This window comes from Choloepus didactylus, chromosome 3 (assembly GCF_015220235.1).
Source record: "Choloepus didactylus isolate mChoDid1 chromosome 3, mChoDid1.pri, whole genome shotgun sequence".
Classification (NCBI taxonomy): domain Eukaryota; kingdom Metazoa; phylum Chordata; class Mammalia; order Pilosa; family Megalonychidae; genus Choloepus; species Choloepus didactylus.
The window spans coordinates 22894511-23137136 of NC_051309.1; the positions used below are offsets into that span (position 1 = coordinate 22894511).

General features: G+C 38.4%; 1 protein-coding gene and 1 pseudogene across 1 annotated transcript; both read right to left on the reverse strand.

The window, feature by feature from the left end:
• Window positions 1–20793: 20793 nt before the first annotated feature.
• On the reverse strand, window positions 20794–21406 carry LOC119530214 (annotated as a pseudogene).
• An 83638-nt stretch (window positions 21407–105044) lies between these two features.
• Window positions 105045–234397, reverse strand: ADGRA3 (adhesion G protein-coupled receptor A3). Its single transcript, XM_037829505.1, has 19 exons — window positions 233904–234397; window positions 190700–190771; window positions 177346–177417; window positions 171794–171865; window positions 167853–167924; window positions 165438–165598; window positions 163401–163614; window positions 160356–160520; window positions 157561–157762; window positions 155736–155891; window positions 141000–141161; window positions 138756–138959; window positions 126736–126949; window positions 126318–126526; window positions 118137–118261; window positions 116749–116872; window positions 108628–108773; window positions 106684–106779; window positions 105045–106542 (listed from the first exon to the last, which is right to left on the reverse strand). The coding sequence occupies exons 1-19, from the start codon at window positions 234149–234151 to the stop codon at window positions 105300–105302; spliced, it is 3957 nt and encodes a 1318-aa protein (XP_037685433.1). The 5' UTR covers window positions 234152–234397; the 3' UTR covers window positions 105045–105299.
• Window positions 234398–242626: the final 8229 nt, after the last annotated feature.

The following is a 242626-nucleotide window of genomic DNA, read 5'->3' on the forward strand; positions in this document are numbered from 1 at the left end:
ACCATTTTGATTTTTCCTTTTTCTAGCTTTGGTATTTCATTAAATTATTTTTAAATGACTGACTCCACTCTTCATAATGCCTTGTAGGTGGGTTGGAGTCAAAAGATGGAGTAGACACAAAACAAGGTGAACTCAGTCAAGTACACCAGTAATGTAGTATTGCAATAGTCCCAGTGAAGATGGATGGGAGTTGGGATTGATGTGGGGGTGGTGAGAAGGGAAGAAATGAAAAGCAGGAGGAAGAAGGAGTGAGAAAAAAGTGTGAATTATTCCTTTCAGAAAGTGAGAGAGGGAGTGTTAGTAAAGAAAGCTAATAGGATCGTCCAGCAGTGGTGTGTACCTCATATGAATATGATGATCATGAATTATTCAATATACCAATCTGCCCTATGTGATTTCATCTAGCAAATCTCAGCTGCATGAGTAAAGTCAATCACAAAAATGGTAAATAATTTGGGAATCCATGGTTTGTTAGCCATCACGGCTTGAATGATCTTCTCAAATTAGTGTTGGATTGACTTTACTTCTCTGCAGAAATATATGCAATGGCTATCCGTTGTTTAGATTTTTTTTCTTTAAATCTAAGTATTTCTTAGCCGGGCATTCAAGACCCCTTCATTTCACCAAAACCAACATTTTCAGCTTTACCCCAACTATCCTATTTTGCTCCTGCCATGTTAAACTATTCACCACTCTCATAAATATTTTTTATTTTGTTTTATTTGCCTTTAATATTAGCTTTCCTTATATTATCTTTTTCCTTCTCTTTACCATCATCAATCTCCAACTTTTAAAATCACCCTCTAAATCCAAGCCTAATTCCAACAACTCTGTGATGCCTTCCTTCTCTGGCTGTCCACAAAAGTTTTGATACTTTTATATGTTGCCTTTATCCTAGTTGTTTGTGTACTTGACTTGTTTTTTCAGTGTATCACATGGTAATGTAAGGGTAAGAGATCTGTTATTTGGTTTTATTTTTTCCCAGATTTATTATCTCCTCTTCCTTTAGCAACTGCATTTAGATTTTCTTTTGGAAAACTACCTCTTCTCCATTTTTCATCTATATACTTTTGGGAGAGTCATCACTGTGGTGCATTAAATGACCTAGGAATGTAACTCAGACCAGTGCACAGTAATTGGCTGGTTGGTGAGCCTGTCGCTAAAGCCATGGGCATTAGATCCAATGAGCATCAGTCTTGGGTTTGTTACTGGAAACATGGGGTAGGAGAAACTCCTCACTGTTGGTGATTAGCTGGCGGAAGTAATACTAAAGCTGCTGAAGGCAACTGCCCTATATGAGGAGAACCAGTCTAAGAAGCCAACACATGGAAGCAAATCTAGGAGAAAGAGAAAGAAAGGTTTCTAATAACATAATTCTGGTCCTGGGTTATAGTCATGCAAGAGATGAATCACTGGGATTTCAGTTATGACAATAGTGAATCCTCTTCCTCATTTGTGTCATTTGAGTTTGAGTTTTGAATTCCTAAAATCTCACCTCCTCTATTAATAGCCACCCACAACATTCTCTTCTCCCACCCCTCCAGGCCTCTGAAACATTTACTATGTACAGCACTAATTCAACATTGAAATGAAGGACTTACATAGTCATTTATATGATTATGCACATTTCCTGCCTTTCAATTTAAGAATAGGTTATTTGAGGGTAGTTTATTGCAGACCCTGGAGCCAGACTACCCAGGTTTTGAATCCTAACTCCCCCACTTGCCTACTGAGTGTTCCTGAGCAAAGCACTTCACATTTTTGTGCCTCTGATTGATCACCTGTGTGATGGGAATTATGGTGATCACCTCATAGAGTTGGTATGAGGAGTTAATACATGTAAATCCCTTAGAAAAATCTCTGGCACATAATATACACTGTGCAACTAAGCCCTCTGCAAGTGTGAGCTATTATTATCACAATGATGATTATTATCATTATTATTATTATTGGTAACCACTCTGCCTACTGCAGTGCCTCTCAATTATAAAGAGTGAATCATTCTGAACTATTATAGAAAGGGTTTTAATATAGTACTTGTTTGCCTGATCCTGCAGTTTCACCATGGACCAACCTACCCAGGCATCATGTCGTCCCAGCTCAGAATATTGTAAATGTCCCAAAACTTTCTGCCACATTCTTCACCTTCCCTTCTATCCCCACTTTCACTCAAATCCTGTCCTTCCTTGCAGCTTTGTCTCTCATGCCCAGCATCCAACAGGCCCTGGAACTTAATGATAAGTTTGAATCCCAGCATTTCTCCTTTGTTGTTGTTGGGTACCAGTCCTTTGTCTTTCACCTGCTTTTTGAGCTTTCAGTAGTTTGCATACATTGCCACACTCTGGACTCCCATTTTAGAGGATCAGATATCAACTAATGCAAGATCATCTATTCTACTGCGAAACTTTAGAACACATACTTATCAAGATTCAAAACATAACCTCCCAGACACAGCAAGTATCTGATACTATTTATTTCAAAATGGTTAAAAACTGAAAGTATGAAGATTAGCCTCTCTAAAACTAAAAGTTCCCCCTCATGTTTATTTCCCCTACAAGTTCAAGAAGAATTTCTAGGTTGGGTAGCTCCATTCCATGTCAGCAGTACTGTCACATAAGTAGGAATACGATGTAGATGGGGTCAAATTTACTGCCTAGAAGCTCAGGAGAGTGAGTGGAGGTGAGCGGGGCCTGTTAGTTTGCAAATCATGAGGACCTCTGAGCTCCGTTTAAAGAACGCAAGACATATTTATGACCTTGCCATTTGTGACAGGCCAGTCTGTGCCAGTCATCGCCATCGCTAGTCTGAATGCAGAAGGAAATGTCCTCTTTGAGAATGTTACATGAAGAAAAGTGGAGGATAAAGTTAGCAAAAGACACATAAGCAGTAAAAAAAAAAAAAAAAAAACAAAAATGATTTAAACATGAGACATTTCCAGTGTGCTAAAGTTGGTATAGTTTGCTATGTGTGGTACTGCTGAAGGAAATAAAATGCTCAGCTTGGGAAATGAAGAAAGGAAACATGTCAGTGTTTTGCCCATAATATTGGGAAAAATAGAATTATCTGAGCCATGCAAATTCAAAATGTGCCCACTTTAAAAAAGTACATTTACTATATTTGGAATATAACTTAAGAACTTAGAATTTTAAACTCCTAGGAATTCAGTAGTGGGATTTTTGAGGCAATTACTACTTTTCATACAACAGACACACATAATCTCTACTTACATAACACGAACACACTCAGTGGAAAACTTTTCTGCGTAGCTTGCTCCGAAACTTAACTTTATCGTGGGTCAAATTATTTCTCATGAGATGTCGTATAAAATAACAGAAGACATATAACATGATATTGCACACATGTTGTTTAATTTTTTTCAGCCAAAATGAAGGAAGAAGGCACACATACCATATTAACTATTGAAAAGAAACTCCTATCTGTTTAAGAGAAACAAAATGAGCACACCCATTAGATTTTAGGTCAATTTATCCATAAGCAAACCCTGAGTTGAGAATTCATATGCAAGTGATTTATTAAGAATATTATAACATGAGAAACCAAAAAAAGGGTGGAGGAAGCAGAACAGAGAAGGTGAGGAAGCCAAATAGGGGTGAAACCTCAGGAAAAATCCTAGAGGATAGCTTCAGCCTGACCCCACAAGGGAACTGTGGCATGTAAGCTACATCTCAGAGTTGTCCTAATCTGAGTCAAAGGAGCTGGGCTCAAACTCCAACAAAAGGTCAACCTAGATGGATACAAATTCCCACATATTCAGTCAAAGCAGTCTCCAGTAGACTGAGGCAAGTCTTCAAAAAAATATGCTGTAGCCTCTGACTGTTGGGAGCAAAATCCCACTAAGTTCTGGGGTCACATAAGAACAGTAAGAAGGGATATAGGGGATTTGGATAGGGTGTTGACATAGTTTATTACATGGTTCCTAAATGATGTTCATTTTTTACCTATGTAGAATAGGTAAAATACTACAGGTATATAGTATATATAACATTATGTTAAAATATTGGGTAAGCACACTTGCATAATTCAAACACCGGATATCTTCCCAACATGAACAGATACATTTAATTGTTTATATAGATCAACTCAAACAAACAAGCCTTCATTCTTTGAACCATCATTTTTATTTAACCAGTCATTCAAAGTATTCATTGATTGACCACTATGGTCAATGAATTAATGAGTGAATTACAAATTCATTGATTGATTACTATCGATCACTGTTGTTAATAACTTTGGAATCAGAAAGAACCAGCTTTTAATTCTGGCTCCACTTGTTACCAATTGACTTGGAGCAAATAACCTAACTTCTCTAAGTCCCTGTTCATACATGTGTAAGCTGAGGACAACTGAACTATACTAAGGATTAAATACGTAAGATAATGTTTGTAACTGACTGAGCACAGTGCTTGGTACATGGTAAATGCTGAATGCATGTTAGTTAATACGATAACAATGAAAATGCTAAATTCTGCATATCAGATAGTATGTTTTAAAGGAGAACAAGATGTGGTCCCTCCTTTGAAGAGCTCAATTATCTGTCAAAGAAACTGCACTGAAAAACGTTAAACCCTCAAGGATGAATTTATTCAGGAGCCACTGGTTGCACTTAGGACAGTTTGGTTTGGAATGTTTTCCTTTATTGGTAATTAAGTCACCTGGAGCCTGTAATTTTCAAGGGGTGGGGGGGCAGGGAGAGAGATAAGGAACTGCCTAGTTATTAGCCTCTTAGGTGAGAGGGAGATGGAAGGGGGATGTTGGAGTGAAATTGATATTTAGAATAGTTAATTCTGAAGTTCTCTTTTTTCCTTTTTTTCCTGCAGTCTAAGTTTTTCTCTGCAGTCCCACAGCTGCAAGATTGGTTTCAAGGAGGCCAGGATGGTAGGAGAGCGGGGAGGCGTGCACAAGGAGTAAGGTAGCAGCTCGTTCAAGAGAAAGCAAGCCAGTCCTAGACATGTCTTAGAAGGAGGGCAAGTTATGATCAAATGCTTAGCTTAGAAAAGATAATAATACAAGAGAACAATATATGATTGAAGCTGAATGAGGTATATAAAAAATAAACATATAACCCATGGCTCATTTCTTCTCCCCATTAATATATTCTCCATGCTGACTCTGGAGTTCTCCTTCTAAAGAATAACTCTCATAGTGATTCTATTTTCTCCTAAATTGTAAATTTCTCCATTTTCCCCACACACAAAAAGTCAGGCTCCATAGCATTTTCCCATTGCCTGATCTGCTACTACTGCTATGACAAATGCCCCACACTGGGTTGGTTTAAAAGAACAGGAATTTTTCTCAGGGTTTTGGAGGCTACAAGGCCAACTCAAGGTGTCAAAAGGCTATACTTTCTGCCAGAGTCTGTAGTGTTCTGGTTTTGGCTTGCCACACCTTGGCTTGGAGTTCCTTGACTTGCATCTCTCACTCAGTCACATGGCAATCTGCCTCATTCTCTGACTTGTTCTGACTTCTGGCTTCTACTTATTTCTGGTTTCCACTAACTGTATGCAAATTTCCTTTGCACATGAGGACTCCAATAATATGGATTAAGTTCCTACCTGATTCAATTTGGCCCCACGTAAATAAGATCTTTGGAGATCCTAATCACAAGTGAGTCCACACTTTAATAATATCTTCAAAGATCCTATTTACAAATGGGTTCACGCTCACATAAATTTGGCTGAAGACTTAAGCATTTCTTTTATGGGGAACATGACTCAACCCCCAACACCCACGATCTACTATAGTTCACATCTTCCACTTCATCGCAATGCACATTTCTCAGGACTATCTAGAAATAGAGTATTTTTCAACTTCTCATCACTCCTTAAATGGTTCTAGCCATCCAGAGTATCTTTTCTCCATTTCTTACTGCTGAAATTTCTCCATCCTTACATATCCACCTGTACAAAGTTCCCCATCTCCTCCATTCAAATTAAGTCTCTACAAATTCTCACAGTACATCATTTTACTCCTTAATAGGTACTACCTTGTATTACACTTAATTGTATACCAGTAGGTGTGTAGAGAGAAAATGGCTGGGGAGAAGATATTTGAGCATTAGGGTTGGATCAACCACTCAGCAGTGTTTGTCATAATGTTAGTCTTTTCTATTAGAATATAAGTTTTTTGAGGCCAAGGATGAACCCTAACATATCAAATAGGAGTTATGGAGAAAGGAAGAAAATCCATACATTGCAATATTGTGGGAATTAAAGAAAGAGAATTTCAAGAAAGAGGACAAAGAAATTTGTGTTCATTACTACAGATTTTTTTTTAAAACAAGATGAGTGAAAGAGACTTGTACAAGTAAGGTCATTGGTAATTTTGGAGAATGCAATTTTGTGCAGATATTGGAGCAAACAAATCACATAAACATAAAACTAGTGGTGGTACATTTGTCACTCAAATAGTGCAAACAAAAGCCATGAGACACGGTAGCCACTGGTAGGAGGCTGAGAGGATTTACATTATAGAAAATAATGTGCAGATTTTTAAAAAGCATGCTTTTGTTAAAGAATAAAGAGAAATGATTCATATAAGAGAGAGATACTGAAAATACTAGAGAAGAATATTTGAGGAAGGAACTAATTATTTTTTCTAACTATGCTCAAAAGTCATTATTCTAAAATTAATCAATGTAGTTATGCTGTTACTGCACTTCTGCAACATGGGAATTAAAATTACCCAAACACCAGCTTGACCTTTTTCTAATTTAGCATTTTTCCATTACAGGGGTAGTCATGTATTTGAATTGTAGCAGCAATGATTTACTGATCCATTCTTTGGGAAATTTCCAACTGGATCTAACCAGTACCACCTTGGTCTGGAGGGTCTCAGGTCTTGAATCAAGCTCCCACATTCACTCAAGATGACTAGATTTCCCAACCTCTCTTAGGGAGAGCTGCCAGGTAATCTGGACTGTTGAAGTGCAAGTTGTCTGTTTAAGAGATGGCTCGGCAGGTGTCCATCCAGGAGGATGTCATCAGCAGTCATTTCCACTTGGCTCCCAGGTCTCCAAGATGGAAGGCCCTCCAGTTTAAGGATTCCTAGTCTGTTCTCTCAGTTCTTTCCCTCCAGAGTCTTTACTTTACCTTTTCTCTTCCCATTCCCCTCAGCTACAAGCCTTCATTCTTAAGGTCTAAGTCAAAGAAAAATTTGCTCAAGAATTTTTTTTTGGCATATAAGACTGGCTCCTTTGAATCATATTTTAGCTATGCATGGGCTAAGGGAGGGAAAAAGAAACCTCAAGATACTAGTAAGAGCAAAAATGGGTAGGGAAATTTACAGAAAACAGATTAATGATCTGAGACAAGCCTCTGCTAGATTATCAAATCCATGATTAATAATAAAAATAATAATGGCTAACTTTATTGAATGCTCACTATGTACCAGACACTGATTCTCAACTTTTACATATATGACATTTAATCCCTACAACAAACCAACAAGAGAGGCACAATTACTTTTGCCATTTCATAGATAAGAAAATTGAAGGGGAGAGAAATTAAATAGTTTGCCCAAGGTTACACAGCAAATTAGTGGTGGAAGTATAATTTGAATCTAGTCTAGGCTCTTAATCATCATACATTATGGACAGGATGTTCTTAGTTTTGATGAATTGTTATTTCTCCTAAAAAAAAAAAAAAAAAAAAAAAAAAAACTCACTATTGCATAATATTTCAAAAATAGATAAGAATTTTACATTACCACCTTATAAAGAAAGGCTATTTCAGGCAAGTCAGGGAATGAAAAATAAAATCAAGATTCTTTGGCCTTATTTGGTCCAGCTACAAGTGTATAAAAGCATAATTGTTTGATGCTTAGTGAATGCAATCATATTAAGAATATTTTCAAGGAATTGTGGGAAGGTGGCAGAGTAGGAAGTGCCAGAAATCAGTCCCTCCACCAGGACAGGAACTGTCTGAATCAATTATTTCAACAGTAGAACATTGCATAGCATCCAGGGAAGAGTAGGCAGAAGAAGCTGTTAAATTACAGTAAATACCATTAAATTGCTCTCTCCACACAGTGGTTACCATCACACAGTTCCCACTCACAGCAGGCAGCAGTGGGCTCTGGCCCTGGCTTAGCTTGCTGCTGACAAAAGGGACATAAGGACCCATTTCCCTAAGATCCAGGGTGGGCATGAGCCAATTCCTGATCACAGCTTTTGATTAGCTACCTCAGATTACTGGAGCTCAGCTCTGAGGGCAGCCTTGTTCCACTTGCCCTGGGCAAAGGCAGCTTAGAAGACTTACAGGTTATGCTTCCTCAGAGCTATGGAGGACAGTGGAAGGGCTGCATTTGCTCTGCAGGTCAAGAAAGCACAGCTTCAGGGAGCCATGGAAGAAGCTCCTGGTGCCCTTCCTGGCCCCTCCTTCATCCCCTCTCCAGGGATGTTTGGAGCTAGCCAAGGCTTGTTTTGTGTGCCCCCAGCCTTGTTCTGGCTGGAAAAGACTGACTTGGGAAACTCCTCTCTGGCCTGCCTGCCTTCCACTCTCCCCCCAGATTTTGCCCTCTAGGCAAAAGAAGCTTGCAACAAGGAAAGCAGAGTAAGAAACAATTGAGGCAGACAGCTTTAAGCCCAGCAATAGAGCACCTGGGAGAGGGAGAAAGTCAGTTTCCTGGGAAGCCAGGTGGCACTCAAACTTCTGTAAACTCCTAAGACAAGTTTAGGACAAGCCAGTGGCCCAGAAAACACAGGGAGGTCCCTGCACTTTGCATTTGCCTTGGGAGGACCGTCCTGATAGGAAGGATGATGCTCAAGAAATTTCTAGCATATTACCAACTGGTTACAAACTCAAGAAACAAATATCTCAGGAAATAATCCTACGGTTAACATTTTAAAATATTAAAATGTACAGTGTGCAACAAAAGAATACAAGAGCAATAAAGAAACAGGAAATGGTGGCCCATTCAAAGGAAGAAGATAAAAGTACAGAAAACACCAGTGAAGAAGGTCAAACAAACTGTGGACAAAGACTTAGAAAATGATCTTAATATGCTCCAGGAGATGAAGGAAAATACAGAAAAAGAACTAAAGGATATCAGGAAAACAATGAATGAACAATATAAGAATCTTAATAAAGAGAAATTTTAAAAAGGAACAAAACAGAACTACTGGAGTTGAAAACCACAATAACTGAAATGAAATATTCCCAGGATGGGTTCAAGAGCATATTGGAGCTGACAGAAGAAAGACTTAGCAAACTCAAAGAAAAATTATAGAAAGTGAAAATTGCCCAAGAGACCTCTGGAACACCATCAAGCACCTGGGAGAGGGAGAAGATCAGTTTCCTGGGAAGTAGGGTGGCATTCAAACCCTTTATGGAGGGAGAAGAAAGAGAGAAAAGGGCAGAAAGAATATTAAAAGAAATAAGGACAGAAAATTTCCCAAACTAAGCAAAAGACATGAATATACACATCCAAGAAGCCCAGAGGATAAACATGAAGAAAAATATGCCCATTATATATTGATCAAACTGTCAAATGCAAAAGACAAGAGAAAAGCAAGATGTTATGTACAAGGAAGTCCCAATTAGATTAAGTGCCAATTTCTCATCAGAAACAATAGAAACAAGAAGGTTGAGGGTTGAAATAACATGCTGAAAGAAAACAATTGTCAACAAAGAATTTTACATCCTGCAAGCCATTCTTTCAGAAATGGGAGAGATGTTAACACATTCCCATATAAACAAAAGCTGAGGAGTTCATCACCAGGAGACCTGCCCTACAAGCAGTGCTAAAGGTAGTTCTTCAGAATGAAAGGAAAGGACACTAGACATTGGATCAAAGCAGCAAAAAGAAACAAAGACCTCTGGTAAAGTCAACGATTTTGTTAATTACAAATGCAAGAGTTTTGGTACTGCATTTTTTTTTTTTGTATGTAACTCCATTTCTTACTTCTAACAGGTGCCAAAATGCAAATGCATAAAAAGTAATGATAACTATATGGTTTTGGAAATACAATTTACAAAGATATAACTTGCAACAAATACAAAAAAAAAAGTGGGGGACAGGGGTATACGAACAGTGTATGTGAATGTTATTGAAGTTAAGATGGTATCAAATCAAATATGATTTTATATATTTAAGATTTTAACCCCAGGTTAACCACAAGGAAAATATATAAAAAGTATCCAAATAGAAATGAAAGAGATTCAATATGGCACAACAGAAAAAATCAAATAAATATGAAAGGCATTAATGGAAGAATTAAGGGACCAACAAAGTTATAAGACTTACAAAGATTAAATAGAAAAATGGCAGAAGAAAGTCCTACATTATCAGTAGCAACTTTAAATGAAAATGGATTAAACTCTCCAGTCAAAAGGCTGAGACTGGCATACTGGATAAAAAAGCAGGACCCAACTGTATGCTGTCTACAAAATATTCAGTTAAAATTCAAAGAATAATTAGGTTGAAAGTGAAAAGATGGAAAAAATATACCATGCAAGTGGTAACCAAAAGAGAGCTGGGGTAGCCATACTAATATTAGATGAAATAGACTTTGTCAAAAGCAGTTATGAGGGACAGAGACAGCCATTATATACTGCTAAGGAAGTCAATTCAACAAGAAGATGTAATGATTATAAATACATATATGCACATCACAGCAGAGTCCCAAAACATGATGCAAATACTGATATATTTGAAGGGAGAAATAAACAGTTCTACATTAATAGTAGGAGACTTGAATACACCATTTTCAATAACAGATAGAACATCTAGACAAAAGATCACTAAGGAAATAGATGACTTAAATCGCACTCTAAACCAACTAGACCTTATAGAACAGTTCACCCAACTGAATACTTATTCTTCTCAAGAACACATGGATAATTCTCCAGGATAGACCAGAAATATTTTAAGCCACAAAACAACTCTCAATAACTTCAAAACTATTGAAATAACACAACAGTATCTCCTCTGACCAAAGTAGAATAATGCTAGAAAAGAATAACAGAGGGAGAAATGAAAAATTCACAAGTTTGTGGTAATTAAAAAATGTACTCTTACACAACCAATGGTTTAAAGAGGAAGCAAAAAAGAGAAATTAGGAAATATCTCAAGGCAGATAAAAATGAAAATACATCATACCAAAACCTATGGGATGCAGCAAAGGCAGTGCTGAGAGGGAAATTTGTAGCTCTAAATGCTTACATTAAAAAAGAAGAAAGATCTGAAATTAGGGACCTTACCTCAAAACTAGACAATCTAGAAGAAGAAGAATAAACTAAACCCAAAGCAAGCAGAAGGAAGGAAATAACAAAGATTAGACCAGAGATAAATGATTTACAGAATAAAAAAATAGAATCAACAAAACCAAAAGTTGGTTCTTTGAAAAGTGTTAATGAAACTGACAACACTTCAGCTATACTGACAAAGATAAAAAGAGAGAGGACACAAATAACTAAAATCAGAAATGAAGATGAGGATATTACTACTCACCCCACTGAAATAAGGACTATAAAAGGATATAAAGAGCAACTGTACTCCAATAAATTGGAAAACCTAGATGAAATGGACAAATTCCTGGAAACACATAAGCCACCTGCCCTGACTCAAGGAGAAATAGAAGATCTCAACTACCAATAACTAGTAAAGAGATTAACACAGGACTTAAAAATCTCCCAATAATGAAAAGCCCAGGACCAGATGGCTTAACAGGTGAATTTCACCAAGGATTCCAAGAAGAATTATCATTTATCTTGCTCAAAATCTTCCAAAAAAATTGAAGAGGAGGGATGCCCTAACACATTATATGAGGACAACATCACTGTCATACCACAGCCATATAAAAAACAAAGCTACATACCAATATCCCTTATGAATATAGATGCAAAAATCCTCAACAAAATACTGGCAAATCAAATCCAACAGCACATCAAAAGAATTAAACATGATCAAGTGGGATTCATCTCAGGTGCAAGGTAGTTCATCATAAGAAAATCAATTAATGTAATACACCATAGTAACAGAACAAAGGAAAAAAAAAAACACATGGTCATCTCAATTGATGCAGAAAAGGCACTTGACGAAATCCAGCACACTTCTTGATAAAAACACTTAGAAAATGAGGAATAGAAGGAAACTTCCTCAACTTGATAAAAGCATCATGAAAAACTCACAGCTAACATCATGCTCAATGGTAAAAGTCTGAAAGCTTTCCATCTAAGATCAGAAACAAGGCAAGGATGCTCACTGTTACCACTGTTATTCAACACTGAACTGGAAGTTTTAGCTAGAGTAATTACACAACAGAAAAAAATTAAAATGCCTCCAAATTGGAAAGGAAGAAGTAAAAGCTTCTCTATTTGCAGATGACATGATCCTATATACAGAGAATTCTGAAAAAGCCACGAAGAACTACTGGAACTAATATATTAATTCAGCAAGGTCAACATGCAAATATCAGTTGTGCTTCTAGATATTAGTAATGAAAAATCTGAAGAAGAAATCAAGAAAAAATTTCATTTGCAATAGTAACTAAAAAATGAAATATCTAGGAATAAATCTAACAAAGGATGTAAAGGACTTGCACACAGAAAACTACAGGATTTTGCTAAAAGATATCAAAGATGTTAATAAATGGAAGGACATTCCATGTTCATGGATTGGAAGGCTAATAATTGTTAAAATGTCAGTCCTACATAAAGCAGTTTACAGATTCAATGCAATTCCAATCAAAATTCCAACAGCCTACTTTGCATAAATGGAAGTCAATCCTGAAATTTGGAAGGGAAAGGGTCCAGAAGAGCCAAAGACATATTGAAAAAGAAGAATGAAGTTGAAGAACTCACATGTCCTGATATTAAAACCTATTACAAAGTCACAATAAACAAACAAACAAAAACAGTATGGAACTGGCACAAAGACAAACATATAGACCTACAGAAAAATGGAATCAAATTGAGAGCTCCGAAATCAACCTTCACATTTTCAGCCAACTGATTTTTTTACAAGGGGGCAAAGACCACTCAGTGGGTAAGAATAGTCTCTTCAACAACTGGTTCTGGGAAAACAGGATTTCCATTTCCAAAAAGCAGGAGAACCCCTAGCTCACACCTTATACAAAAATCAATTCAAAATAGATCAAAGACCTAACTATAAGAGCCAGAACTATCAAACTCCTGGAAGAAAACATAGGAAATCATGTTTAGGCAATGGTTTTTTAGACTATTCCCCCAATGAACAAGCAACAAAAGAAAAAAAAAAAAAAAAACAGATAAATGGGACCTCATCAAAATAAAAAAATGTTTATACCTCAAAAGACTTTATCATGAAAGAAAAATGACAACCTACACAATGGGAGAAATTATTTGGAAACCACATAACTGATAAGGGTTTAATATTCAGAATATATAAAGAAATCCTTTAACTCAACAACAAAAAAAAAAAAAGACAAAACAACCCAAGTAAAAAATGGGCAAAAGATTTGAATAGACATTTCTCCAGAGAAGCTATACAAGTGCCCAAAAGCACATGGAAGATGCTCAATATCATTAGCCATTAAGGAAATGCAAATAAAACCCACAAGATAACATTTTACATCCACTAGAATGGTTACTATTTAAAAAATGGAAAATTACAAGTGTTGCAGAGGATGTAGAAAAATAGGAACACTCATTCATTGCTGGTAAGAATAAAATAGGGCACCTTCTGTGGAAAACAGCTTAACAGTTCCTCAAAAAGTTAAGCATAGGACTACCACATGATCCAGCAATCCCACTCTAGGTACATACCCAAAAGAATTGAAAGCAGTGACTGAACAGCTATTTACACACCAATATTCATGGCAGCATTATTCACAATTGCCAAAAGATGGAAGCAACCCTGTGTCCTTCAACTGATAAATGGATAAACAAAATATGGTGTATAACACAACGGAATATTATTCAATCCTAAAAAGGAGTGAGGTTTTGATAGATCAACAACATGGATGAACTTTGAAGACACCATATTGAGTGAAATAAGCCAGATACAATAGGACAAATATTGTGTGATCTTACTGATAAGAAAAGATTAGAATAAGCAAACTCATAGAGTCAGAATTTATAATGTAGTTAACCAGGGGATGGGGTAGGAGTAGGGAATAGGGAGTTAAATCTTAAAATTTACAGAGTTTCTATTTGTGATGATGGAAAAGTTTTGGTAATGGATAGTGGTGATGGTAGCACAACATTGTAAACATAATCAATAGCAGTGAAATATATATATTTGAATGTGGATAAAAGGGGAACTGTTAGGCTGTATATCTAGTACTAGAATAATTAAAAAAAAAATCCATGGAACTGCACAACACGAGCAGTGAACCCTAAGTTAAACCATGAACTATAGTTAATAGTACAATTGCAAAAATACAAAAATGTGCTTTCATCAATTGTAACAAATGTACCATACCAATAAAAAGTATTAATAATAGGGTCTCATATGGAAATCCTGTATTTAATGCATGATTGTTCTGCAAACCCACAACTTCTCTTATTTTAAAAAACGAATATTTCCAGTTAGTCTTTGAGTGGTGTGACACAGTATCTAGTAACATTAATTACCCTGATTTGCACTGATGATTTATAAAACCACATACAACTTGCTGTGAAAGTATGTAGGTGGCTGTTAGATACATGGGGAAATGTGGGAATTGACGAAATAATTTTGTCTTAGTTGTATGGTTTCAATTAAGTTTTTAAATAAGTGCTTTACACATTGCTTGAGTAATTTGAAAATCATCTCTAGATGTACAGCGTGGTTATGTCATATGGGTTCTCAGGAAGATAATTATAGCTACCTCCAAAAACTAACTATAAATATTCTTGACATCCAAGCAAAGACTTTCTGGGAGAATCATCTATGGATGCAGAGATAACAGTTACTGTGGAAAATTAAAAATTGGTAATTATTTCTTTGTTTCCCACACAAATTCTCTATAGAATTAATGCCCCTTAACATTGGTGTTATCTGAAACAGTAGTTCTCCATAGCTAGTTGCTCATTCAAAGCAACTGGGTGTTTCTTTGAAGTGTAGATTCTTGGACAATCTCAGAGATTCTGACTTATTAGTTCTGGGCATAGCACCAGAATCTGTATTTTAATAAACATGCTCTTCCTGGGAATTTGATGCAGATGGTCAGCCTACCACACTTCAAGAAACACAGATCTGAGATATATAAGGTCAGGGAAATGTCTGCCCATTTCAAATACATACAGCACCTGGATAACTACTGACCTGGCTCTATCCACGCCACAAACAGGCCATAGGCTGCACTGTCAGTGTGGGTCAACACAGTTAAGATAGCTCTCATTAACCAGAGCTGAAGGATTCAGTGACCTGGGATTTCAAAAAGCAACACAAGTATTACTTGGGAAGAACTGAACCTGGAGTATAGAATGAACAATTCACCTCTTACTCAGTAGATAATATAAGGAAGCAAATATAGAGCAAAATTTAGGTGCTTGCATTAATTTCCAATCCTTGATCACTAAAGAACTAGGGAAAAATTTACCCAAATGAAGTTAGGGGTAATGTCCTTGTATTACTGCACAAATCCTACTTTGATTGTCCTAGTTTAAGGGAATCTACTGATTACCATCTTGACTCGTATTTGTGTTGATTCTGCCATTTGATAATCTGTGCTAATTTCAAAATATTTCTAGGCTATCTGTAATTGCTTACATAGGTTTTCACTAATTATGCATCTATGGTTCTGGTTATTCTACTTTAATAAGCTACTGCTCAGATTTGGGTGGAATTTAAATTTGTATCTCTTGCAACTTGGCGAACATGTGGCCATTGTCATTGGGACAATATGGGGACAGGTAGCATTTTTGCTGTTATGAGGATGAAAGAGACAGATTTATCTTTTTACAGCAAGAGAAGAGCTGCCAAACTGAATGTGCCTGAAACAGCTTCATACAATGGGCAGAAGTTTTTGCTGTTTTTAATATGTGTCATATTATCCGATACCCAACTGGATGCTGCTGAGAAGGCTTTTGCTATTAAAACACACCATTCCATCTTCTGTGTGGGTTTCACAAGCTTAATTAATGTTACAGGGTTAAATTTTCTTGTGTCCTTGTTTTTAATTGCATTAAAATTACTTATTGGATGATACAGTTTGAGGTGGAAAAGACATTTTTAGTTTATGAAGGAAGTTTGGAATTTTGAAGATTAGAAATTTTAGGTTGGGAGTATACTATCATCATACAAAGTAAAATTTTATCATGCCAAGACTGTAAAGAGAGAATTGATCTTTTTTTCAATTATTTTTTCCAGTGGTAATTTAATTTCCAAGGATGAAAAATAAATCACATGATAAAATCTTTTTTCTTTCTATCCTTCACTATAAAGTTTTTATTCTAAAAAGAACTTTAATGTAAAAACAATACAATGTTAAAAGTAACAGTGAATTATCCTTGTGCTTCTACACAAGCACCTCTTTCTCCATGGCCTCTAATAACTGGTACACAGACTAAAAGCTTTAAGTAATCCACACCAGAGGAAACTGCAATCCACACAAGGAACCCTGAAACTGCTTGATGTGGATTGAATTATATACTCCAGTTTGGATGTTCTTGGTCAGCATTCTGATGGGTGTGGACCTATGTAAATAAGAACTTTTCAAAATATTACATTGGACTTTAATTCAGATTACTGGAGTCCTTCATAAGAGTGAAAGGCTGACAGAGAGAGAAGCCATGGGAAGCAGCCAGAAACTGCAAGTGTCTGGGGCCTGGAAGAGAAACGAGAAGACATCACCACGCACATTGCCTTATGATGGAAAAGCGAAGAATCAAGGATTACTGGTAGCCAGCCCCCAAACACCACAGTCTTTGGGGAGAAAACATTGCCTTGCTGATGCCTCGATTTTGGTCTTCTCCTAGCCTCAGAAGAATGAATCAATAAATTCCCACTGTTTAAAGCCAATGCATTATGGTATTTGTTTTAGTAGCTGGGAAACTAAGACACCACTAAAGGCCAAACATCTTCAACCCAAAGTATGTTTGGAAAGTCTCTGAAGCCATTCAGAAAGATTTTCTACTTTTCAGCTACATTAAAAAGTTGGGGAAGAAATCTATTATCCTAAGTATAAAGAAATCAAAATAAAACCTTGGCCTTGCCAGTAAGGTTATATTTACTTGTCCTGTCTATAACCAAAAAAAAAAAAAAAAAAAGAAGAAGAAGAAAAAAAAAGGAGAGAGCGTTCAGCATTCTAATAGAGCATCAGACAGCTGTCTTGTTTTGTATTGTTTTGTTTTCCACAGTCACATACCATATTTCTTAAGTTTCTACATAGTCTACATTTTGAGGTATCTATCATTTTTTAGGTTTCTAAAGCATTAGTTCTGCTGACTTGTGTGAAATTTGGGGGGATAAGTTTTTGCTTTTTCCTTGAGACTTCTTTGCACAAAGTTCCCAGAAAAAAAAAGAATTTGTGGTTTTGGTGGCTACTTTCAAAGCAATGAAACACTTCGGTTTTATTAGGCTAAAGAGACAGAATAAAGTTGAAATTAAAAAAAAACAAGGCTAAAGCTCAGGGGGATGTTGATTCATTATTTAAGACAAATATACCACAGTAATGAAAGATGCCGTTAAGGGAATGTAGGTTCAGGGTATGCAAGGACTCTCTGTACTAACCTCACAACTTTTCTGTGAATCTAAAACTATTTTAAAAGTACAAAAAAAAATTTTAAAGAGAAGACTCAATGGAAACCTAGAGAAGAGAAAAGGGGTAAGAATTTTATGGGGTATTAAAGAGCATCTAGTCCAAAAAACTAGTGAGTGTTAGAATCTTTTCCTCAACATCCCCCAAAATGGTCATACGGGCTAGGTAGTCTTGAATTGTCTTTTATTCAAAAATACCTCTAAGCCAAGGCAACCCAACCAGTATAATTGTGGAGACCCCTTAGAGAAAGTTCTTCCCTTTATTGAGTTAAGATCTGTCTGTAGATTCCATTTTGGAGCTATTCCTTGGGGTCCCTGTAGACCATTAACTCCTCAAGGGAAGGGGCTCTTCTGTTCCTACACTCCCATATAAATATACATTGATTATTAAACAAATCTAATTCCTATTAGACATTATAGTCTTGCAAATATTGGAAAACTGCAATGACATATTATAGGGTACTGGTATGGACCTGGGATAGTCCACCCAGGTTCAAATCCCATCTGAGATACTAGTTAGCATCATGTCTAACCTTGGGCAGTTATTTGACCTTATGGAGTTCTGTTGTCTCATCTGGAACATGGGAATAGTGGTGATTTCTCAATATGGTTGTTATAAGAGATAATGTCATAAATCCTGTAAAGCACTTGACAGTTTCTAGTATATAATAGGGATTTAGTTAATACTATTAATGATAATAACCCCTCTCAATTCTTCTCTAGACTAAGAAGCTGTTACTTTTTATTCTTTGACAGTTTCTGTCCCTTCACCTTAAAATGTGCTCTCAAAATGATTACCTACAAGTGTTTGCATGCATTTGATTAGTTTAAACCTATCACTTCCATGAGTTTAGAAACAAAAACATGCAATCCAATAATAGAACCTAATAGCCCATTTGCTCTTTTGGCCCTCCCTTTGCAATAAACTCTTATTAAGCTGTCAAATGAAACCCTGAGTCTTCTTAACCCTGGAGTCATTTTCTTGCGGGAGTTCTGCTAGGCCAGGTCTCATTCCCACCTATTTCATAAGGTCAATTTCACTTATATTAATGTCGTAATTTCACTTACATTCAATTTTACCTTTTTAGCACATATATCTTCAGCTCATTCTCTCTTCGAAGGATTCACAAGCCATGCCATTTCTCATTAATAATCTATTTAAGATTTTCCCCTAGTTTCAGCCAAGTTTACTGGTTTTTGTGTAGGAGAACGGCTCTCCCGTGTTGCTCTGCCAACTTTGAATGTATCCACATGGACAAAGGCTTGAACCGCAGCATCTGTACATCTTGGTGGAACTCTGTGTGATGTCCTGGAACACAGGAGGATGGGAAGGGTCTAAGGAGCTGCTACGAGGCTATCTTCCACTTGTCTCCCTCTCTTCCCTGTGAATCTGTCATGAAGCAGTCTTTCTTGGTTCCCAGTTTTCATGAAGTGTGGGGTTTTCTGCCTCACCTCCACTCCTCAGAATAGAGCTGTAGAAAATAGAAATGCTTAGCAGAAGTCTAAATTTGACTCCTCAGTTACAGGTATCCCACAATTCACATTGAAGTCATTGGCTTCTTTTGTTCTAGTGTCATCTTTTTTGGTCTGTAGGACAAGGACCTAGCCAGCTGACACCTTTGGCTTGTTCTTCTTTTCACTGACTAAGTAGTAAATAGTCTAAAGCTAAAAATGGCTTGCTGTAACTTTCTGGATAGAATCACTCAGGCCTTTGCCTTGCCTTGACTTCAAAGCATGGGTGAGTTTGACAGCTTGTGGAAGGTTCTCATTTTTCAAAATCATAAATAAATGTATCCAACACTGATTCTTCCCAAATTTTTATTCTTCAGAATTCCTAAAAGATTGTCCACAGCAGTTTGATGGCTAAATTTGCAATTTCTCTTAGTACTCTGGTTGCAAATCAATGCAGTCAGGAGGCTATAATTTACCACAGCCAGTTGTTGCTAGTGGCTTTCCTATAATCTTTTCATCCATTTGAACTTCATTTCATTTATCCAAGTTCTTTCCACACTTTATAGACTATTGTCTTTGCAAACTTCACCCTCCACGTTCCACCATGTGAATGGCTACATTCTAGAATTCCCCCTCCTCTAATCCCTAGAAAACTGTTTTACATTGGTGCACGCATTCAGTAATTGTCAAACTCTTTCCAAGTGACCCCATTTAATAATGGCACTAAGACACTAAGTAAAGGACTTTACTGAAAGTCCTTAATATGTTTCAGCTGTTTTCATATATGAACACTTTTGCTCCTCAAAACCATCTTGTGAAGTATGTTCCATCATATGTCCATGTTATAGACTGTAAAAATAATGCTCCAAGCAATTACATAAATTCTAGCATCACTTAGCTTATAAATGGAAGATGTGGAAATCAATCAAGGCAGCCTGACTCCAGAGTCCATGCTCCTGACAACTGTTCTTGACTTCCTTGAGATGAACAAGCTAGATCTCATCACTCCAGGAACTTGCAGTCCAGTCATCTCCGAGCCTATGAAGTCTAAGTCATTGGTTCTGACAACCTCAACTGATACATGGATGAAAAGCTCCATTAATTGGGAGCAAATCAGAAGCAGATCAGATGGTGCAAACTGTTAGGAGAAACAAGAATAAAAGAAAGAAAATGATGAAAAGGAGAGGAAGGGAATGAGAAATGTTATCAATGAATGAAGGGCATTATCCTTCAAGACCAATCTACATGCCACCCTCCTGGTAAATGCATTACCTGACCCTTCTCAACTAAGAATTAACCACTCCTTCTGTGACTGACCAACAAACAGAACTTGATTCACTTGATCTGACACTTCTATGTTGTCCCATCCATATTTGTCCACTAGCTTGTAACTTCCTTTGACTCTTGGCCTTTATAGTTATACTGCCTAATATATAGCAATGAGCATTTTTTTTTTTTTGGCAGGGGAGTTAAGACACTCACATTTTAATATAAAACAAATGACCAGTATTTTACACATTTCCTTTTCTTCAAAAAATCTAGAACAAGGGATCACTTCAAATTTCCATAGCACTTCAACATTGCAGATTGAAAAAGAACTGTTTAGAAAACATCTGAACTTTCTTCCAAATGAAGTTGACTTCCACTTGACTGCAGAATTCAGGATTTCTTGGATGATAATACAGACTCAAAAGCAGTGGATAAAACCTCACGAATTGCTTGTGCTTGTTCCAGGCTTTTGCACTGATAAATCCGTAGGCTGTGTTCTTCGTTGCTTGTGTCTATGGTTTTCAGAGCCAGTAAGCTTTTTCCTGCCCCCCAGACCATCATCATAACACACCATCTGGATGATTTAATACAGTGCATGACAATGCAGAACATCATACTGATCTGATGTTGATACTTTTATACCATACTTGGAAACACCCATAATAAATTCTTCCTCCAGAGGAACAAAAGACAACTTTCCATCTTGCTGGACAACATCTATATAATTTATCAGGTCTAATGGTCCTACAAGACTTTTTCCCTCAGAGACTTTCAGTTTCTCAGTGGCACCAACATACTTTATTTGAAATTCTGTCCAGGAATCTGAATTATTGTTGCTTTGTCCTGAGCTTTTGGTGGAATCTGTATCAAGGCTGGTGACAATACTGGATCTGGAGGGTCCTCCAAGGCTGGAATCTGTAGACTTGCTCTTAGTACTGATTTCACTACTTTGGAAACTGCTACTACTGTGTCGTTTTTGCCTTTTCAAAATGTTTTTCACCATAGCTTGATCCAAAGAAGCTCCCTGTAGAACTGAATGCTATTGTTGAATTGAATTTTATTGTCTTCCAAAGTTCCACAGACAGCAGTCTACACAGATAACTTCCTTTCTTTCTGACATGATCAATACCTTCAGAAGAAAAAGATGCACCTCACAGCCGCAGGCCCATGTCTGAAGCTGCTTTAGGTTGGGACCCAGGGCAGCTCTTCTCAATGAACATTTCTTGATGGTAATTACTGACCTGAATTAACCCTGGGAAAAAAAATTTATGAAATAAAAGGATGTATTTGAAATAGGAGACAGCTTACTTTTAATACTCAATAGGTCACTTTTCCCTTAAGTTGCTATTTATGAAGTATTTTCAATGCCTCTTTATTAAGAACTTTATGAAATGTGATTCAACATATCACTTAAGATTCTGGAGATGTAGCCAAATGTAAGAATGTTTTGGCATGAGCTTTCACATACTGAAGAATTTTGGGAAATGTGAAGATTTTGCCAATCCAGATATGATTCTAATAAGAACTGTTTTTCCTCTTTCTCATAAAAAAGAAAGAAAACATCACAACTTTAAACTAATTGTTTTGTATATCACTGCTGTTGATTAAGACAGTGCTAGTACTTGGATAGCAAAACTTTAGTTAACGAAGTTATAATGGAAACAAATAAGTTAACTCTCAGTTTACTAAGTTACTTAGTGGCAAATTTTCGCATCTCACAGAGCTGCCCTCTATTTTCAAAGTCGTATTTGTGCCCAGAGTGAAAAATGATTTCAGTATTATCCTGTGAAAAACAATTTGATGCATTCCAAAGTCATATAGGAGTGACTTTTCTGTTTTTGTTGTTCATGAAGCATTGTCCATTTTCCTCTATATTTGAATTAACCATAATTTATATTTATCTTATTGAAATCACCATTTGTGGAAACTAAAGTGAAATTGTGCTTATGATTATCTCACTCACTAAAATATTAACTCCCTAAGAATAAGAACCATATTTTATAACTCTTTGTGTCCCATGTAGGATGGAGCACAAGGCTGTCATATTTTATGTACCCAATTAATATTGTTGAATTGAATTTAGGATACTTATGCCATGGCCCTATTCCATGAATGCATATAAACTGAAAGTTTACTAATATATTTCAAATGAAGAGAAGTTGTCATTCATATAATTTTTTATTCACAATTACAAACAGTATACAAATCACAAATTTCTTTACAAGTTTACTACAGCTCTCTACATGGGTTATAGAATTGTTCAAAAAAGCAACACATGCATATCTAGTATAACTTCCCAGTTTATTTAGCCAAGACACAGAATTTAAAGAAATCAAGGTTCTATCCTGAACAGGAACAAATGTAACATAGCCAGGTTGGTTGCTCAAAACTGGTTGACTACTACCATGTTCTACTGGTTGGAATCCGTTATGCCCCCCACAAAAACCATGTTCTTTAATGCAATCTTGTGGGGGCAGACTTATTTGTCTTTTGATTAGGGTGAAACTTTTGAGTAGGCTGTTTCCATGGAAATTTGACCCACCCAACTCTAGGTGAGACTTTTGATTAGATCATTTCCATGAAGGTGTTACCCTGTCCATACAGGGTGGATCTTAATTAGATCACTGGGTCCTTTAGGAGAGCTCACAGAGAGAAGGAGCTCAGAGAAGCTGAGAGAGACATTTTGGAGAGAAGCTAAGATGTGTAATACAGAGTTTGCCCCCAAGAGAAGCTAAGAGCCGACACAGATCCAGATGCTTAGAGACTCTGGGAGATGCAAACAGAAGGATGTTTGGAGATGTTAAGCTAAGAGATGAAGCCCAGAGTTTGCCCCTGAGAAGCTAAGAGAGAACCAGATGCTTAGAGAGACACCCCAGAAGAACCAATCAGAGAGCTGACAGAAGCTAAGAGAGACAGAAGCTCAGAGACATTTTGGAGAAAGCCATTCTGAAATGCAACCCAGGAGCAAAGGACCAGCAGACACCAGCCATGTGCCTTCCCAGCTGGCAAAGAAGTTCCAGATGCCAATGGTCTTCCTTCATTTAAGGTGTCCTCTTATTGATACCTTAGTCTGGACACTTTTATGGCCTTAAAATTGTAAATTTGTGACCCAATAAATTGCCTTTATAAAAGCCAATCCATTTCTGGTATTTTGCATAACGGCAGCATTAGCAAACTGGAACACGTCTTCATTCAAGTTCAAGGGAAGAGGAAAAAGAAAGACCACATCTTAAAGGATGTGTATCTGATGTAGAACATACCCTTTCTGCTCAAATTCTGCTGGACAGAAATTAGTTACACATTCCAGGGTAGATCTAGGTTTGGTGGAATCTGAAACTTACATCACTGGAGGGGGGCGGGGTATATGTGTATGAAAAGAAACCCAGAATTACAAATACAAAATTAGATATAAAAGTTAACATTTATTTAGAATGTGCAAAGAATGTATAGATTTTTAAAAGCTATCAAATTCCTCAATGTTGTAAGATCCAGGAAAAAATAATATTGTTACTAATTAACTTCTTGTCACCACTTTTCATTACTATTTTCTTAATTTTTGCCCCATATTCTTTGATTACCTCTTCATATCACAACAATTCTATATCATTCTAGTGAGAGTGGAAAGAAAATTTCCACTAATTTGATTTACCAAAATTTGGATATTATGGTTGATGGTTTTGAAAATTTCTTTCAACTTTGCAATTTAATAGTGGTAATGTCAATATCAAGCAACATCTGATATTCTTGAGTGTATAAAACATTTAACTCAAGATACAAATGGACTGTTTGTAGTACTGTAAATGTGCCCAAGAAACACAGGAATTCTGTCAATTCTATTTGGTACAACTTCCAAAATGAAAGAAAAAAAAGTATAGTGTGTTTATAACTGTATAGTTCGTATAGGTATGCATAGTCCAGAAGGGAACTTCCCTTTTTACTAGGCATTGATGAGAATTGAAACCTCTGATTCCAACCTGATAATTGAAAGAATTTTCCAGCAGACCAGCTTTGGATTCTAAGCAAATCACATCTTATTTCTCCTCCACTACCCATACACTTTGAATGCTGGACACTAAAAAACATTCATATTGAGGTAGCACCTCTAGTCCTACTAGAGCTAGAGGTAATTAGGATGGCTGAGGTGGCACTGTGGGCAGTAAGAATAGCCCTGGAAGTCACTCCTACAATAGGAAGGCTGGCAATAACAGAACTCTACAAGAAAGTGATTGCAAACCATACGGCCATATTCTACTAATCTTAAAGTAAATGGATGCCCAACTCAATCTACCCAAGTTTCCCAAAAAGCTCCTGCAGCCACTCTACCACAATCAATGCAAAGAAAAGTTAAAGGGGAAACAAACAGAAGTCTTAACCATTTCTGATAAATAACTTACTCTTGAATTTTCAGACATTTATGACCAAAAAAAAAAAAAAAAACTTAAGATCAGGTGAACACATTCCTAGGGTTCTTATCAGATCCTTGGGAGAGGATCTTGCAAGGAGAGACCCCAAAGCTCATTGGCTTTGTTGTAAATCTGCTTCCATGCCCATCTACCATATGCAATATATGGGATAAGTTGAGGTGCTGTAGGTTTATGCCTGCAGGAAGAACTTTGGAGCTCACGAGTGATGAGCTAATTGAACCCAGCAATACATTAAAAGAATTATACACCATGACCAAGTGAAATTTATTACAGGTATGAAAGGCTGGTTCAACACAAGAAAGTCGATTAATGTAATACACCACATCACTAAATCAAAGTGGAAAAATCACATGATCATCTTGATTGAGGCAGAAAAGGCTTTTGACAAAACTCAACATTCTTTCTTGATGAAAATACTCAAAAGGGTAGGAACAGAAGAGACATTCCTCAATATGATAAAGAATATATATGAAAAACCCACAGCTAACATCATGCTCAATGGGAAAAGACTAAGTCCAGGAACAAGACAAGGATGCCCATTGTCACAATTGTTATTCAACATTGTGCTAGAAGTTCTAGCTAAACAATTTAGTGAGAAAAGAAATAAAAGTCATCCAGATTGGAAAGGAAGAAGCAAAACTTTCATTGTTTGCAGATGCAATGATCCTATATGTAGATATCCCCCAAAAATCTGCAGCAAAGCTACAAGAGCTGATAAATGAGAACACAAAAGTGGTAGGATACAAGACCAGCAGGCAAAAATTAGTAGTGTTTCTATACACTAGTAAGGAGCAATCTGAGGAGGAAATCAAGGAAAAACCCATTTATAATAGCAACCAAAATAATCAAATATTTAGGAATAAATTTAACCCCAAGAACATAAAAGACCTATACACACAACCTTAAAAAATATTGCTAAAAGAAATCAAGGAAGACCTAAATAAATGGAAGAACATACTGTGTTCATGGATTGGAATATAAATATGTCAATACTGCCCAAATTGATTTATAGATTGAATGCAATACCAATTAAAATTCCATTCCAATTAAATACCAATTAAAATTTCTTACTTTGCAGAAATAGAAAAACCAATAATCAAATTTATTTGGAAGGGCAGGGTATCTGAATAGCTAAAAATATCTTGAGTAAGAAAAATGAAGTGGGAGGTCTCAAACTACCTGACTTTAAAGCATGTTACAAAGCTACAGTGGTCAAAACTGTGTGGTAATGGCATAAAGATAGAGATTCTGACCAACAGAACCATGTTGAATTTTCAGAAATAGATCCTCTCATCTAAGACAATTGATCTTTGATAAGGCAGTCAAGTAGAATCATATGGTACAGAGCAACCTCTTCAAAAAATGGTACTTGGAGAACTGAATAACCATATCCAAAAGAATGAAAGAGGACCCCATCTCACACTTAAACAAAAATTAACTCAAAATGGTTCAAAGACCTAAACATTAGTGCTAAGTCCAAAAAACTTTCAGAAGAAAATGTAGGGAAATATCTTAAAGATCTTGTGATAGAGAGTGATTTCCTAGAACTTACACCCAAAGAGTGACCAATGAAAGAAGAAATAGATAAATGGGATCTCCCCAAAATTGAACACTTTTGCACATCAAAGGACTCTGTCAGGAAAGTAAAAAGGCAGCCTATGCAATGGAAGACAACATTTTGAAACCACATATCAGATAAAGGTTTAATATCTTGTATATATAAAGAGATCCTACAACTCAACAACAAAAAGACAACCCAATTAAAAATGAGTAAAAGACATGGACAGACACTTTTCTGGAGAGGAAATACAAATGGCCCAAAACATATGAAAAGATGCTCAACTTCATAAGCTATTAGGGAAATGCAAATCAAAACCACAATGAGATATCATCTCACACCTACTAGAATGGCTATTATCAAAAAAAAAAAAAAAAGAAAGAAAGAAAGAAAAGAAAAGAAAGAAAGAAAAAGAAAAACAGAAAATTGCAAGTGCTAGAGAGAATGTGGAGCAAGAGACAAACTCATTCACTGTTGGTGAGAATGTTGATGATGCATCCACTCTGGAAGGCAGTTTGGCTGTTCCTCAGGATGCTAAGTATAGAATTGCCATATGATCCAGCAATCCCATTACTAGGTATATGTTTGTAGAAATGGAAAGTTGGCACACAAATGGACATTTCCTCAACAATGTGTATAGCAGCATTATTCACAATTGCCAAGAGATGGAAACAGCCCAAATGTCCATCAACAGATGGTTGGATAAACAAACTGTGATATATATATATATATATATATATATATATATATATAGATAGATAGATATAGATATAGATATAGATATATAGATGTGTGTGTGTATATATATATATATATATAGATAGATAGAGAGAGAGTGAGAGAGAGGAACATTCACAGCTATAAGATAGAATAAACTCATGATGCATATAACAACATAGATGAATCTTACATTGAGCAAAATTAGCCAGAAACAAATGGACAAATACTGTATAATATCACTAATATGAACTAAGTATAATAAGCAAACTGAGAGACAAAGTTGAGATAAAGTTAAGAACATAGGTTTATATAAGATAGAAAGAGGGTGGAGTTTGGGCATTTGATGTGAAGGGGAAAAGAATATTCAACAGGATTGATTGTAAAGGTACAGAAATGGATAGCACAATACAGTGTGATGGTAGCACAACATTGTAAGTATAATAAACAAAGATGAGTGTGAGTATAGTTGAAAAAGGAAGGCTGAGGGAATTTATGGCACTAGAAGGAAAGAGAGGGTTAAAAACTGGGACTATTTATCTTAGCAAAACCTAAAGTGAACAATGATGGTGATTAAATGTAGAAATATAAGGAAATTTTTACATGAGTGAGAACAAATAAATGTCACCATTGTAAGGTTTTAAAAATGTGATGAAATGGTATAGGGAAAAAAATACAATCAATGCAAACTGTGGTCTATAGTTAATAACAACATCCTAATATTCTTCTGTTAATTGTAACAAAGGTAATATACCAAAGCTAAATGTCAATATGAGGGAGATATAAGGGAGGGGTATGGGATTCTTGTCGTTGTTGTTTCTTCTTTTTATTATTATCATTTTGATTCTCTTTTCCTCTTCTTCTTTATTTGTGGAAGAAATGGAAATGTTCTCATAGAGATTGTGCTGATGAATGCATAACTATATGATTATACTTGGAGCCATTGATTGTTCACTTAGGATGGATTCTATCAGTGTGAATTAAACTGTTTAAAAAATAAACAGAGAGATACAAGTGCTGGAGAAAATTTGGAGAGTGATCTATACCTATTCTCTATTCCAAAGGGTGCAGCCCCTTTGAAGGGTAGAGTGGTGGTCCCACAGGAAGCTGGGTATAGTGTTGTCATATGAACCTACCACCCTGTTATTAGGTATATACTTGGAGAAAACTGAGATCAGGGACATGAATAGACATTGGCACAGTGAGGTTTATGGTGGCATTATTCATGATTTGCAATGGATGGAGGTGGCCTAAGGGTACATCAACTGGTAAATAGCAAGACAAACTGTAGAATATACATACAATGACTGTTGAGCAGCTGCAAGAAGTAATAAAATTGTGAGGAATGCAACTACATGAATGAATGTGGACATTATGTTGAGTGAAATAAGCCAGAAACAAAAGGACAAATATTGTATGGGTTCATTAATATAAACTAACTAGAATGAGCCAACACTGAGGATTGAATTCAAGAGCATAGGCTATCAGGGGATAGAATGTGGGCAGAGAGTGTGCAATTGATGATTTAGGAATACAGAATGTTCAATAAGGCTCATCTTAAATGTTCCTAGATTGTAAGCTCTTAACAGCAGTCACATTTATTCTTGAGTCTTAATTATTTCAAAATTCTGAGATGCTATGCTATTTGTGTATAACCTGGTATTTCCCTGGAACTTTGGGTATCTGAATGACATGTGAGACCCAGAGATAGAGTTCTGCAGCTCTGAAAGGCAGCATTATCCATATAGAAACTGCTAAAGAAGCTGAAAAAGAGAACAGACTTCAATTAGAGATATGAGTGAAAAGGACTTGGTTAGTACTAAGGTAAATCAGAATACAGGGTAAAGGATGATATTGACTGTATTTTATAAGCTTCAACTTCTGTGTGAGACTAAAAGAAGAGATGCATATTTGGTACATGTGCCAGTTTAAAACTGTTATGTGCCCCAGAAGGGCCATGATCTTTTAATCCAATCTTGTAGGGTAGGATGTTTTGATTGAAAGTTTCCATGGAGATGTGATCCAACCAACAGTGGGTAAGAGTTTTGATTAAGCTGTTTCATTGGTGGTGTTACCCACCCATTCAGGGTGGGTCTTCATTATATCACTGGAGATCTTTTAAGAAGCTCACAGAGACAAGGAGCTCAGAGAAGCTGAGAGACACATTTTGAAGAGAAGCCAAGATAGTAAAAGTATTCACCCCCAAGAGAAGCTAAGAGCTGACACAGACCCAGATGCTTGGAGACACTGGAAGATGCACACAGAATGTTTTTACATGAGTGAGAACAAATAAATGTCACCATTTGGAAATGTTAAACTAATAGATGAAGCCCAGAGTTGGCCCTGGAGAAGCTAATAGAGGACTCCCAAATGCTTAGAGAGAAATGCTCCAGGGGAATCAGAGAGCTGAGAGAAGCTAAGAGAGACAGACGCCCAAAGACATTTTGGAGAAAGCCATTGTGGAATGCAACCCAGGAACAAAGGTTCAGCAGATGCCAGCCCTGTGCTTTCCCAGCTGACAGAGGTGTTCCAGTTGCCATTGGCCAACTTTCAGGGAAGGTATCCTCTTGTTGATACCTTAATTTGGATACTTTTATGGTCTTAGAACTATAAATTTGTAACCTAATAAATCCACTTTATAAAAGCCAATCCATTTCTGGTATTTTGCCTAACAGCAGCATTAGCAAACCAGAACAGATTTTGGTACCAGAGAAGTGAGTGCTGCTGAGTTTGCAACTACTAAACATGTTGGAATGCTTTTTTAATGGATCATGTGAAGATTCTGGAAGAATTGTGAATATCTTGACAGAAAAGACCAAGATTGCTTTGAGGAGACTGTTGATAGAAATACGAATTCTAAAGATACTTCTGATGAGGCCTTAAACAGAAATGATGAATGTGTCATTGCAAAGTGGAAGAAAGGTGGCTCTTGTTTTAAAGTGTTTCAAAACTCATTCAGAGGGTGACATCATCAACACAGTGATGTAAACAGCTACTGAAAACAGAGATTCAAAGAAAAAGAGTAATTCTGAATTGTTTGAAACTATAGAGGAGGATGCAGTCTGGAGAAGGACCCTGAAGATGCTGAATTCATGAAAAAGAAGAAATATCAGGTAGGAATCTTCCATCACAGACCAGCCAGTCCTCTCTCCCCACCCTCACTCAGGCTCAGTGCTGGAAAGGCACAGAATCAGCAGATGGGAAGACTCCCACCAGGGACACAGATTTTAAATTCTCTCACAGCCGTGAGACATACCCTCTCTGTTTGAAGACCTGGGAGACAGGGGAGGACATAAAAATCCCAGGTCAATGAGGGACAAAGAGACTGAGAAAATGTGGACAGACACTGCATTTCCAGCCCTGCATCTGAAAACCCTTCCCTCACCCTTGAGGAAAGCAGCAGCTGGTGGCTGTTTCCTTGCCTTGGGGATGGCTGGAGTGCTGGGTCAGATAAGGGAGTACTTTGCCACAGGTAGAGCTCCTTATTGAGCCAGATTTTGGCCAGCAAAGTGAGGGCCTAGGAATCCCACAGTTTCAGCTCACCTGAGTAGAGGCAGCCTGTGTTCAGAGGCAAAGCAGCTTCTGAGGATGATTATGTTACTGAGCAGTTCCATCTGCTGGACAGTCTGAAAAGTGCAAGAGACTAGAAATCCTTTTAAAAAGATGTTCCAGACCCTTTATTAGGACCAAGGAGCTAGTCTATGCAACCTACATAGAAACCCAGCCCAACTGTCAAATCAGGGCTCTAAAAAAAAACCCAGGTCTTGCTGGACAGTGGAAAACAGATCACAACCTGAAGCTAGCACATGCGTATTACCTCACACAGTGAACTTGATGGAGTGCCCAATGCCTACCTCCCATCCCTGTGGCAGGCCATGGTGGGTGCTGGATTTGGGGGGAAGACTTAGGGGGAGGGCAAAGTCAATCTGACAACTGGCCAGTGAAAAAAACAAAGAAATAAAGAGATCAAAGAAAACCAACAAGAAAACCCAAGGCAAAAGAAAGAAAACAACCTCCAGAGTAAACTAATCAGGAAAATCAGATGCCTAGACAGCAAAAAATCATGAGCCACACCATGAAACATGAAGATAAGGCCCAGTCAAAGGAAAAAACTAACACCTTAACTGAGATTGATTCAAGAGTTGAAACAACTAATTAAAGATATTGAAACAAATTTTCTATATCAAAACAATGAGTTGAAAGAAAATGTGATGAAAGAGATGAAGGATATATAGAAGACACTGAGTGACCATAAGGAAGAATTTGTAAACTTGAAAAACCAAATGGCAGAACTTAAGGGAATGAAAGGCACAAGAGAAGAGATGAAAAACACAATGGGGATGTACAGCAGCAGACGTGGAGAGGCAGAAGAAAGGATTACTAAACTAAAGCACAGGACATCTGAAATCCTACAAACAAAACAACAGATAGGGAATAGAATGGAAAAATATGAGCAGGGATTCAGGGAACTGAATGACAACATTAAGCACATGAATATACATGTTATAGGTCTCCCAGAAGGAACAGAGAACAGGAAAGGGGCAGAAAGAATGATAGGGGATATGATCAATGAAAATATCCCAGCTCTTATGAAAGACATAAAATTACAGGTCCAAGAAGTGTAATGTACCCCACAGTTGATCCAAATAGACCTACTCCAAGACACTAATAAGATTGTCAAATGTCAAAGAAAAAGAGAATTCTGAAAGTAGCAAGAGAAAAGTGATCCATCACAAACAAGAGAAGCTCAATAAGACAAAATGCAGATTTCTCAGTAGAAGCCATGGAGGCAAGAAGGCAGTGGTATGATATATTCAAGATACTGAAAGAGAAAAACTGCCAACCAAGAATCCTTTATCTGGCAAAACTGTCCTTCAAGAATGAGGGAGAGAGAACCTAAGATGGTGGCTAGATGAGACAAGGCAAAAAAACACCTCCATGAAAAATACTAGATAAAAACCAGAAAGTGACCCTGAACACCACTTCCAGAGTAGCACCAGCCAGACAAGGTCTGCTAAATCTACAGGGACCTTGCATTTGGTGAAACCAGGAGTCTGCATTCTGAAACGAGTGAGTGAGTTGGCTGAAAGTCCCTCAGCCATGCTGTGGTGTGGGGAAATGGTGGGTTGGCATTTGGAGATGGACTAGTTCTTTAAAAAAAAAAAAAAGAGCCCAGGAGCAGCTGCAGATATGACAGGAGTGGGCTGGGCTAATGCCTTGGTGTCTGGCGTGGAGGATACCCCTTCCCACACCCACTGCTGATTGTCTTGGGCCCAGGGGAGCAAAGGGGAGCCAAAAGGAAAAGAAAAATGCATGACTTCTAGCCATCTCCCCGGCAGGTGGGGGCACTCCTGCCCAGGGCCAAACCCACAGCACAGAGCTGCACCAAGAAATCCAGTGTGACAGGGAGTCTTTCCTACAGCACCGCGCACATGCCACAATATTGGCCATAGACAGTGGCCTTTAATACACCCATGGCTGATTGTTCTGGAGCTGGGAGGGTAGAGCTGTGCAGAAAGGGGGAAGTTAATTCATCCCATTCAAACATCTTTGAAGCAGGCTGGGAATGCCCTTGCATGGCCCAGTGTCCCAGGGCTTCCCTGGGGGCTGGTGCACACTTGTGACATGGCATGGCCCTCCATCCCTCAGCAGAGGTCCTAGAAGAGCACAGCAGGGAAGGGGGGACCACTTGGAAATCCCAGGGAACCTATGCCAATACCAAGGATTTTGGGGTCAGCAGCAGAGAACAGCCTTAAATCTCCAAGAACATCTCAGAGGTTTGATTATTAAAGCTGCCCTTCCTCCCTAACTGCTCAGACACACGCCCCTCATTCAGGGTGGACAGCACCAACAACACCCCAAATTAAGTGCACCAATTGGACCCCACAAGAATCAGATCCCCACACACCACAAAGACAAAGTTGGGGAGAACTGACTTGAGGGGAATAGGTAACTAATGGATGCAACCTGCTGGTTAGTTAAAGTGTATGCCACCAAGCTGCAATTCTGACAAATTAAAGATCAAGTAAAGAAAATGCCAAGAGGCCAAAAACAACAGAAAATCTTAAAGCATATGATAAAACCAGATGATATGGAGAACCCAAACCCAAACACCCAAATCAAAAGATCAGAAGACACACAGAACTTGGCACAATTAATCAAAGAACTACAGACAGGCAATGAGAGCATGGCACAGGATATAAAAGACATAAAGAAGACGCTAGAAGACCATAAAGAAGATATTACAAAAGTAAATAAAATAATAGAAGATCTTATGAAATTAAAGAAACTGTTGGCCAAATTAAAAAGACTCTGGATACTCATAATACAAGATTAGAGGAAGTTGAACAACAACTCAGCCTCCTTGAGGACCACAGAACAGAAAATGAAAGAATAAAAGAAAGAATGGGGAAAAAATTGAAAAAATTGAAATGTACCTCAGAGGTATGATAGATAAAATAAAGCTTCCAAATTTAAGACTCACTGGTGTCTCAGAAGGGGAAGAGAAGGGTAAAGGTCTAGAAAGAATATTCAAAGAAATTCTTGGGGGAAAACTTCCCAAACCTTCTACACAATATAAATACACGAAGCATAAATGCACAGTGAACTCCAAAGAGAATAAATCCAAATAAACCCACTCCAAGACATATTCTGATCAGACTGTCAAATACTGAAGAGAAGGAGTAAGTTCTGAAAGCAGCAAGAGAAAAGCAATTTATCACATACAAAGGAAACAACATAAGAATAAGTAGTGACTACTCAGCAGCCACCATGGAGGTGAGAATGCAGTGGTATGATATATTTAAAATTCTGAGATAGAAAAATTTCCAACCAAGAATACTTTATCCAGAAAAACTCTCCTTCAAATTTGAGGGAGAGCTGAAATTTTTCACAAACAAATGCTGAGAGATTTTGCTAATAAAACACCTGCCCTTCTTCAGATACTAAAGGGAGCCCTACTGACAGGAAAGGAGAGAGAGAGATAGAGAATTTTAACAGACATATATAGAATATTACATCCCAGGTCACCGGGACACACATTCTTCTCTAGTGATCACAGATCTTTCTCCAAAATGGACCGTATGGTGGGATATAAAAACAAACCTCAATAAAATTTTTTAAAAAATGAATTTGTTCAATGCACATTCTCTGACCCCAATGGAATACAAATAGAAGCCAAGTCAGAGACTTGGAGAATTCACAAACACCTGGAGGATAAAAACGAGGGGGAGATGAAAACATTCCCGGATAATCAAAAGCTGAGGGACTTCATCACCAGTAATCAGTCCTATAAGAAATGCTAAGGAGAGTTGAGCAGGCTGAAAGGAAGGGACACTAAACAATTGACTGAAACTATATGAGGAAATAAAGATTATCAGTAAATATCACATGGTAAATGTAAAAAAAAAAAGTGAGGGAGAGTTTAAAAATTTACAGATAACCAGACACTGGGAGGGTTCATGAGCCAGAGACCTCCTCTACAAGAAATACTAAAGAGATTGCTACAGACAGGAAAAGATAGCAGAGAGGTTTGGAGAACAGTGTAGAAGTGAAGATACCAGGATATAGAAAGAGGGTAAGGCATCATTTGATGCTGAGGGAGTACAGAATGTTCTACAGGATTGATTGCATATATCCAGAAATGGATAGTGCAATACTGGATGATAGTGGCACAATATTGTAGTACACTGAACAAAGATGACTGTGAGTATGGCTGAAAGAGGAAGGTTAGGGGCATGTAGAACACCAGAAGGAAAGACAGAAGATAAAGACTGGGATGGTATAACTTACTGAAACCTCAGATGGTAAATGATTGTGATTAAATGTGCAAATAAAATAATGTTTTTACATGAGGGAGATGAATGTCAACTTTGCGATGTGCTGAAAATGGGATGGTATTGGGGAAAAATACAATCAGTGCAAACTAGAGTCTATAGTTAACATCAACATTGTAATATGCTCCCATTAACTGCAACAAAGGCTGTACACAAAAACTAAACGTCTCTAAGAGGGGGATATAAAAGAGGGTTATGAGATTCTTGGCATTGGTGTTGTCTGACCTTTATATTGTATTTTATTTTAATTTTATTTTTTCTTTCATTGCTTTTTAGTCATCATTTTTTCTTTCTTTTCCTTTTTTCCTTTTTTCTTTTTTCACCTTTACTCTTTCTTTGTGGAAGAAATGAAAATGTCCTCATACAGAGAGTGGTGGTGAATGCAGATCTTTGTGATTATATAGGGAACCACTGATTGTTTTACTTAGGAGGGAATATATGGTGTGTAAATGAAACCATCTAAAAGTAAACAGAGGGATACAAGTGCTGGAGGAAATGTGAAGAATGGGATGCATCTATTACCATTGGTGGGGAAGTAGATGTATGCAGCCCATCTGGAGTGCAGTGTGGTGGTTCCACAGGAAGCTAAGAATGGGGTTGCCATATGGCCCTACATTCCTGTTATTAGGTATATACTTGGAAGAGCTGAAAAGAGTGACATGAATGGACACTTGCAGGGTGGGGTTTATGGTGGAAGCATTCATGATTCACAGAGAATGGAGGTGGTCTAAGGGTATATTGACTGATAAACAGAATGGTGAACTGTGGTGTGTACATATAATGGAATACTAAGGTGCTAAAAGAAGGAATTAAGTTGTGAGGTATGCAATTATGTGAATGGACATTGAGGGCAGTATGTTGAGTGAAATAAGAAATGAAAAGACAAACATTATAATGCCTTACTAATATGGACTAAATATAATGTGCACACTCTGAGAATTTAATCTGAGAGCATAGGTTATTGGGGGAAGGATTATGGTAAAGATTCCTAGATTGTAAGCTCTTACAGTGTTACATCTATTCCTGAATTGCAGTGGCTACTTCTAAATTCTGAGATGCTAAGCTCTTTGTGTGTAGCCTTGTTGGTCCCTGGAACTTTGGGTATATGTTTGACACCTGAGACTCAGAACCAGAGTCCAGCATCTATGAATGTCAGCATTACCCCATAAAGCAAATGCTAAAAAAGCTGAAAAAGAGTTCAGCCTTCAATTAGAGATACGAATTAAGTTGATCTGGTTAGGACTAAGGTAAGTCAGACTAAAGGGTAAAAGGCAATATTGACAGTGTTTTAAAACTTCAACTTCTGTGTGTGACCAAAGGAAGAGATGTTTATTAGGTGCAAAATCTGTATTTTTTGTAACACACTATATAATTTAACTTGTGTTGTCAGTTTATTCTAACACCACAGTTACGTGGAACTTTGAATAGGGAGTGAAATCTGCTTGGTTTGTACAGGTTAAAGTGAATCCCCAATACATCCCAGAGTAATTTGTTCAGAGAATAAAAATTTATTTGCAAGGCACCTTTAATGGGCTTGGGAAAATGTGTAAACATTAAATTTCCCCACGTGGGTAATTCCTGATATTCTCACAAGCATTGGGAACTACCAATTTAGAAGACCAAGCCCTCAATCTTTGTGCTTGTCCTTATGAAGTTTGTTACTTCAAAGGAGAGGCTAAACCTACTTAAAATTGTGCCTGAGTCACCCCTAAACAACCTCTTTGGTTGCTCAGATGTGGCCTCTCTCTCTAAGCCAACTCTACAGGTAAACTCACTGCCCTCCTCCCTACATGACTCTCAGGGGTGTAAATCTCCCTGGCAATGTGGGGACATGACTCATGGGGATGAGCTTGGCCCTGGCATTGTGTGATTAAGAAAGCCTTCTTGGACCAAAAGGGGGAAGATAAATGAAATAAAATAAAGTTTCAATGGCTGAGAGATTTCAAATACAACTGAAAGGTCATTATGCATTATATAGATATTCCATTTTAGTTTTTAGTTTATTAAAACAGCTAGAAGGAAATACCTGAAACTGTTGAACTGCCACCCAGTAGCCTTGATTCTTGAAGATGATTGTTTAACTATATAGTTTATACCATGTGACCATGTGATTTTGAAAAACTTTGTGGCTCCCACTCCCTTTATCCAGTGTATGGACAGATGAGTAGAAAAATGAGGATGAATAATAGAGGGATGGGAGGTATGGTTGTTTTGGGTGTTCTTTTTTACTTTAATTTTTATTCTTGTTCTCTTTTTTTGGTGGTAATGAAAATATTAAAAATCAATTGTGATGAATGCACAACTATATAATGGTATATGAGCAATTAATTGTACACTGGATGATTGCACCATTTATGACTGTATCTCAATAAAATTGAATTTAAAAAGATTTAATAAGAAAAAGTCTCATTTAATTGTACAATTAAAATTGACTTATTTTATTGTATATAAATTGTATCTCAATATTGATTTTTCAAAATTCTAATGAACTGAGCCCTGATACACTTAGCATATAGAAAATAAGATGTGTTTATATATAAATTCAAAATCAGAGAAACTAAAAAAAATTCTGGAAAACTGTTACTTCCAGTGTTTTAAATATACTGGCTCTTTAAAATGTATTTTTCTTGCTAAAGCTAAATTCAGGGGAAAAAATGCTTAGCTTATTAGTTTAATTCATGACCAGGGTTACTCAGTATTATGGTTTGCTAAAACTGCTGTTATGCAAAATACCAGAAATGGATTGGCTTTTATAAAGGAGATTTATTTGGTTATAAGTTTATAGCTCTAAGGCCATAAAAGTGTCCAAACTAAGGCATCAACAAGAGGACAACTTCACTGAAGTAAGGCCAATGGCATCTGGAACACCTCTATCAGCTGGGAAGGCATGTGGCTGGCATCTGCTGGTCTTTTGCTCCCAGGTTCTGGTTTCAAAATAGCTTTCTCCATAATGTCTCTGAGCTACTATCTCTCTTATCTTTTCTATCTCTCAGCTTCTGTGCATCCTTGCTTGTTCTTCCAGGGTGTTTGTCTCTAAGCATCTGGAGGTCTTTTCTTAGCTTCTCTGGGGAAAACTCTGTGTTTAATCTCTTAGCTTAGTGTCTCCAAACATCTTTCTGTTTGCATCTCCAAGCATCTGGGTCTGTGCTGGCTCTGAGCCCTCTCTCTCCCTGAGTTCTCTTAAGGACTACAGTAAACTAATTAAGACCCACCTTGAATAGGCAAGGTCACATCTTCATGGAAATTATCTAATCCGCAATTGGTTGGGTCACATCTCCATGTAATCTGCCTAATCAAAAGATCCCACTCACAATAAGTCTGCACCCACAAGACTGAATTAAAAGAACATGGTTTGGATTCTGGGAAGATGACAGCATAGAAAGAAGTGGAAGACTTAGTCTCCCCCAGAACAATTCATAAATGAACAAAAAAACCAGTAAATAACCTGGAATAACAATGGGGAGACAAACATGACTGTACACTCAACATCCACCGACTTGAATTGGGAGGAATGCCTGAAATCACAGCATAAAATCTGTAAGTAAAACTGTGGACCCACACTGAGAGCCAAGAACCTAGAGCCAAGAGCCCCTCCCTCATGGAAGCCATGCCGTGCACTCTCTCAGCCCAGGTCCAAGTGAGGTTTTAATATGAATGCTCAATACAGATAGAGAATCCTCAACAAGCAGACAGAGGCTTTTGGTGACAACTGACCTTGGGAGAATCAGGGGACATATCTGTCTCAGGATAGGGAGCCCAGAGAATTGGGTGCTATCTCTGGCTGACGGGTGAACCTGGGAGTTTTTCTCCTTCGTTCTCTCTCTGTGGAGAAAACCTCAGCTTTTCTCAGCCCACAAGGCATTGCAGTAAAGACAGCCTCAGACACTCTGCATTCTGAAACAAGCTGAGAGCCCCGTGGCACAGCCCAGCAGCCCAGGGCTTCCCTTGAGGGATGGTGCACACTGGTGACATAGCACAGCATTCCCTTGGCTGAGCTCCTGGAGGATCACGGCTGGGAGGGGGGACCTGCTCGGAAAACCCAGGGAGGCTACGCCAAGTCCGGTGGTTTGTGGGACAGTGAGAGAGAGGGTCTGGGGCTGAAATGAAATGAAGGCTTAGACTCTTGCAGCAGCCTTGAATCTCCTGGAGCCTGGGAGATTTGAACAGTAGAACTGCCCTTCCTCCCTGGTCACCCATACACACGCCCCACATTCAGGGCAGACAACTCCAGCAACACACCCAAACTGAGTTCTCCAACTAAACCCACAAGAATCATTTCCCCACACACCATGGGAGAAAGGTTGAGAACTGACTTGAGGGATATAGGTGACTCACAGATGCCATCTGCTGGTTAGTTAGAGAAAGTGTACGTCACCAAACTGTGTCTGAAAAATTAGATTGATATCCTTTTTTTTTTGTTACAACTTGAAAGAACCCTATCAAGCAAAACAAATGCCACGAGGCCAAAACAACAGAAAATCTTAATGCATATGATAAAACCAGACAATATGGAGAATCCAGCTCCAAACACAGAAATCAAGATTTTGGAAGAAACACTGTATCTCATACAATTAATCAAAGAACTACAATTGAAGAATAAAAACATGGCAAAGGATTTAAAGGACATCAAGAGGACCATGGCCCAGGATATAAGTGCCGTAAAGAAGACCCTAGAAGAGCATAAAGAAGACATTGCAAGAGTAAATAAAAAAATAGAAGATCTTATGGAAATTAAAGAAACTGTTGGCCAAATTAAAAAGACTCTGGATATTCACAGTACAAGACTAGAGGAAGCTGAACAACAACTCAGTGTCCTAGAAGTCCACAGAACAGAAAATGAAAGAACAAAAGAAAGAATGGAGAAAAAAATTGAAAAAATTGAAATGGATCTCAGGGATATGATAGATAAAATAAAACATCCAAACTTAAGACTCATTGGTGTCCCAGAAGGGGAAGAGAAGGGTAAAGGTCTAGAAAGAGTATTCAAAGAAATTGTTGGGGAAAACTTCCCCAACCTTCTACACAATATAAACACACAAAGCATAAATGCCCAGCGAACTCCAAATAGAATAAATCCAAATAAACCCACCCTAAGACATATTCTGATCAGACTGTCAAACACTGAAGAGAAGGAGCAAGTTCTGAAAGCAGCAAGAGAAAAGCAATTCACCACATATGAAAGAAACAACATGAGACTAAGTAGTGACTACTCAGCGGCCACCATGGAGGCGAGAAGGCAGTGGCATGACATATTTAAAATTCTGAGAGAGAAAAATTTCCAGCCAAGAATATTTTATCCAGCAAAACTCTCCTTCAAATTTGAGGGAGAGCTTAAATTTTTCACAGACAAACAAATGCTGAGAGACTTTGCCAATAAAAGACCTGCCCTACTTCAGATTCTAAAGGAAGCCTTACCAACAGAGAGACAAAGAAAGGAGAAAGAGATATAGACATTTTTAACAGACATATATAGTACCTTACATCCCAAATCACCAGGACACTCATTTTTCTCTAGTGATCACAGATCTTTCTCCAGATGGGACCATAAGCTGGGGCATAAAACAAGCCTCAAGAAATTAAAAAAAAATAATTGGATATACTCAAAGAACATTCTCCAACCACCATGGAATACAAATAGAAGTCAATAATTTTTGAACTATAACTCCACTATTTACTTCCTACATGATAAAAAACACACAAACACTAAGGACAAATCAGTGGTTTCGAACTCAATGTAAAATATGTAATTTTAGACAACCATATAAAGGTGGGGGAATGAAGGAGGATAGGAACATAGTTTATGTACCCTATTGAAGTGAAGGTGGTATCAAAGAAAAACAAGACTGATAGGGATTTAAGAGGTTAATTTTAAGCCCCACAGTAAACACAAAGAAATTATCAGAGAATATAACCAAAGAGATGGAAAGTAGAGTTAGGGTTAAGAGAAATGGGGGAAGGGGCAATAGGGAGTTAAGAAATGAGTGTAGGGTTGCTGTTTGAGGTGAAGGGAAATTTCTAGTAATGGATGGTGAGAAAGAGCATTACATCATTCTAAATGTGATTAATCTCACTAATGGAAGGCTAGGGAGGGGTGGAATGGGAAGATTTAGGCTGTATATATGTTTCCACAACTGAAAAAAGAAAAAAAAAAAAAGACAGTCTAACCAGACAATTGAATGCTAAGGATGAACTTGGATGGGACTGGAGGGTGGAGGACAGGTGGCTTAAAGGGACACAGCTGAGACATAAGGAAAAGGAAATATAGAATGTAAGCATTGTATCATTGTTGAATCTCTTATACTTCTTAGTTGTGCTTAATGGAATTACATAAAAGAATGTTCTTGTTCATGGGAAGTACATACATGAATTATAGTGTATGTTCAAGGATGTGTGCAGCTAACTCTCATATGTTCAGAAGACAGAGCAATAGATGATGGATGATAGGGAGGGAGGGAGGGAGGGAGGGTAAGAAATAGAGATGTGACAGCATGTTAAAGTTGGTGGATTGAAGCTATCGGGGGAGGGGGGTCAGGATATGATGGAATTCTGTGTATGGGGCTAGTATTGTTGTTGCAACTCTTCATGTAACTTTGAATTTATTTCAAATTAAAAAAAAAAAGAACATGGTTTATGGGGTACATAATAGATTCAAACCAGCACTCAAGGTAATGTGTTTTATTTGTTTTTTCACAGTCAAAGAAATTGTTATGGTTCATTAAGATAATTATTAAATGCAACATATACATTGTCATTTAATATACAGCTAAGATTAATTATATTTTAAAATTATGCTATAAGCTTACAATTTATAAGCTTTAAATATATTATCTAGCTGTATATTTTTATATGCCCAAATACATACGTCTGTATATTTATATTAAGATTTTAATATAAATTTTTAATGAGAAAATCAGTAGCTCAGAAAAAGATGGCTATTTTAACACATGCCTTTTTTGCCTTTGTGATGCTTTAAATCATTCTTAAAGAGTTCTCCACTTTTAAAAAACGCTTACTATTGTCTCATTTTTCTGTGCTTGTTTTAAATATTGTCATTGTATAATAAGACTAACTATATTCTTGTATTTTAATGTCCATGATGTAATAAACATTCTTTCTGAGAACTTTCTTCCTTTATATCTCCCTTATATCATATAAATAGATATATTTCTTTTTTCACTTTCCCAGATTTATCTTTAAATTTAGAATAATGAAACTGTTAAGAAATATTTTAAATCTAAACCATTTTTAGGGTTTCTTGTATGGGCAAAATAATATATTCCCTCACCTTATAAAATGAGAGATGCTAAAAAATGAGACAGACATGTATAGATTCACCATATTTGCATTAACTCAATGACTACACAAGGTAATTAAACATAACAAAACCCCTTTCTTGGGAAACAAATGCTGAGTGGGCTTTTTGTTTTTCCAATCAAATATTATAGCAACCCCTTTGGGCATTTCTTACTGTGACAAATTCTTCTTGTGACTTGTGCATAAAAGTTAAGATGTTTGGGGGATACTAACTCATATTTAGAAACTCACCATAAGCTCTTTTTTTATTTTAATATTTGTCTTGACACATAAGATTTATTATTTAACCATCTCCAGACTAATATTTATGCAAAATCAAAAAAATAATAAGCCAACTGAGAGTGACAAATTAGTTCTTTTCAGAAGCATTAACAGGGGTGGGGCAAGATGGTGGAGTGGTGAGGTGTGGAAGTTAGTCTCTACTCTAAGGCAGCTGGTAAGCACCCAGGAACTGTATGAAATAGTGTTTTGTGGGTTGTGCCAGTTTGAATGTATTATGTACCCCCAAATACCATTATCTTTGATGCAATCTTGTGTGGGCAGACCTATCAGTGTTAATTAGATTGTAATTCTTTGAGTGTTTCCATGGAGATGCACCCCACCCAATCATGGGTGATGACTCTGATTGGATAATTTCCATGGAGGTGTTGGCCCACACATTGGGTGGGTCTGAATTCAATTACTGGTGCACTATATAAGATCAGACAGAAGGAGCAAGCTTGCTACAGCCAAGAGGGAGACTTTGAAGAAAGCACAGGAGCTGCAGATGAGAGAGAGTTTGAAGATGGCTGTTGAAAGCAGACTCTTGCTCTGGAGAAGCTGAGAGAGGACAAATATCCCAAGTGCAACTAAAAGTGACATTTTTGAGGAACTGCAGCCTAGAGAGGAACATCCTGGGAGAAAGCCATTTTGAAACCAGAACTTTGGAGCAGATGCCAGCCACATGCCTTCCCAGCTAACAGAGGTTTTCCAGACACCATTGGCCATCTTCCAGTGAAGGTACCTGATTGTTGAGGACTTACCTTGGACACTTTATGGCCTTAAGACAGTAACTTTGTAACCAAATAAACCCCCTTTATAAAAGCCAATCCATTCCTGGTGTTTTGCATTTCAGCAGCATTAGCAAACTAGAACAGAGGTTTCCAGTGACCAGTCACACATGGTACACAAGTTTGGAACCAGAGGAAAAACTGAGACCCTAGCAAACATTGTAAGTTCCCCTGACCAGGGGTCTGGTGCCCCTCCCCACCCAACCCCCATGGACTGCATTGCAGCTGGCTCCCTGAAAGGAAAAAAAAAAAGAAACAACAATCTGCTGAGGGCAAGAAAGAGGAATCAACCCAGCCTCAACTGCAGAATTAATTAACAAATTAATTAACTAATTTTTGGAGCTGGGCGTGCTGAAGTAGAGCTGGGTTCCAAGAAAGGGACACATAAAAGGGGGCACCCTTCCCTGGTTTTTTCCCTACATTTTGTCCCTTCTCCTTTCTCACTGACTCTTTATCTTTTTGCACTTCAGTAGCCCCCAGCAGGAGCAGAATTGAAGCTATTGGACAGTAATTATCAGACAATAGCCCAAAGTGCATCATTAAATGCTCTATTCTGACACTGACAAAGCTTCCAAGCTGGAGAAAAGCTTTTAAAATGGACTGCCTTTTTTTCTTTTTCCTTTTTTTTTTTCTGTTCTTTTTTTTTTAATTTAAAAGTAACATATGTGGTTATTTTCTATTGGACAGCCCAGGTTGAAGGTCTAGGCTGGTCTTGGGGGGAGACAGAGTATCCAGAACTTCTTTGAATTTCAGATTCACTTCTGAAGGTTTCCACCTTAGTCTTTAATTGGCAACTCAGGCTGATCAAGGAATTAAGCTGGAGTTGCCCCAAAGAGGAGAGGGGAGTAGGGAATAATTCCTCTAGGAGACAGCTGGAGTTCCGAGGATTGGGAGAATGGAGGGAGGTCCAGCTCAATTGGAAGCCCTCTTTCTGGGAACTCGGACCCCAGGGGCTGGAATTCAGACTCCAGCTTCAGTCAGCCATACCTGCGACAGGCTCAGAGTCTATAGAGAATTAAAGGCACTTCTCCTCCTTATACTGGTTGGGAAAATGTGGACTGGCAAGTGCCACATGCTAGACAAGATAGGAAAAGTACTGAGTCTAGAGACCTCATAGGAGGATCTCATTCTCAGGGAAACCCCAAATCCCCTTCATGAGACCTGGTCCTCTCTAGACTGGGAAACCTGATTGGGGTTGAGCATATCTGAGGAGACCCTCTCACAAAAGGCTACATAGACACAGGGCAAGAAACAGACAAACAACAGGTGAAAAATTCAGATCAACTAAATAGAGCCTAAGTTAGAGGTGTAGAATTAGTTGAACTGAACAACAAAGATTGGAGAAAAAAGGCCAACCAAGAAGAATCCCCAAGGTGAAAGACTGAAAATGAGCTCCAGAATAAATGAATCAAGAAAATCAGATGCCTAGACAACTTAAGATAATGAGCCATACTAGAAAACATGAAAATATGGATCAGACAAACAAAGGAAAAACTAATAGTTCAACCAAGATACAGGAGTTGAGGCAATCAATGCTAAATCAATTCAATGGACTGAGGGAAGATATGACAAAAAAGATGAAGGACACAAAGAAGACACTGGGCAAACATAAAGAAAAATTCATAAACTTGAAAAAACAAATGGCAGAATTTATGGGAATGAAGGTCACAATGGAGGAGATGAAAAACACAATGGAGGGACACAACAGTAGATTTGAACAGGCAGAAGAAAGGATCAGTGAACTAGAAGACAAGACATTTGAATTCATTCACACTAAAGAACAGATGGTAAAACAAATAGATAAATTTGAGCAGAGTCTTAGGGAGCTGAGTGACAACATGAAGCACATGAATATACATGCTATGGTTATCCCAGAAGAAGAGAGGGGAAATGAGGCAGAAAGAATAATAGAAAAAATATTCACTGAAAATTTCCCAACTCTTATGAAAGACAGAAAAATTACAGATTCAAGAAGTACAGCATACCCCAAGCAGAATAGATCCCAAAGAACTACTCCAAGACACTTACTGATCAGTTTGTCCAATGTCAAAGACAAGGACAGAATTCTGAAAGCAGCAAAAGAAAAGCAATCCATCACATACAAGGGAAGCTCCATAAGACTATGTACAATTTCTCCATGGAAAACATGGAGGCAAAAAGATTGTGGCATGATATATTTAAGATACCAAAAGAAAAGAACTGCCAACCAAGAATTCCATATCCAGCAAAACTGTCCTTCAAAATGTGGGTGAGATTAACATATTTTCAGACAAAAAGACACTGAGAGAGTTTGTGAATAAGAGACCAGCACTACAAGAAATACTAAAGGGAATGCTACAGGATGATAGGAAAAGACAGGAGAGAGAGTTGGAGAAGAGTGCAGAAATAAAGATTATCAGTAAAGGTAAAAGGAGCAAGAAGAAAAAATAAGATATGATGTATAAAATCCAAAAGACAGAATGGTAGAAGAAAGTACTGCCCTTACAGTAATAAAACTAAGTGTTAATGGATTAAACTCATGAATAAAAAGACACAGACTGGCAGAATGGATTAAAAAACAGGACCCATCTATATGCTGTCTACAAGAAACTCACTTTAGACACAAGGATAAAAATGGACTGGAAGTGAAAGGTTGGAAAAAGATATTTCACATAAACAACCACCAGAAAAAAGTGAGAGTAGCTATATTAATATCAGACAAATTAGATGCCTAAAGTAAAACAATTAAAAGATACAAAGAAGGACACTATATATTAATAAAAGTGTCAAATCAGCAAGAAAACATAACAATCATAAATATTTATGCACCAAGCCATAGTGCCCCAAAATTCATGAAAGAAACACTGAGAACAATGAAAGGAGAAGTAGACACCTCTAGAATAATAGTTGGAGACTTCAAAACACTGCTCTCATCAATGGATAGAATATCTAGACAGAGGATCAATAAAGAAACAAAGATGTTGAATTGTACAATAAATGAACTAGATTTGACAGACATTTATAGAACATTACACCCAACCACAGCAGGATACACTGTTTTCTCAAGTGCTCATGGAACATTCTCCAGGATAGACCACATGTTGGGTAAAAAAGCAAGTCTCAACAAATTTAAAAATACTGGTATTACACAAAACACTTTATTGGACCATAATGAATGAAGTTGGAAATAAATGACAGGCAGAAGTTCATAAAATTCACAAATATATGGAAGCTAGGCAATACCTACTTAGAAATACCAGTGGATAAAGGAAGAAGTTACAAGAGAAATTAGTAAATACCTTGAGGCAAATAACAATGAAAACACAACATATCAAAACTTATGGGATGTAGCAAAGGCAGTGCTGAAAGGGAAATTTATTGCCCTAAACACCTATATTAAAAGAGAAGAGAAAGCAAAATTGAAGAATAAATTGTTCACCTACAGGAACTACAGAAAGCAAACAGAAGGGAAGAAACAACAAAGATTAGAGCAGAAATAAATGAAACTGAGAACAGGAAAACAATAGAGAGAATCAACAAAACCAGAAGCTGGTTCTTTGAGAAAATCAATAAAAATGATGGACTGCTAGCTAGGTTAACAAAACAAAAAAGAGAGTGGGTGCAAATAAATACAGTCAGAAGTGGGAAAGGAGACATAACTACTGACCCTGCAGAAGAAAAAAAAAAGGAAATAAAGAGGAGATATTATGAGCAACTATATGCTAATAAACTAGACACCATAGATGAAATGGACAACTTCTTAGAAAAGCATAAACAACCAACATTGACTCAAGAAGAAATAGAGACCTCAACAAACCAATCACATGTAAAGAGATAGAGACCACCATCAGAAAGCTCTGAAAAAGAAAAACTCAGCACCAGATGGCTTCACATGTGAATTCTACCAAGCATTCAAGAAAGAATTAGTACCAATCCTGCTCAAACTCTTCAAAGAAATTGAAGAAGAAGAAAAGCTACCTAACTCACTCTATGAAGCCAACATCACCCTAACACCTAAATCGGACAAAGAGAATATAAAAAAATTATAGACCCATGTCTTTAATGAATATAGATGTAATACTCCTCAATAAAATACTCACAAATCAAATCCAGCAGCACATTAAAAGAATTATGCACCACAACCAGGTGGGATTTATTCCAGGTATGCAAGTCTAGTTCAACACATGAAAATCAATTTATGTAATACACCACATTAATAAATCAAAGCAAAAGAACCATATGATCATCTCAATCAATGCAGAAAAGGCATTTGACAAAATTCAACATCCTTTGATGAAAACACTTCAAAGGATAGGACTAGAAGGGAATTTTCTCAATATGATAAAGGCAATATATGAAAAATCCACTGCTAACATCACACTCAATGGGGAAAGACTGAAAGTTTTCCTTCTAAGATCAGGAACAAGACAGGGATGCCCACTGTCACCATTGTTATTCAACATTGTGCTGGAAGTGCCAGCTAGAACAATTAGGCAAGAAAAAGAAATAAAAGGCATCCAAATTGGAGAGGAAGAAGTAAAACTTTCACTGTTTGCAGATGACATGATTCTATATGTAGAAAATCTAGAGAAATCTACAGCAAAGCTACTAGAACTAGTCAATGCATACAGCAAAGTGGCAGGCTGCAAGGTCAACATGCAAAAACCTGTAATGTTCCTATACACAAGTAATGTGCAACAAGAGGAGGAAATCAAGAAAAAAATACATTTATGATAGCATCCAAAAGAATCAAGTATTTAGGAATAAACTTAATTGTGGAAAGCCGCCTCCCGAATCGGGCCTAGCGTATGCGCTGCAGCCTGCTCTAGAGTTACCCCCGCCCATCGAGTGAGCCAAGATGGCGCCTGCATCCTGTTTCCGCATAGTGACGTATGTATCCGCCACCCGCTCCTACCAATCGAAATCCTGTATACGCGATACTAGCCTAGAAGCTTATTGGTTGTTAATTGTGTATAAAAGGTCTTACCCGGACGGGGTAGGGTGAGACAGCCCACAAGGAGCCGTGCCTGACAGCCACATCGAGGCTGCTCTCCCACGAGGCGCCGTGCCCCGTGTGGGAACCAGTAACACAGAATGTTCATCTAGCTGTAGTAAAGGGCTTGCTTTCACAACTGCCGTGTGGTTCGAGTCGTGATTCATGACCAGGTTAGTTCGCGCAGTCTGCATCTCTCTCTCTCCTTCCCTGTTTCCCCTCGCCGGCCGGGAACCGGGGACCGAGCGGGGCAGCGCCGGACAAGTGGTGGCCCGTACGGGGAAGCTCCTCCTCCTGCCTCGCTCTCGACGGTCCCTCTGTGAGGAGAGCAGCGCTGCGCGTCGAGCTTACGGCGGACTTCCCGCGCCTGATCAACGCGAGAAGGTGAGTGCGTCTTATTACATGATAGTTAGGGCCCGTGGGTTTTCAGGTGACCCCGGGGGACTCGGAAGAGCTCTCCGAGTGACTGAAGTATAGTGCCGACTGCAATCATGGGGCAGTCCGGAAGTTCACCTCTCTTAGCTCCCTTAAAGAAACTTTTGAAACAACGGGGTATCTCGGTCAGGAAAAGCTCCCTTCAGCGTTTTCTTGATGATGTTGATACTTTTGCCCCTTGGTTTGCCTGCACCGGCAGCCTTAGCCTACCCTCTTGGATGAAGCTCGGTCGCGACATAGACCGAGCGCGCCAGACGGGCGTGTGTATGGACCCGATTCTAGTACCCATATGGGAGACCGTCCGTGCGGTCCTTGAACTAGAATCGGCTACCGGCCTAAGCCCGTCCTCTGTCTTGCAAGAAGCATGGTGCGCGCTCCAAGAAACCCAGTCAGTTTCGTCAGCGGACGGCTCCTGTAAGGGCAAACCGCCGGAGTCCAGTGACTCTGACTCAGAGTCAGATAGCGATACTGACGAGAAGGCGGAAGCATCCCCGCTAATTGAGTGGGAGGAGCCTCCCGCCACACCCGTGCGGCCTTCCGCCCCGCCAATGTCTACCGCTGCACCCCCAGGGACACCCCAGCTCCCAACTGACGCCTTGGGCGGTCCCACCAAAGGACCTTGCCGAGAGCTCCCTCTAGTGGCCATGCCCAGTAAATGTAATTATCCTTTGCTGCCAGACCCGGAAACCCCGATGGGTCGGTCAGGGGAGGGGCAACCTTTGCCGTACCCCCCGCCCGAGTATACAGGCCCTCAGGACCCTTTGCCATTAGGTAGTGGTGGGAGACATTTCTGGAGATGGAACCCTTTCACAACATTTAGACCTTTTGGCATGCTGGGTGGCTACCAGCCACTTGAGCCGCAGCCAGTCTCAGAAATGTACCCGGTTATTATCAATCCCCAAGGTGGCAATCGGCACGAATCATATGATTACAAACTATTGAGGGAATTGAGGCAGGCCGTCCATCAGTATGGCCCCAATGCCCCTTATACCTTGAACATGATCGAGAACCTCTCTGCTCTAAATCATACACCCGCAGATATTTTTCAGCTAGCCCGTGCTTGCTTGCCGTCAGGCCGATTCATAGATTGGAAAGCATGGTTTGAGGAGTTAGCTGAAGAGCAGGCCGCAAGGAATGCGGCGGGGAGACGTGGCGGGTGGAATGCTGACATGCTGTTGGGGAGAGGTGCCCATGCCCAGAACCAAACGGGTTTCCCACAAGAGGTCTATGCCCAGATCTTCCGCTGTTTTGTGGGTGCCTGGAAAAAGCTAACAGGTGAGGGAGAGGCTCAGGCCTCACTCAGCAATATACACCAAGGCCCCACAGAACCATTTGCGGATTTTGTAGCCAGGATGCAAACCACAGCTGAGAGAATCTTCTCAGATCCAGGAGTAGCAGAGACTGTGGTTAAGCAAATGATTTTTGAGCAGTGCAACAAGGAGTGCAAAGTTATCCTGGCACAAAACAGAGCAAAAAATTTGACAGAGTGGGTCAGGCTCTGTAGAGATGCTGGCAGCCCTTTAACTAATGCAGGTCTAGCTGCCATGCTAGCCAGCTCCCTACAGGTGGCTACAAAAAGCCCGAGAACCTTAGGGGCAAAGTCTAACGGGTGCTATGGCTGTGGCCAATCAGGGCACTTTAAGAGAGATTGTCCCAATAGACGTCAACCCCCTGCCACTCAACGGTTTGGCGAACCAGGTGCAGCAACCAGGCCGTGTGGCCGTTGCCACAAAGGCCCCCACCGCGCAGAAGACTGTAAATCGGTTTTCGATGCGCAGGGTAGACGCCTCTCTGGCCGCCCCGAGCAGATTCCAAAAAACGGGAAGAGGGGGTCCACCCTTTCGACGGACCCCCTTGCATGCCATTCGACAACACAGGATCCGATCAAATTCGTGCGTCCCCCGGCTCAGCAGGACTGGACCTCTGTGCCACCTCCAGACTCGTACTAACCCCCTCCATGGGTGTCCAGTTAGTAGGGACCTCCTTCAAGGGGCCCTTACCGGCTGGTACTGTAGGGCTCATATTGGGAAGAGCATCCACGGCCCTGAAAGGATTAACAGTTATACCAGGACTTGTAGATTCAGATTTCACAGGCCGTGCCCAAGTTATGGTTCAATCTCAGCGGGGCACCTTAGTCATTGCAGAAGGTGATAAGCTGGCGCAGCTCCTGCTCTTACCCAGCTTACATGCAGTCTTTCCAAGCAGAATCAGACAGAGAGGGGAAAAAGGGTTCGGATCCAGTGGAGCGATTTTTGAGGGACTCCATATGTCCCTGGAGTCTCGACCTATGCTAACCATTAAGGTGCAAGGCAGATCTTTCTTGGGCCTGCTCGATACAGGGGCCGATCGGTCTATCATAAGACAACAAGAATGGCCCCCCACCTGGCCAACGAGCAGGGCGGAAGAGCCCATTAGAGGAATAGGCCAAATTTCAGCGCCCATGCTCAGTGCAGCTGCCCTTCATTGGGCCGATGAAGAAGGACACCAAGGCAGTTTCCAGCCTTATGTATTAGCCCTGCCTGTGTCTTTGTGGGGAAGAGACATTCTGACCCAAATGGACGTTACTTTAATTAGCGGCTACTCCCCAACCTCTAAGCGACTGCTAAAAGAAATGGGGTATACCCCCGGCAAGGGTTTAGGAGCTTCACTGCACGGACGTGCGGAGCCTATACAAGCTGCCCCCAAGTCTGACAGACGAGGCTTGGGTTTTTCATAGGGGCCACTGAGGAGAGATTCCCACCCACACCTATAAAACTAAAATGGAAAACCGAGGCTCCGGTGTGGGTGCCTCAGTGGCCCTTGCCACAGGAAAAACTTGCAGCGTTGCACGCCCTAGTATCAGAACAACTAGAAAAGGGCCATATCGCCCCTTCCACGTCACCGTGGAACACCCCTATATTCGTAATAAAAAAGAAATCTGGTAAATGGAGACTGCTACATGATCTAAGAGCTATTAACGATTGCATGGAGCCTTTAGGGCCCGTTCAGATGGGACTGCCCCTCCTCTCGGCATTACCGGAGCACTGGTCGATTTTCATCATAGATCTGAAAGATTGCTTCTTTTCTATTCCGCTCCACCCTGAAGACACCCCTAAGTTTGCCTTTACTGTGCCCTCTAGTAATCAAGAGGAGCCCTGTCAACGCTTTGAATGGACAGTCCTGCCCCAAGGCATGGCTAATAGTCCTACCATGTGCCAGCTGTATGTCGCTGCGAAGCTAGCTAGCACTCGGCAGCAGTTCCCTCAAGTGAAAATCATCCATTATATGGATGACATTCTCTTAGCCCATAGAGACACAGATCTTCTTAAAACAGTTTTGTCACATTTAGTCCTTAGTCTTAGAGAAGCTAACCTAGAGATTGCCCCTGAAAAAATCCAAATGACTGACATTACCACTTTCCTGGGGGCGAAAGTCGCACCCACTCATGTTTCCCCCCAAAAGGTGTCTCTCAGGCTAGACAATATACACACTCTCAATGATCTACAAAAACTCATGGGGGATATCAATTGGATCCGTCCATACCTAAAAATACCCAATGTCAAACTAACACCTTTGTTCGACCTGTTGAAGGGGGATTCTAATATAAACTCACCTCGAAGCTTCACTCCAGAGGCAAGGCGAGCACTATGCCAGGTGGAACAGGCGCTCAGTGGCGCTGCATTGAAGAGAATAGACCCTGATGAGCCTTTTGAAGCCTGCGTGCTGCCGACAGAATTACAGCCCACTGCGGTACTGTGGCAGCGGGGGCCGCTGCTCTGGGTCCACCCTGGAGTTTCCCCCAAAAAAGTCCTAGAGCACTATCCTACAGCGGTTGCAGACTTGGCCCTAGAATGCATTAAAAGGGCTGTGCAGCATTTCGGTCAGCAGCCCAAAAATCTCAGGGTGCCTTATTCTTCCCAGCAGCTTGAGATACTCATCGGATGCATAGATCAATGGGCCATTCTCCGGTGTACATTTCTTGGTCCCATTAACAATCAGTTCCCTAAGGCTCCTCTCTTGCAGTTTGTCACCCGGCACCCAGTGATTTTTCCCAAAGTAACCTCTCCTAGGCCACTAGCAGGCGCCCCCACCGTATACACGGACGGCTCCAGCTCTGGAACAGGGGCGTATTGTGTGGAGGGGGACACTCCTAAAACAGTGCTCTTCCAACCACAAAAGCCTCAATGGGTAGAACTGCAGGTTATCACTGCAGTCCTGGAAAGCCTTTCCGAGCCCTTAAATGTCGTCTCGGATTCTGCTTATGTTGTGAACTCTGTACAAATTTTAGAAACGGTGGGCATTGTTAAACATTCCTCTACAGTAAGGACGTTCTTTGCCAAACTACAGGAGGTTATATGGACCAGGCAACACCCTTTTTACATAACCCATATTAGAGCCCACACAGGTTTGCCTGGCCCTATGGCCCAGGGGAACCATAGCGCAGATGTAGCCACTCGACAGCTGCACATCTTTCCGACGCTGGTACCATATCAACAAGCCCGAGAATTCCATGCCAAGTTTCACATCAATGCAGGTACCCTAGCTAAGCGGTTCAGCATACCACGTGCAGCTGCTCGAGATATTGTCCGAGCCTGCAACAATTGTGCAGAGCAGAGAGCAGTCCCCTCGGTTGGGGTCAACCCTAGGGGTCTCACCCCAGGGGATACTTGGCAGATGGATGTCACTCATCATTCAGAGTATGGTAAGATCAAGTACTTACATGTGTCGGTGGACACATGCTCCCAAGTTTTATTTGCCTCTGCTGAACCAGGAGAAAGAGTCTCCCACGTCATTGCACACTGCCTTGCTGCATGGGCAGCTTGGGGTAAGCCAAAGACGTTAAAGACGGATAACGGGCCTGCCTACACTAGTAAATCCTTCCAAAAATTTTGTGACAACATGGATGTCCAATTAAAACATGGCATCCCCTATAACCCTCAGGGGCAAGGAATCATTGAAAGAGCGCACAGATCTCTCAAAGACTTGCTTAAAAAACAGAAAGAGGGTATAGGCCACGGCCTGTCCCCAAAAGCTCGACTGTCTGTAGCCTTGCTCACATATAATTTTTTAAACGAAAATTCACAAGGAATGACACCTGCCCTGCAACACACCACCCCGAGTCCTCCGCATAGAGGTCTAGTCCGTTGGAAGGATGTCCTGTCGGGGCAGTGGAAAGGCCCTGACCCGGTGCTCAGCTGGGCCAGAGGCTCTGTTTGTGTTTTTCCCCAGGAACCAGGACGTCAACCAGTGTGGGTTCCGGAAAGACTGGTGAGAACCGTGACATCACCTGAAGAAGCCAAGGAACAGCTGTCAGAAACGCCAACGAATATACAACCTGAACCATTAGACCAAGCCTCCGACCCTGCTGATGATGGCGACGACCGACAAGACGATAATAGTAGGACTGACCACCCCGCGGTTGCCCAAAAAGAGGATCGGTAACTCTGTTCTTTGCTCTCCTATAGCAATCCTTCTAATCTGCCTTTTTCTTTTTAGTGGAACTATATTTCCTCCACAAGCTTCAACGAGTCCTTCCCCCTCACCAATGACACACTGATCCTCTCTTTTGCTAACCTCTCTGTCAAGGTTGTCAACACCACAGTTGCGGCGAATGCTACTTGTGAAACTGGTAATGGCGAGTTAAGTAAGGGAGTCTTGCTTGAATTTCTTAACGTTACAGGGAAGAGCCGCCAGTCTTGTGAAGGGATCTTGAGTAAAAAGGAGACTCAAAGGTGCCTTTTCCTTCCAGGGCTTGCTCCTACAGTCTGCAACCGTTCCAAAGACCCGGATGCCTCGCCGCCCCGCTATCCTAGTGTATCGCCCAAGTTATGTCTGGCTCCCCGTCAAGGCAACCGACTGGGTTGGCCCTGTTTCTCAAGTTGTTTTCACTTAACAATATCCCCTTCTCTAAGTCTAGGCGTCCAAGAGGCATAAAAGAATGGCTATCGAATGCTGCCAGTGTAGCTTCCTCTTTGTTTGTCCCAACGATCGGGCAGGCTGTGCTACAAGCATGGACAGATCGGCGGCTCGCCATAACGATGGAAACGGTAAATGGCTTGGTCAACCTTACCCGAGACGTGCTACGCCGCCACAATCAGATGCTGAACTTAAATTTCCAGGCCATTCAGAAACTCCAAGCGGAGATAGATGAACTTGGACTGGAAATAGATGGACTCTGGAGAGTGCTTCAGCAAACATGTGACACCCGGTGGCTTACGGTTAAACTCTGTGTCACTCCTGTCAGGGCCAACGTGACCGGAAGCATTTCCAGAGTCTCTGATTGGCTGAAAAGGTCATATTTTCCTGAATTTGTTAATCTCTCCCAACAGGTGGAATCTAGTTTAGACACAATTGGGGGGATCAAGTTAAAACCCGTTAAAGTCGATCTCTCCGGGTTAGGCGAGGTTCTACAGAAACTATTGCACAGTGTTTCTTCCTGGTTCTCTTGGCCCAATTTAACTAATTGGATCCTCATTGCAGTGGGATTATTGGTGGGATTAGTCGTTGTTAAATGTTTGCTAGAACGCCTGTTTCAAGCGCAGCAGCAATTGCGTGTTACCACTATGATGGCTATGACTCCCACCTCTGTTACCCCCGATAGTGACCGATTTATTAACCATACCCCTTCCTGGTCGCCTCAGGTGGGGCGCTTTGGAGCAAAATTTGTAGCGAATCGCATGGCTGTTTCTCGGGTGTAAAAGGCGACACCAGTAGTCATAATTTTGTCTCAGGTGGGTCTCTAGGGCAGAGTCCTAGTTGTGGCCAGACTGGACCCTAGCCATTGCACAGAGACACCTAGTGACACCCCCGACTCTGGTTACTGCTGTTCCTGCCCCCGTCGTTGTTCCCCAGTTGCCAGGCAAAGCACTGCAGGGAGAGTCACGTTGCTTCCAGCTTACGGACTCTCCGGTCTCCATATGACGTGAGCATTCTGGTTGGTGCTAGAGGCTCCGCCGCTGGATGGCTGAGGCCTAGTCCAGACTCCCCAAAGCACCAAAGAGGTTGTGAACCATTTGGGTTCACGGGAGCACGCTCATCACTGGAGACACTGGGTCAAAAATAAATAAGAAAGGGGGAGATGTGGAAAGCCGCCTCCCGAATCGGGCCTAGCGTATGCGCTGCAGCCTGCTCTAGAGTTACCCCCGCCCATCGAGTGAGCCAAGATGGCGCCTGCATCCTGTTTCCGCATAGTGACGCATGTATCCGCCACCCGCTCCTACCAATCGAAATCCTGTATACGCGATACTAGCCTAGAAGCTTATTGGTTGTTAATTGTGTATAAAAGGTCTTACCCGGACGGGGTAGGGTGAGACAGCCCACAAGGAGCCGTGCCTGACGGCCACATCGAGGCTGCTCTCCCACGAGGCGCCGTGCCCCGTGTGGGAACCAGTAACACAGAATGTTCATCTAGCTGTAGTAAAGGGCTTGCTTTCACAACTGCCGTGTGGTTCGAGTCGTGATTCATGACCAGGTTAGTTCGCGCAGTCTGCATCTCTCTCTCTCCTTCCCTGTTTCCCCTCGCCGGCCGGGAACCGGGGACCGAGCGGGGCAGCGCCGGACACTTAATCAAGGACACAAAACACCTTTGCCCAGAAAACTACAAGAAACTGCTAAAAGAAATTGAATAGGACCTAAAAAATGGAAGAACATACCATGTTCATGGACTGGAGGATGAACTATAGTTAAGATGGCAATCTTACCTAAACTGATTTATAGATTCAATGCAATACCAGTTAAAACCCCAACAATTTACTTTGCAGAAATAGTAAAATCAATAACCAAATTTATTTGCAAGGGCAAGGTGCCCCTGAAAAGCCAAAAATATCTTGAGAAAGAGGAATGAATTGGGGGGGTCTCACACTAACTGACTTTGAAGTGTATTACAAAGCTGCAGTGGTCAAAACAGCATGGTAATGGCCTAAGGATAGATATACTGACCAATGGAATTGAATTGAGTGTCCAGAAATAGACTCTCACATCTTCAGACAATTGATCTTTGATAAGACCACCAAGCCAAAGCAACTAGGACAAGCAGACTCTCCAATAATTGGTGTTTGGAGAACTGGATATTCATTTCCAAAGGAATGAAAGAGGACTCCTCTCTCACACCTTATACAAAAATGAACTCAAAATGGATCAAAAACTTAAACATTAGGCTAAGACCATAAGACTCTTAGAAGAAAGTGTAGGGCAATATCTCAAATATCTTCTGATAAGAGGTGGTTTCCTAGACCTCACACCCAAGGCATAAGCAACCAAAGAACAAATAGACAAATGGGATCTCCTCAAATTTAAACACTTTTGTACATCAAAGGACTTTGTCAGAAAAGTAAAAAGGCAGCCTATGCAATGGGAAATGAGAGTTGGAAACCACATATCAGATAAAGCTTTAATATTCTGAATATATAAAGGGATCCTAAACTCAACAATAGAAAGACAAACAATCCTATTTAAAAATGGGCAAAACACATAGACAGACATTTTTCTGAAGATGAAAAACAAATGGCTTAAAAACATATGAAAAAATTCTCAACTTCAATGGTTATGAGATATCTCACACCTACCAGAATAGCCATTATCCAAAAAACAGAAAATTACAAGTGCTGGAGAGGATGTGGAGAAAGAGGTACACTTATTCATTGCTGGTGGGAATGTAGAATGGTGCAACCACTCTGAAAGACAGTGTGAAGATTCCTCAGAAAGCTAAGTATAGATTTGCCTTATGGCCCAGCTCTTTCATTCCTAGGTATATAATCAGAGGAACTGAAAGTTAAACAAAAAAAAAGACATTTGTAAACTGATGTTTATTAGCATTATTGATGATTGACAAGAGATGGAAACAACCCAAATATCCATCAACAGATGAGTGGTTAAATAAACTGTGGTATATACACATGATGGAATATTATGCAGCTTTAAGACAGAACAAAGACATGGAACATAAAATAATGTGGATGAACCTTGAGGGCATTATGTTGAATGAAGTCAGCCAGAAACAAAAGGACAAATACTGAATGGTCTCACTAATATGAACTAATATTAATGAGCAAAGTTTGAGAGTTAAAAGTTGATAACACAGGCTACCAGGAAACAGAAAGAAGGTAGAGATCAGGCATTTGATGTTGAAGGACTACAGAATGTTCAGCAGGATTGATTGTATAGAACCAGAAATACATAGCATAATACTGTGCGATGGTAGCACAATATTGTAAGTACACTGAAAAAAGATGTCTGTGAGTAAAGCTGAAAGAGGTGGGATAGGGAAATGTATGATACCAGAGGTAAGGATAGATGATAACGACTGGGACTGTATAACTTGGAAAAAACTGGAGTGGCCAATGACTGTTAAATGTACAAAGATAAAAATATTTTTAAATGTGGGAGAACAAATGAATGTGAACCATGCAGAGTGTTGAAAAGGGATGGAATTTGGGGAAAAAAACATAATCAAAGCAAACTGGAGTTTATGGTCAATGGTAACATTGTAACATGCTTCTATTAAATGTAACAAAGGCAGTATACCAAAGTTAAATGTGTATGAGAGGGGAATATAAGGGAGGGATATGGGATTCTTGGAAGTGGTGTTGTTTTCTGTCCTTACTATTACATTGTATTTATGACATTATATTTTTCTTTCTATTATCTTTTCTATTGTTTGCTAAAAAAAAAAAAGCAACTTTTTTTTTGTAGTAATCAGTATGTTCAAGTGCTGATTGTGGTGATAAATATACAACTTTATGATGATTCCATGAACACCTGACTGTACACTTTGGATAAATTTATGGTATGTGAATACATCCCTATAAAATTGTAGGAAAAAATATGAATATGTGTAAAAGTGCTGGAGAAAACATGGAGAAGGGATGTAACTATCTACTGTTGATGAGGAGGCAGAATGGTGTAGCCTTTCTGGAAGTCAGTGTGATGGTTCCACAAGAAGCTAAGTATGTGGGTGCCATAATGTCCTGCAACCTCATTATGAGGTTCATACTTGGAAGATCTGAGAGCAGACACATGAATGGACATTTTCACACTGGTGTTTATGGAAGCAGTATTCATGATTTGCAATGGGTGAAAGTGGCCTAAGGGTATATTGACTGAGGAACAGAATGGTGAACTATGGTGTATTCATACAATGGAATCTTGAGGAACTATGAGAAGGAGTGAAGCTGTGAGATACACAATGAGGTGAATGGCTCCTATAGACAGCATTTTGAGTGAAGTATGCCAGGAACAAAGGCAAACACTATAATGTCTCACAAATATGGACCAATAACAATGTGTAAACTCAGAATTGAATCTTAGAGCACAGCCTAACAGGGGAACAATTGCTGTAATGTTCCCTGGATTGTGAGCTCTTACAGCAGTCAAATCTGTTCCTGAATTGTAATGGCTATTTCCAAACTCTGAGATCCTGATCCCTTTGTGTATGACTTGATTGGTCTCTGGAACATTGGGCATCTGTTTGACACCTGAGACTCAGAGCTAGAGCTTGGCAGATATGAATGTCAGTATTAGCAAACTCAGAAGCCGTTAAAAAAAAAAGCTGAAAAAGAGCCCATACTTCAATTAGAGATATGAATGAAGCAGATCTCGTTAAGACCAGGGCAAATCAGGACAAAGGGTAAAGGTTGAAGCTGACTGTGTGTTAAAACTTCAACTTCCATGTGAGACCAAGGGAAGAGGTTTCATTTGGTGCACGATCTATATTTTCTAAACAGTATACCTTCTACAGTCAGTTTGTTCAAACCCCACAATATCATGGAACTTTGAATAGGAAGTGAGATATGATAGGTTTGTATAGGTTAGAGTGAAATAGCAACATATTCCAAAGTAATTTGGGCAGAGAATAAAAATATATATGCAGGGGCCCCTGAGGAGCTGGGGGAAAATGCAGAGGTGTTGGACTTCCTCACCTGGATTGTTGCTGATGTTTTCACAAACACTTTGGACTGGCAGCTTGATGTGCTGAGCCCTCTACCATGGGACTTGCCCTTATGAAGCTCATCACTGCAAAGGAGAGGCCAAACCTGCATATAATTTGCCTAAGAGTCTCCCCCTGAGTACCTTTTTGTTGCTCAGATGTGGCCCTCTCTCTGTAGCTAAGCCAACATGGTGGGTGAACTCACTGCCCTCCCCTCTATGTGAGACCTGGCTCTCAGGGGTGCAAATCTCCCTGGCAATGCAGGATATGACTCCCAGGGATGAATTTTGACCCAGTATCATGGGATTGAGAACATCTTCTTGACAAAAAAGGGGATGCAAAGTAAAATGAAATGAAGTTTCAGTGGCTGAGAGATTTCAAATGGAGTTGAGGGGCACTGTGGTGGACATCCTTATGCACTATAAAGATAACACTTTTTAGGTTTTAATGTACTGGAATAGCTAGAAGTAAATACCTGAAACTATCAAACTCCAAACCAGTAGTCTGGGCTCTTGAAGATGAGTGTATAAAAATGCTTACAAGGGTTGACAGCATGATTTTGAAAACCTTGTGGCTCACACTCCATTTATCCAGTGTATGGATGGATGAATAGAAAAATGGGGACAAAGAACTAAATGAAAAACAGGATGGGATGGAGGGGATGATTTGGGTTTTCCTTTTTACTTTTATTTTTTATTTATATCCTGATTTTATCTGATGTAAGGAAAATGTTCAAAAATAGATTGGGGTGATGAATGCACAACTATGTGATGATACTGTGAACAGTTGATTGTACACTGTGAATGATTGTATGGTATATGAATATATTTCTATAAAACTGAATTTAATTTAAAAAAAGAAAAAAATCACTAGAGCACAATAAAAAAAGTGCTAATAAAATTTTACTCAAGAGACTCAATAGTTGACAAAATCTGTCTGTTTGATTAATCAAAACTTATGTAGAGTAAGGATCAAACTGCCCCCTCAAGAATGATTTAAAAACAAGCATATTAATTTCATTGTTATAAACTTTGAATATGTTTTAAGAATAGGTTTTTACATTTTCAGGTTAGGTTAAAACCGTCTCTTGCCAGATGACTAATGTCTGAATTTTCAAAAGAGTGTGGGTCATTATGGATGTTTTATGACTTGTAAATACCTTTAATATTCCACAAAACCTTACTTCATAAGTAAAATAACTTTAACTAAAGCTATACAAAGTATTTTCAGTAAACAGCTCATTAGTTGTTGTTATCCTTAGAGCTCTGGAAATATAATATAAGCAAATGGTATTTTAATGCCAAAAGAGTCCAAGATTCCAAAATAGTTTAACCCTCTTTAGACTATAGAATTTCCCCTAGCTCTAACAGTAAGTTGTCTATACCCCATAATCTCCATGGATTCATATAAAATTAATACCTAAAGACCCATGATTGTACATGAATTTTCAAAGCATTAATATTAGTAGTCCAAAATTGGAATCAACCCAAATGTCCATCAACTGATGAATGGATAAAGAAAATGTGTTATATACATATAATGGAAAATTTTTCAACCAAAAAAAGGAATGAAGTACTGATACATATGACAACATGGATGAATCTTGAAAACATGTTAAGTGAAAGAAGCCAGGCACAAAAGGTGACATAATGTACAATTCCATTTATATAAAATATTCACAATAGGCAAAATCATAGAGACAGAAAGAAGATTAGTGGTTTCCAAGGGCTGAAGGGATGGATGGATAAGAAGTGATTGTTACATGTATATGGGGTTTGTTTTTGGAGTAGTGAAAATGTTCTAAAACTGGATAATGGTGATGGTTGCACAACTTTGTAAATATGTACTTTTAAACACTTGAATTGTACACTGTAAAATGGTGAATTTTATGGGGTGTGAATTATGCCTCAAATAGAATTTAAAAATGACCCACTAGGGGCAGGGCAAGATGGTGAAGTGGTGAGGTGTACATTTTAGTTACTCCTCTAGGGTAGTAGGTAGGAAGCCAGGAACTGTGTGGACTGTACACCACAGAGCAATTTGACTTTGGGCATAATTCATACAACACTCATGAACATGTGGAACTGCTGAGAACAGCGAAATCTGTAAGTTTTTGCAGCCAGAGGACCCACACCCCTCCCTGCAAGATTAGTGGTTTCCAAGGGCTGAAGGGATGGATGGATAAGAAGTGATTGTTACATGTATATGGGGTTTGTTTTTGGAGTAGTGAAAATGTTCTAAAACTGGATAATGGTGATGGTTGCACAACTTTGTAAATATGTACTTTTAAACACTTGAATTGTACACTGTAAAATGGTGAATTTTATGGGGTGTGAATTATGCCTCAAATAGAATTTAAAAATGACCCACTAGGGGCAGGGCAAGATGGTGAAGTGGTGAGGTGTACATTTTAGTTACTCCTCTAGGGTAGTAGGTAGGAAGCCAGGAACTGTGTGGACTGTACACCACAGAGCAATTTGACTTTGGGCATAATTCATACAACACTCATGAACATGTGGAACTGCTGAGAACAGCGAAATCTGTAAGTTTTTGCAGCCAGAGGACCCACACCCCTCCCTGCTAGGCTCAGTCCTGTGGGAGGAGGGGCCATCAGTGCTGGGAACGAGGAGTGAGAACTGCAGTTGTGGCTCTTATCAGAAACTCATTCTACTGATCCAAACACCCATAATAAGTAGATTGAGACCAGACACTGGAGAATCCAGGAGCAGCCAGCCTGGTGAAGAGGAAATAGGGATAGCAAAAACAGCAAGAAAAACCCAAAAATAAAAGTGGAGGCTTTTTGGAGGTCCAGTGAACATAGAATGGGGAAGGGCAGAGTCAGGCTCATATGCAAATCCAGAAGACCATTAATGGCCCTAATGCTCTTGTTTCTTAGCATTTCAATAAGCATTAGATCTGCAAGGTCAGGACTTTCTCTTTTTTTTTTTTAATCTTTTACTTTTTCTAAAACAATTACTCTAGGAAGCCCAATACAGAAAGCCTCAAAGACTTGCAATTTGGGCAAGTCAAGACAAGAGCAGAACTAAGAGAGCTCTGAGACACAAGGAAATAAGTCCAGTGGCTGAAAAAACTCACTAAACACCACAACTGACCAAGAAAAGGGGGGTGTCCTCTCACAGCCATCTTCACAGTGGACAGGGAACACTCCTGCCCATTGCTGGTCCCACAGCCCAGAGCTGCATCAGACAACCCAGTGTGACAGGAAGTGTGTCCAATAACACATGCACACACCACAAAATTGGGCATGGAAATTAGCCTTCCCTGCACACTCAGCTGGTTGCCCTAGAGTTGGGAAGGTGGAGCAGTGTGAATTAACACACCTCATTCAGCCATCCTTTCAGCAGACTGGAGGCCTCCCTACACAGCCCTGTAGCCCAGAACTGCCCTGGGGGGACAACGCTCACCTGTGACATAGGACAGTCATCCCTCAACAGAGGACCTGGGGGTGCATGGCCTGGAAGAGGGACCCACTCACAAGTCTCAGGGGCCATATGCCAATACCAAGGACATGTGGGTCAGTGGCAGAGACAAACTGTGGCAGGACTGAACTGAAGGATTAGACTATTGCAGCAGCTTTAAATCTCCAGGAACACCAGGGAGATTTGATTGTTAGAGCCGCCCTCCTCCCTCCCTGACCACTCAGACACATGCTCCATATACAGGGTGGGCAACACCAACTTCATATGCAAGCTTGGTATACCAATTGGACCCCACAAGACTTATATCCCCATTCACCACAAAGACAAAGAGGGGGAGAACTGGCATGAGGGGAATAGGTGGCTCATGGATGCCACCTGCTGGTTAAAGTGTACTTCACCAAGCTTTGTAGATCTGACAAATTAGAGATAAGGGTATTAATTGGTCTACAAATCCTGAAAGAACCCTATCAAGTTAAGCAAATGCCAAGAGGCCAAAAACAACAGAAAATTTTAAACCATATGAAAAAATCAGATGATATGGATAACCCAAGCCCAAGCACCCAAATCAAAAGATCAGAGGAGACACAGTACTTGGAGCAATTAATGAAAGAACTAAAGATGAACAATGAGACCATGGCACAGGATATAAAGGACATGAAGAAGAGCATGGCATAGGATATAAAGGACATCAAAAAGACCCTAGAAGAGCAAAAAGAAGAAATTACAAGGGCAAATAGAAAAATAGATGATCTTATGGAAATTAAAGAAACTGTTGACCAAATTAAAAAGAGTCTGGATACTCAGAGTACAAGAGTAGAGGAAGTTGAACAATGAATCAGTGACCTAGTAGATGACAGAAAGGAAAATGAAAGAACAAAAGAAAGAATGGGGAAAAAATTGAAAAAATCAAAACGGACCTCAGGGATATGATATATAATATAAAACATCCAAATATAAGACTCATTGATGTTCCAGAAGGGGAAGAGAAGGGTAAAGGTCTGGGAGGGGTATTCAAAGAAATTGTTGGGGAAAACATCCCAAATCTTCTAAACACCATAAATACACAAATCATAAATGCCCAGTGAACTCCAAATAGAATAAATCCAAATAAACCCACTCTGAGACATATTCTGACCACACTGTCAAACACAGAATAGAAGGAGCAAGTTCTAAAAGCAGAAAGAGAAAAGAAATTCACCACATACAAAGGAGACAGCATAAGACTAAGTAGTGACTACTCAGCAGCCACCATGGAGTTGAGAAGGCAGTGGCATGACATACTTAAAATTTTGAGTGAGAAAAATTGCCAACCAAGAATTCTTTAACCAGCAAAGCTCTCCTTCAAATTTGAGGGAGAGCTTAAATTTTTCACAGACAAACAAATGCTGAGAGAATTTGCTAACAAGAGACCTGCCCTACTGGAGGTACTAAGGATAGCCCTACTGATAGAGAAACAAAGAAAGGAGAGAGAGACATGGAGAAAGGTTCAGTACTAAGGAGATTCAGTATGGGTACATTAAAGGACATTAATATAGAGAGGGAAAAAATATATATGACAAACATAAACCAAAGGATAAGATGGCTGATTCAAGAAATGCCTTCATGATTATAATGTTAAATGTAAACAGATTAAACTCACCAATTAAAAGATATAGATTCACAGAATGGATTAAAAAAAGAACCTTCAATATGTTGCATACAAGAGAATCATCTTAGACAGAGGGTCACAAAGAAATTGAAAGTGAAAGGATAGAAAAAAACATTTCATGCAAGCTACAGCCAAAAGAAAACAGGAGTAGCCATATTGATCTCAGATAAAATAGACTTTAAATGCAAGGATGTTATGAGACACAAAGAAGGCCACTACATACTAATAAAATGAGCAATTCAACAAGAAGAAATAACAATCATAATTGTTTATGCACCTAATCAAGGTGCCACAAAATACATGAGAGAAACACTGGCAAAACTAAAGGAAGCAATGGATGTTTCCACAATAACTGTGGGAGACTTCCACACATCACTCTCTCCTATAGACAGATCAACCAGACAGAAGACCAATAAGAAAACTGAAAACCTAAACAATCTGATAAATGAATTGGATTTAACAGACATATATAGAACATTACATCCCAAATCACCAGGATACACATTATTCTCTAGTGCTCATGGAACTTTCTCCAGAATAGATCATATGCTGGGACATAAAACAAGCCACAATAAATTTAAAAATATTGAAATTATTCAAAGAACATTCTCTGACCACAGTGGAATACAGGTAGAAGTAAATAACCATCAGAGACTTAGAAAATTCACAAATACCTGTAGGTTAAACTACATGCTCCTAAACAATCAGTGGGTTAAAGAAGAAATAGCAAGAGAAATTGCTAAATGTATAGAGATCAATCAAAATGAGAACACAGCATACCAAAACCTATGGGATGCAGCAAAAGTGGTACTGAGGGGGAAATTTGTAGCACTAAATGCATACATTAAAAAGGAAGAAAGAGCCAAAATCAAAGAACTAATGGATCAACTGAAGAAGCTGGAAAAAGAACAGCAAACCAATCCTAAACCAAGTAGAAGAAAAGAAATAACAAGGATCAAAGCAGAAATAAATGACATAGAGAATAAAAAAAAAAAATAGGATAAATAACACCAAAAGTTGGTTCTTTGAGAAGATAAACAAGATTGACAAGCCCCTAGCTAGACTGACAAAATCAAAAAGAGAGAAGACCCATATAAACAAAATAATGAATGAGAATGGTGACATTACTGTGGATCCCAAAGAAATTTAAAAAAATCATAAGATACTATGAACACCTGTATGCCAACAAACTGGATAATGTAGAGGAAATGGACACTTTCCTGGAAACATATGAACAACCTATACTGACCAGAGAAGAAACAGAAGACCTCAACCAACCAATCACAAGCAAAGAGATCCAATTAGTCATCAAAAAGCTTCCCACAGATAAATGTCCAGGGCCAGATGGCTTCACAGGGGAATTCTACCAAACTTTCCAAAAAGAACTGACACCAATCTTACTTAAACTCTTTCAAAACATCAAAGAAAATGGAACACTACCTAACTCATTTTATGAAGCTAACATCAATCTCCTACCAAAACCAGGCAAAGATGCTACAAAAAAGGAAAACTACAGGCCTATCTCCCTAATGAATATACATGCAAAAATTCTCAACAAAATACTTGCAAATTGAATCCAAAGACACATTAAAAAAATCATACAACATGACCAAGTGGGGTTCATTCCAGGCATGCAAGGATGGTTCAACATAAGAAAATCAATCAATGTATTACAACACATTAACAAATCAAAAGAGAAAAATCAAATGATCATCTCAATAGATACTGAGAAAGCATTTGACAAAATCCATCATCCCTTTTTGATAAAAACACTTCAAAAGGTAGGAATTAAAGGAAACTTCCTCAATATGATAAAGAGCATATATGAAAAATCCACAGCCAGCATAGTACTCAATGGTGAGAGACTGAAAGCCTTCCCTCTAAGATCGGGAACAAGACAAGACACTATCACCACTGCTATTCAACATTGTGCTGAAAGTGCTAGCCAGGGCAATCCTGCAAGATAAAGAAATAAAAGGCATCCAAATTGGAAAGGAAGAAGTAAAACTGTCCTTGTTTGCAGATCATATGATCTTATATCTGGAAAACCCTGAGAAATCAATGATAAAGCTACTAGAGCTAATAAAAAAATTTAGCAAAGTAGTGAGATACAAGATTAATGCACGTAAGTCAGTAATGTTTCTATATGTTAGAAATGACCAAACTGAAGAGACACTAAAGAAAAAGATACCATTTTCAATAGCAACTAAAAAAATCAAGTACCTAGGGATAAACTTAACCAAAGGTGTAAAAGACCTATACAAAGAAAACTACGTAACTCTACTAAAAGAAATAGAAGTGGATCTTAAAAGATGAAAAAATGTTCCATGTACATGGATAGGAAGGCTAAATGTCATTAAGACGTCAATTCTACCCAAACTCACCTATAGATTCAATGCAATCCCAATCAAAATTACAACAACCTACTTTGCAGACTTGGAAAAGCTAGTAATCAAATTAATTTGGAAAGGGAAGATGCCTCGAATTGCTAAAGACACTCTAAAAAAGAGAAATGAAGTGGGAGGACTTGCACTCCCTGACTTTGAAGTTTATTGTAAAGCCACAGTTGCCAAAGCAGCATGGTACTAGCACATATTGATCAATGGAATCAAATTGAGAATTCAGAGATATACCCCCAGATCTATGACTGACTGATCTTTGATAAGGCCTCCAAAGTCACTGGACTGGGTCATAATGGTCTTTTCAACAAATGGGGATGGGAGAGTTGGATATCCATATCCAAAAGAATGAAAGAGGACCCCTACCTCACACCCTACACAAAAATTAGCTAAAAATGGATCAAAGATCTCAATATAAAAGATAGTACCATAAAACTCCTAGAAGATAACGTAGGGAAACATCTTCAAGACCTTGCATTAGGCGGCTACTTCCTAGACTTTATACCCAAAGCACAAACAACAAAAGAAAAAATAGATAACTGAGAACTCCTCAAGCTTAGAAGTTTCTGTACCTCAAAGGAATTTGTCAAAAAGGTAAAGAGGCAGCCAACTCAATGGGAAAAAATTTTTGGAAACCATGTATCTGACAAAAGACTGATATCTTGCATATATAAAGAAATCCTACAACTCAATGGCGATATTACAGACAGCCCAATTATAAAATGGGCAAAAGATACAAAAAGACAGTTCTCTGAAGAGGAAATACAAATGGCCAAGAAACACAAGAAAAAATGTTCAGCTTCACTAGCTGTTAGAGAGATGCAAATTAAGGCCACAATGAGATACCATCTCACACCAATTAGAATGGCTGCCATTAAACAAACAGGAAACTATAAATGCTGGAGAGGATGTGGAGAAATTGGAACTCTTATTCATTGTTGGTGGGACTGTATAATGGTTCAGCCACTCTGGAAGTCAGTCTGGCCATTCCTTAGAAAACTAGATGTAGAGTTACTGCTCGATCCAGCGATTGCACTTTTCGGTATATACCCGGAAGATCGGAAAGCAAGGACATGAACAGATATCTGCACACCAATGTTCATAGCAGCATTATTCACAATTGCCAAGAGATGGAAACAACCCAAATGTCCTTCAACAGATGAGTGGATAAATAAAATGTGGTATATACACATGATGGAATACTACGCAGCAGTAAGAAGGAATGATGTCGTGAAACATATGACAACATGGATGAACCTTGAAGACATAATGCTGAGAGAAATAAGCCAGGCACAAAAAGACATATATTATATGCTACCACTAATGTGAACATTGAAAAATGTAAAACAAATGGTTTATAGTGTAGATTGTAGGGAACTAGTGATAGAGAGCAATTAAGGAAGGGGGGACAATAATCCAATAAGAACAGATAAGCTATTGTGGGTAAATTTAATGTTCTGGGAATGCCCAGAAATGACTATAATCTGTTAATTTCTGATGGGTATTGTAGGAACAAGTTCACAGAAATGTTGCTATATTAGGTTACTTTCTTGGGGTAGAGTAGGAACATGTTGGAAGTAAAGTAGTTATCTTAGGTTAGTTGTCTTTTTCTTACTCCCTTGTCATGGTCTGTTTGAAATATTTTTTTATTGTATGTTTTTTTTTTAATTTTTTTACTTTTATTTTTTATATAGTTGATTTTTTTTTTTAAAAGAGTTAATTTAAAAAATATGTGGAAAAAATATTCAGAGTCCCCTTGAGGAGCTGGTGGAGAATGCAGGGGTATTGGGCTTCCCCACCTCGATGGTTGCTAATGTGCTCAGAGACATAGGGGACTGGTGGTTTGATGGGTTGAGCCCTCTACCACAGGACTTGCACTTGAGAAGACTGTTGCTGAAAAGGAGAGGCTAAGCCTCCCTATAATTGTGTCTAAGAGCCTCTTCCCGAATGCCTCTTTGTTGCTTAGATGTGGCCCTCTCTCTCTAGCTAAGCCAACTTTGCGGGTGAAATCACTGCCCTCCCCACTATGTGGGATCTGACACCCAAGGGAGTGAATCTCCCTGGCAATGTGGAATATGACTCCCGGGGAGGAATGTAGACCCGGCATCGTGGGACGGAAAACATCTTCTTGACCAAAAGGTGGAAGTGAAAGGAAATGAAATAAGCTTCAGTGGCAGAGAGATTCCAAAAGGAGCTGAGAGGTCACTCTGGTGGGCACTCTTACACATAATATAGACAACACTTTTTAGGTTCTAATGAATTGGGGTAGCTGGTGGTAGATACCTGAAACTATCAAACTACAACCCAGAACCCATGAATCTTAAAGACGATTGTATAAAAATATAGCTTATGAGGGGTGACAATGGGATTGGGAAAGCCATATGGCCCACATTCCCCTTTGTTTAGTTTATGGATGGATGAGTAGAAAAACGGGGGAAGGAAAAAAACAAACGAACAAAGGCACCCAGTGTTCTTTTTTACTTTAGTTGTTCTTTTTCATTTTAATTATTCTTCTTTTTATTTGTGTGTGTGTGGTAATGAAGGCATCAGGGATTGATTTTGGTGATGAATGCACAACTATGTAATGGTACTGTGAACAATCGAATGTACGATTTGTTTTGTATGACTGCATAGTATGTGAATATATCTCAATAAAATGAATTTAAAAAATGACCCACTAGACTAGGCTTGAATCCTCCTCTGGTACATCCTGATCTGTCAGATAGATAACTAATATTGTGTATATCCAATAGATGCAAACTACATATCTTGGTAGATTGAATTATATCCCCTACAAAGACATGTTCAAGTCCTACCCCCAATCCTGGGAGTGGGAACTCATTTTTAGGTAGGACCTACAAAGATTCTATTTGGATGAGGCTACATTAAATCAGGGTAGGCCCTAATCCAATATGGCTGAAGTCCTTATAAGCAGAGGGAATTCAGATGCAATCAGGAGATGGCAGAAAAGGAGAGAGTGACTGTCATGTGGCAGAGGCAAAGATGCATCTACAAGCCAAGGAATGCTAAGGATTGCTGATAAGCCATCACCAGAACACTACAGATTCCAAGAGAAAGAGTGGCTTGGATTTTGGACTTCTAGCCTCAAAAAGTGTGAGACAATAAATTCCTGTTGTTTAAGCCAACCAGTTTGTGTTTGTCACAGCAGCTCTGGAAACTAAGACAATATCTAAAAAGAATATTAACAGATAACATTTTCTCTACATAATATATACAACTAGGAGATGATACATATTAAAAGATACAATAACAAATTCAGCCTTAAACCTGTGCTTTAAAAGAACAATTTCAGGACAACATCCATGAATACACAGTGTAAAATATGCTTTTTGTGAATTGTGAGTTGTGAATTGTGCTAAGGATTGGTCGACTCCAACATTCAGTCCCATTCCAAATCCATACCTGAGATGCGTGATGGGCCTCCAGAAAGAGTTAACATTTAGAACTAGAGATCTTCTTTCCCAATCTCTAAGGATCAGTATTGATAGTGAGGGTGCGTAGCTTTGTCCCACAACCTTTGGATCAAAATCCATGATGAGGACAATAGATTGCATTTGGGTTTATATTTTTTATTGATCTCCTCCTTCTCAAACTGTTTTAGTTTCTTAGGTTTCTCAAAGCAAATACAGGTTAAATAATGGGAACTTATTCACTCACAGTTGTGAGGCTCAGAAAAGGTGCAAAACAAGGCATCATCAAGGTGATGCTTTCTTCCTGAAGACCTGCTACCGGCCATCTTTGGCAACTTGGCTATAGGGTGGCACTCGCTGATCTCTCCGTTCTTTTCTAGGTTTTGTTGATTTCAGCTTCTTGCATCCATGTCTTTCTCTCTATTTGTCTGAATTTCATTCTCTTAGAAAGAACTCTAGTAATAGGATTAAGACCCATCCTAATTGAGGTGGGACACGCCTTAACTGAAGTAACCTCATCAAAAAGTCTTACTTACAATGGGTCTACATCCACAAAAATGGATTAGATTTAAGAACATGTTTTCCTGGGGTACATACAGCTTAGAAACACCACACTAACTTCCTTCTTTTCCCATTAATTCTGTTTTGCTGTTTGTTCCACTGCCATTTCCTATTAGTCATCTAGCCTTATCAAGTACTATATTCAAAAGAAAACCTTCCATTAACCATAGTTCATGAAGAGCCTCACACTAACTGTAGTAGATTGTAAAAACAGCCAGAAAATTTTCCCATCCTTATAGGCATGCCCATTTGAAATATGACTTTGCAGATCTTCCCATCAAGAGGTAAGCCTATTTTTCTATCCCTTGAATTTGGGCTTGGCCATGTGAAGTACTTTAGTGGATGTGTTATCAGCAAATGTGTCAGAACAAAGGCTTGAAAAGTGCTTGTGTCTGTTTTCTCTTTATGTTATTTGAAATCTCTTTCAGTTTGCTAAAGCTGCCAAAATGCAATATACCAGAAATGTGTTGGTTTTTACAAAGGGGGTTTATTATCTTACAATTTTACAGTTCTAAGTCCATGAAAATGTCCCAATTAAGGCATCAGGAGGAAGATACCTTCTCTGAAGAAAGACTGCTGGCATCCAGGTTCTTCTGTCATATAGCAAGGCACATGGTCAGAATCTGCTGGTCCTTTGCTCCTGGTCTTGTTGCTTTCAGCTTCTGGTCCCCATGGTCTCCTCACTGAGTGTTTGTGACTTTTTTCTGTCCTTTATCCTCTCATAAAGGACTCCAGTAAAAGATTAAGAACCACCTTGAATTGGGTGAGTCACATCTCAATTGAAACAACCTAATCAAAGGGTACCACCTACAGTAGATCTGCACCCACAAGTGCAGATTAAAAGAACATGGTCTTTTCTGGAGTACATAACAACTCCAAACTGCCACAGAACCATAAGTCTACCATGTGATGAATCCAGAACTAGCCTGCCGGCGGATGACAGACCACATGGAGCAGACATATCATTCTAAGGTCCTCTTAGACTATTCAGCCACAACCAAGATGCCAGCTGACCACAGAGATAAGCCACTCTGTTGCAGAACAGAAGTAATGCCCAGTCAACCCAAAGAATTGTGAGAAATAATGTATCTTGTTTTAAGTCACTAAGTTTTGAGCAGTTTTCTTTTATACTGTAGCAGCTACCTGAAACATGTTACTTCTCTCATTTCAGTAGTGAAAGCAAATCACATGCCCAACCTCACTTCAACTTCCAGTGTGACTAGAAGGAGTGGAAAGTGAGATAATAATGAATAGTAATGATGTATGCCTTGGTGGTTAAATTGTAAGTCACCTTATTTTTTAGAGATGTATATGGATGTTCCAACCCAGCTCAACCCCAAGACTGAAGAAAATGTCAAGCATGGAGTTAGACATGAGTTTAATTTGGACTTAAAAAAAGGAAGTGGTCCCACAGTGGTAGTTGTCCAGTGAAAATGGAAGTTGGCACTCACAAAGGGTGGGGAGTGCAAGGGGCAGTTTATAAGAGTTTAGGGCATATTTCTTTTTTACAAAGTGAGATGCCACTCACAGTGTTTAATAAAATAGGTCTTAATAATGGCTAACATTTTAAATATCCTTATATATGAGGATTATTTCTTTTCTCATATCACATAGTTTCAATGTGAATGGGCAAAGTTGACTATATCTTTATCTATATCTACATTATATCTGTATATATTAGTATATCATTCTCAGACATTTTTGAAAAATAAATTTAGAGTTTTATAGGAGAGCAGATTTTCAGCAGAATCTCATGACACAGGGGTTCAGAGTTTTGTTATCAACAGTGATCAGGGGAGGGGAGTTTCAATGCTTTGTTTACAATACCATCTGCACATACTTTCTTCCTTGAGGAGGTCTGGCGACCTTCAACTTCTGTCCCAGTCAAGCAGGCTGCCATGTGCTAGTTCCCATTAAGGAGGGGTGCCTGGGTCCTGAGTTCTCACAACCCACCCCCATGCAGCAGACTACATTGACTATAGGGTAGACATTGCATCCATATTCCACAACAGCAGTATGAGACAACAGAACACAAGGAGCCCCCATCCACACATAGATAACAACCCTACAAAGAGATGCCACCATGGCTAAGAAAGGGAACTAACCATTTAGACAAGGGGTCTACTGATAATTGATCAGTATTATGTATGTGCTTTTGCATATGATTTAAAACTTGTGAAACATTGTGCAAATGATCAGGAATATATGTGCAGCACTGAACATTAATTAAGGCACAGGTGCCACTCTGTGCTGCAGTGAGGATAGCTAAGGCCATTCTATTTTGTAAAACTACTTTTCTAAGCTGTGTGGTTTCTTCATTTAGCAAGGATATTGCTACTTTGGAATCATTAATGGCTTGGGTTGTGATTGGCTAAAGCTGCCACATATTTTTCATAACTATTGCAGCTCCTCCTGGTGCAAGAATGGCTAAATGATAATACTACCAAGCAGTGTGTTTTACTCTGTAACTAGATTTAACCATTTCCCAATTACAAGGAGTATGAGGTAGAGTCATATAAGCAAGCAGGAACATAGGACTGGCCCCAAATACAATGTTCTGTCAAATTATAGGGTAAATAGAGCCAACCATATTGCTCACAGGTCCACAGCCATCTCTTAGGGGAGGATATGTCCCATGTTGGTTGGAGATATTTTGCCAGTGGAAAAGACTATTGTTTTGTAGTTTACCAATAAATTTACACAATTGGGAGGTAGACACCCCACATCTTGAATTCTATTAAGTCATTCCATACAGACTGGGCAACATGGTCTATTGTTAAAACTTCTGCCACCCACCACCCTAACCCATCACATACAGCATACCTCAATAAAGGTGGGGGCTTGTTCACCTGTTCCCATACAAGGGAGGAGATGTAAGCCCCAGTCTCATTATAGGATGGTAGTTGGATTTTAGTGTTAAGTTAGATGATTCTATTCCAGATTTTCCAGTGTAATGAATTCTGTCAGGTCAGCAGGGTATTCTATGCAGTCCAGTTCACAGGGGTCATAGTCCAAGAAAGGATGGTGTTCTGGTTTGAATGTATTATGTTCCCCAAATGCCATTATCTTTGATGTAATCTTGTGTGGGCAGACCTATGAGTGTTAATTAGATTGTAATTCTTTTAGTGTTTCCATGAAATGTGCCCCACCCAACTGTGGGTGATAACTCTGATGTGATATTCCCATGGAGGCGTGGCCACACCCATTCAGGGTGGGCCTTGATCAGTGGAGCCATATAAATGGGCTGACAAACAGAAGAAACTCAAATGCAGCTGCAGCTGAGAGTGACTTCTTGAAGAGGAGCTACAGCCAAGAGGGACACTTTGAAGAATGCACTGGAACTAAGAGGAGCTTCAGCTTACAGAGACATTTTGGAGATGGCCTTTGAAAGCTGACTTTTGCTCCAGAGAAGCTGAGAGAGGACAAATATCCCAAGTGCAACTAAGAGTGACATTTTTGAGGAACTGCAGCCTAGACAGGAACGTCCTGGGAGAAAGCCATTTTGAAACCAGAACTTTGAAGCAGGCACCAGCCACGTGCCTTCCCAGCTAACAGAGGTTTTCCAGACACCATTGGCCATCCTCCAGTGAAGGTACCCTTTGTTGATGGACACTTTATGGCCTTAAGACTATAACTTTGTAACCAAATAAACCCCCTTTTATAAAAGCCAATCCATATCAGGTGTCTTGCATTCTGGCAGAATTAGCAAACTAGAACAGATGGCAAGTCTGTGCAAACCCAACATTGGGTTCGATTGTGGGCATGAGTTACCACAGATGCCCACTGTGAAAAGGTGCTTGCTAGGGTGCTATGGGCAAAAAGAAAGATGCTTATGGGGAACAATAAGGGTTAATTCCTGCCAATCTAACAATATACATGCTAGAGTTCTACTGGTTGACAATAAGGTACCAAGCAGAGGGACATTATGGGAGGTTTTAAATATCAGATATTTTCCTCCTGCAAATCTTGAGTCCTCTACCATTATATCAGTTGTTAATCTGGGCATAAGAAGAGTCCACATACTTAAGCATAAAGTTCCCACAGGAATAGGAGGCCCTGGATTGGTGATAAAGATTTTAACAGGCATTTTCTGTGTAAACTGAGGACTTTTTACAATATTTTGGGTAATTCCTATTCACCAGGGGCCTAGAATTCCTAGCCAACATGGCTGCATAGACCAGCACCAAAGCCAATTGACCTCATTTCCCCAATTTTGTGTGGTCTGAGGCACAGGGAACAATTAATTACTATCATTTCTCCTTTTAGGTTTTAAAGTGGCTGGCCTCTTAATTTGTATTCTCAGTGCCTGCATTGGTTCTGCTGTTAGCTTTTCAACAGGAATTGGGACTGCTGCTCACAATGTGGGGTTTAGGTGGGTTAGGGTTTGATGAAGCCTTTTAGTCCACTGCTGCAAGGACCTCTTATCATCCTTTAGCTATTCCTTTAACAAACCATTCATTTTTTCAATAAAGCCCACACCACACCTGTGGGATTGTAGGGCAGATGGAACATCCACATGATGTCCTGATCCATGGCCCAGGATTGGGCCATTTGCCCAATGAAAGTGGTTCCCTGATCACTGTCTGTCTTTGTAGGTATGCCATACAGAACACTCATTCTGTGCAAACAGTGTATGGTGGCCCACTGGTTCACCTTCCCCACCAGGAAAGTTAACAAAAGTCTTGTAGCCATATCCACAGCAGAAAAAGCATACCTCACCCCCTCCAAGAGCAGAAGGGGACCAATGTAGTCCACTTGCCACCAAGTCAGTGTGATTGGTGACTGGCTGACATGTCCTATCTAGTATGGTAGCCTATGTGGTCAACACAGGGAGCATGAAGGACACTCTCTAGTGATGTCCACAGCTGCTGGCACATAATTGGCAGCTGGAACTGCTGGGCCAGATGCCATAGGGTTAGATACCCTCAGTGTCTGCTTTTCCAATGAAGCCATTCTGCTTCTTCCCTGGTTTCAGCTGTGCTACTCTGAACCAGTATAGAGGGCATCCACTTCCACATTTCTGGATAATGTGTTGGCAGTGTGGGCAAGGACATGATAACCAGTTACCTTTCATTATTGGCAGGGTTCCCAGATGTCTTTGCATAATTCTTGTCCCTAGAGGGGGCCTCTGGCTTCCAGGTTGCCATACAGGTCATAAGGCCTTTGTAAACAGCCCAACTGTCAGTACAGTCAGCAGGTCTCCTGGTTCATGCACTATTACCATCCACATTGCTCTTAACTCAACCCATTGACTGTTTTGAATAGCACCAATCTCCCACCACATAGTGTTGATACTGGGTTTTACTGACACTATATTTTTGTTAGCTTTCCTGGTGGGGAAGGTGAACCAGTGAGCTACCATACACTGTTTGCAAAGAATGTCCATGTGAGAGGCTGCCCATCAGTGTACCAAGCAGACTCAGGAATGATACCCATGCCTTCTATGGTGGGCATTTCAACAGCTATTTTAGGTGCACTGACTTAAGCTGTAGAATCTTCTATAGAGGACACTGGTCCAAGAATCTCATGCATTTCTGAACTCAGGGAGCTGGTATTGGACATGCTGCACTGTAGCAGGTAGGCTTTCCATTTGTTCAGTGTGATAAGTTGAGCACCACCAAAGTCTGGCTTAGAAGCTATGTCAGTTATCCACCCTTGAATAGGCTTGGCCATTTTCAGGGTAACAGGGCATCTTTGTGTCAGTCCCTCCACATGCAATAAGGCATTATATGCAGCACACAATTGCTTTTCCAAGGGGCTGTATGTCAGTTCTGCCCCTTTCCATAATTGTGACCAAAAGCCAGGGGACAGTCATTTAGAACGTTGCCTCTGTCACTGACCCCACCTGTTCCAGTTTGCTAATGCTGCTGTTATGCAAAATATCAGAAATGCATTGGATCTTATAAAGGGGGTTTATTTGGTTACAAATTTACAGTCCTAAGGCCATAAAAGTGTCCAAACTAAGGCATGAAAAAAAGGATACCTTCACTGAAGAACAACAGCCAATGGCATCTGGAATACCTCTGTCTTCTGGAAAGAGATGCAGCTCACATCTGCTGGCGCTTTGTTCCTAGGTTGTGTTTCAAAATGGCTTTCTTCAAAATGTCTCTGGGCTTGTCTCTTTTAGATTCTTCAGTTCCTGTGCATCTAAGCGTCAGGGGTCCTCTCTTAGCTTCCCCAGAGCAAACTCTGAGCTAGCATCTCCAAATGTCTCTAAGTATCTCTACAAAAGTCTCTCTCAGCTGCTCTCTGTGTGAGCTCTCTTTAAAGGACTCCAGTAAACTAGTCAAGACCTACCCTGAATGGATGGGGTCAAATCTCCAAGGAAATATTCCATCAAGTGGTCATACCCTAATCAAAAATATTAATAGGTCTGGCCCCACACAATGGCATTAAATGACATGGGTTTTGGGGGGACATAATATATTCAAACCTGCACACCGCCCAAAGCCAATATCAGTGCTGGCTACATCCAATTCACAGGGCAGATCTGGATCTATGCACCTCCCCACAGACACCCCAATCCCCAGTGCTCTTGCCTGTGCTATTGCCCTTTTTGCCTTTTCAAAAGCAGCCTGTTGGGAGGTGTCCCATTCCCAGGGATGGCCTCTCCTATCAAAACATACAAAGGTTTTAACCTTTGAGCTAAGTGAGGCCCAAATGTCTCCAATACCTCAACTACCCCAAGACAGCCATTAGTTGTTCTGATGTTTGTGGTGTGAGAAAACTACCGCAGAAGGTAAAATTTTTGTCTTACCCAACCACACAACATCCAAGAATTTGACAAAGCAGCCAGAGTCTTGCAGTTTGTTGTGATTGGCTGCCCATCCTCAACTCTGAAGGTGAGATAGCAATGAGCCTGGAGCTTCTTTTAATTCTGAGAGTTACTGGTTAACATAACATCTTCAATACAGTGAAACAGGGTTACACTTGTGGGACTTTTCAACTTTGCCAAATCATTTGCCATGAGACTAGAGTAGATGAACAGGCTATGTACATAACCTTGAGTAAGCACAGTAGAAGTCCACTTTTGGCTTACGCAGGGGAAGGCAAATGCAGGCTGGCTTGATTTTTCTAGGTAGATACTAAATAAAGCATTAGCAAAAGCCAACACAAAATTGTATTGATACAGTTAGGTACTAATTTCTTGTAATAAACCAGTGATGTTCAGGACTGCAGCATACAATGGTGCTGTTACCTTGTTTAAATGCTGACAAACTACTGTCATGCACCACATTCCATCAGGCTTTCATACTGGCCATACAGGACTACTGAAAGGGCTAAGTGTGGGTATTATTATTGCCATTTGCTTCCACTCTTTGATAATGGCTGATATTTTTTGGTGCCCTCCCAGTTTATACTGTTTTGTAGCCATGACTTTCCAAGATGGGGGTGCCCCTTTAAGACCGCTTTGATCACTCTACACCAGAGGTGGAATTCCCCTATAGTGGTCTGAAATGTGGCATTCTGTAAAAGATCAATTCCTAAAATGTATTCCAGTATAAGGGTTATACATATCATATACACTTGGGGGGAGAGGGCAATCTGCCAATTTGTAAAGTTAGACTGTGCCAATTTGCCTGGATTTTTCCCCATAGCCATCTATAGTCAGTACCGGACCATGGAATCAGGTTACATTTCGTAGATTAAGGTACATTTGGTTCCTGTATCTACCAGTGCTATCACTTGCTGCTGGTTAGTAGGGGGGCCAGTAAATGTTTAATGTGGGCTCTGATACTGGGGGTCCTCAACCACTGTCTGCACCCAGGGATCTTGATCTCCCCCCTACAGAAGAGGGAAAGGGGCTTGCCACACTTCTGGGGGAGCAGAGGGCTCCTGGGCTTGGGCTCCAAACAGTGTTTCTTTCCTGATTTCCTTTTTCCCTTGGAAGTTCACTTCAGTAAATCTTTGGTTCTTAGGCAGTTTGCTCCAGAGTTTTACCACAAATGCATTAGGTGCCTATCTATAGCTTCTATTTCTGGGCCTGCAGTGATAAGATCCACCCCCATCTTCTTGTAGGATACACAATTAGGGCTGTCATGCCCCTGCAGGGCCTTTTCCATTGTCCTTACTCCTACCCCCTTTTTTCTGCAGCCTCGCTGACTCTTCAAGGTTTGCTATAGCCTGAGCATCAAGGGAAATGGGCTATCCTACAGCAAACTTAGGATAGACACAAGAGGCCCATAACAATGGTTGGGGGCAGTATGCAATATCATGTCTTTCATTCCTGTGGTAATAGCTTCAGTGTCAGGACCTATGAAAGCCACAGCATAGAGTGTTTCATTCCCAGTCCCCTTAAAATGTCTTATAGCTTCTCCATATTTTGCCACTGGAGGGTATTGTGTGGGATATCCCCTTCATTAGGCCATGCAGCCTTACACCGTCTACCAGCCACACCAATAAAGAGGCATTTTTGTTTGTTTTTGCATTGGCTGAGGTAGCATAGAAGCATTTTTTGTAGATAAGGGTGGGTTGTAATAGACGTGTGTCCAGATAGCACAACCCCCTCTGCTCCAGTGTCCCATAACCTAGAAGCCAACTGGGTAGGGACTCCCTAGTTCTTTTCTATATTGCTGTCATAAATTGTCCAATTCAGCAGCAATATAGCCTCTCATAGTAACATGTATTATCTGTTTAGGACGTTGGAATTTTTGGACCCCTGGAGTTGATCTTGTGATGCCTTCCATTTCTGTTGTATCATGGGGTGCATCTTCATCCTCCTCTACCTCCTATTCTTTTTCCCCTTCCTCCTCCAAGGAGGAGCCTATAGGGTCCCATGCTTTGAAGTCCCATCCCAGAGTAGCTAAAATCCTTCAGACTGAAGCCTGAGGCAACTTACAGCCTTTGACCCAGGCATATCTGCATGCCAGAGCCTCTGTCTACTCAGAGCAGGTGATCAGAGATCACCTGGGAGGGTGCATTTCTCTTCTAAATTGCATGCAGCAGCTTTTGCCACTTGTTCTGCCTCAGTAGCCATCCACAAGAATCCTAACAGAGCCCATGCTATGGCTGCCATTAATTGGCAGTCTCTTTTCTTCTTACTCAAATTTAGTTGTCTTGCTCTTTGTTGCAAAGCAGTTAGCAACCTTGCTGGAGTTTTCAGGGTGTCCCCAAACTCAGGTGTTCCCTATTTGTCCAGGAGGGCAACCACCCATACTCACATGGATGACATAAGCCAATTAGGGATTTCCCCCATGGATTCTCTCTTCCCAGAACTCATGCTGCTATGACTGGTGGCTCTTTGGCCTCCTGCCTGGCTCACAAATTGTTCCAACCCAGCTCAGCCCCAAGACCAAAGGACACACCAGGCATGGTGTTAAACATGAGTTTAATTAGGATTTATGAACAAGATATGGTCCCACAGTGGCAGTCAGCCGGCAAAAATGGAAGTTAGCACTCCACAAAGGGTGGGGAGTATAAAGGGAAGCTTATAAGTGTTCAGAACAAAGACATTCCATAGGGAATGAGAACAGAATTTCAGCAGAGTCTCATAACAAGGGGGGTCTGGAGTTTATTATCTACAGTGTGCTGGTTTGAATCGATTATGTACCCCAGAAAAACCATGTTCTTTTAATCCATTCCTGTGGGGGCAGACCTATTGTGAGTGGGACCTTTTGATTAGGTTATTTCTATGGACATGTGACCCACCCAAGTGAGGGTGGGTCTTAATCCTTTACTGAAGTCCTTTAAAAGAGCTCATGTGGTTGCTGCAAAGGAGAGGCTAGGCCTCCCTATATTTGTGCCTAAGAGCCTCCTCCTGAATGCCTCTTTGTTGCTCAGATGTGGCCCTCTCTCTCTGGCTAAGCCAACTTGAAAGGTGAAATCACTGCCCTCCCCACTACGTGGGATCAGACACCCAGGGAAGTGAATCTCGCTGGCAACGTGGAATATGACTCCCGGGGAGGAATGTAGACCTGGTATCGTGGGACGGAGAACATCTTCTTGACCAAAAGGGGGATGTGAAAGGAAATGAAATAAGCTTCAGTGGCAGAGAGATTCCAAAAGGAGCCGAGAGGTCACTCTGGTGGGCACTCTTACGCACACTTTAGACAACCCTTTTTAGGTTCTAAAGAATTGGGGTAGCTGGTGGTGGATACCTGAAACTATCAAAATACAACCCAGAACCCATGAATCTCAAAGACAATTGTATAAAAATGTAGCTTATGAGGGGTGAAAATGGGATTGGGAAAGCCATAAGGACCACACTTCACTTTGTCTAATTTATGGATGGATGAGTGGAAAAATAGGGGAAGGAAACAAACAAACAAACAGACAAAGGTACCCAGTGTTCTTTTTTACTTCAACTGCTCTTTTTCACTTTAATTATTATTCTTGTTATTTTTGTGTGTGTGCTAATGAAGGTGTCAGGGATTGATTTAGGTGATGAATGTACAACTATGTAATGGTACTGTGAACAATCGAATGTATGATTTGTTTTGTATGACTGCGTGGTATGTGAATATATCTCAATAAAATGAAGATAAAAAAAATCTAAAAAAAAAGAGCTCATGAAAAGAGAGATCTCAGAGAAGCTAAGATATGTAATCCAGAGTTTGCCCCTAGGAGAAGCTGAGAGAAAAGCTAAGACAGAAGGCCAGAGACATTTTTGAGAAAGTCATACAAACAAGAACCTAAATGCAGGAGGGGATCAGCAGATAACATTTTTTAGGTTCTAATGCATTGGAATAGCTAGAAGTAAATACCTGAAACTATCAAACTGCAACCCAGTAGCCTTGACTCTTGAAGACAATTGTACAGCAATGTAGTTTACAAGGGGTGACAGTGTGATTATGAAAGCCTTGTGGATCACACTCCATTTATCCAGTATATGGATGGATGAGTAGAAAAATGGGGACAAAAAACAAAATGAAAAATAGGGTGGGGGTGATTTGGGAGCTGTTTTTTAGTTTTATTTTTTATTCTTAATTTTAATTCTTCTGGTAGAAGGAAAATGTTCAAAAAATGGATTGGGTTGATGACTGCCCAACTATATGATGGTACTGTGAACAATTGATTGTACACTTTGGATGACTGTATGGTATATGAATATATCTCAAAAAAAATTGAAGTTAAAAAAACACAATGGAGACATATAACAGATTTCAAGAGACAGAAGAAAATATTCAGGAATTGGAGAACAAGACTCCTGAAATCCTACACACAAAAGAAAAGATAGGGAAAAGAATGGAAAAATATGAGCAACATCTCAGGGAATTGAATGACAACACGAAGCACAAGAATGTATGTGTCATGGGAGGGGGGTGGGTCCCAGAAGGGGAAGAGAAGGGAAAAGGGGCAGAAGCAATAATGGAGGAAATAATCACTGTAAATTTCCCTACTCTTGTAAAAGACATAAAATTACAGATTCAAGAAGCACAGCATACCCCAAACAGAATAGATCTGAATAGACCTATGCCAAGACACTTTATCAGATTATCAAACATCACAGACAAAGAGAGAATCCTGGAAGCAGCATGACAAAAGTTATCTCATCACATATAAGGGAAGCTTGATAAGACTATGTGTAGATTTCTCAATAGAAACCATGGAGGCAAGAAGGCAGTGGTGTGATATATATAAGATACTGAAAGAGAAAAACTGCCAACCAAAAACCCTATATCCAGCAAAACTGTCCTTCAAATATGAGGGAGAGCTTAAAATATTCTCTGACAAACAAACAATGAGAGAGTTTGTGAAGAAGATATCTGCTCTAGAGAAAATACTAAAGGGAGTACTACAGACAGATATAAAAGACAGAAGTAAGAGGTTTGGAGCACAATTTTGGATGATGGTAGCACAAAAATGTGGGTACACTGGACAAAGATGACTGTGAGGATGGTTTAAAGGTTAGGGGCATGTGGGACACCAGAAGGAACACTTTGGTTGATTCATGGTATGTGAATAATGTTAATAAATTGAGTTTATAAGAAAAGAACATGACCTTTTCTGGGTTATGCAACACCCTCAAATCATTCCTTGCCTTCACCAGCTTCTAGAGGACACCTGTGTTCCTCAGCTCCTGGCTCCAACCTCTCCTTCCATAATCACAGCTTTCTGATTCTGATCCTCCTGCCTTCCTACTATAAGGATCCTTTTTGGACCCACCTGGATCATTGAGGATTATCTCCCCATCTCAATATCCTTAACTTCATTGCATTTGCTATGTCCCTTTTGTCATGTAAAGTAATATAACATGCTCACTGGTTCCAGGGATTGGGAGGCCATTATTCTGCCTACCACAGTCTGTCTCTTTGTATATTTCCTGGGGGTAGAAGTTTAGTTGGTCCCCATTGCACTATGCCTCCAATTCACAGAACACATAGCAGGCTGTCCAGTTCTTTCTATTGGATCTCTCCCACTAGGCTTGAGGTAAAGAAAGTAGCCCTCTCCATCCATCTCCCAAGGATGATAAAAGCTTCTCAAAGATCTCTTCTCCATTATACTTCACAAAAGTCTCACTGACTTCCTCTTATATATCCTTGGTCAGAGAGACCTAGGGTTGTGGAAGAGGTTCATTTACATTTCTTTTATAAAATTTGGCTTTGGAGCTATCTTCTACCACATTTGATACCCTGATGCTTGCCAAATTGGCACCTCAGTTTAAACTGAGGCAGAGAGAGCTCCATTGTAACATTTTGTACATAACTTTCTCCCTGAAGTAAAAATATGAAATTATAAATGGATCTCATGAATTGCTAAATTCTTAAAGTACGTCTTCTATTTTGTGACAGAATAAATGTTTTTGATGAGTCAAAAGGAATTTCAATATTCAAAGGTGAATATTAAATGAATAATACTCTACAGAATGCAAAAATAGTTTTAGGAAGAATATTTTTTATTCTGAACAGCTTTTCAGTTGCAGTTATGCTATTCCTTCTTGAATTAAAAACTATCTCTCAACCAATCTTCTGCTCATAGGAAAAAAAGAATAATTTTAGCTGGAGAGCAACCTCACCTGCAAAATATTTAAAATGATACATGATGTCAGCATACTCCATTTTATCCAAAGAAAAGTATTTTTTTTTCATTTTTAAACTTCCTTAGTAATCAAGTGGTTAAAATCATTTATAAAATACACAAAACTGTGAAGCAATAGATTTTACTCCCATTAATCTTTTTCTCAAATGAAGAGAATGGATGAGAATGTTAACCAAAGATTGAAATGCAGCATTTGATTGCCAGATATGGACTATTTTTTCTATTGAGCAATAAAGATTAGACATCTCTGTTAACATGCAAATAAATGAAATGAAAGTTCTGTTGATGTATTAGCTTCAACTCTTGAAGGCAAATAACAGAAACCAACTCTAGCTTCAACCAAAAAAAGAAAAAAAGGAGGGAGGCTCAATGATAGAAGGGAAGGTGTGTCACAGAACACAGAACCCAAGGGTAGCACTGCAGCTAACCTTCCAGAACACTCCCAGGCACTTCAAGGCCTTTAGAACTGTTTCTCGTCTTGGCAATTCTGGCTTTCGGCATCAATCTCTCTCTGGCTGCAGTGTTACATGGAAGAATATATCACTACACAGTGATCCTGAGTTTCTAAATTATCAAACCACTGGAAGACACATTTTAGCTCAGAATCCCAGTGAAGAGGTTTCCTGCCCTGGTATGGGTTATGCTCCATTTCCTGGAGTAGTTAACTATCATCAGGAGAGCACACTTCATGAAAATGGTAACTCTTGCTGAAACCATGTAATGAGCTGTGAGACAGTAGGATGCAAGATAGGTAACCATAGCAGGTCATTCCATAAAAGTGTTTGGATAGACCATTTTCTGATTCACAGTGCAACTACCAATGACGAGTAGCTGAAAGCAACTGTTCATATCTGTGCACATAAATACTATAGAGCATGGTTTGCATGTGTCCTTACAGCATCATATTACATTTGCTTTTTCCACTCCCACTTTTTAATGCCACATAGAAAGCATCTAACGAGGCAATTTTTTTACAAACATCTCTGGTTAGGGATCTTGTTCTAGTTTGCTAATGCTGCAGAATGCAAAACACCAGAGATGGATTGGCTTTTATAAAAAGGGGGTTTATTTGGCTACACAGTTACAGTCTTAAGGCCATAAAGTGTCCAAGGTAACACATCAGTAGTCGGGTACCTTCACTGGAGGATGGCCAGTGGCGTCCAGAAAACCTCTGTTAGCTGGGAAGGCACGTGGCTGGCGTCTGCTCCAAAGTTCTGGTTTCAAAATGGCTTTCTCCCAGGACGTTCCTCTCTAGCAAGCTTGCACCTCTTCAAAACGCCACTCACAGCTGCACTGAGTTTCTTCTCTTTGAGTCAGCACGTTTATATGGCTCCACTGATCAAGGCCCACCCTGAATGGGTGGGGCCATGCCTCCATGGAAATATCCCATCAGTTATCATCTACAGTTGGGTGGGGCGCATCTCCATGCAAACAACCTAATCCCAAAGTTCCAACTTAATCCCCACTATTATGTCTGCCCCACAAGATTGCATCAAAGAATATGGCTTTTTCTGGGGGACATAATACATTTGAACCTGCACAGATCTCTATACTAATACGCAGACAATACAACTTTAAACCCAAACCCATGTTTTTATAAATTCAAAGAGGAGACAAATCAGAGGCTAGGCGGTAACCAATAAGCTTCTCTGTCCTCTACCCCTAAACATGGGTGGATTTCTTCCTGCAGATGTAGCCCTTTGAAGGATTCAGCTTTACGTGGTGATCTCTCAAGGCACCAAGGCCTCCTGTTCTGTCCTTATATGGCTGCTAAGAGCCAAGTCCTTTAGTCCCCAAGTCCAACAAAACCTTCTAGACCTGCCATAGGATCAGGTTGCCAACTTGACCTTGAATAAAATAAAATTCATGGAAATTGCAAATACACAACACTTAACAAACACGATTTGCATTGAATGTTAGGAACTTTTAAATTTTAATGAAAAATCTATTTATCTGACTCAAAACATTGCCCTCTTTTATAGACAGTGTCCTTTGGCTGTTTATGGTAATTCTAAAGATACAGGATTTTCTTCAACTTTTAATGAAGCTAATGTATATCAAGGAATATTCTTTTTGAGATTATCTAAATGTCTTCAGAAACATGGTTAGAATTCTTCTAAGATAAGATAGTCCCTTAATATTTTGCCTATACTGAAAAGTCTCTTAAGCAAGATATCCTCAAATGGGAGCACATTCATGAATCATTGCCACATGGAATTCACCTCAGGAATTTCTAATGGCCTGTAAGAAGAAAAAAAAATATCTAAATGAAGATTTATCAAATTTTAGGCAGCTATGGAAATCAGTAGAGGGGTAAAAAAAAATGATGAATAATTTTTTTTTTTTAAAAAGTAGTTACTCCCTACACTCTAGGAAAAGTAGAAGTATTATTTTTTTTTTCAAAAAGAAACAAAAGTATTTTTATATAGTCTGCAAAAATTTAGATACTATTCAAGAATGGGATGAATTCTTATTGTCTTTAATTAGTGGCACATAAAGTGATTTCAGGCAATCCACAAATGAATTTTGTCAACTTAATTATTGTATTTTAATAAGCATTAGAAAATAAATTCTGTCAAACCTTCAATTTCATGAATATTATGGCTTAGAGAAGGGTTAAAATAAAGAATATTGGAGCTCCACTTCCGAATATTATATAGTAGCTCATAGCTGCCTGTGGTGGCATGAAGCTGTATGTACCCCAGGGAAACCTGTTTCTAAATCTAAACCATCCCTATAATTTTGAACCCATTGTATGGAGGACCTTTTGATGTGGTTACTTGAGTTAAAGTGTGGCCCAGTCCAAACGGTGGGTCTTAATCCTATTACTAGAGTCCTTTATAAATGGAACTAAATTCAGAGAGGAAAAAAGCCCCAGGAAGCCAGAAGCTGAACATCAACAGAACTGGAAGAGAAGGGAGAAACTAGGAGATGCTGCCATGTGCCTTGCCATGTGACAACCTAAGGATCAAGAATGGCTGGCAGCCAGTCCTAGAATGCTACCTTCTTTGGGAAGGAAGCATTGCCTTGATGATGCCTTGATTTGGGCTTTCTTTTCCCTTCAAAACCATAATCAAATAAATTCTCATTGTTTAAGCTGAACCAATGCACTGGTATTTGTTTGAGCAGCAAAGGAAACTAAAACACTGCCCGATGTTCCCTCTACAACTGAAAAAAATGGCAGATAAATTACAAAAATTATACTTTTAAGGCAACAGAAATCTAGGAAAGAAATGAAGGCTAGAGGAATTTGAACCCCAGAGAAGGGTGGGGACACATCAAAGATGAGCTCAAAATCATCAGCTGTTTTGTCCCTGGGAACACTTGGTGATTCTACTGGAGAGACTCTGCTGGGGGTAAAAGAAACCAGTGCAACTTTTGAGGTTATAAAGAGTTGGCGTGAAGATGAGAAATCTGAAGTATCTGAAAGACAGTCAGTGATCCCCATGGGATGATCGCTGAGTTGTTAGGGCTGCTTCTAATATGCACAGTGAAATCTCCTGTAACCTCTTGGAGTTTAGGAGACAAAGTCCTGCCTCACACAATAAGACAGTCTCTCCTCAGACATATGTCAGCTTTCAAAGTCACACCTGGAAGAAGTCTAGAGAACTGAGCTCAAAATTTCCAACTGAATCTCCTACATTCTTCTGACATCTAAGGAGTCACAGACCTGTCTAGCTCTCTATCAAAGAGCTCAGAAGGGTCATGCACAAGGAATAGAGATGAATCCGAGCATGACTGAATCTTAGGGGGGAAAAAAAAGCAAACCAAAACAAAACAAAACAAAAAAACTGAAACTCAGTCCCCAGCACATCTTAGTGTCTGAGTGGACTGAGGGTATCTTTTCTCAACTTACCTGCCTAAAAGGGAAAGAGGGAACCTCTACCGTTCTTTTATGTTGAAACACCTGGCATACAATAAAAAAAAATATTCCACATGTTAACTGTCAGAATATGCAAGCAATAGTTAATAGAAGCAACTAAATTTTATCCAGATATTGGTGTTCACAGACAAGGACTTTAAAATAAATATGATTTCTATTTTAAAGAGAATAGAGACAAGTAAAGCAAACAGATGAATGGCTGAAGAACTGCACCAGAGAATTAAAATCTATAAAAATGAATCAAATGGACACTCCAGAACTGAAAAACATAATATATGAAATTTAAAACTCCTTGGATAGTTTTCACAGAAGATTACACAAAGTAAAAGAGAGAATTAGCAAACTTGAAGATAGGCCAGTAGAAAATATCAAAACTGAAATGAGAATAAAAGAAATGGAGGAAACTTTCCAATCAAAAGATCTATTACTTATGGAAGTGGGTTACCTGAAGGTATATTTAAAGAGATGTTGTACAAGAATTTTCAAAACCTGATAAAAAGACATCAACCCATACATTCAAAAGTTTAACAATCCCTAACAGGCTAAATACAAAGAAAGTCACTTGCAGACACATCATAGTTGAGTTGCTAAACAACAAAGAGAAATGTATTAAAGCAGCAAGATTAAAAAGATACATTATCTTCAAAGGAACAATGTTAAAATTGAAGTTGACTTCTCCAAAAAAACTATGGAAACCAGAAGACAATGAAGAAATAGCTTGTGGTAAAAGTAAAAATGAAATTGCCAATCTAGAATTTTATACCCAGACAACATAAATGAAGACAAAAATAAGTCTTTCAAATAAAAGCTTAGAGAATTCATTTCCATAAGACTGGTAATAAAGTAACTATCAAAGGGGTTTATTTTGCTGAAGGAAAATGTTCCTAGAAGGAAACATGGACTACAGAAAGAAATTATGACCATGGGATAAGGTAAAAATGTGGGTAAATATAAAAGTATATTGACTGTGTGAGGAAAATTTAATAATAATCTATCTGGGTTTATAATTATGAATAAAATATAAGGCAATAATAACCCAGGGCAAGAGGGAAGAAAATGGAGTTTAACTGTTGTATAGCTTTTGCATTGTTCAGGAATGTAAGCAACTTTGGCAAACTAAAAGTACTACTTTAAGATAGACTGTACATGAGTCAAGGATATTGTAATTACTAAGTTAACCACTAAGATAATTATGCAGGAACATATAAATGAAATATAATAAAATAGGAGAACAAAACAATAAAAATTTTTGATTCTAAAGAAATTTTTTAAAGGAAGGATAAAAGAACAAATAGGAAATATAGAAAACAAACAGTAAGATGGCAGGCATAAAACCAAATATATCAGAAATTACATTATATGTAAATGGAATAAACATTGCAATTAAAATATAAACTCAAACTGGATTTTAAAAAGAAGACCCATTATTTAAGCTGTTTAAGAGGGATGATGAGAAGAGTTGATTAAAAATGGAAAGGATATACCATGCAAACTTCAAAAGAAAGCTGGTGTGGCCATATATAATGAAAGAGTCAACTCAACAGGAAGATGAAACAATCCTAAATGTGAAACCATATAATACAAGGGTCAGCAAACTTTTTCCACAAGGGTCAGCTAGTATATTTGTTAGGCTTTGTGGGCCATATGGCCTTTGTTACAACTACTCAAATGTGCTGTCATAGTATGTGTGCTGTTTTCAAGCTGTTATATACCATAGAAAAGTGAGTGTTCTTTTAATCCATTCCTGTGGTGCAGACTGGTTGTGGATGAGACCTTTTTGTTAGGTTATTTGGATTTGAGATGAGACCCACCCCATTCAAGGTCTTAATCCTTTTACTGGAGTCCTTTATGAGAAGATAAAGGACAGAAAAAGCCAAGAGAGCTTAGAGAAAAGCCCTGGAGAAGCTGAAAACAACAAAACCTGGGAGTAAAGGACCAGCAAATGCCAGCCACGTGCCTTCCCCTGTGACAAAGGTGTCCAGGATGTCAGAAGTCTGTCTTCAGTGTCCAGGTACTACCCTGTTGATGCCTTAATTGGGAAATTTTCACGGCCTAAGAACTGTAAATTGTAAGTTAATAGATCCCCATTATAAAAGCCAATCCATTTCTGTTAGATTACATTTTGGCAGCTTTAGCAAAACAAAACAGTGTGAAAGTAGCCCCAGACAATATGTAAATGAATGTGCATGGCTGTGTTCCAAAAACATTTTATTTATAAGAGATGGTGGGCTAGCTTTGGCCTACGGATCATAATCTGCCAATCTCTGAACTAATGATAAAATCATAAAGCAAAAGTTGCCAAAACTTAAAGGAAAAGTAGAAAAATGGACAATCACGGCTGGAGATTTTAACTCATAAAATAAGCACAAAAAACAAAAAGATATAGATTTGAGCAACACAGTTAATCATTTGGTACATATAGAATACTATCCTCAACTGTAACAGAATAGACATTCTTTCCAAGTGTTCATGAAGAATTTACCATAAGAATTTACCATATACACAGACACATTTCAAAAAACAGAAACCATACAGACTATATTCTCTAATCATAATAGAATTAAACTAGAAATAAATTATAAAAAGATAACTAGAATAAAACCCATGTTTGTAAGTTAAGCAGATACTTCTGAAAAACCTAAGTCAAAGAAAAAAAATCACACTGTAAATTGAAAGTACTTTCAACTAAATAATGAAAATATGCCATTTCAAAACTTGTGAGAGGCAACCAATGTTCAGAGTGATACCTGTAGTCCTAAATGTATAAGTCAGATTAAAAAAAAAAAGCAGTTGAAAACCCATTTTAATAAGCTAAAAAATGAATAGTAATGTAAACCCCCCAAAATGTGGAAAGAAGTATGTAATGAAGAAAAAAAGGCAAAGTAGAAAATGAATATATAATAGAGAAAACTGACAATGTCATAGTTGGTTTTCTGAAAAGGTTAATACAACTGATACTCCTAGCAATGCCAATTTTTTAAAATGAAGAAAATTCAAAATATTATTATTGGGAATGAAAGAGGTAGCATCCATACAGATTCTAGACACTTAAAAGGATAAGAAGACATTATGAAGAACTTATAACCAGTAAATTAGTCAAATGAAATGGACAGGTTTCTAAGAAAATAATACAATTTATCACACTAGAACAAGAAAAAATAGAAACTCTTTAGTAGCCCAATTTCTAAGAATCTAAATCTGTCAAAGCCTACCCATGGAATTATAGGGTTTCATGGTTTCCAGATTTTATTGTTTGACTATGTAAAATGGAACTTTAAGTCATATATACATATATATATATTATTCTAAGGGGGGAAATGTTATATTTTTCTGTTTCTATAAAAGATAAATAAGGTGGATACTTTTTTTATTGGTAATGATTAAGTTCATCTCTTTCAGAAGAGATACTTCCTCTTCTGAGTAATTAAAATAAAATTTGGCCCTTGTGAAACCCTGGAAATCTTAAGTCTATTGAAATACCAGGTTAAACACATTCCAAGTGATCTGTCCAAATTAAAATTCTTTTGTATACTTCTGAGGTGCCTGAGAAAAAGACTTCATTATTTATGAGAAAATGTGCTTTTTCTTGGAAATTGTGTTCAAACATCAGCTTACTATTTTGTAGAATGAATGCTTATGAAGCTGACATAAGACCATTTCAGAAGAACCGGGCAGGTTCCTTGAACTTTTGCTTGCTTTTCTAAACATTGTGAATATTGCACATTTCTTTCTAAATTATTCTAGAGTATGCAAATGTCAATGGTATGAAACACCACTGTACTGGAAGAATTAGTATATTACTTTAGTAATGTACCTGAGCTAAATGACTGAAGCTTTAGGGATACATAGAAGCCAACATAATTTGTATGACATTTTGAAGGGAATTAAATATTTTTGAACATGCTTCTTCGACAGCCAGTGTTATATTTTTCAGATCAACACAAAGCACAATGATTACTCTAAACTCAGTATTTTCAAATTCACATATTTAAAGTCATGCAAGCTGCAACTTCCCTGTCAAAATTACTGGCTGCCACATTTATACCTGTTTCTTCAGCTATACCTTTTGATATTCAGAATTTTTAAATTTCTGTAAAGTAGATTTTGTAGAATGTAATGTGTTCACTGCCTTTGTGAAGTGGTATATAATTGTATAATTTCTCTGTGTAAACTGAATGCTTGGGTTTTCGATACAGTATTCATATAAAGCAATAAATATTAATGTTATGAAAAAAAAAAAAAAGCCTACCCATGAAAGAAAACTCAGGGCCTAGATGATTTCAATTAAAAATTATTCCAAACATTTAAGTAAGAAATTATACTAATCTTACAAAAATTCCTTCAGAGAATAGAGAATGACAAAACATGAACAAATTCATTTTATGAGGCCAGTATAATAGGGATCCCAAAATCTAATAAGGACCTTAAAAGAAAATTATAAACCAATTTCTTTCATTAATATAGATGCCCAAATCCAAAATACATAAGCTAATTAAGTCCAGTGATAACACAGGAAGGATAATATTTCACGACCAAACAGGGTTTATTCCAGGAATGCAGGTTGCTGTAACAATGAAAATTCATTCCACATACTTGATTTTAGCAAAATAAATAAATAAACAAACAAACAAACAAATAAAGGGGAAAACCATTTGAACATTTCAATAAATGCAGAAAAGACATATGACAAAATTCAAACCCCATTCATGATAAAATTCAGCAAACTAGGAATAAGGAAACTTTCTTAAGCTCATAAAAGGTAATCACAAAACACCTAAATACAACTTCATATTGAATGGTGAAATATTGAATACTATCCCCTTGAGTTTTCAAAGGAAAGACAGAATGCCCTTTTCTTCAACACTTTACTGGGGGTCCTACTTAATGTGATATGGTAAGAAAAAGAAATAGTATGCATATAAATTAAAAAGGAAGAAGTAAAACATTCATTATTCATAGATGACATAATTGTGTTAAGTAGAAAAGCCAAAAGAATCTATAGGCAATTATATTTATAACTAAATTTAGCAAGGTTGCTGGATACAAGCAAGTTCAATGTACAAAAAGAAAAATATTAACTGTATTTCAATATACCAGCAACAAGAAAAAAACTTAAAATAATACTGTTTACAGTAACATCAAAAACTATCAAATACCACGAAATAAAACCAATAAAAGATATGTGTGACTTCTAGACTAAAAACTACAATACTGTTGGGAGAAATTAAAGATGACAAATATAGAGATATTCCATATTTATAAATTGGAAGGTTCAACACATAAAATCATCAATTTTCCCCAAGTTGACTTACAGATTCAATGAACTCCTGGTTGAAATTCTAGGGCTTTTTGTTTTTGTTTTCTTCTGGTGGGAATTAACAAACTAAGTTTTCAATTTTAGGCCAAATTCAAAAATTCTAAAATGAAGGTAATCTTGAAAAAGAAAAGAAGAAAAAAGCTGGAGGACCATATCACCAGTTATCAAGATTTTAATGTTTGTAGGTCAATTGGTTGGCTATAGGAGTGCAATAAGACTTGCCTCTTACCTCACTCCACCCACAGAAATTAACTTGAGGTAGATCATAGATCGAAATTTGAGTCCTGAAACAATCACTTTTTAATAACCTTGTGATAGGCAATGATTTCTTACACAAAAGACACAAAGCAGTAACCATAAAAGGAAAGATTGATAAACTGAACTTCATTAAAATTGAGAACTTCTATTCAACAAAGAACAACATCATTAGAGTAAAAATGGCAAGCCATATACTGGGAGTATTTGTGATACATATGTCTGAATCATAAATACTTGTACAAGAAAATCCAAGTTTAAAAATAGGTAACAATTTTGAACAGGCACTTACAGCCAATAAGCACATGAAGGGGTACTCAATTTCATTAGCACCGCTGAAATGCACATGAAAACCAATGAGATATCATTCTACCTTCACCAGAATGGCTAATAGTGGTGAGGGAGTGGGGTAACTGCTTGGAATAAGTATATATATAACGACCTGAGTATACACCCCAGAGAAATGAGTGTGTGCCCACCCACTCAGAGACAAATGAATGATCAATAGGGGAATGAAATCATGGTAGTCATATGGTACAGCAAAAAAAAAACAAACAAAAAAAAACTCTTGCTCCATACAAGATGGAAAAATGTCATAATGTTGAATGAAAGAAGCCAGACACAAAAAGTGTACGCTATGTAGGATTCATCTTGTGAAATGTGCAAAACACAGGCAAAATTAATATATATAGTGATGGAGGTCAAAACATATATAGTGATGGAGGTCAAAACATCGGTTTCCCCTGGGAGCAGAATTAACTAGGAAGGGCCACAGTTGGCTTGCTGGCAATATTCCATACCTTGCCCTGGGTGGTTCTAAAATGAATGTTTACAGGTGAGAGTTCATCAGTCTGTACACTTAATAATTGTGCATTTTACTATATGTAAGTTATACCACAATAAAAAGAAAAAAAATACTTCCAAGGCAATCCACTTTCACATAGACCAAATGAATTATAAGTCCAATACTTAGGCTTTACCATGAGTGATTCAAACCTTCAGAAAATGAGTTCCAATATAATTTGAAAGTATGAATTTTAAGGATATAGATTCTAACAATGGTTATTGAATTTCCATGTACACTGCTGAATTCTCAGTGACACATCAACTGTTATTTCCAAAAGTTGACCATCATTTAATCTGCAAACCGATTTCATATCTAGCTTTTCTTGTTTGTAATCTACAATGGATCAGTGCTTAAAAAAAGGACTTTAACACTTAATTATGAAGATAAGGGGAAATAAAGCTCAATGTTGTATATACTGGGAATCTATCACAGTGGCTATTTGTTCACCAAACCACCTTCCTTTCCTTCCTTCCCTGCCTGCATACACAGTTAGACATTTTCTAGCTTCCTTTGTAATTAAATATGCAAACACAGTCTTGGCCAACGGATTGCAGGAGGAAATAACATACGCCACCTCCAGGCCTCACCCATGAAATTCTTCTATATGCAACCCTCCATTCTCCAAGACCTAGAGAACAAAGCCACAAAGTGGCAGAGATTGGGTGAGGAGAGCCCCTGGGGAATGCTGCCAGGCAGTAACATTCATGCCAGATGGTAAGGTGAGCAAAAAGACTTTCACTGTTAAGCCTCTGAAATGTTACATTTTTTAACAGTAATTTACTCTCACATAACATGAAAGCTTTTTAAAGGTACTTAACAAAGCAGTAAAAATTGTCAATCATGGTTCATGACTAAATTGACAATTTTACTGAATTTTACAAAGGGATGGATAAAACAAACACCTTGTTTAGTACCGGAACTCATTGCTTTCACATGAAATCTTTCTTGACACAATTTTAAATCTGTGAGCTGGTTCACATGACTAGACATGGCTTTGCAAGCAATCATATCTTGCATATATATTTGCTCATTTGAACAATCTAAACTTGTCCGTACAGCAAATCTTCATCCGTATTATATGCAGAGACGGAATGAACAAAATGATTGCAGAATCGAAAATGTGATTAGTTGGATTCTCTACAATGTCTGAACAACCTGGTTAAGAATGCATCCGAAAAGCCCTCTGAAAATATTTTGAACTTTTTGGAGATCCTTAGAATACCTAAAAAAAAGGTCTTCATCAGCATCTTCCCAAGGCAGCAGCAGATAAAGGATTAAACACATACACAGATATTCTCTCTTTTCTTCCACCATTTTGTAAACATGACACAATTACATGTTTCAAACAGCTTGAAACAAAATTTTGTTGAATGAAAATTTAGTGAAATTTTGGCTAGGAATTAATTCTAGTATTCAACTCTCTTAAGAGAAGGGAGTGCTCTGTCTCTGATTACACAAACAGGGGCTTCTGAAGACTATGGTCCTGTAAGTTCACACTCAGTCACCATCCCTGAGCTACTGGCATCCCCAAATGAAGGAGACTGAAAAAAAACTATGGCCAAAGGCTACCTAGGACTTCAGCTTATACGTAGCTGGGCACACCAAGGAGATGGAAAGACCAGCACTAATCTACTTACAGTGGTGAATAAGGAACTACACACAAAGCACTAACTAGAAGAGCTCTCGAGATATGCTGTGCAAATGTGGGTTTATCAATCAATGCCTACAATAGCTCAATATCATCCCTCACCAGAAGCCTCCAATAGTCAATATAAGACCTAGTTATAGACTGGGGGCCCTAGATAAGTTAGGAAGAAGATTCTAGACAATAAATACCAAAACTAAAAAAATAGAATCTTATTGATTACAATCTCATCTTTGTCCAAAAGCAAGCAACAGATTATAAACAGTTGCAAATTTCTACTTAAGGAGTTTATTTACACAAATAAATCTATTGGATTTATTATCACTTATATTTCAGTTAAAAAATAAGTAAGTTGACTTCTATGATAGTGTTTATGTTAAGGAAAGTAGGGTAAAATTGGTAAAAGTGATGGAGTGACTCAAGTTTGGAAAACATCACCATTAAGTAACTGTATATAACTGAATTATCTCTCAGATAAAAGGACTTGAGTAAATATTAAAATAACTAAGTGATTTTAGGAATTGGAAAAGAAAAACAGAATGAATATTTGTTTCAAATATTGGATTGTTGTATATATGCATCACTTTCCTTGATGATTTAGTTTCATTCCTACATCAGACGCTTCATCATTTTTATGATCTCAACCAACTTCAGTTTTGCATTCTGAACCCAATGACTGAAAAACATACATCCACAGGTTTTAAATATCATTCTTTCTAAACAATGAGCCTAATCTAAACCTCAGCATCTATATGTAAGTTAGCATCTGTTGAAGGTTATTATTTACTTATATAAATTTACTGAACATGGATATGGAGTTACATTAAATTACATGTAAGTGCAAAATATCAAAGTTAGTTGTGACATATTAATGACTTGGAATATTAATATGTATTTACATAAGTATATAAATCTAGTCATAAAAATACCCATGCACAGGGACCTTAAAAGATGGAAAAATATTCCATGTTCATGGATAGGAAGGCTAAATGTCATTAAGATGTCAATTCTACCCAAACTCATCTACAGATTCAATGCAATCCCAATCAAAATTCCAACAACCTACTTTGCAGACTTGGAAAAGCTAGTTATCAAATTTATTTGGAAAGGGAAGATGCCTCGAATTGCTAAAGACACTCTAAAAAAGAAAAACGAAGTGGGAGGACTTACACTCCCTGACTTTGAAGCTTATTATAAAGCCACAGTTGCCAAAACAGCATGGTACTGGCACAAAGATAGACATATAGATCAATGGAATCGAATTGAGAATTCAGAGATAGACCCTCAGATCTACGGCCGACTGATCTTTGATAAGGCCCCCAAAGTCACCGAACTGAGCCATAATGGTCTTTTCAACAAATGGGGCTGGGAGAGTTGGATATCCATATCCAAAAGAATGAAAGAGGACCCCTACCTCACCCCCTACACAAAAATTAACTCAAAATGGACCAAAGATCTCAATATAAAAGAAAGTACCATAAAACTCCTAGAAGATAATGTAGGAAAACATCTTCAAGACCTTGTATTAGGAGGCCACTTCCTAGACTTTACACCCAAAGCACAAGCAACAAAAGAGAAAATAGATAAATGGGAACTCCTCAAGCTTAGAAGTTTCTGCACCTCAAAGGAATTTCTCAAAAACGTAAAGAGGCAGCCAACTCAATGGGAAAAAATTTTTGGAAACCATGTATCTGACAAAAGACTGATATCTTGCATATACAAAGAAATCCTACAACTCAATGACAATAGTACAGACAGCCCAATTATAAAATGGGCAAAAGATATGAAAAGACAGTTCTCTGAAGAGGAAATACAAATGGCCAAGAAACACATGAAAAAATGTTCAGCTTCACTAGCTATTAGAGAGATGCAAATTAAGACCACAATGAGATACCATCTAACACCGGTTAGAATGGCTGCCATTAAACAAACAGGAAACTACAAATGCTGGAGGGGATGTGGAGAAATTGGAACTCTTATTCATTGTTGGTGGGACTGTATAATGGTTCAGCCACTCTGGAAGTCAGTCTGGCAGTTCCTTAGAAAACTAGATATAGAGCTACCATTCGATCCAGCGATTGCACTTCTCGGTATATACCCGGAAGATCGGAAAGCAGTGACACGAACAGATATCTGCACGCCAATGTTCATAGCAGCATTATTCACAATTGCCAAGAGATGGAAACAACCCAAATGTCCTTCAACAGATGAGTGGATAAATAAAATGTGGTATATACACACGATGGAATACTACGCGGCAGTAAGAAGGAACGATCTGGTGAAACATATGACAACATGGATGAACCTTGAAGACATAATGCTGAGCGAAATAAGCCAGGCACAAAAAGAGAAATATTATATGCTACCACTAATGTGAACTTTGAAAAATGTAAAACAAATGGTTTATAATGTAGAATGTAGGGGAACTAGCAGTAGAGAGCAATTAAGGAAGGGGGAACAATAATCCAAGAAGAACAGATAAGCTATTTAACGTTCTGGGGATGCCCAGAAATGACTATGGTCTGTTAATTTCTGATGGATGTAGTAGGAACAAGTTCACTGAAATGTTGCTATATTATGTAACTTTCTTGGGGTAAAGTAGGAACATGTTGGAAGTTAAGCAGTTATCTTAGGTTAGTTGTCTTTTTCTTACTCCCTTGCTATGGTCTCTTTGAAATGTTCTTTTATTGTATGTTTGTTTTCTTTTTAACTTTTTTTTTCATACAGTTGATTTGAAAAAAGAAGGGAAAGTTAAAAAAAAAAAAAAAGAAAAAAGAAAAAAGACAAACAAGGAAAAAAAAAAAAAAAAGATGTAGTGCCCCCTTGAGGAGCCTGTGGAGAATGCAGGGGTATTCGCCTACCCCACCTCCATGGTTGCTAACATGACCACAGACATAGGGGACTGGTGGTTTGATGGGTTGAGCCCTCTACCATAAGTTTTACCCTTGGGAAGACGGTTGCTGCAAAGGAGAGGCTAGGCCTCCCTGTATTTGTGCCTAAGAGTCTCCTCCTGAATGCCTCTTTGTTGCTCAGATGTGGCCCTCTCTCTCTGGCTAAGCCAACTTGAAAGGTGAAATCACTGCCCTCCCCCCTACGTGGGATCAGACACCCAGGGAAGTGAATCTCCCTGGCAACGTGGAATATGACTCCCGGGGAGGAATGTAGACCCGGCATCGTGGGATGGAGAACATCTTCTTGACCAAAAGGGGGATGTGAAAGGAAATGAAATAAGCTTCAGTGGCAGAGAGATTCCAAAACGAGCCGAGAGATCACTCTGGTGGGCACTCTTACGCACACTTTAGACAACCTTTTTTAGGTTCTAAAGAATTGGGGTAGCTGGTGGTGGATACCTGAAACTATTAAACTACAACCCAGAACCCATGAATCTCGAAGACAGTTGTATAAAAATGTAGCTTATGAGGGGTGACAGTGGGATTGGGAATGCCGTAAGGACCAAACTCCACTTTGTCTAGTTTATGGATGGATGTGTAGAAAAGTAGGGGAAGCAAACAAACAGACAAAGGTACCTAGTGTTCTTTTTTACTTCAATTGCTCTTTTTCACTTTAATTATTATTCTTGTTATTTTTGTGTGTGTGCTAATGAAGGTGTCAGGGATTGATTTAGGTGATGAATGTACAACTATGTAATGGTACTGTAAACAATCGAAAGTACAATTTGTTTTGTATGACTGCGTGGTATGTGAATATATCTCAATAAAATGATGATTAAAAAAAAAAAAAAATACCCATGCACAAACTTGATTTCTAATTGTTACCTAATAACAGGCTAGCATGTAATGCTAGCTTTTCCACTCAAGTTACAGGTAGTGTAACACAGAATAACAGCATGATTTAAAAAAAAAAACTGTCATGGAATAAAAGAATAAATCTTGTGTGCTTCTTTTACTAGAATATCATCACAGTTAGACTTTATTATGAATCTAAAAATCAAACAAAACAATGATGCGAGTAAAGTTTTAAAATATATATAAACACTGAAGAACATGAGTGATCACCTTGAGAAGGAATAAAATGTAGTGCAATAAAATTTGGTATCAGGAAATGTGATCTTAGCCCTTGAGAAGACATAATTTACTGGCATGTTCAGCAACTCACAAATTCCTTGAGCCTGACTTGCCAAATTTTTTAAATGAGGAAAATTGATGAGCTGATCTCTAAGAAAACCAAAACATCTCTTAACAGTCTATGATTCTATGGAAAATAGAGAAAACTCAACCAGCAACAAGCTATAAGCCACAAATGACAAAGATGGGGAGAATAGCGTATTTTTCACTTTCTATACAAACACCAAATTTTAATTCAATCAAGTTCTTAGAATATAATGTACAAAATCATCACTCATCCATTTCTATATCATGAGTAACAAAACCCCTTACATTTTTAGTGGAATCTTCTTTCTGCTAACCGCAATAGTACAATTATAAAAATGTTCTTTCATGAATTGAAACAAATATTATCACACTAATGCAAGTTATTAATAATAGAGTGGTATATAGAACTCTGTATTTTATGCATGATTTTTCTGTAAACCTCCAACTTCTCTAGTAAAAATAACAAAATAAAAATAAGAATTACTTAATCCCTTTCTTACTAACTTACCTTTGTCATTTCTAAACATCCTGCAAATGTTCATCAACTTAGCAGGAGACCCTGGGCTAGGTAGTTCAGTATACAAATGGCAAAATTACGTGCTTGGTTGCAACAAAAAAGAAAAAAATCTCTAAAACACCTGGGGAAAAAAAATGCTTAAACAGAACTATCAGTTTTATTATTGCAAAGCAAAATAATGTATTTCTAATACAGTATCCCAATGAACAGTGGACATTCACACTACAGTGAGTGCTCTTGTGGCATCTCGAATTAATTTGTGTAAGTAAGCAGTGAATCTCTTACATTTTAGATATATATCAAACTAAGTTCCTCTTTTAGCATTCCCTGAATAGGTACTTTTGAATCATGCTCCCTGATCTGGCCAACTTTTGGGATGCTGCTGAAAATAGACCTAAGCTGTGCCAATTTTTCAGGTGTTGTCTCACATGAGGAGGGAAGCAAATGCCCAAAGGAGTCAGGGCAGAACCAGTGTGGCCTTCAAGACCATTCCAGGATTAGAGCCCAGGGAGCTTCGGGACTGGAGATGCTTAAAGCCTGCAGAGCATCAGCAAGCTCAACCACCAGTTACAACTTCTGGATCAGAGCCAGTTTTGTCTTCTGCAATGGAATTTAAATATCAGTAATTTGCAATGAACCTAAAGGACCTTTAGCTATAGAGCAGGAGAAGAACCAACAGTGATGAATCTGGAATAGATGACTGTTAACTTTGTATGGTAGCTCTACATTAATGCTCCAGAATAAGATAGGTGCTGGAACAAACAAACAAAAATAAATAGAAAATTAAACCTAACACCAGAAACAAAGGCAAACACTATAATGCCTCACCAATATGGACTAATTACAATGTGTAAACTCAGAATTGAACCTTAGAGCACAGCTTATCAGGAGAACACTTATTGTAACGGTCCCTAGACTGTAAGCTCTTACAGCAGTCACATCTATTCCTGAATTGTAGTAGCTATCTCCAGATTCCGAGATGCTGATCCCTTTGTGTATAACCTGATCGATCCCTGGAACTTTGGGTATCTGTGAGATACCTGAAACTCAGAGCTAGAACTCAGCAGATATAAATGTCAGTATTAGCACATATAGCAACTATTTTAAAAAGCTGAAAAAGAGATACGAATGAAGCAGATGTGGTTAGGACTAGGACAAATCAGGCCAAAGGGTAAAAGACAATACTGACTGCGTTTTAAAACTTCAAATCCCATGTGAGACCAAGGGAAGAGATGTTTAGTTGGTGCAAGATCTATATTTCCTAACCAATTTAACTCGCACAGTTTGTTCAAATACCGTAATTACATGGAACTTTTAATAGGAAGTGAGAACTGACAGATTTGCAAAGGTTAGTGTGAAATAGAGACACAGCCCAAAGTAATTTGGGCAGAGAATAAAAATATATATGTAGGGCCTCCCTGAGAAGCTGGGGGAGAATGCAGAGGTGTTGGGTTTCCTCACCTGGATTGTTGCTGATGTTCTCACAAACATTGAGGACTGGTGGTTTGATGTGCCGAGCCATCTATCACGGGGCTGGCCCTTATGAAGCTCATTACTGCAAAGGAGAGGCTAAACTTGCTTATAATTGTGCCTAAGAGTCTCTCCCTGAGTGCCTCTCTGTTGCTCAGATGTGGCCCTCTCTCTCTAGCTAAGCCAACTCTGCGGGTGCAACTCACTGCTGTCCCCCCTATGTGGGATCTGACACCCAGGGGTGTAAATCTCCTTGGCAACGTGGGCTATGATTCCCAGGGATGAATCTGGACTCTGCATCATGGGATTGAAAACATCTTCTTGACCAAAAGGGGGATGTGAAATGAAACAAAATAAATTTTCAGTAGCTGACTGATTCCAAATGGAGCCAAGAGGTCACTCTGGTGGACATTCTTATGCACTATATAGATAACACTTTTTAAGTTTTAATGCATTGGAATAGCTAGAAATAAATACCTGAAACTATCAAACTGCAACCTAGTAGCCTTGACTCTTGAAGATAATTGTATAGCAGTGTAGCTTCTGAGGGGTGACAGTGTGATTGTGAAAGCCTTGTAGATCACACTCCCTTTATCCAGTGTATGGATGGATGAGTAGAAAAATAGGGACAAAAAACTAAATGAAAAATAGGGTGGGAGGGGGGGAATGATTTGGGTGTTCTTTTTTACTTTTATTTTTTTACTCTGATTTTCATTTTTTCTGGTACAAGGAAAACGTTCAAAAATAGATTGAGGTGATGAATGCACAACTATATGATGGTACTGTGAACAACTGATGGTACAATTTGGATGACTATATGGTGTGTGAATGTATCTCAATAAAACTGAATTAAAAAAAATTAACCCTAAGTACAAACCAATGAAAGGTCACAACAGTGTTTAAAAGAATATTAATAGGAAGGGTTTGATATCCAGTATGTATAAAGAAATCCTACAACTCAACAATAAAAAGACAAACAACCCAATTTAAAAATGGGCAAAGGACAAGTCACTTCTCCAAAGAGAAAATGAGATGGCTAAGAGGCACATGAAAAGATGCTCAGCTTCACTAGCTATTAGGGAAATGCAAATCAAAACCACTGAGATACCGTCTCACAGCTACCAGAATGGCCACTATTAAACAAACAGGCAACTACAGGTGTTGGAGAGGATGTGAAGAAACACAAACACTCATTCATTGCTGATGGGAATGTAAAATGGTACAGACACTGTGGAGGATGGTTTGGTGGTTCCTCAGGAAGCTAAGTATAGAGTTGCCTTACAACCTTGCAATCCCACTACACGGGATATATCCAGAAGTTCTGAAAGCAGGGACATGAACAGACATTTGCATATCAATGTTCACAATGGTATTCACAATAGCCAAAACATGGAAACAGTCCAAGTGTCCATCAACAGATGAGTGGATAAACAAAATATGGCATATACATATAAAGGAATATTATTCAGCAGTAAGAAGGAACGAAGTCCTGAAGCATGGAACAGCATACAGCATGGATGAACCTTGAGGACATTATATTAAGTGAAGTCAGACAGGCACAAAGGACAATTATTTTATATCTCATTGATATGAATATAATATGTAAACTCATAGACATAAAATATAGAATATAGGTTAGCAAGATACAGAATGAGGCTAAAGAACGGGGAGTGGTTGCTTAATATATGCAGAAGGTTTAACTAAGGTGAACTCAAACGTCTGAAAATGGACAGGGTGACAGTAGAATGTATTGTGAGAATAATTAACAGAGCTGAATGGTGTGTGAGTGTGATGGAAAGAGGAAGTTTAGAGTCATGTATGTTACCAGGAAGAAAGTTGAAGGTTAAAACATGGGAATACATGACACAGTGAATCTTGTGGTAGACAATGCCAGTGATTAACTGTACAAATACTAAAAAGTTCCTTCATGAACTAGAACAGATGTACTATACTATATTATAAGGAATTAATAATAGAAGGGTATGTGGAAAAAATGTACCTATCACGAACTATGTACTAAAGTTAACAGTAATATTTTAATATTCTTCATCAATAGTAACAAATGTACCACACTAATAGTAGGGGTCAATAATAGGGGGGAATAAGGAGTATGGGAAGAATGTTTTCTTCTTTATTTTTATTTCTTTCCTAGAGTAATGAAAATGTTCTAAATTTGATCATGGGGCTGTATGCACAACTATATGACGATATTATGAACCAATGATTATATACTTTGGATGGTTTCTATGCTGTGTGAATATATCTCAATAAAATTGCATTGAAAAATACTAATAGGACCAAAATGATATGGAAAAGGTAACAAAATATAGGAAAAGTTTTTAGGTATTACTATTTTCCAAAAACGTTCTGTGAGATCTTTTAAAAACTCTGCAGCTTTAAAAATACTTTTATATGGGGATAAAAACTAAAGGACAAATGGGGTGGGATGGGGGGATGATTTGGGTGTTCTTTTTTCACTTTTATTTTTTATTCTTGCTCTGATTCTTTCTGATGTAAGGAAAATGTTCAGAGATAGATGGTGGTGATGAACGCATAACTATGGACAGTGGATCGTATACCATGGATGACTGTATGGTGTGCGAATGTATTTCAATAAAACTGAATTTAATTAAAAAAATAAATTAATTAAAAAAATAAAATTAAAAAAAATACTTTTATAAAACACACCAATCTAATCAACTTTTGATTTATATGCCATAACTAGTGGAACTGACCATGCAAAATAACTGGTAATGATTTTTATGTAATTTCCATTAAAATATCCCAATGTATAAATTTTGTTAAAATGGAACTAAATGCCTTTAAAATATAACATTGACACAGTGACAAACACCTATTTATTGTATTAAATACAAGCCTGAAATGTTAAGTAGGTATTACAGATTCTAAGAAATGACACTTCAGATTCCCACAATGTCCTGGTTGGTGCTCTGACAATTAAAATAATGCTTTAGGAGTTGTTAGTTTTTTTTTTTGTTTTTTTTTTTTTCTTTTAATTAATAAAAAAGCAACAATTAGGGGATATAAAATAAAATCCAAAACTCAGTTTATACAAAATTCTTTTGAATTTCTAAGGGGGCTGTAAACTGTTTTTTAATGTTCGTAGCTTAAAGGAATGTGAATGTCACAATTTCTACAGAAGTCTGTTGAGGAAGCCCACCAATGCTACACAGTAGTTTCGTGTTTCCATAACCCAGTCCTAACATTACCAGTGCTATCTGTTCCAAGCAAGGGTCCATCTTGCCCACTGCTTTTAACTGGTCCATTCTGTATGGCCAAGTTGACGCCATAAGACTTCTGCTGACTTTCAAGTTCCACTGCACTTGGCTTCCTTAATGCATCTTTTTTACTACTAGTTGAAACAGGCTTTTCAAAGTTTCTGCTGCTTTTGGGAAGTGTGCTACAGGCATCACTGCTATCTTGTTGGGGTGAGTTGTACTGCCTCTCTCTGTAGGCTAAATAAGCTCTCCGACTCCGTGAATGTCCTTCGTTACTGCCAGGCCGGCTTTTAGGTAAGCTGTTCTGCACACTTCCTTCCACGCTTGTTGGGACATCATAGGCATATTCTCTTAGGACTGTGAGTCTGCTTGCCCGGTGTCCCCTACTTCTGTTTTTATGATGGCGAGCTGGGTGCACATTTGTTCGAAACTGAACTTCTAAAGGTGCCACATGCATTTTAATATCATTGTCCATTGAATGTTCTGTCAGACTATTATCCAGCTGAGGCATAGAGTTCAAAGGTAGAGAACTGGTAAGGCACTGAGCTGCAGCAGCCTGCAAATTTGTTAATTTGCAACCTTGGGAGGAATTTTTAAAGCTTGATGCACTTTTATTTGTGCAGGAAGATTCTGCACTGCTGTTGGTGCACTTGGGGGGCTCTCCATTTGTCCCACTGGAACTGGGGGGCTGGATGTTGACTTGCACTGAATACGAGCTCCGTCCCGGGCAGCAAGTCAAGATCCAAGCAAGTCTCACATCCTCCCTGTTAACACAATGGTGAACCATGATGAAAGCACTGAAGCTTAAACACGTAGCTCCAAAAAAGAAGCTAAAAACCAGGTCCAGAGGGTAATATGAGGAAACAGCCAAGGCCCCAAACATCCACAAAGCAACATATAAGAGCAAAGTGAGGCTGGCCCCCAAGAGTTGAGAATGAAAAGTGTGCTCATTTTCCAAGGCTGATGTAGAAATCAGGGACAGAGACATTGAATCCTGATGATTTATTTCACCATTTTCATTGACTGCCAGTCTTTGCTGTTCCTCGGTGGGCTCTTTAAGCTCATATTTGCGTTCAGGGTGCCGTTTCAACTGAATAAATATGCTTAGAAAGTACATGCAGTTTACAAAAGTGATGAAGCTAGCGGGCCCATAGAAGGCTCCCAAGGAGGGTTCCCACGCCATCCAGCAACTAGGAAAGAAAATGGTGAACCAACTCAGATGCTACATAATTCAACAAAGTACTTAGGAATTTCCACTTAACCTCAGAGCCTGTGAAATATTTAGGGGAGAAGCAATTGGGTCAGGTAGAGAGAGAATACAAAATACTCACTAGGGTGCACTTGGCCGACTGCCATAATTCTTGATGTTTGCTGCTGCTGTTATGCCACAAACGATGATGGGGATACCACCGCCAATCAGGTAAAACCTGGAAGAAGGAGGAATAGCAGCTCATAACTCCAATTTTTTAAGGTGTGTACATCATATCTCAGTGCTTCAAAAAGATAATCTATTATTCTTACTCCAGTAAGTTGAGAGTTAATGCTTAGAGGCTTTTTCTTTTTTTTTAAGACAATTTGTTCACGTGTTTTGGATGTCCTAAAGCACAAAAGCTATTCAAGTTTCTGAGGAAGAAAGCTGGTCAACTTCTGCCATCTTGTGGACAGGCCAGGTAACACTCAGCTATTATATACACACGCTTTGCTTACACTTTCTCAAGGGGAACCTGCTTCTTTTAGAAGCAGGTGGGAAAGTTGAAAGTTAGCAGTGGGCTGAATTGTACTCCACAAAACGGTATGTTCGATTCCTAACCCCTATGTGATGGTTGGAAGCTATATGGATCCCAGAAGACCATGTTCTTAAAGCTAATCCTTTCCTGGGGGTGGGATCTTTTGATTAGGTTATTTCAGTTGCGGCAAGCCCCAGGTGGGTCTCAATCCTCTTACTGAAGTCCTAAATGAGAGCAAAAAAGACACAGAAGCTAACAGAGAAGAGCCAGAGCCCCGGAGAGAGAAGCAGTAATAAACTGTGCCACCTGCCTGCTTTGCCCTCTACTTACCGTACCTACACTATACTTATTTTCTCAGATAATGGAAGTACCATCTGCCAAAGTACCCCCAGCTAACTAGAATAGACAATTGACAGCCATTCTTAACCTTCTCTCTCTCCCACGCATCTTATATCTAGTTGGTCATCAGTTCTAGAGAAACTGTCCCAAGTCCCTCTCTCTTCTCTATACCATCGTTCTGGTTTTAGTCCTCACTGGGCGGGACTACTCTAGTGACCTCAGTGCAATTTCTTATTCCTAGCTAAGCCAATTTATGTTCTGTGCTAATGCCATCTTAAAAAAAAAAGACCCCGTAATCAGAAATCTTCACTGGCTGCCCATAATTCAATATGGTCCCATGGCTTTCTTTATACCCTGAATTACTGCCAATCTACACCAAACACTAGTCTAGGTTCCAGCCAAACAGCATATCTCCATGTTCTCTCAGCTCACCACAAAATCCTGTATCTGGAGTGCCACCTCCTCCTTTTGCTCCAGTCCCACATCAAGGTTCATGCCAGTGCCAAGCATTTTCTCAAGCCACACCCCACCCCAAAGTAATTCTCCCAAATTAATGAGTCCTTCCTTTGCATGCTCTAAGAAACTGTCTCCACTACGGTTTCTTGAACATTTTATTACAGTCGGTTTACACATGCCTGTCTCCTTCCAAAGATGTAAACTCTTCAATGGCAGGGATGTCTTCATTAAGCCTCTGGCCCCGTGCTGAGTATCAAAGCCAGGCAGTCAATAAACTCAGCCTCCATCGATAGTTTTTGATCATCTAGCATGATAATCTGGCTTATAATTTTTATCATCTTGAGTAAGTCAAGATATTTTGCCTTCTTAGAGAATTATTAAATTGATAAACGCTTAGTAGATTAAAATCAAAGCCATCGGCCCTTAAGAAGATAAAAATAGCTAACATTTCCACAAACCTCTAAATCCATCTCAGTGCTTTACATCTCAATTCACTTATTTCTCATAATTGTCCATGGTAGGTCCATCCGCAATCCACAGATCAGCTAAAGGAGGCACAGAGAGGGTACAGGAGACTAGGAGGGCGCAGAGCTAAATCTCAAAACCAGGCAGCCTGGCTTCTAAGACCATTCTTTTATTTTCAAATGTTCTCTCAGGATTTTTCTGTCATTGCTTATGACAAAGTTTTGAACTAGGCAAATAAAATATTTAACTAAGATTTAATGTAATAGAGTCAATGAAAGTATTGGATACCTGAGCATTGGTCTGGGTGGAGGTGGAGGCTCCTCGGGATCCTGGCACCTTTTAGCTTTTTTAGTGACTTGTTTATAGATATTTCGAGCTGTCACTCCCACCCATAGGACTGTGGCAAGAGTGGAATAATGAAGAATTATCCCAACCTAGAAGGAAAAAAAATTAAGAATAAACTCAAAGAAGAAAACCCTTCCCCTTCCAAGCATTAAGTGTAATAGCTCCCACCAAAGCTTATCAGAATGATTGGTAAGTAATTTCCAAAACTCTGATTCAAAACCAGATTGAAGGCATACTTTAAGCACTAACCCCTTTGCTGCTTAGGAAATAAAGCACTCTAACAGCCATAAGAGAGAGGATTATGTCCTCCAATACATGAACCAAAGGCTGGATCCAGGAGGCCCACAGACGGTAACTTATACCCACAGATAACCCGTAATGTACCACTCAATTGGTTCCAGGACAAAGTTAAACTAAATGTTATGAATTATGAGTTCGATTTCAAAACCCCATTTTAAGAAGCAACATAATGGTCAGAGGTTAACTATAGAGGGTGAAAGCCACAGCATAGAGAATACGTTTTAGAGTGAGAAACCTGAGTTCTAATTCAGAGCTTTTATATACCGTAATGGTAGATAACTGCGGTCGCGGTTACTACTTCTAGGGGGAGGGGCGGCCGGTAGTTAAGCCCTCAGCTCTCGGGGCTGCTCAAGGGGTACCGGCGGCGGGGGCTCTTTCCCGGAGGCGAGGGCGAGGCGGAGGACGTGGCCGGGGTCCTCGGCGGGAGGCGTGCAAGGTATGGAGGGCGGCGATAGGGACAAGACACTCTTCATCCAGTAGGAGTATGCGCCAAAGAGATTTATTCAGGGGTGATTACAGGTTATATAGGCTGGTAAGAAGGGCAGGGCTGGAAAAGAGGTGAAGCAGCCTTAAATGGCAATATTGAAGGGATAGGGGCTAGGATTGGTTCTGAGAGAACGCCGGAGCCGTTGCAGCGGGGCGGGGGTAGTTCTGGCCACGGGCATGCGCGCTGGCGGTGGCAGGAGTGGCCTTGGCACCAGGGAGTGAGTGGGTAAGATAAGGAAGTGGGGAAAGGGCAGTTGGGAGAAAGGCGGTTTCCTCCGGCAAGCCTCCCCTGCCCGTGACATTTTGGGTGAGGAAGAGGGAGCTGCCTTGACCTCGCTCCCCAGGCTCGGGGGGGCTGCAGAGGGCACTCACGCCCGTACCTACTACCCTCCCCAGGGGGTGATATCAGGTCCCCTGGCCCAGGCCTGGTAAGTTGAGGTACAAGCTCAGACACCCGCAGATAACGTGGTGGTGAAGAGGGTGAGCTCTGGAATCAGAAATGCTGCCCGGTTTTAAATCTGACATCCATCTCGTACCTTTTGTGTGATCTTAGCAAAATTGTTTAACATCTCATGTATTGGTTTCCTCATTTGTCAACCGAGAATAACATGAAGGTAATGTGAAGCTAAATAAGATAGTTACATGGAGCATTTAGCACATTGCCTAGTACATGATAAGCAATTTATAAGAATGACATCTGTATTATTAGTATTAGTATTATTTATTGTGTATGTGGCTTCAAGGAAATCATGTCACCTCTTTAAACTTAAGTTTCTTTATTTGAATAGTGAGAGAAGTGTCACCAGCCACCTCTAGGGTTTTTGAAGGGATTTAATGGGCACAATACTTGGCACATAATAGGTGCTCAATAAATAGCAGGTACTTACAACATATGTAAATGATTTCACTAATTAAGTTACATCACAGTGGGTGATAGGCTGTATGTTTATCATATGTCATATCATCTGTTATTAAAGCAATTTGAGCTGAAGACGTTCTAGATGAAGATATGTGTAGGTTAAGGGGTTTAAAATCTACTCTAAGAAGAATAAATGCATGTGCCTTTGGAGCGTTAAGGACACAATCTAGCTTTCTTAATCAATAAAATACTTGCTACCTTTTTTATTATTTCTTCTTTTACAATTATTACAGGTAAGTAAAAAAAAAAAATCCTCATTCTGAAAGGATGACCAAAGCAAATTAACTGACATTGTCAAATCTAGGTCAATACTACAAGTATTAAGCTACCTCCCAGGGTTCATTTTAATGGGAACTAATGTATAGCAAAACACTTGGCAATGTTAAAGCCCAAGTCTTAATCTGCAGGGGAGAAATGAGGGTGGTCACTGTCCAATGAATCTACAAGTGGCAGGAGGGTGGATCCAGCTTGGCCAAAAAATCTAGAAAAGTCAGAAGTTATCTTCTTTAGGAAGAAACTGGCTCCTTAGTTTCTGTTAGTTTTGCTGACTGCACTGAAAAGCAAAATTTATAGATAGAAGTGGAACAAAAAGCATAAAATGCCCTTTGAGCTGAGGTTACATCAAATACTGTAAATAAAAAAGAATACATGCATTTGGTGCATAAAAACCAATAAAACTCAAGACAAATCACTGATATGGACTAAAAATGGCAGGCACTACTTATAACTGGAGTTTTCCCTGAGGCAGAGGTCAAAAGAATGAGGCAGGGCTTTCAAATACCTAAGTTAAAAACATAGTTAATTTTTTTTCAACATAGGAAGTGAACGACAGAATTTTCTTGCTTTAGATATAGCAGGGATAACTTGATCTTTAGGTTTTCAAGTGTTTTTTTATGGAACTTCTAATTTTCTAGAGTAGTTTTCACCCTTGAAAGGTACTGTGGCCTTCCAGTTAATTCCAATAGTAGAATTTAGGGGACTGATGTCTAGTCTGGTAAGAGTCACGTAAGCAAATAAACAAAGCCTCCACAAGGACCAGAATACAGTAGGAATAAGGTCTAACAGAAAGGGTTTTCCTATCTTTTCTCCTATCCATCCAACACTTGGGCTATATAAGAAATACAGAAATTCTTCCTTACTATCACATTCTCTTCCAAATAAACTAGAGATGCATATGGAAATTTTGTAAATAGTTTGGAAATGTCATATAATTCATAGGGTCTATACATGATTAATTAAATGCAACAGATAATAACTTAAGAAAGTTACCTTACCTCAGGATATCAATTTCCAAAGCTGCAAAATGGGTATAAAATAATTATCCTTAAGAGTTCCATTTTATATGTATGTTACCTAAGTATATACTCTCCCATACCTAAGACCAGGCAGAATCACAATCACATTTTTAACCACCAAAAAACCTAAGACAGTGCAGCATGCATGGCAAGTATGTTAAATAATTTTTATGATAAATACAATCATATATGAATATATAAATATTAAAAATAGTAACAGCTTCCCCACTGTTGAATGCCTACATGGACCAAAAACCATATTAGGAGGTTTTGTAGGTAATTTCATTTTATCCACCTAGAATCATTATTCGGTCTGTAACCTGAGTCACAGACAAGGAGACTGAGGCTGAGAGAAGGGAGATCACCCACCAACCAGAGTTCACACACAGTCAGTGGCAAGGCTGTGATTCAAACCCAAAGCCACAATGGTTTTCATACTGGCCCCACCTTACAGTAAAGCACAGTGATGGGAGGGGTCACTGCGAGTCTAACAGAACACGATGTCAATTGGGCCTCTGCCACCCAGTAGCCTTGGTGATTTGGGGCAAGTTGTTTCAATTTTCTCCAGCTCAGTTCATAAAACTATGAATAAGAAGTCCCTCCTAGGGTTAATATAAACGTTAAGATAACACATTTGCAGTAGTTGGCAAGAAGCCTTTTAATATTCACTAGTTAGACTTTTCCCAATGCATCTCACGTGCCATTGAAGCAATCCTCTAGATGACAGTAAAAGGACACCTGAGAAGGTCAGCTGGCACTATGTTAAATGGGTGAAATCACAGAGTGTTAGAGCAACAAATTAACTTAAATAAGATCCAGCTGAATAACTTCACTGCCTAGCTATGAAGACCAAGGACCAGAGAATTAATGATCAAACAATTATTTGGCAGCACATTACGAACCAGAACCCAGATCTCTTCCAACCTTGAGTCAACAGCTTCTTCCTCACCATCACTCGGCTTTTTTAGCTCTCCTTTCAGCACCTTATACCTTAAAGGCTGTAAAAAGCACCTAAGGTACCACCTGAAACTGACTTAGGAACCGGAGTGGTAAGTACCTGGCCGGTGGCACTTTTAACAACCTCAGTCACAGTGGGGAAGAAACTACATTAAAATTGGTTCATGCTGTTTACAAAATATGTGAACTCTTAGAGTAAAATAAGAAATACAAAACTATCCTGATTCTGCATATACACAAAACTGTACGTAAAGACAGGCACACAACGGGCTCAGTTTTAATGATCATTTAACTCTGTGCTGCCATTCCCACCCCCTACCCCTCTTTATTTACAGATGAAAAACTGAGCCCCTCATAGGTTAGTGACTAGCCATACAGGCAGCTAGAACCTGCTGGATAGTATCTGGAATTGTAGGCTGGTCCTTTTGCATCCTACCACTCTCCTCTCAACTGGCTACTACTGCATTAAGTATTACAATGGCAAAATGAAGCAAGTAATGTCTGAGTCACAAATACAAGAATGATGTTATGTCTTTCATAAAAGAAGGGAAGATAGAAGGAAATGACATGTGAAAACATCTAAGGACATGTCTTTTCCTTTTCTTTTGTAAACCACAAATGGGTGTTTGTTCCAAAGGCCCTAAAAACTCAGGGCAAGTCCTCTCCTTTTCATTTTAGAAACGGTATAAAATACTGACATAAAATACTGTTTAGGGATAATGAAAAGCAGTCATCTTTATAATGGCCGCTCTCTGCTCATTTCCTTAGTGAAATAAATCTGTGTGTCTGCTTCATGAAATAGATGAATTTTTTAGGTAAATTGAGACAGCAGATTACTACCATTGTGTGCTGAGCACACTCCTAATACAGCCTATGTTCAAAATTTCTCCCAGGTGGAAGGAGTCGCAAAAGAGGCTTTTGTTGTTCATTCACCCAGTCACTACATGCTGAGCCTCTACTATGGGTCAGGTCCTGGGCTGGTCATTGGATAAACATTGGTGAATGAAATCAGTGTAATTCCTGCCCCTGTAGTGGACAATGAATAAGTAAATGCACAAACAGTCAAACAGTCAGAACCACTGCACTTCAATAAGCACCTTAGAAAAATGAAGGGAAGCCAGGGACAGTATCTCTGAAACAGTAATCAAGAACTGAGACTTGCAAGATAAGTCAAAAATGTGAAGAAGGACAGAAAGACTGAAAAAACCAAAACATTGCCTTCTATACACTTATTAAATTGATCGAACATCCATTATTTGACTTCTGAAAGCCCCCCAAAAAAGACTATTTTCAAATGTAGAGTAGTGCCTAAAAACAGAAATAGACTGCACAACTGAGATTAATTTTGTCAATAACAATAATGATAAGAACAACTAACATGTATTGAGCACTTACTGCATGACAGGCACTTGAGTCATTTAATTATCTCACTAGCCCTTATGCACACACACATTTTAAACCAGACCTCAGGTGCACAAAATTAGATGGATCATACTTAGTTCCAGACACATTCTAATGATTGGTGCAAGCATGCCCTGCTATTTAATAGGCTATTTAATTAATTGTTGTTAATAATGTGAAAAGCATCAAGAATCTAACAGGAAAACAAAAGGTGGGACCTTGACAATAGACTACAACTAACCACATGACCCCCTAACCCAAGGAAACCATTACATTATCCTATATCCTATGTTCTTCACTTCCTTGCTTTCCACTTTACAGTTTTATTGTACCTATATGTTCTTGTTAAAAGTGTGCTGTTTTACTTCAGTTATTTTTATCTTAAAAAAAAAAATCAGGGTGAATATTATCTTTTGGGACTTACTTTTTCTCTCTTATATTCCTGAGACAACCATATTGCAGTGCATTGTTGTAATTCCTTAGTTTTGACTCATATAATACCACAGTTTGTTCATGTGCTCTCTCAATGATGGGCATTTGGGTTGGTTCCAGGTTTTTAGTATTGTGTATAAGTGCTGCTATGAATATTCATATGGGTGTGCATATTCATATGCACGTATCTTCCGTTGCATACAGGCAAGGTTATTCGCTAGGGTATGTGCCCAGGAGTGGAACTGCTGGGTCCCAGGTGTGCAAATGTTTAACTTTAGAAGGTAAAGCCTACTGGCTCCAAAAGTATATCCACTTACATTCCCACCAGCAATGTATGAAAAATACTGTGGATCCACATGCTTTTCAATACGTGGCATTTTCAGGCTTAATTTTTGGCTACAGAATAGGTATAAAATGATAACTCAATGTATTCTTAATTTGCATCTCCCTCACCACCAGTGATGTTGAACATCTCTTCATATGTATACTGGCCAGTATGTTTACTCTTCTATGAAATGCCTATACATTATCTTGTCCATTTTCCTATTGAGTTGTTTGCAACCTTCCCGCTGATTGTAGTTTTTAATATATTTTTTTATGTATTGTGAATAACTTCTCCTACTTTGTAACTTGTCTTTCTTTTCACTTTCTTTAAGGAAGCTTAATAAACAAAAGTGCTTATTTTTAATTTAGTTGAATTTATCTCTTTCTTTTATAGTCAGTACATTGTGCTTTAAGAAATCCTTCCCTACCCTAAGGTCTATGATATATTCTAATATGAATTTTAACATTTAGGTTTTGACATGTAACTTTATTCCACCCAGAGTTGATTTTTTTAAATGATTTTAACCTTTTTACAAATGGATAACCATTTTTTCTCAGCTCCATTTACTGAATAGTGGTCCCTGTCCCTCTTGATCTAACTGCTGAGACATGCCAGCTCTGCCTTATACTAAAGTTCTGTACATGCATGGGTCTACACCTGGGCTCTCTATTCTATTTCACTGGGCAATTCATCTATCCCTGCACCATACCCTGCACTGTCTCAATTATCATAGCCTAATAAGCCCAGATAACCAGTAGGACAAGTCTCCCTGCCCTGACTTTCTTTTTCAGTAGTGCACTGGCTATCCCTGGTCCTTAACTTTTCATATAAAATTTTAAATTATTTTATTTAGTTTCATGAAAAATTCTCCTATTTTCAATAGATTTAGGAGGAATTGACTCAGATAAAAAAATCTTCCTATGCTTGGACCTAGTATATTTCTCCACTTATTTAGGGCTTTCTTTAATATATTTTATAATTTTTACCTGTAAGTCTTGAATATCTTTTATTATTTTTAAGTAATTGATAATTGATACTATATATAGTATTTTCTTATTAACTATGTTTTCTTATATTTGCAATTCTGCATAATGGCAGCAAACAAACTTTTCTATATTAAAATTATACTCAGTTTTTCTAAACTTCTGTATTCTAATAATTTATCTGTAGGTTATTTTAGGTTTTTCATATAAATAATCACATCATCTAACAAACCAAATATTGTAAAAAAGAAACAAAACAAAACAAAACAACAAAACAACAAATCCCAGCTAGTGAACTGTAAAACTGGAACCAAATCTAGGCAATCTGAACTTGTAATTCTGTGTTACACTTCTTGCTATCATGCATATAGAAAACAATATGCAAATATAGAAATATTTACATATTTCCTGTTCACGTACTGAATAGTTTCAATTTGTTTAATATTGTAATGCTCACTAAAGCTACACATATAATAATTTGCTTGAAAATAATGGTACTTGTTTGAAAGTTAAAATTGAGGTTTTTTTTTAATTCTTCATATTTATAAAACCTAAGAAGTTTCTTATTTTTATATTTTAGAGTGAAACTGTTTTCTAATTTCTACTGTTTTCATCAATGGATGAAATCATTTTTAAAATCCTATTTTCAGAAAACATCACTTCCTTTTAGTCAAAGTCAGGATTTTATAAATCTTTTTAATTAAATGTTAGCCATTATAATAGACATAAGTAACTGTGAGTTCCCAAAGATAGTAAGACAAGTTCTTTAAGATACATATCCAGGTATGAAATGATGGTTCAAAATGTGAAGCATATTGGTACACTAGGTAGACATTTGGTTTTACTTTACTTTGTTAAAGAAAAGGACCTTTAAAGAAATTTTCCTTTTATATTTAATGAAATAAAAGAATTTACTTTGTAATATCAGTATTTTTTTTTTCATTTCAATTTTTCCTTTTGACTTACTGCTTGGCAGACGCTTGCATTTCTCGTTTGAGTTATGCCGCCCACAAAAACCACACAGGTCAGGAAAATATGAAAGCCCAAGTTCACAAGCATGTGCCAACTCTTAAGACTGATTCTAATCAAACTGTTCAAAAGAAAACAGAAGGCAAAATGTTAGCATTCCATCTAGTACATTTGAAGCATGACATTAATGATGTTCACCCATAAATAAATACGTACAAGTGCATAAAAGGTCAAATTAAAATGTTTTATAATATATTTTATTTTAAAATATATATACTTCCACACACACACACATAGGATTTGAGAGATCATTTGGCTCAATACTGTTTCTTACGATTTAACCTTACACAATAGAAAAGTAATTTATGGGACTATTGCACCCATTAAAACCAAACAAATGTCAGTAATAAAAAAAACGTGGACTTCTGTTAGTTACAGTGTCTCTTGACTCTCGGATCACTCGCCTGGCTTCAAAAGAGATATGTGCAATATGCCAATGGGTATTTTTCCTAACCGAATAGGGTAACGTTCTAAATGACTGATGCATTTTTTTCTGGCCTTTCATGAAATGGTGAAATCTTTTTTTTTTTTTTCTTCAAAATATCCTTTCGTTTCTTAACTAAATGTCAAAATTTGTCACAGATGTCCAGCTTAAATAGGAAAATACATTCTAGCAAAGCCTTTGGCAAAGTGAATTTTTGCTTAGCAAATCCCTTCAGTTCATTACGTCTTACCATAAGGTAAAAGTTTCTGTAGCTTTATCTCCAATTAACAAAAAGCATATCCCATGCTTAAATGCCACAGACTTTCTTTGAAATGCCATTAATAAAGAATATCACAACAGGCAAGAAAGTCGTAAAATAAAAACAAAAATATAGTCTGGTACCTAAGTCTCAGACATCAGCTTACCATTATAGGTAACAAACCTTCAACTTGACTCACCCTGTCACTCTTGTGCTACACACCCCCCAGCTGCCAACACATCCTCCTCCCATATCCTTCTCCAGATACTAACTCAATGATCATCATTTGTATAGCTGTTGGAATGCCAGGCCTAGAAAAATGGAACTCTGCACCACGGAGGGTGACACCAAGTATAAAAGTGTGTTCCAAGACATGTTTTCAAGCTGGAGCAAAAAAGGCATAAATCCCACAAACCCAGAAAAGTGCCTGGATGCTTTAAATCAGACATGCATTATCTTATGTATTAATTATTTATGATTTGAACTGCATGAAATGAGTAAGGGCTTGTATATTTTCTAAAGAAGCAGTCCTTACTGTGGAAGTAGTACCTGGTTATTAAAGTCAGTTTTATCCTAACTAAATGTGAAATGAACTCCAATTCAAAGTACACAGATCCATACCCAGCTAATTTTATTTCCTACCTGTGATGGTATATGTAACTGACAATGACTGCCAAGAGACACAGGAGAAGAATTACAGCAGTAGTATAAACAACAGGATGCAAGAGAATGGCTGCCTGGGAGTATAGTTCAGATCCCGTCAAATCCTGAGGGAAAAAAAGAAAGCATTATTCTAGTAGCCCTTTCCTGGATATGAAATACTGAGATTTTTCTCAAGTGAACAAAATGCACTGATAAAAGAAAACTCTCTCCAATTTATCCAAGGAGTAAGGTTTTGTGCTAGTTCCCTTAAACATGGCTTTGCCTTCCTAACTTCCACTGTGTTAACTACTTACGGTGTACTCTTTGTCTACATGAATACCTTGTTATGAATTGGAATGCTGAAAGTGCTATGAGAACAAGCAGCCTGCTTGTGTGTGTGATTGACTTAGAAAGGGCAACCACAGACATCATCCTTTTCAACACCCTTTCACTCCCTTTGCATGCTCATTAGCCATCAAGGTATACCAGAGAGCAATATCTCCCATCAGAGCCTAGAGAGACCTCTCTCGATACCAGTAGTTGAGTTTAGTTCCAAGCTCAACAATTACAAATGGACCAAGTGCTGTGCAAGGCTCTAGGGATGTCATGGTAAGGCATGGTTCCTGCCTTGAAGGGCTGAAAGTCAAAGGGAAGATGAACATATGATCAGATCATAACAAGCTTTGATAAGGACAGCGTGGCTATGGGAGCAAAGAGGAAGAGATCTTTAACAGCTCTAGAATCAAGAATAAATGATGAGAGCAAATCATTTACACAGCATTTGCTACAGCCCAGACACTGTGTCAAGCACTCTACAGAGTGACCCTATGAGGTTACTCTATGCAGCCCCATTTCATAGCTTGAAAGACTGAAGCACAAAGAGGTGAAGTACATTGAGGATTAGATCCAAAGCAGTCTGGCTGCAGAGTTTTGAGCTCCAAACACAGTGCAGATTCCGACTCTCCAGGTAACACTGCCTTCCTTCTAAAGGACCAGAGCGGGCTGGGAAGATGCCTCCACCCTGGTGACGGATTCCAGATGCCATACGGGATCCGCACACTGGGAGAAGCCGGACTGTGGGAATCAAAGCTGTAGACTCAGGTGACCACTTCAGTCAATTCTCTTTCTAAACTGACTCTTACAGCTAAGAAAGATAGCTGGCCTTCAGACGGAGTTCACAGTGAGCACAAATCTGATCAGGAAGTTCATGAGACAATATCTGAAACAAGAGAAGCCAGCTGAAAACAGAAAAGGAACCGGCAACAAACAGACATGGAAGTGGGAGACAGCCTCACAGGAATAGGGAAGGAATGGCAAATTTCCTGATGGAAGAATCAGAAGTTGACAATATCACAATTATTGACCTGAAAGAGTCCATCTGAAAACCTTAACAACCCCACACCTTTAACAAATAATGAACAGAGGTCCATGGAGCCTGACAAAACTAGTTAATGGGCATCTCAGCTGGAGATACGATGTGGGAAACGAAATTCCAAACTGAACAAACTGAATGATCCTCTATGTTATGATGAGTCTCAAACTAGTTCAAACTGGTTCAGGTTATTCGACAAATACGAACTGGTGGCCCACCACGGCCAGGTGCTATGCTAATCACTGGTGACATACAGGAATAAGTGGGCACGGTTCCAGACCTGGTGGAGCTTCCAGTCTGTAAACTACGTACACAAAAAGGAAAATACAGAGAAGAGGCTGTCACTACCAGTTCTGAACAATATGCCCTTGTGCGCCACTCACAATATTTAGTTTGCAGTACAAGGCCTCCAGGTATTTGCGTTCTGTTGAAAGCACAGAACATTACCAGGAAAATTCAACAATGCTGGGGCAATGTGAACCAGTTAGATGTTAGTAAAAGTAGATGCATTTCTCCTCAATTTCTATGAAAAGCCAGTACTCTAGTACAGAATTAATAAATAAGGATGAACTTTAAATATCTGGGATTTAATCTTCTGGACTTCTTTCATGCATTATCTGCTTCACATTCCTCTAGGAAATGTTTAATAATACGTCACTACTTACTTTCTAGCTCTAAGATTTGGGCAATTACCTCACTATAGAATGGAGACCCCACCCATCATTGTGCATGGTTTGTAAAGGGCAGTAAGACGGCATGCAGAAGTGCACAGACCAGTCCTTGGCAAAGAGGAACAAAACATGGGTAGCTGGATATTATCTAATAGAATTTCAGATAATGTGCCAATCCAGTTCTCAAAATATATTGTATAATATAAACCTTATGTCTAAGATATATAAAGTTTAAAAGAAATCAGTATTTTCCAGAAGTCAAATGAATGTGACAGTGTGTGAGAAAGAAACTGGATGTTGAGCACAGAGGGCAATAAATTGTAATTCAAAGGAATGACTGGAGGAAGGCATAAGTACTATTTCTATTGGTCATGGGTAACACCAATTCTGCCAAGGGCATTTTTGGTTGTCACAATGAACTGACCTGCCCCCAATGCAAAGAAGACCCCTGCTGAGAAACACTGGCCCAGAGAAAGGTATAAAAAGTAGGTATCAGCAAACTTGTCCTTAAAAGACCAGATAGTATTTTAGATTTTGCTGGCCAAGAGACAAATTGAGGCTATTAAGCAGGTACTTACTAACCATTTAAAATATAACCATTAAAATATTAAAAAACCATCTTTAGCTCTCAGGCAGTAAAACAAACAAAATCAGGTGTTCTTTTGGAGTTAGTCTGTGGGTGGAAGTTTACAGAACTCTTGTATAAAGAAAGCACAAAATGTAAGAGAATAAGACTATTTAAGGCACTGGAGAAGAGTAGAATAGTAAGCAAGTAAAAGTTCTAGAATGAGAAAGAGTAGAAATTGGAATCAAACTATTTTCAATTATATAAATATACAAATACAGGCTTTGTGATAATATAATCAAAGATTACCAAATATCTAATGAAAATATGGCCACTAGGAGGCACCCGTGGGAATAAAAAGTAGAACTATCATTTACATTTGTGATATACTGATAAATAATATAGGAAAGGCCTCTGTTGTTTGGAGCTCATAACTAAATAGTGATGTTAGTCACTCTTCTATATGGTAAAAGTTTAAGGAAATAACTAAACTAGGAAGTGAAAAGAAGTTTGCCTTCCAAGTTAACTACACTGATACAAAGACTATCAGAAGACCCAAAAATGTGTTAAAAATCATAAAGATGGGGATTATTAAGGATATGAATAAATGGAAGAGTTTTTTAAGCTCTTTGTTTACTGGATAAAGAGATTGTTATATTTACAAGGGTTACTTCCAGGCTGGGAATTACTAACTATAAAATCAACACCAGCTTTATATAATTCATTACCATCATGTCAACACTAATAATAATTAGAAGTCGTGAATTACCTAAATTTACTGGGGATCTGGACAATGGAAAGTCGCCCAAACAAAACAAAATCTCATGGTACCCTCTGCTTGTCAGAATACAAAGAATAATAAAAAGAGTTTACCAATAAAATAAAATTTTAAAATAGATTTGAAATCAGAAATTAAAAAAAAAAAAAAAAAAAAAAGACTATGACTTCCGTGTTGCTTTTTATTTTTTCCCCTAGAGAACAAAGAATAATCTGCTCCCCCTACCTCACAACATACACAAAAATCAGTTCTGGTTGAATCATAGACTGAAATGTGAAAGATAAAATGCACTAAAGCTTCCAAAAGAAAACAAAGGAAAATATCTTCATGATATTGGGGTGGGCAAAGATATTTTAAATAGGACACTATTAAAAAACTAATAAATTGAACTTCATTAAAATTAAGAATCTCTGTTCACAAAAAGGCAACATTAAAAGAAAAAGGAAAAAGGCACAGACTGGAAGAAGAAATCTGCAACACACAGACCCAACAATCGGCAGATATTCAGAACTGATATCAAGAGCTGCTATAAATCAGTGAGGAAACAAGAAACAATTCTATTACAAAGAGACAAAATCAGAGAAGTCACAAGGGAAATGCAAATTAAAACCCCAATAGTATACCACCATCAGAAGGCTAAAATTAAAGGTGACAGTACCAAGTGCTGACAAGGACATGGAAGAACTGAGCACTCACTCTCATTACTGGTGGGACTGAAAACTGACACAACCACTTTGGTCAATTGTTGGGCATTATCTACTAAATCTAAAAGTATGGCTAGCCTAAACCCAGCAATTCCATTCCTGAGTATATATGTCCATCAGAAAACATGTACATGAATACTCATTGCAGCTTATTTCTTAAAAGCCAAAACTTAGAAACAACCCAAATGCCCATTAACAGTAAGATTGACAAATTTGGGTATATTCATACAATGAACTACTAAGCAGCAATGAAAAAAAAATTAATTGCTGCTACATGCAAAAACAAGATTAAATTTCACAAACGTATGTATTTGAAAAAAGTCAGACTATACTAGTCCAATTTTATTAAGTTTAAGGACAGACAAAACTAAATTATGGTGAAAAATATCAATCCGAAGGGGGGTTAGTTCTTGAAATGGTGACAGAAAGAAACACAAGGGAGCCTCCCTAGTGAAGGAAGTCTTCCAAATCTTGATTGTAATGGTGATTAAATGAGTATATCGATGTGTAAAAATATCATAAAGCCATACATTTAAGATTTGTGTACTTTACTAGATACCTCAATTTAACGAAAAAAGGAAAAAGAGGAGTTGGTCCCTTTGAGGACTGCAGAGAATTTATCCTACATACACTCTGTTAAATGTACAAAATGACATTATATAACTGAAAAATGACATTATACAACTGAAACATTGGAAAAAAAAGAAAATAGGAGAATACGTAAATAATAGCGACAGAGAACAATATTCATATGTAAAAACAGAATGAGGAAGCTTCTTTACATTGATACGGAAAGACTTCAGAGAGGATTTAGCAACGTTTTTAAGAACACAGATTCTGGAACCAGACTGAATTCAAATCCCAACTCCATCACTAACTAGCTTTGTGAACATGGGCATGATAATTAATCTCTTTATGTCTTGCTCTCCGTGTCTGTAAAGTGAGGACAATTACAACAGTATCTATTCAGCATAAGGTTGATATGAGGACAAAATGAGTCAATACTTGTAATGACTTCAGAGGAATCCCTGGCACGTAAGTGCTTATTTGAATGCTAGCCACCGCCACCACCACCACTACCATCATCATCATCTTTAGATACACTGTTCCAGGGAAAAAAACACGGTTTAGTACAACGTATGTGGTATGCAACTTTTGTATAAAAATGGGAGAAAATATTACTACATATTCATTTTTTGTTTTTATAAGCATAAAAATCTCTTCAAGGATTTGTTATAAACTAATAGTGGTTATGAGTTTTTGCTGTAATATGTGTATAGAAATAATTACAATTTTTGATCCATGTGAACATATGATCTATTTAAAAATGATAAACAAACACCACTGGCATTCATGTTCAACTACAGAGCAAATGAAACTGAAGCTTGCTTGCTTTCAGCAAGTTTTACATGCAAACAAAATTTAAAAGCATCACTAGAGAGCTACAGAAATAAATGAGTGCCCTCTAATTTCATATATTTGTAGGTAAATAAAATCACCAAAGGCACAGAGATTATTACCTTACTTTATCTGCCAATTAGATTATTAAATACTATATAAATAGTTTGACCCTAAAATTACCCTACTTTCTACTCAGTTTTTTTTCCTGCTAACCCTAGCTCCTATGAATTTGCATGCCCCAACTGGCTGTTGCTGAAATTCAAGCAAACCCAATTTCTGCTTCACTTTTTTCTCTGGCTCCCACTGAGATCTTAGCATACTATCAGTATTAACTGATGCACAATGAACCAAACTATGGTATCTATTTGAGATTTGAGAACACATATATTTTTTTCTCATTTTTTTAATACAAAATTCTTTAAAGCAAATCAGGAAAAGTTTTATGGACAGGAATCTAGACTTGCCATATAAAATCATATATTAAGATGGCAGTCATGAAACATAAAATTTGATCTATTTTTCAAAATAGTGAAGTGTAAGAAAAAAGTTTTCAGTTTCCAATTTTTAAAAGATATTTTTTCATAGATATGACTTTAATTATTTAAGAGTGGGTATGATTTCATTAACTTTGCCTTTACATTTAATTAGCAACTCTAAAAGTCTCATATATTAACTTTATTATAATTTTGTGAACAATTCCAGATACATTTCACTTTGTTACCTCTAGGTGGCACAGTTGTATCTAAGAAAAAGCAAAGGGATTGTCTGAAAATAAATAGAAAGATCTTAGCATTGACTTTCAGCTTTAAAGAAATGTACATTACATTTTTTAAAAGATTAAAACTATGAAAGATAAAAGAATAGCTTATTCCTTCTAGAAAAGGATTACACTAATTTAAATAGTTTAGAAGAATAGCTAGGAAATTCAAAAATAGATCCTTTAAACTGGTTTCAGATTAAACGAAAATAAGTTTCTCACGGTGCTGAATCATGTCATTAATAGTGAAGTTTATAAATGCCTTCCTTTTTGTGTATTTTGTGTTTCATTTATATTGTCCAACTTTTTCTACTTAACTACTTATAAATTTCACACAATGTTGTGTCTATCTTATTTCTTCTGTATCACTTCACAGTTTTACATTTTTATAATAAAAACTTGAATGAGAAAATAATTACAACCTGAACAAGAAAAGCTTCATACAGTATGCCTTCATTTAAAAGGTGACTGCAAAATATTAAGACATGAGTGAACCTACGGGAACCAGACTCAGAAAAACCAAGACATCTCCTATTTGTGAAGAGAATGCTAAAATAGCAATTCTAGCTTTGAGTCCCAAAGGATGATACAAATACAGCTGAACCTAACTTTCACCCACGGCCAGTCAGGCTAAAAACGAACATGTTCAAGTATGTTCCTTCCAGTTGCACAAAATGTTTCACAAATGTCACTGAAAAAATCATACTTACATTCTGCTAAATAATCTATTTATTCCTCTGCTAACTTGACCAGTGTGCTACGTAAGGAATACCAAGTAGAGGAGCAAAGAAAAAACCCAAATTTGTATTTTTTGGAAAATTTATTATAATTCTGACTTGCTTCAAGATCATTTTTAAAGGGTAAAAACCATTTTGTTTTTTAAGGCAAGTAAAATTCACAAAAAGTAAAACAGATCATGTTTCAAAATTTCTTAGTACCCTGATAAAATTCCTCTAGATAAGAGATTCAGTGCTGGAGCCAGAAATAAAAATAAAAGAGTTCTCATCTTCCAAGCTAGCCTCAAACCAATTCTGAGAAATCTCTTTCAGAAATACAAGATTAATTTATGAATCTCATCAGTAATTCCTTCATCTATACTCTAAATGTATGCATGTGTGTATATATATATATATATATATATATATATATATATATATATACACACACACACACACATATACACACACACACCATGATGTTAATAATTTATAATAACTATATTATAAAATAAAAACTAGCATGGTTAATTTCCTAATTACCTGGCTCAGAAATCAGATTCATTTCAATATCTTATTAATATAAAAGATATCATGTTCCTGTACAAAAAACATCATATTCCTATACATGAGTATCTAATAATTACTTAACCAGAAAGATTTACAGGTATTAACAATGGTAAATAACAGAAAACAACATTGAATTTGTTGGCATCAAAATTGAAGAGACATTATTTGTAGTAGTACTGTCACTTGGAATGACTAATCTGAAATTATCACCATTACTCTAAATTCAAAAGGAATCTAATAATTAGGACACAGTACGAAAAGGCATGAGATGGCAAACTAAGAATATCTTCTCTCACTATCTACTGTGAATCCTTGGGCACATCAGTCTTTCTGTGTTGAGACAGATGGAACCAAGACCGCTCCAAGTTTTAAGTTCAAAGTCTACCTGGAACTGATACACTAAGTTTACTGAAAATTCCTATAACTAAATTCAATCCCATATATTTCACTTGATGGTAAACTCAATTTCCCTCTAAAATTATGTAGCATCACCTCTTACATAATTAAAGGAAGCAATTTATGTTGTTAAAAGTTAAAATTCTTCACTGGAGCTTAATTATGCACAGAAAAAAAGTCAAATAATTATGCCTGGGGGAAAAAAAACATGAATACTTAGTGTTTATGCATAAAATTAACAACTGCCATACCATTAAAACCGCATAATTACTAAGGGAGTAGCACTGAATCGTAGTGATATTTTCGTCTGAGTAGAGAATATGGCACCCATCTGACTTCCAGCCGCCTTGTCCATTCAGCAAATCAAAATCCCACTGAGCTGCAATGGCATCTGCTCCATGTGCGATTCGACGCAGTGTCACATTTACAGGGATGGGGTGGGTATCTATGTTCACACCATCTGGAGAGAATGGGAAATAACAATAATTCTGAAACAAACTTCCAAAAACAATTAAACATCAACGTATACACTAATGGGTACTCTGCAATATCTTTTTTCACTAGTGACTCATTAAAACGAGAAAGTATAAAAACAAGCATTTCTAGGAACAGTGAATTATAAAGCCACGATGTCCAGTAACTTTAGGGTAACATATGCCACAGACAAACCTATTTTTGTGAGAATCACGGGCGTAACCACTGTGCGTCGTTTTCCATCATCAGCCAAATTTGTTGAATTTCCGGTTGCTGGGAAAAGCTTCCCATTGCGGAACGCAATGAGTTGGAGCTTGTATAGAGACTCATCAGTTGGTCTGACTTCTCTTTTTTGTTTTGGTGAGAAAAGGGAAGGAGGAAGCTGAATAGAAGCCTCCACAATTGTATTCTGAAAACAAATAAAAAGCAAAAACAAAGAAAGGTTGCCATATTAGTATAGAGAAACCAGAAAGAATATTTTAGATACAGTTGTGAAATAAATGGCCTAGCAGTCTTGCAGATTCACTATAATTTTAACCAATCAAGATGACAACAAAGTTTGATAGAAATCAGATCTCACTGGCTCCTGCTATAGGGGATGGTTGGGGACATGATGCTACAGTACAGTTAATCTTTCACTGGGACCGAGAGCAGAGGTTGGCAACATTACATAAATTACCAAGCCAGAAGAAATCCACAGTACAATTTCAAATCACATCTCAGAGATTTGGAGATGCTATTGTTGCTACTACATGTTCATTGCCAGCAGAAGCTTCTTTGAGTTCCTGGAAGCAGTCACAAGAATCAGAAGAAGAAGAAAGTAATCCAAAGACTAATTTCAAAGTATGCAAATGTATACTGATGCCCTGGGATTCAATGTGTACAAATAGTAAATCGTTCCTTACTTTAAAATATAAACACACACTATGGCATGAATAAATCAGAAATATGCTGAAGTGAATGGGAAAAATAATTAAGGAATATGATTCTCTGAAAAAGTTCTTTTGAAGCACTGTTCTACAATTATATTTCGTTGTTTTCATTTTCCATAACGTTCAGTAGAGATGATACAGGTACTGTGTTTCACAAATATGGAAAGCTGATCTCATGTGGCCAATGTGAATTATCATTCAGAGTGTCCCCTTCCTTTCTTTGGCAATTGCCTAGAAAATCCTTTGTTCTCTGCTTTAAATGTAACTTTGATAACTTAAAAATGGCAGATTTATTGTTTTAAAGAAGAGGTAGCACCATCAGTCAATACACCATTATATTCAGTTTTATGGGGAAGATATAAATGTTAACTGACCAAACTGATTTTAAGTAACCTCTATCCTAAAATCTAAGCCATTTGCTTAATTTTCTGTTGCTTTATAATGTTAAAGGAAGGACTTTGGAGCTATTATCTCATCTAGAAATTGTCTGGAATATTTATCTTCCAGAATAGGTTGATAAACTCACAATTATCTAGTTTTATATTTTTGAAATCTAGTATGATCCATTCTAGAATTCTAGGTATATTATCATTTTCCTTTGAATAACCTTGACCCTATTAGAAAAAATTAAAAGTTTTCATTCTCGAGTATTTTCAAAATCATCTAAAGATGTTTTGGCACATGGTTATTCTTAGTACTCTCAACTTATTAACAAAATTTACTTTGATTGCCAGTAGAAGAAAATTATTTAAATAACTGAATACCACATACTGTGACAACCACATTTTTCAGATTTTAGTGACAGGTGGTATTTACTGTACCAGACTGTACATCAGATTTATAAAATTTGTTCACCATAACTATTCTGCAATTGATTACACAGAATAACCATAGTTAACTAGGGCTTTGAGAGTGAAAGGGTACACTGCTAGCAATTAATGCCAGGATAATGGACATAACCCAGAATCACTCAAGGCAAATAAGACTAATTTCAAATGACTACTATAATGCAGGACAACTAATTGTAATTATCTTACTTTTGAAGACTTTAAATAATGTATTATTATATTGATGCTGTCATTAAAAAAATTACTTAATTTTAAAAAAAGCAGTATACAATAGTGAGAAATGCAAATGCTACTTTACAGTTACAAACTATGAAAATTTTCCCATACCAAATAGTGCTTACATAGGTTAACATTTGAACAGAACAAGGACCTTAGGATCACTTGGTATGTCAATTTTACAATGATAAAATAAGGTAAATGACCACAAATGTTGCATATCACAAATGTGAGGATAATTAGTTTAAGACTATGGACCCTTAATGTGATTTATGATGCATTGAAAGAGTTAAAAAAACAAAACACAGAAAGAAAATGCCCCAGTATTATAGGAGTTTAGTTTCAAGAAAACTTTCCTTTTAATAGAAACTTCCCTAAGACTAAGAAACACACTAAGAACACAAAGAAGTCAATATTTTGCTACAGGAAAAGATAATAACAAATAGGAATAACTGAAAATGCTAGGAATGTTTTTCAGATTTCTTTATTAGGGACATTTATACTACAAATTATTCAATTTTAGTAAAAAAAAAAAAAAAATACACCAAGGAAGCAAATAATTAACAATCTAGGAAAATCCCAACTGCAAGAACTTACCACAAAGTCTTTTCTCTTAGCCACTAACCTCTCTCCCTCCCTCCAATCCAACTTTTGCATCACCAAGAGAATTTTGTTTTAAGAAACAAATCTGTTCGTGTTATTCCAGTTTAAATAGCCCTTTGTTTCTCCAAAGTTTAGAGAATGCTATCCAAATATCCTAAGTATGGCATTCAATTTGCCTGAAACCTAATTCAATTCCTAATACTCCCTATACCACAACAAGCCACACACACCCAATTTTGAGAATTCCTATGTTCTTTTCATGCCTCTGTGCATTCTGTACTTGCCAGCTACCCTAGCTGAAATGCTCCCCTATTCTTTGGTCTAGCAAATTCTTGAACTCAACAAATCTGATTTTTATAAAGATAATTCTGTTGGGAATGTAAAGGACAGATCAGAATGAGAAAGGCTGGTAGTCAGGAGAAAGATTTTACACAAAGTCCTTAAAAGACAGGTTTGACATGATGAATTACATGCCTCCTTGGTCCACTGCTTTAAAGCCACTTGCTCCCTCTACTGGACTCAGAGCAGTCTGCACCCATCACTCGTAATTAATACTTGCCACATCACAGTGTAACTTTCTGCTCCTCTAACTGTAGGTTTTTAAATGCAGGCAATCTCATTTATTTTGGGACCCTCTACGTTAATTAATAGCTCCTTGCACTTGTATCTGATAAAAAGTGCTCAATGTTTATAGAATTAATAAAAGCCTGTGTGGTATATTTATTTAAAAAAAAAAAAGGGTTATTTAAGCAAATGATTGCCTTTAGAATTATTTTTTACTGCTGTATTCCCAGAGTTTAGAACAATGCTGGATTGTTCTCATAAATGTTCACTGAATGGAAATATTTTGGAAGTTTGAATACTGGCAGTATGAATATTACTTTAAAAGATGCCAAGAAAATATTTAGAAGAAAATTGTTTTGCCTAAGAAGATGCATAAAAAAAGGTTTCTATTAATTCTTACTCACAAATATAACCTGATGAGAAGGCAAAGTTGATTGTAAGCTCATTTGCTTATCTAGTAAACGTCTACTAAAGATATAAATTTCTTTTAAGTATATAATGAGGCACACAAAGAAGGGAAAACACCAGCAGACTGATTAATTAAAAGTCCATATCTTGATAAAGCCTTACATAAAAGACTTTTTAAAAAACTTAAGTACTTTACAATTCATAGGATAATTTTGTTGGGGGCACAAAATGACCAGAAAAACAAAGGGTATCTGTACCAGTCTGTATATATTATGTCCCCCAAAAAAGCCATGTTCTTTGATACAATCTTGTGGGGGCAGAACTATTAGTGTTGATTAAGTTGGAACATTTGGATTAGGTTGTTTCCATGGAGATGTGACCCATCCAACTGTAGGTGACAACTATGATTGTATAATTTCCATGGAGGTATGGCCCCGCCCATTCAGCGTGGGCCTTGATTAGTTTACTAGGGCACTATATAAGCTCAGACAGAAGGAGCGAGTTTGCTACAGCCAAGAGGCACGCTTTGAAGAATGCACAGGAGCTGAGAGAGGAGCTGCAACTTACAGAGACATTTTGAAGATGGCCTGTGAAAGCAGAGTTTTGCTGACACTTTGGAGGTACTAACCCAGAATTTGCCCTGAGAAGCTGACACAGAGACATTCTGGAGAACACCATTTTGAAATGCAACCTGGGAGCAAGCAGAGCTAGCCACATGCCTTCCCAACTAACAGAGGTTTTCCAGATGCCAATGGCCTTTCTCCAGTAAAGGTACCCTACTGCTGATGGACACTTTATGGCCTTAAGATGTAACTGTGTAACCAAATAAACCCCCTTTATAAAAGCCAATCCATTTCTGGTGTTTTGCATTGCAGCAGCATTAGCAAACCGGAACAACCGGACGTGACTAAAGTATTTTACAATTCATAGGATAATTTTGTTGTAGGCACAAAATGACCAGAAAAACAAAGGGCATCTCTCTAGGAAAGTATCATTAAAGACAAATCAAGAATTGATTTTTAGAAAGTCATACCACTTTCTAAAAGAGATTTAAAAAGGAAATATCTGTAAATTCTAGAAAACAAAAGTTCTTTCACACAAGTTAAATCTGCTAAAACCAAACAAATAGAAACAGCAAACCCAAAATCTAAGTGTGTGAGCAGTTCACTGAGGGATGACAGCTACATACTTGCAGCTATTAGCTACTTACAGCTTCTAAAATAATCTTCAGAGTCATTTTCCAATAAAAAACATCATTAAATAATAATTATAGGTTCCCAGGGATGGAGGGGGGCGGCCTAGTGGCACTGGAAAGGCAAACTTCAGCTCTATCAATAATGTTTAGGTTTTTATATTAAGAATGTAACATTTATAATATTTAATTTCTTTATAAGAAGTGTCCATAATTTATGGAGAGGTTGTAAATTCAATTTTAAAAAAAAAATCACAAAGGAATATTTATTTAATTTATCCTGACTATACTTTTTGCCACATGGGTTGAAGGCAAGGAACACAAAGTTTATTATCTTATTTACCCACATTTATCTCAAAATGAATGGATTACAGCAACTGAAATAGATATAAACACGAGTGACAGCTAATAAATTGGAAAATCTTTTTTAAAACTGTACAGGAAATACAAACATGGGGATTCTAATTTTTATTATTGAAAGGTCACATGCCATGGGGATCCTAAACATGACACCAAGATTCAGGTCCCAGCTTTGTCACCTGCCAGCTGGTTAACAGCTGGTTAACAGCTGGTTAACAGCTGGTTAACACACGATTTGGCGTAACCTCTCAAGCCTCTTCTGTAAAACACAGCTAACGTGAGGTCCAAATAGGATCATGACCATAGCAAGAACAAAGTGCTACTGTAGGTGGGTTATTTTTATTATTATTACTGTACCAGTGTGGCAAATGGTTACTACAAAAGTTAGGGGGAGAAGAAATGCTCCAAAGTAACTGACTTATTAACAATAATCTAGAACTCCACCATGTTTGGGTTTCTTTACAATTCAGTTTTAATATTAAAATTGACAACAATAAACATGCATGAAACCAATGTCACAGAGCTCATATTTTATTTGGTAACTTCTTGTATATTTCCCTATTTACAATGACACTGAGCTAAAAAGAAAATGATAAGCAGCATAATGGATGTTAACAAATATTTTGACTAATTTTAACCTATTTCCTTATGAAACAATCTGGACGACTTCTACTCTGTAATTAATAAATTAAAAATTTCATGAGTGAGCTCTAATGTAAACTATGGACTACACTTAATCATATAATTACAATATTGGCTTATCAATTGTAACAAAGGTACCACACTAAAGCAGAATGTTAACAATAGGAAAAACTACACCTGTGATGGGTATACCGGAACTCTATTTTCTGCAAGATTTTCCTGGAAATATATAACTGCTCTAATTTAAAAAAAGAAGAAAAAAATAAGAAAGGAAGATAAAATAAAATGCACCCATGCTCCACTTTGACCCAGGAGCTACTGACACAACGAAGCAGGACTGTGCAACAGCCAATGCAGAAGCAGCAGTGCCGGCAGTTCTAGCAGCAGGATCCAGTGTTCCTATTAGTGGTGACAGTGCTTCAAGATACAGTGCTGACGTGGTGATGTCTTCAAGGGACTAGTTTGGTTTAGACTTCAGACTTCGTTCCTGTCTCTGTAGCCTCCAAACTTGGTTCTCCTGCCCTCCCAGAGATTCTGTGAGATAGTCTGTGCTGGTTTGAATCTATTGTGTACCCCAGAAAAGCCATGTTCTTTTAATCCACTCTTGTGGGGGCAGACCTATTGTGGGTGGGATCTTTTGATTAGGTTGTTTCCATGGAGATGTGACACCACCCATCCAAGGTGGGTCTTAATTAGTTTACTTAAGAGGCTCAGGGAGAGAGAGAGGGCTCAGAGCCCACAAAGACCCAGATGCTTGGAGACACTCAGACAGAAACACCCCAGGAGAAACAAGTAGAGAAGCTAAGCAAGAAGCTAAGATACGTAATCCAGAATTTGCTCCCAGAAAAAACTAAAAGAGAAGCTAAGACAGAAGCCCAGAGACATTGTGGAGAAAGCCACTGAAACCAAAAGCTAAACCAGGGAGAGAAGGTTCAGCAGAGCCAGCCATGTGCCTTCACATGTGACAGAGGAACCCCAGATGCCAGCAGCCTTTCTTCAGAGAAGGTTATCTTCCTCTTGATGCCTTAATGAGGACATTTTCATGGCCTTAGAACTGTAAATTTGTGAACTAATAAGCCCCCATTGTAAATACAAAAAAATATATGCAAAATACATTCTGGTCTTTTGCCTTCTGGCAGCTTTAGCAAACCAGAACATAGCCCACATCTTTACTAAATCTTTTTCAGCTTTCACTTAGCAGAGGTAGCTTTGATGATTTACAACTAGGAACCCTGACCTAAAAGAAAGAGTTCAACATGTAAGCTCTTCAGAAACAAAGACTGTGTCCTGTGCTACCTTGCTAGGAACCTGAGCATGGAGGCATAGGGGAGAGTGTGAAGGCTCAAATAGTTCTGGCCACTTTTACTGGAACTACTCTCTCTGAGGTCCCTACGATTTTCTTATTGCTAAGCCCAGTGGTCCCTGTTCACTTCTTAAGGTTGGCCTTTCTGCCATGTTTGCCACTGTCAACCACTAACTCCCTTTGGAAGCTTCATTCTCCCGTGATTAGGAGATCTTGGGGGCAGAGAGCAGGACTGATCTTTGTGTCCTCAGCACACTGCATATTGCTAGACATATGGCACTCAAGGAGATGTGAATGAATGAATGAATGAATGAATGCATATTGCAAAAAAAAATGTACTCTTAATTTCATTATAGTCTACACCTATCCTAATACCAAAATTAGAATGAGTCAGTCACCTGGCTTAAAACAATAAAAACTGATTTATCCAGGTTTTCTAATCTATTTACCTAATTTTAAACAGATAGGTATTATTATACACTGTAATTATTTTCTTGCAGATAATTAGGTTTTAACTATATACCACCTTTTGATGATCTCACTGCTGAAGTTTAACAGGGATTATGTTTGCCTTGGGAAGTAATTCTTTGAACTGACTTTGCAAATGGAGTTGGCTGTTAATTTTATTCAACATTTAGTGGATGTTTACTTACTCTGTGCATAGCACTGTGCAGAACCCGGTCCCTGCCCTCAACAAATCAGTCTAAGAAGGGAGACACAACAACAAAACAGCGATAATAAAAGCTAACAGTTATTACATGCTTACTCTGTGCCAACACGCTTGTAAGCGTCCACATATTTATGTCATTAATCAAATAACCCTGTGATCCCAGTGTAACAGATGAGGAACTGTTAAGGGCAGTTAAGGTTAAGGAATTTGCCCAAGCTATGAAGGGAGGAGAGTGGAATGTGAACCCAGGCTCTTTGGCTGCAGGGAGACTGCATTCTCAGCCACCCTATCATATGGCCTCTCACTCTCAGTCAACACACCGTTATGGCAGGTTATGATTACCCTGGAGAACAAATAAAGCTCCTGGAGCACGAGGCAGTGATTAGTTCTGTCTGAGGAGAAAAATGGCACCACCTGAATGGAGTCTAAAAGGAAAAGTAGTATTTTGTCAAGCAGAGATGGAACTGAGACGAAGAAAAAAGATAGATATGAAGGTAGGAAGGAAGGCATGAAGACAAATAACAATTGGTTTGGAAAATGGAAAGGACATAAGTTGGTGTTCCAGTTTGCTAATGCTGCCAGGATGCAAAACACCAGAAACGGATCGGCTTTTATAAAGGGGGTTTATTTGGTTACAGTTACAGTCTTAAGGCCATAGAGTGTCCAAGGCAACGCATTAACAATTGGGTACCTTCACTGGAGGATGGCCAATGGCGTCTGGAAAACCTCTGTTAGCTGGGAAGGCACGTGGCTAGCATCTGCTCCAAGTTCTGGTTTCAAAATGGCTCTCTTCCACGATGTTCCTCTCTAGGCTGCAGCTCCTCAAAAATGTCACTCTTAGTTGCTCTTGGGGCATTTGTCCTCTCTTAGCTTCTCTGGAGCAAGAGTCTGCTTTCAACAGCTATCTGCAAACTGCCTCTCATCTGCAGCTCATCTCTCAGCTCCTGTGCATTCTTCAAAGTGTCCCTCTTCTCTGTAGCAAGCTCACTCCTTCTGTCTGAGCTTATATAGTGCTCTAGTAAACTAATCAAGGCCCATACTGAATGGGCAGGGCCACAACTCCATGGAAACTATCCAATCAGATTTATCACCCACAGTTGTGTGGGTCACATCTCCATGGAAACACTCAAAAAATTACAATCTAATCAACACTGATACATCTGCCCACACAAGATTCTACCAAAGATAGTGGTGTTTTGGGGGATGTAATACATTCAAACCAGCACAGTTGGGCTTAAGCCCAAAATGTTAGGAATGAAGGAGATAAGGGATGTGTAGAGAAAAGTTGATTTCCAAATTCTAGTCTAGCGAATTTTAAGGAACCAGTTCTTTCCGGCTACATTACAGCTAAAATCAAAACATCAGCTGATTTCTAAAACCCCTTAAGTAGTTTATTGAAAAATGACACTATTTTATTAAGCTAACAAATCTGGATTATGGTACCAACAATGATAGGAAACATTTTGTTGAGAAAAAAATTAGAACAGATGTGACTGGTGTTGCCAACAAGAGTAAGAGGCCAGGCACAGGAATTCATCAGTGACGCTGGCACTGGCTCTGCCCTCAGGGAATCCACAGTCCAGTGTGGGACGTAAGAAACCCAACATGGCTCCCATGTACAACACTCAAAGAAAGAGATGCACAGAGTATTATGCGAGAAGTGAGGAGGAGAAATAAAGGAGATGAGGGTTTGAGAAGAGAGGACTGGAAGGTATTAAGTAAAATTTCTTGGAAGGGACACTTCTGCTGGGCCTTAATACATAATACTACAGAGCTGGGGAGAGGGGGCAGAGGGGAGGAGAGCAGGGCATCCTAGTAAAAGAATTAGCATGAACCTGGCCTAAGAATGGCCGGGTGGTCAAGAGAGGAATGGAGAAAGTTTGCTATTACCGGACAAAAGGGAGAGGAGGTGAGAAAAGCTATGGGGCTAGAGGAGAGGACAGAAGCCAGATGATGAAGCTACCTGACAGACAACCTCTGGAAAGACATAGAAGCATTTTACTGGGGAGATTTACAAAGTTTATTCCCATTTTGGGTAGCTCCAGGGCACAATATTTAACCATGGGCATTGACAATGAGAACAGTCTCTGTAGAGGGGAGGCTCCCAGAGACCCTCACCCCTGCGGGCATCAGGCTTTCAATTCCAAATCTATGGAAAGGTCCAAAATCGTGGAAAGGATCATCAGATCTGAGGGAACTCTCAAGGAGAAGGACACAGCTATTAGCTCAACAATGAGGAAATATGTGTTGGCCAAACGTCAGACCTATGTAGACTAATCTATGCAAGATCGATGGATTTTTAAGGAATAGCCTAGAGACAGACTCATTAGGAGGTTGCAATGGTTTGGGCAATAAAGAAAGAAGTCTAAATTAGGTTGTGGTGCTGGTACAGAGAGAAGGATAGAGACTCAAGAAATAAACAGGCAACAAATCAAGCAAGGTATCTACTGATAACTAAGGACTGACTTTTTTTTTTTTTTAATAAATTCAAACTTACAGTAACAGCTGCAAAAATACAAACCCCATACACAAAACTCCAGCATACCCCAACCACCCTCCACCGATACCCCGATCTACCAAGTTTAATATTTTGTCACTTTACCATTTCTTTCTTTCCCTCCCTCCCTCCCTATCTATCATCCATCATCTATTGCTGTCTTCTTAACATATGAGAGCAAGTGGCACACATCCTTGAACAAATATAATTCACTTATACATTTCCTATGAACAAGAATATTCATTTATGTAATCACATTAAGCATAGTTAAGAAGTTCAAGAAATTTAACATTGATATAAAGCTTACATTCTGTATTTCATTTTCTTCTTATGTAAGGAGTGACTTTTTACAGGTATAGCTTTATATACTAACATATTCTCCCATTTAAGGGCACAATAATGCAATTATTTATGTTCAAGATGTTCAAGTTGTCTACTTAGTATACTCAAGGTATTAAAAAATTGCAAGCATGCAGAGAAAGAGTGAAAATTGCCCATGATATAAAGTTAGAAATGTAAAGAAAATTCTACATTAAAGTGCTAAAGCTTAAGTACATCTTGCACCGTGTCGACACTTAAACTTTAAACTAATTTTTGTTTCACAGAGGATATGTTCCTTTTTCACTCAATTTAATCATGTCCATCTATGAAGCCTGATCTTGCTCTCTGGTCACAGGATGATTTTTAAAGAACAGAAGAGTGTGAAATTGACAAATCTGAGGGTGTTCATTTAAAGCTTTCTACTTTAGACAGAGGGATAGATTGTGAAATTGATGAAATGTAGGTCTTCATCGTTTTTAATCCCTATCTACCAACTGTGATCATCAAAGACAGAAGGGTTCATCAATTTTAAGTGCCCCTTAAAACACACACCTTTCTCTCATGGGCTTGTGTGCTGCTGTTTCTGTGCCATCTGTGGTGTGTTTTCATCAATAAAAGGCAAATAAGGAAAGCTGAGTTGGCAGGGGCCAAGAGTAACAAATGAATTTTGTCAATTTTCCTCTGAATATATGGTATCAAATAAATATATTACCAGTAGACATTTTGATCTAGTTGAAATTGTCTTGGGCAGAGAGGGAAGTTGGAATATTTTAAAATCTAGCAGATTGGCTCTCATTATGAAAGTCACCAGAGTTAAAGTATGACAAAATACACTACTCATTCATTCATTAATTCATTTGGTATTTACTGAGTGCTCACGGTATACCAGAACACTTAACCCTTCTTTGTTCAATTATGATGCAGCCTTAAAATGGCTGGAATACTGTTTGTGATACATTTCAGGGATAAAGTCAGAAACAAGGAGGTACTGTGTAATTTTAAAAACCACCGAGACTATAATCAGACATGCCCACTTGAAGCTAAATGAAAACATGTGTTGGAGTTGTGCCTCTGCTGTTTGCTACAAAACAGTTTAATGAAACACTTCTAAACCCCAAATTTTAAAAATTGATGTTGCTTTTGTTTGCTGCAATAAAACATACTTTTTTTTTTTTTTTTAAAGATGTATGCCATCTGTGCACTTCTTTACCAAAGTCTTGAAACAACGCTTGCCTGATTAAATGCCCGGACTCAAGGCCAACTCTCCATTAGGAACAGTAGGCACAGTACCCAGAACCCGTGATACTTTTAGGGACCCATGAAAATGTTTTAAGATCGTTTAAAATCAGACGCAAAAAAAAAATAACCTTTAGGTTGAAGAAAAATTTTTAATATGTAATATTAATATATTCATCTTTATGTCAACACATATAATTTTTTAATAGAGTAAATGGCCCACAAAGAATAAAAATACCTAGGGCTCACAAATGTCATCATGTGGCCCTTCCTGGTCTCAATTTCTTTAAAAACAATAGCAAAAACAGTAATAACAAAATAAAATGAAATAAACTTCTAATAAAGCTATTTTGCGAAGCAAAACATTTTAAGCATTCCATGTGAACTGTACAGAATCTTAAATGATTATAGAATATAACATACCTTTAGTGCCAGGCTTGAAAATGTATTTGAAACATTGCACTTAAAACTCAGCTGCTTATCTAGGTTCCCATCTGGATCCCGCCTCCCATAATCAGAAAGTCCAGTTCGGTCAGAGGCTGCCACTTTCTGGAACACGGTACAGGTCATCCCAGTAAAACCAGTAGCCTTGATGACATAAGCTTCCAGGGCAATATTGGGTGAGTACTTCAAAAGTCAATCAAACATGAGTTAGGAAAGATTTAGAAGACGAAGAAAAGAACTTTCAAAGACTTTCAAGCACAAAACACTGTATGTAAGTCAAAAGAGAAAGCCCAGGTTCTTAATAAACAAAAATACTGGAACAGTAAAGGAAGGCACTAGAATGAAAAGGATGTCCTAAAATGGAAAGAAGACTAATAAAAAGAGCAAAAGAACTAGTCACAAAGTATGGAAAACAGATATAATTTAGAAGTCAACCAAAAATAATTTGAAGAGTACCTTGCAGAAAACTACAAGTCAAAATAGGAAGTTTCTTATTTAAACAAAATCAGCTAGAGCAATCAGCAGGCCCCTTGTGATCATCCCCATCCATCAGAACCACACCAAAGAGGGCATGAGAAGGGACAAGATGACAGGCCTCACTCCACATCCAGCAAAGTGACAGAATTTACTGTAAATCCTAAGAAGGGTAGCATGGCATCTTTCTTTTACTAACGATGATTGAGTATACATCTACCATATAGGCAAGGCACCACTCTAAATACCAAAGTCTTTTTGTTGCAGCTGTTTTTAAGCCTGGGGCTTGGATGCAAGGTGTTTACAATCTATTAGGAAGATAAGATACAAATTTAAAAATGTAAAAGGTAAGGAAAAATTTGGCAAATACCACATACATGGCAGAAAATAATTGGTGGGTTCCAAAATTTCCAATACTAAGTCATCTTTGCAGTAAATTTTGCCTTACAGATTATACACTGTGGAAAAAAAAACCTTTATTAATTAAAATTATATCTATTGACCAGTCATCTATATTTCAATTTTGTATTAATGCAGACACATACACAACCACCAGAACTTCTGATAAGTAGCAATAATCACTACAACCATGAGTATATGAAATCTCAGTAAAAAAGAAATCTGTCATGTTGAGGTGCCCTTGAAGCCATATCATCTTTACTTATTGTGCATAAATGTATAATTTACTGGAACCTTTTTTACATGTTGAAATGGGTTCAAACAGCAACTATAGCCTATGTGCCATTGGGTTCTCAGCAGAACCAAGGAGGTTCCGAGGAAGGAAAAAGTTCTTTGGGCTAAGTACTAAAACAAGGCTAAGAATGGAATTTAAAATGGGCTAGAGATAGAGAGTATCTAGAGAGGACCAAGGGTGGACATAAAGATGGTAAACTAATCTCAAGTAAGGTCATGTATTTGAGTGGGAAATTATCCTGACCCATGTGGTAACAACAGGAATCATGCCAGGTATCCCTTGTAATTTTTTCAGAAAAATGATCCTGAAGTCAATTGAAAAGGAACAATAAAACACAGTATTTCAGAAATCAATGGAAAAATAGTAATCTTGAATTGTATGAAACCATAGGACAAACTGGAGAACAATGCATGACACCAGATTAAAATAATTAGGAAATTAGAAACATAAACCAGATCAGAGTAAGACTGTGAAGGTAATTATACATTATTCATCACATATTTTTTGATCAAAAACTAAGCAGTATACCAAGAAATACAGAAACAATTCAATTAGCATAAATAAAATTCAATACTATTTAATTTAGTCATCATTAAATATAAATAACTCATTATCCCAAGAATGTAAATAACTGAAAATATCAACAGGTTAGTGAAAAGTTGGAGGGCACCCAGTGCCCTATTGAGACAGAAACCTGAGTAAGCAAGCAGACATTCTCTCAAAACATCCTCTGGGACCCAGGACAGAATATGAGCTGGGATAGACTGTGGGCATTTTTGTGCCAGTATGACAATATTAACACTTCTTACTCTTATTGTAGGAAGAGTTTCAATAGATTAGATGGTAATAACTATTCAAATTACAGATTAAGAGAGAATTTTCTAGTCAAATGAAAACAGATTACGCAAAACCAAAATTAACTTTTAAAGTGTTTTAGAAAAGGAAAACCTATACTAATCAGCAGTAACAGAAAATATCCAACCTGCAGTGGGAAGAGATAGAGTAGCTTTAAATGACTTTTTTTCCTTAGAATTCCATGACAATGTTACACTTACCGTTGAATAAACATGAGCTCCATTCGCTAGGCGGTATGTAGCAATTCCCTGTAGACACTGAACCATCCTACTGCAGGCTTTAGCCTCCCTCTGTGCCAGCCACAGGACACGCTCGTCAGCCAACATGATGTTACTTGCAATGTCAACCATCACATCACCTAGCTAGCAGGCATGCGGGAGGAAAAAGAAAGTTCTTTAAAACCAACACAGGTTGTTTTGTATAATCAAAATCTTGATGAGACAATGAGATTGGCCTTTGGACTAAATTTTCATGTGGAAACCCAACAGGCACTTACTTGTTTCTTATTAAAATATTTTCAGATCTGAATATCATATTCAATTATGATCATCTGGCAATATTTAGCTCAAAACTGTATTTAAATAACCACTAAATCACTGGAGAAGAGATGGATGTGTGCCATCGCAAATTTAGAAAAAGAGAAGCAAATTAAAGGAGAGGTTACACGATACCAGAAAAAAAAATGATCTCATCACAGCCTGGAAAAGCATTTTCCTTACAACAGATAAAGTATTTTTAACTGTAGACATAAATATTATAAATATTTACCTTTTTTTTGTATAAGCATTATCTTAAATCAAAATTAAGTTTGATTATAACTAAGAAATAATATATACTGCCTACCTATTTAGTTTCCTGTCTAAATGCCTTCTCTAACATGTTCAAAATTCTGGACAGGTTCAACTCCTGTGAGTTCACTGTATGTACTGTGTTAATCACACCTCTGTGCATTTGCACACGCGTTTTCCTCTACCTCGAAATGACTCCTGCTTCCCTTTCCCCCAACTCAATGAATTCTTTAAGACCTAAGGCCACAAAATAAATGGATCCTAAGAGGTGCTCACTTTTCCACTGCTTCTATTATTTGTTTCATATATTATGTTTTTTTATTAGTTCAATTTATAACCCACAGGTGTAAACATAAATCAGGCAGTGCCAGGGAAATGTTAACTGACTATTATTTACTCTGACTTGTATGTCCCACATCACAGAAAGGCAGTCAATGTTCCAGGGGTAATAAGACATACTGGTGTCGGGGGTGGTTGGGTTGTGCAAAATGTCTATGAGAGAGAGATCTATGGTAGAAGAATAAACAAAGCCTGCAGAAGTAGGATCACAGAATTTATAAGCTGACAGACCTAATCGATAAATAAGCATCAAGGGCATTAAGTCCCCAAGCCAGAAAGCCAAGTCTGTTTTAGTAGATGTCTTTTGGTCACCCCAAAGGTTCCAAGCTGAGATTTCCAACCCTGTTCCTCATCCAATACTCTTCTCAGGATGAATAATCATTAAGGCTTGATGAGTTTCGGAAAAGTTTAGTTCATCATACCCACAGTTTTCTTCACAAAGAAGACGTTCCTGTGGAAATCCACTGGATCCCAACCCTAGAACCACAGAGTGAAGCAACTGAAGCAAGTTAAGAATAGGATTTCAACTCCTACCTAACCACTAGCTGGGCTCAATACTTAACTGCTTAGTACCTCAGTTTCCTGAGGATGGGGACAATCATTCTGTCTTTTCTGAATGTTGTGAGGATTAAGTTCCCATGATAAATATAAAGCTTCTGAAACCTTTCCTGGCAAATGGTAAGCAGTAAAAAAACATTAGTTCTTCTATTTCATTGTTCACTTTTTGATCATTTCAAACTCAAGAAATAGGCCTTTCTTTAAGACAACAGGGAATAGACTCCACTAGAAATGGTGAGGTGCATTTTTAAACTTTGTGTTCATTTATAATTAGGACAGATGTATCTGGCATACTTCTTCCTCTTCTGTAAATTACCATCCCCTATCAAAAAAATAGTTAACCGCCTTTATACTGCATTTGTCACAGTGTATTGCAATTACTTCCTCATTTATCTCTAACTGCAAACATCTTAAGGGCAGGAACAACACAACTTACTTACATTATATCCTTATTGACTTGTATAATTCCTGGTATAAAACCCAATAACTATACAATACTTACATACTCATTGACTAATGAGCCACACTAACATGCAGTGAAAGAAACAGACAAGCTCTATTTTGGAGTTCATAATCCAGTGAAGAAAACAAAAAACATGCAAGTAAATACATTTTTAAAATGGTATTAGTTTGTGATAACTGCTAGGAAGGAAGGAAGAGTAACCTATGATGGAGAGTGCTGAAATTCAACACAAACACCCTATTTTAGTGGACTCACATTCTCAAGGGGCATTTTCCCCAAACTCAAGAAATTAACACAATCAACTGACAGATACTAAGAAGAGCCTAAAACCAAGCTTTGCACAATCCTTAGTCTGTTCATGTCATACAATTCACGGAATATTACTATTCTACTGTTCTAGTAACCAAGAAGTACGGGCGAGAGGGGGTGGGGGGGGTGGGGGGTGGAGTTCATTCTACAAGACTGATAAAGAGGGTAGTGACTCTCTGGTATGTCGATTACTGACCACACGGATCAGCAGTTTATACAGCAGCTGGAATGATAAGCCTACCTCTCATGGGGAATTCAGAGTGGCAAGAACAATTTGGTTAAGTGTTTGTCTATTATGCTTACTTATTGCTATTTCAATTTTTTTACACAAAAACGAAACAGGTAAAAGAGATGATGTGATAAAATATGCTCTATGACCATGAGAAAAAAAACTCATACTAGCTAAAATATAAACAAGTGACAAAATATACAAAAATACATATTCTATGCTACAGCAGCTCTGAAATATATAAGGTATTTAAGGATTATCACAATTGCAACAAAATTTAAGTGATTTAATATTTCTTAAAGTTCTAAACATGTGGACTTTATGAGACTCTGACATGAGACCTGATAGATGCATCACTTCTTTGTACTATCCCTGATAAAAAATTATGATTATTACATGATCAAGGAACTATTGCTATGGCCTACAAGATAATGCCAGAAATGGAATTTAATTTGTAATAATAATTGTACAGAAAGGAAAAACCTCTAAGAAGGTACACAGCTAACAAGAGTGATACCCTTGGTGAGAACAAGATATTTTTCCATTATTTCCTTCCAAATGGCTAAGAACTGAGAAGAGGGATTTGTTGCTCAAATACTCCTTGGCACAGGTAATCATAAAATGTTCTATTTTATATAATATTTTGTAGCTTAGTTATGGAAGTAGTTCTGAACCCATCACAGAGGCAAAAAGAACACAAAAGAGATAACAGTGCATGAAAAATTACATTGAATTAAAAAAGCATTCCTGAACTCTGACATCATCTAAAATTTGCAGCCAACATTAGACATTTCATTCCTTGCCCACATTCCCTGAAGGTCACTCAGCCCTAAAAAGGGTATGCACCTGCTCTTCCACCTGTCATCACTGAACTGTGAAGATCAAATGAAAATGTGTATTAATGCACATCAAAAAGGAAAATGTCACATTAATAGCAATGATAATGTTAAAGGTCATATGTTATAAGAGAATATTTCATGATCTTAAAATGCTTAATAGATACTTTCAGAATTTTGATCAAAATCAGCTGTAAATTTAATGACTTTCCAATATACAGGAAATTGATGATACTCAATTTGAATGCAGTAGGCGTACAACATTAACCCTGAAGACAGAATATTTATGTGCCTACTCCTGGGTTAAGATTTCAGCTTTGCCACTTCTAAGTTAGATGTCCGTGTGCGAATTACTTAGCCTCTCTGAGGCTCAGTTTCTCACCTGGAGATTTAGATCAAAAACCCTATGAGAACTGCTCAGCAAACAACAGCTACCTTCTCATTCCATAGTGAATTAAAAAAAAAAAAAAAAAAAAAAAAAAAAAAAAAAAAACGACAAACATTTTCACACCCCTTAAAACAATTTATGCAGTTTTTGAGAAAAGCCAAGGGATCCAGGCCCTTCCCCATATGTACGTTTTTAAGCATAGAGCCACATGGGAAACTCTTGGCAATCCTAAGTACCAGAGAAGCAAGAGCTACAGACTCCTGTGGGAGCAGGGCAGCAAGCTGGGCAACTATTCTGGGATAACTAAGATGGATATGGGAAGTACTGGCATTGACATTTAGTCCAAACTTGACTGAGTTATTATTTATTTAGATTCAAGTAGTCTTCACGATTTTTTCCTATTAAAAATTAAGAATCATACTGAGCTCATACCTATCTCAAAATTTATGTTATGGCCCTGCTTACTTTAAATGAAGGAATTCCTCCATTGTGAAAGTCATGCTTAAAAGTTTATTTTACCACTCTTAACTAGCCCCAGTGTCCTGAGTGCTCTTAGAGGTCACTGCAGGCTCTCCAGCAGCTTGCTGCATTAAGCATCCAATAATTGTGATCATCATCAGAGTCTACAGCAAAGAATAAAGTTCTGATTTTATTGTGATATAGGAGGAGAAAGGATGATGATGATGATGATGATGATGATGAAAGAGGAGGGGGAGAGAGGGAGGGGAGGGGAGAAACAGGCAGAAGGAAGAGAGGAAAGAGGCTAAGAAGATGATGGAAGTTTTTACTAAATGCTGCATTTATACTCCATTTCCTTAAAAAGAGGATGGGGGGTAGTTTTAATTAAGAAGAAATAAAGAGGGGAATAAAGAATTAAGAGAAGAAGAGACAGACATGTTGAAAATACGTGTCAGGAGAGAGATGCTGTGAACTAGAAAAAATTGCTTCTTAATTGTTTCTGTCCAAGGCAAAGAAGAAAGTTTTGCTTTACACAATTATTAATAGAAAGGAGACAAAATGCTTTTATAACAAATTCTGAGAACATGTGAGGAAAACTATATTTAAGAGATGCAGAACAATTTAATGGGTAACCTTCTCAGCCACAGCTTCACAACAAATAGCAAAGCTTAATTCTTAAGACTACTCCAATCCCCCAAATAAAAGCAGAATTTTTTTTTCTAATTACAAAAATGCCTTTATAATTCCCTTTCCAGAAGTAGGGTGGATTAAGTACTCTAGACAACACTCCCATTAAAAATTAAAAATGTTAAAGGGAAAAAAAAAGGTATCTTTTTAAATGTGCTTCTGACTAATAAGAAAGTAAAGGCTCCTCCAGAGACCAAGAGCAAAATAACAGCAGGAATCCAAAAACCTCTGAAGTTGAACTCTGATGACTATGAACTAGGTTTTGACTTCCACACAAGGCCTATTAGGAAATCACCGCATGAAGCTGACAACCCAAAGGGGAATACCTCCAATGTCAGAGTAAACCAGCAATAATTCAGGCCCCCAGAAGGAAACAGATAGCAAGGAAACTTGTCTGGCTTGACCCTGGGAATGTGTAAACACAAGCTGGCCTTCAAACAGGACTGAGGTCAGATTTCATACTACTTTTGTGATCTGAAACAAATGTAAGCTGAGAATTAACTTCAAAATAATCCCTAAGCAAACGAAATTCCTCTTATTAATTTACTTTCAACTCATGTCTGACAGGTTTGCATAAGGATAAGTTCTAAACAACGGGCACAACGAATCAATAATTATGCAGCACACGAGGAAACAAAGAACTATGAGTGAGAGCCAGCAAAAATAACAGAAAGAAATAAACCCACAAAGGTTTTAGATATTCAAGTTACCATATACAACATATAAAATTGGGACCAGGGAGAAGAAGCAGGTGGTCAACAGAACCCAGAGAAGAAGAGGAGGACATTGCCATGTGCACTACCATGTGACAGAAACACCAAGGACCCAAGGATCGCAGGTAGCCAGTGCCAAAACACCACAGTCTTCAGAGAAAGTGTCACCTTGCTGATGCCTCAACTTTACACTTCTCCTAGCCTCAAAACCACATTAATGTTTTCTTTCTGGGGCACCCAGATTTTTCCCGGCATCTCTAAAACAAAAACAGGTTCCAGAAATGAAGGAAACCTCCTCAAAGAAGAGCAGCCAACCAAGATGGCAGAGTAAGACACTCCAGGGTGCCATTCCCCCCTAGAATCTTTGAACAACTAGTAAAAACTGGCAGACCCATCTTCTTCAAAACTCCAGAAAACAGTTAAAGGATTATAATAATTGGGCAAATGCCAAGTTAAGAAAATGCAGCTTTAAAGACAATGGAGAAGCTCATGGCACGCTTACTGGTTCCTCTCCCACTATATGGGCTTGGTGTGGAGCCAGCCCGTGTTCCTTGCGGGTCTGTGCTCCTTGTGGGTCTCTACTCCTGTTCTGGAGGGAGCTGAGTAACCCCTATGCACATACCAGGGAGCCTGAGAGTCAATACCAAGCTGTACAGTGGCGGCCTGAAAGCATAAACCAGAAACTTACTGCCAGCACACCCTCCCAAAACTTGCCTGCAGGCAGAAGCAGCTAGCAGATGGCAGAAACAGTGCAAGAAACAATAAACTAGAAGCAGCCTGGGGCAAAACATTACCAGTTTGAAGAAATGCAACAGAGCAAACAGAATTGGAGTAAGGGGAGCCCATTTCCTAGGGAAAAGAAAAGGAAACGTGATTCCTGTCAAAAGGGGAATTCCTAAGGCCACCAGCCAACACAAGCCCAAGACCTGATACTGGCTCCAGGAAAGACAAGGAGGACCCTGCAGTTTGTATTCCTCCTGGGTTGACCTTCTGGATAGGAGGGCTAAACTCTGAATGAGAGCACCAGCCAACACAAAGCCAATTTGCAAAGACTTGAAAGGTATTTTTGTGAATTGCTTTGAATGATTTTGTTAGTTCCTGGCACTTAAGAAACATCTTTGTCATTTCACTAGCTGAACACAAACTCAAGAAACTGACAGCTCAGGGACGAAACCCCATTGTCAACATTTTACAATATTAAAATATACACTGCAAAACAAAAGATTACAAGACAAATGAAGAAACAGGAAATGATGACCCATCAAAGGAAGAGGATAAAAATCCAGAAAACATCAACAAACAAGATGAGAATGTGGAAATACTGGACAAAGACTTTTTAAAAATGATCTTCAATATGTTCAAGGAGATGAAGGAAAATATAAAGAACTAAAAGATAACAGAACAAAAAGTGAACAATATGAAAATCTCAATAAAGAGACAGAAATTTTAAAAAAGAACCAAACAGCACAATTACTGAAATGAAAAATTCCCAGGAGGGTTGCAACAGCAGATTGGACTTGGTGGAAGAAACAATCAGTTAGCTTGAAGACAAAACTTGAAGTAAGTCAGGCTGAGGACCAGCAAGAAAAAATTAGAAAAAAAGTGAAAATACCCTAAGGTACCTGTGGGACACCATCAAGCATAGCAATATACACATTACGGGAGCCCCAGAGGGAGAAAAAGAGAAAGACGCAGAAGGAATATTCAACGCAATAAGGAAAGACAATTTCCCTAACTTGGCAAAACATGTGAATATACACATCCAAGAGCCCCTTGAACACCCAATGGGATATACTGTAGAGATAAACACTCAAACACATGGTAGTCAACTGCCTAATAGAGAGTACAAGGAAAGAGTTCGGAAAGATTACATTACATCCAAGGGAGCCCCAATTAGATTTTATGTCAGTTGGGACTCCCTTGGATTTTACATCAGACCTGCAGGACACAAAAAAGGGAGTGGCTTGAAATACTCAAAATGCTGAGAGAAAACAATTGCCAACCAAGAATTTTAAATCCAGTGAGCCTTTCTTTCAAATATGAGGGAGAGAGTAAGACATTTCCAGACACAAAAGCTGAGGGATTTCATCACCACTAGACCTACCCTTCAGTGCTAAAGGGAGTTCTTCAGATTGGAAGGGAAGGACTCCAGACAGTAGATCAAAGTGGGCTAAAGAAAGACAGACCTCTGGAAAAGGTAACCATTTGGGTAATTATAAATGCCAATGATACTGTGTTGCATTTTTGGTATGTAACTCCACTTCTTACTTCATACTGGTACTAAAATGCAAATACATATGAAGTATAAGTACAAGGTTTTAGACATAAAACAAAAAAAGATTTAAAAAAAATGTGGGGGTAGGGAGTGGTATGAGAATGGCGTACCTGTATGCTATTCAAATTAAGCTGATATTCTAGTTTCCTAGCTTGCTCAAGCAAATACCATGACATGGGTCAGGTTAAACAATGGGAATTTATTTGCTCACAGTTTAAGGCTGGGAAAAAGTCTAAATCAAGGGGTCATCAGGGCTGTGCTTTCTTCCCAAAGATGTGGGGGTTCTGAGGCTGGTTGCTGGCAATCTTTGGTCCTTAGCATTTGCCAAAGCACATGGTGGCCTCTCCCAGTCTCTCCCTTCTGTTCTGGGTTCCACTGATGTTCAGCTTCTTGCTTCCTGTGGCTTTCTCTCACTCTATCTAAATTTCATTCCACTTTTAATAAAGGACTCCAGTAATAGGACTAAGACCCATCCTGACTGAAGTGGACCACAACTTAACCCAAGAAACCTCATCACAAGGTCCTACTTACAATGGGTTCACATCCATAGGAATGGATTACATTTAAGAACATGTTTTACTGGGGAACATACAGCTTCAAACTACCATAGTTGGTATAAAATCAAAAGTTATTGCTATATATTCAGAATGTTAAATTTTAACTCCACAGCAACAAAAAGAAAATATAAGAAAAATATATCCAGAAAGAAATGAGAAGGTACATAATATAGTATAATACAAAAAGTCCAAAAAATATGAAAGGCATTAACTGAATAAGTGACGGTCAAAAAAGGTGTAGTACTTGCAAAGACTGAATACCAAAATGGCAGAAAAAAGTCCTGCATTATCAGTAGTGACTTTAAACATAAACAGATTAAACTCTCCAGTCAAAAGGCAGAGATTGGAAGAATAGATAAAAAAGCATGATCCAATTATAAGCTGTTTACAAGAAACTCAAATTAAATTCAAAAACAAGCAGGCTGAGAGTGAAAAGATGGAAAAACTATACCATGCAAATAGTAACAAAAATAGAGCTGGGATGGCTATACTAATATCAGATAAAACAGACTTTAAATCAAAAACTGTTACAAGGAACAAAGAAGGGCACTAAATACTGATAAAGTGGCCAATTCAAAAAAAGACATAAAAATTATAAATATATATATGCACCTAACAGCAGAGGCCCTAAGTATGTGAATCAAATATTGAAAGATCTGAAGGAGAAACAGATGGTTCTATATTAATAGGAGACTTTAATACATCACTTTCAATAATAGATACAGCATTTAGATAGCAGATCAATAAGGAAATACAAAACTTTAATGATACTCTAAACCAACAAGACCCAACAGACATATATAGACCACTTCACCCAACAGCAGAAGAATAAGTTCTTCTCTAGTGCACATCTTTCTCCAAAATAGTCCATGTTAGGCTAAAAAACAAGTCTTAATAAATTCCAAAATACTGAAATCATATAATGCATCTTCTCCAACCACAATGGAATGAAACTAGAAATCAAACAGAAGAAGAAATAGAAAATTTACAAATATGTGGAAATTGAACACTGTACCCTTAACAACCAATGGGTCAAAGAAGAAGTCACAAGGAAATTAAGAAATTTCTTGAGGCAAATGAAAATGAAAACACAACATATCAAGACGTATGAGACGCAGCAAAGGCAGTGCTAGGAGGGAAATGTATAACACAAACTGTTACATTAAAAAAGAAAAAAAGATCTTTAAAAGAGAACTAACCTCAAAACTGGAGGAGCTAGAAAAAAAGAGCAAAATAAACCCAAAGGGAATAGAAAGAAGAAAATAAAGATAAGAACAGAGATAAATAAAATAAGCAATAAAAAAAAAACAGAATCATCCAAACCAAAAGTTAGTTCTTTGAAATGATCAGTAAAATTAACAAACCTTACTTAGACTGACAAAGAAAAAGAGGACACAAATAATTGAAATCAGAAATGAAAAGGGAAACAATACTACTTATCCCACAAAAATAAAAAGGACTGTATAAGGACACTATGAACAGCTGTACAGCAACAAATCAGATAACCTAATTGAGCTGTTATGAATAATGCCACTATGAACATTAGTGTGCAAATATCTGTTTGAGTCCCTGCTTTCAATTTTTGGCGGTATATACCTAGACATGGGATTGGTGGGTCATGTGGTAATTCTATACTTAACTTTCTGAGGAACTGCCAAACTGTTTTCCACAGCAACTGCACCATTTTACATTTCCAACAAAAATTCCTATTTCTCAGCATCCTTATCAACACTTGATATTTTGTTTCGTTTTTTGTTGTTGTTGTTGTTTTAAGTAGTAGACATTCTAGTGGGTGTGAAATGGTACTTCATTGTGGTTTTGATTTGCATTTCCCTACCGGCTAATGATGTGAAGCATCTTTCCATGTGCTTATTGGCAATGTGTATATCTTCTTTGGAGAAACATCTACTTAAGGCTTCTGCCAGTTTTTTAATTGGGCTGTTTGTCTTTTAGCTCTTGTATGCTTCTCTATTTTTAAAATGTGTTGCAAGTATGGATGTATTCTGTATTTGACAAACCTAGTAAGAATGCTGGAAATATCACACTTAATAAACATACATGAAGTCACTCTCATTACTGCCCCTTATCATCAACATTAACCCATATTGTTCTGGATTACTGACCAATGTATAATCAGATAAAGAAAACAGATGGACATAGGAAAAGATACATTAATCATCATTTGCTGGTTACACAATTGTCTGTCTAGGAAACCCCAGAAAATCAACTAAAAATTATGTGAATGAATTCAGTAAAGTGAAAATATATGAGATTCACATTTTAAGAAGTCAATAATCAAGAAGACTGATCCTGGACTAATTAAATATTTGATGAAACTAAGTACTTACAGATAATTTGGTTATATAATAATGGTATTATAGTTTTATAAGGTTTCTTATAAATTTCTAAGTACCTTATATTAGAAGATTATGACTGAAATAATTGGACAACTAGGATTTGCCTAAGCATTTAAGAAAGAGAAAGAAAGGGAGAATAAAAAGAGAGGGAGGCAGGGGATAGAGGAGGGAAGGAGGAAGAGAGGGAAAACAAAAGAAGTAGATAGAACAGATAAAACAGAACTGGTAATTGCTGAAACTAGGTGATGTTCAAATAGGTGTTAATTATACTTTTCACCTATATTTTTGAAAATTCTAATTAAAAAGTTTTTTTAAAAGTTAGAAAAAGATTAAACCAAAAGAAAATGACAAACAAAAAAGCAGGCAAGATAAAGATAGAAAATGAAGATACTACAGTGATTCTCAAAGCATGACCCAAAGACTGATTGCCTCAGTATCACCAGGGAACTTGTAAAAAATGCAAATTCTACTGAAACTTTGGAGTGGGGACCAGCAATCTGAGTCTAACAAGCTCTCCAAGTGATTCTGATGCATGCTCACGCTTGAAAAACAATACTCTAGAAATAAGCAACAAAGCCAGAAACCGGGTCTTTAAAAAGCTTAACAATACAGAAAAACTGGTATGTTTGATCAAGAAAAAAAATAAAGCATGGCATTAAAAAAGGAACATAATGGTAAATATAGAAATGATTACCTTCAAACTGAATAAATTTGTGTATAAAAATGAGCTAAATGAACTTAGTAGTAAACTAGCTTTAAGGTGCATGTCTCACATATTTAAAACTGGAGCATTATAGGGAGATTATATAGCAAAAACAAACAGAATCTTTATATAATATCTCATTTCTGTAACAGATATGTATTAGTTCTGTAAGAAAAATCACTCTAGTAAATATGGAACAGACACTTATATTGCATGGCATACAACCTGCAGATATTTTTGAAAGACATCAGTCGACACATCACTTTAGATCTGACAGTTTAATTGCTTTTATTACCTACCCTAAGACAACAACACTCCAGCTTGTGTTGGCTAGATTAAATCATAGGGTAAAAAGCAACTACCTCACAATATTTTAGTTATAAAATAATCTATAGCAGAATAACCTTTATACATAATACAGAAATCAACTTCATTAATTATCTTCCCAGCTGAGTTATATGCATATTTAGGATAACTTAATATAATTGTATGCTGTGTTAATTAATTAAAATGAAAACTTTAAGCCTCATGATTTCTTTCTACTATACTAATAAACGGTGAAAGCTATGGCCTGCAGCTCAAGTTTCCAAGGAATTGGATAGGATGCCTGTTATCCCAGCATGGGTTTATACTTCAATTATTCAATCCTGGGTATTTTTCTGTTTCTGCTGTGTATACTTAGTAAGTTATCATCAACTGTTTCCAAAGGTAATTACAACTTTTCCTCTTTAGGAACCAATGCAAAGTGGCAGCAATCTCCTTCAAACTAAACTTTTAATAGATAAGTGAAGCACTCTGTTGAGTTTTTTTAAAGGACTTCCTTTTTAGCTTCTGAGATCACAGTGAAGTACATAACCCTCTCTTTGAAACTATTTTGCAAGATAGTTTCATGAGTATTTTCTCATTTGTGCATATAAACTTTGAAAGTTGAAAGCAGGGTAATTATCATCCCCATTTTATAAATAAAGAAGGGGCCCACGGTTAATTAATAACTCATGAACCCAAGTCTGCTTGTAGTCCTCAACATGAGAACTTAGCAGGAACTTGCCAAAACAAGAGACTATTTACTCCCTACATTGACAAACATAGTTAAATGTACACCTCTGGAACACCTGGCTCTCCAGGTACTAGGAGGTATGTGGAACAAAGTTCCCTCATATCAAAATAGGGCAGCATGGGAATAAGTACGTACTATACTTCGGGCAAAGTCTTTTTGAATGCCCACATTCCAAATGTCATTCCAATCACTTTAGTGACTCAAAACATTCCACTTCCACAAAAGACTATTAATGAATTTTATGCAACAATGAAGAACAATATTACTACAGTGCCAGAATCTAGACAGCCTGCCCCAGGGAAATGGAGACGGGCTGTGACCCAGCAACACCCACACCGTTCATGAGAAAATCCTGGTTTCTGAGGTTCAGATAACAACACTGAAATGTTACCTCATTGTCAGGTGGCCTGTTTACCCGACTCCTATTTATATAAACATATCTGTTTTCTCTCCTTTAATAACTACATAATATGAAGCAAAATGTTTCAAGGTACTAGGGCAGCAGTTCTAAAACTTATCACCAGAATGCAAGCTATTAATAGACAGTCTATTTTTGAAAATTTCCTGGTTAAATGATTTTGGAAACAGGGCATGTTACCTACCTTTTAGTCTATTAATGGATCTGAAGTGCTCCACATAAAGAAATATATTTAGCCTAGTCTTTCTCCCAAAATTGTGTATCAAGCACTTTTGGAATACTAAAACAGAGCAATACTGTTCTGGAAAGTAAATGTAATGCTGTAGAAGAGGCTTCAGGTTAGAGTCAGAGCTCTTAGATTCTGTTTTCAGTCCTGTTCTAATTTAGCTGTACAATCTGGATAAAATCACCATTTTCTTTACGCTTCAGTTTATCACTTGATCCAGGTTCCTTCTACTTCTAAAGTTCATTTCTGTATAAGTGATTTTATCACAAAAGAAATAGTATAGATAAAATCCTTGTGTAAATCTCCCTGGCAACGCAGGATATGACTCCCGGGGATGAATCTGGTCCCGGCACTGGAATTGAGAATATATTCTTGACCAAAAGGGGGATACAAAATGAAACGAAATAAAGTTTCAGTGGCTGAGAGATTCCAAATGGAGTCCAGATGTCACTCTGGTGGACATTCTTATGCACTATATAGATAACACCTTTTAGGTTTTAATGTATTGGAATAGCTAGAAATAAATACCTGAAACTATCAAACTCCAACCCAGTAGTCTGGACTCTTTAAGACAACTGTATAACAATGTAGCTTACAAGGTGTGACAGTGTGATTTTGAAAACCCTGTGGATCGCACTCCCTTTATCCAGTGTATGGATGGATGAGTAGAAAAATGGGGACAAAAACTAAATGAAAAATAGGGTGGGATGGGGGGGATGGTTTCAGTGTTCTCTTTTACTTTTATTTTTTATTTTTATACTGATTCTTTCTGATGTAAGGAAAATGTTCAAAATTAGTTTGGGGTGATGAATGCATAATTATATGATAGTACTGTGAACAGTTGATTGTACACCATGGATGACTGTATGGTATATGAATGTATTTCAATAAAACTGAATTTAATGAAAAAAAATCCTTGTGTAGCTTGAAACTTAAATGCTTAAAAACATATCAATCGGCTTCATAAAACTCATTCAAAACATTGTTTATTTACTGCTCATTCGTTCTGAAAACTGTGGCTGATGTCAACGTCTTCTCCAATAGGATATAATTTTGACAATTGTTTCATAGTTTTAGCACAATTCCATCAAATGCATCCCTTTTCAGAGTCTAAATTTTCATAACTTGCAATATTCCAGTCATTTGGAATTTGAAAAAAGGTCAAAAACAACCTTTCTCCAGAAATTACGAAAGTAGTTAAGCAATTTACCACAAATGTGGGTGACTAAAACTCTCCGAAGAATGAGCACATGGCTGTGTGAAGAAGAGAAATCCCTGATGGCCTAAGATAAGGACCCATGGCTAACCCACAACGCAGATGCAGAACGCCGCTTTCTCAGCAGCTTGCTCACATCCTGGTACCTTCATTTCCGCTCACCCCTCCTCCTCTCAACAACAGGTCACTACAATAGATGAAGCCTATTTTTCTCAAAGACAACTTTGGAAATCAAAAAGTACATTTAGTTCAAATAGAGCAAACGTAAACAAGGCTTTAAAAATAGAGATACAACTTTAACACATATATACCATTTGTTGACATTATATGCTACTAATCTGAACCAGAAAAATGCTACCTCTTTTGATTTTTCCTCTTTGGTGAATCTTCCAAACTTTTCTATCATTTCAGCCACAAATATAACATCCATTTTGTCAGAAAAGTTGGCTGCCTCCACCGTGTAAGCCAATAATTGCCGAGCTGTTGCCACAGCATTTGTAAGATTAAGGGGCATCTACATTAAAAAAGCAAAAAGAAGCCTTTAACAAAATGATCAACACAATTCTGACAACCTAAATTTGCATTTGAAAACATGGCAACAAATTAAAATTCTTTATCATTTATTCACCATGACTTCTTAAAATGCTTTTTTAAACCCAAGAAAACTAGAATTTTAGTGGGAACTAACCTGAAGGAAATGTTTGCTTATCTTGGAATGAAATTTAATAATACGTTAAAGCACATGAAATAAACATGCTGCACCATCTTCCTCCCTGCTTATCCAAATTCTACACATGACTCAATCCCAACTGCTTAGTAAAGCCTTTCCTGAGCATCCCAGCTGGAAGTGATCGATACCTCCCTGAACTCCTACTGCACGAGAGTACGAACCACTGATTTAGCACATATCGTTATCGCCATGCCCTGCCGGTAATGTTTTACATTTATTTATTGATTTAAAAACTGACTGCACCAAACACCGAAAAAAAGGGTATAACAGGTGCTAAGAAGCACAAGAAAATGTGTAACACAGAAATCATCTCACAGCTGCTAATAATCTGTTAAGGTTTAGAAAAGATGCATAGAGGCAAAGATAATAAAAGGCATATGCATATTGCAAATGCTTTAAGGGATCACTTTTGACAAGTGGAATTATACAAGGCACCCAAGAAGTGGCTTTCCAGGTAATTTGAGGGACGACTGGGATTCTGGCCAGCGGAAACAGATCACAAAGGTATTTAAGCCAAGGCAAAAAGTCAGGCAAAATCACTGCCCTCCCCTCTACATGGGATCAGACACCCAGGGGAGTGAATCTCCCTGGCAACATGGAATATGACTCCTGGGGAGGAATGTAGACCCGGCATTGTGGAATGGAGAACATCTTCTTGACCAAAAGGGGGAAAGGAAAGGAAATGAAATAAGCTTCAGTGACAGAGAGATTCCAAAAGGAGCCGAGAGCTCACTCTGGTGGGCACTCTTACACACAATATAGACAACCCTTTTTAGGTTTTAATGAATTGGGGTAGCTGGCGGTAGATACCTGAAACTATCAAACTACAACCCAGAACCCATGAATCTTGAAGATGATTGTAAAAAAATGTAGCTTATGAGGGGTGACAATGGGATTGGGGAAGCCATAAGGACCCCACTCCCCTTTGTCTAGTTTATGGATGGATGAGTAGAAAAACGGGGGAAGGAAAAAAACAAACAAACAAAGGCACCCAGTGTTCTTTTTTACTTTAATTGCTCTTTTTCACTTTAATTATTCTTCTTGTTACTTTTGTGTGTGTGGTAATGAAGATGTCAGGGATTGATTTTGGTGATGAATGAACAACTATGTAATGGTACTGTGAACAATCGAATGTACAATTTGTTTTGTATGACTGCGTGGTATGTGAATATATCTCAATAAAATGAACAACAACAAAAAAAGGTCAGGCAATAACTTGAAAGAAAGAATGAATGTTGCCACAAAGGGCCATGAATACTGGATAAGAAGAGTAGACCTGATCCTGAAGACTGATAATCTCTGGGAAATAGATCTTTAAGAAATTAAAGTACAAACTCCAAATCCTTATAGTTTACCTAGTATTTGGGGAAAACAACAACAAAAAAACATCTTACGTGTTTGGTTTGAACAATTTTATTCACAACTTCAGTAACTTTGAAGACTTTCTAGTTACCTGATTAAACATATAAAGAACTCTAGTGACATCATTTGCATACTGGCAGCGAGAATAATCGTCGTCTGCCCAGAAGCCACCTCTATCACATCTGCGCCAAGCCTTCCTCTCATCCTGCGGGTTTCCGGGATATATCCCACTGCCGTGACTGTTCCGAGCACACTGCAAATACGCGGTAATGCCTGCCAAGGTTCTGGGCCACCTAGAGAAATGAAGACTGATAATCAGAAAAACTACATGACAACACAACAGAGGAAAGACCAAGGACTAAGCCATGTCATATACTAGAGGAAAGTCAAGAAGAAGAAACAAACCAAACTCCTTTTCATAAGAATCAAATTTATTTCAAAAAAAAAAAAAAAAAATTAAAAGTCTAACCTATTTTAAGCTACCAGCCAAGAATATTTTAATATGACAATGGAATAAATTCTAAAATATTCTAAATAATGTTATGAATGGACAGAGAAATTCTATCTTATCCAACAAAAACAGTGCAGCAAAGGGATTTTGCATTTCTTTTTAATTGCTGTTGTTATATTGTTGGCCTATATAACCACCAGGTCAGGCTCCTGTCCAATAAAAGTTGGACTTTTGCAGAAGTAAAGAGTCTGTGTATGTGGTTAACATAGCAGGCCCGAGACTGCTGTCCTTAGAATAAAGAACTGCCTATAAAAATTAGCCTTTTGCTGGCATCTGAAAACGTGGCTCTCAGTCAGTGTTCCCAGTCAACAGTTAACAGATAAGGATGAGTCTCACTGTGCCTATGCAAACAAGATGGCCGTACTATACACTTGCATTACACCTGGCAGTCTGGCATTTTGGTGCATCCTTGGCAAAGGGTACCTACATGACCAGCCCCCAATAAAAACATGGGCTTCCCTAGGTAGATACATCGCACACAGGGTGCTGAATTTTCATCGTTGGGCCCCAGCAATGCAAGAGAGAAGGAGTAAGGCAGCCTGTGCCTGGATCCCTCCAAACCCCACCTGTATCTTTCTTCCTTATGATTTGGCTATGCATCCTTACTATATCAGTGTAATAAATCTTAGCTGTCAGTACAGCTATATGCTGAGCCCCATGAGTGACTGTAGCAAATTTCCAAACGTGGGGGTGATCTTGGGGACCCCTGGGCACAGTATGCAACTGTATTTATTAGGGAGAAGCCACTCACTCTGCAGGTTAAGTACCCAAACCTGTTGGCAGGGATCATCACTAACTGGGTGGGGAGAAATCTTTGTTATTTGGGTTCCATTGTTAAGTTCTACAAAATTGGGAATGAAATTATGCACAATTAATACAAGTTGTTGCAACTAATCCATTATATAGGAGCTGCTAAGTTATATCACACGCCAAAATATAAATCATTACCAAAAGCTGCATAAATAGAACAAGCAACACCAAACTAAATCTTATTAATAATGTGGGATTTTAATTGCATAATACGTGTCAAAGATAAATAATTCATTAATCAGTTAAATATGTAGATATTTGATTCTATTTTTAAAAATGTAAAATTCTCAAAAACTATGAGGAAAAATAGAAAATTCACCATCAACAGAAAACATCATCCTATGATTTGTCTAAATAAAACAAAATTAACAAATGTCATATATTTTACCTTAAAGTGTACAATGTAAATATTATAGATCAATAGTTAATTAGATAAGAAACGTATCCACTGGCAATAATAAATGTTGATTTTCATATACGCATATGAAAAAGCAAATTTTTTTTTAAAGGTCAAAGACAATAAAAAGAACAGAATGAAGAACTGGTTGTGCTACAGATTTTTATCACTTATTCAATTTAGATTTGAAACATTAACACCCAAAAAGGCTTCCTTTATCCTTACAAATATAGGCTTATAGCCAGAAGGTGGCAACTGACCAAACAGAGACAACGCAAACTGGGTATTAAGCAATCTTTATATTGCCCAAAAGAGCAACATAGTTGTTCCCTTCATTTATACCAACCATTAGCTCATTATTAAAATCCCTAAACATGAAGAATATGACATAAATAATTCATTTAAAAATGGTTTAGAGTAACTGTGAAAGTAACAAGAGTCTAATGTGTACTTTGCTACCTCTCAAAAAACCTAAACTTTCTACAAAAAAAAAAAAAAAAACACTTTAATATTTGACTCATCTGGCTTATCTTAACACAGAGTCCAACAAACCCTCCTAGGGCTTTGATGGCTCCTCAAGTTTCAGGCTATCCAACAGCTTTCATTTCCCAAAGTCCTCCTCACTTAATTGCCAAAAGAAATGAATAGGGGAAGAAAATTAAATGTGGGTTTCTCCTACGCAAGTCTACTTAACTGGTATTAAGTTAAAAGTGACTTAGTAATCCACAACGTTTCCAACTCATCCATAAAGAGCCCTTGAAAAAAAGAGAAAATACCTTTAGCCTGTCTGAATTTTGTACACTTTTTGCAGAATATCCATAATACTACCATAAAATAATGGTTCTTCACTTGTACAACAAAGCCACCTATTAAAAATGAACACTTGAGGGTCTATCCTCAGAGGCTCTTAATAGAATAGATTTGGAATAAGGTTCAAGCATGTATTTTTTCTCTTTTAAAATCCATAGATTGTGAAACCATCATTGTTCTAAAGGTATCCTTAGATATATAAGGGTATATCTATAATATCTCTCTCTCCCTCCTTCTATATACACTCACAACACACATACACACTTCTCAAAGTTTGTTCCTGAGGACAGAAGACCAGCCACATGCCTTTGAGAATAAAGGGGCAGTCAGCCTTCTCGGTACTGTCCATGCCACTGACCTGAAGTCCCCTTTGTTGTTGACCACCCTCTCCGGAGGGCAGTACTGTGCGGAACTTTCTAACACCACAATATCGACAGTCCTCGTATTGTTCCCACGTTTGCTCTGGACATGACAGCCCCAATTTCCAGTAGAACCAGCCTGAATATTAGAAATGGTTAGGGCACTGCATGAAGAAAGATTTTAAAAAGAGAGAAAACATGGTTAGGCAAAAACGGAGAACCACATGGGCTTCAATCATTAATTCAGCAAATATGTCTGAACGCATTATGGGCAAGCACTTGCAAGGTAAAAATGAATAAAAATCAATGTCTCCCTTCAGGTACTTCAGCAACAAGTTATGAAGACAAACAGGTAAAGGGAGACTTAAAATGCTATAATAAGAGCAATTGCAGCAGTAAGAACAGAGTGCAATGGTACACGATGTATGGGAAGTCTCGCTGCAGGAGAAAGAAGAGCAGGGCACTGCAGGGAGAGGCAATGGCAAGTGCAGGGGCAGAACCACCATGACACATTCTTTAACAAAACCAACAGAGAAGATGCCAAGTAACGTCCACCTTCCCATAGATTCTGAGGAAACTCTTCAAGCATGAAGAAAGGAGAATAGTATTATGAAGTGCAGGATTAAGAAAATATTTAAGACAAACTATTATACTAGAAATAACCAGTGAAATCTCTAAAAAGACTTAGTAAAATTACCATTTCAAGCTTTAACAAAAGAAATGCTCAATGTAACGGTATACTTCAAGTTAACAAACAGCTATATTTCTGAAGAGATGCCAGTAAATTCAAATTTCAAGATGAAATTGTAATCCTCTAATATAAAACTCATTAATTGAAAAGGAAGTGTCAGAACCCTCAATTAACCTTTGTTCCCCTCACATGACACACAGGGCTTTGCTATCATGTAGACAGAAAATAAGATACAATAAGATATAGGGTATGCATTATTTTAATTAACTTATAAAAAATGGCTTATAGTTAATACACATTTTGTACAGTCTCCTAAATGATCGATAGCTACACTCCTAGACAACATCAAATATCTACGTTCAAAATCAAAGAAAATGTTTATCATCTTTACTAAATCAAGAAGCAAGGAAAACAAATTCAATATACTGCTATCTATTTTCAAGAAAGGGTAACAAAAAACAGCTTGACCTTAAATCTGAATACCCAGAAAGTTTGTCAAACATTCTACTTTGTATAGCTCCAATGAATTAGAAAGCAAAGCACACAAAACATTTTGGTAATGAAAATCAATCCCTAACCCACAAGTTCCAAAACTCAGCCATTTTCCCACAAAGTCCACAGGCCAAAAGAAATACTACTGTGCTCTGTTTACCAAGTTAAATCCCCAAACATAGATCTTAAGAAAAAAAAACTTACAAATTTTTAATATTTCATTCTTAAATAGACACAATTACTCCCTGACGGCATGTGTGTGTCTGCTGGGAAATGAACAACTTCTCAAACCCCAGATTCAGATGACACACTGACACTCTCATTTCCCATTCCAAGATGATTTCCTCATAGAATTTGCTTTTTATCATAGTAAACACCACAAATCCAGCATCCCGAGGCGGGTACCACCAAAAGAAATGTAACGTGATGTAATGGTGACCCTACCTCAAGTGAGGAGCTATCAGTGTCCAGTAGATGTTAAGTATCACTGCGCTTCCTTCAAAACTTTAAAATACCCACCGCACCTTGGAGACTTCACTGCATGCCCCCGTGCACCCTGGCACACCCTTTGAGAACGGTGGCCATAATATTAATTTTGCAAACATATTTTAGGAACAGTTTTAGCAAAACCTTCATTATCTAAATTCAATCCAATTACTAGATTGGATTTCCAGGAATCCTCAAGGCAGTATATTTGGATATTTAAAGAAAAAGAAGGTGCACCAATTTTGTCTTCCAGGAAAACTACAAACACTGATCCTTACTAATGAAGGATCAATGACATGAGGAGACCCATGGATAATCAACAGGTATCTCAAATTAACCAACTCAATAAGCACACACTTCCTTCTTCTACAACTTCTTTTTTATTCTGGAGTTAACTCAGTCTTCACAAGAAAGATTTTCACTTTAGCCAAGTGTCTCTGACAGCAAAACCATTTGGCAAAGTTACAATCCTTAGAATTAATTATTTTGTACTGCTATGAAGTTTAGAGTTACTTAACTACAGTTTGCAGTAATAAATAGATTTGTAAAGTAAAGCTATTTACTTTATAGTGACAAAATTTAAAGTTCTACATTAATTGAAGCTGTTTTATTCGGAACAGGGTTCCATTTTATTTTTTGAAGCTTTATTGTCACGTTATGTCAATTATTTTAGGTATTTATTTACTAAACTGTTTAAAGTGTACTATCTAATATGTTTTGACATACATAAAAACCTGTGCAACTATCACCACAGTAAAAATGCAACATTGAGGGTTTTCTCATGAGAATGAGAATGTAATATAGTTTCTAACAATCAAATGTTTAGAAAATAGATAGACCAGAATGATACAGCAAACATGCAAAACATTAGAAGTTGGTAAATCTGGGTATCTGGGCAAGGGGTATACTGGAGTTCTCTATATTGTTTTTGAATTATTTTGTAACTTTCCTGTAAAATGAAAATTATTTCAAAATTACATATTTTAAAAAACATAGCATTAATCACAAGATGAAGCACTGAAAATTAGGTGATTCCTAAAAGGGAAAATATAAGCTTAGCAGAAGGAAATGGTTAGAAATTAACTTTGGTATTAAAAGATTAAAAGTTTATATTTCTCTTCTTAAAACTTTAATCAGAAAGTCTCCAACCTTTTTAAAATAGTTTCTTTTTATCTTATGATTTTTCTCCTAAAACTCAATGGAAAAGATGATTAGTTAATTTTAAAGAAGAATAAAAATCAGAGGAAGGACTTGTCAGACATTTGCATTTAAAATGTAAGATAAGATAAAATATTAATTCAAATTCCAGTTAAACAATGCAATTTGGAAAGGATAAATAAAATCCAGAGATAATTCTTCATCTGAAACCATTTACCTTGCAATCAGAGAGCAGTTGTGAATCATGTTCTTTTCAACAAAGATACCTTGCGATTCATCAGTTTCAACTATTCGCCCATCCTGATACCATAACACTTGCATGTCCTGATCAATATATGAAGCCATGCACTGGAAAGGAAGGCTGTCGCCTTCAAATACAACTTGACGATGGGATGGAGTCATATAGAAAGATGGTAATTCAAGTGGAGGATCTAGAGCAGCAAAAAAAAATTAGCAAACAAATATAATGCCATAGTCACAAACCATAATTAAAAGTTACAGAAATGTTAATTAAAATTATAAAACTTAAAAAAAATACTCCTAAGCCAGCACTCTACTGTTAACATCAATAAGGTGGCATAGTCAAGTGTCCATAAGAAAAAAAACAGAATTAAGTAAAATTTAAATGAAGGCATTTCATAATCATTTCTGACATTGAGAGTTGTTCCTTTTCAGTGGTTTCTTAAGAATATCAGAAGCTGACTGCAAGAATGAGTTTTAAAATGTGGAGAATGGAACAGGTGATAAGTAAATGCTGATATATATAATTTTAAAATACAGGTTTGAGATTTTATTACTCTTGATTAAAGTACTGGCTTCTGATTATAAAAGCAGTATATATTCATTGTAGAAAATTTAGATTTAAAGAAAAAGGGAAAGAAAATCTTTTAAGATCCTATATGTTATAATCACTTTTTAAAAAGCTGATATACTTCCTCATCTACTCAGGAAAAAAAGGAGAAATTTTAAATATGTGTGCAAAAATATACACAAATACCATAGGCTCATTAAAAGCCTTTAAAATATTTGGTCCATTCGTTTAACACAGTAGTTCTACTTTTAGTTGTGTACCCTAAAGAAATAACAGCAAAGGGGCAAAGATGTATCAAGGAAATAAATCATTGCACTGTTTATGGAGTGAGAAATTATTAACCTAAATATGCAATAATAAAGACATTGTTAAATAAATTATGGCTACATATATGTAATGAATTGGTATGCATCTATTTTATATACATAGATGTGAATGACAAGGAAAGAAGTTGAAATTATCACAAGTTTAAAAAAAGAATATGATGATATTTTCATAAAAACATACACATATATAGACAGAGGAAAAAAGTGCAGAAGATCAAACACTAAGGTCTCCAGTTATCACTGCGTAGTGATAAGAATGCAAGTTTGGGCTTTGTTTCTTAATTTTCATCAAATGAACATACTTTACTTGTGAAACAACAACGATGATAATAAATAGAAAAGGAAAAAGAAGATGAAACCATTTACTTCCAAACACAAAGACCAAACTGAGATCTCCCTCTTTCATTTTGAAGACATTTGCACTTAAATTTTTTCACTTTCTTTTTGCTTATGTTTTTGTTTTTTTTGGTGGTGGTGGTGGTGTTTTTCATTTAACACACAATAAATGTGTTATTTCATCCATGTCTTCAGATATTCTTCAAAATCATGATTTTTCAATAACTGCCTACTATTTCACTGAAGATGTAACACAAATTACTAAACCAATCCCCTATTTGTGAGAATTTAGGATATGCTTATACAAAAAGTCTGAAGTTTTATATACATTATCACATCACCTCCTAAGAATTAAATACAAATGTAGAATTATTGGATCAAACTGTACCAACCTTTTAAGAATATCGATATGTATCATCAAACTACACTTCAAAACAGCTGTTTCAATTAACACTCCTACCAAGAAACAATAGGATTGTGTTCAGAGATTTATTACTATAAACAAATCCCTGATTTGCCAACTGATAGAGCATCTAAAGATCTATGCTATTCTTTGAAATTGGCTTTCATAAAGAAAACTGTTCCGAACCTAAGAACAGCTATTTTAAAGACCAATCAAAAAAGTAAATAAATTAGAAGTTTTAATGCACCTGAATTAACTGTTGACATAAACTTAATGGTCACCCTTCAGTTCCATCCAAGTGTAAAGAGAATTTTACATTTTGTCAAGCAAAACATGGCAGCCAGTCAAGACGCAGTACGTATTTTATTTCTCCCTTACCACAGGTCAGCAGCTCCTGCTTCACACCTGTGACCGGCTGGGCCTGCAGTGACTTAGGGTAAGCACACCTGGTGTCCCGCACAGTGATGTTCCTCTCCTTTACCCAGCGATGCATCCACAGTATGTTACAATCACACAAAAGATACTCAGTCTGAAATTCTCTGCAACACACAAAATACAAATTAAGGGTGTACGGTGGACAAAATTAAATAACACTTCTGCTTTGCATTAGATTAACCTTGGGAGGCAAGCATGCTCCTCGCCCTTACCAGACTTGTGGCATAAACAACTGATTATGGTCTCCTTCCCGAGAGCTAACTTGCACAGTGTTTAATCATAACACTGCTGCCCACTGATCCCGGGACTCCATTTTTGATCAAAGTTGGTATGCAAACAAATCTGTTTGTCCTTCCTCTTCTAGGCAATAAACTTCTTACCCCAGGGTTCTGGAAAGCCAAATCTCTATCCTGTTTGTCTATCAAACCTCTATCCTTTCATCATAAAGCATGTGGCATGTTAAGTTGGCTCTTCAGGACTTCCCTAATTTTTTTGAGCATCGCTGCCCTGTTTGTGGACTAAATGCATACACTCTCCTGTTAATTTTGGCATTGAAATAGAAAGCTAAGGCAAAAATATGACTGTTTCAAGTGGTTATATTCCATCTAATTACATTGCAAGCACCTCAAGTGTAGGGACTATCTCTGACAACTTTCCACTATACTCCGAGTGACGCTGCAGACATTTACAGACATAAGGGATAACAAAGCAGCAAACTAAAAACATGAAATGAAAATGCCTCCCTATTTGATCTGAAAAAAAAAAAAACTAAACAGAATTATCTGTACATGAGGCAAAATATTCTAAAATTTATCACCTAGATATAAGAAACAAAGAGAGGATACAGATGGCTTGGATATAAGCCCAATAATGTCTTTAATACACGGTTTACTAAGCACTGATTGTGCACTTGCCACATATTATGCTAAGTTGAGCTAATAAAAATAAGGGTAAGACACTATTCCTGCCAACAAGGATGTAATATAATAGGGGAAAAAAAGTGTACATACAACCAAAACTATAGAAATAAATCAACAAAATGCAAAGAGCGAAGATAAGCATATATGAATCTAACACAGACAGTGCACTGACAGTTCACTTTCTCATTGTTTTAGCCCAAAAGGGAGATGGGGATGGAGGAGATATTTTACAGCAGAGAAAGTAAATTTTAAAAACAATTCCAAAAGGATGACTTGACTGATTTCTAATTCCCAAGCACCACCTCCTGGTCAGTTCCTATCACTACCAGGTGAAAAAAAAAAGAAAACTGGCAATTTTTTCCCATTTTTTGGAATAGGATACTTCCCATATTCCTAAAACAGGGGGTCTCAAAAGCCAGATTATCATTAGCAGACTTTTTTATTTCCTACAGAAATGGCTGGCTTGAGCCCACTAAATATCCAGGAGGAGATGTTTCCACTCATGTAAAAGCTGCCTTCTGGGTAAGAACTGTTGTGGGCAGATCGGAGCCACACAGAGACCAGACAGGCTGATCCAATGTGACCCTAGAAGAGGACATGGAAGCCCACCAGGCTGCTGAGGCGAAAGCCGAACTTGTTCACTGCATCCCAATGAAGACTGCTAAATGAGATTCAAACGATAAATCTTTACAAAAGAAAAAGAAACCTGTATATGCCACACAGAAAGGTGTCTGGTAGAGAAGTAAAAAAGACACTCAATTCCATAAGTTATATACACAATGTAAATACGAAAAACATCATAGCTCAACTGAAATTCCAACAGAAATAAAAATAACTTTCAGTTTGAAATATATTAAAGTTTGTCTGGAAATGCAGGTACTTTCAAAAGTAATTCCTGTGCAATCTCTCAGTTAACAAAGCTGCATGGGGTGGCATAGGGGGTACAATTTTAAAACTATAGAAACTGGGTAAATATACTTTACACTGATTTTACAAAGCAAGCACTCTAAACAACTTTAGAAATGCCAGTAATGAATTCAGTCTGGGGCAGAGGTTACAGAACAAAATTAAATCCCTTAAAGTTTATAACTACACAATCTTCAAAACAAGAAACATGTTATACTTTGGGGATTTAATCAGTCGAGCAACAAAATATTTTTTAATTTTAAAACAGTCAGGGAGAAACAATATTATCAATTTATTTACTCTAAAAATAGATTTGATTGATATATAGTGTTCTAAGAAAACTTAGAACTCATTATTAAGGTTTACTATATATTTTTCAATGTAAATGCAACCTATCAAGTGAGATACTAATTTTTGGAAATTCATAAGAATTTCCCCATGAAGTCTCTTAAACAATATAAAAAAATGAATGTTTTTAATTTTCAAAAACTAAGATGTTTTTATAAACAAGAAGAAAAAAATTCTTACTTACAAAGACCGTAATGAGCCAAGATAATCAAAAGTTCCTTGAGATAATGAAGAAAACAAATTCCCTGAAAGATTCCTAGAAAAAAAAGTAATTAATTTCACTCTTAAAAATACTTACAATTATATCTCCTGTAATACTATTTCATATTTTTAAGTGTCCTATAATCATTAAATAGCATTGTAAAGTATTTATGAAAGTCATTTTAAATCTTATAATGAGGGAATGACTGGTAAATATTTTCTTAAAGAATTAAGAAGAAAATTATTCTTAACCGTATATAAAGTAAAATACAAGGTTTGAAAAATTAGTACTGCTAGGTAAGGATTTTTCTATCAAATATCTGGTCACCATGGAAGTTACCTTAACTAGCATAAATTTAATGAATCAGGTCTTTAGTCATAGCCTCATTCCCACTAGAATATTATTCTTGTGGACACTCAGTATCATTGAAAGAAAGAAAAAATTAAGAAACAAGTAAGGAAAGAATAAGCTGAATGACTGGCAGCAGCAACGTGGTAATTTTGTGAAAAATGTAGGCAGAGAAGGAGTTCAGGGTTTAAAACGAAATTTAGGATTTTATGCCAACACTGGTCTTAGGCAAACTGCTTAACCTGTCAAGTTTCCCCTTAAATCCAAATAAGGATATTGAAAATGGTATTGCTCATAAGCATATCATAATATTTTAAGAAAGTACAAAGATCCAATCGAATTGAGCCACTGTACTTTTTTTCTTAATTTAATTTTATTGAGATATATTCACAGTCCATACAATCATCCACAGTGTACAATCAGTTGTTCACAGCACCATTATATAGCTGTGCATTCATCACCACAATCAATTTTTGAACATTTTCGTTACCACACATGAAAAGAATAAGAACAAAAATTAAAGCAAAAAAGAACCCCCAAAACATCCCATACCCCCATCCCTTCCGAGTATTCATTTACTTTTTGTCCTCATTTTTCTACTCATCTGTCCATACACTGAATAAAGGGAGTGGGAGCTACAAGGTTTTCACAATCACACAGTCACACAGTATAAGCTATATAGTTATATAATCATCTTCAAGAATATAGGCTACTGGGTTGCAGTTCAACAGTTTCAGGTTATTTCCTTCTAGTTCTTCCAATACACTAAAAATGAAAAAGGGAGATCAATATAATGCATAAGAATAACCTCTTGACTTTATACGAAATCTCTCAGCCACTGAAACCTTATTTTGTTTCATTTATCTTCCCCCTTTTGATCCAAGGTTTTCTCAACTCCATGATGCTAGGGCCAAATTCATCCCCTCAAGTCATGTCCCATGTTGTCAGGGAGATATACACCCCTGGGAGTCATGTCCCACGTAGGGGGAGGGCAGTGAGTTTACCTGCAAAGTTGGCTTAGAGAGAAGGAGACCACATCTGAGCTACCAAAGGATCTCTGCAGTGAGAACCACTGTAGTTTTAGGGAGCATTTCTATGTGAAATTATACTGAATACTGGTATCTGCTTTAAAAGAATTTAGGCAGGGAGATGAGATAACTGAAACAAGAATGGCTATGAGCTGCTAAGAATTAAAACTGAATGATGGGTACATAAAGGTCCTTATAAGTCTCTCAATTTTAGATGTCTGAAAAATTCCACAGACAGTAAGTTGGAAAAAAATTACTCTACAAATGCAAGACTTAAGTATAAACAAAAGTACTGCATCTTACCATTAGATTGTAAACTCTGTGTTTAAGGTGAAAAACAGTCAAAATTTCCTTGGAAAGCACTTAGGAAGGAACCACATTGGAAACAGACCTGCCATATCCCAGGAAATCCCAACACAAATCAATTCTTCCTCCAGTGCTGGAACAGACTACTATTTGTTTGGCTGAACACCAAATGAAGTAATTGGCTTGGGCTTGGGGGCCATAAAAATGACACACACTAAACACTAGAATCACACTCCAGCTCATGCAAGAAAAGCAAGAGGGAGCTGAGGAGGATAACGGGAACAGCCAAGCCACTGCTGCCAGGTCACGAGAGGCTCAATGAATGGAGTGGCAGGAGAATTACTCGCCCTCCCCATTCCCACCCTTTACATGCTATTTGTTTCTTATTTATTTTTTTCTTTACTTACTTTTTGTAAAACAGATATATTTGAATTCCTGTAAGTCAAATGTGTATGTTGCACTGTCTCTGTATACAGGTATATTTATTACAGCAGTGTTTGTTAAAGGGAGGGAAAAAAATGGAAACAAATGGAATCTCCATCAACAGCAGAATGGTGACTAACTGGTAATCTGTTCTACACTGTGGAATATTCTATAGCTGTTAGTGAGCATGAGTTAAATCAACATCTACTCTCCCAAAATGATATTAGTGAAATGTTTGTAAATTTTTAAAAATAGTGAATTGCTAAAACAGGGCATTGTTAAAGCCCTATGGTGTGTGTCTATAAAACTGTGGAAAAATTAAAAAAGAAAATATGAAAATATGTATACTAGATCAATAGTAAAGGCTACCAAAGAGGGAAGATATGGAGGGGAGATTTAATTTTTCCTTCATATCACCATACGGCTTTATTAATTTTTTAATTATATAAAGGAAGTTCTTACAAATATCATTCATATTAGTTCTGACAGAGGAATACTAAAGATATAATTCTTGATGAAAAAATACAGATTTTAAATTGATTAAAATTCACCCAAAAAAAGCAAAGCCATGGTCCTTATATGAAAAACATAATTAAAAAAAATAAAAAACCTCATTGCCACTACCGGAAAACCTTGAACTGTTGATCTCATGATAATTTCCCTGTAAATTAACTTCCTAAGTGAAGGACAGAGCTTCCCATCTACGGTCTGCGGTTATTTCCACTGTTACGTTACAGCAGGATGGGATGGGATCCTTCAGGAGTGGGGCCGCAAGTTTCCTGACTTGTTCTACTCCAAGAATTGATCTGCAGTCTCTTCCCTTACTGTACAGATAAGAGAGTCTCAATATTTAAGTACCTATAGCTTTTTCAAAGTTAAATTGGATGAAAATAGAAGAAATATTCTAAAATGCTACAAAGAGAAAGAACCATACATAGACAACCCTGACACTAGATCTTCTATCCTAAATCCAACAGTTTTTCCTGCAAATTATTGCCAGACTGCTCTTCCCTACAGTATTATTTCATGGCCTTTTCCCATATAAAAGACCTCTGGTGGCTGAATCAGTTGTAATCCTCTCTGTCTGCTTTTCATATGCTCCAATATATGCTCTATTATAGATATATGGCCTTATTTCTAATTACTCCCCAACAGATCATTTTTATTTAGAAAATAAAATAAACATTTGAGAGCTTGTACGAAGTTCTTCCATTATTTATATTATACGTATTTTATAACAGAGATAAATACAGAGATCATTTAAATTTTCATTAATCCTTATAACATTGTGGTACTATTAATCCTACTTTTTAGACGAAAAATGGAAAAGCTCAGAGAAGTGAAAATAAAAGCAAATCATATGGCCAGAGGACTGGTCATTTTACCCCACTGCCCTTGTCCTCACCAAACTGGTCTTGCTCTCATTTCCACCCCCACACATTTTCCATGGCTTCTTTTCCTTTCTAACTATCCAAACATCTGCAAACTTGTGTACAATCAACTCGCTTACTACCACTTCCAAAAAGTTTTCCCAGAGTACCGAAGCCTTCAGTCATCTTTCTTAATGTGAACATGTTCTCTGCTGCATATACTAGAATCACATGTGTATGGATGTGTGCATGTCGTATGTGTAGTAATGTATTATGTTCTGATGACATCGTATCTCCACGATGAAACTGTGAGTTCCATGTCCCCTGCTGCCTTCTATAACCCCAACAGTTGCAACTTTAACATGTCATAGGAATTTATAAATATTTGGGTACCAGCTTAAAGGGTTCATTGTATTTTAAAAGGAAAGAAAAAGAAAGATGTACTTACAGCCTAACTAGATTGGTAAGTCCTCTAAATATGTCTGCGTTCAAACATCCTATTCGGTTGTTTGTCAGGTCCCTAAGGAGAAGGGGCGAAAGTGGTTCCAATTAATGTTCATGGTTAATGAAGCTCACATGTTCAATATTCAAGGACAGTAAACAGGCATCAGATAAGACCTTTCTTTCGGCACCTTTTAGATACTTACCTACCGGAAGTGAGATGAGGATAGCACCGAGAGATGAAATAATCCTGGCTTTCACTTACTTCTAGCACACAGATTAAACTGTGCTTAATTACAGTGCTCTCTATATTTCAAGCATTCTCTTTTAATCACACAGAATTACCAGAGAGAAGATAAAGTAGGAAAAATGAGACCCAATATCTCTCACTGCCTGCAATATAATTCCTTAGATGTCCTACAACAGTTAATCGTGCTGGCTCAAGTTAAAAGAGAACCTGATCTCAGCCAACACATAATAGACAGAAGATAAAAGGGCAAATTATCAAATGATGGAATTTTATCTCCTCAAAATATCTGCTTCCTAACTTCACCCCTTAAATACTCAGAAATTTTTAATGTAATTAAAAAAAAAAAAAAATAGAATCAGCTTCTACCTCACAATCTATTTCCAAGCCAAACTTCTTTAATAATATCGAGGTGATGACCCAGTTATTGGTTTTTTTGTTTTCGTTTTTATTTTCCTGGTCACTCTAACTTTTTATATGTCCTATCAAATGTTACTATCTTTTTCTTTTTCCTCCTCAATCTATGATTTTTTTTTTCCTTTTTTACCTATGCAAACTTTTCAGTAAATATTCTCTTCTATCCTTCTTCACTTATTTGTTCTACACCAAGGACAGTGAACTCAATTTCACTTTTACATTTTAATCAAAAACCGACATTTTTCCTATTTTAAAAGGAAAACCACATTGGGAGATAACTGTCAATTTCTTTAACTTTCAACTGGGGTAACCTGGTTTTCACCATTGTCCATTAGTGGACTTAGTAAACTACGTGCAAGAAAACCCTAAAACAATTAATCTTAATTTTTATTAGTTGTTACATTTGGAATAACCCATCACACTTTGAATTAAAAGAAAAGAATTAAAATGAGCTTTAAAAACCAAAGTTTCAAAAATATTTTATCATGTTTTCTTCAATGTAACACATCACTCTCTCCAATGGACAAGTATGCATTCTTTGAGTTACAGTGTAAAGAAAATAGATTTGCATCACCCATTTCTAAACAAAAACACTTAGATCTAAATTGTATTCTTCATAATGGCAGAAAAAAATATTAGTCTTACTAGAAATTGTTAAGAACATAGCATGTGAATTAGGTATCTACTTATTTAGCTTTTCCCTTTACAAGCTACCTTAAGTAATCCTGGGGTTCAATAATTTCAGAGTTGTGCCTTCCCTCCCTTAAGTGATTCAAATCTTTATCTGTGCTTCTGGGTCTCCAGGACCAGCTCCTCAGAATAGTACAATTAAATATTTAATCATCTGAGACTTCTTTTACTCCAGCTGATTTTTATCTTACTTCTGGGTTTTACTGTTCATGAAAATTAGGCATCATCTTACGAATTATTGCATAAACAAGCATTTCTGGGCCCTACTAATTATCTTTTCTCAATTCTGACCTTTAAATTGTCTAATTACCAGATTCTTTGGAAAACAATTTCATTATAGCTATACCTATTTAAAATGGTATTTAGGTATTAACCATGGGTTTTCATTTGGATTAAGAATCAGCTTAAATTTGTTGATAAAGAAAAAAAATGAATGGGTCTAGGTTTTACCTATTTCTGGTAGTTTATCCTTCAAAATGCCACCTAATATCCAATTCAAATTATCTATAAACTAAAGGCAAAGGCATGGTGTGCTTAGAAAAATGCTTTACACATGGCTGTGAAGTGTACAGATGCACAGTCAAGACGAATGATTTCATCTCAAGGCCCCAAAAGAAAAAAGTGTATCTACAACCAACTAGCAAACACTCCTACTGCAGAACATCTTTATAACCTATTGAGTTTATGTATAGGACTCCTTCAGCTTGCATGTTGTACCGTAAGTTCAATTATAAGTCAGCTGTTTGGGATTGAGAATGTACTCTGTAATAGGAAGAACATTATAAATGGCAATTATCTCTCTAGGCAAGAACACAAGAGACTACTTCATGTGTAATGCAATGAAAAATGCTAAGATGATGTCTGGCAAAAGAGCAGTAATTAAATGAAATGCTACTAAATGACAATTTTGTTTTTAAAATTAGAGTTGGCAGTGCTTGAGAAATTATTTACTGAAATATTAAAGAAATAGTTGGAGAAGATACTCTGCAGTATCCTTAAAACATCCTAATGAAAATGCTTTTTATTCAAGTCCCCTTCAACCTGTATGTCAGCAGAGAGATTTAGCAATAATCTTTCTATTATCAAAAAAGCTATGAACAGAGTCATGTGGATCACAAAGGGAGAGAATAAGAAGTGGTCTTGTCTGACAGTATGATGTCTCAACCCTCCCCTTTAAAAAAAAAAAAAATTAAAGAAAAGTTGGAGGGGAAAATATTCCAGAAGGTCTCAAACTTTAGTATCAGAATCACCTGGAGGGATTGTTAAAACCAAGAATGTTGGGCCCAAGCACCAGAGTTCCTGATAGGAAGGTCTTAGCCACACCCCACAGTGCTTCCTATTGGAGAATTCACATTTCTAGGCACAGGCAGGTGCAGGCTGACCCATCCAAATGTGGTGTCAGTGAAGCCCTGATAAGAAGCACCAAGAAGGTGGCTCACTGTTATAAACCAAGCTCATTTTGCTGCTGTCCCTCCACTCCCTAATGGCCTAGTTATTCTGGGAGGTCAAGTTCATATGTGGCTACGCTCCATATCCCTGCCTAGCCAAGTCCTAACAACTGCCAAGACTTAGTGGCTAAACTCTAGCTATTGTTCTCCTCTCTGTAACTAGATTCCAATGCCCTATCTTGCTCAGTGTATATGATTCCACTAGCCCTCAAGGGGTTCCTGATTCACCTTCATGTATCTCTTGAGCCAGGACTCAATGAATTTCTGTTGAACTGAACTGATGCTGATCTTTGTCTTACCACTTTGATTGCATTGCTGTATCTGGTCGGTAAGAGGCTTCCTAACACTTAACCTAGTTTGATCCACTGCAACTCTGATACCTACCTACTGTACACCTATCCCCAACTCTTTTTATCTTCAATCTTTAACTCCAATCTCTACTAACACCACTGACCTACCTCACACTTGGTGAGCTTTTCTGATTTATTTCACTTATACCCAAAGCCTTAAGTGCAAAATAATGGAGTGCAGAGTATGTGGGGAAGAAGAAAACTGATTAATAGCAAGAGCTCTTCCCAACATCCCTGAGTTTCCACCGAATGCATGCAAACAATGATGAACACAATGAACATTCCCCTTGCCCCCCCAAAAAAATAAACAACCATAGCAAAAAAGGAAAAAAAAAACCCTACTGCTGAGTCTGGCTGAAATTTAAAATAATTTTAAAAGGAGATAGAGAGAGAATCCTTTAACTTTTACTACTCTTAATCTTAGAGAAGTCTGAACCTAATAAGGCTTCCCAAATAAGGTATGTGGAATGGGAGCTACAGAGGATAAGTTTTGGATGAAGGACAACTTTACCAGCAAAAGTAATAAAAATTCTGCAAAATATATAGCATGGTCAACTCTTACAGTTGGCCTAGACCATAAAAAGGAAAAGGTATGGAATGAAAGCAGAAGAGTAGAAACAGTTTGTCCAAAACTATTAAGATAGAAGGTCAGTGGCAATATTTAATTTATTTAATTTATTCACGGCATGAATAAAGTTAAGAGCATCAATTGCCAATTTTAATATACAAATACTATGGAAAATAAATAAGACATAAGAAATAATCAGGCACTGTGAACACTTCTGAATATATACATACATACATGCATACATGCATAAATACAAGAAAGTATGATAGCACCCAAAAAGATACAAGACCAGGACCAACTGAAAGAACAGTGAAAGCACAGATTGGGTGCCCCTCCCTAACATGTTTGTTCCTGCTCTCTCTCCACTTAAGTGGTTTCTCCTTACTGCTATCAGAACTATTCTTAAACACAAATATGATCATATCAACTCCATATTCAAAAAGTTCCAGTAGTCCACCACTGTCTAAAAAATAGATTCAAATTTTTTAACACAGTGGTAGGTCATCAAAAGCCTAGACCCTGACCAGCCTTATCTCCCCACATTCTTTTACCACTTTATACATCATACTCTGGCCAAGGAACTACTCAACCTATTGTCCCAGGAAACACATTCTTTTACACCTATGTCAACTGTCCATAGAAAGCCAATTCTTCAACACACATTCATCCCTCAGGAGCAAGTTCAAATCTAAACACTGGTAGCTCTTGTGGCAGACTGCTCCCCTATCAGATGGTTCCTCCCTTCCTCTGCAGATTATGCATTTCATTGACTATCCGCTCCTCTAGAGAAGTCAGTGTGGTAATTGGTCAGCACTCAATAAACGTCTATGAAGGAATCAAGGATGAATATACAGACGATAATTAAGTGATGGCAAGTCTACAGGTCTTGAGTGTGGAGAAAGGTCACTTCTCGCTTGTGTCTGGTCACACAAAAATTTTCAGAAGAACATAATAAGGTCTGGGGGAAGGGAAGGGTGCTATTTAGCTTCTGAAGAATAAAAAATGGTCTTTAGGCTTTGAAATATCAATAAAACAGAGTTCAAATATACCTGAAAATGGCAAAACACTAAGTTATTAATAGAAAGGTTTTCAACAGTTATGATATTTACAACAGAGAGTGTATGAATGGATTCATAATTTGAAAATCTTTACAGGTTAAGTTAGCTGGCAAAGCCAATACAGTAACTATTTGATCAGCATAAGAGGAACACAACCATCTACCACCACACAAATCCTGTTACTGTATATGGTAGGCTGAATTACATATCCCAGAAAAAAAAACATGTTAATCTTAATCCCATTTGTGTGATTTAACCCCACTGTAAGTAGGACCTCTTGAAGATGTTATTTTTATTTAAGGTGTGTCCAACTAAATCAGGATGAGTCTCACTCCTACTACTGGGAGCCTAATAAAGAGAAAGCCACGGAAAAGGGCCCGAAGCTATATGCCCATAGAATTTGGAAGAGAAAGGTGAGGACGCTGCCATGCAATGGAAAGCCAGGGAACCCAAGGACTGCTGACCATTCAGAACACTACTGACCCGGGAGGGAGGAAACCTTCTGGCCTCCGAAACGATGAGCCAATCAATTCCTGCCATTTAAGTCAATCCATCGTGTGGTACTTGTCATAGCAGTTCATGCAAACCAAGACACTGAACAAATTAACCCCCCTCTAAGGAACTTGTATTAAACACTCCCTTTGTTTTGCTATCATGGACCTGAGGAAGTGAGCATCTAAAATGTATTAAATATCCGTTTTAAAAATTCGGTTAAAGTAGGTTAATAGCTACTTATTAAAGGAACAGTTCAAACTGTTAAGCAAGCAATTCAAACACTTACAATCTTTTTAGCGATGACAGCCCCCAAAAGGCACCTGGATCTATACTACTAATCAGATTGTTTCGGAGGTCTCTGTAAAAATAAAATAAAATAAAATTTACAAGTCAACATTGCAACTACACTTATCTGCCATATAGAAAATGACAACAATGAATACAAAAAGGTTAAGCGAAGATCACCCTGGTGGTACGTGGCAAAGCAAGAATTCACACTCTAGCAAATATGGCTCCAAAGCCATTTGTTCTGGTCAATATAATAAAAGTATATGTCATAAAAGATAAGTGTCCTAATATTATTCAAATTTGAGTTATTGCTGAATTATAATCATGACATTGTTTCTACAATTTCTTCCTTATTATGCTGTACTTTGGTTGTCAAAATAACTTAGTGACTGTAGTGTCAAACATAATTAAACGGAATATATATATATTTTTTATCATCTTCAAATATAAACATTCTAAAAGGTGGGAACCACCCAAGTGTCCAACAACAGATGAATAAATAAATAAAAGGTGATATATATATACATAAACAGTAGAATATTATTTAGCCATAAAATGTAATGAAGGTCTGATACACACTACAACATAGATAAATCTTGAAGACATTATGCTAAATAAAATAAGCCAGACACAAAAGGACAAACATTGTATAATTCCACTGATATAAAATATCCAGAACAGGCAAATCCATAAAAACAGAAAGTAGATTAGAAGTTACCAACCAAGAGAAGAGTGTGGAGTTAATGCTTAAATGGATACAAGAGTTTCTGTTTGGGGTGATGAAAAAGTTTTCAAAAAAGTGATGATCATCCCAAAGTAATTTCGGCAGAGAAATTACTGGGGGAAGGTACAGAAGTGTTGGACTTCCTCACCTGGACTGGTGTTGATGTTGTCACAAACACTGGAACTGGCAGTTTGATGTGCCAAGCCCTCTATCATGGGACTTGCCCTTGTGGGGCTTGTTACTGCAAAGGAGAGGCTAAACTTGCATATAATTGTGCCTAAGAGTCTCCCCGAGTACCTCTTTGTTGCTCAGATGTGGCTTCTCTCTCTCTCTAACTGAGCCATATCGGCAGGTGAACTCACTGCCCCCCCCCCCCACGTGAGACCCGACTCCCGGGGTGTAAATCTCCCTGGCAACGCAGGATATGACTTCCAGGGATGAATCTGGACCCGGCATTGTGGGAGTGAGAATATCTTCTTGACCAAATGGGGGATGCGAAATGAGACGAAATACTTTCAGTGGCTGAGAGATTTCAAGTGGAGTCAAGAGGTCACTCTGGTGGACATTCTTATGTACTATATAGACAACATTTTCTAGGTTTTAATGTATTGGAATAGCTAGAAATAAATATCTGAAACTACCAAACTCCAACCCAGCAGTCTGGACTCCTGAAGACAACTGTATAATAATGTAGATTACAAGGGTGACAGTTTGATAGTGAAGGCCTTGTGGATCACACTCCCTTTGTCTGTGGATGAATGGGTAGAAAAGTGGGGACAAAAACTAAATGACAAATAGGGTGGGATGGGAGGGATGCTTTGGGTGTTCTTTTTTTACTTTTATTTTTTATTCTTATTCTGATTCTTTCTGATGTAAGGAAAATGTTCAGAAATAGATTGTGGTGATGAATGCATAACTATATGATCGTACTGTGAACAGCTGATTGTATATCATGGATGATTGTATGGTATGTGAATATATTTCAATAAAACTGAATTTAAAAAATAAAACAAAACAGTGATGATGGTTGCACATAATTGTGAATGCAATTAACGCCCATGAATTGCATGCATAAAAATGGTTAACATGGTAAGTTTTTATGTTATAAATATGCTACTATAATAAAATTAAAAAAAAAAAAAAAGGCATTCTAAAAGGTACGTCATTTGGCTTTTCATATTTTTTTCCTTCCTGGGCTTCTATGATTAAGTTTTCTATGAAGTGAGAATATAAAAGGTATATGTAATAATCCACAATATACAGTTCAAAGCAAAGATTCACAAGCCCCATCTGTCACAGCATCCGACAGCAATCATATTTATTCTCAAGTGTGCTGGCAGCCACATAAGGGCACTACCACTAGGTGGCAGCAGTACCACAGCCACATCCAGCATGAAGCTGAGCCCCTAAAAGCTACTTACTGCTCACCTCATGGTATCCCGCTCCGAATCAGCAGGGGGACTCACAAGTGGCCAAAACTCTGGCCACTGGCACACTTAGAAGCAGGACAGACAGTGGCCCGTTTCTCCAAACCACATTCCTGGCAGTGTCTGGCGCACACTTAGCTTTGCCAGACATCCTGAAGTGGGCCCGTCTGTCAGGACTCACTCATGACCTTGCCCACTGCTATCCGGAACACACACTGGTCATCACTCAGGGAGCCTGACGCCCGACCACGAGCCAGAAACGCTCTCCGGCTTCTCCTCTCCTGGAAGTCTTCACCTCACATTGGCGATACTGCCCTCTTGTCCACAGCTACACCTGAGCCTGCTACTCCACTCTTCAAGAGGATTTACTGCTGCGGCGACAACGAATGGGGAGTTAATGCATAACGGGGGCAGGGTCTCTGACTGAGGTGATGGAAATATTTTGGGCATGGATGGCGGTGATGGTAGCACAGCATTGTACATGTGATTAAAGCCAATGACCTGCATGCTTGGGAGTGGTTGTGGTGGGAAGTTTTATGTTGTGTATATGTTACCACAATTTTTTAAAAAAAGAGACTGAAAATTTTATATATTGCTTAGGGATACACATGTAGTTGGTGAAACAAACAGAAAAGCAGATGAATGATTACTAAAAGCCAGGGTAGCAGGAAACCCCCGGGTTCCTTTAGTCTCTTACTTACTTTAGTTGAGATTTAAAAGGTTTTCCTGGAAGTTGATCAGGGACCACTGGTGTCACTTGGTTATCACCATACTGAAGTGACTTATGCCTCTGAGACTTTTTATAACCATTGCACCAAAATGGGCATTCTAGTCCAGGACCAGAGGGTCTAAATTACTTCAGAGAAAAATCTTCAGTTTCCCTCCCCAACGTGCCTCCAACTTGGAAAGCATCTGGCTTCCTTTCTCCACTGTACTTAAGGAAAGCCCTCCAAGGAAGTCTTACTGCAGAGAGCACAAACCCTATGTGTTTTCTTCCATTCATTTAGAGAGACACATTTCAATGTTATTTGTCCCACCAGCTGGTGAAATTTAACTGGTGTGTGGCCTGATTCATAACATGTTATTTTTTTTCTAACAGCTTATTCTTATTATCAATATAGCCAAGGTACAACACTGGGGTTGGTTTCTGGACAGGTTTCCTGGAAATGTCACAAAAACCTAATGATGAAGTTTGAAATTTCACAAAAACATACTGATGAGATGTAAGTCATTCATTCACTCTAAGCCCAGCATTCTTGACATGTTAGTGACACACTATCCATGCTGTTTAATACATCATCAGTCTCCATCGGATAGAGCAGACATTCTCAAGAACACTTTTCTGGAAGTGTAACCTGTGACACAACCTGTGGCACCTATCAACACAAATGTGCCCCCAGCACATCCCATTCTCATTATTCTTGTCTCACCGAATTATAATTCCTCAGGTACCCTGCAGTACACAGTTAGAGTTACGGTGATAGGCCACCCCTATTCCCCCAGCCCCAGCCCCAGCCTCTACATCAGAACCAGGTTTTTCTAAATAAAACTGAAGCTCCCTGTAACTACACAATTCTTTTACAAAGGATATGATTTAAATGCAGGTATAAAATCTATGCTCTGATTAATATTAATAAATATTTCATGAATTGGAATTCAGCCAGTTTTACGTTCCACAAGAAAACAGCTTTATCCATGTTGGTATTTCCCCTAACTTTTTGTCTTTTTCAACCCAGCTTCTAAGACATTTTCTAACTCAAGTTAACTAAATACCTGACAAAGTCAGGAAGCTTCATCACCAAACCCATTAAGATGGTAGTAAAAAGTCTTAGAAGGTTTTTACTCACAAATCCTACCCTTTTTTTTTCAGTCCAACTCTTTAAGGAGTAGAAAGATGGTGCCTGGTGTAGCAACTTGAACAGAATAAGAAAACACAGGCAGAGAATAAATTATCTACTGTAAAGGTGGGGCCCCAGCTTCCCTTACCCCCAAATACCTGCCCACCGAGCTGCAGTAGCATCATCAGTGCCCACCCAAACCTCCGGCCACTGCTCCTCTACACCCTCCCCCTGCCCTTGGGGCCCAAGGTCATCCCAAGAAGGTCAAAGGTCATGGGGCATCATGGCCCAGGAAAGAGCTCTCACCCCATGAGGGAAGCCCAGTTTCCTTCTTGGGCTTCCTTGGTAGGGGCTACCCACCACATTTAAAGGATAAACAGCATAAAAGGACAAACCTGGTATCATTCACAAATTCAAAACTGGGGAGTGGGGTGTAGCAACTATGAAAGGTTCCAGAACTTAACAGTGACAACACTGATGATCAGTGTCATTTATTTAATACGTAGTCAATAAGCCAAAGTTGTTTTTGATTTTTTAATTTTGCAGTCATTCTCTCTTGCTTTGGGGGCAGTGGGGATATATCTGAGAAAGTTAGATAGGGAAGGAGGGATGGGGAAGTGACCCTAAGACCCATAACGAGAAGTTCCTTTTGGCACAAGCACATCTAGTCCTCACTCAGGTAGGTCCCTGAAAAGAACCAATTAAAAGTGCAGTTCATCATTCTGTTATTAGCATAACCAGAATGGTAAGGGTCCCTCTAACTCCTTATAACACAAGAATCCCAACCTCAGAGGGCTTCTCCTCCTTTGGAGAATGCCTGCATTTACCCCCTTCAAGCATGTACTTTCACTACACATTAAACTTTTTGGTTAAAAAAAAGGACTGACTAGTCCTTTAATTCTTTCCTGCTACTAAGTCAAGCACCCTCATGGCATCAGTCCCTGGTTGATGTCTCAACTTCTCCAAGAACTCCCTGGGGCTCTCCGGTATCATGTCCCTACTAATCTTAAAGCCCTGGTGGTACAGATAAGTGCCCCAAAATTCCCATCATCTGGGCACTTGATCAACCCTTGCCCAGATTTTCCCAACAGGTCTGGCCTTCATAATTGGAATGGTCACACAATCCTGGTCTAACTAAATCTAGGATTTGGAGGGAAGCAGCAATTTCCACTGCTTTGATTAGAGGTTGGGAGGGAAGCATGGAGCTGTTAGTAGTAGCCATCTTGCTACCAAGAATAAAGCGTCTGCTTAATGAAGCCAAAAGACAGGAAAAGAGAATAAATGCTGAACCCCTGGATCCAAGCAAGCTTGATGTCCACCTCTAACTTGTGCTTATCAGTTCCATAAATCAATAAATTCAGCGAATGGGTATTTGTCACTTATCATCCCACTGAGACCACACAATCAGCCTATGAGGTACTATCCTTGTTTCACATGAGGAAACTCATGGGCAGAAAGATTAAGAAATATGGCCAAGTTTTTAAAGTTAATACCTGGCCAAGCCGGGAACCAGGATTCAAACAAATCTTTCTGACTGATACAATGAGGATTGATTGAAGGAATTAAGTAAATTTATATGTACAGCAATAGGGAGACAGTTAAAGCAAACATGACAAAAGGTTAGCAAATGATGAAATCAAGATGCTGAAGATATTATTTTTTCAATTTCTAAGTTTGAAAAATTTTATAACAAAAACTAGGGGGGGAAATGTGGCATTACCTAGCCTTCCAACTATGTCTCAAAGGCAACCACGTCTCTTTCCTCCTCGGTCTCATTACCCTAGCCTAGGTTATACGTCACATAGTCCTCACTCGAGTCCCTGAATCTACCCTTGTCACTCATCTGTCCTGCTCAAAACTCTCCAAAAGCAACCCAGTCCCTTAGGAGAAAGGTCAAACTCTTTAACAAAGCTATCCATGGCCCTGGCTTGCCCATCAATCCGACACCAACTCTCACTTTCTATTTAGCTTCATCACCCTCCCCCAACACAAAATCAATCAACCAACCTATCAAACTCACTCTCTCATCATGTAAACTAGCATATTTCAAGAAGTTTCTAAAAAGGACCATGTTTCTGTCCCCTTTAGACCTCTGCACGTTTGTTTCCCAGTGTCCCCCATCCCATATCCTCACCCTCATCCCTCTTCTCCTGTCTGGCTAATTCCTACTCATCCTTGAGGACTTGGTTAAACATTCCTTCCTCCAGAAAAATCAACAGTGCCCTGTGCTTTGCCTGCAACAGCACTCACTTCACAGTGCTGAGTGCTTAAACTGTCTCTGACAAAAGACTAGAAGTTCCGTGAGGGCAGGGTCCATTTCTGTTCTGTTCAGTGAGAGGGACACCCTCAATATATAGCAGATGATAGATGGGTAAGTGGATAAAAAAATAAAGCATTACAGGAAATCTAAAAGGAGGACAGCTTTCACATTTTATTCCACCCATCTCTCAGGCTCACATTAACTGACCATTCATCTTCTCTATAAAAATATTTTTAATAGATTATTGTTAGCCATGAAATATTAGGATATTCATCAAGCCACGCAATGTACAGAATGCTGTGTCTCATTCATCATCATGCTCATTTCTCAAAAACGGTAGAGGGTCATGATGTCTGCACTATATCTAGACCTTTGAATAACCCAGCAAACATGTGCATGTTAATAATTGTTAACAACTGTTAATAAATCTCGGTAGGCAAATGGGTGATGTGGGAAATTACAAGTATTATTCTCTCCATTTTTCTGTATGTTTGAAATTTTTCTTAATAAAAATTACCTGCCCCTCCCCTCAATTGTTTAAGTCCTAGGCAGTACAATTAATCAAAAGGCACAATTATTAGTTCCTATCTCCCCCTCCCCTACTGACCCAACCCCACACCTGAGAGATAAGAGGGTTTTATGAGAAAATTCAATCCCTATGTTTTTTGACTTACACTGTATAAACTCAAAAGCTCTGTAAATAGAAATATATAATGTCAGTTCCATTTTTTAAAACATAAGTTTCCCTTTTCAGGTTTAAACAGCAACAGATTTAGCTAAAGCAGCACATAAATTTGACGCTAATGATGTACTGCATGTGTTTCTATGAAATACTTCTCATGAATAACTGAGCACAGTTATGTGATTTAAAGACACAATTTTTCTGTAACAAAAAAAATTTTCCTGACATATTATATAATATTTAGTAATAGCCATATTAATCAGACATTGCCAAAAAATATTTATAGTTAAGATTCTCAAATTTAATATTCCTCCTTCCCCCCCACACCCACTGCTTTCCTAGTAAACATGAGTCTAACTTTAGGATGTATGGCTAAATCTGAACATGTGGGATCATTAAAACATAAACGAAAAGCAGCATTAAAGAATCATTTAAATAAAATTAAAGGAATATTGTAATACTACTTAAAGAACTACTTATGAAATAATACACCTGTATTGTATAAGAAAAAAATGCTTTTTGACTGCAAGTTTCAGAAACCTCTACTCAAATGGCTTCAACAACAAAGAAATTAATTCTCTGGTATTAAAGGAAATCTAGAAGTCGGGCAGCCTTTGAAGTTGGTTCCATCCGTGGCCCAGATCCGACCCCCCAGACACAACATGGCATCCCAGGTCCAGAAATTACCTCTAAGCATAAATTCATGGAAATAAAAAAATGGAGACTTGTTTCTTGTGTCTCCTTAGGAGCTAGGAAATCTTTGTCCAAGGAGCCACAGGAGGGTACCCCTGATCACTCTCTGGCTAGGATTGGCTCTGTGAACTGCTGGGAAGAGAAGCTGGACTGTCCTGGAGGCCAAGACCCTTCACCTGGTGTAGAATGAAGGCTGGGCAGTTAAACACACTGACCACCACCCAATCCCAGTGTCACTAGTCTGAGTTTCTTGAGAAGGAGGGGGTGATCCCTAAATAATGACAATTAAATATAGAATAGAATACAAGAATGACTTAATAATATAAAATGAAGATTGAGGATGGAAAAACGGATGGATGGATGGGTGGATGGATGGACGAACGGACGATGGGTGTAAATGTTTCAATTTTAAAAACAGTCTAATAAGTCTAAAAGTTACAAATGTCAAACAATTTCAGGGAAATTTTATAGGAAGAAAAGTATAAGTTTTAGACTATTCTATCTTTTAACAATAATGTATTTTGCAAACTAAGCCAAGGGAAACTATTATTATTATACAACTTTAGCAGCTCAATACCATGGACCTATTGTGTCTAAGGTCCAAAACTTCAGTTCCTGGGGGGAAAAAAATGAAAGCCCACTTGGTTTGTGACAGCAGAGTAGTAAGTACTCCTCCCGCCTCCTCACCTCCCTCAGGGCCTGTGCTTCCCTTCCTGGACCTCCCTGCCCACTCTGTTTAAAACTGGGCACATCCTCAGCCCACAACATCCCACACTTCCCCTCCTGCTTTCTTTTGCTCCACAGTAATTGCCACAATCTAACATCTTCTACATGTTTCTAACTGTTTTGTTTATTAACGACTCCCTCTATCACTAGATTTTAAGCTACATGAGTGCAAAGACTTTAAGCTACATCTTTTTGTCTCTTCAATAATACCCAACACATGCCAATTCTCATTAACTATTCATTGAATGAATGAGTCTTATCTGATCAGCAATATTTGAAGCCTGAACTACACCCACTTCTTATTCTTCTCACACTATACTGTCTCCCAGGCAATGCCATCCACAACCTCAGCTTTAATCTGAGTCTTTAGACCCAAATTTGTACCTCTAGCCCATATTACTGAGTTCCTGATTGCATATAAAACTAAGTCAAAAGGGAGGGAGGGAGGAAGTAAGTCAGCCCACAATCTGTGCTTAAACAAGTCCTCAGGCAATCGTTTTGCACAGTGAGTTTGAGAAACACTGGGAAAGGTTAGGGCATTGGTCTCTAAGCAGTGATTATGAGCTTTAAATTACTCAGACTTGACATGGCTCCCTACTTCCACCTTATCCCACCCCCAATCCAGTCTATTCCCATCCCAGCAGCCAGAGCAGTCCTCTGCTCAAAATGGCTCAGAGTAACTGTAACAGTCCTTACAATGACCCTACAAGGCCCTAACCAATCTGGCCCACTCTCCTCCTGAACTCAACCCCCATTACTGTACCCCTCACTCACTCTGCTGCAGCCACACCAGCCTCCTCACTGTTCCTCAAACACACAGAAGCACACTTCATATTAGGGTCCTGCACTAGCCAGATCCTCTGCTGGAATGTTCCTCCCCCAGACAGCTCAAGGTTCAATCTTTCTTCTTCTTCTAAGTTTTTACTTAAATGTCACATCATTTAAATGTTATCCAATCCCACTATCACCACAAATGCACGTACCAGTGGGTACTCCCAAAACCATATCCTGCTGTAGGTTTTCTTTATCCACAGCACTTTTAATATGCTACAGAATTTGCTTGTTATGTCTATCCCATGCACACACACTCTCAAAAGAACATAAGCTCCATGAGAACAGGAACTTTGTGCATTGTATTCACTAATGAATCCCAAGTCTAGAACACTGGTAGCATTTAATACGTGTTGAATAAAGCATTACACATTATTTTAACTACAAGGAAAATACTTACTAATGGATGAGGCAGTATTTGTACCAAGCCTTACCATTAAGCCAAGTATCTTCCTATGGTCTCAATTAACTGGATATAATAATTCTGCATCAGTTATCCACTGCACGTACTTTTTTAAAAAATACAAATTTATCTTCAGAAAGGACCAAAACTAGAAAACTACTTTCTAAGATGCTATAAGGATTTCATTATTTTTCCTCAAAGTATAAATCCCAAATCCAAGCTCCTAAATTAAAGAAACACTCAAACTAAATATGCCTTTGAAAATAAAAGCACAAACACACACTGCTACCTTCCTATAAGGGACAAGATCAAAATCAAATGATGGAAACAAGCAAACTACTCCACCCCAAGCCCCCCCCAAAAAAACATTCAAAAGAACCAACTGGCAAGCCTAAGGAAGAATGACCTATTCTAGGTGGAGTTTGTGGGGATGTGCAGCAGACAAATTTTACACTGTGAAACACTTAATATATCAAAAAAAGAGAAAGTGAATCCCCTTAGGAAGTCTATTTTTCAACCTGCAAGAACTGCCAGGGACATTCTCTGAGGCAAACTGTTAGTCCAACTCAGCCAGTCCTTACTGTTCTACCCCACCCTACCCATCCTGTCCTGCCCTACTAAACCCAATCCCTTATTCCACGTGGCTTAGCTCTAGTTATTTTAAGGCCATGGCTTTTTAGGTTGGACTCCAGTTTGAACAATTCCTTGTTCTATCCCTCCTCTTTTACATCATATCCTATTCTGCTATATTTTTAAGTTGTTTGGTTACTTTGTTCCCATTTTTAGGCATCTCTAACTACCCAAATCTGGATTGCAGACCTTTTATTTGGCTGGCTGTGTGGTTCCCAGGTAGAGTTCTTTCTCCTAGACGCAGCTCCTGAGAGGAAGATATAACTGTACGTGGCTTTATTTGGGAGGTGATCCCAGGATGTACCAGTTCAAAAGCAGGAAGGGGAGACAAGAAAGAGAAGGGAGCCAACAAAAAGGGCATTGTTGAGTAGACCACAGCTGTGGTCAATCGAGACTCAGTCCCCTAGGGAACTCTGGAAGCACAGTGGAGAACACCTCTCAGAGTTGTCCCACCTGAGAGGTGAGGCAGTTCTCGACCATCTTCCATCAGTCTCTGGTATGGGGTTGCTGGGGACAGGGGTGGGTTGAGGTGAGCTGGGAAGAGAGGCTTTCACTCTAGCCCTGGGACAAAGGAAGCCCTCAGGCTTGCACTGTAAAGACTTAGGGAGAGACTCAGGAATCTGAGTGTGGATGGAATAAAGGCTGCTACCTCATGTTTTAAAATACCTTGAAAATCATATTATTAACAAAATGACATAAATTGTCTATATTTGGCTAGCAGTGTCTTAAGTTGGGTTTCCCCAGAAGCTGCCCAGGTCACTCCTAATTCACTTCTCACAGATAACCATCAGGCTCCTATAGAAGAGCTCCACCTCTCAGTTAACAAGGCCTTCCTCTGCTGAGCAAGGCCCAGGCCACTCCCATGGGAAACTCTTTTAACAAGCTGTCCTCGTACACATGCCCATAGTCCATGGCCATTTTTTCTGCTCCTATATCCAGCCAGGTCCTGAGAAGTCTGAGGTTTTGCTTCTTCTGGGGTAAAGAGGCATCAGATCCCCTCTGCCCTTGCATCCAAAATTTTACACTGCATTTGTATGTTCTCTTCCCTGTACCCCACTCAACCTGGGTGGGGAAAGAGAAACAGGATGGAGCCCCTTCTTGAGGCCCCTCTAGCATGTCAGCTCTTTTCATATTCCCTTCAACTCTCCAATTAGTCCACTGAAAGTTAACTAGGAGAGGAGAACGTGTCTCTTATTTATGTTTTCTTTTTCCAAATCTCTTTTCTGTTTATGGGCTAAGACGTTAGAAATTCAACAGCTAAAAACAATCAAAGCAACATCATAATATCACCCAAAATGACAACTAATAGTATCTTTCTAACATGTACAGTGATCTACTGTCAGCAAACAGCTGAAAATAAGGTCAAAGACAAAAGAAATTGAAAAGTAAAGCCAAAAAGGGTAGTAATTCACACTATATCAGAGAATATTAGCTATGCTTTACACACATTTTATGATGCATATAAATAACCACATCAATCCTAGGTGCTGAAAATAAAACATGTTTCTAAACACAATGGACACCATTTATTACATAGCAGTGCCTTTCATCCTTCTTTTTTGAAAAAGGAAGACCCCATTGATTCCTTCAATTATTTACTAAGCACCTATTGCATGTCTGACAATGAGCTACATGCTAAGGATATTTATCATCCACAGTGACTTTTGTTTGCAAGGAACAGACAACCTACTGGGTACTTACTGCCTCACATAACTATAACAGGAACACTTCAGGAAGGTTCCCTCAGGGATCCTGTCTGCCTACTGTGGGGAGCCCCACTCCACCCTCTACTCCACAGTCTGTCAGCTCTGGCCCAAGCCGAGAGCAGCGTGGCTTCCCTACTAGAAGCACAAGATCTTTTCTAATGAAAGTAAGGACATTTCTTTCCCTAAAGCCTCAAGCAAATCGCAGTTCAATTAAATTGAGTCAAATGTGACTATGGAATATGCTTTGGACAGGCCTTTGGCCTACTCATGTCTGGAGCTGAGGGTTGTGTTAAGCAACCTCTGAATCACATGGAATGTGTGGAAATGGCATAATTTAATGAAAGTAGTGAAAAAATCTGAAAATTAAGTACTGCTGTGCCAAGAGAATTAAACATGTTTTATACATATGAACATATGTATATAAATGCATGCAATCATTTGCATATGTGTACATATATAAACATGAATATATATATATATAGATATGTAAGTGCATATATATATAACCTAAAAATATTTGATCTAAATGAAAAGGACAGAACAGTATATAAAAGGATGGTGAAGAAGAATTCTAGATGGTATATGCTTAAATAATACATCAATGATCTAAGCAATGAAGTCTTATGGCACCTTCACTGCAGAGAAGCCACCAGGTAAAACAGTCAAGGCAAGGTCACATAGAGAAGTAGAAACTGACACAAAGCAAACAGAATTAAGAAAAATGATGACAGTATTTTATTGAATATAAACGGAAATGTTCAGTGTGGCTCCCTTATGTATTTTGAAATGTTACCTTAAATGTATGAGTAATATGGGAATGTGAGACACGAAACTGATGAAGCATTCAGAATACAAGTGAATTAATTACCTATTGTCTAAAATTAACCCAGGCAAAAAATAATGAGAGCTACTTGTAGCTTATCTGATGATAAGCAAAACTGGATCTAATTGCTAAACAAAAAAATAATCATCAAATTCAGACATCTGAATAAAATATCAAAGTTTACCCACAAGTTTATCCACTTGACTCTTTCTTAAATTCTATCTCACTATCTCATAAGGCATATAAATTTCATAATAGAGAATTTAAAAACATAGTCTATGTTTTAAGCCATAGTCAGCAAACTACAGAACTGCTTGTTTTTGTGAATAAAGTTTTAGTGGAACATATCCAAACCCATCCTCTGAGTCATTGTGACAGCAAACACATGATCCACAAAACCTAAAATATTTACTATCTGGCCCTTTCCAGAAAGTTTGCCAACCCCTGCTTTATGTAATTACTTGTTTTCAAAATTCAGTTCTTGAAAATTTTCATAACATGTTGGAAAAACTCAACTTTTATTTTGAAAAGTTAAGAATTCATTAATAGGTTTACAAGGAAAATGCATTCCTTAAAAGCAATAAGAGATGATAATGAAAGAATACTCACAATCTTTCAAGGAGACTTAACCCAGAAAATGAGCCATTCTTCAGCTCCGATATTTTATTATTACTCAGAATCCTAAAAATGACAGGAAAAGAAATGTGAGCTGCTGAATATATTATGCCATCAATGTCAAAATAACTTCACTTGTTATATGTAAACCTGAGGAATGCTAAGAAAGCATTTTTAACACACAGAAGTTTTGTGATGCCTGACAGAAAGGGAGAATCTTTCCCTTCTCATTGAGAAACCACCTAAAATAGCTCATTCACCCACCTTGTCACATCTTAAATCATTCTCTGTCACACTTAACCAAAAAATTTTCAACAAAAAAGAAGAGAAGTCACCACAGAAGGGCTATAAGTTCAATAAAAGAATGAAGAATGCCATGTACATTTCTTTCTATAATCATTCAATTTATATATATGTCATATTTTATTTGAATAATAAAACTGGAAACTTCATGGAAAATTCACTACATATGCTCCATAAAAGTGCCCTTACAAAAGAATCAAGTATCTTCTAGATATCATTTCAATAATTGAGTATTATTTGTAATTGAATACTAGTCAAATCTACATGAACATGTATAAATATGCTTTTCACCCACGCTCGCATATAAACAGACACAGGTAGTTGTATCTCAATATAGCATATATATTAGGGCAACAATCTTAAAAAAATAAATAAATAGATCATCTGAAAACAAACCCTGGTTCAACGACATCTAGTCAAGCCTACCCCCCGCCCTCTATGGCAAGATGTGCCTAAGTAGTGACTATGTGCACATACTCTTGTTTCCTTTCTGAGCTTTGTGACTTTATGCAGCTTTTTCAGTTTAAATCCCAATGAAGTCAAGTATATCTGTGTTTGAACCCCAGCTGTATCATTTACAAGCTATACTGAGCTTGAATAAGTCACTCCATCTCTCTGTAACAGAGCTCCCTCATTCATAAAATGGGAATAATAATAAATATCTTCCTCATAAACACTAGGGAAAATTAGAAAGCCATGACATACTCAATGAGAAGTCACTAATTTTCAGATTCTATTTCCTTGGTTCCGGGATATACAGCCTCCCTCATTTTAATGTTTCTGAAATCAAGATGTATCTTGCACTCAAAAGTAGATTACTGTGAAGTATGTGTCCCTCCCAAAAGCTGTCATTAAAGCAAGGATATGGCTTTAATCAATGGAATCAAGAGAGTATGGTGACTGTGCTTTGAATCTGCTGTGTACCACAGAAAAGACCATGTTCTTTTAATCCATTCTTGTGGGGCAGGCATATCGTGGGTGAGACCTTTTGGTTCAACTGAGATGTGACCCAGCCCATTCAAGGTGGGTCTTATTCCTTCATTGAAGTCCTTTATGAGAGGATACAAGGGAGGTAGAGCTGAGGGCAGAGGGAGAAATGCCCAGACATTTGGAGACAGTCACTGAAACCAGAACCAGGAGAGAAGGACCAGCAGATGTCGCCACATGCCTTCTATATGACAGAGGAACCCCGATGCCAGCAGCCTTTCTTCAGAGAAGGTATCCTCTTGTTGATTCCTTAATTTGGCCTTAGAATTGTAACTTATAACTTAATAAATACCCATGGTTAAAAGCCAACCCATTTCTGTATATTGCATTCCAACAGCTTTAACAAACCGAAGATTTTGGTACTCAGAGTGGGATGCTGTGAGTTGCAAATACCAAAAATGCTGGAACGGCTTTATAAATGGATAAGGGGAAGATTTGGGAAGAACTGTGAGGAGCTTAACAGAATAGGCCCCAAGTGCTTTGAAGAGACAGTTGGTAGAAATATAGATGCTAAAGGTACTTTTGATGAGGACTTACATAGAAACGCTGAATGTCTCATTCATTGCCAATCGGAAGAAAAGGTGATCCCTTCTTTTAAAGTGGCAGAGAATTTGGCAAAATTGAGTACTGGTATTGGATGGAAGGCAGAATTTATGAAAGCAACAAGCTGGGATACTTCACTGAAGAAATTTCCAAATTAAATGTGGAAAACACGGCCTGGCTTCTTCTTGCAGCTTACAGTAAAATGCAAGAGGAAACGGATAAGCTGAGTACTGAACTCCTGGGTACAAAGAAACCAGAACCTGATGGTTTAGAAAATTCTGAGTTTCTGGAAAGCGAGTACCAGAGAAGAAAGCCCCGTGTGACGATTTAACCAGTCTGCTATCTCAGTGCAAATCAAGATTGGAGAAGGAGTTATCCAGAAAGGATCTGTGGACAGTCTGATTGTCTGACGACTGGGACCCTTGTGTGCTGCATGCTAAATCAACAAGTTTTCTGTGAGATCTGTACAGACAAAACCACTGCCAGCACGGACTAAAAGGGACAGAAAAGGGACAGACTGAAGGAAAAATGGCTTCACTGGCAGAACCATGGAAGCTGAGGTTGGAGTCAAGAAACCTCGGGACAGGAGAGCAGACCCACCCATGCCCATGGAGAGGGTGAGTCTGCCCCAGAGTTTGCAGAGAGCAGGCCTTCCTCCCAGTTATTCAGGAACAATGCTGCCACCCCAGGCCTTACAGTGGATGGAGCACATTCCCAGAGATTGGGAAGAGCCTGGCCACCACCCCATTGTTCTAAGGGGATAGAAAGTGCCTCAGAGATGGCAGGGAGTCCAGGTGCTGCCCCAATGCCTAAGAGGGTGGGGCCAAGAACATGGTGGTCTCCCCAAAGCCTGGAAATGTTGGAAACCTCACCCCTGGGTTTGGAGAAAGCAGGACCGCTGTGCATGCCCTTGAAAAGAGTAGGACTGCCACTCTTTCGAGCCCCAAGGATAAAATGTCATTTTATAAATGACTCGCAGACCTTAAAAGCTAATGAAGTATGCCCTGCAGGTTTCCAGAACTGTGTGGGTGCAGTGACCCGTTTTCCTTTCAGTTTCTCCCTGTAGCAGTGGGAACATTTATCCTGTAACTGTCCCTCCTTTGTATACTGGTAGCAGATAACTTGTTCTAAGTTTCACAGATTCACAGCCAGAGGGGCATTTTGCCTTAGGACAAACCACATCTGTAACTGATTTTGATAAACCTTTGTACTTAACATTGTTACTGAAATGATTTAAGGCTTCTGTGATATTGTGATGGAATGAATGTATTTTGCATATGAAAGAACATGTCTTTTCGGGGTTCAGAGGGTGGAGTGTGCTAGTTTGGAACTGTTATGTACCCCAGAAAATGCCATGTTCTTTTAATCCATTCTTGTGGGGACAGACCTATTATGTGGGTGGGACCTTTTGATTAGGTTGTTTCCATTGAGATATGACATAGCCCATTCAAGGTGGGTCTTATACCTTCACTAGAGTCCTTTATGAGGATAAAAGGTAGGTAAAGCAGCAGAGTAGAGGGAGAAATGCCCAGAAGTATCTGGAGCCAGCCACGGGAAACCAGAACCAGGAGAGAAGGACCAGCAGAGTCGCCATGTGCCTCGCTATCTGACAGAGGAACCCAGATGCCAGCAGCCTTTCTTCAGAGAAGGTATCTCTTGTTGATGCCTTAATTTGAACATTTTCACGGCCTTAGAATTGTAACATAACTTAAATCCCCACTGTTAAAAGCCAACCCATTTCTGGTATATCACATTTTGGCAGCTTTAGCAAACTGAAACAGTGACCAAAATTTTTTCCAATTAAATTACAATACCATTTTCTCTAATCAAAGTTGCAAAAGTGTCTATGACTCCCAGGGGTGAAAATCTCCCTGGCAATACAGGATATGACTCCCAGGGATGAATCTGGACCCGACATCGTGGAACTGAGAACATCTTCTTGACCAAGAAATGAAACGAAATTAAGCTTCAGAGGCTGAGAGATTTCAAATGGAGTAGAGAGGTCACTCTGGTGGACATTCTTATGCACTATATAGATAATACTTTTTAGGTTTTAATGTATTGGAATAGCCAGAAGTAAATACCTGAAACTATAAAACTCCAAGCAAGTAGCCTTGACTCTTGAAGACGATTGGATAACAATGTAGATTACAAGGGGTGACAGTGTGATTGTGAAAACATTGTGGATCGCACTTCCTTTACCCAGTGTATGGATGGATGAGTAGAAAAATGGGAACAAAAACTAAATGAAAAATACAGTGGGATGGGGGGTATGATTTGGGTGTTCTTTTTTATTTTTATTTTTTCTTCTTATTCTGATTCTTTCTGTTATAAGGAAAATGTTTAAAAATAGACTGGGGTGATGAATGCACAACTATATAATGGTACTGTGAACAGCTGATTGTACACCATGCATGATTGTATGGTATGTGAATATATCTCAATAAAACTGAATTTTAAAAAAAAGAGGAAGGCTAGAGTCATGTATGTCAGCAGAAAGAAAGCTACAGGATAAAAACTGGAACTGGATAACACAGCAAAACCCAGAGTGGGCAATAATAGTGGTTAACTGTATATAACCAATTATATACAATATAAGAGAGCTCTTACGTGAACTACAGCAAACGTGCATCACTATTACAAGGTGTTAATACTAGGGTGTTATAAGGGAAAAATACAATTAACATAAACTGAGATCTATAGTTAAAAGTTAACACTGCAATATTCTTTCATTAATTGTAACAAAGGCACTATACCAAAGCTAAATGCCAATAATAGGGGGATATAAGGGTGTAGCGGATTTCTTTTTTTCCAGAAGAAATGACAATGTTGTCATATTGACTGTAGTGGTGAATGCGTAACTATGTGATTATATCATGAGCCACTGACTGTACACTTAGGATGCATTATATGGTGTACAAATAAAACTTTAAAAAATGAAAAAAAAATTGCAAAGGTGTCTAAAAGTAGGTAGTTGGCACAGGCAAAAGCAAACTTCATTTAGACTCATGCACAACCATAAAGGTCACTGGAGCAAGCTTCTCGAGCAGCTGGCAGCTTACACAAAGGGCCCCCAGCTCTGCTATCCTAAGCAGGCACCCACTCTAGGCCAACAGTTACCGAATCTGATAAAAATATATTCAACTGTATTCATTTCATCATAATTTATAGCCAAAAATTGAAGCCACCAACAAAGCCAGTTGTAAGAGGAAGGGTTAAACAAATACGGCTCATCCAAACAACAAAATTTTATGCAATTATTAGGGAAATCTGATGAATAGGAAAATGCTTACAGTTATAAAGCAAACAATAAAATAAATGCCACAGATTGAAAAGAATTTATGAAAATACTAAACAAAGCAAACAAAAAAGACTGGGAAGAACACATCAAAATGATCACCTTAATCTTAATTAATCACTCTTAGCATTCAATTTCTCTTTCATTTGCTATAACCTTACAGTATATTTCAAAATATATAGAAGACTTATTTTTTTAATTTTTTTCTTCTGATGATAAACATAAGAATCTTAACAACAACAACAAAAAAACCTGACATTTCCTTTCCCTTGATCTGACCTTATTTGAATCCAAGCCTCAAGAAATAAAAAAGTGAAGTGAGGAATATTATAACTATGCTTTGTGATTAAAGAGTCACTTTTACTTAATTATATAAAAATAAAAAAGTTCATGGATTGACTTAAGCTTAACTTCATAGGCACTGAATGTAATGCAGAGTATCTTGCTATCCAGGGTCCAAGGTTTTAACTGTGACCCTACCACTAATTAATGATTTAGTTTTATGACAGTCACTTCATTTTTCTAGGTAGACTTCAATTTCATCATTTGTAAGATGAAAAAAGTAGACTAGAATGATCACCAAGATCCTTTCCAGTTTCTTTTAACTTTGCATTCATGTTTTAATAAGCAAAGCTGATGAACTTTACAGTGACTGAGAATTTACAACCAATTTAAAAAAAAAAAAGGAAATAAAACTACACAAGCTACAAAGCTCAATGACAGTAGTACTCCACACCTGAGTGAAAAATGAAAACCAAATATGGAAGTAGCTTGTGAAAACCTTCCAGGGTGTGAGTGAATTACATTCAATAAGATTCAGTATCACTTCAGCCACAGGACTGTCATTTGCTCAGTCATAAAGTCTTTAGCACAATAAATGATAGATTTTATTGAGGAGAATAAAAAGGAAAACATTCCATCACACTTAAAAAGTTATAACTGTAACCTTAAAAATATAGTTTACAACCTCATGTTAATATATTCAGTCTACACATTACTTGATGTGTTTAAGGACTTTGTGCAAGAAAACAGGATCAGTATGAATAAATTTACTCTGCAGTTTTTATACTCAATTTTCAAACAGGGGACTGTGGAACTAGCAAATGCATAATATCATGTATCATTATAAACTTAAAACCCATTCATAATCAATATTTTTGCTGATACTTGAAATTTCAAACTTTCTAGAAGGTACCTAAATGAAAAATATAAAACTTGACCAAAGTCATAAAGCTTATACATACCCATTTCTGCACTATACTAATGATTTTAACACTACATGATCTATAGACAATGCTTAGGAACTCTATGCTGGGCTCATGCCTTTTGAATTTAAATACCATAAGGAAGAGTTTGATGTCCACTACTATCATTTAACACAGTACCAAATTCATTCGGTATATCATTTATGCTGAAACATGAAAAAAGCAGTAAGACTAAATATGGACAAGATTTTTTTTTTAAAGTACAGTTTATGGAGCAGAAGAAATAAAAATTAAGTATTAGAAGTTCTCAGTTGCTTGATATTGCAAGTCCCAGAATGGAATGAATCACTGAAAGCTTTTAACAGCACCCTTGCCTTGTGAGGCAGAAGGCACAAAATAATTATTCTTATGAGAGCAACTGGAAAATATATTTTAAAAGTATTAAATATTTGGATCAAACATTATAATTCTCAAATTCAAACCTTGATTGGAAAGATCAAATAAACCATCAGAGAACATAGATTGGCTACTGGGTTACTGTTGTGGTTGAACTGTGGCCCTCCAACAGCTATGTCCATCTGGAACTTATGAAGCTGCCCTTATTTACAAAAAGGGTCTTTAAAGATGTAATGAAGTTAAGGATCTCAAGGAGATCATCCTCAATTAGAGTGGGTCCTAAATCCAATGAGGGGTGAGGTGGGAAAGGAAGGGAAGAGAAGGAGATGAGACGAAGAGAAGGAGATGAGGTGAGATGGCATGGCATGACACGACACATCAAGACACAACATAACACAGAGGAGACCAAATAAAGACTGAAGCAGATGAAATTAAGTTAAGGATCTTGAGAAGAGATCATCCTCTATTAGACTAGATGCTAAATCCAATGAGGGGAAGGGGGAGGGGGGAGGGGGGAGGGGACGGGAGACACAGAAAAGACCAGGTGAAGACAAACACAGAGACTGGAGTTACGCAGCCACAAGCCAAGGAATGCCTCAAAGCCATCCGAAATTGGAAGGGTCAAGCAAGGAATCTTTCCTAGAGCTTTCAGAGGGAGCAGGACCCCTGCCAACACCTTGATTTCAGAATCAATTTCCGTTGTTTTAAGCCACCAAGTTTGTGGTCTTTTGTTACAGCAGCCACAGGAAACTAATATAGTTTTTTAGGATAAGGTAAATGAAAAACAATACAAATATCCAAAAACAGAGGAAACATTTAACTATGACATCAGCATAGTAAAGGTAAGCAATTATTAAAAGGAGTATCTGTGCTTACTATACATGGTTGTAATCCTCATTATTTGCATACACATCCAAGCCGCAGTTAGATCATTGATACAAGAATGTGAGAATCAGAATAAAAGTCAGAAATGTTCACTAATAAATCTGCTACTTAAAAATTAGCTCCCATGCAAACATCACTCTCCAAATCTTCTACAAAGTAAATTTGAAAATTTTTTTCTTAAATGCAGGATTTTGGGGGGTAAGCTACAATGATATTGCAACTTAACAGACATTAAAATCACACACAGTACAATTCATAAATAAGGACCACACAAAAGTAGAACTATTAACAGCTAACGAAGAGTCAAGGAGGAAGTTGACCTGATGGATGCTTAAAAAAAAAACTGGAATATCAAGACTAAGCAAGAGTCTACATCAGCAAGTGTTTCACACACATATGGTCCTGTCCTCCCACCAAAGGTTCTGGAAATCTGTCCAGGCATTGCTGACTTTCACAGTGTCTGTGTGTGGACCACTAATGTGGTCCTCTGTTACTGTAAAACAGGCTCATGCAAAATAATTCTTAACTAAGTAACTCAAAGGTCCCACCAGACCTTCTGATTTTTATGCACAATTAATTTTACAAAAATTTAAGCAGCTAAATTAGCCTGTTAACTAAGGGAAAAGCTGTTACCAATTCAGAAGGTGATGACATTGATGGGAAATCCACATGGCCTTTGAATTATCAATACAGTACACCTGCACCTCTATCACTCTTTCAGTACTCACTCATACAGAGAAACCAGCAAGATTTAGGATGATGTGTCTAGCATGCTACCTTTTGAGCAAAGGGCAGGTGAGAGAAAATAGTATGTACTTGTATTTGCTTTTGTAGGCCTAAAATAACTGGTGGGGGGGGTGGTGGTGAGCAGCGAGATACATAAAACAACAAAATAACAAAGGCTGGCCTTGGAAGAATTGATGGGCACTAAAGAGCAAAATTCATAAGAATAGTAACCCATAATAACTGGTTAAATAAAATAGGAAACTAAGAATCCATTCAGATGATGAATACATGAGTAAGTTGAAACTTTGAGGAGAAATAGTCTATTACATAGTTTCAAAGTGTCTCCCTCCAAAACACTGCAATTGCAAAAGGGGGAGAGCCTGGGAGACACCATCTTAATAAAAAATCAAAATGGTCACCACCAGTAATGGAAAAAACTAAAAACATGCATCACCCAAAAGGATGCACTGAAAGGAATACAACATCCCTCCTGTAATATTCCTGCCAAGGACAATGCATAACCGAAAACTATCAAGAGGAAACATCAGACAAACCCGAACTGAGGAACATTCCACTAAAGAACTGGCCTGAAATCTTGAAAAGTATCCTGCTCATGGAAGTGAAGGGAAGACTGAGATAAGGCAACATATGATTCTAAACTGGACCTTTTTGATATAAAAGACAGTACTGGGACAAGTGGTGAGACCTGAACAGGATCTGAGTATCAGACAGTGGTAATGTACTGACGTTTTAAGCCAACAACAACACTTCCTCTTTGTCTGACACATCAGCAGCCTATGGAGAAAGTACAGGGTGGAAGCTTCCAGAGCCTATTTCTGGACTGACCTTTGACCAGCTAGTATTCCTTTACGCATTTCTTTTACCACTTTCTCGGTGTGCTCAATTCTATAAAGTTTAATGGGAAAAGGAGTGAAGGGTTACCACCAAGAGCCCTGAGAGATCTATTACTCCTCTACAGGCCTAAATTAAGGAAAATATTACTCACTGTATATCCTTCCTAAAAACCTCTGTGTTGCTTCCAACACAGAAGAAGTGGTACTTATTGTCTAAATGATGTTACCTTGCAATGCCTAGTGGCCCAGAAGATTGTAAGGTTTCTAACTTTACAAAGACATACTGAAGTCATTTTCTGATTTGCTTTTACCATACCATAGTAATATTTCTGATATTTCTATAATTTCTGATATTACTATACTATAGTAGTATAAACTGATGCTGTATTAGATTTACTGTGTATAATAATCCTTGCTATTGCTACATTTTTCTCTATCAAATACTCTCAAGCCAAGTGAATCACTAACCTCAATTGGCACCCATCCTAATAAACCTTTAAGGGCCACCTGTGAGAATGTAAAACCAGGAATGTCACTCCTCAAAAATGAATTTTTAGCACTCTGCTTCATTTATCCCACTAATGAAAACTGGTCACGCCCAACATTCTTCATATTTCTAGATGAGGCACCAGCCAAATCCAACCCACCACCTGTTTTCTTGACAGCCCGTGAGCTAGGACTGGTTTTTACCATTTTAAATGGCTAAAAGAAAATCAAAAGGATAATATTGTCTCACATGTGAAGATTATATGAAATTCAAACTTAAGTGTTCCTAAACTTTTATTGGAACACTCCTATGCCCATTTATTTACAAGCTGTCTATAGCTGCTTTTGCATTACAACTGCGGAGATGAACAGTTGAACAACAAACACTGGCTGACCCCTTAATGCCTAAAATATTCACTACCTGGCTCTTTACAGAAAAAGTCTGCCAAACCCTCTGTCCAAGCTTATTCTGTGTTCAAGTAAATGAAAACCAAGTGCCAATTTCTGAATTAATTCTTTCTGGCAAAGAGTAAGAGAGCATCTACTAGATTTCAAAACTCTCCTTCAATTTGAAGAATTTTTACGTTAAAATTACATTTAATTCCACATTCAGCAACAATTGCATCCACATTCATCAGCAATTGCAAATTTTGCCATGCATATTACTGATTACTTTGCTCACCAACATTTATTATATTGTGTTCTTCTTTTAACTGGATGCATTCATTCATTCATTTCTGAAGAAAAAAATTCTGGGTGATACACTTCTTGTGTGGCAAAAAATGTTTGCTTCTCCTTGTGTTGTTACATCATCTTGTTTTATTTTAACAGCATTTCTCATTATCTGAAATTACCTTGGTCTGTGTGTCTGTGTATTTATCATGCCCCCAAGATAGGTAGTATTATTTTACTGTAAAACAGTAACAAAAAAATTCGACAAGAAATTAGGGAACTTGCCCAAGTTCACACTCAGACTAAACGAGAGTCAAGACTCAAATGTTGCCTGGTACACAGCAAGTGCCTGTGGCAGCCACAGAGGGACGCCGCGCAGCTCTCCCTCCCAGGTCTCCGCTGGAGGTGTCAACAGTCTGCCTCAGTTTCCACACAAAGGCCACAAGCTTCACAAAGCCAATGACTGAACACAGCGGTGGTAAGAAGGCTCTCTATTTCTGACTGGTACAGACTCCCCTATGGGTATCTTTGTACCAGAGATTGCTGCTGGGCTAGCCAAGATGTCCCATAGCTGCACTGCAGCCCAAGGCCCTTCCTACCCAATGCTCCTGCCTTCCTCCTCCTCTCGTTTCACAAGCATCAGACCTGCATCCTAGTCCAAAGGATTTCCAAGCCAACTGTGCTCCCTCTCCCTTATCTCTCATTGGTGTCTTCTCCAGTAAACCTCTTGCACCTCGCAGAGGACCCAACATTTATTCAATAAATGAATGAAATAACAATATGGCTGGGTATAAGAGTCTATGTTCAAAGATGCTTCCCTGAGGCTTAATGACACAGTATCTATAATTTACTGGCATCCAGTGGTACAGATGAGAAGCCTAAATATCAGCCCCATTCTCTTTCCTCCATCTCTCTGAGGCTTATCGGACTTTTGAAGATCAAAAATTCTACCAAAGTATATGTAGACTTTCTTTTGCTTTTTATTATTGCAATAAAAGTGTCCTAAGAGACTTTCTCACATATTAAAACTCCTAAAATTAGCACCATCTTAAAATTGATATCAAAAGAGATTTCCTGCTGCCAGAAAAAGGAATAAGATGCATTTATCAGTAGTTGGCACTGTTGGCACAAACACAAACTCTAGCTGAATTATAAGTTAGGTCTGGATCTTTAATTGTGGTTTAATGTTTCTACATTAAGGTTTTACTAGGATTTAGCACTGAAATAAAAAATTGTTTAATAGAAGACTGCATATTATACGATACTCGATGCAATTAAAGGCAGCAGAAATGTTAACTCTCTCAGAATTGATCATAGAATGTTCTAGATTAGGAAAGACTAATAGGATCTATTCATAAGTCGTGAAAGAATATCATTCAGACAGCACACATCTCTCATAAGCTGCCAGCTAACATAAGAGAAATGGTTAAACCTCCAGCAACACATAATTAAATTAAATTTGAAAAAAAGAAACTCGTTAGATTAGCCACGTAAATAATATGCAAACAAAACCCTAATATTCTCCATAGACAACCAAATTATATTATCATGACTAAAGATGCTAAGGAAAAAAGATCACTTTTATGAAAAGCTTGGGGGGGTTATGATACATGCAACATATTCTCATATGGTTTACTACGTATTATATAAAGCATGTATAAATAGAAAAAAACTGATAAAGGGATAAAATGTTACTAATAGGTAAATCAAGGTTTAAAAAAAATGGGCATTCTATCCATTATTCTTATTCTTTTAACTTAAACATAAGTTTGAAATTATCTTTAGATACAAAGTGTAAAAAGCCTTGTGTTTCTGTGACACCATGTGAAACGAGAAAGGTTAAGTGATTCAGAAGAACCTGAAATGAGAAGGCTGGGTGTTGACAGAAGTGCTAAAGAAGTGTTATTGCATTGTATGGGAGAAAAGAAATACACATTTTGTGGAGAAACCAGCTCTTAAGAGTAATGTTTCTCTGGCTCCCTTGCTAAAAAGCTGTTAGGAAATACATAGTGCATCTTACAGTTGATGGTATTTTAGAATCAAAGAAATACCGATTTTTTTTTTCTTCTCCATCCCTTAGTTGGATACTAAATCGATTAAACCCAACCTCCACATCTCTTAATTTTGCTTCATAGTTCTCATTTTAATCCTTCTGCTTTGAATTTTAGAAGAAATCCTCTACTCAATTTTCCAGATCACTAATTTTCTAAAGTCCTTAGTTATTTTCATTTTGCTCTCCAGTCCATCTACTGACCCCAGCCTGTGCTTTAACATTAAAATCTTGTTGTTAACTTCTAACTCCTCCCTTTCTCATCTGCTAATCACTTTGAGCTGAGATTATGAACTAGAATTTTCCTGGATTAATTCTTCCCCAATCACGGTTGGATCCATTCAACTGAATTGATCTCATTCTGTTGTTTTCTTCTCAAAAGTCTGATGAGCCTTTCTCATCTGTTCAGATTTACAAATATCTGCAGTTATCAGTGTTCAATACTGCAGAGGATTTCTTTAGAATGTGTAAAAACAATGATTGGGTAGGAAAGGTAGGTGGAGCAAACCTGGTTGTATTTCAAGGTTCACAGGTTTCATATCCCTTGAGGGTGGGGACACAAAAAATATCTGGGGCCCCTTACAGCTTTTTGCTATAGGAACCCAGTAGCAGGCTGCCTTGGCAAATCTCCCAGCTGACGTAAAATTAAGCTACATGGCTTTGTCATGGATGCAAACCTACCACCAACCCCTCTGCACCAAACTCTCTGAGAGCAGAATTAAGCCAGCTGTTTCACAGTTATTAATTCCTGGCCGAGCACGCTCATTACCCACTTTTTTGCCACTCCCTTTAGTTTCAAGTCTTGGGAATCTTCCAGAATTCTGTTAAGAAAATTCAGTTTTCTATTTATTTCCTCTTTCATCTCTATTGGGTTTTAAGTTCCTTTGCTGTTAAGTTTCACCACCAATCTGATCCCATCTGTTTTATTCATTCCACTATGTCCTTCATCTTTCTGGGGTACTGTAACACCTTTCTCATTTTTTTCCAGACCCATTATGGGTCTGTTTTGTTTTTTTTCTGTAGTTTTTAACAGAATTTTGGAAGAACGAAGAAAAAGTAAACAAACATGGTTCAATGTATATCCATTTCGGGGCATGTAAAGGGTCATTCTCTGAAAGTAGAGGTCTCCTTTCCCTCCTGCCTCCTCTCTGGGTGCTAACAGGATTAGGGACCAGGAGTGGTTTCTAGCCCATTCCTTCTCCCTCATGCAGACAGGCTAACATTTCCCTTGACAAATTTGCCAAAATCCAATGAACAGTCTCAACCACCTTTCATTTAACAGAATGAGTACTTTTAATGACAAGGGTACCTGTTAAAAACAAGAATACCTTATATGTCAACCAAAATTAAGGTCCCAGGTGCCCAGTAAGACAGTGAAGTCTCCATGAGCATGCTCATTCTGCAAATTCTGTAGCCATCCTGGCCCAACATCCAACCAAACAGCCAAGAAAGGGAGTCAGATACTGAAGACCTTCTGGGAAGCATATGCGGTTCTGGTACCTGGCTGGCAACTCTAACCGATTTGTTTTGGGTCATTTTTCAAGTTTCTGCCAATGTTCTTTTCAATAACCGTTGAGCATGTAATACAACGGCTGAAGGCAGGCTCTGGCGCCCTGATTTCAAATCTCACCTCTAAGATCTGGCTTCCTGACTTTAGACAAGTTACTTAACCTCTCAGGTACTTAATGCCTCATCTGTAAATCACCCTAGGCATTCCTAAGAGAAAATGCAAGGCTTTTATGAAAAAAAAAATATATATATATATACACACACACATGCACACACACACACACACATATATATGTGTGTGTGTGTGTGTGCATGATAAAGCATTTTAAAGCAGGCCCGATGACTACCACAAAAGGTCCAAGTGAACTGGATGTTGTCATTCAGCAGGATCTACTGATGACTGATTACCAACCTGGTGGACACCATGCTGCCATCCGCTGAGTCAATAGCGTTTGCTTTACCATATCAGCCTCCTTGAACTGTGGTTCACAGCACTGATGGCTCATGTACATCTAGATGTATCCTAATTCAATTTCTGAATTCCATGACAAAGAAAAAATGTGGATATTTTTATAATTTGATTTTAATATCCTTTCTACAGCTTTGATGAATTGGGAGAGAATTCAGTGTATTTTATCTGCTTTCTTGAAGCTATACTCATAAGACCTCCAACTTCAATATCTGCAAAGTAAACAATTATTTAAAATGAAATACAAGTTAACATACTATTATAGGATCACAATATAATGTATCATCAAACAGACTCTTGAGACTAAAAGAAAGCCTTAATAATTACACTAGGATGACAAACATCAACATGGACATATGGTCCTGTAACTATTCCAGGGTTTCATTAAATTATCTTCCAGATTTCCACGCATTTTATCAAAAACTCGACATAAAAAGTGAGGCCTGTTTTTTCACATAATTATTTCACATTCTTTATTCAGTAGTTGTATAAATAAAAAGGAAATAATCTATTTTTCTGCTTTTGCATTAAAGAGTAAGTTAGCACAGAATTAAATAGCAATTAGTTGATAAAAAAAAAAAGTAGTGGGCTCTTGACACCATACTAAATAACATAAAAATGTCTTAAAATGAAAACTTCATTAAATAATACTTCATCTTATCTTATGAACACGTTAGCGCCATGAAAAAAAAGGAAGTTCATTTTTCATGATGTCTGCACATTATAAAGAACACTGGACACATGATATTTATGAACATAATAAAAGCAAGGTTATTTGGCATTTTAATCAAATGGAGAGCTTTCTACTGGGACCACACTGAGGTTCTTCTAGGAGTCTGAGTCTTTGATTTTTAAGCTGATATTCTTGATGGTTGGCCTACTTTTCATTAATTCAAAATATATATTTGAGCGCTTACTGCGCCAAGCTTGGTAGCTATCAAGGTTGCAACTAAAGACCTCAAAGACATAATACTACACATGAGTGTAACTGTCAAGTGCTACAACAAGGATTCATAACAGATCCAAAGGGAATGCAAAGTTTAAGTGTTGCTTACCGATTAGAGGAAATATTTCTGAACTTGATTGTAAAAGATGGGTGGGAATTCAAAGAGCTGGCAAGGAAAGGGAAAATCCTTGTACATAGAGATAACGCCTCAAAGTCCATATCAGTTTTCTGTTGCTGTGTAACAAACTACCACAAGTTTATAGGCTTCAATCAACACCCACTTATTAGTTCACAGTCTGTATGCCAGGAGAGTGGGCACAGCATTGGCTGGATCCTCTGCTCAGAGTCTTACAAGGTTTAAATGAAAGTGTTCTGTGGAGGCTCTTACTGACGAAACTACTTCCAAACTCATTCTACTTATTAGCATTTCCATTCCTTGCAGTCATCAGACTCAGCCTGTCATGTTCCTGCTGACTATTGGCCAGGGATCACTCTCAACGTCTAAATACATGGCGTTCTCAACAAGGCAGCTTACCTGTTCAAAGCCAGCAGGAGACCCTCTCACGCTCTGACTCTCTTTTAAAAGGCTCATCTCATTAAATCAGGCCCAGCAGGATAATCTCCCTTTGGATTATCTCAGAATCAACCAATGAGGGGTCTCAGTTAATCTGTAAAATTCTTTCACTTCTGCCACATAATGTAACCTAATCACGGAAGTGATATCCCAGCACATTCAAAGTCCCACCCACATTCAAGTAGAAGGTTATAACAACATAAACCCCAGGGTGGGAGGGGGAATCGTGGAGGGCCATCTTCAAATTCTGCCTACCCCCAAAGCCCTAAAGTCAAGTTATAAAAAAGCATATTCTGTTTAGCAGAAACAAGTAGTTTAGAAAAGATGGCAGACGCTCTGCAGGAGAGGAGGAAAGCCCATCAGGTCCAGTACGCAAAGGGTACGTTGCCAAAGGCAGCACTCAGGCCTCCCAGCAACTTGAAGGGGGTTGAGCAGCTGTCTCTTGTCAGAAGTGGCCTGGGCCTGTCCGCCTGTGCCAGTTTGAATGTATTATGTTCCCCAAAATGGCATTATCTTTGATGCAGTCTTGTGTGGGCAGACGTATTAGTATTGATTAGACAGACTGTAATTCTTTGAGTGTTTCCATGGAGATGCAACCCACCCAACTGTAGGTGATGACTCTGATTGGATAATTTCCATGGAGGTGTGGCCCCAGCCATTCAGCTTGGGCCTTGATTAGTTTATTGGAGCACTATATAAGCTCAGACAGAAGGAGCGAGCTTGCTACAGCCAAGAGAGACACTTTGAAGAATGCACAGGAGCTGAGAGAGGAGCTGCAGTTTACAGAGTCATTTTTGAGATGGCCTTTGAAAGCAGTTTTTCGCTCCTGAGAAGCTAAGAGAGGACAAACGTCCCAAGAGCGTAACGTCCCAAGAGAGTAACATTTTGAAGAGGAGCTGCTGCCTAGAGAGGAATGTCCTGGGAGAAAGCCATTTTGAAACTAGAACTCTGGAGCAGATGCCAGCCACGTGCCTTCCCAGCTAACAGAGGTTTCCCAGATGCCATTAGCCATCTCCAGTGAAGGTATCCAATTGTTGATGCATTACCTTGGACACTTTATGGCCTTAAATCTGTAAATGTGTAGCCAAATAAACCCCCTTTATAAAAGCCAATCCATTCCTGGTGTTTTGCAATCCGGCAGCATTAGCAAACTAGAACACCCCCATCCTCCTGCCTCCCCAGTTTCTCTCTGCTTATTGAGCCCTATCGTCTCTCTGCAGAGACCTTTAGAACTCTATTTGGTTTCCATATAAGTTGGGCTTACTGTGGTTAAAATCTAGTCCCAATTACACACACCTTACAGTCTTAGCTCTGGCCTGAATGATTACAGACCATCTGCCTTGCCTCTCAGTTTCCATGGTTTGAAACAATCCTATCGGCTTGACGTAATCCCAAGCTCTGGACTGGCTCTTCCTTGGTCAGGTGTCTACTCCTAGAAGAACCAGCTGTAGCTGTAGCAAAAGGAGTGGAGTCACCCAATACATATATAACCACTTGGACTCAATCCTTTAATAGGGCCTGAAACAAAGGGGCATAGTCTGAAAAGAGGGTAAGTAGGTCCAGGGCCAGTGCCTGGCTACCAAACTGTCCCCAAGATGAAAACTAAAGCTTGAAGATAGAGTTGCAAGCAACAGGTGGAACCAACTGCAGAGAACCTGGATGCCAGAAATGAAGACGCCCCAAAGTCCACATAGCGATCATAAGCTTTGTTAAAATGCAAGTCTATAAAAACTGAGAAGTTCTAAGACAGTAGAGCAGGGTAAGCAATCTTTTTCTGCTTAAAAAAAATTTTTTAAAGACCAAGAGGTAAAATTATTGATATTATATAAATACTTCTCTAATGAGAGAACTTTTTTTTATTGACAGAATTTAAAATATAATAATTAAGTAAATTTTTTAAAATACTGGCCAAGTAATGAAAAGAATAGAATTCTATTTTGGGGGGAGATAACATCTCCCTTAATTGGGGTTCCCAATTTTCCAATCAATTGCCAAGTGTTCCTCCGTAAAAACTGTTCTTAGCTTGCAAGCTGTACAAAAAGAGATAGTAGGCCATAGTCTGCAGACCCCTGTTCTACAGAATGCACAGGTTGGAGGAAGTAAAATTGCTAAGAAAGGCACTTCCCACATTACAGCCTTGCAGTACCCCAGTAAAATGCATCCAGTGTTGGGGAGGGAATGCAGAATTAGCTTCACATGAAAACTCGTATCAAGGAAGAAAGGCTGCCCCATTCAGGCCTGTTGCCTCTTACTTTCTTGAGACTCATTCCATTAAAAAGAATAGTTGAAATAGGCAGATCTGAAGCAACAGAAAGCTAACAGGTGCATAATTCTAAGCCCAGTTGGAGCACTGAAGAATACACACTTTAGCACAGTGGCTTTCGAATTTGACTGTGACCCAAAATGCACATGAAATAACCAAGTGTTTTAGCTTCCTGGTCTGCTCAAGCAAATACCATGCAATGAGTCAGCTTAAAGAATGAGAATTTATTAGCTCATGGTTTTCAGGCTGGGAAAAAGTCCAAATCAAAGTGTCATCAAGGCTATGTTTTCTTCCTGAAGACTGGCATTTGGGGCTGGCTGCTGGTGATCCTCGATGAAGGACTCCTCTGTCACACAGCAATGCATGTGGCAGCCTCTCCTGACCTCTCCCTTCTCTTCCAGGTTCTGTTGACCTTCAGCTTCTTGTTTCTCATGGCTTTCCTCTCTCTGCCTGAATTTCATTCTCTTATAAAGGACTCCAGTAACAGCATTAAGACCCATCCTGGCTGAGGTGGGCCACACCTGAACTGACGCAGCCTCATCAAAAAGTCTTACTTAAAATGGTTTCACACACACACTGGAATGGATTAAGTTTAAGAACATGTTTTTCTGGGGTGCATATAGCTCCAAGCACATAGGATATGTATTTGTTCATGCATTCAATTAAAGAATATTTGAGTGCCTACCACATACATTCTAGATGCTGGGAAACAGAGGTGAGAAACAAAACAAAACTCCCTGCCCTTGAGGAGTTTACATATTAATGGGCGGAGGTGGGAAAAAATTAGAAAGCAAAACACAGAATATGCTAGATGATGAAAAGTATTACTGAGACAAATAACTTGAAGGGATAGGCAACTGTAGCTGGGGTGAAGTTACCATTTTAAAGAATTTGGTAAATGACATTCTCACTGAAGAGGATACTCATTTTTCAGCTACTGATCTCTATCTTTCCATTTTATATGTTTTCATCTCATCTAATAATCCAGACCATATTCAAATTTCTAATTATCTCAAAAAGATCCCTTACAGCTAGTTTGTCCAAACCAGTTTCCAACAGGTCACATGTATCTTGATTACATATGTCCGTTGCAACTCAATGTGGCACAGTTTAACCCACCAGTCCCCCTTTTTCTTGGATAAAGAAATAATGTGGGATGGATTGATTCTTTGTAATGCTGCCTCAATAGTTCTTCTGTCCTCCCCATTTTCTTCAAATTGCAATTACATCTAAAGCAGGAGTCCTCAACCTTTCTGCACCACAGATTACTCTGACAGTCTAGTGAAGCATAAGGATCTCTTCTCAGAGTAACATTTTTTAATGCCTATTTCATCAAAATATTTTAAAAACAAATGTATGATATAGTTACAGACATGTTTCTTTTTTAACACACTAACATTTTCTGGCAGTAGATCTAACAACTATTGTAATTTTAAAATAGTAATGAGTATAAATATTTTAATTATCTACAAATAGGATGTGATATGAAAATACCTGCGGTTTTTATTGGTGACAATGTCATAGGTGCTGCTATGTCTACTGTAGGGTTGCCAACATACATATTGAAGGAACTGCCAAACTTCAGTTAGAGGTTAGTGAAAAGATGGATTTTTTTTCATCCAAGTTCATGGGTTCCTGCATTCTAACCACGGAACCCTTAGACCTCAGACTCCTCATTAAAAGTACCTGGATTAAAGTTACACATACTTAAGTAGAAAACATCATAAGTGATGCTATATACTCCAGGTTGCATTCACATCAGGAGGCCTATAGGGTTGACCCACCCTTCATAGACTCATCCTTAGAGGACTGAGGACTGATTTGGGGGAAGGACAGTCAGATGTCCGCCCTCTATGGCTGTGACTTTCCCCCAGCAACTAGTAAGCAATCTGTGGTAATATTTTCACACTAAACAATACTAGTATTTAGTTACTATACCAATCATCTCATGGTTTTAATATTTACTTGAATTAATAATTTCACAGAATTTGCAAAACAAGTCTTGGTGAGTCTACCATGCCTTTCACATTAGCAGCAGCATTCTGCTATAAATTAAAGCTTTTCATCAGAACTGGGGCTATTTGGTCATCATAAAATATAGTCCCTAGAGGAAAGGCAGATATGCCAGTTTGTATATATCATGTACCCCAGAAAAAGCTATATTGTCTAATGCAATCTTGTAGGGGGAGACTTATTAGTGTTGATTAAGTTGGAACCTTTGGATTAGGTTGTTTCCATGGAGATGTGACCCACCCAACTGTAGGTGATAACTGATTAGATAATTTCCGTGGAGGAACAGGCCCGCCCATTCAGCGTGGGCCTTGATTAGTTCATTGGAGCTCTATAAAAGTTCAGACAGAAGGAGCTCGTGGCTAGCTGCAGCTGAGAGACACATTTTGAAGATGGCCATTGGAAGCTGACACTGACATTTTGGAGAATGCCATTTTGAAACGCAAACTGGGAGCAAGCAGACACCAGCCACATGCCCTCCGAGCTAAAAGAGGTTTTCTGGAAGCCAATAGCCTTTCTCCAGTGAAGGTATCCAATTGTTGATGTCTTACTTCAGACACTTTACGGCTTAAGACTGTAACTTTGTAACCAAATAAGCCCCCTTTATAAAAGCCAATTCATTTCTAGTGTTTTACAAAAGGGCAGCATTAGCAAACCAGAACATCAGAATACGTCTTTCCTTTAATTATCAATTTTCAAAGTGAGGAATCATTTAAACAGAGGCCTTAAATGATGACAAATGAGTATTTTTGTAACTTCGTTTTGAGTGTTATTACAAGCTCATGGATTTTCACTAATCCAATGTGTTTTGACCCACCACACAACTTTGATATCACAACTTGGGTAGTCCCTTCCAGCTAACTTCTTCATTTACCCAACTGGATCTAAGATTTGCCTTGGTTTTTAAGCCAACAAGATTTACCAGTTTCACTTTCTATCTTCCCTGAATTTCATTTATCTCTTCAAGTAGCCCTGGTTTCTTCCCAAGTGAAGTGGTATTCAAGACCACCATTGGATACTGAGGGTGCTATTCAATACAAATGTAGAGACATTGCTTTGAAGTAATTTTCAGCAAACAATACTAAAAGAAAATACATATATTTTCTTAGATGAGTTCTTATTGATATTTTGTTTTTGATTTTAACATTAGCATGTTACATAATTACTTGATTTTATAATTGTACCCATTCTCTTGGTTCCTAACATCACTTGTACATTTCAATAGTTCTCAAAGTGTGGGCAATCCTAGGACCAGCAGCATCTGTAGAAATACAAATTATGGGGCACCAGCCCAGGTCCAGTGAATCAAGACTCTGGGCGTGGGTTTCAGTTATCTGTTTTAAAAAGCTCTCCAGAGGATTGTGATGCATGCTGAGTATGAGAACTGCCTGTATAATACATTCTATATAGCCTATAATAAATAAAACTACAAATTATAATAAATAAAACTACTAAGTGAAGTTTAAAGTGGTCTATAGCCCTTTTTATCACAACACATCCATATAAAGTTAGTCAAAACACTCAATAGTAACCTCAAATCCACTGTGTGTAGTTGTTTCATTTTCAATTTCAAGGATTCTTTTTAGTTACTTTTTAACTAGATAATGCATGTATATGAGTCAAAGGTGAAAACTATATAGAAAGGGAGCCAATTCATTATTCCAAAAATAGGTTTTAATAAAAAGGGACAAAATCAAATATGTATCTTGCCCTTCCAGCAAAGTGACACCTAAGGAAAAACAAGTATTTAATTAGGAGGAAGATTCTTTTAGAAAAGTATTCCAGCTAATAAATGAATAAGGAATGCTAAAATTATAGAGAATCACAATTTTACAAACACCAATAATATAATCCATTTAGACAGTGATATCAAAAGCTGCTAAATATCATAAAAATACAGGCATTACGCACCCCATAATGTAAGTACACACATCACCAATGAAGTAGTCTTGCCATAGTAACACTTGAATTTGAGAACTGAAAAGTGGTACATCATAGTTTTAATCTGTATTTCTCTTTGTGAATTTACATTTTCCTTTACTGGTTATGAGCATGAACTCTGGACTCAGATTACCTCTGTTCAAATCCTGATTCCATCGCTTACTATCTCAGTGACCTCAGGCAAACTACTGAGCTTCTGTGCCTTGCTTCTTCATGCACACAACTGGGATCAAAATAAATAATGACCTCACTGGGGGAATAAGTATGAAATAAAATGCAACATTTAAAACAGTACAGTATCTGGCATGCTCAATAACATTACCTACTGTTATTGGCCGATATTTTCTAAAGGATTATCTGTCTTTTCTTACTAATTTATAGGAGCCCTTAATACATAAGAATCAGCATTTTTTCCAACATAGTCCCCACAGACCCTTAGGCAGCCTGTCCAAATGCTGGCAGCCACCCTCTGTTAAAGTGTGCTTGCAGAACACATTTTGGAAACCATGACTGAGGAATGAAATCAATATTTTTGACACGGATAAGGCTTACAACTAATTATAGAACCTAAATAATAATTTAACTGGCTGGGCCACTCAAAGTAGCTGTTGAAACTATCTCAACCTGTAGGAAGAACCCTGATACCTACACAAAAAGCATGTATGATCATTAAGACTGTAAAAACCAAAGAAACAATCCAGCTATTAACAGAGTTTTGGGCTCCCAGTGCCAGTGGCAAATAAAGGCACATGTGCTGCTACTTCCCCTTACTTCCCCACGGCACGGTCAGTAGACAGTCCTGGCACTTTCTTGATAAGTCCAGACAGCACTCAGATGGTTACTCCCAACTCACTAGAACTGTCATTCGAGAAACAAATTTGCCACACTGATTCTATTACAGAAACCACATCACAGGCATCTATGACCCAAAACCTACTTTTATAATCAATGGCCGGGTCATGACCAGGAACTGGCCAGCCCACTAATGTAGAGAGTGAGTTAGGTGCAGTGGGGGCAAGATGTGTCAACAGCGAACTGCTGTGGAACAGAATCTGCCAGAACACAGCGTCAAAGGATTCAGCAATAAGAATATATGGGAATACAGGCAAGCAGAAAAGGCTGGGGGGAGCCTGGCAAAGAAGCAAAATGGAGAATCTGCAGGATGTCCATTAAGTCCGGAAGTAAAAGAAAAAAAAGTCACAGAGATAAATGCATGTGTATACATGTGTATGTACATATATATGTGCATATCTTTCTATATATATGCATAAAGAGATCAAGGATACACTCCCTATGTAAAAAAAAAAAAAATTAAATGTCTATGCTTCAGAACCATAGATTCCTTTGATATTCAGAAATTCAGACAGGCAGATCTACACGGTAGTTGAGTTTTAAAAATCTATATTCCTGTGACAGAGGAAGGAACAGGGAAATGCAGAGCTAACCAGAGTTCACATGCTGAAAAAGCTCCTTACGTGTTCAGCTCTTAAGACAGGAACTTGGGGACAAGAAAGAAATCCAGTTAACAGAATGAGAGCACAAGGTCCCAATGTTAGGATTAGCCCTAGGGAAGCAGGGCAGGTCTCAGCTAGCGAGCGGCAATTAGAGCTGACTGTGCTGACAAAAGGCATGCAAAGATCAGGAACCACCCAGGCCTGATCCTAACACTAACCCCCTCCCAAAAAAAACAGCCCCTGAGTTTACTATAACAATGCAATAAACCAGTTCTAACAAAACAATTTGAACTTCATTAAATGTGCAGGTAACTTACATGGATCTTCTAAAATATCTCAAGTTTTCTTTTGTTTTGTGGGATATGTAAAATCATAGAATTTTAGCACTCAAAAGGCCCTGAAAGATAATCTAGTTGAAAACCTCATTTTACTAGTCAGGAAGTAAGGGCCATAAAAGTCATTTCCTAAGTGTCACCATCATACTTGGTAGCAAAGCTAGAGCCAGCCCCATATCCACTGTCTCCTGCTATTTCCTCTATATCCTCCTTTCTGGCCATCTTTTATAGGGATACCAGTTCACTGAATATCCAGCAGCTTCCATTTATGTGGCTGTTTGTTTTGACATGTAGACACAAACCTTCATTAAAAAGAGAATTGAAATAGAGCATCATGAATGTTTTGCATTTGGGAGAGGAGACTCACCAAACGTGACTATACTCCTTATAGTAGTCTTATTCCTTTCATATTAACATGGAAGCTATGCTTGAGATGTGGTCACTTTTTATTCTAGCATAAAATTTTCAATCTCAAGAATGAAGATAAGAAAAGAAGGGGTGCTTATATAATAATCAACAATACTAAATTACAGACCTATCTATGACTGCCCCTGGCCATTTCCCCCAACCACTTGGTGATACTAAAATGCAACATTAAAATTCTCTCCAACAACTATTTTCTTGGACCCAACAGATATGAGAATTCTCAGTTCCTTTCATTTCCCATCAGTCAGCAAGCTCCAAAGAAATGGTTCAAAGTAAACAAACCTTCTGTATCAATTGCTCTACAAAAGCTTACCCCCAACCCTATTGCCAAAGTGAGCATTTAGGTTGTCTATAACTTTTATGAGCAAAACAATAGTTAAGAATCACAGTCCTAGTGTACAGTAATAGTTAGAATCAGAAGCCAGACCCTGCTACCCACTAAATGTGTAACTTGAGAGCATCAATTTACCTGTCAAAGCTTTAGCTGACACCAAGGTAAAGTGTGGACAGAACTAGCCGCATAAAGTTGTATAAAGTTGCTTTAACAACGAGTTGTCCTTCAAGCCAATTACTAAACCAGTCTTAAAAGAAAATCAAACTAGCATTAGAAACAAACAAGTTTTACAATATGTACTACATAACTCGACCTTTAAGAGTAAATCAAAACCAAAATTAGCAGGTCTACCAAATTAATTTAATCAGAAGGCTAAGGAAATGTGTTTTCTGAAATTCCATTCTCTTGAAGAAGAACGATGAGAAGTTCAGGATCTTTAGTTTTGTTTTACTATCCCGCACATTACAGCAGAAAATTAAATGCACTGCTGGAAAATTAATTCAGAGTCAGAATTAAAAACAACCATTAAGGCTTACATAGTTTCATAGACTATCAGAACATCATAGAAATTGAAAAGAGCTAGAGAACTTCAGTAGGCTATTTTAAGCTCAACTCTCAGAATTACTTTTTGGACATGAAGACAGCCTGTTACTCACTGACCGCAGGTCTTAGGGACTCCTTACACTTTCCTTTTCATTGTAAAACTGCCACCATCTCCTCTCACTCTGGACTTGCTACAACTGAGTGGAGAAAGCCTCCACAATTTCCCCCACCCCTTGTCCTTGCTCCCACTTGCACTGACAACAGGACACTCCCAATTTAAAAGATTTTATAGATGATCATTAAAATGGAAAACTGAGAGACACAAAGCCAAAAAGAAAAAAGAAAGAAAGAAAGAAAGAAAGAAAGAAAGAAAGAAAGAAAGAAAGAAAGAAAGGAAAGAAAGGAAAGAAAGAAAAGAAAAGAAAAGAAAAAAAAAAAACTTTTCAAAGTTCCTATACTCACGGTCTGATCTTTGGCTGCTAGCTTCTAGCTAAGCTGATGGACAAGTTTTGCTACTTTTATCCCTGAGGGAAGACCTCAAATATTTATTTTTCTGCAGCAAGGAGCCCTGAAAAATCAAGTTATAGCAGAATAGCTAACTAGGGTTTTTTTTATTTAAACAGGCCATAATCTCAATAGGCAATCACTATTTCTCTTAAATTCAGATTGGATAACACTCATTTCCAAGTGCCTTTCTTCAAAAACCAGAACATTCCCTAGGAAACACAGTCTTTCATGGGTCTATCTTGGCAAGGAAGCCACATTAGCAGTTTCCTGGTAAAAAGCTTCCCAGTCCAAACCATCTGAGGATGAAAGAATGTTAAGCAGTAAACGCTGATGCCAAAATTCCTTAATTAGTGAGGGTGATAACAGATGTGGGCTCAGCAAGCTAATAGACCAGAATAAAAAGAAACATGTAATGGTGAATGAAAGATGTTCTATTCTAGACAGTTTTCGTAAGGGTGTGGGACAGAAACTAGCCAGTTGTGGGTTATAACTGAAATAAGAGGTAAGGAAATAAAGACAATGTATTCAAGCTATTTTTCCAGAAGCTTAACTGTTAAGGAAAGAGAGTGAGCACTTCAATTCAATGTGGTGGTGCACAGGGTAATTGAGGAGGGGAGGGTTTTTTTTGTTTTCTTTTTTTTCTTACAGGAAGAAAAGACCGTGGCTATGTATGCTGAAGAGAAGCATCATAAATTAAAGAGGAAGTTTAAAACAGAGGAAAGAAATAATCGTTTCTGAAGGGGTAGGAGGGAACGGGATCAAGAAAAGAAAAAATAAGTTAGTAATTAAACTGGGTCAGGGCAAGGCTTTGCCCTATCAAGTGCAGAGGGGGAGGTTTAAACCTGGGCCTGCATGTTGGCTAATCTTCTCCTAATCTAACCTGAGAAAAAGAAAAGTGGGGAAAAGATTTTATAAGTGCTTATGTGCTAAACACTGAGGATATAGAGATGAAGACAACCGTCAAGAGTTCACATTCTGGTAAGAGACGGAACTGTAAAACTGTAAATTAATAATTCCAAAGCAGTATGAGCCGCCACAACGAGAGTAAACACGAAGTAGGATGCAGAACGCGAGCACAAAGATAGAAGGGTCAGCCCAGCACTCGACGGCAAATTCCATGTCATTGGAAATACGTTGGAATTCTGATCAATTCGTGGCCATAAAGGGCAAGTTTATACTTGGTCTTTTTTAGAACAAACAATCAAAAGGCAGGTTAGCCAAAAAAAAAAAAAAAAAAAAAGCTTTAAACACTGCCCTGGAGATGGAACATAACTCAAATCAATTTCTCTTTGCCTTTTTCATGAGAAAAGAATTGGGAAGAATTGCACAATAACACACAGAATTCTTTTAAGCCTTATCTTGACGGGAAATGAATCAATTTAATTAGATTTAGATTCCAGGGGGCATAAAGAAAGAAAATTTTAACAACTGAATTAAAGAATCTGTATTACAGTTACACCTCCAAGGCCCCTTGTAAGTTTCCTTCAACTAAATCTATGGAGGGTTTAGACTGAAGTGCTATCCTGGCACAACCTGCAACCTGCTTTCTATCCACCCAAGTATTCCCGGTGCTCAAGATGCAGGAAGAGGACAAAACCATCCCTGACCTTATTGGAACTAACATTCTAGATAACTCCAGATCATGTATGTGGAACCCTGTGCTTCCAATTCAGAAATGTCTTCATGTAAGGAATAACTTTAATTCACAAACATTTACCCATCATATCCTGTGCAAGTTGCCCTGTGCCAGGGGCACTGGGGAGCTTTGGGCTCCTCCACTTTGCCCCAGCCCCAGCAGGAGGCATGCTTATTCCTCTACTGGGGAAACATCTTGGCCTCCAAGTATAATTCTTGAACAGGCAGGAACAGCATTTTACATGTAAGAGCCAGCAGTCTTGCCAAAAGATTTTCATGCTTGTGGCACTGCCATGAAACAGAATCAGAAAAGAGTTGATAAAAAAGTTGCAAAAAGGTAAACTATGAGGTGGTGGGCAATTTAGGCTTCTTTATATAGAATATGAGAAATCCAAAGATCTTCTCTCAAATAAGCCTAACAATTCATGCACTGGGTAACTTACACTAAGGCAGTAAAATATGGAGGAGGAAGGAATAAAAGATAAAAGGTTTTTTGTTTTTTTGTTTGTTTGTTTGTTTTTAAAACTTAAGAGCCAAGATGGCAGTCATGTGAATTGCTAAAAAGCTAAAAGCAACCGGAAAATGCCTGACACATGAAATGATTCCGGTTCACAAGCCTGGCAACGAAACCCAATGTCTTTGCAAGGTTTAATTCCTTGTAGGACTGAAAAATTTTACGTATCCTGATAGAGGAAATCTCTTGTGTTGATCTACACAACATGCCCATAAATAATAAAGTCAAGAACACAACAAGGATGCCCACAGTCCTGCCTCCTTGGCTCCAGCCAAAACAGTGAGAAAATAATGAGATAAAACTACATTATCGGATGTTAGGTTGTCTCCCTAAAAACCTCAGGAGGACCATGTGAAGAAAAAAAAATTAGAAATTAAAAATGTACAGAGAGAAAAGCTGAGAGGCATGTTGGAGAGAAGCTAAGATATGTAACCCAGGAGTTTGCCTGCCCTTGGGAGAAGCAAGGAGAACACACAAGAGCCAACACAGACCCAGATGTTTGGAGATGCTAAGCTAAGAGATGAAGTCCAGAGTTTGCCCTAGAGAAACTAAGTGAGAACCCACAGATGCCTAAGGAGGAAGCTACTGAAATCAGAAGCTGAAAGCAATGCAACCTAGTAACAAAGGGCCAGCAGATGCCAGCCAGTGCCTTCCCAGCTGATAAGAGGTGTTCCGGACCCCATTAGCCTTTTCCTCTACCTCTTGATGCCTTAATTTGGACATTTCCATGGCCTTAGAACTGTATATTTTTTAATAAACCCCCACTGTAAAGGCCAAAAAAAAAAAAAAAGAGAAGGAAGCCAAATACATATGACCCTGTTAGAGAGATGCCAAAATATATTAAACCTCACTTATTGTGAGAATGCAAATGAAAACAAGCTCTTTCTCCATCTATCAGATTGGTGAAGATCTAAAAAAGAATAACTCCCAGGGCAGGCACATGCATGGCAAAGTGGATCCTCTAATCGTTTCTCCATGATATTTTATTTTCTTATAGTAATGATGCATTATTACCAGTAGACAAGTCTCTACTTTCCATTTTTAAATAAAGGATTGAAGGTGCATTAAGGCAGGGGCCATACTGCTTACGTTGCCCTCTGAAACCCCCCTACAGGGGCCCTCTACTGCTGCTGCTGTCAGATCCTCTCCTTTAATTATTCAATGCCACAAAGCATCTCTAAAATCTTAAGGCCCCTATGCCCAAGACTTTCCAACTTCAGCACATCACTCCCCACTTTATAGTCATTTCTCTTGGTTCCCATGAATTTAGGATAGGACAGGCCCAATCCTAAAGGTCTCAGCTCTCTGCACTAGAGAGGTCTTGATTTTCATCCATCTTTGCTCCACTTGGAACAACCCCTCCCTCCCACGTGAGGCAGCTGCTCTCAATTTGGTCTCTGCTCTTTCTTCTACCTTCTATTGTGGCAGGAGATGACAGCTGGTAACTGGAGGTAACCCTTCAGGTTGCTGAGCTACCAGACAACAGGTCCTCAACCCAGGCAACACCAGAATCACCTGTGGAGCTATGAAAAATGCCAATGCCCGGGCATATGAACAACTGTCCAGGAACAACTGAATCAGATTTGTGGGGTTGGCGGCCCAGGCATCTGGACTTTTCATGCTCCCTACGGATTCAAATGCAAGGTTGAAAAGCTGGAGAGCAGAATTGCCAATTAAGTCACAGGACGGCAGAGATAATGCTTTGCTCCTGGACTACCAAGCAAGGCTAGGGCAGTGGGTCTCTGGCCTGGAGTGTCCATTGCTATTTCACTTTGGGGTATCACACAAACATCATCAAATACGCCACATTGTCTATGCATGCCACGACACAAAAAATATTGGAAAGAACTGCCACAGATACTCACAAAGTAATTATATGCTACAGGAGGTCTGAGACAGCAGAGGTTGAGGAAGGGTTTTGTGCTGGGGAGATGGACATGGGGGGAAAACAATGAAGGTCACTGAACAGAAAGGTGTATCAGCCCATCAGCAAGGTTGTTCCTCAACCAGTCTTGCAGAGTACCCTTTTATCCTCGTCAGTTCTTCCTTTGAAACTCCCAGTGCCTATCATAGTCTCTAAAAATACACAAGTTACCCCATGATATGTCCTGACATGCACAGTGGGACAATGGAGGAAGATGCAGGTTAAATCACCTAAAAAAGAGCCAATGGTCACATCTAACCAGGGAGAGGTAGGGCAGATACAGTATACCTAGGCAGACAAGGGGACTTCCCGAAGTACATACAAGACTTCCAGAAATGCAAACAGATCTAATATGATCTAAATATACATACACACCAAACATAAAGTCACACCGAGAGATGAGAAGCCACACAAGTACACTTAAGCCAGCAACAAGCAGAATAGGCACTGATAAATATCTGTTGAAGGAATGCAAAAGCAAGCAGTTTTAAAAAGCAGGCTATCAATTATCAAGAATACCATTAGAGAACAGGGAAGGTCAAAGTTTAATTCTGGTCTTTGGACAGACCCAACTATATGTGTGAAGGTAAAAAATAGGAAAAAAAAAAAAAAGACCAAGGTGTTGAAGGTAAAAGAGAACCTTCCGGATTATCTTTATACCAACCCCTTAAACCTTCAGGCCACAAATAGAAAGGATATGGAAATGCTTCACTGTATAAAAATGAAAATCAAAGTCCAATATCTGCAACATGTTCAGTGTGATACTAAAACTAAGAGATGCTGAGTACCTTGTGTGTAGCCTGGGTGGTCTCTGGAACAGTGGGTATTTGTGTGACACCTGAGACTCAAGCTTGGCAGCTATGTATGTCCCCATACGGCAACCGCTGAAAGAGCTGAAAGAGTTCAGACTTCAATTAAAGATATAAATGAAGTGATCTGGTTAGGACTAAGGCAAATCAGGCCAAAGGACGACACTGACTGGGATTTAAAACTACAACTTTGGTGTAAGACCAAGGGAGGAGATGTTTATTTGGTGCAGGATCAATATTTTCTGTAGTACACTGGATAATTTAACTTGTACGATCAGTTTGTTTGAACACCATAGGTGCAGCTTTGAATGGGAAGTGGGATTTGGTGAGTTTGTACAGCTGGGGTGAAATCCTGATACATCCCAGAGTGGTATGGGCAGAGTGTAAAAGTGTATTTGTGGGGCCCCCCGAGGAACTGGAGAGAAATGAGGAAATGTTGGACTTATCCACCTGGGTTATTGCTGATTTTCTCGCAAACACTGAGGACTGCATTTGAGGGACCGAGCCCTCGATCTGGGGGCCTTCCCTTGCGAGACTAGAGGCTAAGCCCACTTATAATTGTGCCCATGAGTCTCCCCCAGAGAGCCTCTTTATTGCTCAGATGTGGCCCCCCTCTCTCTTTAAGCCCACTCAGCAGGTGAACTCACTGCCCTCCCCCCATGTGGGACATGACTCCCAGTGGTGTAAATCCCCCTGGCAACAAGGGAAATGATTCCTGGGGATGAGCCTAGACCCAGAACTGTGGAACTGAGAAAATCTTCTTGACCAAAAAGGGAAAGAGAGATGAAACAAAGTAAGTTTTCAGTGGCTGAGAGATCTCAAATGGAGTCAAGAAGTCCCTCTGGAGGGCATTCTTATGCTCTAAATAGATAACACTTTTTAGTCTTTAGTGTGATGGAATGGCTAGAGGGAAATACCTGACGCTGTTGAACTGCAACTCAGTGACCTTGATTCTTGAAAACAACTATACAACTATGTAGCTTGCACAGTGTGACTGTGTGATTGTGAAAACCCTGTGGCTCGCACTCCCTTTATCCAGTGTATGGATAGATGAGTGGGAAAATGGGGACAAAAATTAGATGAAGAATAGGGTGGGATGGAAGGAATGGAAAGTTCTTCTTTGCTTTTATTTTTATTTTGGAATAAGGAAAAGATTCAAAGCTTGATTCTGGTGATGAACACACAACTGTATGATAGTGTTAAGAATAAGTAATTGTACACTGTGGACGACTGTAGGGTGTGTGAATATCTCTCAATAAAACTGTATTTAAAAAAAGTAAATGAACAATGGGAGGAGGGGAATGGGATATTTTGGATGTTCTTTTTTATTTTAATTTTTATTTTATTTTTTAGAGTAACGGAAATGTTCAAAGATTGAGTGTGGTCATGAATACACAACTATATGATGATACTGTGAACAACTGATTGTGTACTTTGAATGACTATGTTACATGAAAATATCTCAATAAAACTGCATTAAAAAAACATTAAAAAAAAACCTTTAAGAGACATGGTACCTTCTAGGAAGCACCTACTGAATCTTTATACAACCCCTCCCATGTCACCACGGTCATTCTCTTACTAGACACGCAAAATTTCTGAAAAATTAAGTCATGAAGAAAAAAAAAATCTTAGGAGGACTTTACTTACTATTGTTTAAAAGCCCCTTCTACAGATCAGAATTGTTTGCTTTTGAATGTAAGTGCAAACCAAACCAAGCATCAAAATTAATTAAGTTGTAAGTGCTGCCCCAATCTAGATAGTAGGCAAGAAGCTTCAGGGTTCTGTCCCCCACAGTGACGTAGAACAACCAGCAAAAACTGGCAGAAACATCTTTCTCAAAGTTCCAGAAAACAGTTAAAGGATTCAGTAACAGGGCAAGCACCAAAAACAAGAAAAAGGTCACTTAAAAGCAGTAGGATCCTGTAGAGTGGCCCTTCCTACACCCCCTTACCAAGTGGCACAGAGCCAGCCCGCACTCCCAGATCCCTGTGCCGGTTCTGGAGAACAGTATGTGCACATACTCAGAGCACGTATGACTGGCCCAAACGGTCTGGTGGTGGCCTGAGGGACGTGCCATCTCAGAACTTGCAGTGCGTGCAGAGGGCAGCTCACCAAGCTCTACAGAACATGATGGGAGAGCAGTCAAGCCATGCTCCCTGGGGCAAGGCACTGCTGCCTGCAGGAGTACAGTTAGGCCCAGAACACGAGAAGACTGTTTCCTAGGAAAGAGAGGACATTGGTATCAGTGTAAATGAAGAAATTCCCAGGGCCACATGGGCATGCCCAAGACAAGACATGTGCAGAGAGGACCAGGTAGGCCCTTACACTTTGGCCTGGAGCTATTCTCTAAACTCACTGCATGGATAAACTCCAAAGGAGAGCACTCTCACAAGTCAATCTGCAAAGACTTATCCCCCAGAGAGACAAGAAAAAGAGAAGAGCAGAGACAATTTTCAAAGAAATAATAGCCAAAAAATCCCTCAATTTTAAGAAGATATAAATATACACATAAAAGATGCTTAACAAACTCCAAGTAACTGCACCATGTTATAATCAAACTGTTGAATGCCAAAGATAATTCTAAAAGCTGCTAGAGAAACAACACATCACATACAAGAGAGCCTCGGTAAATTAAATGCCGAGTTCTCATCAGAAACCATGGAGGCAAGAAGAGAGTGGGAAGACATAACAGTATTTAAAGTGCTAAAGGCAAAAAAATACCAACCAAGAATTCTACATCTGGATAAAATGTCTTTCAAAAGTGAGGGAGGGATTAAGAATTCTCAGGTAAACAAAAGCTGAGGAATTTCACTACAACTAGACCTGCCCTACAAGAGATGCTAAGGAGAGTTCCTCCAGGTTGAAAGGAAAGGACACTAAACTAACTGAAGCCAAGCAAAGAAATAAAAATCTCCAGTAAAGATAATGAATGGGTAAATACAAATACCAGTACTATTGTATTTTTGATTTGTAGCTCCATTTTTCACTTCTATAGGATCTAAAAGGCAAATGCATAAAACATAATGATAAATCAATGGTTTTAGAATCATAACGTATAAATACGCAATTTGTAACAAGAACTACATAAAGGTGGGGGAACAGAGGAGTTTAGAAACATAGTTTTTGTATGCTATTTAGCTTAAGTTGTTATCAAAGCAAAAGATATTGTTATAGATTTGGGATATTAAATTTAACCCCCATCATAACCACAAAGAAAATATCAAAAAATACACAAACTCATAGAGACAGAAAATAAGTGAAGGTTACCAGCAGTGGGGAATGGTGAAATAGGGAATTAATGCAAAATGAGTGTAAGGTTTCTGTTTGGGGTGAAGGGAAAGTTCTGGTAATAGAAGGTGGTGAGGGTACTGCTACATTGTGTGATTAATCCCACTGGGTGGTATGCTTGGGAGGGGTTAAGATAGGAAGATTTATGTTGTATACATGGTTCCACATTTTAATAAAAAGAAAGATAAACTAAAGAGATAACAACAATTAAATGCAAGACATGCTACTGAATGGGATTTAAGACGGGAGGAAAAAAGGCTCAAAAGGACATTATTGGAACACGGAAAATATGGAATATAGAATGTAAGCTTTATACCAAAGTTAAATTTCTTAAACTTGAAAACTGCACTTAAAGTGGTTACCCTAAGTGAATATCCTTGTTTGTAGGATATGGACTTGGAAGTATTACGTATTCAAGGAGTATGATGTACACAACTTGCTCTCAATGTTCAGAACATATGAGAGAGAGAGAGAGAGGAAGAGAAAAAGAGAGGAAGAGGGAGAGGGAGAGAGGGAGAGAGAATGGGAGGGAAAGAGGGAGAGAGAGGGGGAGGGAGAAAGGGAGAGTGATGGGTTGAAGCTGTATGTACTCCAAGAAAGATCATATTCATTCCAGTGGATATAAATCTATTCTGGGTGTGGCCCCACTGTTAAGTAGGATCTTAGGATCTTTTTTTTTTTTTTTGCTGAGTAGGATCTTAAGTTGAGATGTAACCCACCTCATTCAGGGTGGTTCTTAATCCTCTTACTGGAGTCCTTTATAAGAGGATAAAAGACAGAAAACATACAGGAAAAAAAGCCCCAGAGAAGCTCAGAAAGAAAAGCCAGAGAAGCTCAAAGAAAAAATGCCAGAGAAGCTAAGAGAGAAAAATACACAGAAAACAGAGAGAAACCATAGAAACAGAGAGGAAGCCACTGAAACCAGAAGCTGGGAGCAAGAAAACCTGGGAGAGAAGGGACAGACCAGCAGACATCACCATGTGCCTTCCTAAGTGACAGAGGAGCCCCGGATCACCAGCACCTTTTCTTCAGGAAGAAGATATCGTCCTAGTGATGCCTTGATTTGGACATTTTCATGGCTGCAGACATATAAACTTGTAAGTTACTAAATCCCCATTGTAAAAGCCAACCCATTTCTGGTATACTGCATTTCTGGTATATTGCATTTCATCAGCTTTAGCAACCTAAAACAGATAGACAGAAAGACGGATGGATAGATGGAGGGAGGGAGGGAAGAAGGAAACAGCAAAGGTGGCAATCTGGGGGGATAGGGGTATGTTGGAGTTCTCTGTATGGGATTTGTATTATTTTGCAACTGTCCTATAAGACTGAAATTATCCCAAATTAAAAGTTTAAAACAATTATATTGTTTTAAATAAATTTAGCCAAACAATTAAAAACCAACTTAAGTTTGCATTTATACCCTCTTAATCTTTGCTAAAACTAAGGTAATAAGCACTGAAATTTAAGGACCTTTGTACCCTAGTTATCGTCTGTTTATAGGAAAAGCACTGACACAATAATAAAATAAATTAGTTACGTTCTCAGGACTTAAGATTCCTCTACAGTATCAGGCCAATACAGAACACAACTGTTTTCAGAAAAGCAGCTGAATATACACACACACACACAGAGAATACTCGTCATAAGATATTTCATCCTGTGTCATTTTCTGAGTTACTCCCACAAGTTTCTACTTCTGTTTCTGTTTTTAAAAGCCATCTGCATTAGTTTCCTAGGGCTGCCATAACACATTATCACATACGTGGTGGCTTAACACAAAAGAAATCACTGTTCTGGAGGCTACAAGTCCGAAATTAGGGTGTTGGCAGAGCCACACTCCCTCCTAAAGGCTCAAGGAATTAATCCTTCTTGACCTCTTCCAGCTTTGGGCAGTTGCCGGCAATCCTTGGCATTCCTTGGCTTGTAGACGTATATCACTCCAATCTCTGCCTACCATCTTCAAGTGGCCTGTTCCCTTGTGTCCCCCCACCTCTTTTCTGTATCGACCTCTCCTTTCCCTTACAAAGACTCCAGTGATGGATTAAGGGTCCACCCCAATCCACATGATCTTAACCTAATTTCCAAATAAGGTCACCTGCCGGGTACCTGCTTGAACATATTTTTTGGGGGGAAACAATTCAACCCACTACATCTTGATGGTCTGCTGGGAACTGAAGCTGTAACTGGACTGGGGCAAGCCTTTCCAAATGTTCCTGTGTTTGTTCATTTCTGAACTCGGTGTATTGCCAAACCCACCAACCTGTTTTACATACTCCTGATGCTCAAGGTCTCCGAGCAGGCAAGAAGCAACAGGAATCAAAACCTGGGTCATGGAAAATCTTTTCATCATATCTTAAAAACTTAAGACTTGCATTCATGGACTAAATGTCTAAGTCTTACCAAGAGTCTGCAAGATTTCAGAGAACCTTCCCAACTCACGTCTTTTCTGTGTGCCTGTCATACAGATGAGCTCAAGTAGGTTGATGATAATCGTAGACAGATTTAATATACCAGCTCTTGAATCACAGATCCTACAGCTATGAAATGCTGGCCCACACTAAATTTTAAAATGTTCCTTTTGATAGACTAGGGTAAAAAATTTGCATTCGCACCCATTTTCCATCCTCCACTTTGATTTGCCACCATAGAGTCTCATGTTTGTCAGCATCACTCTTGTCAATAAGTAGCAATTACAAACCCACCCATATGCTAGGGAAGGTGCTAAGTCCTTACCTTCAAAGAACAGTAGATCATGAGAACAACATCAAATATCATATAAAGTGACACATGAGCACAGGTAATTAGCACTACCAGGGTTAAGAGAAAGGAGAGATCAAAATGCTAGAAGAGTTCATAGCAGCTGAGCTGGATTGTGAAAGAACCAGAAAGTATGTGAATTTACCAGAGCAGAGATTCCAGGAGGGTGACAGTCTTAGCCAAGGCACACAGGAAACAAAGCACAAACTCCGTTCAGGGGACAATGAGACGAACACTTTGGCTAAAGTGGAGAGTTTGTGTACTAGGCTGTGATCGTAGGATGAAAGAATCATGCCTTCTTATTTTATCCCTGAGTCCCCAACACTCAACACTATGCCGACAGCGTAACAGTGCTTCAACCAGTGTCCACGGAAAAAGAAAAAATAATTGGTGCTGAGTATTGGGACATAAGGTTACAACTTCACCCAGCAGCTCCCCAGTAGGAATCCAGACTAGCAGCTTGCTGGTCTATTCATTAAAATCACTTCGGCTCTCTCAGGTGCTCACTTCCAAGAAAAGGAACAAGGCTCCACCAAAAAGGGCCACTGCCACATGCGGCTGCTGCATGACCTGCGACCACTACATACCCAAGGATAAGGGCATGTTCTTCCTTCAAAACAGTAGAGGCTACAGCCCTCTGCAACATTTCCAAAGCAAGTGTCTTCAATGCCTATGTGCCTCCTAAGCTATATATGGAATTACATTACTGTGTGAGTTGTGCCATTCTCAGCAAGGTAGCTGGGCAATGTTGTTGTGAAGCCAGGAAGGACCAAACACCCCCAACCCGATTTAAACCTGCGGGTGCTGCCCTGCGACTTCTGCCAGAGCCCATATAAGGAACTGAGTCCTTAAAGACTGAAGAAAAACTAATCTTTGGAAAAAACGAAACAGAAATTAAACATAAAAAAAAAAAAAATTTACTTTGTCCCTCTCTCCCTCTGTTGTACTCACCTGGCAAAGAAGCAACCTGGCTGAATTCAAGATGCACACCTCCAGCTGATTTTTGCTGAAGAAAAACATGCAACAGGGCTGACCGACCTCCCTTTGGATTTGATCACAAGGACAGGACTTTGGCCAGGTCACTTTTGCACAATCCCCAGCATGTGGACTTTCCCACTTTCCCAAAGGACCACTTCACACCTCCTCTGCCCATGTCTCCACCCCTCCTCCTCCCTCATGTCTGAGAAAACAGGAACAGTGGGGCAGGGCCTCTCTCACCCTCCCATCCCCACTCCTACCAGCCTCCTGACTGTCAATGCCCACGCGCGCCACCTTCCCTCCTATCACTGTGGGGATGAAGCGTCCCTGCTGCAGTCAAAAGCCAAATGCCCCATCACCTCTCACCGTCCATATATCCCGTCTTCCCTCATCCATTTCCCTCTCTTTGGATCTATTCCCAACTGTATTCAGATGTGTGCTATGGTGCCTCGCTCGACAACACATCCTCCTCACTCCCTTCACACCAAGCCTAGGTGCTCTTGCCACCATCTCCCCATTCTCCCTTCCAGCCACCCCAACATGGCTCCCATCCCACCCCCTCCAGTCCACAGACGTGCTCACTGGCAGCACCACAACCTGCAGGTAGTCAAATCCTGTGGCCAATTCCTTGGTTTTACTACACCTCGTCTATCAGAAGCTCTCCACTGCAGAGACCATTTCTGCCTGGAAACTTTCTTTTCTTGGCTTCTGTGACCAGACTCTCCCCTAGTGTCTCAACAACCTCACAAGCTGCTCCTTCTCGGTCTCCTTTCTCTTCCAGCTCCTCTACTGCTCCAGTGTCCTGGTTCTGCCTGGACCACCTCTTCTTCCCATCTGCACACCCTGGCCCTAACTGACTTTGACCAGGCCCATGTTTTAAATGCCATGTATCGGCTAAAGGTTCCCTAACCCTGCTTCTCCCAATGAGAACCACTGGTTCTCCCAACTTGTCTCTCCACTTCAGGTGGGCCAGTCACTCCAGTCCCCTTAATGCAGGAATGCTCTCTCTCCCACCTTCATTCAATCCAGTCTTCCCCTTCCTTCAGGCTACGCTCAAGGCCTAATTTCTCAGGGAAAATAAAAAATCTTCCAAGGACTCCAAAAACCACAAGATCTCTCCCATTTTCAGGCTTCTTAAAGCATTTAAATAGTCTGCAGTACAGGATTTACTACTTAATTACAGACATTCTGTAATTGTTTCTTGAATGTCTGCTTCCTATTTTGCAAATCCTTTCTCCCCAACTAGGTTTAAGTTTCTGGGTGATACAAACATTCCTTTTCTTCAACCCGGTACCAAATAGTTCTTTGACAACAAACACAATATTTTATAAAGTAGAATCCAAAACTCATGCACTGTTTCAATTTGTTAAACACTGAGAAAAATCTGGAATTTGTCCCTAAACTCTTTGGCAAATCTTTAAAAACAAAAACAAAAGCAAAAACCTGTGTCTAGAACCTGAAACTCAGAGCTAGAACTTGGCACATATAAATGTCAGTATCAGAACATACAGCAACTGTTAAAAAAACTGAAAAAGGGTCCAGACTTCAACGAGAGATATGAATGAAGTAGACGTGGTTAGGACTAGGGCAAATAGGGCCAAAGAGTAAAGGACAATACTGACTGCGTTTTAAAACCTCAAATTCCATGTGAGACCAAGGGAAGAGAAGGTTAGTTGGTGCAAGATCTGTATTTCCTAAACAACTGAACTCATACAGTTTGTTCAAACACCATAATTACATGGAACTTTTAATAGGAAGTGAGACCTGGTAGGTTTGCATAGGTTAGTGTGAAATAGCAACACATCCCAAAGTAACTTGGACAGAGAATAAAAATATATACGCAGGGCCCCACTGAGGATTGTTGCTGATGTTGTCACAAACATTAAGGACTGACGGTTTGATGTTCCAAGCCCTCTATCATGGGACTTGCTCTTATGAGGCTCATTACTGCAAAAGAGAGGCTAAACCTGCCTAAGAGTCTCCCCCTAAGTACTTCTTGGTTGCTCAGATGTGGTCTTCTCTCTCTAGCTAAGCCAACTCACTGCCCTCCCACCCCTACGTGGGATGTGACTCCCAGGGGTGTACATCTCCCTGGCAATGTGGAATATGACTCCCAGGGATGAATCTGGACCCCACATCGTGGGATTAAGAAAATTTTGACCTAAAGGGGGATGCAAAATGAAATGAAACATAGTTTCCGTGGCTGAGAGATTCCAAATGGAGTTGAGAGGTCACTCCGGTGGGCACTCATATGCACTATATAGATAACCCTTTTTAGGTTTTAGTGCAGTGAAACAGCTAGAAATAAATACCTGAAACTATCAAACTACAGCCCAGTAGCCTTGACTCTTGAAGACGATTGTACAGCAATGCAGCTTATAAAGGGTGACACTGTGACTGTGAAAGCCTTGTGGATCACAGTCCTTTTATCCAGTGTATGGATGGATGAGCAGAAAACGGGACAAAAAACTAAATGAAAAATAGGGTGGGGGGGTGATTTGGGTGTTCTTTTTTACTTTTATTTTTTATTCTTTTTTTCACTTTTCTTGGTACAAGGAAAATGTTCAAAAAATAGATTGGGGTGACGAATGCACAACAATATGATGGTACTGTGAACAACTGATTGCACACTTGGGATGAGTGTATGGCATGTGAATATATCTCAATTAAAATGAATTTAAAAAAAAAAACCTATGTCTAGAATCACCATGTAACATCATCAGGAAAACACTAACATTTGAAAAAGCTGAGCTAAAGTTGTAAAACCTTCTATCACTGAAGTCATCAAAAATACTAAAACTTAAAATATTGAACATTTCACATGAGAAATAGTAATACAGTAAATAACTTATACTACCAACAAAAACATTACACCGGTAAATTGTGACTCAATTTATGTGTTAAGTACAATTTAATCTTTCGACACAAAAGGCTTCATGAGACACAGGGAACAAGAGTGGTCAAGCAAAGGATTCCTGCCAGACCCCTCTCGATCATGTTAATCCGTGTGGTTCACTAAGACTTTTGAAGGGTCTAAGCTTTGTTGAAGTCTAGTCACCCACTAAACAGAAATAACCTTATTTTTCATTAAAAAAAAAAAAATCCTATCCTATCCTTTCCATCTTCCCTATCCCTATCAATTCCATCAATTCCATGCTGCAGCCACATAACAACTCAGCTGAAAATGACTGTCCACACCTAAGGAATAAAATCTCAAACGAGAGAGCCTACAGCCTCCCTTCTGTCCACTCCAGGCACTGGACACTGCCCTCTACATTCTAGCAATGCCAACTGCCAGCATCCTGATTGGATGTCGTCTTCTCCAAGTCCACACTCGTGCTCCAATGAACCTCCCACCACCTCATTTCCTCCCTTTTCCTCCCTGCCATCTTCTCATTTTTTTTCATCATTCCCCAATAGGCTCAGGAAGCCCACCTTGGATCCTTAATCTCAACAATCATGTCCCAAAGTGGCCTTGGTTACCTCCTTTAGGTTCCTTTACCCCTGTATCATAGCACTTCCCATATTGTTCTAACACTTTAATTCATGAATCTTTCTCCCCAAATACCAGTAAGTTTCTTATATTCCAAATGGCAACATGCTAGCCTCAGCAAAAACTGCTGAACTAAGAAGAAAGATGAAGGCTGGGGGGTAAGATAAAGCATCTAAAGTGTAGAAGAGGAAGTCTGGGAAAAGGATCCAGCTAATTCACTATGAAACCTTGAATCCTTCCCTAGTAAGATAAAGGGGCTGGACCATAAGACCCTCTATCAGACCTGACATACCTTGAATCAACTTCATCCAGAACATCAGTTTATATGACCTTAAATAAATTGCAATTTCTTCCCATTCACCAAATAAATTTTATTAGTTTTATTTTCACCTACAGAGCTTTCAGGCGCAAAAATTTTTAAAAAAAGGATTAAAATGATGAGATTTTAACGGCACTCATACTTTGGTAAAGTAGCTCATGAAAAAATCAGTAAAATATTTTAACTCATAATGTGCCTAAAATCAACTTTTCTAAAGAGTGACCCATTTTTTCCTGTAAAGCAAAATCAGTTATTTACAAGTACTTGATCTAACCTAGCTGGCACTGTTAACATTTCAGAAAAAATGGATGTAAACCTGAATCAACTTAAGTGCCACTGATCCAAAAGTGCCAAATGTTTACAGCATCGGTGTATGTGGACTAACTTCTAGAGTATCAAGGGGCATTTCCAACAGTGGAGTTTTCTTGACTTGATTCAAGTCTATAATTAAACCTCAATCCCCATACACCGATTTCCACTTCAAAGAATCTGGCTAAAAGAAAATACAACTGCTGCAACCACCAAATGGTAAAGTGTTGGTAAAGGAGCTAAGCAAAACAAAAGCAATTTTACCCATCCTCATGTCTCTATAAACCGACAAAAAAAATTCACATATATATATACAGTGGTCCGGTGTTAAACATTTCTTAATGCAAACCGCAAATGAAGAATACACAAAGATGCTGATGACCTGCATACCAATCTTGTGGGTGTCCTCTCATTTAATTTGGGTTAAACTAAAAATTGTATTTTAGGTTGCTTCACAGGTCACGCTGATGCCCTTGCCTTCGTGTTCTTATAGTGGCAGCCTTGAATTCTTTTTTAGGAAACCAACCAAAACAACATGGAGGAGCTCAGGGTCAGGGGAATCAAATTTCAGTTCGTCAAAATAGCCATTAGAAGCACCGATACTTAAAATTTTTCAAGCCAATTCATCGTTCAGAAAATAAAATCAAGAGGCATTGGGACCCAACTGTTCAGCTAGAATTGGCAAACTACACTTAGAAAACTAGATCGTGAGTTAGGAGACCAAAGCCTTTCCTTCCAGGTTGAAATACGATCAGAAAATCAGAAGTTCCTCGAGTTGGCAGGCTCAGGAAACCCCCAGTTTTCAATTCCGAAATTCACACACACGAAACTTGGTTGGAGGACGCACTTCATCTCAAAGGTTTCTACTCCTTAATAGGACCTGAATTTAAAAAGGTACTCAAGTGTAATAAAACTAAGATAGTGCAAGGCAAGGGAATAGTCTCGAGGTTTGGGGATCATACACATGGCCAAAGTCTAGCCGTTGTTTTGATATTCTGCAAACTTTGCTATCCCTAGTGTAACTCAATTTGCACAGAAGCTGAAGGAGCACAGTGTTTCCCGGGCGCCCCAAGGCCAGGATGAATGAGATTTAACTCTGATGACTCCGTGTTTACTCGCAACCGCACGTGGCACCGCGCGACGACAGAAGCGCCTCGCCGGGGACTGCGCGGGGCGCGCCCGGGCTCCCGAAAACTTTTACTTCGCAAACTAGCGGGGCCGGGAGGCAGCTCGAAAGCAGATTCACCTGCCTTCCCCCAAACTGCGCTCAGGTCGAGCAAACCCAGGACTTCCATCCACACGATCTCCCCTGCTTGAAACTCCCTTCACACAAAGGCTCGTGGATGCCAGCAGAACCCCTCTCCAAAACTGTGCGGAAAGCCGTGGACGCTAAGAGAAAGAGGAGGGAGAAGACGGCGCGAGAGCGGAGCTGCGCCCGCGGGCTACTCACAGGGTGACTGTGCGGTTGGGCAGCGTGTCCGGGGGCAGGACCTGCTCGAGCTCCAGGCTGCTGCACACCACCTTGCCCTCCGCGGCACCCGCCGCCCTGCCGGCCCCTCGGGGCCGCCCGTCGTGCTTGCAACCCCGGGGCAGCGCCGCCGCGCCGCCGCCACCGCCTCCCAGCAGCGCGAACAGCGCGAGCCGCAACAGCAGCAGCGGTGGCGGCGCGCGGCCCTGCCGGTTCCCGGGTGGCTCCATGCTGCGGACCGGCTGGGGCCTGCGGGCCGAGCTGCAGCGCGCGGGCCTAGCGGGCGGCCCCGGCGCCCGGGAGGACGGGGGCGCGGCGCGGGCTCGGCGGCGCCCGGAGTCTCATGGCGGCCAAAGGACAGGCCCTCTTCGGCGCCGACATGCTCCTTTGTGCGCGGCAACCGCGCTCGGGCCCCGGGGAGCCACGGGGTTACGGCCCGGCGGGAGTACTGCCTCCTCCTCCTTCGCTGCCGCCGCCACCGCCTCCTCCCCCGGCCACTGCCCGCGGCGGCTCCTCCCAGCCCGCCGACGGCCGCCCCCGCCCCTTCCCCTCCTTCCTTTCCTCCTCCTCCAACTCCAGTCTTCTCCCCACGCTTCCCGCCGCCCGCAGCTCCGAGGGGGAAGCGCGCGCTCCTGGGACCCGCGCCGCCCGCCCGACCCAGATCTCAACCCGGTGGGCGCCGGGTGTAGGGACATGGGGGCCCGCAGGAGGACGGCAAGTAGTGGGAGGGGTCGGAAGAAAGCCGTAGTCCAAACTCTGGCCGCTGTGTTTACTGTCCCGCATGTTCGGCGCCAGAGCTTTCCAGACAAAGCCGCCCAGTGCGCCTCTGGGGGCCTCCCCCTTCCTCCCTAGGAGCCCTGGCCGGGGGAATGGAGTGAGGGAGAAGAGAAGGACTGAGTTTCCTTGACCAAAAACCCGGGGGGAAAGTGGCCAAAGCGTACTACCTTGAAAGGACTACGCCCTCCCACTTCACTACCCCGACGGGATTTCAAGCTTTTTCTTGACACATGCTGGTCTTATTTGTCCTAGATACCCCAGAACCAGGCAACAGGTTCCTCTCCAGGAACGTGGACTCCCCAGGCTGCTCCTGGCCTTCAGCTCCTCCAGCTATGGTCCCTGGGATGGATGCCTCACGGATTCGTGAAAAACAATCGTTCCCTGATATCCAAAGATACCTCTAGAACTTATAGTGAGCAAACTAGCTAGGAAAACCCAACTGGATTGATTACAATTTTATCTTAAGGCTTCCAGCCCCACACTAACATTTGCATGTCCAGGGCTCACATACCATATGTCTAAGTATACCAAGCTAACAAATAAAATATGTTCTCCTACCTTGAGACATTGCCTTAATAACAACCTGGAAGAATTCTCAGATACCTGGGTGGTCTACCCTGAAGCATGGCAGGTAGGAGAGAGCCAGATCCAGGCTTTAATTTATGCATGTCCCCACCCCTTTGCTTCCTGTGCCCACTCCATTCAGGAAGTGAGAGAAGCTTTCTGCTCTTGTGTGTGTGTGTGTGTGTGTGTGTGTGTGTGTGTGTGTGTGTGTGTGTGTGTGTGTGAACATCTCAGCCCACTCAACCCACCTCTGTCCACACCTTCAAACAGCCACCCCTTGCCCACCCATCTCCGGCCTTGCTGAGCACACCAGCTGTTTGGTTCTTCCGTGGGAGGACAGATTCTGGCAAAGAGGATGCTTAGGGCCTAAAAGTGACCTTGGGAACATCCTGCCAAGGAATTCCAGGGTCCTGGGTACTTTGGACATCATCTAGAAGTAGGAAGGGGGCATAGACTTTGGGTAAACAGATCCCTTTGGCCCTGGAGATTTTTCACCCCATGGGAAGAAGGCCTGAGTGGAGCTCAAGCAAGAATTTTTCCTACCTGGGTCTAAGGGCAGTACCTACAGAGTTTGTGGGACCAGTTGTCAGGAATCTGTTTATTTATCTAACCAGAACTTTCACAATGGTACATAATGGACTCCATTACCATACACTATTGCATAAAATTTGAATGGTACTCCATTTGACCAACATTTTTTGAGATTCAACTATGTATGTATCCAACAGTGTCCAATGCTGTCTCATAGAAAGTTTGAGATCTGCGCTATCCAGTATGCCAACAGGGTGACCACTTGTGGCTATTTGGTACTTGAAATGTAACAAGTGTGAGGTAAGAGCTGATTTTTAGTGTTATTTAATTTTAATTTAAGTAACCACATGTGCCTGGTAGCTACCATGTTGAACAACTCAGGTCCAGACATTATGATGATGGGAAAAGTAGGAGATTGACACCAGCATTAAGTAGCTTTAAATCTATAAAGAGTTTAGAAGACAAACTGGTGCTTCTGTGCTAAGGTTGGTGAAGTTGTTCACATTTGTATTACATTTATGAAAAGAATTATCATTTCCTAACAAAATCATTGTCATCTATTTTCTTTATAAGGACAAAAACCACCTACTATAACAATATGGAAGTTTGTAATAACCATATTAACATTGTGAGTCATAGCCACAAATCATCATGTGAACTGAGAATAGGTAATTATTTGGAAGCCTATAGTTAAAATAAATGTGTGTGTCTACTTTGAATTTTTTTTTTTGCTATAAGTACTGACATCATTTGGTGCATATCTTTTTACTTCACTGTAGTTGAAAATGTTATGTAAAGTACAAAATTATCAGGAAAAGAGATAACACAAGTAGTGCCTTGAATCCAAGGAGAAATATAGAGGAAATGTTTTATTATATGGGTAAGTTCAGACATCCTGCACAGTAGTCACTCATACCATATTTGAAAATAAAGGTCATTATAGATCACAAAATAGGAGAATATTAAAGCTGGAAAGGATTTTAGAAATATATTTTTCAATGCTGTCTGTCTTTGAATGAATACACACAACCCTCTGTTATTGTCATTCTGACAGGTAGTGCTTTCCACACTTACAAAGACCTCAGAGGATGACACTATCTTTAACTCACAATCTCTCACCCTCCTCAGTCATGCCAAAATCTTGGCTTGCGTTACCCTACACCAGCCCTGACAGCCTCCTGCCATGCAAGTCTATCTACCTGTCATCCTCCTTAAGACCACAAAAGCCTCATACCATTTGAAGTTGTTAAGACTTCATGGGTCCTTTCAAAGCTCTCACTATGTTTGTGATTGTCCCACCAGAACGTCCTACAGAAACTGTTTTGAGAAATCACTTGTCAACCACATTCATCTACATGTGTCTGTTCAGTAAAGCTGTAGTTCATCAACTGTTGCTTTAAGGATGGTAGATGGACCACATCCCAATGCTTCTATGTTGTGAATCCTGTCCTGCTGTGTTATATAAGTCTTGTAGTAGATACCAGTGTATCACTGAAAGATGGTTTGTTTTTCCTCTTAATAAACTAATAGCTTTGTATAGGACATGCATGGGTGTATACGTGTGTATTTATATGGATTACTACCACTCTTTTTATTTTAATGATTTCTTTACATGACTTTCTTCTCTACAAATCCAGAAGCCTTTCCTAACTAACCCCCCTTCTTGAATCAACCCCCATCCACTGTAAATAACCTTACCCTACTATGTTACTCTACCTCATTGTCAGAACCTGAAAATAGCTTCCCATTTTAAGTTTTTGTTTACAGTGTTGTGGTGTCAGCCTCCCCACTATAATATCAGCTCCATGAAGGTCTGTCTTACTTACTTTTATGGCAAATACTGTTGGTTGTTGCCAAACAGCCACTTCCAAACCTTTTCTCCCTTGACCCTCTCCTACCATAGCAACTAAAAAAAACTAAATAATCACTTTCCCAGTGGCCATTTGTCCTAGTTCTAGCCAAGAAGAATCAAGTAGTTGTTGTCCAATATGTGGCTATTTAAATTTAAATTTTAATTAATTAAATTTAAAAAATCAAAGCACTGTATAATACAGTAAAACCTATGTAAACTATGGACTATATTAAGTAGTACAATTATAATAATATTCTTTCATCAATTGTGACAGAGCTACCACACTAATACAAAGTGTCAATAATGGGGGGAAGGGGTATATGGGAACTTTGTATTTTCTGCATAATTTTTCTATAAATCTATAACTTCTCTAATAAAAAAAAAATTTTAATTAAATCAAACTAAAAATTCAGTTCCTTATTTACGGTGACCACAATTCAAGTGCTCAATAGCTACTTATAACTAGTGGGTAACATTTTGGACAGCACAGATCATAAAACACTTCTATCACCATACAAAGTTCTACTGGTCAACACTGATCTGAGGGGAAGTCTACTGGAGAACCTCAGGATAGACTTTTCATTTGTGATAAAAAGAAATTTATAAGAGAAGATCCTTCTCTCACCATCCCCATTCTTTTTGCTTTGGGTGTGGTCCTATGAGGACATGATATCTGGAGTTAAAGAAAGTATTTTGTGATCACAAAATAAAAGCCTAAAGGAAAATTCCAAAATAACAGGAAGAAATGGAAAGAACTACTTGAGTCACTGAAGTCATGGTTGAAACTGCCTACCCAATACCTGGACTTGCTTTTATCAATAATGAATGTTCCCTGGTTTAAGCCACTGTTATTGTAGTTTTTGAGTACCTAAAACTCTGCATGGCACATAGAAGAAACTCAAAAGCATTTGTTGATTCATGTAATTTAGTTCATTCATTTTTATGTTCGAAGCATCTAACACCCTTCCTCGTATAGATTAGCTGCTAAGATTTGTTGAATTGAATTTGGACAACAGGACATAAAGTCCCAGCCAAAGTCAACAACTTGAGATGACTGACTAAAGTTCAGTCTTCTATAATCAAATGGAAATGTGTAATGTCATGATTAAATTAATAGCAAGAAAGAATGACAATTTTTAACACCTGAAATGTCTTAGTGACATCTCTATAACCCTGTTAATAAACAGGCATCTTGTTTATTTTTGCATCACTTAATGTTAAGCTATTAATTGTGACAGCTGTAGTTTATGATTTTAGTCATTATACAGCACGTGATAGAAGGTGTCACTATCCAGGACCAGATAGGAACAGCAGTAGTATCTCAAATAACCCCCTAGACTCTTCAAACAACATTGGCTCCTGTTCTGGCTTACTAGCTACTAGAAATAGTGAACTTCCACAAGTCATGAAATCTCATCTTTCAAAATGAGAGTTTGAACTAGAACAGCTTTCAAGTGCCATGATTTCATTCTGCTGAACCATGAATTCTTTTGTTTGCCTGCTGCAGCCAGACTATTGGAACGCATCCCTGTGACAGTTAAATGCTCTCTTTTTTTTTTTTTAATCTTCATTTTATTGAGATATATTCACATACAACGCAGTCATACAAAACAAATCGTACATTCGATTGTTCACAGTACCATTACATAGTTGTACATTCATCACCTAAATCAATCCCTGACACCTTCATTAGCACACACACAAAAATAACAAGAATAATAATTAAAGTGAAAAAGAGCAATTGAAGTAAAAAAGAACACTGGGTACCTTTGTCTCTTTGTTTGTTTGTTTCCTTCCCCTATTTTTCTACTCATCCATCCATAAACTAGACAAAGGGGAGTATGGTCCTTATGGCTTTCCCAATCCCATTGTCACCCCTCATAAGCTACATTTTTATACAATTGTCTTCAAGATTCATGGGTTCTGGGTTGTAGTTTGATAGTTTCAGGTATCCACCAACAGCTACCCCAATTCTTTAGAACCTAAAAAGGGTTGTCTAAAGTGTGCGTAAGAGTGCCCACCAGAGCGACCCCTCGGCTCCTTTTGGAATCTCTCTGCCACTGAAGCTTATTTCATTTCCTTTCACATCCCCCTTTTGGTCAAGAAGATGTTCTCCGTCCCACGATGCCGGGTCTACATTCCTCCCCGGGAGTCATATTCCACGTTGCCAGGGAGATTCACTCCCCTGGGTGTCTGATCCCACATAGGGGGGAGGGCAGTGATTTCACCTTTCAAGTTGGCTTAGCTAGAGAGAGAGGGCCACATCTGAGCAACAAAGAGGCATTCAGGAGGAGGCTCTTAGGCACAATTATAGGGAGGCCTAGCCTCTCCTTTGCAGCAACCATCTTCCCAAGGGTAAAACCTATGGTAGAGGGCTCAACCCATCAAACCACCAGTCCCCTATGTCTGTGGTCATGTTAGCAACCATCGAGGTGGGGTAGGCCCGTCAAATGGAAGGTACCAAGGGCCAGCATCCCACTTGTTCTACTGGAGACATGCAGGGTCAGTTATGCCTAGCCACAATTATACTTGCTAAATAGCGCAAAAAGCAGCTGTGGATTTTCTGTGCTTCTTGGACAGAAGACATCAGGGGCCAGATTGGGTGTCAACAATGGATGGCTGATTTTCAACCTCATAAATATTTAGTGTCATATGCCTCATGAATATTTAGTGCATCATGAATATTTGGTGCCTATTTAGTCCTTCCATTCTTTTCTCTATATAAGTAATATTGTCATTTATTCAATCATTTTTATCTATGTTTACCACCTATGTAATCTCCTTACTTTTTCTGTGTCTACCCTGTGTCACAAACTTTTTTCTTCTTCAATTAATTTCACCTATCCTCCTTGCTTCTTTGTTTCTCTTATTTTCTATAGCAGAAATAAATATTTTTAAATGATACAGGAAACACCTCACAATTAGCATGACAGATGAAACAAAAGACTTCAGGGAAATTTAGAAATATAGCCCACATCAGCAATTTACCTAGTTTCACCTAACAGCAATATTTCCTGTATCTTCCAAATATACTGTGTATAATCTGTCTTGTTATATCTGCTATCTATGTTATTATAAATTTTGATCCTATGTACTAACTATAATTATTAAAATGATCAGCCAAATATTAACTGTTAGTGAAGGTCAAAGTAGCAAACATGTCAATTGTAAAATTTCCATCTAAATCCTTTTTTTAAAAAAGCAATGGCTCCCTTCTTCCTTAGTGTCAGTTAACATATCAAAATCCATTTGTTGAGCTGAGTAGAATGAGACTATATATTTGAAATTATACCTTTCTCAACAAAGTAATTACCACTTTTAATCAACCTCTGAATCAGTATGTTGATAACAGGTTGGAACCTCTGGTTATTCGGACTTCTATATTATGTTTTTTAACATTCTATCACTTAGAGCCCTGAAACAATTTGGTTGTTTAAACTTAGTCAAACTTTTTAAAGTTTAACTTAGATGTATTAATTATTTCACTTATTAAACAAACACTCAGTATTTCAGGTAATAGAATTGTTTCCAATTATATATCAATAAGCTGAAATGCATGTTTTTTTTTTTTAATTTGATAGAATGCTAAAATTTGCACCATATAGCGGAGAGAACATTGATTTGAAATATAACCAACTATCTAGATTAATATGTTGATTCTATCTTTAGCTGAATTTTCTCAGGGAAGTTACTTAACTTTTTGCCACCTGAGTTTCTTCATTTCTTGTGAGGTTTAATTTAATATAACATCAAAAGCAGCTGGCACATGACTTGTACAAAATAGGTGCCCAATAAATATTTGTCAAATGTTAATCGATATGAACTGTCTCATATTCCAGAGGAAGAAGCTGGAACCTAGAGAAATTAAATGAATGTACCTGAGGTCATACTCCCAGTTCATGTGAAAGCATAAGCCAGAGACCTGGGAAAACTTTGCAGGTGTAATTGCCTTCCCCTATAAACCCATAATCAGACTTTGTTATGAATCTGGTCATGCATTATGATTTAGAGAAATCACTAACTAAAAAATATCTGTTTCCCTATGTACAAAATTGAGGGAATTATGATTGTCCCCTACATTTTAGTAATATTGGGTAGTTAAAAAAACAATGTGTGGAAGAAACCACTGGGAAAAACTTTCTCTATAATCATAACATATCATTATAAACATTATAAATTACAAAAACATTTCATCATTAGTAACACTACTTTCAATTATATGCATCTGCTCCTTTCATCTCTGGGTCTCTAAATTCCTTCAAAATAAGTGCTGTGAACATTCTTTGGACTCTATTAGCAAAGCAAAATGGAGAATTCAGGCAATTACACAAAAAATTCAGGAGAAAGCAAGCTTGTATTCTCAATACTGCCTGCCTTTGATGGTTTTGTCTGTCCAGTTAATTACCTCAATGTCTTAATCTCTTTTCAAGTGAAGACCCTTCACTATACAGATTAATATACTGTATATTATGTTGAAATAAAAGCAATTTGGGAAGTTTTTTGCCTCATTTCACTAAAATTGAGCTTCAAATTATGGTCTTACTTTTAGTTACGTTACTTATGGTTACCTTTTTAAAATATTAGTCAACATTCCCCTTCAGGTAATAAGGAAATAGAATTATGTCATAAATTCACTAGGCTGAAAATTACCCAAAAACTGTTCCAAATGAGTTGAGGTTGTGGTACCACTTTTGTTAATTTATTTAACGTCCGTGTAATAAAAGTCATCCTATTCAGGGAATGTACATTCCATAAGGAGAAAGGTATTATCTTCTTTATATTGTATTCCCAGCACCTTGTACAGTGCCTGGCATGTAATATGCACTCCATAAATAATTACTGAATGAATAAATGGATGAATGAAGAAAGAAAAGAATGAACAATTTATCTCTGTTCATTCATCTTTTTGTGACTCCAAAATACCCATAACTTATCGCTGTTTGGTAACTCAAGCAAAACTTTCTTTTTGAACTCAACTTTC

What these genes read in the sequence shown, in the direction of transcription:
- ADGRA3 (XM_037829505.1), bottom strand. Translation starts at nt 234,151, where the DNA reads ATGGAGCCACCCGGGAACCGGCAGGGCCGCGCGCCGCCACCGCTGCTG. An exon ending in TTCTTTATATGTTTAATCAG is followed by an intron (nt 155,892 to 157,560) that starts GTAACTAGAAAG and finishes TTTTTAATGTAG; the next exon opens with ATGCCCCTTAATCTTACAAA. An exon ending in TTTCAAGCCTGGCACTAAAG is followed by an intron (nt 126,950 to 138,755) that starts GTATGTTATATT and finishes ATTTGTTTTCAG; the next exon opens with AATACAATTGTGGAGGCTTC.